Consider the following 288,358-nt stretch of genomic DNA (forward strand, 5'->3'; position numbering starts at 1 on the left):
GGACTGCAGTACGCATCTGGGCTTTGAATTCATCCTACATCAGGCTCTGCTTCTGGACTGCTGCTGAAGTGCTCACTGTAAATTGTTGCTTTACTGACAGAAACAACAGATAAATGAAAAGTCTAAATATTCATTTACTTCTACAGCTGATGATGCAGGATTCTAAATGACCTTTAGAACACTTGCTCAAGGACCACTAATACTTTTTCTTGAAAATCTCCATTTTTGAAAGTAATCTACAGTGACAGAAGGAAAAGATAAAAGCTAATGTTAAAGCACACAGTCAGAATAGCTTGACAACAAGTATTATGTTATAATATTATATAATAATAATATATTATATTATATATAATATTAATTATATCATTTTATAATATATAATTATAAAAATATATTATTATTATTATACATATCATAATATTATACATAATATAATATTATATTATTATATATATTATGTTATAATATATTATATTATATATATTATATTTTATATAATAATATATAATATTATATATATTATATTATATGTATATTATGTTATAATATTATATTATATATATAATATATATAATATTATATATATTATAATATATATATATTATAATATATTATATTATTATATATATTATGTTATAATATATTATATTATATATTTGTTGTAATATATTATATTATATATATTTTATATAATAATATATAATATTATATATTATATTATATATATATTATGTTATAATATTATATTATAACAATATATTATATTATATATAATATTAATTATATTATTTTATAATATATAATTATAAAAATATATTATTATTATTATTATTGTTATTATACATATTATAATATTATACATATGGAACATATTATTAAGTATTATTAGAACATGTTGTGTTCTAATGCAAAGCATGTTCTTTACATGAAACACGGCTTTGTTGGATAAGTCTACTTTTAACTGAATGTGTGCATTTTAGGATTAGAAAGAGGTCAGAAGCAGTCTGAAAACAGCAATGGAAAATTATTTTTAATCACTTTTATTTGATAAACTCCGGTGCAAATAAAAACCTCAGTTTACAGAGTACTAGCTAATACTGCTCTGTAGCCGACCTATACAAAAATGTTCTAAAATTCAAATTCTGTCAGCTGTATGAAGTTTATAAATCCTTATATGGGGCTGATACTGTGTTCCACTTCTTGTTCATGTGACAAAGTAAAAGCAGATCTTTCCGACATCCAGCAGCCGCTTAGCCTTCTTGAAAGTAAGAGGACCACCAGCACAGAATCTGTAGTACAACCTAGTTTGAAATGGCACAATAAATAGTTGCTGTGCATACAGACCAATGTAGTGTCAATGCATTAAAGATTTTCCTGGGGACCACTGCACACTTGGAAATGTTGATGCATATGGATTTACAACTCTTCGACACTGCTAGATAGCGTCACACTGTACCTGACAAGGTATTACATAATTATAAGAGAAGGAAAAATCAGATAAATAGTGACAAGAAACTAGACCATAATACTTCTTAGGAAGTCCAGGGACTTACACAGATATTACATAAGAAATGATGATCATCTTAACCACCACAGGAAACACAGGGACAGGATAGTCAAGGTTCTTATGCATTTTCTCTCAAAGAAGGTGTGGAAGGCTTCCGATGTGGAGTTATTCAGCACAAGAAGATGAGAATATGCCCTGATTTATTCATGAAGCATAAAAAATTATAGATATCATCAACACATAATTTTCACTTCTCATGAACTACCAAGTTTTCTTGAGTGTCTTAGCTGTTTTATCTCAAATAACTAGGTATATATACACATATCTGAAAAAAATGTGGTTTTCTATCTTAGAATATTGCTAATCACCCTTGAAAGACTGCTATTTTATACCTTCCACCATGAGAAATGAGGCTGTACAACTTCTATTAGTGAATATCAAGAATTTATTTACTACAGTAAAACCATATACTTCCTTTGGATCAAACTTAACTTCTTAATTATTTTTACAACTAAGAAGTTATTAGCAATAACTATAACCATTGGTGTATAATCAACATTGTTTTTTAACTTGAACAAAAACACACTATTACCCCAGTCACTCTGGTGAAAAGAACTCTATCCCAGCTGAAACTAACACTATGTCCACCCCTAATTCCATAATATTTATGTCACACTCAGCTCTCAGCATTTCTACACATCCTAACTAATGATCATCACTTTTTTTTGATCTTTGATGTGTACAGACATGCATATTATCCCCTTTGTCTTTCAGCCACTCATGTAAATTGTCCATGGTGTTTGTTTAGTTCATAACTCTGGGCTCCATCTGTCATAACAGTCCTTCAGTGCAGGGAGGATGATTCAGTTGGGTTACTGCATGCAGAAGCTAGTTCTGGTTTCATTTAAATTCGTTCTTATTTATCCTGGGTAATTCTTATTGTACTGTATTGTACTGTTCTTAAGAACACATGCAATAACCGTAATGATAATGTCATGTAGCACTATGTACTAATTTAACATCATAGGATTTAAATTATTGTCTTCATCCAGCAATTAAAATTATTTAATAATTATTTAATAAATTATTGTTCTCATCCAGCATCGAATCACCTTGAAGTACTTAATGGATCTCTCCGCCCTTCTGCATTACCCACCATGTGCACTCAAGTCCTTGAGCAAAAGCAACCTTACAAATAGGCCCTCTGGATATTTATAAGCACTGATAAAATCCCCATTCAGTATTCTCAAGGCTAACAAGCCCCAGGTTCTCTATGACTGTTGGGTGAAACAGGAATGGTACCTAGGTTTTTTCACCTCTGGCTCTCCTACCAAGTGCGGGCCTCAGCTCTCAGTGCTGTCTTTGATTACAACCAGGAAAAGAAAGTGCAAAGGGCAGATAACAGAGGGGAATCCTCTGTGCTTCATGTTATCCAAAGGTTTTGCATGAGAGAGAGCCACTACATGCACAGAGGAACAGAATGCCATGCTTTTGGCTGATGCTGTAGTTGAGGACGGTGTACATTTATGCTAAGAAGTGAGAGACTTGAGACACCATGGTGACTACATTCAAGGCGAAATTAAACCTCACTCCACTAGAAACATTACATCAGCTTTTTTTTACTGACAGAAGATTAATGAATGGCTTGCACAGTGATGAACACTGAAGACCACAGTGTCTGCCAATTGATTTCCTGTACTTTTCAATTCTAAGTAACATAAATGACATCCTCTCTGTGACTTTTACTGGTTGCGTGGACAAAAATGTACAAAAAATTGCTTGAAGCAAAAAATGTACATCTTTTCTTCCTTTCCTAGCAAATAGCATCTATTACTTATTCCCCTTGCTCTTATTTCCATTTATTTGCTAGAAGGAAATTTTAACCCTTCCATCGCCTGATATGCATTCATCTCATAGCAGCTTATATGCTTACCAACCAGTCACAAACAAACTGGTGAAACTGTGCTCTACTACAGCTGCTTTGGTTTCCACTGATGTACAAAAAAGCTGTGGCACTTGTCACTGGATTCATCTCACTGAGTTCAGTGGCACTTGTTTCACTGGCGTGCCTGAATTCAGCACTGGGGCTTTTACTGTTGCACCACAGAATGTCTGGTGCTCTCTCTGGCACTACAGGTATGCTCCCCCTTCTCTCTTCACATAGAATCATAGAATCACCAAGACTGGAAAAGATTGCCAATCCAGCTGCAAGTGCATGAAAGAGTAGCTCCTGCATGGGGCCTGGAAGATGCAGGGAGAACTCATCTGGAAAATGAGTTGAGATGGAAATAACTGCACCTTTAATGTATTTTTCTTTATGAAAACTCTTTTGTCAAATGCAAGGAGGCTTTTCTCATTAAGGAAAATAAAGAAATCATCTAAGTAGGTGCTTAAATGAATTAGCCATGCATTGAAATTCTCCCCTGATGCTTTCCTGATCTGCAAGTTTCTCACTGTGTCTCCAAAAACAGCAGGGCAGGAGAAGCTGGCACACTGGTTTTCCCCACTCAATTGTTTTGTAATTTCTATCTAGCCAGGTACCATTTACATCACTAGCCACTTACATCACAAGGGGAGTAATTTGAAAGTCATTGTCAAGACCATAATTTGTAATATACTTGTAATCACCTTCTGAATCACTGAATTACAGAATAACAGCGGTGGAAAGGAGCTCTGACAGTCATCCAGCCCAACCACCTGCTGAAGCAGATTCCCTACAGCAGGTCTCACAGGAAAGTGTCCAGGTGAGCTCTGAGTATCTCCAGAGACGGAGACACCACAGCCTCTATGTGCAGCCTGTTCCACTGCTCTGTCACACTCACAGTGAATAAGTTTCTCCTCATGTTCAGATGGAACTTCCTATGCTCCAGTTTGAGTCCATTGCCCCTTGCACTGTCACTGCATCCCACTGAAAATAACCTGGCCCCATACACTTGACAGCTGCTCTTTAGATTTTGACAAGCGTTGATAAAATCCCCATTCAGCATGCTCCGGGCTGAACAGTCCCAGATCTCTCAGCCTTTCTTCTCACAGGAGCTGCTCCAGGCCCCTAGCCATCCTTGTGGCCCTCTGCTGGACTCTCTTCAGCAGTTCCCTCTGTTGTGAACTGAGGTGTCCAGAAACGGGCATAGTACTACAGATATGGTTCCCAATTGCTAATCAAAGGCCTTACATCTTGAAGCATTTGTACTGTTACTCCCAAATGTTTATGCTATCTTGCATTTGTTAATATTTACCAGATAAATGTTTTCATACTTAAAAAAATCTATGATTACTTTGTTTTATATTCACTAGTCAAAATATCTTTTTGAAGATATTTAAAGCACAGATGAGAATTTACTGCTTAACGATGCTTTATGCAACAACTTCCATGCACTAATCATGAGTTATGATCAGATGTTTTCCCTCTCTTTAACAACCAAAGTGCAGCAATTTTTTTTTTTTTTGGTGCAAATGACAAACATTTTATATATCGGTATTTACCATTTCTTTATGTAAAACTGACATAACTACAAACACATTTCTGTTAGAAGTGAGTTTATTGAAGAGTGAATCGTTTTTCACTCTTTTTAGCAATCAGTCTTTGTAATACAGAATAGCAGAAAGATATACAACACTGTCATACCAGGGAGTTCCAACAAGTTGTTGATATCAGGCACTTCAACAGTTTCATCACTGCTTTTTCCTCACCGTTGTTTTGTTGCCCATGGCTGTAACGCAGATATTACTATAACTAAAAGATTCATCTCTTTACAGTGGATAAAGGGGAGAAAACAGAGAAATTGGAACCCTTCAGAGCATTTTTCACCAGAGAACCATCTTTTCTATTCTTTTCTCTCTTTTTCTTCCCCTCCCCCTCATAAGAAATATTTCAGTGCAGTGTTTGGGTTGATAGTCTTATTTAAATAGCTCACTTCAAAATTTACTTCTGCCATTCTGCACCAAATTTCTACTGATTTTCAGCTATTTAGTAAAAGAACAACTGCACAGGAAAAAAATCATTCCAAGGAATTAATGTAAAATACATTTTTTAATCATCTATTCCTTTGCACTGAAGTGTAGACCAGGAATGCTACTTAAATGCAAATTAAATGCTCAAAGTTGGATTAAAGGGTTTATTAATATTTTATGCTGACCATTCTAAGTACAATTTTCATTGTATCTTCCATAAAGAAGTTTATTCTCCTCAGTATGTTCCTAATTTTGCCATTAAAATTCATAGGTGAGGCTTTAAATAAAAGAAAACATTAAAATTTTAATACTTTGACTTGATTATCTTAGTACTGCCTGCTATTAAATTTTAGCTTTGAGCCAGGAGAAACAGTGTTTCTTAAATATCATGTCCTTTATCTTCCTTGTTTGCCAGGAGGTACACCCTCCTATATTGCACTAGGACTTAAGTTTATTGCTATTAAAGTGTATTTTTATAATCCCTGCTATACTGTAGATGCAAAATGAAGCTTTTCTCTCTAAGGGAGGGCTGTAATGTGAGTAAATGCAATTAGTTCAAAAAATGAAGTTGATACCAACTTCACAAAAGTACTGATGCATGTTTTGATGGATTCAGAATAGAAAAGTAAGGCACTTGAATCGTGAAAATTGGCACCTAAGTGGTAACACTGTGATCTGCAGGTCATGTTATTCAAAAGAATACAGGAAATATTCATGTCTTTCTAAATTCATGGGTTATTGTCTGTATATTCAGGACCACTTGGATAAAACAACCCAAATTAGTTTCCCATGTGCTTGTTTTATACAGTAAATCTGAAGTGCTTTCAAATTAGATAAACAAGGCATAGGAAGATAAACAAGAAGCATTTCATTTGTGTCCTACTGACAAGAAACAAAGATTTAAAGACAGCAAATGATTTACACCAGCCTACCCTGGGTATCTGTCGCATGATCAGAAACTGCGCAAAATCACAACAGTTCTACCCCCAAACCCTTAAGCATAAACTACAATTTTTTTCCCCTCTTATTTATTAATCCTTTAGCTTCTACTGTAAGTGTTAGAGTCCCTTCTCCAGAGGGTTTGTAAACATACCATATTATCAGCTGTTATAAATGTCCCATCTAATCAGATTTTAGAAGATTACTAGAGCTGCTGAAAAAGATGTAACTAAGTTGTTATTGAGAACTTCGTTTGAACAACTTCTTAGTATTGCTTTAGAATCTTTCTTTGTGAAACCAGTGGCCCACGAAAATGGATTTATTTTTGCAAAACCATGGACAATACATATGTTAGTATATAACACGTAATCAATGAATAATAAGAGGTAATTCATTAAAGTATTTGATAGAAAATGGGTTAAGATAGCATCCAAGAATGGTCTGTTTCATAGCTATGTAGAAGAAAACAAATCTAATGAGCAGTGCAGCCACTCCTTGTTATTTCTGCTTAACAAACTGTGATTGTTAAATATAATTTGCCCTTTAAGCTACAAAGTATAATTCATTTAACATAATTAGCTTAGAAATGTTTTTAAGAAAAACCTACAAACCTGGTGCTATGGTTTTATGATTTTTTTATTTTAATACAACAAAAATCATAAAACCATAACACCTGGAAAACTAAATAGGCATTTTCATGCATTCTGAAGGTTTCTGAACCATCAGTCATTGGAGTGTTTTCAATATATTCTTAAAACACTGGAAAATGTCAACCCAATGAAAACAAAACAACAAAACAAAACAAAACAAACAAACAAACAAAAAAACCCCATACACTTGCTATAAATATATATATATATACATATGAAATACATATCAGAATGTTTCCTTCTGACTTATCAGTAAATATCAATATTGTTGATAACCATATCAATATTGTTGATAACCAACACAAAAGAAGGGTTGTCATTAAAGTATCCGAAGATATACATAATTCAACAAAAGAAAATGTCTGCAGGAAGATGCTTGCAGCTGTATATAGATCGCTGAGTTTTTCATGGGCAGCAGTACATTCATATCAGCTTTTGGTATTTTCACATTCCTAAAAGCAGCATTTAAAAAGTATTTTATTGTTTTAACTTTCATATACATTGTATTTATATGCATTGTCATTTGTGGAAAAACAAAACAACAGAATATTTCCTCTCTCCTTTTTTACACACTGGAACAGAGATACTGATCTTGTTGCTTTAGGAAACAATGTAAAAACAGTTGGCTGCAAGATGCAGCTTGTGATGCTATGCCTCACTGCTAAGCCTGGCAAGAATCAGTTTGTTGTCTTTGTCATTTGTCCCCACGTAGTGGGAAACTGCAGGTGAGCTACCACATCATCTGAGTATTCATAAGGCTGTGGTGACAGATGGGATTAACCTGTGGTGCTGCTGGAAGTGTTCACCATGCCACTCTCAGTACTTTGCCAGTAGGTTTGACTAACTGGGGAAGTTTCAGTTGGCTAGAGGTACGCAAATGTGACTCCAGTCTCCAAGAAGGGCAGGAAGGACAACGTGGGGAATTACAGGCCTAGGAGTCTGACCTCAGTAGAGGGCGGATATGGAGCAATCATACCAAGTGCCTTGTGTATTTGAAAAGCAGGTCCTACCTGATAAAACTGATCTCCTCCTGTGACAAGATGATCAGCTGAGTAGCTGAGGGTAAGGCTTCAGATGTTTACTTCTTGGATTTTAGTAAAGCATTTTACTCCCATTTCCCACAGAATTCTTCTGAGGAAACTGGCTGCTCATGGCTTAAGCAGGTGCACAGTTCGCTGGATAAAACAACTGGATATCTGGACTGAGCTGTAGTGGTGAATGGAGCTCAATTCAGTTGGTGAACACCACTAGTGGCACGCCAGAGGGCTCAAAGAATAGGGTAACTTTTCTGTAACATTTTTATCAGTTGTCTGCATGAAGGCATTAAGCACACTCTTAGTAAAACTGCAGTCGATACACAGCCCAGTGTCAGAGCAGCACCCCTCCAGCAGGGCCCTGCACGTGGGCTGCTTGGGGAGAAAAGGTACAAAGAAGTAGGAAAGGGAAACGTGGTCTTTGTTTGCTTTCAGTTTTTGCTGCTCCAGTCTGTTATTAATTGGCCATAAATTACATTTATATCCCTACAAGTTAGTCTTTTTATTTATTTATTTATTTATTTATTTATTTATTTATGGCCTCTGGCGGTTACTGGTGAGTGATTTCTTTATCTCAACCCATGAGCCTTTTTCCATTGTATTTGCTCTCCCTGCTCTGTTGAGGAGGGGAAGTGAGAGAGTGGTGTGATGAACCTAAACAACCCACTGATAGGAAACCACCACAGATATCAAGTTGGGTGGGATTGCTGATTTTCTTAGGGTAAGAAGGCTTTGCAGAAGAATCTAGATAGGCTAGATCAATGAGCCAGCTTCAATCTCAAGATATTCAACAAGGCCGAGTGCTGAGTTGCACTTGGGTCACAAAAACCCTATGCAGAAGTATAGGCTTGAGAAAATGACTGGAAAGTTGCCTGGCAACAAAAACCTGGTTGTGCTGCTTGACAGCTGTCTGAACATGAACTAACAATGTACTCAGGTAGCCAAGAAGCTTTACTCTGTAAAACTGCCAGTGAGGAATTATACCTTCCACATACCCTTCAGAGCTAGTTAGAATAGTTATTTTCACAATCAGCCTGAATGAAGCAGTTTGTCCACTCACATTCATCATGCCATCATTCTGGAATACTTGGTCTTGAGTATGGAGCACAACGCATCTACTAAATATTCTGCAGACAGAACACCTACCATTAAGGAATTAGAAATCCTAGGATCTGTTTCAAGTTGTACCACTAAAAATGAAATCCCACAATGCAAATGAACCAAATTAATCATCTGCTGCCACTGAAAGAAAGAAGGCTTATTTATTCATCTTCTACTCTCTGACATGAAGAAAGGATTAAGTAAAATAATTAGGTCTGTTTAGCTGTTTGCAGACAATGCTTTATGAAGTAATCCTCAAATAATCTACAAGCAAGATGTACTAGGAGATCACCAAATAATACAGAGTTTGAGTCAAGTGCCTCTTTGCAACTCTGCCAACTGATCAGAAAGCTTTACATGCAGGGGTAAAAGGACAACATCAATACTGCTCACCATAGAAAACAACAGTTTGCCACACAAAGATGTATGACTTGTTGTATTTTGTTTGTATTTTGTTGTACTGCTTAAATTCATAGAAGCTCAACTCTATAACGAAAGTTTGTAGTGTTTCTGCACATCACACAAAGTAAAAATGAAAATGCATGAATTCATGAAAGAGAAATATAATACCAGACTTCGAATGCATACTTCTATTCTCACCCAACTGAAACATCTTCATCCTTCTATTGGCATATACTTAGATAACTCTGTATCTAGTTTGTAGTCACTGGTCAGTATGTCAGCCCAAAAAAATCACTTCAAGACTGTACAAAGAATACCAGTAACTTGCTCTCCACGGGTAATTTCAGCTACAGCATTGACAGATTTCTACTGAATGTCATGATGCACTAATAAGTAGTATGTCACAGTTCCAAGTCTCCTGTGATTCAAGAATATAGAAGCCATTGATTTTTTGGTTTGTTTGTTTGTTTGTATGGAAGTGGTGGTGCTTCTGTAGCATAATTAGTTGCTGAAATTAAAAAAAGAACATAACGCAATAATGCTAGAAAATATCTCAAGGTGTAAAAATAATGACACTATTGAAGTTTCAAGGTTATACATAAGTTCTGGCTTACTGATTTCACTGTAGTCATCGCTGCAGATGTAGATGTGTACTCAATATCCTTTCTCTGCATAATTATTCATCTGAACAGACCACTAATTTCATCCATATATACACAAAAGTATTCAGTTTGCTATGTAAACATATAACTGTATAAGCAAGACAAGCAATTGTCCTCAAACTCTGGTCTTCAGCACGATCACTAAAACTGTTGAACTAATTTTGTCTTGATTTCTGACATTGATAAAAAAGAATTTGAAATTATATGCATAAAAGCACTTTCTTAATAGGGGATAAACTGGAAGCAGACACGACAAGATTTTAAAACTAGTATTATATCTCTCTAAATACAAAAAAATCCATCAAAGAAGTAAAAAAGCGTTTTTGTTTATATTGACAAATTAGATGAGGTGTTCTCTAGAGAGAAAGAAAAAATAAGACAAGTATTATTCTGCACTCTCACTTTGCTTCAAAGTGCAAATACATAAGACATAAAGAAAAAGGAACAGCTAATGAAGAAACAATTGTAAGAAGTTTAAAGGGATGTTACATCCCCTACATTTGAAGAAATTAACAAACCTTCATTTTGTATGAAGTTGAATAAAAAACAAGGTTATATGTGGCTTGCAGTGAATGAATATGCAGACACTTTTTAGAGTTTGCCTCCAGAGCCTTCTTAAGAGTTCATTCTGTAGGTTTGCTTATGGGTTTTCTTTACCAGAGAAGCACTGCTTTTTCTAATATTAGTAGCTTTTACTTTTTTGAAGGTCTGGCATTTACTATAAAAGCAGATAAATAAATTTATGTATTCATGGAGGGAGAACCTATTTGAAATGCCTGTGTAATGTTTAAGAACAAATGTTCTCTTTTTTTCTTCAGGGAATTTTAGGTGGCAGGAGTACAAAACCCCAGAGGGACTGATCAGCGTGACTGATCGTCACATTTCAAAGGAAACAGAATAAAAGGAAGAGGAAACAAACAAACTAGATAGATTTTAATATTTGAACTAAGGCAGCAATTCATTCTGCACAAAAAATACAGTAAGAAGAATAAAATATTTTTCATATACTCTAGCATAGCAGTGAAGACTGTCAAAGGAATTGTAATGTTGCTGTCAAAATAAAATTAATCACCTGTGAGCAAGATTTTACTTGCATGATGGCAAATGAATAAGTCTTATTGGGCTACATTTTGCAAAATAAGAAGGATTTCACTTAGAAGGAATGCACATTTTCATTCTAGCAAGTATATAGGAGTTTTAATCTTCAGCTTGACAAAATAGCCCTAAACAATGTTATTTTCTCAATTTGTACTGCGCAACAATTTATCAGTATATAGAACAGATAAGATAAAGACAAGATTGAGCAGAAATAGAACCTTAAGAACTATATTTGATCATTTATCTTTTAAAATAATTGCTTTATGAGAAAAGCAATTTCAATAAAATGGAGTATTACGGAAAAGTTACGGGGTTTCTAATAAATATAAGACTTTTAAAAGGTATAAAGTACAACAAAGTGGATTTGGTGACTATGACTTTTTATTTTGATATAAACCTGGGAGACATGTTTGAATTGGAATATCCACCTCATCAGGTAAATGCGTGTTGCTCTACATCACTGCAGCTGGTTTTGTGTCCTGCAGTAAATTCCTTAATACAGAATCCCAATTGCCTTTTAATATCACAAATTTCCAGATTTGTCTCGTGTGTTTAATGCTGACATGCAAATCTATTAGTTAAAGTTAATCAAGATAGTGAAAGGCTTTCTTCTCATAATTAAAAATTAAGAAGTAAAAATGGTAATTAATTACAAATGTAATGCATCTAAAATCTATAGAAATTGAGGGGGCTAACCATAACTCTGTTACTTCTGTTTCATGCTGTAATGGCTATAAGACCAGTGTAGATAAATTCAGAACTGTATGTACTACTAAAAATATCTCCTAACTAGAAATAACATCATTGCAGAGCTCATTTAGAGCTCTATTTGCTATTTTATATGTTAACAAACAGTTGTGATTTGAAAAACTTTACTTCAGCTACAAACCTTTATCACGAATGTGTCAAAAAGTACAGTTGCTAACAAGGTTATCTGCAATTAACTTTATAGGTTCATAGGTTCATTAGGTTGGAAAGGACCTACAAAATCATCTAGTCCAACCATCCTCCTATCACTATCCTTACCCAACTACTAAATCAAATCCCTTAGCACCTCATCTAAACGCTTCTTGAACAGCGCTAGGGATGGTGCCTCAACCACCTCCCTAGGCAGGCCATTCCAGTGCCTGACCACTCTTTCAGAGAAAAAATGTTTCCTCAGGTTTAATCTAAATCTTCCCCGGCGCAACTCGTGGCCATTCCCTCTTGTCCTGTCATTATTTATCAGGGAGAAGAGGCCCACCCCCTCCTCACCACAACCCCCCTTCAGGAAGTGGTAGAGTGCCATAAAGTCTCCTTTGAGCCTCCTCTTCTCCAGACTAAACAATCCCAGCTCCCTCAGCCGCTCCTCATAAGACTTGTGCTCCAGACCCCTCACCAGTTTTGTTGCCCTTCTCTGAACACGCTCCAGGGCCTCAATGTCCTTCTTGTAGTGAGGGGCCCAAAACTGAACATAGTCCACGAGGTGCGGCCGCACCAGAGCTGAGTACAGGGGGATGATCACCTCCCTGCTCCTGCTGGCTACACTATTTCTAATACAGGCCAGGATGCTGTTGGCCTTCTTGGCCACCTGGGCACACTGCCGGCTCATGTTAAGCCGAGCATCAACCAACACCCCCAGGTCCTTTTCCTCTCTACATTCTTCAAGCCATTCTGCCCCAAGCCTATAGCATTGCATGGGGTTATTGTGGCCAAAGTGCAGGACCCGGCACTTGGTCTTATTGAGAGTTCTCTGAGGGAAAAACCTCTTTGGAAGAATCCCCCCTGCATGGTGCCTGCTTTCTTCGAAGCTTCCCAGCTTTCTCCCATCCCCCGTGGTGACCAGACAAGTTCCTGAGATCAAAGGACCTACTACAGACCTCCCTGGGTCCACGGTGGTGATGCTCTCTCTCTCTCTCTCTCTTGCTTTCTGCCAAGTCTCCTTGCTTTTCATCTCTTTTCTATCGCCCACCTTCCCTTCCCCATATCCCTAAGCGACTAGTATTTGTAATAAACTGGTTAGGCTAACATTTGACCCGCTGTGTCTCAATCTCGCCATCGGGTATACACGTAATCAAAGAACCTCGTCTCACTCCTTTATATTGGAGTGTGACAGCTTTACAAAAATAAATTGTCATTGTGATTATGAATTATCTACTAAACATATGTCCTAAATATGCAAGACTGGTAGAACATCTCCTTATTAAAATTCTATCTTTCTACGTGCTTCAGAGACACACCTGGATAGCAGCATGGAAAAAAAAAAGAAAAGACAAAATGATTTTTCTCTATGTTTTGTCAGGGATATTTTCTTAAAAAATGTAGCTACCAGTTCTGTGAATTTTCATTTGATGTTTTCAAAAGGTCCTTTTGAATGCCCATTGGTATGTGTTTAAAGTTCTGGGTTGTTTTTGTTTTTGTTTCTGTTTTTACTGCAGTGATATGAAATTAACAGATGGGCTCTAGTGGCATGGAAACTATAATTTCTACATGAAGGAGGTTCATCTGCAATAGGTATCAGCATTTAGTCAGATGAACAGGCTGATTATGTAATGTAGACAGATGAGAACTTTGCCAGATTTAAATATGAAAAAGGAAACAGGAAAAAAGGGTAAAAAAAAATGTAAACTTGAGAATGGTCTAACTGTGGAACAATGTACCTGAAATCTGAGTACACCCCACTGAAACTTAACTGGTTTTTAATATTTTATAGTATTGAATTTTTCCAGTCCTGATTCGGCAGATGTTTCTGCTGCTTGGCAGAAAGAATGGACAACCAGGAGAATCCAGAATCTGGTTTATTATGATAGGATTTATAGAAAGGACCAAATGCAAAAAATGTGAAAAAAAAATAAAAAGAATATATATTTTTATATATTTAATTTAATAACTGCTTGCTTAATGTCGATGCCCACACTCAACTTGGTGGTAAAACCATTATTCCTTGAGTATCAGCAAAAGTTCCCCGTTCATCCAGGTTTGTCTTCTTCCCCACCACCATCATACAGCACATGGGGACAGCCCATTCCTTTGCCATTAAAATCTCTGCCTTGAGGAATGTCTAGCTTTCCTGGACCCCTTTGCCTTTCAGGACTGTCCCAAGCCTAGGGACTCTCCAGACCAATGTCCTTAAACAGTCCAAAGTCTGCCTTCCAGAAGTCCATGGTAGCGGTTCTGTTGCCCGCTCTCCTGACTTCACCAAGAACTGATCTAGAACTGTCATTCTGGGGTTTCTATGCCCAAAGCAGCTTACAACCACCATGTCTCCTGCCAGTCCTTCTCTGTTTGTAAGCAATAGATTAGTGGGGAATTTCCTTTGGTAGGCTCTCTTACCAGCAGTTCTGGTAAGTTCTTCTTCACATCTGTCTTTAATAGACAGAACAGTTGTCCACACGGTACTTGCCCTGACCTGGAAGTCCGGGACGAGCCGCATAATGCACCCCCTGTGATCCAAGCAGAGATGGTCAGAGATCTTCTCCTTCATCTGAACTGCCACAAGTCCATGGGGCCAGATGGGATCCACCCAAGGGTGCTGAGGGAGCTAGCAGAGGTGATTGCCGAGCCACTTTCTGCCATCTATCAGCATTCCTGGTTATCTGGAGAGGTCCCACAAGATTGGAGGCTTGCCGATGTGACTCCCATCTACGAGGAAGGCCTTAAGGAAGACCCGGGGAACTACAGGCCTGTCAGCCTGACCTCGGTATCAGGGAAAGATATGGAGCAGATGATCTTGAGGGAAATCACACGACACGTCCATGGCAATAAAGGGATCAGACCCAGCCAGCATGGGTTCACCAAGGGCAGGTCATGCTTGTCCAACCTCATCTCCTTCTATGACTGGGTGACCAGACAGGTAGATGAGGGAAAGGCTGTTGATGTAGTCTACCTGGACTTCAGCAAGGCCTTTGACACGGTCTCCCACAGTATTCTCCTAAGGAAACTGGCAGCCCGTGGTGTGGACAGGTTCACTCTTCTCTGGGTGGAGAACTGGCTGGAGGGCCGTGCCCAGAGGGTAGTGGTTAATGGAGTTAAGTCCAGCTGGTGTCCTGTTACGAGTGGTGTCCCCCAAGGATCAGTTTTGGGGCCCATCTTGTTTAATATCTTTATTGATGACCTAGACGAGGGAACTGAGTGTACCCTCAGTAAGTTTGCAGATGACACCAAGTTGGGAGGATGTGTCAAACTGCCTGAGGGTAGGGAGGCCCTTCAGAGGGATTTGGATAGGCTGAACAGCTGGGCTGAGCTCAATGGGATGAGGTTCAATAAGACCAAGTGCAAGGTCCTGCACTTTGACCACAACAACCCCATGCAATGCTATAGGCTTGGGGCAGAATGGCTTGAAGAATGTAGAGAGGAAAAGGACCTGAGGGTGTTGGTTGATGTTTGGCTCAACATGAGCCGGCAGTGTGGCCAGGTGTCCAAGAAGGCCAATAGCATCCTGGCCTGTATTAGAAATAGTGTAGCCAGCAGGAGCAGGGAGGTGATCATCCCCCTGTACTCAGCTCTGGTACGACCGCACCTCGAGTACTGTGTTCAGTTTTGGGCCCCTTGCTAGAGAAGAATGTAAAGAAGGTTTCAAGAAGTATATGATGTTTAGTGGCAAACATAAGTGTTGTAAACACCGCTATTACTAGAATTAACTGCTAATCTGAAGACAGCATTTTAATATATCTATAAACACGCTCTCAAATTGCACTCCGTAAGTTGTTGCTTAAACTAAAGATCCCACAGATATAAAAACTTCCCACCAACGTCTTTTACTTTCTCTTCACAAGTGACAGTGTATTAGATGCCAGACACATGTGACCAGGTATTGAAGGAGGCAAGAAAATAAGAAAATTAACTTGTATGGGGAAAGCTGTAGTCATTTGCTATTTTTTGTTTATTTGTTTAGGTGGGGATGACTCACTATCACAACACAGAGAAACACCATGAAATATAGAGAAAAATAAGAGCAGAATAATCAGGTCCTTTCTACAGACTTCATGGGCAACCTTGGAAAAAGTTGATTTAATAAAATACTGTTTGTTTCTCAGTTGTTTAAATTAAATTGCCTCACTGACCTGATTTTAAAAGGTGATAAACATTAACCAGGATGGTGATAGATGGTATAAGGAACTTGTAGAATTTCTGTCACTGAAGTTAGCTATTAGCAGCTTAAGCAAATGCCTGCAGGGAGAAAGATAGGTATCATCAGCCCTTCTTTGGAGCAGAAAAGTTGCTTTCAATGTCTAAGAATATTTTATCTAATTTATTTAAGTAGCATGACCTTAAAAAGTACATTTACATATATATATATATCCTTTGGAAATTACAGATTTTTTTTTTCTCTGCCATGTAAAGTAACACTTAATACAGAATCTGTGATTGGAATGAAGAAAGATTTTTTTGAAACTTTTTCACAACATGTTTAAAAATAGAATGTAAGGTCTCATGAGGTAAGAAGCAATAAAACACAATGTACACAACAAATAAATAAAATTTCAGGGCAATTTCCAAATATATAAATGCCATTTTTGAGAAATACTTTTAACATATTTTCCACAAGTGCTGAATTTTAAGTGCAAAGTTAATAAGATACTATTTTAGGGCATTTTAGGTATGGGTAATGCGAAATGATATTTCCTCAGCAGAGTCATTAAATTTACCTGCTTAAAATACTTTAAAGAAAACTGGCACATGGGATCTATCTCTGACAGACTTACAACTACAAACTATGACAGGTCCTTGAGTAGAAACAGGCCAATCATTCACATAAACAGTTCATTTTCCTTGCATGTGCTTCTGTTTCTTGTAGGCCTACTGGTGCAACCTATGTCAACGGTTTGCAGGGCAGTTTGACCCCGTACAGTGACAATTGAGGCAGGGGACCCACGGGCTCACACTCCGGGGAAGGGGAAGGGGGAAAGGGAAAAAGGAGAAGGGAGATGGGCCTAGGAACAAAACAGCAGCAACAATCTGAGGAGGAAAGCTAATTTACTAAATAGATATCAGAAAGAAAAATAACACAATATAATATAATATAATTGGAATTGAGGCAAATGAATCAAATAAAATGAGCAAGAGAGAGAGTGTCCGATAAACCGAAGGCCTTACGCTAATGCTGAAGGCGGACGGCTGCAACAAACACCCACTGCCGAGCTCGGTCCCAAAGGGAAGAGAGAGAGTCCCGTGACTGCAGACTGTTTTTATCTTTCCCTCTGAGCGTAAACACGTAAAATAGAAAGCATCGCACAGTCCTCTGGGGAACGCAGTTCTTCTCTTCTGAGACAGATACACCCAGAACTATCGATGATCCATGGAGCTGGAGCATTAACTCTTTAACTCCCAATACAACACATGATGTTATGATATGGAATATCAATAATACAACAAAAATCATAAAACCATAACATTCCACCCCTTATTCAGCATCATTACATCATGCTTAATATATATATATACATACAGAAAACAATGATTAACAAGCTTTAAATATAAACACATACAACATACATATCTATACATATATACATACATAGAATTACTGAGGGTGCTCTCCCCACATCAAATTCCCTTGTGGTACACATTGAACATCCCCATTCTTCACCATCATGCATCACCCACCAGGTAGACCCAGGTCCCTGAGCAAAAACAGTTCGATGGAGAGGTTTTCCCTCTCCAAAAGCTGGATGGACCCAAACCGTTTTTCCCAACATGTTCTTCACATGTACTACAGGGACCTTATCTCCCTCTACAGTGGGTAGAGAGGTGGACTGAGCAAGACCATCGCGATTGATTGATCCTTGAGTGTTGACCAACCAGGTGGCTTCTGACAAATTCTTCTCCCAGTGCTTAAATGTTCTGCCACCCATTGCTTTCAACATGGTTTTTAGCAACCCATTGTACCTTTCAATTTTACCAGAAGCTTTTGCGTGATAGGGGATATGATAAATCCACTCAATGCCATGATCTTTGGTCCAAGTATTTACAAGAGAATTTTTGAAATGAGTTCCATTATTGGACTCAATTCTTTCTGGAGTGCCATGTCGCCATAGGACATGATTCTTGAGCCCTAAGATGGTGATTCAGGTGGTAGCATGGGGTACTGCATTTGTTTCAAGCCACCCAGTGGTTGCTTCCACCATGATGAGCACATAATGCTTACCACTGCGAGATCGTGGCAAGGTGATAAAATCAACCTGCCATGCCTACCCGTATTTATTACCATCGCCCTTCCCCACAGAGAGGTTTCATCCTCTTGGCTTGTTTAATAACCTGTGCAATGGCATCCATAGTTAAGTCCACCCCTCAGTCTCTAGCCCATTTATATGTTGCATCTCTTCCTTCGATGGCCTGAGGTCTCATAAGTTTATAAGTTCATAAGGTTGGAAAGGACCTACAAGATCATCTAGTCCAACCATCCTCCTATCACTATCTCTACCCAACTACTAAATTAAATCCCTTAGCACCTCATCTAAACGCTTCTTGAACAGCGCTAGGGATGGTGCCTCAACCACCTCCCTAGGCAGGCCATTCCAGTGCCTGACCACTCTTTCAGAAAAGAAATGCTTCCTCAGGTCTAATCTAAATCTTCCCCGGCGCAACTTGTGGCCATTCCCTCTCGTCCTGTCGTTATTTATCAGGGAGAAGAGGCCCACCCACTCCTTACCACAACCCCCCTTCAGGAAGTGGTAGAGTGCAATAAGGTCTCCTCTGAGCCTCCTCTTCTCCAGACTAAACAATCCCAGCTCCCTCAGCCGCTCCTCATAAGACTTGTGCTCCAGACCCCTTACCAGTTTTGTTGCCCTTCTCTGAACACGCTCCAGGGCCTCAATGTCCTTCTTGTAGTGAGGGGCCCAAAACTGAACACAGTACTCGAGGTGCGGCCGATCAAGCCCATCGAGCTAAAAATAATTCACTCTTGTGTTGCCAGTCAAGTCTGTCTGAGCCACCTTAACTTTGGCAGCTCTATCTACCTGATGGTTATTTTGTTGTTCCTCAGTTGCCCGGCTCTTAGGAACATGAGTATCTACATGGCACACCTTTACAACCATGTTCTTTATTCGGGCAGCAATGTCTCTCCACAGTTCAGCAGCCCAAATAGGTTTACCCCTCCGTTGCCAACCATTTTGTTCCCATTGCTGTAACCACCCCCATAAAGCATATGCCACCATCCAAGAGTCAGTATAAAGATATAGCATGGGCCACCTCTCGCGTTCAGCCACATCTAAGGCTAGCTGTACAGCCTTTACCTCCGCAAATTGGCTTGATTCTCCTTCTCCTTCAGTAGCCTCTGAAACTTCTCGGGTGGGGCTCCACACAGCAGATTTCCATCTGCGGTGCTTACCCACAACGCTACACAATCCATCTGTGAACAGGGCATATCTCTTTTCATTGTCTGGTAGTTCATTATATGGTGGGGCTTCTTTAGCAGGTGACACCACCTCTGCAGGTGTTGTTCCAAACTTTTTACCTTTTACCTTTTTTACCGATGCAAAACTTTTTCATCTAAAACAGGATGATCCTCGTGTACAGAATGAGATCTAGTAGGTGAAATTCAGGAAAGAAGGAAATGTAATCCAGTGAGGTGCAGGAGTGTTCATGTGCTCGGGGTGACAACCAGCAAACATGCTGGTGGCTATCAGCAGTGACATGGCAACGATCAACGGTAATCCTGGCCCTCCAGCTCAGACAGAAATAATTTGGATCAAGAGGAAACAAGATCATGCTCAAAGTTTACATTTTTTTAAACTGCTCAAAGTTACATTTTTTTAAACTCCACCATTAATGATTCTACACATCGATTCATCCAAGAAAGAAGAGGCAGGTAGTTGATCATTTCTGAGGGAGTCAGTAGGAAATTACTCCATGAAAGGGCTGGAGGGCAAGGACCCATGCTTCTCCAGTTCGCCCCAGGCAAAGTGGGAGAAAGCTGCAGGTGTGACCTCATCCAGCACAGTTTCCATACCGCAGGAGGAACCTGCCACAAGCAATTTTGCTTCTTTGTGAGCAGAACACCTGTGCCCAAACAACCAACGTGTGGAGGGAGGCACCTCTGCAGATGACCAGAGAAGATCCTGAAACCTCTGCGCAGGTGTAGAAGACTCCATTCTGCTTGAGTAACCTGTACATATATCAGCCAGATGAATATGCAATAGGTGGGTGTGACTTATATGCTAGGCAGGTGTAGTGGAAATGCCAAGTCAAGGCTTAAAGCAGCGATGGAGCACCTGGTGGGCAGGCAGGGCCAACCCTGGGGAGCTCAGGTGCATGCAGTGTACCTGAGTGTGTGGAAGTACGAGAGCCAGGATCCACCCCTGGCCAGACTTCATTTAAGGGCTGGCACTGGAGGCAAGGGTACCTCACTGGAGATGTCTGCCTACCTGAGGCCTTTCAAGGGTAGGCAGCTGTGTTTTCCTTTGTTTTTCTGCCCACAGCTGCTTGTTTGAGCATATCCTCACTTCCTGCAGCCTAGGACTGTGCTCCTCTGACATTACTGCTGTGTTTTCCATCACCGTGTTGCAGCACTACAGTGTGTGCGTAGTGGAAGCTTTTGGATTGCCAGTAGAAGGCAGGGTAAAGACACGGCTGCGTGTGATTTGTGGAGATTACCCTCCTTGTGCCCCGCGCAGAAGTAAAGCAGTGCCTGTGCTCTCAGCATTTGCCTTTGCAATGTGTTATGGCAGATTCTGAAGAAGTGATAACAGCAGCACCGGGGAGGCCTCCAGGTCCAGCTCAGCTCAAACCTTTCCCCGGGCGCAGTGCTGACAAAGGCAATGTTAGCAACACGGAGAATCTTGTGTAACTGTGTTGCTTGGCTCCATCCGACATGGTGAGGGCCTGTCAGAGCCCCTGGGGGCTGAATGTGCCCCAGCTGCAGGCCCGGCCACGTTCTTGCCAGTTGCTGAGGCAGCGTCCTAGCGTTGCTGGCGAGGTGGTCTCTTGTCAGGTGGTGCAGAGGCCCCTGAGGTGCTGTTTCTCCTCCTGTTCTGGGCTCAATGAGGCGCTGTGCATGAGCACACCCTGCCCGTGCCGGCACTCGAGGCACTTGGCGCAGCCTCCCCGGCTCCTCCTGGGCTGCTTCTGGGACCAGCTGCGGCACTGGATCTGGGATGGTCGGAGCCAGGCCGGGGTTCTCACAGAGGGCATCAGCTATGGGGACAGGAAGCTCCTCCATGTTGGATTCTGCAGTGCTGCTGCAGGGCTGTGGGCTGGAGTCAGGACTCTGTTGTGGGGGGGCAGCTGCGGGGCTGCCTTCCTGCCCTGTGGCAGCATGGGGGGCCTCCATGCCCAGCAGATGTCGTACCTCCCCACTGCACCACTGCACAGCTCGGACAATGAGCTGTCACAAAACGCTGGTGGCCCGGCTTTGCAGGGAGCTGAACAGCTGCAGGGTCTGCCCTCTCTCATCCAGGCCAAAGAGGCGCAGGCCGGAGACCGCAAGGTGCCGCGCTGCAGAGGCTGCCCTCCCAGCAGCCCCAGAGAGCCGCCTCAGCTCCTGGCGCAGCCTGGGCAGCAGGGGCTGCAGCAAGGCTGGGTGCCGGCGGAAGATGGATGCCCACCTGGATGCTATGGGCACCTGCCTCGCAGCCCCTTGTTGATGCTGGCTATGTTTCATGATGACGACTGCTTCTTCAAAGTCGTCGTCTGCACGCACCGAGTGTAAGATGGACCTTATTCTTCGTCTGCAGAGGGGGCACCTGGGGTCCACACTGGCCCACTGACAGATGCAGACAAAGCAAAACTGGTGCAGGCACGGCATGACGTGGCTGACATCATCCATGGTGCCCATGCAAATGATGCAGCTAAATTCTGGCTCAGTGGCCATGCTCTCCATCTGCTGTGGTGGGCAGGAGAGCACAGGGATGAGGGGATTAGGGGCTGCTCCTCACATTGCCGCCACCACCGCAGCGGCAGCAGCAATGGGCAGCAGCAGGGGTCACAGTAGGAAAGGAAGAGAGGCCACGGTCACTCGCTGACCGTGTCAGGGGAGGAACAAGTAGGGCCGTGAGCCAGGGCCCTGAGGAAGCAAACCCTGCCGGCTGCCCTGGGTGAGGTGTCCGCTTACCGCTTGGTTCCCTTTGCTGCTGCGGCCTCCTGGGTGCCCCGGCTGCCTGAGCCAGGCAGGGCGGGGAAAAAATCAGATGGCTCTGGGGATGAGCACTGAGAGCGGCTGTCAGCAGCTCCCAGAGCACGAGACCAGCACCGAGGCTATCCTTGCTGCTCGCTCCAGACCTTGCAGACACGCTCGGCTGGAGGGCAGGCACAAGCCAGAGTGAGACTGATTGCCCGGCTATGAGCACTGAGGGCCGACAGGTCACAGCGCACTGCTGCCTATGCGATGATGAGGGCCCATTGTGATGTCACTCACGGAGGAGAATCGCTGCCATTGGCATCACAATGGGCCATCAGGAGACCTACAGCACTCCAACCCCAGCAATGGCATCTGTCTTTTCCACAATGCCTCTGTCCTTGCCGTTCTCTGTTGCTCTTTGAAAACAACTGCTTATTTACTTCTATTAACCACAAAATGGTGGTCAGTTGTTTTATTTATTTATGTACTCATTTATTTACATTTCTCCCGAGGAAACGTATATGTACCTTCAGAGAAAAAACGATGGATTAACAGAAGAATGATGAACTGTCCAGAAGAAAGAGTTTCTGTGTTTGGAGATACTCGTGTGGTTAGCTGTTCCGCGTACACGTCAGTCCTCAAGTGCAAAACGATTGCCTTTCTGTCTTCCCCCAGTGTATCTTTCACACTTTGAAAAATTACAAAAAATCCGCGAGCCTGTAAAAAAAACCCAAAAATTAAACAAAAAAATAAACACAACACAAAATACGTTAAACAAAAAATAACCTTCAACATCTTTTGGCCTTCTGTTTGGTTTCACTTGGCATTTTTAAATACTCAGGCATGGCATAACTGGCACTTGTGAAGGATATTGAAACAGCACCCCAACCCCAGCTGTGGCCTCTGTTGGTATTCACTGGCATCCAAATGGGTTTACCACAGTGCCTACCTCCATTCCTTTTCCTATATCATCTGTGGTCATTGCTGACATTTTGCAGCAGTGTCCAAGGCTTTTACCGTCTTCTCAGGACCCTTTTTCCTCATTAGTGGGTCACCCACTTTGTAACAACAGTGTTGAAGTATATGCATCACTTCCTGTCATCTCTACATTCCATGCTTTCAGCAATGAATTGTAGAATCACAGGGGTTGGAAGGGACCTCAAGAGATCATCGAGTCCACCCCCCCTGCCAAAGCAGATTCCCTACACCAGGTCGCACAGGTGGGCGTCTAGGCAGGTCTTGAACGTCTCCTGAGATGAAGATTCCACAACTCCCCAGGGCAGCCTGTGCCAGTGCTCCGTCACACTCACAGTAAAGAAGTTCTTGCACACATTCGTGCGGAACCTCCTGTGCTGCAGTTTCTGTCTGTTCCCCCTTGTCCTGTCTCCACACACTGCTGAAAAGAGTCTGGCCTCACCACTTTGTCCCCCACACCTCAGATATTTATAAACCTGGATCAGGTCCCCTCTCAGTCTTCTTTTCTCAAGGCTAAGGAGACCCAGTTCACTTAGCCTTTCTTCATAGGGGAGATCCTCCAGGCCCTTCACCATCTTTGTGGCCCTGCGCTGGACTCTTTCCAAGAGATCCCTGTCTTTTTTGTTCTGGGGAGCCCAGAACTGGACACAGTACTCCAGACAAGGCCTCACCAGGGCAGAGCAGAGGGGGAGGATCACCGCCCTTGACCCGCTGGCCACGCACGCTCTTTTTAGTGCAGCCCAGAATGCCATTGGCCCTCTTGGCCACGGGAGCACACTGCTGGCTCATGGTCAACCTGTCGTCCACAGGACACCCAGGTCCTTCTCTACAGAGCTCCTCTCCAGCAGCTCATCCCCCAGCCTGTACTGGTGCATGCAATTAATCTTCCCTAGCTGCAAGACTCTATGCTTGCTTTTGTTAAATTTCATCCGGTTTCTGACTGCCCAGCTCTCCAGCCTGTCCAGGTCTCGCTGAATGGCAGCACAGCCTTCAGGTGTGTCAGCCAATCCTCCCATCTTCGTATCATCCGCAAACTTGCGGAGGGTGGCCACTATCCCTTCATCAAGGTCATTGATGAAGATGTTGAACAAGACTGGACCCAGCACGGACCCCTGGGGGACACCTCTGGTTACAGGCCTCCAAACGGACTCTACACCGCCAATGACAACCCTCTGCACTCTGCCAGTCAGAGTATTAATGAGCTTGCTATTCTAGCCCTTTTGATATTTCTTATTCTTCATCAAGCCATCCGTCCACTCTTCATTATTATTCTGCTGGACCCTCTCTGGCAGGACTTAATTTATCAGCATCTTACTGACTTTCTGGACTGCATCCATCAACGTATATTTATCTTAGAGAAAGAAATCCAACATGGCTCTGACTAGCCTTCCTAGAATTTGTGGGTTTAATGAGGGTAGAACGTCTGTCATTCACCTTAGCTGCTCCAGCGGAGCATTGCTAACACCGATGCAAAACTTTTTCATCTAAAACAGACCAATTTTGAGTTCATCCAGTTCCTTTCACCTTCTTTCCCAAGGCTTCTGGTTATTTATTACTTAATCTATGGAAAATTCCTGCATCTGAATAGAGAACTTGCTGCTAGCAGCATTTAGGTGTTGGGATAAAGCAAGCAAGCAAATGCATGGCACACAGTTGATTGTAATGTCTGTGTGATCCCTTGGATACCATCTGAACATACGGCAAGACTATCGGGTTTTCATACAAAAAATTTTGTTATTGTTTGCGTGGGTTTCAAATGTTTAAGCATCCCTAAAGATGCCAGAATCTGCAGTATTTGTCAGCTAACACTAGATGTTGCTCACGTACCCATGCAATAGATGGTGCAATCTTATGCCAGAACTATTCCACTCAGCAGTGAACATACTCTGCCTCATTTTTTTCAGTCTTGCTCGAGCACCCATCTTTTATCTGTTTTGGTTAAGTTGTTTTGCACAGTTTGTGCCTTGCTTTCCCTTTTCTTAAGAGGATGCTTCCTTCCCGTCTAGGGATGTTATATTTGGAACGTTGTCTAGGTGCCTGAATGAAAAGAGTAAGATCATGTGGGAGAAATGTATACTTAAGGACTAAAACTGCTACAGGCATTATCTGTATTAAAGACAGGAAGTCTCTTTCAGAATATTCAGCTTTCTAAAGTATCGCAAATTTGGGCAAAGGTTAATGGCTGGTGTGCAGTCCTGGCAGCTGATAACCTGGAATCCTGGCTGGACCACTTCTCTTCCTTTCCACAGAATGCAGAGGTCATCTGCTGCAGTCTGCTTGCTTAAGCGGGGACACCTAAAGCTGGTTGCCCAGGAAGATTTTCAGATGACGCTTGAAGATTGCTGAGGAGGAGGGCTCCACAGCCTTTCAGAGTGGCTGGTTCCAGTGCTCAGTAACTCTCACAGTGCAAAGAGTTATGCGATACCTTGAAAGACAGTCATCTCCACCTGCAAGTCTTTCAAGGTGCTTTTTGCATTACTGTTTGAAAGAAAAGAAAACCACGCCTGCTCTAAATTCTATCTTGACTCTAAGGAAGCATCAGTCTGGCTGCAAAATCATCACCATACTTCAGGAAACCCCAGGCACTTCCATCCTCACTCCTCTATTCTGATGAGCCTACACTAGTTATGCTGAAGTCACTCAAATGAAAGGAAGAGGGAAACACTTCTTTTGGTTTTCCAAAACCTGACAGCATGCTGTCACGCTCCAATAGAAAGAAGGGAGACGAGGTTCTTTGTATGTATATGTATACCCACCCAATGGCGAGATGAAGACACAGCGGGTCAAATGTTAGCCCAGACGGTTTATTACAATTACTAGTTGCTTAGGGATATGGGGAAGGGAAGGTGGGCGATAGAAAAGAGATGAAAAGCAAGGAGACTTGGCAGAAAGCAAGAGAGAGAGAGAGAGAGAGAGAGATCACCACCGTGGATCCAGTGAGGTCTGTAGTAGGTCCTTTGATCTCAGGAACTTGTCTGGTCACCGCAGGGGATGGGAGAAAGCCGGGAAGCTTCGAAGTAAGCAGGCACCGTGCGGGGGGGTTCTTCCAAAGAGGTTTTTTCCCTCAGGGAACTCTCTTCTTCAAAGTCTTTGGTTTAGTGGTGCCAAGAAAACCAACTGAGCAACTCGACATTCATATTCATCACATTCCAAACTCTGGTTATTGAAGGGATTAAACCTAAGGGTCAAATTTGCTGTAAATTTTGAAACCTTAAAGGAGGAGAGCTCCTCATCATTCCTGAAGAGACATATCTGTTTGGTTATCTTGCTGGGACAACAGGCTGTCCATCCTGCTTGCTTATCGACAAGTTTATTAGTTTGATTTACACCCACCCTCATTTCTAAGTATTTTGTTCTCTGTTTGTGGAACATATCTGGACCAACAGATAGATCAGCAGAGAGTAGCACCTTCAGTGCCACGTACAGGTATTACTGTCCTCTGTCATGATCAGCTTCTCCAAGCCGTACCCCAAAAAAGACTACTTGTCCCTATTTCTGCTTATCTTTACAACCACAAACAGAGAGACTGAGGCGCCGCAACAACCATCTAGATGATTTTCAGTTGTCAATTAGAGTCTTATAACCAGAAAGGCCTCGTGAAGCAAGCTTTGCGACAACAAAAGTAACAACAGTTTCTGTCCTTAACACCTGCCTGCTACTGAACTTACAGTGTGTCACCTTCCAAGGGAAGAGAGACACCGTGAGGCAGGCAAGCTCCAGGACCACCCTGCTGGTCACAGCCTATGTGCTCATCTGATACACAGACTTTGCTCACTTCTGTAGTAGCCATCACTTGCTTCTTTACTATCCCTCCCCAGTGACCTCTGTGCCTCGCGCTGGCTGTGGAAGGTTTTGCCTCAGTCCAAAAGGTGACTACCATTCCAGGAGACAGCAGAAACCACACATCCTTTCCTGCCTCTTGCCATTGGATAGTGAGTGAGTGGATCCTCAGCAAGGGCTGACAATAAGCAACAGATGCTGTCATGTGGCAATGAGCAGACTTGCATAGGCCATGGCACCTGTAACTGACGTGCAATGGAGGCCAGGTAAACCTTGACTATTGTGGTGCTCCTGACTTAAGAGACTCCACCAGTGCTCTCAGGGACCTGTCCCCACCTTATCCTGCACAGGTCAGCAGGGAGCCTTTCCCTTCCAGATCAGCAGTAGCTGGGACACCCTCAGTGCCGCTATGGGCATGATCACCATGACTGCCCAAGGGGCTTTCACCTCCTGTCCCTTGTGTACGCTTCTGTAGGTTCTCCACTGCTACAAGCAGGCAATGCATGCAATGGTTTCTGGATGATACAGTTTACTAAATAAGATATCAGAATGCAAAATAACACAGTATGGCACAATATAGTTGGACTTGAAACTAATAGATCAAATAAAGTGCGAGAGTGCCCAAAACCAAAGCCCTAGGGAACCTCTACTGATGAGATGACCAGCAAACAAGGAGGTCTTGAGACTTGCATGCAGTTTTTTTCTTTCCCTGTGGGTGGAAAACGAGATTGCAAAGTCCTATGGGGTTTGTAGTTCTCTTCTGAGAGCCAGGTACCCAGAAATCTGTCAGTCCACAGGCTTGGAGCATTATCTCTTTAACTTCCAGTGCCTCATGTGGTATTAGGATACGAAATACTGGTAACAAAAAATCATAAAACCATGACAGAAACATAAAAGAAAGGTTATCACCACAAATTAAAAAATAATTATCAGTTTCTCGACAAATTTTCCCAAGGAAAGCTTGAAAGCAATTGCTTCACCTTGCACCAAGGACAGCAAAAGCAGGAAGGGAAGAAAACAGCCAGTTTTCTCATTAGTAAGTTAGCATTATAAACGGTGGGTTCAATAGGAACTGGGATTATGAAAGCCTGTGTCAAACACTGTTCAACGCTTCCATCCTAAATTTTTGTTTTCAGTTAGTTTCTGACTTTACCATGACCCATGTTTAATAAAAAAATTTCCCTTGCAATTATCCACGCTGTGATAGCACTTGATTAATAATCCTATTAAACTGAGTCAAAGTCAGATATTTGCAGCACCTCAGATCCAAGTTGCAAGTGAAAAATAAGAGCCAAGGCAAGCATTTTGACAATCGACCATTGCTAACCTATGGTTAAATTTCAAATTCCACTCTGTTAAACTTTACAACAAGCGCCGTGATATCTCCAGAGTTATAATAGCACGCTGCTGTCAGAACATGTCATATATTTCCTTTTTGCTCTAGGTGAAATTATTTGTGAAAATTTTCTTTTGAAAATAGCTCAGCCATTTCTGAGGACATATGAGGATGGCAGGAGACTGGTTAAAAAAACCTGAGAGAATGTTTTTCACACAGTAAGAAGTACATCTGTGGAAATATTTACCAAAACATACAGCAGGTAGTAAGTTAACGTAAGTTCAAATAAGTTCAAATGGAGGTTGAAATCTGTCAGAGGTTTCTAAGCACACAGAAACGACATCAGGTTAGTAAAGAAAGTGCTGAAGCCGAGAACTTTTGGGCAGTGGTCAGGGTTTTAAAAAGCAGGTCTACTCTTTGTATCTGAGTATTCAACATCCTTAATGTCTCTTTGTGGTTACTGCGCTGTGGGAATACTTTCTTAAGTATATTCAGAGCCAAAGCTGTGGAGCAAGATAAATAGCATGAGAAAGGAAGACTGTGGACCAAGGACACTCCAGAAGTAGAGGAAGACAAATTCAAGTAAGCTGCTTGATGGCCACCCACTTGAAAATGGCACCCTCTACGTGGGGCAAACCAAGCCTAGGCTGAGCAAGCCTGGTCCAGCAGCGCTGCCCAAGTGAACTATATAGAGATTGTTCTACGTGTGGCAGCATTGTTCTGCAGGATAAAATGTGAACAGTTGGGAGCCATGGGGGTTTCACTAGCGAAGGTGGAACAGGTACATCTTGAAGTATTATGGATCATGGTGAAGCTTCAGAATCTACCTGTGTCTACCTCAGCATTAGCTTATTTTCTTAAATGGATAAGCAAAAAATGTCCCCGAGTTTCTGAAACCTGGGTTCTCTTTTGCTGGGGAGCTTTGGGACAAAATTGGCACAAAACACTGAGAGGCTTCTACTAAAGACAAAAGGGCTGCCAAATTTGTACCTGTTTGGCACCAAATTTCAGAAGCACTTGCACACATTCAAAAATGAAGGATGAATTATTCCAACTGTTCCCTGTCACCTCTCCTATATTCCCACCACTGCTCCTCTGCATGGGAAGCAGCTCCTGCCTGGCCTCGATCCCAACTCCAACCCCACCCCCACACAGGGAGAAGGAAATTCACAACCCCCTGCCATGCTGCCATTCGCCGCATCGCTGCCGCCCTCCATCTCTGTGGCCCATGTGTAATGTGGTTAAAGACAAGGATGGATAGGCACTGGAGGATCTTTTTGATCTAGGTCCGGTAGATCCAGAGGATGAACCCATCTTTTTTCCCCTTGGAGGTAATTTGAAGGGGATGGAAAGGAGAAATGCTGTTGCTTCCACAGTGTACTATGGTGCTTTTGAGCAGTGCTGAAAAGAAGCATTATCATGGGGTGACGCTGACATGTTGCAAGCCTTTCTTGTGATGTATTATGCAAATCAGTCCCCCCGTGGGAATCTCTGCCTTGAGGTGGTGAAGGAGGTAAGGAAGTTGATGAAAAATTATGGAATTCAGTCTGTCTTTATGTGTAATATTTGGTTGCAATTGCTGACAGCTATGTTATGAGCCATCATGATTGGAAGATTTTGTTACGAATGATTCTGTCTCCCATGCAATACACTGTGTTCATAACTGATTACTGAGAACAGGCTACTGTCCAGGCTACGAATAATTTGACTAATTGAAATCATATTGGCATGGAAGAGCTCATGGGGAAGGGGGCCCAGAGAATACCTCAAGTCCAGGCACAGATGGATAGGCAATTCCTTGAACAAGTTAAGACTTTGGTGTTGTGCACTATCCATCGGATACCTGATACAAATTTGTATGACTCATTTATATTGATTAAGCAGGGAGCTGCCGAGCCCTACATCTTACTGCACAAGATCTTCTTTACAGTGAGGGTGACGGAGCACTGCAACAGGCTGCCCAGGGGAGTTGTGGAATCTCCTTCTCTGGAGATATTCAAGACCTGCCTGGTGACTGCCTGTGCGACCTGGTGTAGGAAACCTGCTTTGGCAGGGATTTTGGACTCGATGATCTCCTGAGGTCCCATCCAACCTATGATTCTATGGTTCTATTTTTCTATGAATTTCTTGTTTTGAATTTCATTTACAAAATATGCTAGACAGACAAGTGGAAAATCAAGCTGCCTGGGATGTTTTGCTTAAGCAATTAGCAGTAAAAAATGCAAATTTGGATTGTTGAAAGGCTTAAAGAATGTGGATCTATCCATTTACTGACATGATTAAAGCCTGTCAAGATGTCGCACAGAAAGCCATAAAATGGCCTTGCTAGATGCGCTGGTGTCCTGATTTGATGTAGGGACATCCAAAAAATGAAGTGTTACAATTGTGGTGAACCCAGTCATGTACAGAAGGACTCTAAAAAGCCCAGATGAGCAAATAAAAATTCTTGTGCTGTTCTGGCTCAGTCCTGTCCCCATTGTGGGAGCGGGCTGCACTGGGCAAGAGAATGCTGATCTAAGTTCCCTGTTGCTTCATGTCCCTCTGATCTGTCGGAAAATGGGAAGAAGGGTGCAAGACTGTGCTATGACAACAAATACGGTCCTGAATCAGCAGGCCACTGCCTGGCCAGCTCACTGAGGCCAGCTACCACCGGCAGTGCAGGTGTGGATTTGGCCACTGCCCAGCCAGTGATGGAAGCAACCTATAGCCCTAACTTTGAAAACAGAGCAACCTGTTTGGGTGTTGCAGGCACAGAACAAGATCTCGCGAGAAGAGACAATTCCCCGCTTTTGCAAAGTTGCTTCTAGAAAGTTTTAGAAGGTAGAATGCTGCGTCACTTAGGAGTAGTAATGCGTACGCGCGATCCTAACATATATAGGGATGCTGCTGCTAACAATAAACACCATTTACTGCTCACCACATTGGTGTGAAGTGCAGTCATTTGGCCCCAGCCAGGCAGGTCGGTTGCGCAGACGCTAGCGGGGCTGGATCCGTAGGCCACTAACTCCTGGAAAGGGCAACAAATGGTGACCCTGACGTGATAAGTGATGTTGTCAGGAGTTTGACATTGCCTGTGAGCCTGCAGAACCAGGACCACGGAAGGCTGGTGTGGCGACATTCTGCTGAAAGGGTGGTGCCTGTGGCGTCTTGAGCGCTGAGTCTGTCAGTGGCCACAGAAGTCAGGAGTGGTGAAGATACTGTGGCCGGCAGTTAGGCGTTCCTGAGAGCATGATATCGGAGCCGTTCCGGTATGGAGCAATTAATTAAGGTACTCCTTTATTTGTCTAAGGATTACTGTAGGAAGAATGCACCTTCAAAGAAGGAGATTGCTAAGCTCATGTCTTGCTTGATGGGGGAGCAGATTATCTTCACCCCCCGGGATGTTATACACCCCGAAAAGTGGGATGACATCACGGCCGCCCTAGCACAGTATTCTATGCAGGATACTGCAACTAAGAAAGCCACGGAGTTAAAAACTTGGGGGTTGGTGCTGGTCGCGCTTAAAGTGGCCAGAGAAGAAGGGAAGCTCACGCGCACTGTGTGCAACCTTGACAGCCTTGAGAAGGTTACGAGGGGTAAGGGGGGGTCGGGAGGCTCTTCTCTTTTCACAGTTGATCGCGTGGAGAAAAATGCTCAACAAGGACCGTCAGACTCGAATAAGATAGTGCCTGATGGAGATCAGAACAAAACGGTTCCCCTGGAGCCGCCTCAATTGGCAGAATCACCACCCCCCACATCGGCTCCACCTCCTTACCTGCTGTTGTATCCTTCTCTATCGGCGCTACCTCCCGCAGCAGGGCGGGACGATCCTGTTATCACTCCCGACCATAGCAAGGCAGATCCCTGCCACCCCCCTCGGAACCACTCCTCTGAGGGTGGAGCGCGGTCACAGTCCCAGATCACTGATGGGGCAGGGATCAGAGAGGCCTTGGCTGGAGCATCCTCATCTGATGCAGTTGTACTTCCAGTGGTGGTTGAGGAAGGAGGCCCCCTCTGGGTCCTACTGGACCCAAAGGGTGTTGCCCGCTTAGTAGAGGCAATTGAGAAAAAAGGCTTGGGATCACCACTAACGTTAAATGCGCTAGAGCTTTTGGCAGGAGCTGGCCCTCTCATAAGTTCATAAGTTCATAAGTTCATAAGTTCATAAGGTTGGAAAGGACCTATAAGATCATCTAGTCCAACCATCCTCCTATCACTATCTCTACCCAACTACTAAATTAAGTCCTTTAGCACCTCATCTAAACGCTTCTTGAACAGCGCTAGGGATGGTGCCTCAACCACCTCCCTAGGCAGGCCATTCCAGTGCCTGACCACTCTTTCAGAAAAGAAATGCTTCCTCAGGTCTAATCTAAATCTTCCCCGGCGCAACTTGTGGCCATTCCCTCTCGTCCTGTCATTACTTATCAGGGAGAAGAGGCCTACCCCCTCCTCACCACAACCCCCCTTCAGGAAGTGGTAGAGTGCAATAAGGTCTCCTCTGAGCCTCCTCTTCTCCAGACTGAACAATCCCAGCTCCCTCAGCCGCTCCTCATAAGACTTGTGCTCCAGACCCCTCACCAGTTTTGTTGCCCTTCTCTGAACACGCTCCAGGGCCTCAATGTCCTTCTTGTAGTGAGGGGCCCAAAACTGAACACAGTACTCGAGGTGCGGCCGTACCAGAGCTGAGTACAGGGGGATGATCACCTCCCTGCTCCTGCTGGCTACACTATTTCTATGAACACTATTTCTATTTCTCTGTTGCCGTATGACATAGAGGCACTTATGCGGATTGTTTTAAAGCCAGTTCAGTTTACAGTATGGAAGGAAGAATGGATTGGCCAGCTTAAGCGCATATAAGCTACAGCTCAGGGGGATCCCGGCCACCCAGTCCACGGGTCTGATATCACCCAATTAACTGGGGCTGCGGCGGTATTGTTAACACCACAAGACCAGGTCTCTCGCTTGCGGCTGGGCGAAATGTTGGCCACCTCAGAATCGGCTTTAACAGCGTTTAGGTGATTTGCACGAAGCACGGAACCTTATACGCCGTGGACGGCAATCAGTCAGGGGCTGACAGAGTCCTTTCAGGATTTTGCTAATAGACTTATAAGAGCTGTGGAGGCCTCAGATCTACCGAGAGCAGTCCATAATCCGGTTATTTTAGACTGCCTTCAACAAAAGTCGTCTGAGAAGGTAAAAGCCCTGTTGCGTTCAGCTCCCACTAAGTTTCAAACACCAGGGGAGGCCATCAAATGCGTGCTAGATAAGGAAAAGATTAACCCGATAGAGCCAATCCAGGTGGCAGCGGCTGTTATAGCGATGTGCCAAGGTGGAGGTGGGGAAACCCTTAGGGGCCCCTGCTACCGCTGCGGCCGTAAGGGCCACCTGAAGTCGCAATGCAAACAGACCATTGTTTCTTGTCAGCTGTGTGGTAAATACGGCCATACTGCCCCACAGTGTAGACACCGCGCTGCGGGTATGCAGGGAAACACCAGAGGGAGGGACCCACTGGCCCGGGACCCCTCCCCTGTACGTCGCTGGGGGCCGGCACCAGTGGCAGCAATCCCGCGAACAGGGACAGAGAGGGCGGTTCCCCCTCCGAAACACATTACCCGCCCGCCGTGGAATTAATGCTTGACTGTCAAGAGCGACCTCTAGTGTGGGCTTTTGTTTCGCTCGCCGGCTCACTACCTCCTTCCTTTCAGGGACTGAGGTCCGTTGAAGTTACCGCCCTGCTTGACTCTGGGGCAGATATCACTGTTATTTCACTTGTAGATTGGCCGGCTGATTGGCCACTGGGTGACAACCAGGTTGTATCAGAAGTCGGGGGGTTGGCAAATATGCAGAAGGCCGGCAGTGAAGTCGAGATTGTGCTTATCAATAGGGATGGGACCCTAGAGAAACCCGTACTGCTCAGGCCACTGTTAGCGCCGGTTAGGGGCTCACTACTGGGGAGAAACTTCCTAAGATCTGTAGGTGCACACATTACAAATTTATGCTAAGAGCCACTGTCTACCAATTGTTCCTCTGTCATGCTATTCCTTTGCGCTGGAAATGGGATGCTCATCCCGTTTGGGTAGATCAGTGGACGCCTCCTGAAGAGAAACTTTCAGTGCTTATTTCCCTTGTAGATGTGGAGCTTAGGCTGGGGCATATAGAGCCTTCACTCAGCCAGTGGAATACCCCTGTCTTCGTTATCAAAAAACGGTCTGGGGCCTTTCGCTTACTTCATGACTTGCGTGCCGTTAACAAATAGCTCGTTTCCTTTGGATCAGTCCAACAAGGAGGACCTGTTCTGTCAGCAATACCTAAGCAATGGCCATTGGTGGTAATTTATTTCAAGGATTGTTTCTTCTCTATCCCACTGGCTGAGCAAGACAGGGAAGCTTTTGCTTTCACAGTACTGACTGTTAACAACATGGAACCTGCCGCATGGTACCAGTGGTGCGTTCTTCCACAAGGAATGGCTTATTCCCCCACAATTTGTCAGCTAGTAGTAGGAAAGGTGTTGGAAGGGGTCCGTCACCATTTCCCATACTGTATATTAGCGCACTATATGGATGATCTCTTGCTTGCTGCTTCATGTTATCTAGATCTGTATGCGCTTGAAAGTCAGGTTGTTGGGACATTAACATCAGCAGGTTTCATTATTTCAGAACAGAAAATGCAGAGAGGAACAGGGCTAGAATACCTGGGTTATCGATTTGGGCCTGATACTGTGCACCCAAGCGACTTCGGCATCAAGCCTCACATCTCTAACCTCTGGGATGTACAACGCCTAGTAGGGGCTTTACAGTGGGTCCGAGGGGCACTGGGAATTGCGCCTTGTTTGATGAAGTCATTTTATGATCAGCTTAAAGGAACTGACCCAAATGAACCCCGAGAGTTCAATGCGAGCATGAATGCCACTTGGCAGGAGATCTTTACACAGTGCATGGATAAATCTTTGGCGTGCTGGGACCCTAAGCAGCCACTGGAGGTAGCGGTCTCGCAGTGTAAAGAAGGGGCCACGGCAGTTATAGGGCACACCCTGAGCGCAACCCCTAAGCTGCTGTGGTGGTTGTTCTCGGTGCAGCCATCGTGCGCCTTTACCCCTTGGATCGAGATCCTGGCAGCTTTAATTCAGAAATCGCGTATGTTTACAATCAGAGTATTTGCCAAAGAGCCTGACACAATTTATCTGCAGAGTGCTTTTTGTGATATCCAGCCCTTACCAGACCTCTTTCTGTTAGCGCTACAGGGTTTTGGAGGGGAGGTGCTCTACTCAGATGCACTGTCAATCTTTGAATTGGCCAGACCTCTCAACGTCTCCTTAAGATCTTGCATTCTGCTAACGCCTCTGGAAGGGCCAATGCTTTTTACTGATGCTTCCTCGGTGACTAAACAGGGGGCAGTTGTTTGGCATGGCTCTGATGGAAAATGGGAGACCGTCTTTTTCACAGATCCCTCTGTTAGTGTCCAAATTCTTGAGGTCAGAGCTGTTGCTCTGGCCCTTTGTCTATGGCGGCACATTCCATGTAATATTGTGACTGACTCAGCATTCGCTGCTAGACTATTGGTAAAGATGGGAAAGGAGGAGCTACCTAGCTCAGAAGTGGCTTGCATATTGGAGGAAGCCCTAAGGGCCTGCTCAGCCCCTGTTGCGATTTTGCACGTTTGAAGCCACTCAGAGGATCCTGGTTTCTTTACAGAGGGCAACGCGATAGCGGACAAAGCTGCAGGTGTTGAAGTTTACTCCATCCGGACAGCACACGATTTACACGCGTCCCTCCATATCGGGGCCAAGGCGCTGGCTCGAGCCTGTTCAATTTCTCTTTCGGCAGCCCGCGGTATTGTCCAAGCATGCCCACATTGTAATTCTGCTCCTGTCATTGGTGCTGGTGTAAATCCTCGCAGCCTAAGGCCATTACAAATTTGGCAGACTGATTTTACATTCGAATCCCGCATGGCCCCACGGGCCTGGCTTGCAGTTACTATAGATACAGCCTCTACCATTATTTCAGTTACACAGCATGCAAGACCAAATTCAGCGGTGGCCACCACTATCACAGTATTAGGCGTCCCTGATCAGATTAAAACAGATAACGGCCCCTGCTTCATCTCGAAATCCACCCAAGCATGGCTAGAGGCCTGGGGAATTTCCCACGTAACTGGTATCCCCTACAACTCCCAGGGACAGGCGACTGTTGAACGTGCAAATCGCCTCCTTAAGGAGAAGATACGCGTGCTAGGGGGGGGGGAGGGACACAGGGACCGTATTCCGATTAAGCGGCAAACAGAAATCCTGTCCAAAGCTATTTATTCACTCAATCACTTTGAACGGGGCAATAACAACCAGTGTCCAATACAGAAACACTGGCAGCTGAGAATCATAATGGAGGGACCACCAGTGAAGATTAAGACAGATGGAGGACTTTGGGAAAAGAGTTGGTCAATATTGGTATGGGGTAGAGGATTTGCCGCAGTAAAACATCAGGAAACAGGGAACATCGTATAGGTCCCCTTGAGAAAGATTAAACCAGACACAGCAAGTAGAACATTAGACACCTCAGTTTCCCATTTAGGTTCTTCTTGTGGGCTGAAGGCGACCTACAGAGGAGAAGCAGCTGTTGCTGATGAGGCCTCCAGCTCTCAACCTGGATAACCTGCAGGGCAGACAGAGCCTGAAAAGAACGGTACCTCGGAAGCACACTGTGTTTGATATAATCAGTCTCTTAGCTCTGTTGCAAGAGGCCCAAGGGGTAATTATGAAACCGCAGCTAGGCAATGTATGGGTCACCTGGGCAAAGCAAACTGGGCAACAAGATTTTTGTCTGGCTCTACAATCAGCTACCTCTCTATTCTGAACCTGCTTGATCGGTGTCCCGTTAAATCTTCCATTAGACCTTCCTCTGTTCCGGGGTTACGTGTCCAATCTCACTCGTTGTGAGTCGCTATTTAGAGACACCCCGGCTAATACCACGAGATGTCTCATACAGCTCCTGAATATGACTTCCCCACGGTTTCCACAGGAATTACAATTGCTTGGTTCAGAAGGGGTACCTGATGCCCGAGAGACATGCATCAGTTTTGCAGGGTTTGGGACAGATGGACAATTAGGGAAGTTTGATGTATGGTGGCAGTTGAACGGGAAGGCGAACCCGTACTGGGACAAACATAAAGGGTGCCCCACCGCTTATGAATTAATTAATCCGAGGGACATATATACGTTGACATGGAAAGGTTCTTATTGTGGATACACGGCAGAGGTAACACGGTACGGTTTCCCAAATAGTGTGAACAGGAGCGATAAGGAATGCCGTGCATGTGCACCAAAGCAACAGAGTTGCACACCGACCACCTGGAGCTGTTGCTGCAATTATACCAGACGGTGGGAGCAATATGGGTGGGGATATCCATACCGTCCATACAGTCTTAGGAATGGTCCAAGATACAAAGAAAGATTATGGGTAAATGTAAGCAGGGTATTACCTCTGGGAATGTTCTTGATTTGTGGAGATCGAGCATGTGTCATGGTTTTATGATTTTTGGTACTGGTATTCCACATCATAACATCATGTAGTCCATTTAGAGTTAAAGAGTTAATGCTCCAGCTCCGTGGATCATCGATAGTTCCAGGTATACCTGTCTCAGAAGAGAAGAAGAACTCCATTCCCCAGAGGACTTTGCGATGCTTTGCGTTCTTACGTGTTTCCGCCCAGAGGGAAAGATAAAAACTGTCTGCGGTCACGGGACATTCTCTTTCCTTTGAAATCGACTCAGCAGTGGGTGCTCGCTGCTGTCCGCCTTCAGCGTTAGCGTAAGGCCTTCGGTTTATCGGACACTCTCTCTTGCTCATTTTATTTGATTTATTAGCTTTAATTCCAATTATATTGTATTATATTGTGTTATTTTGCTTTCCAATATCTTATTTAGTAAATTAGCTTTCCTCCTCAGATCGTTGCCGCTGTTTTGTTCCTAGGTCCATCTCCCTTTTCCCTTCTCCCTTTCCCCCTTCCCCTTTCCTGGGGCGTGGGTCTGTGGGTCCCCTGCACCAATCGTCACGGAACCAGGCCGAACCTGCCCGTAAACCGTTGACAGCGTGGCAAGGAATTAAAAAAAAGGCAATTGGGGGGCCGTGCTACCTGGGAAAATTAACTATTCTATCACCACAGATGAGGGACTGGATGAACATAGCCCAGAGTTTCACACAGCGACGGAGCAGAAGGTCAATACACACACTGAAGGAGGACTGTGGCGACGAGGTTCGACTGTGGGGACCTACTGCTCGGATTTTTGCCTCCATTGTCATCCCAATTGGCACAGCCCAAGCCCTGAAAGAAATTGAGAGACTGGCGTGTTGGTCGGCGAAGCAAGCAAACGTCACCTTGCAGCTTCTGACGGATCTTCTAAGACGTTGACAGTATCAGACATGCCGTACTGCAAAACAGAGCTGCAATCGACTTCCTGCTTTTGGCTCAAGATCATGGTTGTACAGACTTAGAAGGAACGCGCTGCTTCAATCTTAGTGACTACTCAGAATCGTTGCATAAACGGTTGGACTGGTTGAAGCAACACATGCAAAAGATAACAGTTCAAAACGACCCAATTGGGGACTGGCTGAGGAATATCTTTGGGAACTGGGCTAGTTGGTTATCCCCTGTATTCAAGTGGCTAGGAGGTGCCCTCTTGACACTTGTCATATTGTTGCTGATCATCCCATACATATTCCGATGCACACAGAATTGCTTGCAGAATGCACTAGATCGCGCTTTTGATCAAAGAATAGAATATCATAGGGTTAAGGAAAGCTTGTAGATTAAGGCATAAAAGTAGCCATTAGATAGAAGGGTGTAGGATTGGGAAAATTGCGTTTGCGGTGTAACGGGGCAAGGCTTACATGGCTTACTCGAGAGGACAATAGTATGTATAGGCGCAATGCGTAGATTTCGGAATGTACAGAATAGGGTCCTCTTGAGTTGTATTAGACTTGCTTTGGCAAAAAGGCGGGGGAGATGTTGCAGGCACAGAACAAGATCTCGCGAGAAGATACAATTCCCCGCTTTTGCAAAGTTGCTTCTAGAAAGTTTTAGAAGGTAGAATGCTGCGTCACTTAGGAGTAGTAATGCGCACGCGTGATCCTACCTTATATGGGGATGCTGCTGCTAACAATAAACGCCATTTGCTGTTCACCACATTGGTGTAAAGTGCAGTCATTTGGCCCCAGCCAGGCAGGTCATTGCGCAGACACTAGCGGGGCTGGATCCGTAGGCCACTAACTCCTGGAAAGGGCAACATTGGGTAGATCAATGGCCCTTAACAAAGGAAAAGTTGCTGCCTTTATGTGAGCTAGTTCAAGAACAACTGGCTGCCAGTCACATAATGACTACTGCCAGCCCTTGGAACACTCCAATCTTTGTTGTTCTCAAGAAGACTGGCAAATGGAGGCTTTTACAGGATCTGTATACTGTCATTTACAGTAATTGAGCCCATGGGGGCACTGCAACCTGCTCTTCCCTCACCTTCAATGTTACCTTCAAGTTGGCCTATTGCAGTTGTTGATTTAAAAGACTTTTTTTTTTTTTTCATTCAATTTCATCCAAAAGATGCACCCCAATTTGCTTTCTCAGTGCCATCCATCAACCAACAAAGCCCTGCTCAGAGGTATCATTGGGCTGTTTTACCACAATAAATGCTCAATAGCCCAACGACGTGCCAATTGACTGTGGCGAATGCATTACAACCAGTACGAAAAGCTGGACCTCAAATCCTTATTTATCACTGCATGGACGATATATTAATAGCAGCAGAACAAGAAGAGAGTCTAAAAGATGCTTTACTGCTTGTCTGGCAGGCAGTCCTATCTGTTGGTTGACAAATAGGTGAAGAAAAGATGCAACTCGGCTCTCCATTGAAATATTTAGGATGGGAAATTACATCTCACACCATTCAAGCCACAAATTCTCAAAATAGTACCTCATGTGCAGACATTAAATGATCTTCAAAAATTATTAGGAACCATCAACTGGTTGTGACTGCTTTTGAATATTACTGCTCAAGAACTACACTCTCTACTCCAGCTATTCAAAGGAGACCCTCTGAAAAACAATTAACACCAAAATCACTACAGTGCTTAGACTCTCTAATAACAGAATTGCTACACTGATACAGCCATCGTGTTTCTTTGTCCCTTCCAGTATCTCTTACAATAATATCAAATTCCTATCAACCATATAGGTTCATAGGTTCATAAGGTTGGAAAGGACCTACAAGATCATCTAGTCCAACCATCCTCCCATCAATATCCCTACCCAACTACTAAATCAAATGCTTTAGCACCTCATCTAAACGCTTCTTGAACAGCGCTAGGGATGGTGCCTCAACCACCTCCCTAGGCAGGCCATTCCAGTGCCTGACCACTCTTTCAGAGAAAAAATGTTTCCTCAGGTCTAATCTAAATCTTCCCCGGCGCAACTTGTGGCCATTCCTTCTCGTACTGTCATTATTTATCAGGGAGAAGAGGCCCACCCCCTCCGCACCATAACCTCCCTTCAGGAAGTGGTAGAGTGCAATAAGGTCTCCTCTGAGCCTCCTCTTCTCCAGACTAAACAATCCCAGCTCCCTCAGCCGCTCCTCATAAGTCTTGTGCTCCAGACCCCTCACCAGTTTAGTTGCCCTTCTCTGAACATGCTCCAGGGCCTCAATGTCCTTCTTGTAGTGAGGGGCCCAAAACTGAACACAGTACTCAAGGTGCGGCCGTACCAGAGCTGAGTACAGGGAGATGATCACCTCCCTGCTCCTGCTGGCTACACTACTTCTAATACAGGCCAGGATGCTGTTGGCCTTCTTGGCCACCTGGGCACACTGCTGGCTCATGTTAAGCCGAGCATCAACCAACACCCTCAGGTCCTTTTAGTCTCTACAGTCTTCAAGCCATTCTGCCCCAAGCCTATAGCATTGCATGGGGTTATTATGGCCAAAGTGCAGGACCTGGCACTTGGTCTTATTGAACCTCATCCCATTGAGCTCAGCCCAGCTGTTCAGCCTATCCAAATCCCTCTGAAGGGCCTCCCTACCCTCAGGCAGTTTGACACATCCTCCCAACTTTGTGTCATCTGCAAACTTACTGAGGGTACACTCAATCCCCTCATCTAGGTCATCAATAAAGATATTAAACAAGATGGGCCCCAAAACTGACCCTTGGGGGACACCACTTGTAACAGGACGCCAGCTGGACTTAACTCCATTAACCACTACCCTCTGGGCACAGCCCTCCAGCCAGTTCTTCACCCAGAGAAGAGTGAACCTGTCCACACCACGGGCTGCCAGTTTCCTCAGGAGAATACTGTGGGAGACCGTGTCGAAGGCCTTGCTGAAGTCCAGGTAGACTACATCAACAGCCTTTCCCTCATCTACCTGTCTGGTCACTCAGTCATAGAAGGAGATGAGGTTGGACAAGCACAACCTGCCCTTGGTGAACCCGTGCTGGCTGGGTCTGATCCCCTTGTTGCCATGCACATGTCGTGTGATTTCCCTCCAGATCATCTGCTCCATAACTTTCCCTGATACTGAGGTCAGGCTGACAGGCCTGTAGTTCCCCAGGTCTTCCTTACGGCCTTTCTTGTAAATGGGAGTCACATCGGCAAGCCTCCAATTTTGTGGGACCTCTCCAGATAACCAGGAATTCTGATAGATGGCAGAAAGTGGCTCGGCAATCACCTCTGCTAGCTCCCTCAGCACCCTTGGGTGGATCCCATCTGGTCCCATGGACTTGTGGCAGTTCAGATGGAGGAGAAGATCTCTGACCGTCTCTGCTTGGATCACAGGGGGTGCATTATGCACCCCGTCCCGGACTTCCAGGTCAGGGCATGTACCCTGTGGACAACTGTTCTGTCTATTAAAGACAGATGTGAAGAAGGCATTGAGAACCTCAGCCTTTTCCTTATCATCTGTGGTTACATTCCCTGCCTCGTCGAGTAAAGGAGAGAAATTTTCCTTAGTTTTTCTCTTGCTGTTAATATATTTGTAAAAGGGTTTCCTGTTCTCCTTTACAGCAGTAGCCAGTCTAAGTTCAAGCTGGGCTTTAGCATTTCTAATTTTCTTCCTGCAAATATATATAGTTTATTTATTTATAATATATAATATTTATTTATCATATATAATATTTATAGTTTATTTATTTATAATATAGTTTGTTATTTCAGTGGGATACCTCAAGAAAAGATCCTCTCATCATCCTTGAATGAATATTTTCACCACATACATTTTCAAAAACCATTATATCATGAGTGCAGATGTTTGCAGTGCTAATGCAGTGAGGTCAGTATCGTTTACAAATTTTACAAGCTTCTGATCCTGATTTCATCTTCATAGCTGCTACTACAAAGGACTTAGATTAGATGTTTGTGCATTCGCTCACTTTGCAAACTGCTGTAGTTGATTATGCTGGACAAATCTCCACTCACCTCCCAAACATCAGTTTCTGCATAATTTGAGTGATCTGCCCCTTACTAGAAATATTTTACTTTCACATGTTGCAATGCTTAATGCTCTTTCTGTATTTACAGATGGCTCAGGCAAGACACACCGAGCAGTGGTTCTGTGGCATGTGACTGCTGCAAAATGGCAGTCAGACGTGCATATCATTGATGGGTTATCGCAAGTTGTAGAATTCGTTGCGGTGGCTCCAGTATTTCAAATTTTTGCTGAACAAAAACTTAATATAATAACTGTTTCTCTGTATGTTACTGGTATTGTTCAGAGGACTGAAGGATCTTTTCTTAAGGAAGTTCACAACCCTGCCTGGTTTGCATAGCTCAAACGAGTTTTGCATTATGTCTCTCACTATACTCTCCCTTAGTTTATTATGCGTATTCGATCATACACTACATTGCCTGGTCTGTTAAATGAGGGTTAACATAAGGTTGAGCAAGCCACAGCCACCTTTGATACCATCAATTATTTCAACAGGCTCGACTTTCCCATCCATTTTTCCATCATAATAGGAGAGCCTTACAGAAACATTTCCAATTGACAGTGGATCAAGCCTGTAACATTATTCTAACCTGCCTGGACTGCTAGGCAATTGCCCCTTTGCCTCAAATAAGGACAAATCCCCATCGCACAGCACCTCTTCAACTCTGGCAAAAGGATGTCCCTCATGTTAATGAATTTGGTCGGCTAAAATATGTGCATGTAACAGTAAGATACTTCTTGTATGTTTGCACATACAGTGCATACAAGCAAATGCAGCCTTTGCTTATGCTGCTGTGGGGATCCTACATACTATAAGAACAGACAATGGACTTGCGTATACTTCTAAGGTCACTAAAATTTTCCTCCAAGAATGAGAAGTTAAACATGTTACAGGCATTCCTCATTCTCCCACTGAGCAAGCTATCATCAAATGTGCTCATCAAACACCAAAATGTAATCTTAAACAGAAAAGGGGGAATACGGGAGACACACCACAAGAAAGGTTATGTAAGACTTTGCTTGTGCTGAATTTTTTGAATCATGATCATACAGCTACAACTTGAGTAGACTGCCCTTTTGGGTCCTCCCCAGCGCTCAAGGAACTGCCAGTGGTTAACATTTGGAATGCGGCCACAGGGCATTGGGAAGGTCCTTTACTACTGATAATTTCGATACGTTTGTGTTTCCACAGGGACTGTCCCCACATGCATTCCAGTGCAATATATTTGGCCTCATCTCAAGGCAGAAAATAGCATCCAGCCCTCATAATAACTGGGATTGTGTGTTTCTTACTTCTGATTTTGTAATTTGTTGTATTGTAAATAACTAATGAGTGGTGAAAAACAGCTGTATGGTATCACAATAACAACACTGGTAATGGTATAACAGAAGTGGGTGATCTTACTGCGATACCAACGTAGCATTAAGAATTAGAATTATTAGGTGTTATTCAGGTTGTTGTGTGCTTCTTCTTCTATTTTTAGTAGTAGAATTAATATCTATAATAATCTATGATAATGATCTATAGGAATAGCTCTTTTAGCATAATTTTATTTTTATTTATTATCAGTTATGATGGTATTAGCCTATCAATTGGCCTGTTCTTAATTTGCTGAGACAAAACCTGGAAAGGAATCCCAGGCAAAGGGATGATTGTGTACTATAGAACGATTCACTCTCATCCACAAATCAGGATTTTAAAAATGTGACCATGCATCACTTGAGACAAAGGCATTTGCAGTCTTACATGGATTCAACATATGATTCAAATATAAAATTCTGGAATAAGCTAGGATGTTAGCTGGCTAATGAGAACAGTACCACTAGTGATGCTCTAGCAGGCTTGCCCACTGATACTGATGCTATCTGACATGCAGCTTTACAAGATCGTGCCGCCATTGATTTTTTATTATTAACCCAAAGGTAAGATTGTGAGGATTTTAAAGGCATGTCTTGTGTGAACCTTAGGGAACATTCAAAAATCACTATATCAGAGTATTCAAAAATTGAAGATTCTTTCTAATTAGTTACTGGTACATGCCGAATGGGAGCCTCAGGGATTCTTTCCCAGGTTGCAGTAACTTGGGCCATGGGTGAAACATGTTTGTTCTTTTCTTAATGGGATTAATAGTATCTCTCATCATTATGGTATGATTGCCTTGTCTCTTTTCTTACGTTCTTATCATGTTAACAATTGAAGCCTTGATTAAGTTATGATAACCTAGGTGCATCTGGCAATATTGTTATAAAGTGTGTATGGAAGAAAGCTCTAAATCAGGTTGTTGGGTTGCTGTGTATAAGGCATAAATATGTTATTAATAAGATTAGTGTTATAATTTTGTAATAATAATAATAATTTTGTAATAATAATAATCTTGTTAATAGTTTGCTAACAAACTAAAAAGGGGAAATTGTGGGAATGCAAGAATGTATATTCAGAGCAGAAGCTGTGGAACAAGATAAATAGAATGAGAAATTAAGGCTGAGAACCAAGGACACTCCAGAAGTAGAGGAAAACAAATTCAAGTAAGGTGCGTGATAGCTGTGTGATGATGACTGTGACTGGAGGAAGAGTGTGTGGCTTGGAACAAATGACCCTGACTGGAAGAGCACTGGCATGCACAGTTAAGGAGCGTTTGTGGAGTATTTTGTTGACATGTAAAGGTGGGTGGGAAAGTTAAAAGAGAAAACTTGTGAATGTATGTTAGAACCTGTAATAAATGATTTGGATTGTCTGTATCTGAGTTTGTGCCTCAGACACTGCATATTAGTAGCATTTTATTTTCCTCTTTTGAGCTATTACCTCAGGAGGGCATCTGCATAGCATGCAGCATCAGCTCCATGTATATCACAATATGGAAGGCTTCACTGCTTAAACTGCAAAAATAAGAAATCTTGAGTTTGCCCTAGCACCACTGATAGCAAAATAAAGATATAATGCATGCAAATGCATGTACAAATGTGCTAAAATTTACTCTCCAGTAGGAAAATCCCACTCAATGAGGAGCTGAAAAATACAGCATGAAATTGATGAAAAACACCATTTGCAGCATCTGAGTTTATTTGTTACTCAAACTGGGCCTACATTCTTTCCTATATTTATTATTTTTGCAATACATACTCTAAAACATGTTGTGGGACATAGCTGCTATTTTTCATATCATCCGTTTCATTTTCCTGAAGAAAGTTTCAGGTGGATTTTGTACAGTAACATTTTCACACAGGTGCTGGTCTAGAATTCAGCAGAGCGGAAAAATATTAGCAAGCAGTGATTAATTATTTCATTATATTTTTATTGGATTATTTTCAAATATAGACAAGTGCATTCAGTTCAAAAAATAAAATAAAAACCATCTTTTCTGAATACTACTGGATAATAATGGAAGTGCTCAATTCTGTCCCTTAATTAAGCAACTCAGTCTGAAAAACAAAGTACCACCACCGTTCTTTAACAAATACAAAGGTACTGCCTATCAACTGTACTGGTGGAAATTGACTGCTAGATTTCTTTAAAAAAAGGACTCCAACCATGATATGATCCTTAGTTTTGTTAAATGAGACAGGCTAGTATTTTCTCAATTATTTCATTTGGTGATTTCAGGACAATCCATAAAAGTGATCTATGGGTAGTCACAAGAAAACTCAAGTCTTTCTCAAAGAGATGTAATAAAACGAGCATCTCTTTCAGTAAGAGGACTCGGAGCACCTACATCAGGATAGCTAGCATTCATCAGAAGGTAGGGATGTGCATGCACACACACAAACATGCACACCCATACACTACCTGGAATACCAGAGCAGAGCAATAAAAAATATCTGTTCATTATAAGGTTAACCCATGGGTGAAAGAATGGCTTGGATATTCCATTGTTCTTTGTTCCTAAAATGACAGTTTTCTCTTAGGGAGCATTTAATAGGTTCCAGAGAGCAATGGAAACAAAGAAAAAAAAAATCAGCTTTACGAATCAGATATTGGATTTAAGATGACTGTTTTAAGTGAACTGGGGACAATGCGCTTTACTGTACTCTAAAAATCACACACAAGCTAGTAGACTAAGAAAAAAGGAAAATATATACTTTTATTCAAAACAGCTCTAGCACTGAAACATTCAATAACTTCATAACAAAACACTACAGTACACAGAAACAATGACTGTTAACTGTAAACTGCAGACTGTTCGAAAGAACAACCTTGTATACTGCAACATCTTAAACTGATTGTAATTATGTGGTGTGGGCTTGCCAACATGCTAAAACAAATAAAGAAACAAACAAAATAAAACCTAACAAAATCAAAAGACATGACAAGTTGAAAAAAATTCTGGATAAGGTCAGACACTTGTTAAAAGCTCTCTCTGTAATTTGGGAGATCACTCTTACTAGATTACATTTCTTTCATTTTTAAACATCCAACTCTGCACTTGATGAAATTTACTGATAATAAAAAATCTATCCCATTATATATCTATATTTCTTCACATGGATATTAAAATAAACTATGTTCTGAAATTAAGAGTTACAATACCTCCTTTTGTTTTCCATATGTATTTGCCTGTATAAATATACTCCATCATTTTACAAATTACAATATTTATATTAAAGCTTTCGTTCAGCAAACCATCACAGCTTCACGTGAACAGACAATTTCTGTGTTTTGGTTCTGCCTTTAATCATTTTTGGAGATAATGAAAACCAGCCTGAATGAGTGACTGCTAACAATATAAACAACATATTTCCTTAGAAAAATAAACTGAAAATACAGCTTGTCTGTTAGATTTCTCCACAAAGTACAGGCAAATGGCTAGAAAATTTGTGTGCTAAATACATATTACAAATGACTGTGTCATTAACAGTAACTGGAACAACAACGTCAGTGTTCAATAGGAACAAATTGTATGCATAATTGAGTAGATTAAATTCCTTGCAATAATATGATAAAAAATGTATGCTATTAAAAAAGATAATATCCCCGTTTTAAACACACCTTATCATTTGATGCTTTTTCATATATATACATATATATATATATATGTATGTATATGTATGTATTTATTTAAACCTAAGAAAGGACCTTACTCCTTTCAGTGTAGAGATCCCCATAGTGAAAGAGCAAACAAATGTTTTTCTTCAGTTCTAACTTTTATATTTCTCCTTTTGGAGCCCCGGCAAAAAATAGAGCTCGCTGTAGTCTGAAATCTCCAAGGGCCATCTGTGCAAACGGTGGCACATACCATTACCCTGAATGGAAGCGACAGTGCAAAAACTTGAAGAAGTGCATTGAGATGCAGTCTTTAACACCTGAACTTTTTCAAAGTTGGGTGGAGGACAGGAGACAGCATCCTTTTAAGCAGTTTAACGTCACCAATGCCCTGTTCTTGTATGGCTTTCAGTATGTACAAGGAACAACAGAAATCTTCTTTCACCACTGACAACAAATTCCTCTGTTACAGTAAATATCCTATTATCTACTTGCTTCATTTCACCTTTTGGCTACATATGGAAATATTTTTGGATGCTGGCTTGACCCACAAAAAGCTCATCGATTGTTGCTCTGGTTGCTCAGCAGAGAACTCAAGTCCCAGGCTTAGAGAGCAGTTTCTGAAATGGGGTGAGATCTTTAGTCCTCTTTATTATTTGTTCCCACTAAGTGAAATTTAAGGCTGTGGCTTTTGCCAGGACTCAGCTTGCAGCTGTCTGATCGGAGACTGAGGACTGAACACAAATTGCACCCATGACTCACTGCGCTCTGACTTGAACGGCTTTTCCGTGCTCCACCAAGGGTCGGGTTCCTGGTTACTTTTCAGATCTGGTCTTCAAGAAGTCAGAATGATGAATCCAATATGCAAGAAATTAGCTGATGTGCCTCCACATATAGATATTCCTTCAAGCCTGAAGGTGCTATGAAAAAGGAGACAAGGATAAAGTTATAAAAACATTACCTTAAAATGATAAAGTTAGTAGAAAAGAAAATAGTTTTGAATGATTGTTCCACTTTCAAAGAGTTTGAAGGATTGTGATATTCTGAAACTTGACCTCTTGTAGTTTATTACTCATACAGGTCTTAGTTCTCTGCAGTGGTCAATGGGTTTAATTTCACCACTGTCTTTAGAATTACATTAATTTATAGAACGTGAAAAACTGATATATATTGCCTTAAGACCTGGACTATATATGAGTGTTGAAGGGGTGGACTTTTGATTATTACCTTTGCTAATCCACCTTACCCAATAATTCAATTTAACAGTACACCTAGGAGCTTAAAACCAGACCAGAACTACAGAGATTTTAATAAACGAAGAACAAAAGGCCATGCATTTGAGGAACTTCTAAGACTTCAAATCTAATTTAGCATATGAATCTGGATTCTATTTCCCATTCTCAAATTAAATAGGAAGTGAAATTCAGCAGGAGACCATAACCTGACAGTTAAGTTTCCTAATCACTAAAATACTATTCAGCGTTTTGATTTAGGACTTCTGCATTCTGTTTTTGGGAAATGGTTTTAATTTATATAATGCACTAAAATGATCACAACAGTCAGTGAAAGAGAATAATACTTCAATCTACTGCTGAGGTTCATTGTATTTACTTACTAGACAAGATAAAGCAGCACAAAAAAGTGAGGCCATGGGATACTTACCTGCTGGTAGGGAAGGCAGTAACTTGCATTTTTTATAAACTCACACTGCCTGAGGGAAAGAATGAGAAATTCCTCTTCTACCTGTCATGATTTACACCTAGAGCTCTCCTAGCTCTCCTACTGTGAGAGAAAGGAAAATTATTTCTTTGTCACTATGAATGGATTTTGTAAATCAGCCTTTCATTCGCATATCTTCTTTCATATTGGCCAGCTGCTTCATTTTGATAAGGATAGGAAAAAGAGTCGAGGCAAGACAAGGTGAGGCAAGGCAAGAAGGAAGGGAAAGGAAAAAGAATATGAAGTTGGCATAAATTGATGTATTTTTTCCCCACAGTCAAAGCAAAATATGTTATTCAGAGATACTGCCTGGATTGCAACACCAGCCCAGTGTAGCCCAACAATCTAATGGACACGGGATAACAAGTTCATGAGAAAACTGGCAGAATTTTTTTCCTAATCAACCACACTTTGGCTCACATCATTAATCAAAAGATGAGTATTGTATGTACTGCTAGTGGTGTATTTTTAAACTAAGGACTCTTCATATCACTGGAAACACAACCTATCTTCAGTTGTCACAATTTCTTTTTATAGTTATATCTTGGTCTAATTATTTGTGTATGTTAATACCTCATAAAACTCATGAAGATAATGGTATTGCCCTATAATTCAGTTTAATGCTCAAGAAACAGGATGGATCTTGTACAAAAAGCATGCATGCAAAAGCAATATAAATAATCAAAAGAAATAAATACTGCATGTATTTCTTGTTCTGTCAGGAAACAGCTCTTCCTCAGTCTTATTCAGAACACAGTACAATGGTGAGTAGTTGTAGGTATGTAAAGCAGAATATTTTTTCATTTCTCTGGGTTGCAGTTCATTAACTTATTTAGTAACATGCCCACAAAAACTGAATATTATAGCAGATATTCCTTGATTCCTGTAGCAGTCACCAACTCACACAAGATGATTAATTCCCAGTTGTATGACCATACGACATTTCACCTAAATATCATCCAATACTCTACCAAAGAAGGAAAGCTTGCCCTTTGTTTTTTAATAATATTTTTGTAAAAAGTACAAACAGCATTGCTATGAAAAATGTAATGCATGTCTTTACACTAAATAAATAATGTATCCAAATTAGAAGATTAAGTGAAGAATTCAGAAGCTGGGCAATGCTGGCATTAAAAAGAAAAGGCAGTTCCTCTTTCCACCTGGAATGAAATGGATGAAAAAATAATTAATTAATTGCTACACGTCAGCAAGCAGATGAAGAAGTGAGACACAGAGAAAATAGGTCAGTTACTGAAGAAATATGTTCTGGTTTTTATTGCTACGCTTTTTAGTATTTTGACAGGAAGGCTCTACATTTGAACAACCACATTTAACTCATCATTACAAAATGCCTTCAGCAGAGTACACCTTGTCAATGCCCTCATGATGTGAACCACCTGACTTCAAAAAAGAGTGAGGGCTAAGGCAACCTATACGAGGCTGCTTTCTCACTTAAACCCATTCTTCTACCCTTTTTTTGATTTGTCATTCTTAGTCTTGCATCTGCAGCTTCAATGTTCAGTACCAAAAACAGAAACCAAAAGAAATAATTGTAAAAGTTTTCCCCTCTTAGAACCAGATACTCTTTCTTCTCAAGTATATTTTACTTCTATGCCAGTGTAACTCAAATAGTCTTTCAGTTTTCCATTGTTTTTCAGTTCCCACTGTATTTCAGTTTTCTTGAAAACTGAAAAATCAGATGAAAATTTATTCAAGAATTTATTCAATTTAAATTGAAGTTCATATGAAATCCAAGGAACTTATTCAAGTTTAACTGAATAAACAAGTTTTAAGTAGAAAGATAATCACTCTCAATTTATAATATTAATGAATAATAAATGCACTTTGATTCTGTAGTGGTATGATAGAATTATACCAAACAAGTGATATGGAAGATATTTATCAAATTTTAACAGACAAGTGCAGTGGTGACTGCCAATGATGGCAGAAAGTGAGACTATAAATGTGAATTTCTATGCTATGTCTAGCCCCTTTTACTAAGAAGAAGAGAAAAAATAAGGAAACAGCTTCACATTCAATTGAGAGAAAGAGAGAGAGAGACTTGATTAATACTGTTATATCAACCTCAAATCATTCTCATCTAGACTAATTAAAATCTCAGTTATTTGAGCTATTTTTGCACAAACAGCGTGAATTGAACATATGCTGTTACCTTGCATAAGCATGCTGGCAGTCCGAGCACCAGCCAATCTTCACTCATGTTTGGACAAGTATGAGAAAAAGCGATCCAAAATTGCATTTGTATTTGTATTTTCTTGATACTGGGAAATAGTAGCAGTATCTGTTTCAGCTTCTCAGTTACACATAAAATACATAGAAATACTTACATTCAGATTATAGGATATCTATTTAAATTCAGTTTTTATTTCAGGTCAGATGGATTACTATGCCAATTCCTTCAAAAGAAGAAATAATTGTTGATAAAGTATAGAATGCTTTTGAAGGCCCTTTTTCGGCTGCCCTTTGTGTCCAAAGAATATATTCCATGACCTTTAAATTATTATTTTAGGCATAAATTTAAGCAATGGAGAAGACACACATTTTCACTCACAAGCCAGATAAAAGTGTCTGTCTTTTGTGATTACAGAAAATCTGCCAAATGCAAGAACAATGTTTTTACCACGTGTTTTACTCCTCCATCAACATTTTAACTATATAAGCCCACGTTAGTGCTCTTTTTACATGTGGTATAGCAGCCTGGAGACATCCATGACAGAAAAATCTGTAAAACATAAGGAATGCAGAATTTTAACAAATCTACCACAATGCTTCTTTCTAATTCTTCCTATTTCTTTGCTTTCCAGGAAGCTTCAGAATACTGATTTCTGTGTGACAGACTTATCCTCCTACTGTTTCAATCTGTAAATAATTTTATTTGCCATCAAGAAAACAAGAATTCTTAATTGCTGATTGGATTTTTTTTTCTCTCAAAGATTTTAAAAACATTGTAAATTGAATGCAAATTTAATACATCTACAATTATTCATTTTCATGTTTTTTTCTTTGCATGGCATATTTTTTGTCACATTTTGACAGCATATATTTGTTTCTACAGTAGTACCATTCTAACTACCTAGCTCAGTTTTCCTTACGTGATTAAGTCATCAAATCCCGTTGCTCAATCTCTAGAGCTTTCTAGAAAAGTAGTTCTATATATAGTTCTACAAATACATTCCTAAAAAGAAATTACAGATTATGTCATAAAATATACGATGACACCATTTATTAAACGCACTTTTTGAAGCAAGTACTCCTTAAGTAAAGTGTTAATGAAATTAACTGTGAGTTTGCACAACAAAATGACCATCAGAATATTTGTTTTGAGAACTGCTGCTACTCAGCTTTCTATATATTATACATGAGGGCTGCTCCAAAAGTAATGGCTCCTATTTTATGATGTAGGCCCATGGTGTCAGAGGTGGCTGTTGGAAGCGTGGCAGTAGAGGCTGAATGTTTCTACAAATATTCCATTACATTTTGTTGCCAGGAGACGGCAGCAGAGTTGTAGTTTCCATTGAAATAAACAGCAGACATTACTTACAGAGGAACATATGTGTGTGTGTGCATGAGTGTTTCTACGTGTGTATGCATATGCATGAATGTGTGTACAAGAATGAAAAATTAATGGAAAAAGCTCCACACAACGAATGCAAGGAATGTTTTCTTTGCCAATACATGAAACATAAAATCTTATGTGCTTCTTTTGAACAAAATGCTGCAGTGTTTTTCTCAGTAATGTCACAGACATTTAAAATTTGAGGAGCAGAAATTTGTTGGACTGACAATGGGAAACTGAACTTCTTTGTTTTTGATCCTCAGGAGAGCTAAAATCTGGACAAGCAAAATTACCATGTGAAATCTTGACAATATAGAAGTCAGTAGCCTCCATTTTATATATTATCCTCTTGACAATATAGAAGTCAGTATCCTCCACAAATTCTAGCAGCTTTGTGCCATGGTAAGAGGCTCTTTCTCTAGTAAGATGAGTATATAGAAATTTTGCTAGAGAAGTAAGATATTGCTTTCTTGGCAAATAAAAGAAAGTACATAAATAAATTTCAAAATTCCTTAGACATACTGACATGGCTGAGATATTTTCAGTCTATGTCTTTATTCTTTTGAAACAATTTATTATGCCATTTTTTCTTGATATGACTATTTATTATTATTTTTTTTTTTTTCATTTAACTTTTCGGTCACTTATCTACTTATATGTTGGTTGGTGAAATTTGGCAATGTTTCAAAAATACGTCTAAAGATAGAAACAGTTATGCCAGGGGTGAATACGTGGCTAGCAAGCCTGTTTCTTCTTCCATTAGTTTTGGGTTTGTTATGATACATCCTTCCTGAGATGAGTGCTCACTAAAGAGTTGCAGGAGTGTATATTTCTTCATTTCCTCTCAGTTTACTAGTACCCAGAACAGCTATTTTCTCAAATTACTACCTTTGGACTACATTTTATCCATTTTATCTTCTATTTGACTCTTACACACTGAAAAATCAAGAATTCATCCAAGACAAAATCAGCTTCTCATGCTAGTGCATGATAAGGTCTGAACTATCCTTTTCAAGACATGGGTATTTACAGATTTAATTTAACAGTTAGGATTATAACGTAGACTTGCTTAAACAGCCAACACAAGGTGTACTTAAAAGCCTGCTTATCAATCCCTCTAATAGAATTCATTCCTATATTTAAATAGACACAAAATTATTTATGGATTTTTAATATTTTGTATATGTATATATATTTCATATGTATTTATAATATATGCATACATGTACTAATTCTCTCTTTCTTCTACTGACTGCAGGGCACTTATTAGAAAATGTTCACAAAACTGCTAACAGACTGCTGCTCGCAAGGGGACATTTAACCCCACAGTTCAAGTGGCCAATGAATTTGTGACAACAGTAGTTGATGAGCTACTAAGGCGAAAACTAGGTTTGTCTATGTAACAGTAATCATGTTTCAGCTTACGTACATTTTTAGAAGGAGACAGTAATGATGCTATCTAAACAACATGTAATGTATGGACCGCCACTGTAATGGTCAATGACGGCACTTGAACACCACGTGATAGGTGTTTATCTACTAGATTTCGTAACGAAGAAAAACTTATTATTTGAATATTATGATGGACTACTAAACAATTTATATCAAGAATTCAGTGGATAATAATTAAAACATAAAGCTAGTGTTGTATTTAAGCATTTAGCTATTTAAAAGGAATTTAGACTCTACCCCGCCTGCAGATATCCTTTGTGACCCATGCAATTCATTTAATCTAGATATGTTACAAGTTAACAGTGCTGTATTTCAGGCTGTCCGTGTCACTCTCTACAGATTTTGGTTTTGCCTGTTCAGAAGGTAAACAGTCCAAAACACGGAACCTACAAGAACACACTATAAAACGAGACTTGATACTTCCTATGGACTCTCTTTACTCCTGAAAAAAAAACCAAACAAATAAGCCCTATAGTGCTAGAGGTAAACACAAACTTGCTTCTAGTTTCATACATCCCTATACTGAATATCAGAGGGAATACTGCGCTGTGTTCAAGATGTAGAAAGGCAGTCTTTCATAAGATGCTGGAAAAAAGTATTGTCCAGGAAAACCATCTATTCATTTTTTCTGCAGTTCTTTTGGTTTAAAAATAGGCTTTAAAACCTAACAGCCAGGTAACTTGAGTCAGTATTTTAATCATCTTCCCCTTATTTTTTCCCTCCTCTTCATGCTGAGTCAAAGTAAATTTCATAAATGAGCTTGAATGTGTACTTGTGCCCATGGAGGTAAAACAGAAATCAGGAAAAGAAAGAGATGCAGAAGATCACTGAACTCCCAACAGAATTAACTTTCTGTTCCTTATTATTAGGGAGAAATTAGCTAGTAACACATAACTGCCTAACTATGTTTATACAGCTAGCTTTACACAGGTGATAGCATTGCAAACAAATAATGAATTAAAAATACTCAGCATGAAATACCTTATGCAAAGAGTTGCCAAAGAATCTACTATATACTGCTGGAAAGCTTCTATCAGTGCTGTACCTACTTCTTAAAGGGTTAATCTAAGTGTATTGCTACCATTGTCCTTCATTTATCAAAGATGCCTTCATATTTTCCAGTTGTTGGCAAACACTCAAAGATAGGGAAGGTTTGATAGGTTAATGAGCACCTCCCTCCTTTAATGTGATAGTTTTTTGTTCCATAAAAATTAATATGTGATGCGTTACACTTTCAAGCCAGTCAAGAGAAAACAAGACAAATATATTTATCAAAAATCCATGTTGAATGTGTACATACAGAAAAAAAACTATTTCTTGTGTATAAAATAATAGATTCCACATCAATGGAGGAAATCTTTTGTTATTCAGTGAAAAGGATATGAGACAGAATAAGTGAAGTTCACAAAGAGTTGTTAAATGCTTTAAAGCTTTTGTCCCTCATATTACTTAATATCTTTGAGGTATTATGCTAAATTTTTGGAGTTTATTTTATTTATGTATTTATTTATTTATTGCATAACTACATGTCTTAAAGAAACACAAATAGTTTGAAAACCATTCTTCCCAGAATATATCTTCCAGTTGACATGAATAATGTTTCTTATTTAGCCTAGAGCTAGAAAGGATGGATGATAAGGGATCTGGCAGCTCTACACATTTTTATTACAAAAAAAAAGTATATAGCTGAAAGGAATCGTAGTACATAATGTAACTATCAATATTTCTGCCTTTTTTTTTTCCTGACATTTTTTATCTTTCTTCTATTTCAAACTAATCAAGCAATCCACCAGCCAGCTTTGCAGCATTATGTCTACTCCACCAACCAGAAAGATGTTAAACACATCAGAAGCTATCTGTAAATACCTTGGCACAGCCTTTCTCCAGATTTGCCCATTGAGGGATGAAATAACTCATGTCTCTAGCTGACAATGTGATGCTTTGTAACAGACATTTTACAGGAAGTATTCTTTCCTTTGTCATTTGGCACAAACATTTTCCTACAGAAAATTAAAAATAAATTTTACTGCCAGAAAGATGTGGAGATCTCCAACATAGCGTTACATTTTTCTCCCCAAACATGTCGATGTGATTAAAATGTCATTCTACAGAATACTGCTTGGTCAATATACTCATATTCACATTCTTCACTATAAAATGAAATTAGTTTGTGTTATGATTCTTGAGAGTGGAAAATTTTGCTCTTAGCTGCTAAAAAATGAGTAGCTCACAGCTGAATCCTAGGCAGAAATCCATCAGGGGAAGAAAGACCCCGAGGCCCTGCAGCAATGCGGGGTTTGTGTACTGCAAGTTTGCACACTGTTACGGCCATATGCAACTAATGTATAAAAGGCAGACATATAAAAGATAAGCACAATGAATTTTTCCAATAGGTATTTAAAATGATGACTTTTTACTTCTGTAAAGTTGCCTGATGCCCATAAGTTGAGACTAGAAGGAAAAAATATTTTTTGACAAACTTAATGATAACTTTTTTTTCTAATTCATATCTAATGATGTACAATGCCATTCACAACTAGGTGGGACAGTCAAACATAAGATTAGCAACAAGGCTTATCTCTGCTTAGCATGTGAGGAACTTTATTTCTCTCGGTCATCACCTAAGATATCCCTGATAAGCTTCAGCAGGAAGAGGGGATTATTTTACAGGCAATAGAATACTTGAGTTTCTGATCTCTTATCACAGGAAAAATTCAAAATCATAAAGCATCTCAGTATTAAAACCTTCATCATGTCCATCAAATATGCTTAAAGTCTTACCTTACAACATCAAATAATGTGATTTTTAAAGGATTCTTATTTATTTATTTGTTTGTTTGTTTATTTGTTTATTTATTTATTTTGCATTTGCATTTGCATTTGCAAATCTCACAAGTCTTGCCAGTGCAGATTGGCTTGTGAAGCCAACCTGGCTGACTAGTCCTGATTCAATACCAGAATCTGTGCTCATATGGCTTTAGAGTGATTTGATTAACAAAATAGATACCCTAGTCAATAATAGCAGCTCAAAATTCAAGTGCATACCAGTAAGCTCTACCAATAATCCTGCTGTGGAAAAGGTTGTCAGCAAAATATGTGATGCACTGCTTTGCACATTAAGCATGGGCCTCAAATGCACTGTTTGTATGGCCAGTAAAACACCACCATCTATTTGGCCAGTGATTATTTGAGCAGTTCACAAAAGGGGGTTGTCAATTTGACGGATTGCCATGAAGTTAAGACAAGAATAAAACTAGATCTACTTATCTCAGTCATATATACAAGAAAGTCAGTTGAAAAAGTGTGATTTCTATCAAAAGTGGGAATGGGCTGTACAGATTGGAATTGTGTTTGAAATACTATGTGCCCACTGAGTTGGTTAAGTTCCCCTGCAATGCTATTTTCCAAGCCACAGTCCAAACCAAGGGAGCTTGCATAATTGGAAAATGAGTTACAAATTGTCATTTGAAGCATCTCTTTAAGCACTTCCTTCTCTCCACAGAACAGAAAGCCAGAATCAGTGTTAATTCAAATAACACGTGCCTTCTATCAGCTTTGGTACAGAGCAAAGACACTTGACATTGGTTTCTACAATTAATGCATCCAGAAGTGGCTTCCTCTTACTGAACGAGACAAAATTATTAGAAGTATTTAATGTTAATAAGGATTCCCTATATTAAATATGACCATATTTATGAAATAGACTATTTTCTACATTTTTTTCCTTTAAATCTATCCTAAGGTTTTGTAACATTCAGTTTCTGTATTTGAAACCATGTAACTTCTCACTTGCATAATTTCAAAACCTAATGTCATCCTGTTTGCTGCCATAATCTTGTACGGAGATGATCTCTTTTCTTAAGAGTCACAGGAAATCACAGCAGATGCTCTGAGAGGTGTTCATGTGTTCCCACTGACTTCCCTATCCTTCTTTTAAAGTATCAGAGGGTAAGAATGCTAACAGTGAGCAGCAATACAACAAATAAAACCGAAAAAAGCACAAGACACCCAGAATTTCTCTTGGCCACCTGTGTCAGAGCTAGGAAGAGTCTGGAGGACAGTAAGCCAATACCTATACACCAGAAAGAAAAATAAAAAAGACCAAAAAAGTAGATTATTTTTGTCTATTCAGATTTATATTCTTTCCCTGTATTCCTTCTTTGTTCTTAACACAAAAACTCCCCACCACCAAAAAAAAAAAAAAAAAAAAAAGAGAGAGAGAGAAAAGAAAAAGCAAAAATAATAGCTTATACAAAGCAATACTGGCTATTGACAGGCCATGATCACGTATCAGCAATTCAAAGGACAATCTCAGTTGTGTTGAGTTAGCCTCTGGGAATAAAGAAATTATCCAACACATATGACACTACCGCATTAAATAAAAAATGTCTCCCCTGTTAAGCACTCTGAAGGGACCTCTAGAGATCATCAAGTCCAAACCCCTGCCAAAGCAGCTAGAATGAAATGATGTAATGAAATCTTCATGTCTTATGTTGAAACTGCAAGGAATGTACTGGACAAATGACAAGCTGGCAGCTCACTTCTGACAAGGTTTCTACTACAATGCCAGCCTCCCTTTGGAGTCAAGATTTACCATCCTCTCAGCAACACAGTATACCTGCTGAATGGCATGCTGCTGGATGCATAAATGTTGTAATAGAACTGTGAACTTAATTTCTTTGAAAACCAAATCTTAGATTATTTCAGGGGGTCTCTATATGTATTCCAGCAGAGAGCAGGAGAAAAGACTGTACTGAGCAGCAGGTAAACAAGTCATCGTGTACACTTAAGGAAGTACAGCTGTCCTATGATGGACAAGGAAGCAAGACAGCGGGAAGATGGACAGAGTCAAGGACTGCAGCCCTTCATGGGTAGAGAAAAACTAACTTCCACTGTGGGACCCAGGAAATTAGGACAGAATTTGGCCAATATTCTTCTTTCTATTAGGTGTTCAAACAGGTAACAAAGTGTTTAAGAGCTGGCACAAAGCAAGACCAAAGTGCATAGTCATGCTTCCAGAAGCAGTGGCTCACTACTTTGGTCCCTGACAAAGAAGTCTTGGGAGGAGGTTTCAGATGTGAGTGATATCCTCAAAAAGGGAGTGCCTGCAGCAGTCTTTGTAAATGTCAAGCAAGCTGAAGAGGGCATGTGTTCTGTGGATGTTTCAGAGGAGTTCAGACCATGCTTCAGGCATAGGATGGGGTGGATGAAATAAGTGTACTGTCTTCTCATTTTGATACCTTTTGCTTTTCCCAAGCAGAAAAGAAGTCCCCAGCACTAACTTCTCTCTGGCAGCACCTTCCTCTACCACAGTTTTGAGGAAGCCAGAGGTACAGCCAAGAGCAGAAACAGGACATGCTTCATTCTCAAGAAAATGACAGAATCATGGAATCATTAAGATTGGAAAAGACCATATCAAGCCCAACCATCAGCCCACCCCCACCACGTCCACTAACTGTCACTCAGTGCCACATCCACACATCCCTTGAGCAGGGGTGTGACTCTACCACTTCCCTGGGCAGCTCGTTCCAATGCCTAACTGCTCTTTTTGAGCAGAATTTTTTTTCTAATATCTAACCTGACTGTGTGGGTTCAAAACGCCTCAGGCAGAGGAAGCAACTTAAATTTGGATTTGTCTTACATTTAGTAAAAGAGGGCAAAGGCAAGGCAGTCTACAGACGCTATCTCCTCCAGCAATTTGTAAATCTAGCACATCTGTCCCATGCTTTATTTATGAGTGAATTAAACAGAACATTTGGACTTGTGTCAGCTAGAGGAGCTGACTACTGAACTGGATGGGAGATTTCAGTTTTTCATTTCAGCCACACAGATAAGCAATCACGTTTTAATTTCAGTGTGAGTCAGAATGCACTGTTCTTCCTCACAGAGTTAGAATTAAACACTTTGGGCCCTGATGGCTTCAGCTGTTGAAAAGAATGTAGCCTAGCCACCTCCTCGGATGGTGACAGCAGCAGGAATGTGTAAATACTACCTCTTGCCTTTTCTTTTTCATGATTTAGACTCTAAGGTTAGTGTTCCTAGCTAGAATTGTCATGTTTCTAATTTTATTAGAAATTTAGCAGCAGAGCTCCAGATAGCAACCAAAAGACGTGAAGCTTCTATCTTGCATGTGGGCTGAACTCTTAACTATACACTTTTTAATGAAGGGGATTTTCTTGTATGCAAAGATTTTCTACTACAGAGATTAGTGATGTATAATACTTTCTGTGTATCATTTTTCCTCCTTTATCACATGAATTGCTCCCCTAAACAAAAAAGTTCAATAAGGGCAAACTGATTAAGAGTTAGCTGAAAGTTACAGTAACTTATAAGAAGTTGCATCAGCAGTAACCAAAATGCCATTTCTCCTCTGAGATTTTATTTGAAATAGAAGTATTTTGCTAGGCAGATAGTAATTCCTTAATAAATCTGTATGTAGAAGTAATTAGTAATGGATTCATTTTATTGCAGCTGTTAAATCATAGTAGTACAAAGACTAAGAAAGATGATAATGTCTCAGATTTTTTCCTTTAAAAAGCCAAATGGTTGAGTGTTATGGTTTTATGATTTTTGTCATATTATTGATATTCCACATCATAACATCATGTGGTGTATTGGGAGTTAAAGAGTTAATGCTCCAGTTCTGTGGATCGTCGATAGTTCTGGGTGTACCTGTCTCAGAAGAGAAGAAGAACTGCATTCCCCAGAGGACTGTGTGATGCTTTGCATTTTTACATATTTCCGCCCAGAGGGAAAGATAAAAACTGCAGTCATGGGACTCTCTCTTCCCTTCGGGACCGAGCTCGGCAGTGGGTGTTTATTACAGCCGTCGGCCTTCAGCATTAGCGTAAGGCCTTTGGCTTATCGGACACTCTCTCTTGCTCATTTTATTTGATCCATTTGCCTCAATTCCAATTATATTGTATTATATTGTGTTATTTTCCTTTCTGATATCTTATTTAGTAAATTAGCTTTTCCTCCTCAGATCGTTGCCGCTGTTTTGTTCCTAGGCCCATCTCCCTTCTCCTTTTTCCCTTTCCCCCTTCCCCTTCCCCGGGGTGTGGGCCTGTGTGTCCCCTGCCTCAGTTGTCACGGTACCGGGCCAAACTGTCCCGCAAACCGGTGACATGGAGCTAAACGCAAATAACTTTCGTATACAGTCTGGTACTTAACCCAGCATTCAGTGAATAAATTCTTAAGCAATTTAATTATTTTACAGTTATTTTCTGTACTCCTAAATAGCCTACTGAAATTGATTATAAGATTTGTAGTACTTTCAAGAGCTATATTTTATTTATCCTCCAATATATTTATCACTTTATTATCATTCCAATAAAACTAGCTGAATGCACAATTTAAAATTATACTGATGTATTCTGAAGCCTTCTTTGCCTTCTGTGATGGAGTGACGACATCAGTGGACATCAGGCAACTGATGTCATCTACCTGGACTTGTGCAAGGCTTTTAACTTGTTCCCACAATGCATCCTTATCTCTAGATTAAAGAGAGTTGGATTTGAAGGCTGAATCATTAGGTGGATAAATGGTTTGATGGTCATAGCCACAGGGCTGCTGTCAATGGCTCTGAGTCTAAATGGAGGTCAGTCATGAGTGGTGTCCCCTAGTGGTCTGTCTTGTGACCAGTGCTCTTCAACATCTTTATCAAAAACATGAACAGTGGATTCAAGCATACCCTCAGCGAGCTTGTTGATGACACCAAGCTGAGTGGTGCAGCTGATGGAATAGAAGGTAGAGATGTGATCCAGAGGGACCTGGACACACTTGAAAAGTGCACGCATGAGAATCGAATGAGGCTTAACATGGCCAATTGCAGCGTATTGCACCTGGGTGGAGGCAATCCCAAACATCTGTACAGACTGCGAGAAAATACTGAGAGCAGTCCTGCCAGAAGGACATGGGGGTCCTGGTAGACAAAAAGCAGGACATGAGCCAGCAGTGTGCTCTCACAAACCAGAAGGCCAATTGTATCCTGGGCTGTATCAGAAGAGGAGAGGTCAGCAGGGAGAGGGAGGTGATTGTCCTCCTGTACTTTGCCCTTCTCGACTGAGGCCCAATCTGGAGTACCATGTCCAGGTCTGGGGCCCCCAGTACAGAAGGGAGGGATGTGGAGCAGTTGGAGCAAGTTCAGAGTGACACCAAGATGATCAAAGGGGTGGAGCACCTCTCCTATGAAGAAAGGCTGTAGGAGTTGGGCTTGTTCAGCTAGCAGAAGAGAAGGCTCAGGACAGAGTTCATTACAGTCTTTCAGTACTTGAGGGGAGCTTACAAGCCAGACATGGACTTAATTCTTTTACAGACTGATAGTGATAGAAGGGAGAATGACTTAAAACTAAAAGAAGAGAGAATAAGTTAGAGGTTTGGAAGAATTTTTTTTACTCAGAAGGTGGTAAGGTGCTGAAAAATCCTAGAGAGGCTGTGGATTCCTCATTTCTAAAAACATTTAAGAAAAGGTTGGATAGGATCCTGGGCAGCTTCACATAGTGGTTGACAACTCAGACCATGGCAGGGGAGTTGGAACTAAATGATCTTTAAAGTCCCTTCTAAACAGAGCCATTCTATGATTTTATGATGATAAGGTAATATGAAGACAACATAATACTTTCCAAATCAAACAGTAAAATGACTCTGTAAGGGCTGCTCCAAAACTGATGCCTCCTATTTTATTATGTTGCCTCATGATATCAGAAGCGGATGTTGAGATATGCAGGCAGTAGAGGTTGAACCTTCACAACAATATGTACTGCATCGAGGCCTTGAGCCCCCTTGAGAAAGATGCAGAGCTCTTGGAACGGGTCCAGAGGAGGGCCACTAAGATGATCAGAGGGCTGGAGCACCTCTCCTATAAGGAAAGGTTGAGGGAACTGGAGAAGAGAAAGCTCCAGGGAGACCACATTGCATCCTTCCAGTACTTGGAGGGAGCGTATAAACAGGAGGGCAAACTACTGTTTACATGGGTTGATATAGATAGGACAAGGGGGAATGGTTTTAAACTAAGACAGGAATTTAATTTAGATGTTAGGAGGAAGTTTTTCACTCAGAGGGTGGTGAGGCAATGGAACAGGTTGCCCAGAGATGTTGTGGATGGCCCATCCCTGGAGACATTCAAGGCAAGGCTGGATGTGGCCCTGGGAAGCCTGGTTCTAGTGGTTGGTGACCCTGCCCATGGCAGGGGGGCTGAAACTGAGGTTCTCTTGAACTCATGCCTTTCTATGATTCTATGATTCTGTTGTGTTACATTTTGTTGCCATGTGACAGATGGCAGTCTGAGAAATGGTGTCCAACATAAAAGTGCATGTGAAGCAACGTTTTGTCACTGAATTCCTCTGTGCAGAAAAACGTTCACCCATGGACTTTCACTGATGCTTGCTGAACGTTTATAGAGACCGAACAGTGGATGTCAGGACAGGTGGGGTGGTGCGTTTCAGCAGTGGCAACTGTGAAATGAAAAACAACCCACATGCTGGACAGCCATGCAGATATTTATGAGAGTGGAATGCATGTTCTTTTCCATTGGTAATGAAAATGGATGACTAATAGTGGTGACTGCTGATAAATAGCTGAGATTTTGTTCTATCGATTGGGCACAAGAGTGGGTTAAGTGTCTTAAGGATGGTTCAGGGTAAGAAAAGAAAGATTAATGAAGACAAGATTAAGAAGGTACTACCTGGGATAAGGAGGATAAGACTAATGGAGGTTAAGTAAAAACAATATAATGGCCAGATGGTGGGTGAGCAAAGACAACACTGTGAAACCATGGTTAGTTAACAACCAGATGGAACCGGATTACTTCCTCAAACTGCAGTAGGGTGAAAAGGACAAAGCAAAGGGGACATTCGGCCTTCATCTTCAAGACCCCTGCCTGCAACCACCAGAGGGTTTTGTGCATACCCAACCTAAAGAAATTTGAGGCAGTACCTATGGAAATGATTTCCTAGAGCTAATTGTAATAGTCCATCCCACTCGCAGGAATGAAATGAATATGCATGCTTTGTGTTTTTAAGTATGTAACCATTTCTCTCTTTGGTGCACAAGTTAGGTAGGGCTACCCACCCTGCACCCAGCATGTCTGTGCAGTGCTGAATAAACATTCCTGTTTAGAACCTAATCCTGGGTTATAGAGTTTGCTTCTGCAAGTCACTATCAAACAGTGTGATTGTGTTCTTTAATCTGTTGCAGTTTCCATGGAAAGAAAAAGAAGGTGCTAGTTTTGAGGAACGTACTTAAGCTCTCTCCCTTGACTGTATCAAAATAGCTGCTAATCACCTTGACAATTTTTATTAATTGCCCTTATATTTAGATACTATGCCTTTTGATTAGACAGCAATTATAAGTAGTTCAGGTAGCTAAAGTGACAGCAACATCTACAAAGATTTCCAGATTTGTTACTATAGAGATTAAATGTACATATTAACATGCCTGTATTCCACTGTAAATGCAGTAATTTGTGAGACCAGCAGCACAACTACAAAAATTCCTAAATCAGATGTTCAATCACTTGTTTTAATAACAATTTCTTTATACAGTTTTTCTTAAGTAAAATTCATAGAATTTATAGAATTTATACGATTCATAGAATTTATAAAATTCTGATCATGTCCAGAGGGCTGAAACTGGTTTGTGTTTATACCAATTCCCTACATTTTATACACATGTTGACTTTACACCAGTTTCTCTTTTAAAGATGCTATGCAATACAAGTAACAAACATCCTCCATCTGCATTAGATGCTTATGCCAGATACACACAACTTCTCTCATGCAGCTAGCTTCAAGATGAAAAGAAATAAGTAACCACTATGTTACTACTCTGTAATTAAAAACCTGAAATTGTTTTGTCTTACAGCCTCATTTGAAAGAACTTAGAATCACGAACTTGTAAGAGACTTATATTTTATATCTATTTATATTTTATATTTAAATTTTATATTTATAATTTTATATTTTTTAAATTTTATTTTAAATTTTATAATTTTATATTTTATAATTTATATATATAATTTATATAATTCAAATATATAATAATATATAATATAATTTAATATAATTTAATAATATAGAATATAATTTATATATATAATTTATATAATTTATATTTTATATTTAAATATTTATATTATTTATATATTTATATTTATAGCGTCTCTGATCGTATTAGTGTTCTGCAAAAGAATGCTCGTACCCGAGTTGGAAAAGGGAAGGCATTTATTTGTGCGGTATTGGGCTCTGCTCTGGTTGCAGCTGTAGAATTCCGCAACCAGCAGCTTAAAACAGAGAGCCAAGCTTTACAAGCATTGCATGAATCAGTTAAAGTAAGTCAGGAATTGATAAAAGCTCTGAAAAATCAAATTGTAAACCTAGAAGAGCAAGTAGAAAGAGAAAAACATAATTCTGATCTGTTGCAAATAGCTTTAAGGGAAGTGTTAACGGGAAAGGATGCCAGTGGTACTAGTGCACCTCAAGAGAAAACGTATCCAAGGGAGGAATTGCAAAGTATAAAGGCAAGTGTAGACAAGTTAGAAGCCTCCCCAGCTCAGTTGCGTCCTTTAATAAAAACTGAGTATTCCTACGATAATAGCGAGGATTTAGATCCTCAAATGAGCATTAAAGAAATCCCTTTCTCTACTACTGAGCTAGCAAAATTGAAAAGAGATTTTGGCCGCTCTCCTAAAGAATCAGAAACAGAGTACGTATGGAGGGTCAGCCTCACAGGTGGAGATCAGATACTTTTAACTGAAAAAGAGGCTGAAGGTTATTGGGGACCAGGAGTATTTTTAACCACTGGTAACAGTCATGCTCCGTGGTCCCTTACACAGAGAGCTGCCTATTGGGCAGGTGGTCTTAATCCCCTAGAAAAGGGAGACCCCCTTGCCATTACTGGAACTGTTGATCAACTAGTAGAGAATGTTCAGAAGGCTGCCTGTCTCCAAATGATGTATGACAGGAAGCTACAGTTACACCATGAATCTCCCATGATGTTGCCCGTTGATCCTGAGAGAATGACCCCTCTAATCAGGGGGCTTCCAGAATCACTGAAACCCATAGGCATACAGTTGCAAGGAAAGATACAGGCTATGCCTCAGGGAGAAAGAACCCGGGCAATGTTAGAAGGAACTGCAACCTCTAATAATTTGCAGTCAGGATGCAAAGTATGGACATGGGGGGAGCTTGCCCAAGAGTTAATTAATTATGGAAGAAAATATGGGACGGTGGTTTCTTCCTCCAGTAAATCTGAGCCAAGAGGAGTAAGGCTTGCAGCAGCCAGACTTGTCCTCAGGCCACCTAGCCCAAAGCTTAATGAGACTGAAAAGCTTTCATGCCCACTAAGAACGGGTAGGCGAAGCATTGATCATAAACGTAATGGTCTTTGGACTCTGGGCTGGAAAAAGGGCATTCCACGAAATTTGATGGATGGATTGACAACAGATAGGCCCGAAATTCTGGTGACTGGATGGCCAACTAGATCTGAGGAAAGCAAACCCCTAGGTCCTAGTTGCCTCTCCAGCACCAGAAGAACTACTAGAGTCATCAGGAAACTAATTCCTTCACCTCTCAAGTGAGCGGGGGGGTGAAGGGTGAATGTTAGGAAGCTCATGACTAGCACTGAAGGGACATAATTTGTTTTCATTATGCATATAAACGACTACCTGTAAACTGGACTGGGGTATGTTATGTTGGAGTAATCCACCCAATGTTATGCCCTTAATCTCATTGCAGATCAGGCCTCACAGATGCGGGCGGAAGTGCTCCAGCATTGCATTGTTCTGGACTACCTGCTAGCTGAAGAAGGGGGTGTCTGTGGCAAATTAAATGATTCTACTTTTGTCTGAAGACTGATGGTAATGGGATTGATGCAAACAAATTGCTCAAGGTATATGAAAATTAGCACATGTTCCTGTCCAAACTTGGAAAAGCCCAGACCTTGACCTCTTCTCCTGGCTCCCAGGTGGCCCATGGCTAAACATATTTTATTTATTGTGTGTTATTGCAACTCTTATGTTTGTTCCTTTTATGATACCCTGTTTTATTCAATTGTAAACTTGAACATCATGTGGTATCTTCTATGTACTTTACAACCTCCTCTGCTGATGAAGTGAAACATATCAGGGCAACAATTCTAACCAAGACTAAAGAATCTTTTGTAACATATGAAACTTTTGATTCCCTGCCCCCTCCCTCCTTTACCCTTCTGCTTCCTATCTTTTTCTCACCATCATGGATCACCACTGTTCAATTTTTAAGCAATCTTTGAGTCACGGGGTGGTGTAAGAGACTAATATATCATTGCCTCAAAGTTTGCCGATGAACATGTCCAAACATGTCCAAGCTAGTCCTGGGAAAGGGTTGTGAAATCCTTTGTCTAAGGGACAAGCAGATGGGCATGTCCTGGGGCAACGAAAGAGAGATAAGCTGCAGCTCAATGGCCGCTGAACACTCTTTTGTGTGGTACTCATCTCCGTGGGGAGATAGCCATCTCAGGAGAAGCTTGCCTGGCAGGCTAGCACGGGATTTGCCACGTAGGCAAGAGAAATGAAGGATAAAAGAGGGATCGACCACCATGAGATGGTGTTGTGCTTTTGTTGGTGTGGCTGTGTTGGTGTCTTTCCATCAGAAACCTCATGTGCTGATCCCTGCTGCTGAGCTCCCTCCTGGGCCTGCTGCCTGAGACATGCTGCTTTCTCCTGGACCTCACCGCTCTTTCGAGGTGTTCTACCATCTGAACCCTCACGAGCTGATCACTGTTGGCTGCTTCTCCGGTGCTGACTGACGCTGTTCCTGGACTTTTTCCTCGCTGCTTCTCCTGTGCTGACCCGGTGCCGCTTCTCCAGGACAGCTGCTTGCTGCTCAGGGCTGCCCGTCGCTGCTGCTGTTCTCCCCGCTTCTGCCGCCCCTGCTCTTCTGCCTCGGACCGTCGGAGCCACTTGCAACCGGACTGCCCCTGGGATCCTGGCTGGTGACTTTCCCCGCATTGTACAAACCCTTGCTTCCTTCCTATCTTTCCTATCGCTTGCCTTCCCTTCCCCATCACCCTAACAGTGTCCGCCTTCCCCATCTCCCTGGTTTATAGTGGTAATAAACTGGTCGGACCAACATTTGAACCGTTGTTTCTTAATCTCACGCTGGGTATATACATAATCAAAAGAACCTCGTCTCCCTCCTTTATATTGGAGCGTGACAGAACTATCTGAAGTTCTTACGTCCTGCAGAATTAATTCACTCTCAGGTCAGCTTTACTCTTAAATTGACTCTCATTAACACCTCAAACCACTGCATATACTACTTTCCACCTGACCCTGCTTGTTTCCATGGGAACAAAAGCCTACGTGCTATACCCACTCCGGCTGGCCACCCTGCAATGAGAAAACTGCTGAATTACTTACAGTAGACAGGATGTGTAAGCAGGTTGGAGCCATAGTTTGGCTGTGACACTAGTTAAATGTAGTGATCCTCATCTAAGCACCACTCTTGCCTAAGCTCAGCATTTGTTTCCAGTGTGAGCCAGGTCAGCAAATGTGTAATGAGATGACCACAAAAAAGTTGTCTACAACAGAGTGAAATTGAATGCACTTTCAAAAGCATACAGCAAAATTGTATTAAGCTGGAGGGGGAAAATATCTAACAGTGGGGAAATGAAAATATAACAGAATATAGGATGAGAAAAGCCCTAATGAGAGAAATCTTATTTTGTTTTGCCTTATAACACATTAAGACTGAACATACACTGATCATACAGATATACTGAACGTGCAAATTTTGCCCAATCAAAATGATTATTATAGAATTCTTAATGTTGAGTAATTTCTAAAAAGACAAATTCTTTACATACTCTCACCTGAAATTCTCATGATGCAGGAAAGTATATAAAAATAAAATGATGCATCATTACATTGTTCTAACTTTTATAGCCACTGAATGACATTCAGCTGAAGGTATGTCTGCAATTCATGAGCTGTGAAAATTCATTTAAACCAGACTGACAAATACTCAAGAAAAAATACCAATTTTTTCATTAAAACAAAGCATCTTTGTCAAGATGAAGAATGGCAAGAAGCAAAAAAAGAAATATTTTATTTATTTAATTTTTAGTTATTTTTAATTACTAGACATATCCTAGGTTTTCCAAACCTGTGTAAAATGTCTATATGTAGTAAGGTACAGAATTTTCAGTTTATCTTAGAAAGGTCCTTCGGAATTCATCTAGTTGTATCTTCTGGACTGCAAGTTAAGTTTAGCTGCATGGTTTAGCTGCACAGATGACAAGAACACAACACAAAATTCAAAGTTCAAAATCACCATCCTGAAAACTTGTGCTTAGTACTGAATATTAGATATTCCTTTTTAAAAGGTCCACCTTGCAACCTACTTTTTTAAAAAAATTATTATTATTATTATTTATGATATTTATGATTATTTATGATTTGGCCTGACATTCAGAACTGACTGGGATTCAGCAACAAAAATTATTCCATTGAATTTCCTTGTGAGCACATCCACTTTTAGTCATAATTGATCAGATTGGATTCACCCCCAAAAAATTGTCCTTTCCTTTCAAGATGCATCCAGAGGAGAAGACAGGTAGAAGAAAGGGAAGGAGGAGTGAAGAGAAGGAAAAGATGGAAAAACATTTAAAAATACCAATCTACTAGTGAGAAATGCAATGTGCATTTCCCATATGTGACTGGCCTTGAACTCCAGTCTTCTATTTAGAAGAGCATTATGATCACCAATCACAAATTACTCTTTAGAATGGAATTTTGTCTACTTGCTTTGCTGAATCTGTAACTTTTGGAGAAAAGTAACACATGAGTCATTGGGGAAGAAGGAGCATGACTGCAGCTAATGACTCACTGCAGGTGATGGAAGGATTCTGATGTAAGAGAATTATAAAAAAGGAAAGAAATACTGTACTAAAAGCAGACTTGCTCCTCATTTCTATCATGATACTGTGCTACTCCTGATTCTGACAGCCACCCTAGGGCACTAAGCAGAAAAATTATAAGCAAAAGTGCTCCATCAGGATCTGAAACAGGATGAATTTTCCAGGTGGATGTGAAAGCCTCTTCCTTAAACTGAGTATGCTTGAAATACCACAAGGCCCTTGAATTTTTAAACAGGAAGTTCCATTATGACACCTCATATAAGGTAACATATGGAAAAAGCCAAATTGTGTGAATGGATAAAAATTAAAATTAATTTGAAAAAATATCTCCCTCTCTGCCCCTCCAGGAGTGCTCTGTATTTAATTTTTCTGATAGCTTCCTGGAATTAAACAACCCCCCCAAAGTAACTTTTTTTTTTTTTTTATTTTTTTAAATGAACACTTTCTCCTTGGAGATCACCAGAGCAACAGACCTCTAGTGTTTCCTGTTTATTCCAAATTTTCTACCTACATAGCACAAATGTCTTGCTCTGCAATGCCCTTCACTCTTGTCCTTGGAGGCACAATCTTTACTCATTCTCTTATATTTGCAGTTCCTATGCAGTACCCAAAAGGCAAATAAAAATGGGCAGACAGAGTAACTATACCAGCCTTCACATAGACACACACAATACCCTAAATCGCTGTAATTTATCCCATGAAAATGCAAAGAAAAACTCTGCAGGCTTGTTATGGCCTTAAGCCCAAATCATTCATGGCATTGCCCCCTTATTTTGTATTCTTCTTGACTGCTTTGATTGATAATTTCTTCAGCATTTTTAAGATATACGGAAATAAGCAGTTCTTGCAACTCTCAAGAGGTCTTTGATTGCAGCGATGCAAGACAGCAAATAATCCTACTCCTCTGGATTCTCCTCCTGGATTAACTGAACCACGAATAATTAAACAGATAGATAAAATAACTCACTGTCGTAGGTGCAAGCAATAGAAAATGCCAGACATCCTTTGTCTAAGGTGGTTCTTCAGGTAAGTCTTCGAAGTAACAGAACCATTGAAAAAAGATTCTGGCTTAGGGAAGCAATCAGAAACCAGATTTCATGTCAATCAAGGCATACCAATATGACATTTGGGAAGACAATAGGAGACTCGAGACCACATAATTTCCACCTATGTGTGTTCATCTGTACATGTAAAAAGCCTGAGCTGCTGACTCTACTCATGTAATGACCATAATTCACCACTTTTCATCTAACCAGAATGTTTTGTGATCTGGCTTTGGAATTACCTTATCCACTTGTGCTTTTCACTCTCTGTGAAGGTAATGAGAATGAAAAAAAAATGAATAATGTCATGAAAAATTATCCTGAAGTATCTGCTGTTACTTCAGGAGTAAAATTACAATAATTCTGATCTGTAAAAAGAACACATAGCATCTCCATTAATTAAAATTATTTAACAAATTATTTAACAAATTATTTTAAACTATTTTTATTTATTTAATTTTATTTATTTATTTATTTATTTATTTATTTATTTTATTCTTTTTATTTTTTTGTGCCATGGTCTCTACTAGACAGAGGGCTTGCCTTAAAAAGGCTGTGGCGACCCAGACAGAAGGTCTGCCTAGAAGCGTGGCTACACAGGTCTCTGGTTGCAAGGAGTGCCAGAGCCTGCTACTGCTGGATGAGGGTGCTAAGCAGTTCTCCTGTGCAAGGTGTGAGCAGGTGGAAGATCTGCTTAGCATGGTGGTTGAACTGAAAGAGGAGGTTGAGACACTGAGGGCCATCAGGGACTGTGAGCAGGAGATTGACTCGTGGAGTAGCTCCCTAGAGCACCAGAGAGAATGGCGCCGGGGAGATCCCCCAAAATTGGTGGTGGACTCCCTGACCTGTCCCTGTTGGGCAGAGGGGGTGTATCTGAGGGATAGGGAGGGCTGGCAGAGAGTCCCTGCTCTGTACCGTGGGTAATCTACCCCTCTGCCTACCTTGTGTCCCCAGGTCCCCCTAAGCAATAGGCTTGCAGCATTGGACGTTGAAGAGGTGACAGGGGGGAGGTGCAGGAAGATTCCCCCAGGAGGTCACCAATGGCAAGGCAGTCAACTCCGCACATTGAGACTGACGCTGCCAAGAAAGAAAGAAGGGTGATCGTAGTGGGCGGCTCCTTTCTCAAGGAAACTGAGGGCCCCATTTGCAGACTGGACCCAAGCCAAAGGGAAGTGTGCTATCTCCCTGGGGCCCGGGTCAGGGACATAGCTAGAAGACTCCCGGATTTGATATATCTCACTGACTACTACCCATTACTCGTAGTTCAGGTAGACTGCAATGAAATATCTCAGAGAAGTCTGCGAACTATGAAAAGAGATTTCAGGGGTTTAGGGTGATTAGTTCAAGGGGTGGGAGCACAAGTGGTGTTTGCTTCCATACCTTCTGGGGTGGTGAAGGACACAGAATGGGCTAGGAAAACACAGGTGATGAATAATTGGCTGAGAGGTTGGTGTAGAGATAGACACTTTGGGTTTTTTGACCATGGGGCAGTTTACTCGGCTCCTGGCCTGTTATCTGTTGATGGGACGCACCTATCCCAAAGGGGGAAACGAATCCTAGCACAGGAGCTAGCTGGACTCATTGAGAGAGCTTTAAACTAGCTGTGACGGGGGAAGGGGATAAAACAGGGCTCACCAGTAAAGAGCCTAAGGAGGCTGTGCTGGAGAAAGGGGTGAGGCAGATATCTCAGCTGAAGTGCATCTATACCAATGCACGCAGCATGGGCAACAAACAAGAAGAGCTTGAAGCCATTGTGAGGCAGGCTAACTATGACCTTGTGGCTATTACAGAAACATGGTGGGACCTCTCCCATGACTGGAATACTGGGATTGACGGCTACAAGCTCTTCAGAAGGGATAGACAGGGAAGAAAGGGTGGTGGCATAGCTCTCTATATCAAAGAGTGTTTTGATGTTGAAGAGCTTGAGGATAGAAATGATAAAGTAGAGTGTCTATGGATTCTCCAGTTAACAGGTTTAACCAGTTTCTCCAGTACCCAAACATAAAAAAATATGAAAACATAAAAAAATATAAAAAAAAAACATAACAGGTTTCTCCAGTTACCCAAATCTGAAACAGCTTGTGACTTACATATGCATCAATAACTACTTCTCACAGTATGCTAATCTCTGAGCATTAAGAAATTTATTGCAGAGACAATATGTTTCTATGAAAAAAAATGCTAAAGGTTGTTTTGATATGCATTGCTACTACTTTTTTTTTTCTCAAAAAAAGTAAACAAACGGAAAGGAAGCTAAAAGGAAGCTAAAAGATTCAGTTTTTGTACAACACTATTAAACTAACTGATCTCATGTGTGTAACAGTCCTCCAATTTGGTACTTCTTCTGCTTTCTGCAGATTACAAGACTGTTCTCCTGATTGGAAAATGTCTCTATTGAAAAAGAAGCTTAATGGAAACACTGCTTTTCCTTTTGTCCATGATAAGAGGCGCCTGTTTATTTGGTGCCTTCTTTGTCAATGTTAAAATGCTTGTATGTGTTATGATTTAACTTACATTTTACCTGCCAGCACACTACCTCTAGACATGTTAGTCCTTCTTTTTACTCATGCTCATTTTCCACCCACCGTTCAAGATTTGTCAAATCATGGCTCACTATGCTATCTACCTCCTTATTTAAAACTTCTCCTGCCTTAGGTAGTGAATTTAAATATCATTAGATACTCTAAGCCTAGGGGAATAAAAAGCAAACCAACCAACCAAAACCAAAGATCCACAAGCAGAAGAAATTTTTGCAAACATAAACATAATTCAGCACAAACACGTATTCTTCACAATATTGCAATATTACCCCCTAGCGGTTTATGTACAACTTTGAGTAGAGACAAAGATTTCTGCAAAATTCACTCAAGAATACAAAGAAAAAAATATTTGATTACAGCAATGTACCAGTGAAGAAGTTCTGTAAAATAAATAATAAAATAACTCAGTGAAATGCAAAATTATTCCTTTGACTTTTCAATATCAGTGTTTGGCACAGAAAGGATTCTAGATCCCGTTAACATGTTCAGCTTCAGGGTTTCTTTGCAAAACAAAGTCACCAAAGTGGAATTTCATTCCTGAAATTTATGCAACCTATTTTTCATTTTTGATATGTGGACTTATATCTAGGTTTATGCTTTTATAATAGACACTTTAATATATTTTCTAAAATGCCTGCCTGATGGAGAATTTTCAGAAGATATATGAATTTCATATGTGAAATGGAATTAACTAAAAAATATCTACTGGTGTGCATAGCAAGGAAGTAGCAGCCTGCTGTGGTGTAAGGCAGCTCAGAGCACACAGCTAGTCATCCACCTGCACCCGCAGCGGGATGAGGGAGAGACCTGGGGACAAAGCAGAAGCAAATCACTTATTTGTGTAACAGCTGTCATAAGCCAGACCCAAGCAGTAGCTCACTTTTGCATCCCAGTGACTTTCTGGTTAAATACAGATGTTCCACACACTGAATGTAGTTTCATGAGATGCTTGCAAATTTCTGTTTCAAATACAGAAACTATGCTGCAGGCAATAAGTTTTCTTTAAACAGGAAAAGATTACTCCCTCTGACAGCTCTGTTTAGAGAATCTTTGTGTTAAAACAGACAACACAGTAAAAGCTTTAAAATTCAGATTACAAATGTTCTGTTTGAAATATGTTACTTGAATGTAGCCACTTTCAATTAATATTTATAATTAAAACTACAAATATATAGCTACTTACAATATATTTAAAATATTTTATTCCTTACCATCTTCCTCCTCAGCTGCACACTTTGGGCCCCTTTTCCTAATTATTACATGAGCTCTTCCAGACAGATGCATGCATTTTCAAAAGATAATTGGGTAATTGTTCTTAGCTACTGTGAGTTAAACTTCTTTAAATTTGTGATTTCTTAAAATTTTATAGAAATACATATATTTTTGTAAGGATTTAATTGATGTAATTAATTTTCACTACAACTGTAAAACGACAAATGTTGCAGTGTTTTGCACTATCGAATGTGAAACCTTGCCTAACAATCTTATTTTCAAAAGGATTCACTCTTGTACTTAGAGTTGTTAGAGGAAAGTGTTCTACATTAAGCTTCTAATATTTTTAAAAGCAGGCTTAAATAATGAAAAAATAATGAACTAGATCTTTTGAAAATAGTTTGCGTGAACAACAAGAATGAACATTCTTCGCAGTGAGGGAGGTCAGGCTCTGGAACAAGTTGCCCAGTAAGGCTGCAGATGCCCCCTACCTGGAAGCACTCCAGGCCAGGCTGGATGGGGCCACGAGCAAACTGGTCTAGAGGGAGGTATTGCTGCCTATAGCAGGGGGCTGGAACTGGATGATCTTAACGGTTCCTTCCAACCCAAACCATTCTGCGAGTCTACAATTCTTTGACTTAACCTGAACTTGAAGAAAAATGCAGTAATTAATCTTTGAGAGCTTTTCTATCATATAACAAAAGAGATAAGATATACTAAGCTTGTTGGGAAGCAGAAGGGTCTTGTGGTTGTTGGACAAAATCCAGCATTCATACGAACAGTCCTGCTTACTCTTGCCTTCTTCTGACAGTGATAAATTTGGTTATAGGTTTAGAGTAAAGAGGTTTCCTTGATCTACAGCTGTAACTATCTAACACAAAAGACAACAGCTTGAAACTTACTGTAGACTCTACAGTGGAAAGCATCTTCATGATGAAAGACAGACCTTAACCTCTCTGTTCAAACTGTGACTTAAAACAGGAGGGCATCATTGTTTAAGACTTTAAACTCTGAGCAGCACTTACAGCAGAGCAGAGTGCATATTACATGTTCAGGCACATAGAGAGGTATGTGGATTTGAAGTTGTGATTGTTATAAAATCTAACTGTCTTTTTAGAATGATCATGACGGATCAATTGCAGTTTCATCACTTAAATTCATTTAAGTGATTATTCATTTAAATGAAGTGTGTAATATTTCAATGGGAGAAACATACAAACAAACAAAAAATCCTATAAAATTCTGGATTTTCGTTTTCAGCCTAGCCCATTGCTTTTATGCATTCCTGCACTTCAATTTCCAGGAAAAACAAAACAAAACAAAACAAAACTAAACTAAACTAAAATTCCCCTTCAATTAATTAAACTTAAAGCAGGTGATAATACCAATTTTCATCTGATTTATTTTACATTATTTTCACCTATTTTTAAAATATATAATTTGTCACTTCCTGTGAATGTCTATGCTTTACAAGCATGAATCCATCACACAAGAGGAAACATTAACACTCTTCATATTCCTTTCCCAAGCCGTTTCTTTTCTTCAGATTCCTTCCCCAAGTATTTTTGATGAAAACAAATAAGGACAGTCTCAGAATACACTTCCAGGATAAAGGTTTATCTTTTGGGGAAGGAAAACCAACAGTGGTAACACTCCATGCCTAACACTCATAGGTAAGGAGCACCAGCTTTCTTCCATCTTCCTCAAAGACAGGGTAGCACTAGAAAAGTAACACAAATGATGCACGCCCAGAACATCTGGCATTTTTCGCTTTATTTCCTCTGAAAGTGAAAAACCAGCAGGCTTTCACTCCCAGCATACTCATAGCTTTGAGAAATTCAAACCATGCATACTACTGCACTGCATGTTGTCAGCTGTGATATTTTAATGATCGAAATGTAATTTTCCTTATCTAATGAAAAGTAGAAATATCAGCTCAGCCAAATTACATTCCTGGTTATCTGATATGCTGTTAATGGCAGTAGTTACAAGTGCCTGTTAAGAATGTGTGGCTTGAAACATGGCCGAATTGTCTAGGTTTCAACATGTCAGGGATCTGTGGTCCTAATTTATATACAGACCTGTCACAGAGTTTATACCCATGATACATGTGACACATTTATGCATCTGGTCACTGACACTACAAAAGAATCCCCATTCCCTATAGAAAATATCTGACATATTTCTGTGACTGCTTGTCCTTCTACTAGATTATTACAACATGAATTAAATAGTAGGAAATTTGGACAGTAAGCACAATTTTAAGTCTAGAGGCAGCTGCAAATTTAAAGCATCATTTACCTAAATAAATAAATAAAAATTAACACATTCTCACCTGTCTTATTTGCAGTTGGGACGAAACTGTTTTCTTCAGAATGTCTGGAGTGACATTATATTTTGGCTCTAGGAGATAAACAATGTTGATGACACACCAATGTTTATATTTATTGCTAAGCAGTGTTGTACAGAGCCAAGATCATTCCTGTTTCTTAGGTCTGTAAGAGACTATTATTTTATACCATTGTGTCAAAGTTTGCTGATGAACATGTCTGAACATGTCCAAGCTAGTCCTGGGCAAGGGTTGCAAAATCCTTTGTCTAAGGGTCAAGCAGATGGGCATGTTCTGGGGCAATGAAAGAGAGATAAGCTGCAGCTCAATGGCTGCTGAACACTTTTTTGTGTGGTACTCATCTCTGTGGGGAGATAACCATCTGAGGAGATGCTTGTCTGGCATGGTAGGTAGCACCGGATTTGCCACATAGGCAAGAGAAATGGAAGATAAAAGAGGGATCGACCACCATGAGATTGGGGGTTGGTGCTCTTCCATCAGAAACCTCATGAACTGATCCCTGCTGCTGAACTCCCTCCTGGGCCTGCTGCCTGAGACATGCTGCTTTCTCCTGGACCTCTCCGCTCCTTCGAGGTGTTCTACTATCTGAACTCTCACAAGCTGATCACTGTTCACTGCTTCTATGGTGCTGAACCCTCACTGCTTCTCCGGTGCTGGCTGATGCTGTTCCTGGACTTTCCCCACGCTGCTTCTCCTGTGCTCTCCCGGTGCCACTTCTCCAGGACAACTGCTTGCTGCTCAAGGCTGCCCGTTGCTGCTGCTGTTCTCCCCGCTTCTGTCACTCCTGCTCTTCTGCCTCGGACCGCCCCTAGGATCCTGGCTGGTGACTTTCCCTGTGTTGTACAAATCCTTGCTTCTTTCCTATCTTTCCTATCGCTCGCCTTCCCTTCCCCATCACCCTTATTGGTAACAGTGTCCGCCTTCCCCATCTCCCTGGTCAATATTGGTAATAAACTGGTCGGACCAACATTTGAAGCATTGTTTCTTAATCTCACGCCGGGTATTCACATAATCTAAGAACCTCGTCTCCCTCCTTTATATTGGAGCATGACAAGGTCTTACTAGCGAAGGGCTAAGGTGACACAAGCAGCTGGGAAACAGAATTAGGGCAGCTGACTTAAACTGGCCACAGAGATGTTCCATACCATAAAGCCTCAAGCAGAAGGAGTTTTGAAAGAGATTGGAGTGTACTCTCTTTTGCTGTTCATGATGTAAGCTGGGCACCAGTCAGAGGGTGGTGAGCAATTTCTTGCGAATACTTGTTATAGGGGAACTGAGGGCCCCATTTGCAGACCAGACCCAAACTGCAGGGAAGTGTGCTGTCTCCCTGGGGCTCGGATCAGGGACATTGCTAGAAAACTCCCGGATTTGATATGCCCCACTGACTACTACCCGTTACTCGTAGTTCAGGCAGACTGCAATGAAATATCTCAGAGAAGTCTGCGAACTATGAAAAGAGATTTCAGAGAATTAGGGCGATTAGTTCAAGGGGTGGGAGCACAAGTGGTGTTTGCTTCCATACCTTCTGGGGCGGTGAAGGACACAGAATGGGCTAGGAAAACACAGGTGATGAATAATTGGCTGAGAGGTTGGTATAGAGACAGACACTTTGGGTTTTTTGACCATGGAGCAGTTTACTTGGCTCCTGGCCTGTTATCTGTTGATAGAATGCATCTGTTGCAAAGGAGGAAATGAATCCTAGCACAGGAGCTAGCTGGACTCATTGAGAGAGCTTTAAACTAGCTGTGACGGGGGAAGGGGATAAAACAGGGCTCACCAGTAAAGAGCCTAAGGAGGCTGTGCTGGAGGCTGTGCTGCCTCTGGGTGAGGCAGATATCTCAGCTGAAGTGCATCTATACCAATGCACGCAGCATGGGCAATAAACAAGAAGAGCTTGAAGCCATTGTGAGGCAGGCTAACTATGACCTTGTGGCTATTACAGAAACATGGTGGGACCTCTCCCATGACTGGAATACTGGGATTGACGGCTACAAGCTCTTCAGAAGGGATAGACAGGGAAGAAAGGGTGGTGGCATAGCTCTCTATATCAAAGAGTGTTTTGATGTTGAAGAGCTTGAGGTTGGAAATGATAAAGTAGAGTCCCTATGGATAAGGATCAGGGGGATAGTCTTTAGGAGCGACATCGTGGTGGGGGTCTGCTATAGACCACCTAGTCAGGATGAAGAAATAGACGAGGTGTTCTATAAACAACTCGTAGATGTTGCATGATGGCTAGCACTCGTTCTCGTGGGGGACTTCAACTTCCGTGACATATGCTGGAAATATAATACTGTGCAGAGGAAGCAGTCCTTGAGATTTCTAGAATGTGTGGATGATTGCTTCCTGACACAGCTGGTGCAAGAGCCTACCAGGGGAGATGCCTTGCTAGACCTACTTTTCACTAACATGGAAGGACTAGTAGGAGATGTGAAGGTTGGAGATTGTCTTGGCCAGAGTGACCATGAAATAGTGGAGTTTGCTATTCTGGGTGACGTCAAGAGGGTGAATAGCAAAACTACTACCTTGGACTTTTGGAGGGCAGACTTTGACCTGTTCAGGATGCTTGTTGCAAGGGTCCCTTGGGACTTGCTCCTGAGGGGTAAAGGGGTCCAGGAAGCCTGGATGCTCCTCAAGATGGAAATCTTAAAGGCACAGGAGCACGCTGTCCCGGAGTCCCGTAAGTTGAGCCAGAGGAGAAAAACACCAGTGTGGATGAACCGGGATCTTTTGTTGAGACTCCAAGAGAAAAGAAGAGTCTATGTCCTCTGGAAGATGGGACAGGCTACTTGGGGTGACTACAGAGGACTGGCCAAGATCTGCAGGCAGAAAATTAGAAATGCTAAAGCCCAGCTTGAACTTAGACTGGCTACTGCTGTAAAGGAGAACAGGAAACCCTTTTATAAATATATTAACAGCAAGAGAAAAACTAAGGAAAATTTCTCTCCTTTACTCGACGAGGCAGGGAATGTAACCACAGATGATAAGGAAAAGGCTGAGGTTCACAATGCCTTCTTCACATCTGTCTTTAATAGACAGAATAGTTGTTCACAGGGTACTTGCCCTGACCTGGAAGTCTGGGACGGGGCGCATAATGCACCGCCTGTGATCCAAGCAGAGACGGTCAGAGATCTTCTCCTCCATCTGAACTGCCACAAGTCCATGGGACCAGATGGGATCCACCCAAGGGTGCTGAGGGAGCTAGCAGAGGTGATTGCCGAGCCACTTTCTGCCATCTACCAGAATTCCTGGTTATCTGGAGAGGTCCCACAAGATTGGAGGCTTGCTGATGTGACTCCCATCTACAAGAAAGGCCGTAAGGAAGACCCGGGGAACTACAGGCCTGTCAGCCTGACCTCGGTATCAGGGAAAGTTATGGAGCAGATGATCTTGAGGGAAATCGCATGACACGTCCATGGCAATAAAGGGATCAGACCCAGCCAGCACGGGTTCACAAAGGGCAGGTCGTGCTTGTCCAACCTCATCTCCTTCTATGACTGGGTGACCAGACAGGTAGATGAGGGAAAGGCTGTTGATGTAGTCTACCTGGACTTCAGCAAGGCCTTCAACACAGTCTCCCACAGTATTCTCCTGAGGAAACTGGCAGCCCGTGCTGTGCACAGGTTCACTCTTCTCTGGGTGGAGAACTGGCTGGAGGGCCGTGCCCAGAGGGTAGTAGTTAATGGAGTTAAGTCCAGCTGGCGTCCTGTTACGAGTGGTGTCCCCGAAGGGTCAGTTTTGGGACCCATCTTGTTTAATATCTTTATTGATGACCTAGATGAGGGAATTGAGTGTACCCTCAGTAAGTTTGCAGATGACACCAAGTTGGGAGGATGTGTCAAACTGCCTGAGGGTAGGGAGGCCCTTCAGAGGGATCTGGATAGGCTGAATAGCTGGGCTGAGGTCAATGGGATGAGGTTCAATAAGACCAAGTGCTGGGTCCTGCACTTTGGCCACAATAACCCCATGCCATGCTATAGGCTTGGGGCAGAATGGCTTGAAGAATATAGAGAGGAAAAGGACCTGGGGGTGTTGGTTGATGCTCGGCTCAACATGAGCCGGCAGTGTGCCCAGGTGGCCAAGAAGGCCAACAGCATCCTGGCCTGTATTAGAAATAGTGTAGCCAGCAGGAGCAAGGAGGTGATCATCCCCCTGTACTCAGCTCTGGTATGGCCGCACCTCGAGTACTGTGTTCAGTTTTGGGCCCCTCACTACAAGAAGGACATTGAGGCCCTGGAGCGTGTTCAGAGAAGGGCAACAAAACGTGAGAGATGTCATGGTTTTATGATTTTTGGTACTGGTATTCCACATCATAACACCATCTAGTGCATTTAGAGTTAAAGAGTTAAAGCTCCAGCTCCGTGGATCATCGACAGTTCCAGGTATACCTGTCTCAGAAAAGAAGAACTACATTCCCCAGAGGACTTTGCGATGCTTTGCATTTTTACATATTTCCGCCCAGAGGGAAAGATAAAAACTGTCTGCAGTCACGGGGCACTTTTCTTTCCTTTGGGATCGACTCAGCAGTGGGTGCTTGCTGCCGTCCGCCTTCAGCATTAGCGTAAAGCCTTCGTTTTATCAGACACTCTTTCTTGCTCATTTTATTTGATTTATTAGCTTTAATTTCAATTATATTCTATTATATTGTGTTATTTTGCTTTCCGATATCTTATTTAGTAAATTAGCTTTCCTCCTCAGATCATTGCCGCTGTTTTGTTCCCAGGCCTATCTCCCTTTTCCCTCTTCCCTTTCCCCCTTCCCCTTTCCTGGGGCGTGGGTCCGTGGGTCCCCCACACCAATCGTCATGGAACCGGGCCAAACATGCCCGTAAACCGTTGACAAGGGGTCTGGAGCAAAAGTCTTATGAGGAGCGGCTGAGGGAGCTGGGATTGTTTAGTCTGGAGAAGAGGAGGCTCAGAGGAGACCTTATGGCACTCTACCACTTCCTGAAGGGGGGTTGTGGTGAGGAGGGGGTGGGCCTCTTCTCCCTGATAAATAATGACAGGACGAGAGAGAATGGCCACAAGTTGCGCCGGGGAAGATTTAGATTAGACCTGAGGAAACATTTTTTTCCTGAAAGAGTGGTCAGGCACTGGAATGGCCTGCCTAGGGAGGTGGTTGAGGCACCATCCCTAGCGCTGTTCAAGAAGCGTTTAGATGAGGTGCTAAAGCATTTGATTTAGTAGTTGGGTAGGGATAGTTATAGGAGGATGGTTGGACTAGATGATCTTGTAGGTCCTTTCCAACCTTATGAACCTATGAACCTATATGCATGCATATACACACATTTGTCGTAACTGTTATCTATTTCTTTTTCCCTGTCTAAGAAATAGTTTTATCTCAACTCATGAATTCTGTTTTGCTTTTTTTGATTCTCTCCCATATCCCACTGGAGAAGAGGGAGTGAGTGAACAGCTGGGTGGTGCAGAGCCATCTGCTGGGTCATACCACAGCATTGCCATAAGCACTATATAGTCTCAAATGTATTTCTAAATCTCAGTCCCATTTTGGACAATGTTATTACCAATCCAAAATGTGCCAACATCAATAATTAGGGTAAGAAAGTCATTTTATTTAAGAAATTATTTATTTAAAAAAGTCATTTATTTAAGAAATAAAAAAGAATGAAAAGGAGTTTGCAGTGGTATAACAGGTAATCAGTAGCAGGTGACATAAACTTGGTGACAAGCAATGAAGAGCTATTGGCAGCAGTGACATCTGTCTATACCAGCCTTGCTACCAAAGGAGAAACTATTGCAAGAATTGAGTGTAATGGTTATGAACAGTATCACCTATATGCAGGTTAGCATGAACAAAAGGCCTGAAACCAACATGAAAATAAGAAATAACTAAACAAGTCCCTACATCTTACTATCAAACCTCAAAATAAAACAGTAGTTGAATGGATAATAAGGTCAGTTAATCCTGCTTGTAGAAATACCGGCATCACAGAATCACAGAAACATGGAATCCCTGAGGTTTCAAGGGACCACTGGAGATCACCTAGTCCAACACACTGCTAAAGCAGGTTACCTATAGTAAGTTACACAGGAAAGCATCCAGGCAGGTTTTGGATATGTCTAGAGAAGGCAACTTCACAACCTCCCTGGGCAGCCCATTCCAATGCTCTATCACCTTTAAAGTGAAGGAGTTTTTTCTCATGTCTTCCTGTATTACAGTTTGAGATCCTTGCCCCTTGTCATATCAGCGGGCAACACTAACAAGAGCCTGAATCTCATCCATTTGATATGAATTTGTAAGTGTTGATAAGATATGCTCTCAGTCTTCCAGCTGGCCCACATTTTCCATAGTCTTCCTTTTGCTGTTGACATACTTAAAGATGCCTTTCTTGTTGTCTTTGATCTCCCTTGGCAGATTTAATTCCAAGTGGGCTGTGGCCTTCCTTGTTGCATCAACACAGGCCCTGACATAGTCCTACATTCCTCCTCAGTGGACAGATCCTTTTTTCATTTCCATATAAAATTAATGTATTGATTCTTTAGAATCTGCTATGTATATCTATAGCATCTGAACACATAGCACAGATTCTATCTCAAGAAGCTCCTCCTTTGTCTTTTATGGTACATGTGTGCTTTATATGTGCAGACATATCAACATGCATGCATGCACCTGGGTGTAAGATATCTTCTAGTAAGGCTCCTCCCAACACATTTTTTCAGATTGCATGTGTGAAATTCCACATTACTAAGTGTTTGACTCATACCTATGACTCAAAAGCACGACACTTATCTGTACCATTCATCTTATTACCACACCTGTTGTAGCAACTATCAATATGAGATGCATTACTTACTGTTACTGTAGTCATTGGTAAGTACAGTTTAGAAGTAATCCTATAACCTGCCTCATAGCACTGGAAACTTAGTTTGGCTTAGTATGCTATGTAAGCAGGTGTATTCCCTCAAGTCCTGAAAGCACAGTCCTCTTCAAGCTGAAATTACAATATGTAGTTATGAAATGACTTCTGTAAACTTAATTACCTGGCACACGCTCAATGTTGTAATTGCTGTAATTTGACTGATATACAAAAAAGACTTTAAGAAAAATTAATAAATGGGTTTAAATTCTGACTGTTTACACCACAGCAAAGCAGCGAATAGAAGGAACTATAAGGGACATCTGACTTCATCTGCATACATCGTTTTAATATCAGAAGATATTAAGACATATCAGGTCTCTTTCTCCACTTCCCCCTTGCATTGCTTCTTGTCCCCTTGTGTTTTCTATCAACTGCTTCACCCAGTAGCTCCTTCATAAAGGCATGCTTCTAAAAATGCTTCATAGAATGAATTATAGAATCATACAATGGCCTGAGTTCAAGAGAACCTCAAAGATCATCGAGTTTCAACCCCCTGCCGTGGGCAGGGTCATCAACCACTAGAACCAAGCTGCCCAGAGCCACATCCAGCCTTGCCTTGAATGCCTCCAGGGATGGGCCATCCACATCTCTGGGCAACCTGTTCCAGTGCCTCACCGCCCTCTGAGTGAAAAACTTCCTCCTAACATCTAAATTAAATTCCCGTCTTAGTTTAAAACCATTCCCCCTTGTCCTATCTATATCAACCCATGTAAACAGTCATTAGCCCTCCTGTTTATACACTTCCTTCAAGTACTGGAAGGCTGCAATGTGGTCTCCCTGGAGCCTTCTCTTCTCCAATTTAAGCAAGCCCAGTTCCCTCAACCTTTCCTCACAGGAGAGGTGCTCCAGCCCTCTGACCATTTTACTGGTCCTCCTCTGGATCCATTCCAAGAGCTCTGCATTTTCCCGTGCTGTGTGCCCCAGGCCTGGATGCAGCACTCCAGATGAGGCTACACAAGAGCTGAGAAGAAGGGTACAATCACCTCCCTCTCCCGGCTGGACACACCTTTTTTAATGCAGCCCAGAATATCGTTGGCCCTCCAGGCTGCAAGCACTCATTGATGACTCATGTCCAGCTCCTTTGCCACCAGGATCCCCAAGTCCTCCTCTGCAGGGCTGCTCTCCAGTTCTTCCACAGTCTGTATGAATACCTGGGATTGCCCCAGCCCTAGTGCAACACCCTGCACTTGGCCTTGTTGAACCTCATTAGTTTCACAAAGGCCCACTTCTCCAGCCTGTCCAGGTCCCTCTGGATGGCTTCCTTTCCCTGCAGTGTATCAACTGCACCGCTCAGTTTGGTGCTGTCCACAAACCTGCTGATGGCGCAGTTGATTCCACTGTCTATGTCACTGATGAAGATGTTGAAGAGCATCAGTCCCAAGACTGACCCTTGGAGGATACCACTTGTGACTGGTGTCCACCCAGACATTGAACTGTTGATCACAGCCTTTGGCTGCAATCAGTCAACCAATTCTTAATCCATCGAACAGTCCATCCTTCAAATCCATACCTCTCCAATTTAGAGAGGGATGTGGTGAGGAATCATGTCAAAAGCTTCACAGAAGTCCAGGTAGATGACATCTGTCACCCTTCCCCTGTCCACTGATGCTGTCACTCCATCACAGAAGTCCTCCAGATTGGTCAGTCAAGATCTGCCCTTGGTGAAGCCATGCTGGCTGTCTCACATCATCTCTTTGCCCCATATGTGCCTCAACATGGTAACCAGGAGGATCTGCTCTGTTATCTTCCCGGGCACAGAGGTGAGGCTCACTGGCCTGTAATTCTCTGGATCACCCTTTCTACCTTTCTTAAAAATGGAAGTAATGTTTCTCTTTTTTTCAGTCACTAGGGATTCAGTCACTAGGGATCCAACAGCCATGATTCTTATTGACATCTGTTTCTAATGCATTTTTTTCAAGCCCTTCTCAAGCTCTCTGTATCATCAGAATAGTGGGCTAGATTCATCCCTGATAAAACTAATACAGCCACTAGCTCTATGAATAGTTTTGGCCTTGTCTATTCAGAGGGTTATTTTCTGTCATTCTGAAAATGACATTTCAATACAATTTTCTCTTAACTGTCATGTTCTACATGATGCATCTGTAGTTCTTCTAAAATTCCTACTTACTCCCAGGACCACCTCTGTGGATTTTAACAAAGGTTGCCTATTCCAAGCTGCGCCTCCTTTATTTGAAGCAATGCTCTTAGGTTATATTAGTCAGAAAAGTTCAGAAGAAAAACTTCCTGGTCATCCACCTCGACTTACAGGAATTATAGACATCCAAACATTAAAAAACAAAATAATCCACAAGACCACTACCAAACCAAAGGAAAAAACACCAAGTAATGAACAAACAAACAAACCAACCTAGGAGCACACACTTCTAGGTGCGGATCTAGAGCAAATGGTGCTCCCAGCCCACTCCTTATGTGTTCAAAATAAAAACAACATATGATAAATACTTGATCATCTCATACACAAAGTAGTGTTCCAGTAGTAAGTGTTGTGAAAAAAACACTTATGAATCACCTATAAAACGAGTCCAAACTGGGATGTCAGGCAGTGATGATCCCATTAGACTACCTTCTAGCTGAACCTGATACTTCTTCAGCCTTTACATGCAATCTGTTCTTCACTTCTACTGCAGACTCCATCTTTCCCTTGCACTGGGATTCCTTCCTTTCATGGCTTCTTGATCTTACTTATTTGCCTCCTCCAGAGTTACGCACTTATCAGCCCTGCAAAGTTATGGCTTGAATTTAACAATGGTCATTTGGCCATCATGACATCTGCTTCTTCCATTTTGTTTCTGTGCTCTAAATTGTCACCAATTTGTGAGACAGTTTGACCCGGTACTGTGACAATTGAGGCAGGGGACCCACGGGCCCACACCCCGGGGAAGGGGGAAAGGGAAAAAGAAGAAGGAAGATGGGCCTAAGAACAAAACAGTGGCAACGATCTGAGTAGGAAGGCTAATTTACTAAATAAGATATCAGAAAGGAAAAGAACACAATATAGTATAATATAATTGGAATTGAGGCAAATGAATCAAATAAAATGAGCAAGAGAGAGTGTCCGATAAACCAAAGACCATATGCTAATGCTGAAGGCAGACGGCTGTAACAAATACCCACTGCTGAGCTCGATCCCGAAGGGAAGAGAGAGTCCCGTGACCGCAGACAGTTTTTATCTTTCCCTCTGGGCGGAAATATGTAAAAATGCAAAGCATCGCACAGTCCTCTGGGGAATGTAGTTCTTCTTCTCTTCTGAGACAGGTACACCCAGAACTGTCGACGGAACTGGAGCATTAACTCTTTAACTCCCAATACACCACATGATGTTATGATGTGGAATATCAATAATACGACAAAAATCATAAAACCATAACATAAATAAAGTTCTGAAGCTTTTGAAAGGGATAGGAAAAATCTTTCTGTTGTCTGATGTGGCACTTTGTTGCAGTGAGGAACCCCTCAACAGCTCTAATGCTTGGGCTCAGACAACTGACGCTTAATAACATCCAATGGGTATTAAAAAGAGTCAACTCATAATAATACAGTAAAGTCTTATGTCTTAGTAAAAGCAAAAAATAACAGCAAAAACTTGAACTTTCTTGCTCTGCACTTTTGTGTATGGATATTCACAGAAAGAAGAGCCTATAAATGTTATTATTTTAAATTCTTAATGCCTGAATCAGTAACAAGCTCTTCTATTCAAGTTGAAATTTTGGCTTTTATAAATGATTTATTGAAGTGGCATTCAAAAATGCTGAGGAAAACAGAGGCATGCTGTAACAGCTAGGGATAAGAAAACACATTTATAATTTCAATTCTGTGCCAAAATACTTGCTTCTGTACATGTTGACTACATCTAATGTAAAATGAATGTGGCACCTGTACTGTTGAGGCTGTCAAAACACTCTCTGACAGTAAGTAAAGATAATGAATACTGAGTAGGCAAAAATTCTTATTTTTTGATAACTCGGGTCACTTTAAACTCTTAGGTTTAGAAAGGTATGAATAAATAATGAGAAGTGACCAAAAAGTTCACCAAAGAGGACGAATAAATTCTTCAGTATTGTATACCACATGAAACAGATTGTTAGAGATAAACAAGTTTCTGCAATAAGTGGCTCAAAACCAAGAAACAAACCTATAAAGTGCTCAGTTCCAGCCTGTGGCACATGAGCTGCTGTGTACTCCCAATAGTTGAGATCCTGTCTTTGTCAGGATCCTGTTGGAAACAGGACAGGAAATATGTTCTTGTCCTCACCCCCTCACACTGTCATTTACCACCAGACTTTGAAATAGCAGTGAGGAAGACAACATTCATTATTAATTCATGCACCTGAATAGTAAGTCTACACTAATTTGGTACAGCAACAATATAATGCTGTATATAAGCTTCATTTCTACTATAGCATCCTTTGCAGTGCTTAACAACAGCATTTGACTGCATCTCAGAATCTCATTTTACTTTGCGTCCACTTGGGATTTCCTCTGTAGATATTAAAATAAAAAAAAAAAAGTAAAAAAATAAAAATAAAAACCAAAAACAAACAAAAAAAATTAAAAAGCTATAAAATAACATTTAAAAAAACAAGTTTGTCCTCAGTTTCTTCCTTCTGAAAGGAAAGAAGCAGCTCTAATTAAAAAAAAAAAAAAACAAAACCCTTTGTTACTGTGCCATAAGTAAGAGTGCATATTTAATTTCATGTCAGAAATAGGTTGAAAGTTTCTGAAGAAAAATATTTCCTTTATACCTTCTGCTTAGTCCTTTAGATGTTAAATAGTATTAATTGAAAAGCATAACTACATGAAATTGTAACATTACTAAACAACCTACTTCATAGGTTCATAAGGTTGGAAAGGACCTACAACATCATCTAGTCCAACCATCCTCCAATAACTATCCCTACCCAACTACTACTAAATCAAATCCCTTAGCACCTCATCTAAACGCTTCTTGAACAGCGCTAGGGATGGTGCCTCAACCACGCCCCTTGGCAGGCCATTCCAGCGCCTGACCACTCTTTCAGAAAAAAAATGTTTCCTCGGGTCTAATCTAAATCTTCCCCAGCACAACTTGTGACCATTCCCTCTCGTCCTGTCATTATTTATCAGGGAGAAGAGGCCCACCCCCTCCTCACCACAACCTCCCTTCAGGAAGTGGTAGAGTTCAATAAGATCTCCTCTAAGCCTCCTCTTCTCCAGACTAAACAATCCCAGCTCCCTCAGCCGCTCCTCATAAGACTTGTGCTCCAGACCCCTCACCAGTTTTGTTGCCCTTCTCTGAACACGCTCCAGGGCCTCAATGTCCTTCTTGTAGTGAGGGGCCCAAAACTGAACACAGTACTCGAGGTGCGGCCGTACCAGAGCTGAGTACAGGAGGATGATCACCTCCTTGCTCCTGCTGGCTACACCATTTCTAATACAGGCCAGGATGCTGTTGGCCTTCTTGGCCACCTGGGCACACTGCCGGCTCATGTTAAGCCGAGCATCAACCAACACCCTCAGGTCCTTTTCCTCTCTACATTCTTCAAGCCATTCTGCCCCAAGCCTATAGCATTGCATGGGGTTATTGTGGCCAAAGTGCAGGACCCAGCACTTGGTCTTATTGAACCTCATCCCATTGAGCTCAGCCCAGCTGTTCAGCCTATCCAAATCCCTCTGAAGGGCCTCCCTACCCTCAGGCAGTTTGACACATCCTCCCAACTTGGTGTCATCTGCAAACTTACTGAGGGTACACTCTATTCCCTCATCTAGGTCATCAATAAAGATATTAAACAAGATGGACTCCAAAACTGACTCTTGGGGGACACCACTCGTAACAGGACGCCAGCTGGACTTAACTCCATTCACCACTACCCTCTGGGCACAGCCCTCCAGCCAGTTCTCCACCCAGAGAAGAGTGAACCTGTGCACACCACGGGCTGCCAGTTTCCTCAGGAGAATACTGTGGGAGACCGTGTTGAAGGCCTTGCTGAGGTCCAGGTAGACTACATCAACAGCCTTTCCCTCATCTACCTGTCTGGTCACCCAGTCATAGAAGGAGATGAGGTTGGACAAGCACGACCTGCCCTTTGTGAACCCGTGCTGGCTGGGTCTGATCCCTTTATTGCCATGGACATGTCGTGTGATTTCCCTCAAGATCATCTGCTCCATATCTTTCCCTGATACCGAGGTCAGGCTGACAGGCCTGTAGTTCCCCGGGTCTTCCTTACGGCCTTTCTTGTAGATGGGAGTCACATCAGCAAGCCTCCAATCTTGTGGGACCTCTCCAGATAACCAGGAATTCTGGTAGATGGCAGAAAGTGGCTCGGCAATCACCTCTGCTAGCTCCCTCAGCACCCTTGGGTGGATCCCATCTGGTCCCATGGACTTGTGGCAGTTCAGATGGAGGAGCAGGTCTCTGACTGTCTCTGCTAGGATTAAAGGGGGTGCATTATGCGCCCCGTCCCAGACTTCCAGGTCAGGGCAAGTACCCTATGGACAACTGCTCTGTCTATTAAAGACAGATGTGAAGAAGGCATTGAGAACTTCAGCCTTTTCCTTATCATCTGTGGTTACATTCCCTGCCTCGTTGAGTAAAGGAGGGAAATTTTCCTTAGTTTTTCTGCTGCTGTTAATATATTTGTAAAAGGGTTTCCTGTTCTCCTTTACAGGAGTAGCCAGTCTAAGTTCAAGCTGGGCTTTAGCATTTCTAATTTTCTGCCTGCAGATCTTGGCCAGTCCTCTGTAGTCACCCCAAGTAACCTCTCCCATCTTCCAGATGACATAGACTCTCTTTTTCTCTCGGAGTCTCAACAAAAGATCCTGGTTCATCCACACTGGTCTTTTTCTCCTCTGGCTCAACTTACGGGACTCCGGGACTGCGTGCTCCTGTGCCTTTAAGATTTCCATCTTGAGGAGCATCCAGGCTTCCTGGACCCCTTTACCCCTCAGGAGCAAGTCCCAAGGGACCCTTGCAACAAGCATCCTGAACAGGTCAAAGTCTGCCCTCCAAAAGTCCAAGGTAGTAGTTTTGCTATTCACCCTCTTGACTTCACCTAGAATAGCAAACTCCACCATTTCATGGTCACTCTGGCCAAGACAATCTCCAACCTTCACATTTCCTACTAGTCCTTCCCTGTTAGTGAAAAGTAGGTCAAGCAAGGCATCTCCCCTGGTAGGCTCTTGCACCAGCTGTGTCAGGAAGCAATCATCCACACATTCTAGAAATCTCAAGGACTGCTTCCTCTGCGCAGTATTATATTTCCAGCATATGTCAGGGAAGTTGAAGTCCCCCATGAGAACGAGTGCTGGCCATCATGCAACATCTACGAGTTGCTTATAGAACACCTCGTCTATTTCTTCATCCTGACTAGGTGGTCTATAACAGACCCCCACCACGATGTCGCTCCTAAAGACCATCCCCTTGATCCTTATCCATAGGGACTCTACTTTATCATTTCCAACCTCAAGCTCTTCAACATCAAAACACTCTTTGATATAGAGAGCTATGCCACCACCCTTTTTTCCCTGTCTATCCCTTCTGAAGAGCTTGTAGCCATCAATCCCAGTATTCCAGTCATGGGAGAGGTCCCACCATGTTTCTGTAATAGCCACAAGGTCATAGTTAGCCTGCCTCACAATGGCTTCAAGCTCTTGTTTATTGCCCATGCTGCGTGCATTGGTGTAGATGCACTTCAGCTGAGATATCTGCCTCACCCAGAGGCAGCACAGCCTCCAGCACAGCCTCCTTAGGCTCTTTACTGGTGAGCCCTGTTTTATCCCCTTCCCCCGTCACAGCTAGTTTAAAGCTCTCTCACTGAGTCCAGCTAGCTCCTGTGCTAGGATTCGTTTCCCCCTTTGGGATAGGTGCATTCTATCAACAGATAACGGGCCAGGAGCCGAGTAAACTGCTCCATGGTCAAAAAACCCAAAGTGTCTATCTCTACACCAACCTCTCAGCCAGTTATTCATCACCTGTGCAATTATCAATTATTTATTATTAATATTAATTATTAATTATTACACCTGTGTAATGTATTAATCACCTGCTGTAAAGGCCTGCTTGATTTCACTCGTAATACATTTGAAAACAGACCCAGTAAGGGTAAGGGCTTGAGGTTAATTTCTCCTTCAGTTCTGATGGAAGTGTGTAAGATTTACCCAAAGAAATCAAAATCAAAATCAAATATCTGGAACCAGAAGTGGTCTGAAAACAGTATTAATCATGGAATCAAGAAGATTTCATTCATGGTTTTTCACTTTGTCTTTTCTAATTACCATTCAGCTTTCATTCCTTGGAACAGACCCAGAAACCTCTATTTTCCTTAGACATGGTGGTATTTAAAGAAGGAAATGTTATGTAATGCAAGAACAGTGAAAACCAGTCCAGCACAGGTTCCACTGTGGTTACTGAGTATGTAACTGTGGAGGTCTAGGAGCACTCAGGGTTCCCTATACATTTCATCAATGCCAAAACTGGGCAAAGGCCAAGTGCAGAGCAGTTCATCTCCTCTGCCTTCCATTCCTGTGCAGCAGTTACACAGTGCCAAATGTTAGGTGCATTCAGAAGAGGACACACTGACATAGCCATGAGACCATCTTTCACAGGAAAGCACAAACCCATAACTCAAATCTCATGGATCAGATTACTTACAATCTTAGTCAGTGGGAACAGATCTACAGTTCATACTCCCTCCAGCCAGTACTGATAATGTATCAGAGTATAAGGCTTCTTTATCTAGTGGGCAATTCCCCACTGAACACAAAACCAGTACAATACCTTCCTACCCATAATACTTTTATTTTGTGTTCCAACAAACTATTAAAAAAAATCTCCACTTTGAATTTCTGGTATTTTAAGGCTTCCACACTGAGATCAAATTCTCTTTGAAAATATGTCATACTAAATGCAGTTGCTGAAAGCTCATGAAGTATTCAATTGAACAAGATTTAAGACTCACGCTGTGTCTGAGAGAGAAATAATTAATCTCCTGCATGTAAGGTTAATGAATGATAGCGATACAAACCTGTTTAAAGAGGTACTACAATATGCAAATTATTTTCTAATACTTCCCCTGCCTCAGCCTGTGCATTCAAACTGTTAAACTGTCACTGAAGCTTGTTATATTGTCATTATTCTTTCCAGAAATCAATGAGTCATTTGTAATTTCTTTACAACTTTAATTATTGTTTCCCCAGTCTTAAAAGAAGAGACTGAAAAATATCTTTGTACAGCTGGAGCCAAGTGTCAGTATAAAGAAGAGGGATAAAATGAACAATGTTGGTAAAATGCATTAACGCTACAAAATTCAGAAGTTGAACCTTCCAAATTTATAAGTTGAGCCTTCAGTTAGTATGAAGTTTTGCTTTTAAGATCTATAACTCAGCTTTACCTTCTTTCTTGTTTAATATGATCTCTGACTCAACAGCGCTGTTCCCTACCAGAAGAAATGGCAAAAAGCTTTAATAGACCTACTCTCAAGTGTGAATGTGATCAGAACTGACCTTGGATTGGGCTAGACTGTAACTACTCAGAACAGCTGCTTTCTGTATTTTGCACTCAGTATTGGTATAACTGGCTTGTAGACCTCTCTGAGAAATTTAAAACTAAATGACAATAAAACCAAGTGTAAACGTATGTGTTTTAAGTTAAAAACAATATTAACTACTGGCATTCAGATGAAGACACTGCATTTGTATTTTTCTAGCAACATCTCATCTCAACCTGCCACTAAGACACAATATCCTCTTCCTCTGACATTTTCATGAAAATGCATGTTATTCAAAATAATCTAATAAAATATTTTTCTAATGAGAATAGTGCTTTGTAGTATTGAAAGAAAATGGTCCTGTAAGATTGTTTCTGCAAAATCCAGTTTCAAATGCCTTTCAAATAGTACAGATCTGATCTCCAAATGGTGTGTTATTACAAGTCTGCAAGCTAGACATACTGTTGAAATATTACTATTGTGTTTAAAAAATCAGCTCACCTCGGGAATAAAAACAATCAGTCTCTAAGATATTCAGGATCGTGATTCAGTTGTTTACACAGATTATAAATGTATATATTAAAAACTATGAATCAGCAGAACTGAAATTCACATATTTATCAGTGGGAGGTATAAGTACTGAAGAGTTTTAGAGAAGTCGTTCATAGAGGGATATATTTTAATTTGTTGGTAACATATTATGACTGAAGCTACAAACATTTCAAGTATGGAAATGAATGCAACATCGGTGATCTGTGATAGCCTTTGATATCAACATTTAATTAAAGGAATCACTAGGTCTGTGTTTAATTTAATATAGATATAATCTCAATGCCCAAAAGGAAAGGAAAAAACAGTATCTTTCTCCAGTTTCCCATTCCTGTCCATGCATCATACCCTACTCTGCACTGCCAGTCTTGTGAAAAAACACTTCTCACACATCTTTTGCCTCCTATATGCTTCACTGCCTCATCACAAAAATGGCTGTGGTTGATTCATTGTAGGGACTGGCACAAAAATGAGCAGAGAAGACAGGTTCGGACTGTTCTTAAGAAACAGCGCTGGGTCAAACACATAAACCAGATCAGCACAGGGAATTGAGGAGCATCTGTCTATGTTCACATCCACAGGCTGATTTCAAGCCTGATTCCTATGCAGCTAAAAAGCACTCTGGCTGCCAAAAGGATTTGTTACTGCAGTTGATGCAGATCTTACACAGGTATCTGAATGATGATTGGTTCTGAAATTACCATTTTAAAGGTAGAGGGCATGTCAATAAAAGGCATCCAACTCCTTCACTTCAAATCACTGCACAAGTAGAAGCAATTCATTAATACTCTGCACTGAGTTCTGCATGTAATATTCAAAATTTCCCATTGCCACTTGCATGCTAAACTGCATTCTTTTCACCTCTGTTGTCAACTAAAAGATTGCATTGCAGTAAACATCAAAAAATTATATTTTTATCTCTTAAAATGAAATATGTATCTGATTTTTAAAGGCTAACAGGGAGTGTTAGAGTAAATTATGTTACTCTCTTTCTCACCAATGTAGACCTTCAAAGCACTTTCACCTGACATGGCGTGACCGCAAATAGCAGAAGTCAAATTTTAACATACAAACTTTGTTGTGTGAATTAACTATGTTTCTAGGTGAGTTGCTCCACAGCTACATGCTTCACTCTAAAGAATGCATTATCTGATCTGTTAATTTGGACAGCTTGATTTTTTGTATTGTATTAATAGGTTCTTTGCTGTTGGAAACCTTATTTTCATTAAGTTAATGAGTGAGACACTTTCTAATACCTTAATCTAATATCAAAAGCATTTTAACAGCTAGGAACACTATAAGAACACAAAATCACTAATTTGGCATTTTCTCATGATTATTTTTTTTTTTCAGAACATCATCTACAAGGACATTTTCCAGTAACAGCCTCATTATATCTTGGCCCTCTCAGACACTGCGTTTACTGCTCAGCTTGCTCATAGGTTCATAGGTACATTAGGTTAGAAAGGACCTACAAGATCATCTAGTCCAACCATCCTCCCATCACTATCCCTACCCAACTACTAAATCAAATCCTTTAGCACCTCATCTAAACGCTTCTTGAACAGCGCTAGGGATGGTGCCTCAACCACCTCCCTAGGCAGGCCATTCCAGTGCCTGACCACTCTTTCAGAGAAAAAATGTTGCCTCAGGTCTAATCTAAATCTTCCTCGGTGCAACTTGTGGCCATTCCTTCTCGTCCTGTCATTATTTATCAGGGAGAAGAGGCTCACCCCCTCCTCACCACAACCCCCCTTCAGGAGGTGGTAGAGTGCAATAAGGTCTCCTCTGAGCCTCCTCTTTTCCAGACTAAACAATCCCAGCTCCCTCAGCCGCTCCTCATAAGACTTGTGCTCCAGACCCCTCACCAGTTTTGTTGCCCTTCTCTGAACACGCTCCAGGGCCTCAATGTCCTTCTTGTAGTGAGGGGCCCAAAACTGAACACAGTACTCGAGGTGCGGCCGTACCAGGGCTGAGTACAGGGGGATGATCACCTCCCTGCTCCTGCTGGCTACACTACTTCTAATAATGCTGTTGGCCTTCTTGGCCACCTGGGCACACTGCCGGCTCATGTTAAGCCAAGCATCAACCAACACCCCCGGGTCCTTTCCTCTCTACATTCTTCAAGCCATTCTGCCCCAAGCCTATAGCATTGCATGGGGTTATTGTGGCCAAAGTGCAGGACCCAGCACTTGGTCTTATTGAACCTCATCCCATTTTGCTCAGCCCAGCTGTTCAGACTATCCAAATCCCTCTGAAGGGCCTCCCTACCCTCAGGCAGTTTGACACATCCTCCCAACTTGGTGTCATCTGCAAACTTACTGAGGGTACACTCAATTCCCTCATCTAGGTCATCAATAAAGATATTAAACAAAACCCCAAAACTGACCCTTGGAGGACACCACTCGTAACAGGACGCCAGCTGGACTTAACTCCATTCACCACTACCCTCTGGGCACGGCCCTCCAGCCAGTTCTCCACCCAGAGAAGAGTGAACCTGTGCACACCACGGGCTGCCAGTTTCCTCAGGAGAATACTGTGGGAGACCGTGTCGAAGGCCTTGCTGAAGTCCAGGTAGACTACTAGATCAGCAGCCTTTCCCTCATCTACCTGTCTGGTCACCCAGTCATAGAAGGAGATGAGGTTGGACAAGCACGACCTGCCCTTTGTGAACCCGTGCTGGCTGGGTCTGATCCCTTTATTGCCGTGCATGTATCATGTGATCTCCCTCAAGATCATCTGCTCCATATCTTTCCCTGATACCGAGGTCAGGCTGACAGGCCTGTAGTTCCCCGGGTCTTCCTTACGGCCTTTCTTGTAGATGGGAGTCACATCGGCAAGCCTCCAGTCTTGTGGGACCTCTCCAGATAACCAGGAATTCTGATAGATGGCAGAAAGTGGCTCAGCAATCACCTCTGCCAGCTCCCTCAGCACCCTTGGGTGGATGCCACCTGGCCCCATTGACTTGTGGCAGTTCAGATGGAGGAGTAGATCTCTGACTGTCTCTGCTAGGATTAAAGGGGGTGCATTATGCGCCCCGTCCCGGACTTCCAGGTCAGGGCAAGTACCCTATGGACAACTGCTCTGTCTATTAAAGACAGATGTGAAGAAGGCATTGAGAACTTCAGCCTTTTCCTTATCATCTGTGGTTACATTCCCTGCCTCATCATGTAAAGGAGAGAAATTTTCCTTAGTTTTTCTCTTGCTGTTAATATATTTGTAAAAGGGTTTCCTGTTCTCCTTTACTGCAGTAGCCAGTCTAAGTTCAAGCTGGGCTTTAGCATTTCTAAGCATACCTTCTAAATACTTCTAAATACTAAGATTTATAATCTTAAATTCTAAATTCTAAATACTAAGATGTATAATAATACTTCTAATACTTCTAAATACTAAAACATACCTTCTAAATTTAGTAATATTGATCAGCAGTAGATTAAGATAAAATAGGTCAACATTATCCTCTTGCTAGTATGCTTTTTTTGAGAAAAAAAGATGAAAGAAGATAATGAAAGGTATAGAAGCCAAACTTTCAGATTACCTAAACGCTTTATTGTGCTCTTAGAATTAAACTCAAGGCTGAGCAAACTGAAGGGTTGGTGTCTTCTGTAGTAAACTCAGACACTGCTCTCTTATTATGAAGATATGCAGACCCATCAGAATATGCAAAGGATACTGAGATATAATGTCCCTTAAAAATCTGATTTAGCATTAAGTGTAGCACTGTTGCAACTCTCAGATTCATAGATTCATTGATGCATTAGGTTAGAAAGGACCTACAACATCATTTAGTCTAACCATCTTCTTATCACCATCCCTACCCACTAAGCTACTAAATCAAATCCCTTAGCACCTCATCTAAACGCTTCTTGAACAGCGCTAGGGATGGTGCCTCAACCACCTCCCTAGGCAGGCCATTCCAGTGCCTGACCACTCTTTCAGAGAAAAAAAATTTTCCTCAAATCTAATCTGAATCTTCCCTGGTGCAACTTGTGGCCATTCCCTCTTGTCCTGTCATTATTTATCAGGGAGAAGAGACTAACCCCCTCCTCACCACAACCCCCCTTCAGAAAGTGGTAGAGTACAATAAGGTCTCCTCTGAGCCTCCTTTTCTCCAGACTAAACAATCCCAAAGATCTCAGAAAAAGATCTCAAAATCTCAGAACATAGTCAGATGAGTAAGAAGTTTGCCACTGCTTACCAGTGCTCCTACTAGGTACTGTGTCATACTTACATTAATGCTGTACCTTAAGGGCAGGTCCTAAAGATATGAAAAATTAAATATTTTTTTACAGTCCTCTTTTCCATTCTTTCAAAAGACAGGATTTAAACCACCCAACCACATCTGTCATTTATTTGCTATGTATTATTAAATTTCATGTTTTCCATGAATTTGTTACTGAGTTCTAAATTCATTCTGCAGCTAATTCTAACTACAGCTAATTGTTAAAAGTTCCATTACAGGCCACTTCAATGTTTGTCTTGCTTCTCTACATTCAACCCTAGCACAGGAACAGAATTTTAATAAGGAAACCTCCCTCACTGCTCAGCTCTATCCTGAAAAGTGAAGTGACTTCTAATCCTTTATTTAGACCATAATATAGATAGAGATAACCATTTCAAACACTTCCTTTTCTGGGTAATATAGTATAAGTATCATCAGATTTACTTACGAACATTTAAGAAAAATGCTGTACTTTTAAACTTCTGGAAAAAAAAAGAACAAACTTTCACATAGAGGTCAGCAGTGCCATTTACAGCTTCCAAAGAACAGCCTGGCCCTGTTATTTCATAGTCTACTTGCACTTTACTCAATGTTCCCACTGCACTAAACTCAAGGACATGCATGTTTCTCTCTTAGATAAATATACATAGATAGACAGGTAGGTAGGTAGGTAGATCCTGTTTCTTATAGATACTGAAAGGCCCACAAGGATTTAGATATCTTTAAAATAAATAAATAAATAAACATTACAAGTAAAGAATGTAAAGCAAAATCATTTTTTTCTGATTATTTCCTGATATTGATTCAGCTGGACTGGTTTAACAGCACAGTATGAGGAACCTGGTTCACACTGACATAAATAAACTTGGAAGCTGTGACCAGTTCATCTCCTTCATACATCTCATCACTACAAACTGATGTACTGCAAATGAGAAACAAGGATATTTACTGCAATAGCAATTACTAATAAGTAGTATATATGTGCCTCTTCATATGACTTTTTATACAATATTTTGGAAGTCCTCTTCTGTATTTTTCTTGTAAGAGTAAAGAGCTGCTACTGTGGGAATCGGTGAGGTATTTCCTAACAGATATTCGCAAATTTCGCATTTACAAAGGTGGATGCCACTATGGACTGTTTTTTTGTTTGTTTGTTTGTTTTTTCATTAAGCAGAAGGAAACTGGAACATACTTACAGTGTATGTACAGTGTTTTTATACAGTACCAGAAGATCCTGTGACTTTTTTTTTTTTCTTCAGAGGTAATGAGCAAAGAAAACAATAATAGAAGTAAACATCCATTAGTTCTTAGTGACTGCTGAATCGAATGTTTTGACTCACGTGGATTGGAGGCCCAAAAACAACTGTACAAATCAGAACCATGTAGTCACATTGAAACTCTGATTCCAAGTGATAACAATCATACATTACAATTTTTGTACACAACAGTAACTCTTTGGTGACAGAAGACAATGTACTTTGGTGCTTCAATATATTGTATTTGAAAAAAATCGCACAAAAATAAAAAACTTGAAAGTGACAGATTCATAAAGAAGATATTATCATTTTTCTCATGTGAATTGATTCAGGAAGGAGACTGACATGCGTTAATATCTTTCACTTAACAACACTGAACTGGAAGGGGAATAAACACTTCTATGAAAAGTTCTGCCACTGTCTGAATTTTTCTTTCTTATAATTAAAATGATTATTACTTGAAATTCAATCTTGAATAACTCCACTTAAAAACAAACACTGGGATTGGTGCAATCATTCGCATGCAAACACAGCTGAAAAATGCACTTAAACATCTTTTCTTTTTTTCATAATTTGCATTTTATTTTTCCTTCATATGTTAATTGCTTTTCTCTTTTTATCACATGCAAGATTGCAAAAGAGGTCAGCCACAAACTCAGGCAAACAGCATCAAGGGATAGATCTGAGATCAGAAAACTCTTATAAAAATATAATTCCATATTATGAACATAATTTACAGCCAACTGTGAAACAGACTGTGCTTTGTTCCTTTGAGACTCTTAGCACATAAATATTTCAGGATAACAGAAAAAAGAAAAAAATCTATCCCTCAGCAAAGGAGAACAGCCAGCAATTTCTGGAACCCCTGCACCATCAGATCTGCTTTTTATCCTTCCCCAGTGAGGCAGCAGAAGTGTTTCTTTGAAGCACTGTTGTTGAGTGTGTACTGGGTGCAGTTCATAACACTGAATTTCTTAGTGAATCAGACCTAATGTCTCTGCACACCTTTCCCATTATAAAAAATACATATAATTTTCACACCACAAAAGATGCATAGTTATGGAATAACAAAAAGTGGCCCTGACAAAAATGGAAGGTTCTCTCTGATCTTGGCCATACCTGCATCTGAGACTCTCACATTGTTTTTAAAACCTGTCAGCAAACTGCTTATCTCAGCAATAAGAAAACTGCCTCAAAATTCCCAAAGATTTAGCATTTAAGAGTCCAGCAGGAGCAGGGAAGTGATTGCCCCTCTGTATTTGGCACTGGTGAGGCTGCATCCAAGTACTATGTTCTGGTTTGTGCCCTTCTCTTCAAGAGCTGGAGGGTCTGGAGCATGTCCAAAGAAGGGCAATGAAGCTGTGAGGGGACTGGAAAAGAGGAAAAGTCTGGAAAAGGGGAAGCTCAGGGGAAATGGTACTGCTCCTCATAACCCCTGAAAGACGGCTGCGACAGGGTAGAGGTCAGCCTCTTCTCTTGGATAACAGCAACAGGATGAAAAGGAACAGCCTCAAGCTGGACCAGGTGTGGCTCAAGTTGGATATTAGGAAAAATTTCTTCTCAGAATGAGTATCAAACTTGGGCACTGGAACAGAAAGTTCCCTTAGAAGTGGTGGGGTCACTGCCCTTGGAGGTTTTGCAAGAAATATTGAGATGTAGCACTGAGGGACATAGCTTAGTGGGCATGATAGTGATAGGCTGGAGGTTGCACTTGATCTTAGAGATCTCTTCCAACCATAATGATTCTATGATTAAAGCACAAAGCATGCTAGCAAAGCCACTGCTCCAGCTGATAACAACACTGGGATAACACAGCCCAAATGACATCTGTGTGCGTGCCACAACTTCTTCATGACAGGCCCCACTGCACTGGGACTGCCACTCATGAACAACTGTGGAAGCACAAAGGGACCTCCAAACCGGCAGGGGCTGATGCATTCAGCAGGATATTTGGCTGTTTACCCCAGCAGCTTCTGCATCAGATAACAAGTGTGCTAGCCACATGTTGAATCCCTTAAGATCGGGAATGTCAGCAACTTGCGCAACCTCCCCAGAGCCCCCTCAAATGGACTGGCACAGGTACTTTGTAAAACTGAAACTGGGGGACAACCTTGCTTTCCCCATCTGGGCTTCTCTCCACCACAAAACAGGCAGCAAAATAAAATTTCTGCTATCTGTTCCTGTTAAAACAAACTAAACAGAAATACATTACTGTGCAACCACTACTCAGATACAAGGCTGAATTGAAGCCTATGTGCAGTGCAATGCTCTGCAACACCCTGTGCCAGCAATGGCAGCACTTCCACAGTGACTGTCAGGCTGTGTTGTGACGTGCCACACACTGCCCTAAAAAAATACTGAGTGGTTACATGGGAGATGCCCAGCATTTTTATGAGCTGGTGTTCCAAAACTGAGCTTACCACAGCTGACCATGAGTGTGTGCTCAACTGCATGCCTTTGTGCTTGTCTCACATACCCAATCTTACCTCATTCTAAGCCTGATGCTTTAATTATTACTGATAGTATGAAATGTAGAAACACAGCTCCAAACTATTTCATTGTTTTACCAGTGGTTAAGTATTTTCCATACACTCCCTGACAAAGTGTGGAACACAAAACTGACAAAAGCTGAGAATGAGAAATGAAACCTCTGAAAAAATACGTACCCGATATTCATGCCAACTTTGAGAGTACATCAGCAAAGAGAGGCAGCAATCACAGCATGACTGTATCTCCTCATGTAAAATTACTGTTTGTGATTTCACTGAAATAAAAGCCATCATTAGAACATGGTAACAAGGAGATCTAAGGAGGTCCACAGGCCATACACAACTCCCTCTGGTAACTAAAGAATTCATACTCTTCTCTGCTTGCTTCAAAGCCAATAATCAAGTCATGGGAAGGAAGTAAGAGGAGCTGTACTCTCTTCTACCTACTGCACACAACATTTCAAATAAAGCACAGATTTTATCATCAGAAAAGGTGAAGTCTTGGAGTCTTTTCTTATTTCTGAGGACGATGGACAACAATCCACAACTCTGTGATGAAGGAGGTGACAACTCCAGAAGACAGAGAAGACCGAAGAATTTATAAAGCAATTAAAAGATCAGCAATCTTTTGAAGTCTTACCTGAGAGCCTTAAAGTGGATGTGACTTAACTCTATGGTCATGGTGCTCCCTTCTTACTAAGCATCCCTATTTTATCTGCTTGTTAATAAATGCTATTATTACAAAACAAGTCATTTACACTACTTTTTTTTTCCATCTCCCTAAGTTTATCACCTAATTACATTGATAGAAAACACTTACTATTTGCCTCAGAGATGTCTAGATTTTAGACAATTCCAAGTTCACAGGGGAATCAAAGCTGAGCAACACTTTGAAATGCTGGTAAATACTGCATTAAAGTTCTGAATAGTGTTACTTGACTTTCAGTTCTTCAGTATATGAAACATAAATTTCAGTACAGAAATATAAGCTACTAATATCAGTGTAAAACATTAAATATCATCCCAAAGATATTGCCTTTAAGTTTCTAGGGCACATCACTACTGTCTGGCTCTGGTAAGCTTATCGTGTTTTCCTCATGAGTGAAACATGATATGTTACAGGAGTTTAAAAATTGTTCACAGAGATTATGTTCCTAATTTAAGTGCAAAAACCACTTCCAGTTGAAGTATTGCATCATTTCTTAACCTATTTTAATCAGAGTTTTCCAGACAGTGCTGCAAAAGTTTAATGTTGATGCCCATCCTTTATAAGTTTACCCTCTTTAACCTGAATTTCACACTGCCACGTTAATGTGATTAAATTATTCTACTGATAAAAATACCTCACAGTAGGACACAGGCCAGAGAGGTTCTCATTAGAACAGAAGAACAATGGTAGCACAATGAACAGAAAACAGGCAACATGTTGGTTCATTAAAGAAAGATTGGATTAGCATTAGCAAAAATTACATTAAAAAACCCTCACATATTGAAAAGCTTTTTTTTTTTCCTTTTTTTTTTTTTCCTGGCCAAAAGCAGCATTGCATTTGAAAAGCTGTATACTTTGTTTAGCGTTGTATTTTTTTATCCATTAAAATGCACAAATAATGGCAGTATTTGTAAAAGGGTACTAAGGTGACTTGGAGAAATAGAGAAAAAAAAAGGGACAAGATGAGAGATGTAATATGCAGGAGCCCAAAACTGAATTTGGAATAACTCAGTTTAACTGGCAGAATACAAAACCCAGTGCTGAAAGCACAGCCGTGTCCTCGTGATCAACTGCTTTGAAATCGGCACAGCCGGAGCTGCAGTGGCTAATTGAGGTACAGGGCGGTTTTTCGGGAGGTTCTAGTCTCTCAGGAACCGAGTGAGACCAGCCAGTCCCTGAGGCTGTTCTCACAAGAGGCTAACGAGGCGTTAACGAGGCATAGGCGTTGCCAGGGTTTCAGCGACCTCGCCCTCACCCGTCAGAATAGGGCTCAGGGAGGGCACTACCCACAGTTTGTTTGTTTGTGGTTTTTATATATATATATATATATATATATATATATATATATATCTTTAAATTATTATTATTATTATTTATTTATTACAATTCATACCTATATATATATATTATAAGCTATTATTTATTTATTTACTTTCAATTTTCATTTATTTGTTTTTATTCTTTTTGTGCCATGGTCTCTACTAGACAGAGGGCTTGCCTTAAAAAGGCTGTGGCGACCCAGACAGAAGGTCTGCCTAGAAGCGTGGCTACACAGGTCTCTGGTTGCAAGGAGTGCCAGAGCCTGCTACTACTAGATGAGGGTGCTAAGCAGTTCTCCTGTGCAAGGTGTGAGCAGGTGGAAGATCTGCTTAGCATGGTGGTTGAACTGAAAGAGGAGGTTGAGAGACTGAGGGCCATCAGGGACTGTGAGCGGGAGATTGACTGGTGGAGTAGCTCCCTAGAGCGCCAGAGAGAAAGGCGCCGGGGAGAACCCCCGCAATTGGTGGTGGACTCCCTGACCTGTTTCCGTGGGGCAGAGGGGGAATATCTGAGGGATAGGGAGGGCTGGCCGAGAGTCCCTGCTCGGTACCGTGGGCAATCTCCGCCTCTGCCTCCCCAGTGTCCCCAGATAGCCCTAAGCAATAGATTTGCAGCATTGGATGTTAAAGAAGTGATAAGGGGTGAAGTGCAGGAAGATTCCCGCAGGAGGTCACCAATGGCAAGGCAGTCACCTCCGTGCATTGAGACTGCTGCTACTAAGAAAGAAAGGAAGGTGATCGTAGTGGGCGGCTCCCTTCTAAAGGGAACTGAGGGCCCCATTTGCAGACCAGATCCAAACCGCAGGGAAGTGTGCTGTCTCCCTGGGGCTCGGATCAGGGACATAGCTAGAAGACTCCCGGATTTGATACGCCCCACCGACTACTACCCGTTACTCGTAGTTCAGGCTGACTGCAATGAAATATCTCAGAGAAGTCTGCAAACTATGAAAAGAGATTTCAGGGGTTTAGGGTGATTAGTTCAAGGGGTGGGAGCACAAGTGGTGTTTGCTTCCATACCTTCTGGGGGCGGTGAAGGACACAGAATGGGCTAGGAAAACACAGGTGATGAATAATTGGCTGAGAGGTTGGTGTAGAGATAGACACTTTGGGTTTTTTGACCATGGGGCAATTTACTCGGCTCCTGGCCTGTTATCTGTTGATGGGACGCACCTATCCCAAAGGGGGAAACGAATCCTAGCACAGGAGCTAGCTGGACTCATTGAGAGAGCTTTAAACTAGCTGTGACGGGGGAAGGGGATAAAACAGGGCTCTCCAGTAAAGAGCCTAAGGAGGCTGTGCTGGAGAAAGGGGTGAGGCAGATATCTCAGCTGAAGTGCATCTACACCAATGCATGCAGCATGGGCAATAAACAAGAAGAGCTTGAAGCCATTGTGAGGCAGGCTAACTATGACCTTGTGGCTATTACAGAAACATGGTGGGACCTCTCCCATGACTGGAATACTGGGATTGATGGCTACAAGCTCTTCAGAAGGGATAGACAGGGAAAAAAGGGTGGTGGCATAGCTCTCTATATCAAAGAGTGTTTTGATGTTGAAGAGCTTGAGGTTGGAAATGATAAAGTAGAGTCCCTATGGATAAGGATCAGGGGGATAGTCTTTAGGAGTGACATCGTGGTGGGGGTCTGTTATAGACCGCCTAGTCAGGATGAAGAAATAGATGAGGTGTTCTATAAGCAACTCGTAGATGTTGCATGATGGCCAGCACTCGTTCTCATCGGGGACTTCAACTTCCCTGACATATGCTGGAAATATAATACTGTGCAGAGGAAGCAGTCCTTGAGATTTCTAGAATGTGTGGATGATTGCTTCCTGACACAGCTGGTGCAAGAGCCTACCAGGGGAGATGCCTTGCTTGACCTACTTTTCACTAACAGGGAAGGACTAGTAGGAAATGTGAAGGTTGGAGATTGTCTTGGCCAGAGTGACCATGAAATGGCGGAGTTTGCTATTCTGGGTGACGTCAAGAGGGTGAATAGCAAAACTGCTACCTTGGACTTCTGGAGGGCAGACTTTGAGCTGTTCAGGATGCTTGTTGCAAGGGTCCCTTGGGACTTGCTCCTGAGGGGTAAAGGGGTCCAGGAAGCCTGGATGCTCCTCAAGATGGAAATCTTAAAGGCACAGGAGCAGGCTGTCCCAGGGTCCCGTAAGTTGAGCCGGAGGAGAAAAAGACCAGTGTGGATGAACCGGGAACTTTTGTTGAGACTCTGAGAGGAAAAGAGAGTCTATGTCCTCTGGTAGATGGGAGAGGTTACTTGGGGTGACTACAGAGGACTGGCCAAGATCTGCAGGCAGAAAATTAGAAATGCTAAAGCCCAGCTTGAACTTAGACTGGCTACTGCTGTAAAGAAGAACAGGAAACCCTTTTACAAATATATTAACAGCAGGAGAAAAACTAAGGAAAATTTCTCTCCTTTACTCAACGAGGCAGGGAATGTAACCACAGATGATAAGGAAAAGGCTGAAGTTCTCAATGCCTTCTTCACATCTGTCTTTAATAAACAGAACAGTTGTCCATAGGGTACTTGCCCTGACCTGGAAGTACGGGACGGGGCGCATAATGCGCCCCCTGTGATCCAAGCAGAGACGTCAGAGATCTACTCCTCCATCTGAACTGCCACAAGTCCATGGGACCAGATGGGATCCACCCAAGGGTGCTGAGGGAGCTAGCAGAGGTGATTGCTGAGCCACTTTCTGCCATCTATCAGCATTCCTGGTTATCTGGAGAGGTCCCACAAGACTGGAGGCTTGCCGATGTGACTCCCATCTTCAAGAAAGGCCGTAAGGAAGACCCGGGGAACTACAGGCCTGTCAGCCTGACCTCGGTATCAGGGAAAGTTATGGAGCAGATGATCTTGAGGGAAATCACACGACACGTGCATGGCAATAAAGGGATCAGACCCAGCCAGCACGGGTTCACCAGGGGCAGGTCGTGCTTGTCCAATCTCATCTCCTTCTATGACTGGGTGACCAGACAGGTAGATGAGGGAAAGGCTGCTGATCTAGTAGTCTACCTGGACTTCAACAAGGCCTTCGATACGGTCTCCCACAGTATTCTCCTGAGGAAACTGGCAGCCCGTGGTGTGCACAGGTTCACTCTTCTCTGGGTGGAGAACTGGCTGGAGGGCCGTGCCCAGAGGGTAGTGGTGAATGGAGTTAAGTCCAGCTGGCGTCCTGTTACGAGTGGTGTCCCCCAAGGGTCAGTTTTGGGGCCCATCTTGTTTAATATCTTTATTGATGACCTAGATGAGGGAATGGAGTGTACCCTCAGTAAGTTTGCAGATGACACCAAGTTGGGAGGATGTGTCAAACTGCCTGACGGTAGGGAGGCCCTTCAGGGGGATTTGGATAGGCTGAACAGCTGGGCTGTTCAGAGATTAGAGACTCAGAGATTAGTCTACGCTGTGAAACACTGAGACAAGTGAGGTAGGACATGCAGCATATTGTTTCTCCTATAACTGTTTTGTTATTTTACTATATTTAATTTGAGAAAATATTTTATATTTAGATGAGGTGCTAAAGGACTTAATTTAGTAGTTGGGTAGAGATAGTGATAGGAGGATGGTTGGACTAGATGATCTTATAGGTCCTTTCCAACCTTATGAACTTATGAACTTATATTAAATATGGTATGCTTTACTGGAATTATCCAATAAGATCTTCCAGGAGGTAGTTATTTTAAGAAAGAAAAAGGTGTTAAAGGATGATCCTCATGGAACTGATGAATTCATCACAACAGCCAAAGTTATCCTTTTAGAATAGCAACCATAGCTATGCAATAGATCAGTTCCCACACTGTTTTGAAGACTTTAAATATAATATTCCATTGTGACAGGGAAGGGATAAGCTGAATCCATGCTGCAGAAACTTCATCCAGGCAGCACAAGTCTCATGCATACACAGAACTGGCTGCTGCTTTCTCCTGCCTGGGCTCCACTTGGCAACAGCTGCCAAGACAGAATGTTGTCAAACAATGCAATATGTGAAGTGCATCATGAAAGGCATGTGGAGAGCGCTTGGGGAATTCATGACTAAGCACCTGAGATGACATCCATGTCCTGCCACTTCTATACAATATAACTTGCAGCATCAGACCCTAGATGAGTATCTGCATGACATATAGTCCTTGCTCACTGTAGAAGTTTTCAAGAGGCTTCAATCTGTTATCATTTTTATTATGCTTATTCCTACTTTTTTTTGCCTCAAATACTGTAAAAGTACTACCATGTGTATACAGGGAAACTGTATGCATGGCTTGATGAAGGGCTTTTAGTTTAAATTCTTACTACTGCATTCAAACAGAAATTTAAATTAAGAAAACTGTTTTCTTTTGTAAGATCCTAGAGAAGTCAACCTGGATCAAGCCATAGAGTATGTTTTATAATTCAACAGAAAAAAAAAGCATGGTGCTTTTATATAGCATCTGCTGTTGGGCCATTTGTGGGCTTAATTAGGCACAATTTTGTACATAACAGATTTATAATCACATTTTCTTCACTGGTCAGGTGGGTTTTAACTTTAGGTACCAACAACTCTCTTTGTGAGAATAAAAGAATGTCCTTTAATAAGATAATTTAAAACACTTTTTTTTTTTCATCTAGTAAGAATATTAATTGGGTTCACCATCAAAATGTGATAGCATTTAAAATATCTTGTTTTGCATGTTAATGCTTTGTAATTGGTATAGAGCTTTTCAACTTCAAAGCTCTTTAAATGAATTAAGTGTATGTCTCTGAAGGCCTTAGGCAAAATTTTCGTTGCCTTCAAAAAAGAGATCTGCACCAGACAAAAGCTTTGTAGAAAAGGACTGTGCTGTGTTGCTTTAATCTACAGCAGACACAAGTGAGATAAAATATTACCACTGCTCTGCAGATGGAAGCAGAGGAAACAGAAGGGAACTGATGGGGACAGTCCCTGCTCACCTGAAAGCTCTGTCCTTCTCCCTGTCTGTGTCACACTGAGCAAGTGAGATCATTCTGCTTTGCAAAGGCATGTCGGCAAACCTTTCAATTACTTCTTTACTCCCTCACCAAAGGTCAAGCTGCCTGTAAGTCTGGTGATTGCTTCCTATTGAACGGCTCAACACACAATGCCTTCAACTCAAGCAATTGGGCAGAGGAAAATGTCTTTGCTAGAATTCAGTCAAAAGCATTATCTGGCACTCCACTTTGTTTTGCCAAATGGCATTTTAAAGCACAGTGGCTGGAAACAGAAAGCTTCCCAGAATTCAGCAGCAATGCTGAATTAAGTAGGACAGACGAAAATCTAACAGGAATCACCACTCTGCATTTTTGAACTGATCTTTCTTTCCACTTTCTTTTATACAATGCTGCAGACAGAAAACTGCAACAGAAGTTTACAACCTGTGAACTAAATCATGTATTTTTCAGCATCCTTTTCAGCCGTAAAGGCATTTTGCGGTGACCAAAAGGAAATTCTTCTCTTTACTTACCATGTGATCTTTATGCCACTTCACTGGATATACTGGATCTTTTTATTGCTCAAGTAGAAAGTGCTCATAACCTATTTATGTTTATATATATGAAAAAACAAAGTTTTTCCAAGTGGCATACATCACACTGTTGTAGTGGTTGACTTCCTCAGGATGGTCTTCTGGGGTTTTGGTGCAGTTTGTGGAGGCACAGTAACAGGTCTTGGAGGAGGAAAGCTGTTACTGGAACTTATCCCCAGCCCTCCATTTTCTACAGGAAATGGAGGCAGCGGAGGCGGTGGGGGCAGCAGAGGGCACTGATGCGGCAGAGCTCCCAGAAGATGGGCAGGTTCGCTGTGCAAGTGCACCTCCCTGTTTTTAACATTATACCGAACATCACAGTCTGGGCAATAGCCATGATACTGTACTTTTTCACTAAATCGTACCCGTTCCCTTGCTCCAGCCTGAGTACACCGCTCTTTCTCAGGTCTATGCATTAGAGGCTGAATCGGAACACTGTCCAAATTACTGTTCGGTATACAGCACAAATCCCCATTTGGGATGCGGCTGGGCCCATTTCGCAAGAGGGTACCATTAGTCTTGACAGGGTTGGCCGAAGGAGCTGGCCTCAGAAGTTTGTCACACTTGACAGGTGTCAGTCGCGGTGGGGGTGGAGGGGGATTTGGCTTCCGCAGCACAGTGAGAATAGCAGAGGGATGTATGGGGGGCTTGATGAGTGGAGTACTGCCCCGCACCTTCACTTTCTCCAGGCTGGAAGCTGTTGTGCTGCTGGAGCTGCTGTTGAGAGTGTCTGTTTTGGAGCTGTCTGTCATTTCATCCTCCAGCTGCAGGTCGGATGTCAACGTGTCAATCTGGTCAACCACCTGCACAACAGCCAGAGCAAAAACAGTGAGAAAAGCATGCCCCAGCAAAGGCACAGAAATATAGAAGCATCCTCAGCAAGCAATTTTGTTCTTCCCAGATCCCAAGTAGCCATTTTTTAAAGCTATTTTTATTTTTATTTTTTTCTAAACATCATAACAACAATAATAATAAGGATGTGTAATTTGCTAGCTCAACAACTGCTTACGGAAGGAACAAATCCTGAAACACTATGGAATGAAATCCATTTCTTCCCCTCTAGGGTTTTCTTGGCAATATCTCTGTTCTTGAAAAGTAAACCTTCTAGTGCAAAGAGGAGATTGAACTATTTAACTTCAGCTTAGACATGGCACCTCCTGAAATGAATGCGCTGCAAAGTATTTTTTTTAGGTCTGACCTTTCTCAAAGTCAAGATTTATAGATGTATCCTTGTATCAGTGGTATTATCCATCTACAATCTTAAGCATGGTAAACTGTTTCCTGAATATTTTTTTAACATAAATAAGGTAATGAGGGGCAACTATCCTCCTGTAAAAGACTGCATTATCAGCTCTTAACGGATTTTACTTATAATCTGTTATCCTCTGAAGTAATCCTGAAACAGCAATTGCTGCAGAAGAGAGGAGAAGCAGCTTTGTTGTCTAAGTTTCAAGTATTTATTAGCTCATACATTTTACTCTACAACCTCCTCTACCACTTATATTTCCATTTTGTTCATTTCTACAATGTGTATCTCTTGTACTCTTCCAGATTCCTTCTTCTACTCACCTTTATACAGGACATGCAATGTAGCTAATCAAAATTTGTCAAGTGACAGTCAAAAGCCCTTCCTGTAGACTGCTTTTAACTCAACACCTAGTTGAATTACCAGTTTTAATCTAAAGATAACTAAGTAACAGCACAAGAGCTAAGTATTTCCTCGAATGATACAAATAAAATAATCACAGGAGATGAAGTGCAATTAGTTAACTTATTTTCAGTAACGCCATTGATTGGGGTCCCCATGGTGCATCTGTGATGCTCTGGAGCAACGGCCTAAGGCCACACACCTCTCACTGTCCCATGATTCTCCTCATCCCTTTCAGTTTTTCATTTTTACTTCCTGCTATCATTAATTTTGTTGTGATACTCTTAATATCAAAGGAAGTGTATGTGGGGGGAGTACAGCCATTCTGTAGATATAAAAAATGGTAAAAGTTATTACTAGAGGCCACAACTCCATTAGCTCAAGTCTGTGCTATATTCTGTGCTCACATAAAAACTATAAATGATTAATATAAAAACTCAATAGAATGAAAGACCTCTCCAGAATCCTGGCTTTATGCTGTAACTACAAGTTGTTTATTTTTAAATCTGAAAAAATTTATATGCAGCAACTCACGCACTTTATAGAAAGTAGTGCACTCTTTCTTCCCATAAAGATCAAAAAAACTTTGAAAAATTTCTCATTTCTCCCCAAAGGGACAGATTTATTTGTTCAAGATTCAAAGGTTCATTTCATTTTCTATTCTAGACAGATATTTATTTCACCAAATAATCAGAATTTAAAATGTTTGTCTAAAAGATGCAAGATACGGTGGAATTCTGGCTACTCTCAGATCTCAAATACCTCCTCCAGGGTATACCACGGGACTACTTTCAGAAATTTCAAAACAAGGGCAGATAAACTAAGTCTGTCCTTAGACAGTGTAAGAATCATAGCAAGAAACAGAGCTTACAGGAGAAAGAACTCATCACCTTGCTTGACACGTGTAAACAAGGCATAGAGAACTTCTCAAAATGAGAGGGAAGACATCAGAAAACTCATGTTCTGGGCAAAAAAATCAAGCAAGTTTCTTCAAGTTTAGAATGGATCTGCATCAGTATTGCAGTCTGCCTGCGCGTGACTAGGTATTCCATTGATTTTCTCCTGGAATAGGTGTGGCTTTTTGTTTTGTTTTGCTTGAGAATTAATTGATGCAATATAATCCGAAGAAAATTGCTGGAAAGCAGGGAAATAAAAAGGAATCATCAAACAGCAGTAGGAAAGACAGAAGAAAAGACCTATCTGAAAGGGTGCTCAGCATAGGAGCATCTTAAAGCTTTTACATGTGATGATAGATTGGCCTATATTACAGTATCCAATTATACTATGCATCAATATATTGGTTTCTTTTGCAATTAGCTTATTCCGACAGAAAGTTTTTTCGCTCTATTTCCTACAGGGATACTGCTCTCAAAGTATAGCATTATAATCATACAGAATCACAGAAAACAAAATTACTTGTGTGAGGAAAAAAGCTATGGGCTACTGATGAGGTAATTGAACTATTAGCTATAGATATATCTCACAGAGATTATCTGGATAACATAATGATTCTACATTAGCTTAATAAAATTTATTCACAATTTCCAAAATGAAATTCACAATCAAAAAAAAGAAAAAGACAATATCAGAATGTATTTTAACAATATTTTAACAACTGTGCAAAATTCAAGTCAGTTTATTTCCTATATGTCTGTAGAACGGGTCACAAACAATGGCTTCTTTGCTTTAGAACTCATGTGTGCAACACTGCACAAAATAAATGTACTCCATGCAATGTAGTTCTAGAGAAGTAGAAGCTAGTATTTATTATTTTGAAAATGAGACATTAAAGTTGCATTTCACTGTTGTTATGAGGATTGAGCTGTAATTATGCATCGTATCTATTTCATAAAATGGCAGACCCCAGTGATAAGAATATTTGCATCCAAACTACCCTCCTGACATTGCTGAACATGACAGTCTACCCTTACAAACCATTCCTGGACTTAAATGACTGCAGTTTATCCCCTGCCTGAGGGCAAGTGTGTAGTAGACAACGTAAATTTTCTGTCATCTACTCTTTGCAAAAAAACAAAATAACACAAAATGGCACTGACAAGTGACACAGTTTACCTGCCCAAATTATTTACTACCACAGGTTTACTGTTATTTTCTTTCTTTCTTTCTTTCTTTCTTTTTTTTTATCCCAGAAGAAAAATTCAAATAAGATGAAAAAGTAACAGATGTAGTACAAAACTGCAAGCTAGAAGAAAAATAATCTCAATTTCTCAATACACTTCCTATCAGAAAGAAAATATTTGGAAGCAAAAAAAAAAAAAAAAGCTACACTAGTTGTGCAGAATCTGTTCTTCATCCTGTGATAAAACAGAATTTGATTCAGCTGTGGAAGTATGGGGAGCCATCCTTCTCTATCCTAAGGAGCTCCTCAGCCCTTAAGTGGATTTATGTTTCCCCTGCTGGTGATATCCTGAGATCTCAAGCTTTGTAGGGTCCCATACTCCAGAATAAACAAAAACAACAGCTCAGAAAACTGGAAAAATCAGAGCTGTATGACTATAAGAAGATCACAAACTTCTGCCAAAGCAATTGAATACAACTGCTGTTGAATCCCTGTTTGTTAATGTATCAACTTAAATATTTTGAAATATGTTTTTAAACTAAGCTAACAATTTGAATTTGCAAGAGTGTAGAATGAAAATTTAAAATACAGTAGGAAGTAATGTGAGGTATCTTTGTGGTACCAACAAAAATCAAATCTTTAGATGATACTAAAGATGCTTGAGATATTTCACATAGCAAAATGCAACATTTCTGTTTTCTGGTTTGGATTAGATATGAAAAGTGAATGAGTAAGAATTAAATGAAGCCAAAAGGAAAATGACAGATCTGTGGTTAGATCTGAAATTTATACTTATTTTTTTGGAAGACCAAACATCTATTAAGTAAATGCTATTAACAGTATCAATCAATGATGAAAACTGAAAGAATTTTGTTGAAGCTGATCAAAGAGGCTATACAGAAGTTAACATGACACTCCAGCAAGGACATGAATAAAATAAAGTACCTGTGTAGGAGCTGACAAGGAGCTATTGGGAAGAAGAAAAGCAAACACTGCTTTATACTTACTCACCAGCTAACAGTTACTAAGATCAGGAAATGAAACAGGATCATTGGATTTCAAGATAGGAGTGAGAAATAAAATAATGATTGTACTGTGGAAGCATTTCAGAAATAGAGCACACAACTTGAAGAAGGTGCAATTAACCAGAGGATGCCTGCTGTAGATAGGAATCCTGAGAGTGAATCAACAGTATAAAGAAGGCTAAAGAAAGAAGAGACAGCCACTGGAAGGTGTATGTCACAAGGAGCTGCCATAGAACAGTTTAGTTAATGGCCAAAGTTCTAGGGGTGTTTGTTTGAAATACTGAACAAAACATTTATACTCATAACTTTTATAATTTATAGTAGATAAAATCTATAGTAAAGTAACTTGATTTTATATTCCCATTTCAGTAAAATGAAACACAAATATGATTCATGTAATATTTACAACAGAATGGGACTGTAGATTACCATTTAGAGAAACTTTCTTTCCTATAGTCTCCCTCTAGGAGGGTCTAGAATTTTGAAATATTTATTGAAATTATGTACAGCAACCATCACTGTATGGAGGAGATATCAGCTCTATGCAGGTAACTTTTACTGAAATGTTACAAAGACATAAATAACTCCTCACCACCAAAAAAATAACAGGAAAAAAAACAAACAACACAGAACTTGCAAGCAATTTGTGGTGAAAAAACATCCGACAGCAATCTACCATCTGTTAAAGTTATTGAAATTTTATACTGAATTGCTTAAAAATATAGACACAGCATAAAACAGTGTTTTCCCACTAAGGCTAAAAGTGCATCCCCCACTTAAAGTAACTGAGAATCACATTCAAGAAAATAACTTGAGATTATCAAAGCAGCCAAAACAGGTCATTTTGGCCTAACGTTTCCATTGACTCAAATTTACAAGTTTTGTTTAGCTGTTAACACCTCTAAGTACTGAGGCAGTGTTTTGGGAGGATATCCCAGCTTGACTGGACTGACTCAAAGCTCCAAACTTCTTACACAGTGACAGGATCTCATTATAAGAATCTAACTTGTTAATAAGACTAACTCATGACAGAGGATGTATATGGTTTCTTTTAATTCCTATATTTGAAAAGAGATTCTTCAGTTAGTTACTAACACTTTTCACAGTGCTTCTCTCTGTGTGATTACGCAACACACATACACAAATGTATATCTATCTACTTAGAACGTTATTATCACTTCACAAGAAATGTTCCACTGAGTTTGTTTCTCCTCTGGTTTAAAGGCAGTTTGATATACAATGAATATATAAACAACCATCTGAATTCACCACTGAAGATTATTTTACTATTTTTCAACTCTTGGAAAGAGCAAATTGATTTTCAGAAAGAAGAGTAATATCAACTTAAAGATGCATAAGATCTTAGAGGTTAAAAATTACATTTTTTAATAAGGTATCCAAACTCTATTTCCACTTTCTTTGGACATTCTTTGATGCTTCATGTGAATTTATGAGTAAAATTTCTTTTTCAATAATTACTTACATCTTTACAAGCTAGAACCTCTCAAAAAAAAGCTGCAGAAGTGAAATGGGAGCAGTACTTACCTGTGATATTACTTCAGAGATGGAATAATTGTAATCTGTATATTAGTATTTAGTACTACACTACAGCAACGTACAGCTGTGATATTTAAAAGTTTCACCATTTTCAATGTTTTCATGTCTTTAACATTTTCAAGTATTGTACAAAATGAATAATTACAGATGGATACTGATCTGGATTATAAACCACTATAAGACATGTCAGATTGTTAGCCTAGAACTATTTTTAATTCACTTTCTTTGAACTAATGAAGCATACTGGAAAATGGATCAAATTTTGGTGATATTCTTAAATTACAAACAAGTATAATCGAGATGTTTTAATTCCATTAGTTCTGAAACCATTCCAAAAACTTGTGAAGTTTGACATGGATAATTGTTTATGTACAAAAATTCTGTATGTGGCAGAACAGAAGAAACTTCTAATTAACGATAAACCAACAGCCAGCTCTGCCAGAAAGAAGCCATTCTTGATTTTTAAGTAAAGAACTTGCAAACATTAAATATCAGTAGCACTAATATCTTCTGATTGCATCTTAGTTCCTACAAGAAATTGCTCACTTGCTGTCATTACTAAGGGAATCTCTAAGACAAGCTGTCATACTATTTACCTTAAAATCACCTTAGCTCATGATATACTGTAGAGTTACTGGTCCCTTTTTTTGACAAAAATTGAATCTTCAGTATAACTAAGGACATATGTGATGCTTTTTTTTCTCCAGTTAATCTTTGCCTGGATGACTTAAGCAAACACAAAACTAAGTGCAAATGAAAGAGATGACCCTAATAATACTGACAGCACCAATACTTCCCTCTACTGTTTTAGCTGAGTATCATCAAAAGAAGACTGTTCTCAGGTGCTTGTAATTCCAGTTTCAGTCATCCATGTTCATAACTTTTGCATTTGCCAAAACTAACTTCTCTCATCATCCCCGCTGAATGAAACTACAAGGCCGAAGGAAAAACTGAACCAAAATTTGAACAAAAATATGTTTACAAAGTTGCATAGCAAAATAATTACAAATGGAAACCAGAAGAAGAGCTGTACAAGCAGAGATAAATGGCCTCCTTAGCACAACACAACAAAAAAAGCAGATGTCTAGGCAAGACTACAGGAATAAAAAAGTAACGTAGATATATTTTTCGCAGAGCCTTATCCCAGCCTTAAATCAACTTCAGTCTTAAGGAAGTCTTAACAGATTTTACATTTGATAGATCCTGACATAACACCTATTTCCCTTTCTGCTCAAGGAAGACACAAGGGCATTATAGACAATGTGCTTAATTGTCTTGCAAATACTTAAACTGCATCTGTTCTGCATGAAAACAACAACAACAACAACAACAAACAGTTATGCATGACCTCTCTCTTGGAATTTTTTTTCTCACATAGTAAATACTTGACAAAAATGTATCGAATGCCAAACCCCATAGCAGATCTCTGCAGAACAGAGTGAATAATCCTATACAAGGTAAAAATAGATACAATCAGCTGCATACATCCAGCAGTACTTCTTCAACCACTAGTACGTTATACATGAAAAATTTTCCAGTGTATCCAGAAGCATCTTACTATCTGAAGCAGTACTGATAAATAACTGTGTTGGTTTATGCTAAAATATTCTAGCATACTGCTTAGAATTAGCCTAATACTTGAGCTGATCCACATCTTGGGAAAACTGTAGCTCCAGCTTTCAGGGAACAAGCCTTAACAGTAGCATCACAGGCACCAATTCACTTCCACTGCAGCACTAGCAAAGGGCACAGTTAACATCACACTCATATTTATATAAAAGACCGATACTATTCAAAGCAAACGTACATGCATCCCACTTCTACAAATAACAAAAGCATTATTTCTTTTTCCTAAGAAAAAGAAAAGAAAAATAGTAGTGATGATAATTTTCATACATGTATTTACAAAACAAGTGATGCACAACACAACTACTCACTTCCCAGTAACCATCACCCAACCAGTCCCCAGCTGGTTTGGGTCAGCTGCCCTGGTTCTGCTGCCTCCCAGTCCCCACAGCGGCAGAACAGTGCGAGAAGCTGGCTCTGTGTGGTGCTGCTCAGTAACAACTGAAACATAATGTGCTATCAACATTGTTTTTCTCCTTGAGCCAAAGCAAAACATCATACCAAACACTGGACGATCAACTCTGTCCAAGCAGAAACCAGTATATCAAGAGTGAAATACCCATATTTTCTCCCACTTGGTAATGCAGGATGGTAAATAAGAAAGTAAAATGTATTAAAGTTGCTTGTATGTCACAACTAGAGACACAGAGACAATGCTTGTCTTAAAAGTGATAAGAGAATGCAGTGATTTCCCACCCGGGCCAAAATACAAACTGCACCTCCAACAACACAAGAAAGGAAGTCTGACACCGTGCTACCTGCTATGGCTTACATTTGTTCCCCATCTTGACAATAGTAAGCCATCACCCAGAATGTGTAAGCACAAACCTAAGTTCATGTATTTAAATAATACTTAGAATAAGCATTTCAGTGGGTAGCAGTGTTAAACACAGTTTTTCAAGAACAAGTTCCAAAAGCAGCAAGTTAATCTGGCACAGCTTGCTCTGAACATCCTCTAGAGAATAGAGGGTTTTTAAGTATTAGAGAAAGGAATGACAGCTACATAACAAAATACAAAAAAAGATTAAATTCGTGTGACTCACAATGAAAACTGCAGATTAATGGGAAATCAGTAATTTTCTCTATATTGTCGTACTGAAGATTTTTTCACTCTTCAAGCTTAGGGTTGAAAGCAAAGACAGCCTGCATGACTATTTAAGCTTATGAAACTATGTTCTTTTACATTCTGGGAACACAAAAATCTACCATATATTTTATCACTAAAATTGATTAACATAAAACCATGATGAAGAGAGTGTGAAACTATCTTCATATTTGGTTTAAGTGCATTTTTTTTCTGAATCGGTGGAATTAAAAATTGCATTCTTAGAAAATAAAGATTGCATACCTTTATTTTTAGTCTCTTAAATTAAAAAAAAAAAAAAAAAAAAGGATCATGATGTATTAGGTGTGGCCAGGGCATTGGATCCTGTCCATCGAAGCTGGACAGGAGTACATACTTCACAATGAACCTCTTCTGTTTAATGTGAAAGATGCATAGAACATCAGAGCTATGAGACTCTGAATCAAACCTATCTTTCTAAGTCAACAAATTAGAAGGTGCTGCTTACTACTTAGTAATTCTCTCCAAAAACAGGTAGCAATTGAAAATGGCTACACATTGACTAAAGCTAAGTAATGGTTGGTCTGTACATCTTTATTTCTTCTAATGTTTTCTGAATAAAAGTTTCTAAAACAACTGGAAATGTAGCACTAAAAAAATGTCACCGGTATTAGTCCCTGCATACCCATGTTTTTGCTGCAAACGCTTGTACTCTGTAATTCCAAATGCAGTTATTTGCCTACATATCCATCACATGAATTTAAGTGAATGCTAAATATTTCTCTAAGCTCATAATGCTTCACTGAGCTCATGCTGCTTCTCCAAGCAGCACACAGAAGTTCCTTAAATTGCAAGTATTCCCAGTATCTTAATGCTCACCATGGAGACTAAAAGGCCTCCTGTAGGATTAGAAAAAATATGCCCAATAGAACACATACAACAGTTTCCCAGGTACACTATTCAAAGATGCTAATAACAGCAACTCAAACCGAACTAAACCAAAACAAAAATTTGTCATATTATATCTACAGTAAAAGAATTCCAAACTTTGCTAGCAATAAAAACCTAACAACTTACTGCCACCACCTCACCAGAAATAAATATTTTTGCTCTAAAAAAGATAAAGATGTTCCCCAAGAACAACTTATATATCTTCTTGGAGAACATCTGTTAGACTGGTAGATTTTTTTGATTACTGAATTTTATGAGTGAAAAACTGCCCTGAGCCTAGATGTCTTCCCTACTATAATATTTCACCAGAATTTCTGTGACAATTCCAAAGCCACATATAAGAACAAATGCAATATGTGATGAATTTGTATTAATCTGGAAGCACTAATTCTAATCCTGTTGTATACTTATTAAAATACAGTTTCAACAGAGCTGAACAGAATTGGCAGGTTCAGCCCAGTAGACATATTTCTCATCAGTTTTTTTGGCTTAAACACTACCAACATTGCACAATCCATTAAGTTTCATTCTAATTCGAAGTTTAGACACATTCAAAATTCAAAGATTAAATTACACGATCCTCTGCTTTTTACAGAGGGAGAAAAACAAAACAAGCAGTAAACCTACAGCTGAAGATTGAAACACTCTGCTGTATGGTCACAGCAACAGAAACAGCTTCTGTTCAAGCAACGGGTTGAAGCACCTGACATGATAAAAATAATGTTACTGATGGTGATGGTAATTACTAAGAAGCTGCATAACTCTTTTAGCTGAAAGGTCTGGAAATGTGAGGTGGATAAATCAGTTTTCTTTGCCTTGCTTTCCTGGTGAGCTGCTGGCACATCTGGAAGTAAATGCGCTGCAGACATTGTTCCAAGAATGAGAGAACAGGAGATGTTTTAATATTGGTCCTAGAGGAGGCTTCTTGGGTCTCCAACTGACTTTTTTCATTTTGATGTACTGGACAGTGTAAGTCACAGGAGGCTGCCCATGATTAGCTTACAGTGCTAATAAGTAATAGCACACCTAATAATTAACAGCAACAAATTGGCTGAACAAATACTACTAGCACTTGCTAGGAACCACACTGATGTGAAATGAATACATGGTAGCCTTTGAATTACTATTTGTTTTAAGTTATATGATTTCTGCTGATGCTACATGTTGTGGATTAATTTGGCAGGCTCTGAGCACCACACTGTCATTTGCTCCCTCCCTCCCCCCCTGCCTCCCTTCTTAACAGGATGGGAGAGAGAACTGAAAAAAAAAACCAACAAACAAAACAAAACAAAAAAAAAAAAAAAAACCCACAAAATGGAACTCATGGGTTGAGGTAAACTATTTACTAAAATAGAGAAAAGGAAAAGGAAGTATTTATGAGCATGTATAAATGTACGTAACAAGTGATATAAAAGAACTGCACACCACCCCAAGACCAATACTCAGCCTGCCCCCAAGCAGTGGTGAAGAGAGCGAGATGCACTCACACCCCCTTCAAAACTCCTGCTTGTTGTCATATGGTATGGAACATCCCGCTGGCAAAAGAAGGAAAGGGGAGGGGAAACCCTCGGGAAATCTGCAGCTTAGGCTGAAGGAGATAACTGTTCCAGTGTGCCTGCCAAATCACAATACTATGTGTGCTTTTTTTAGGAAATGACTAATAGATTTTTGTCCATATAAGACCAATAGCTCATTTTTCTTGGCACTATTAACTGGTTTTGCAGTTCTATTTCTGGTTAAATGTTAGGTAGGTTATCACGCAGGAAAACAGAAACATTCTGCTTTTGCACAATCTATGAGGAAGAAAGCTCTGACAAAAGCAAGGAATCAAATCCATCATTATTTGACCTGTTTAAATATAAAGGGACTCCAGGCAGCTTCATTTTCACAAGGATTTTATTCTGTAAATTATTATACAATAAAAATTATTAGTAAATTTAAGTTCTGAATAGCTCCTTCAATAGGGATGAAAGTGCAAACTAAGGCACACCTAAGTACTCAGAAAACAAATATGCCAACAAACTGCTTGAAATACCTAATATTAAGAAAACATGAGGGCCCATGTAATAGCAAACTTATGCTCTCAGCAGTGCTGAGGGAGCAAACAAGACTTGGGCTTTTGAACATTCTTACAGTCGAGGCATCACTCATTTGTTTGGCTGTTGTACCCAGAACCATGATGCTCTGTTTTCACTGCTTGCAGTCATGCCCTTCTGCACTTTTAATTCAGATGCCTCTGCAATTGAGGCACAAATTTCCCTCGAGGGTAGATACTTTTGCTGTTTTTAATGAAAGAGGAGTACTACTTATTGGAAGTATTAATTAAAGGTGAAATTAAAGTGGTCTGTATACCTCTGCAAGTGAGTACTTTCATTGCAGAGAACTGCAGTAGTGAACTGTACTGATACATAAAGCAGAAAACCATTTCCAAGAAGATTTAGAAGACACAGAGAGTGTGCTCTGGGCTGTGGAAGAACCTCTTTCCCACACATTCAGGACAGCAAACTGCCATCAAGATTCAGTCCAACTGATGAAGATTTCCAACAAGGATAAGGTCAGTGATGCATACCTTGGCATAGCCTTATACTTAGCTTTCAAAGGCTTGTTCTGTTTCTTGGCTTCTGCTAAGCATTTTCAGTCGAATTAGCATGTTAGTGAGAAAACTACAGAAGATGTATCTTATGTATGGATCGTAATTACTTTTACAGAGACTATGGCAATATGAGGAAAACCTGATTCAAACCTCGTGGAGAAAAAAGTCAAAAAGCAACTTCACTTTTCCTGGGTGTTCTTTTCACATTATTTTCTGGAACTTAACAAGACAAATAGTTTTTCCTTTTTCTCTCATTGCTTTTAATATATAATACGCAAGTAGAACAACGTCTGTTCAAGTTAATTAAGCAAGCCCTCAAGTATTAAATAATTTCTTTGACTGCCACCCTCATTACTCATCTGCTTTGAAGAGTCCTTACGTCCAGCCCCTACAATTTGCCGTTCCTTTCTGATAATTGTAGCACTTGTGGAAGAGGAATGAAATGTTTTGTACCTATTAGGCTGAAGTGGTCCTTATGTGTAAAGAGTGAGATTTTTCCAGGGCTGTTGGCAGAATACAAAGAGAAGCACTAGGAAGACAGATGAAATGCCTGTTTTTGCTGCTACTTACAAAGGTCATACTGGTTTGGCTTGATTTCAAATAACAGTGTAGTTCTACTATTGAAAAGAACATGACTGAAAAGGCTGGGAAGATGTTACATACAACAGACATTTGGTACCTGTATTAACATTTTACCTTAAAACTCATTTGCTGTTGCTGTATACAACATAACTGGACAGCACTGAGCAAATCAGCAATTTGTTTCCTGAGTTATTAGTGAAAAATTATACAAATATGAGTAAGCTTTATGGCTATTATTATTATTTTACTGAGTCACAGAATCTAAAAGCCCAGGTTTACCCCTTTAGCTAAGCAAACAAGCTGCAAAAGTACACATTTGGGATTCAGACTCAGGACTGTATACTACGGAGAAGCGTATGTATATATAGATGTATACATGTCCTTAATATACGTAATACAAGAAAGTGTTACAATCTCTGAAAAAAACCCCACCATCTGCTTTTTAAAAGTAAAGCAACACAAAAATGGTGGAAGAAAAACTAAGTTTTGCAAATATTTGAATATATTTAATTAAATGAGAGTTGCCAGAGTTCCTGGAATGCCAAAGCCTTGCCATATTCTTTCAAATATTCATCAGCATACCCATGGCACTCCTTAGGGTCTTACACTTTGCCAACATTCAAGCACTGCCCATATCTGCTTAAATATTCAGGAATTTATTTAAATCATGTCTAAGATATCAGATTTCATTACAAAAGTGATGAGATGCATAGCGTATGCCTAAATTGCTGTGACTGTCCAAAGACATCAGGACTACATTTCCACTTGTCCATTTGCAAGGTTACTTACACTATACACTATGAATTCTCCAGTCCTGTATGCCTTTGCTTGATTTGTCTGCTGGTTCCTAGATCTCAGAAGATTCTGAGCCTTCTCTTATGGTACTTATAAATGTTTATATACAAAAAGTAAGAAAAACAAAGATTTCTTCACAAAAAAATTCTTCACAAATTTTCCATAACGTAAACTTCTTACATTTTTCTTTCCAAACCAACATAATCCCACTTACCTGAGCTTAACAAAGCTCTTTCCAGAACTGACATCATTTAACTTCTGGCACAGAATGGAGACCCACATACTCATGCTGGTTGCACAGCACCCTAGAAGCTGTCTCTCTAACTCAAGTAGCTGGTTTTAAGCAATTATCACACAATGGACTGCCAGCTTTTTCTGGTGTGTGAAAATAAGGACCAGCATGATATCTTGATGACTATGAGAAACAATAATAAACTACACAAGCATGCCTTCATTTAGATATAGATATTACACTGAAGCAAATAAAAAATATACACTCGTTACACCCATATACACAACAACAGAAGAGAAGTAGTACAGCAAATGCAGCATAAAAATGGCTCAGCTTATTCAAAAGCTTACATTGGTGTGAATTGTCTTATGTAACTCAAAATTCTAGACTTCTAGAATGTCTGTCATAGAAAAATATAAACTCTACACTTGGGATAGTTTAAGAAAACATTGGAATGCTACTTACAAATGGAGAAATATATTTTCTGTTGTACTAAATATTAAAAAGCAACTGATAACTGGGCACTAAAAAGCATTGAAAATGACTGAAACAAACACTGATAGTACCACCTGGAAACATAACAATTACATTGATAAAAGGATATACTGAGGATCTAGACACGGTAGTATTAAAGAAGCAGTAAGACAGTTTTTGGTGAGTTTTTTTTTTTTTCCCTGCCCTCTCTTTTTAAATAAAAAAAATAAAATAAAAGTTATTGAAGTGAATGGTAAATATATTCCATCTCTAGTGAGCCAGTCAATATTTTGGCTTTCTGAGGGTCACCAAAGACAAAGCGCAGAACAGACTATCCAGTTGCAGTTTATAAGCTTCCTAGAATATTAGCATAAATTGACTGGTACCATAGAGATCTGACAGCTCAAATATTAAACCTGTTAGAATTTGTCACGCTCCAATATAAAGGAGGGAGACGAGGTTCTTTATATGTATATGTATATGTATATGTATACCCGAGGGCAAGATTAAGACACAACGGGTCAAATGTTAGCCCAACCAGTTTATGACAAATACTAGTTGCTTAGGGATATGGGGAAGGGAAGGTGGGCGATAGAAAAGAGATGAAAAGCAAGGAGACTTGGCAGAAAGCAAGAGAGATATAATCACCACCGTGGATCCAGCGAGGTTCGTAGTAGGTCCGTTGATCTCAGGAACTTGTCAGGTCACCGCAGGGGATGGGAGATGGCAGCAAGCAGGCCTCAGGGTCCGTCCTAAGTCTCTTCGGGAGTTCTCCTCAAAGATTTTTTTCTTTGGGAGTTCTTCTCCCAAGTTCTTTTCTGAAAGTTCTTCTCCCAAAAAATCCGTAGTTCAGTGAAGGCCTTTTATCCCCCATTTCTCAGGAGGTTTTTTTTTTTTGTGTAACATGTCTGGCCCAACAGATAAGCCAGCAGCGGATGTTGCCTTCATTGCCATGCAGGCGCATTGATTTGTGGTGGTCAGCTTCTCCAAGCCGTACCCCCACGGAGAAAACTATTTGCACCCATTCCTGCTTATCTTTACAACCGTAAGCAGAGACAATGAGACACCATGACACCCCTCCAGATAACCAGCAGTTAATCAGTCAGAGTCTTATCACCAGAAGAGGCCTAACAAAGCAAGCTTTGAGACAAACGAAAGGAAAAACAGTTTCTGTCTTTTACAGAATTGCAAATCTAATATGATTTATTAAAAAAAAAAAAAAAAGAATATGCGCAGCACAGATGGTGAAATACCGACTTTGTTCTCAACAATACCAATGTTTTTTTTTCCACTTATAACAGATCCTGATTTCACATAAAAAACTAGGTTCCTCGCAGCCAACAAATACAATCTGATATGCTAGTACAGTTACCTCAAAAAGATAAAGAGAACATGGAAAACATGATGGTGGTATAAGAAATGCAGTAAGAACAGGAAACTAGAAGCCAAGATGTTGTAGCAATACACAACACGCTCATTCATGCTAGCAGTTTTTATTGATGAAGTATGAGGGAGAACTGCAGAGCACAAGGATTTACTTTTTTTTTTTCTTTTTTTCCAGAGGGTTATAGTATAGGATTAAATGTAATTGAAAACAAACAAACAAACAAACAAACAAACAGTAATATAGTTCTTCCATTCTCTCTAACTGTGGTGGTAGAGTTGCCTTTAATCCTTATTCTAAAGGATTAAATTTATCCTAAATTCTGCCCTCTGAAATTGAGAGTGCATGAACACAAAATCTCAAAAATCCAGGCTGTGGAAATGAACCTCTTGAAAAGAATTTAAGACAAGCTTGCTTTATACCTGAACCAGGATAGTTTCCAGATTGTTGAACGTACAGGTTTTAATGAGCATAGAATGAAGATGAAAATGCACAGCTTACCGTCGAAAAATAGAGTTCACAGAATCATAGGGTCCAATGGCTGAGAATATAGAGAGTATATAGAATATATAGAGTATATATAGAACTATAGAGTTATATGGCTGAGAAATTGCTTTATCAAATAGTGTTATTGTGCTCTTTGTATCTGCTGTAGTTTCCATGGAAATAAATAGGAGGCACTGCTTTCAAAGTGACCTTCATACATTTAAGAAGGAATGAGCAAATATTTTAGTTTTATTTCTCTCCAGATTTCTGCCTGATTCAGCTCTTGTATTTGTTCAATTGCTTCTCTCACAAAAATAAAAGCTTTGAAAATTAAAATAAATAAATATAGAAAAGAGGAAAAAAAAACCCAGCGTACTGGATTTCTAAACTCTTTACTAAATCCAGACATTACACTCCACCTTTCAATTTTACACATTCTAACAAAAGAGGAGGTAAAAATAATATTTGTAATATAAAGAGTCAGAGGAAAAATAATTTTCATTTTTTGATCAAAGAAGCAACATTCAATGAAAATCAAATTTAATTCTATTTTCTGTTGATCTGTACTGCCTTGTCAGATCCTTTGAAATGTATTACTTGCAGATATTGCAAGGCTCCATTATACTTATATCACACAATTTTTAAAACCTTACTTTGTTTTGATTGATGTGTGAACAAAATTAAGCACATATACCATTGATAACTGTATCTGGTATTTCATATAACTATTAGTTTTTCAGTTCCTTCACTGTTATCTTAGTCAATTTCACTGCATTTATGAGTCTAGTACAAAATAGTTAATATCTGGGACAAAAGAAAAGTAAAACTTTATCAGTTCACAGCATGTCTGACATTTTCATTAGACAACCCTTAAAACATCTACACTGGATAAAAATCACTTCATGAATATACCATAATAAAGACTTTGTATTTTTTTTTCCTTGAGCCATCATACCATTAGCTGGCAGTAACCACTATGTTTGTGGTTACTTGCTGTTACTTACTGTATGGACACTTGCTGTTAGCTACCACTGCCCATATGGTAGCAGTATACTAATATCATATACTTATCAATATTTCAGAATGTGAGGTATCGAAGAAACTGCAACAATAATATTAAACTAGCCATCAAAAGTTTCATATTCAGTAGCACAATGCATGTGCATCATTCACAAAGCAACCAAAAGTGCAAGAACAATTCACATTTCCCAAAGCTTAGTACCCACTAGTTGTACCAAACTCAAAGAAATAGGCTGACTGCCCATGTTTCACAGCTACCCAATAGTCATGACCTTCAAAGTAGTCAGCATATCATTGAATGGTAGACATTTATCTTGCTTTTTAATTGACAGTAAGAAGCATATGCAAGAAGGCACCTTTTTCTAAAGAGTGTTCTGTATCTCCTCATCTTGGATGTCTTGTTACCTAGGAGCACTGAGATACACAGAATGGCTGGAGAAAAATGCCATATAGTGATTATAATCATCTGAAATTAATGATACTATGCAAATGACTTAGTTAACCCATATAATTTCTTTCACACTTTTACAAGTATATTACCAGAAGGATGATAGAAAGGAGACTGACCAGCAAAACATCTATGCAACATGCTCATCTACAAAACAAAAAAGCCCAGATCCTCCTCAGAATTTTAGTAATGACAGAATCATAGAATGGTTTGAGTTGGACGAAAACTTTAAGATCATCTAGGTCCAGCCCGCTGCTGCTATAGACAAGGAGTGACCTCCCTCTAGAACAGGTTGCTCACAACCCCATCCTGCCTGGCCTTGAACGCTTCCGGGGAGGAGGCATCCATAGCCTTGAATCCATTACTGTTAGAAATATAAAAAGAGTTCACTGCCTTAATGCAAAATGACCACAAAATATACTATGCAACCCTAACAGAACAGAACCTCCACCTCGTCACACTCACTGCACCTCTACCAGCACTACATACATCAGCCAAATAGCAGCCTGGGGAAGTGTACGGCAGCCATGTCTGAGTGCCATCCCCACACGCTCTATGGACAATGCAGCAACATCAGACACCAAGTTTCAGACTAGTTGCATGGATCAGTAGCCTGATGTAGAATTATTTCAAGCCTGACTACATTACCCAGACCACAACTTCTTCTGCCACCCAGCCCATGAAGTAAGAAGCACTATGCTAGTGAAAGGGAAGTCTTGTGGTTCTCACTATGCTCCACAGCTAGCTCCTCTTCTGGGCTGTCATCACTGCATGAGAAAAGCCCTTACAGCCATTAAAACAATAGTCATAAGGAAAGCAGGAAACTTTATTAAAGCTCTGGACATGTAAGGCAAAATTTCCAGTCTCCAGGGTTCACAATGCATCAGCAGGATGTGCAAGCTGTTGCTAACAGCCCTGGAAGCTCCAACTCTGGCCACCATCCTTCACGTTCCTTTTTTTTTTTTTTTTTTTTTTGACCCAGGAGGTACCTAACTAGTACCCCACTGTAGTTTCTCTTGCACTGTAAATCTTTCAGTTTTGGGGATGTAGCAGTGCTTTTTAAATCTCCATAGCTCAAGCTCAGGATTGTTACAAGAGAATTCTGTAATGGCATTTTTTACTAACTTTTGAAGCCTTTAGAAAATAATTCAGCTGCCTCAAGTGACAGAAGTGCTCACTTTTAGTAAAGAAAAATTCTAAAAACATATTCAGTATTAAAGAGTAATAAGCAATTTCTTTTTTTTATTTTTATTTTTTGAAATGACATAAAAATTATTTTATTTCTAGATATACATAAATACATAATCTATACACAATTTTGATAAGTCATCCAAGAAATTGTGCAAATTACAGACATGTTTTAATCTGTTTATCATATGAAATAACTTTCCCCATTAGAAGAGCAGATGTATTTCCACTACTGTGGTTTACTGGGTTTAATTCAAGATTGCTTTTGATTTTTCTGCTTCAGATATATTTGCACTAAATACTACATCTGATATAATTTTGTTTTTATTGACCACATGAACTTCACAGAAGGAGAAACAAAATGATCTTCATGCTTGTCATTGCTTATAATTCTTCCTCCTACTGCATAACTTTATTTTCAAACTTATGTCAACTTCAATGAAAATGTGTTATGTCACTGAAAGAGAAGGGTAAATGCATTTTGGGAAGATTTCCTGTAGACAGGAAAGACAGTTCCAGAAAGTTGCAGCTGGGCTTAGATTTTTATTCACATTCAAGAAGTGATTACAACGCCCATAAATAGGAGTCAGAGATTTATGCAAGAGAAAATATTTCTTTACTCAATGTAAGTATTTGCCCAGGTACTTTTCTTAGCAAATGACAGAAAAATGATCACTAGAATATAATACATCTGCCTATAGAAGTGATACAATACCACATTTGAGAATATTAAAACCAGGTTTATGTCTCTGCAAAGCCTCTTACCCTTCAGAGAAGTTTTACATGAAGACTAAGAAGCACTCAGAACTATGTGAGTTTTTGATAAGGAGAGACATTCAAACACTAATTAATATTATATCAGTGGTCAGATGGGATCTGGGATGTGGCTGAAAATGAGATGGATTATCCCATTCACATAAAATATTACAAAACCACATTCACTATTCAAGTTTGAATTATCCAAACTGATAAAAAGAACAAGCAGTTTAGACAAAAAAGCAGACTAGTTATTTAGAAAAAAATAATTCAGTTTTACACTGAATCTTGAAATTCACAATTTCTAAAGGACCAAAGAGGCATACATATACATATACATATACATATACATATACATATACATAGACATAGACATAGACATAGACATACACATACACATACACATATACATATGTATATGCATATACATATACACACACACACATACATATATATATATATACAGACATACATATATTCCAAGTCTGATTCCAACATCCTATACTCTATAAGGACGAGGCAGCTGAATGAATGCAAGGAAGGAATCAGCAGATTTAGAGGAAACAAGCTGGTGAGGAGGGACCCAGTAAAGGATGCTGCAATGGCAGGTCTGCAAAGGAACCTGCCTCTTCACAGGCTTTGCCTGCACCACCAGCAGAATGCCTCTGAACACGCACCATAGTAGACATTTCAACAAACCTAAAGAATCACCAGAAATCACCAAATCTGATATTAAATTAAAATACTAACAGAAGGAAAGGAAGTATGGTGATCACTGTGACAAGTAAGAGGACCACAGATGTCTCCAGCACTAGAAACAGGGAAAGAGGGATGGAAAAGCACAGGTGCTAGAACTTCTGTGTTTGTCTGTGAGTGTCTCATCATAAAGAAAACATGTAAATTTATGCAGAGAGGTTAGACAAGGAGAATGTTTGTAAAAAAAATTGGACATTGGAGTGTTTAAATAGTAAGCTTGATAAAGCACTAACAAAATCTTATGTGGAGAAGTATTATGCAGGAACAAGACAAATGACTGAAAAAATCTGATTTTCATAGGCTGAGGTCATAGTCAGTGTTGATTACTGTATGAGTACTTTTATGATAACAGTATAAATTACCACAATTCCATGTTTTGATTAGTAGACTGAATTCACAAACAGGCATTTATTCATTTATAAATACTTGTGAGTATAAATTACCTATCTTCTCATGACAGTTAGTGGAAAGAAAATCCAGTGAGTTAATCTTTAAAAATACAAAGAGTATTAGTACATAATCTCTCTTGAACACTAAAGTTACAAATGTCAGATAAAATTTTTGTCACTCATAAGCAAGGCTTGATTATTGTTCACCATGGGAAAAACAACTGAGTCTAATGTACTATTAATTCTTGGTATTATTACCCCTTTCAAGCTAGAATAGCAGGCTGCAACATCACTAAGTGAGAAAACAGACAATTTTTCTACTCAGTCATATTCCTATATTCAACTGCAAAGCATGCTGTGTAAGATTGCCCTAGCAGAAACTTGTTGCAGGGTTAATCCTTAAAAATTCTCTTTATAATTTCCCTTCTTTTTTTCCCCAACATGCTTTTTTCCTAACCTTACATATTACATATTCCTGAATCTTCAGTACAACTACATCAAGCTGAAATGTACCCAATTATCCATTTAAACCTTTCTTCTTCCTTCTTCCTCTGACAATGAAGAGGAGATGTTAGAAGTCCAGCAGGAAGGCTTCCACTAAAGGACAAGCAAATCCCCAAACTGAGGAAGCTACTAAAGTAACAAAATTACTTCTTTTTCCTCAAAGAGCTAAACAAAATGAAGAAGCTAAGCAGTAAGATTCATTTAATTATTGGCAAAAGGAGACCACTGAATGAACACCAAGTGTGCTGGCTTAATGTGCATTTTTCCGTTCCTCTACTCAAATATCACATGATAGAACTAGGAGAGATAAACAGATAGGGAACAAAGGCAAAATAAACCCTTTGTGCAAAAAACAAACAAAAATCCTTAAACAAACTATAATTTTTTTCAGCTTGAAAAAGCTGAAGGAAGATACAACCAAATGAAACTGCTGTTGTCCAGCACATTATTATGAGTGACTAATCTTTTTCCTATTTGTGATCACCAATGACATGGATAACACAAAATGTGAGGAACATGAAATAAAACTATTAAGATGCAATTTCAAGACATGGAATAGCCAGAATTCTTGTCTTGATTATGTCATTCACTCTTGTATATGTGTTCAACATGTTCTCCTCCTTCACTAAACAATTCTCAGGAAGAATTAAAAAGTGACACATAGAATACTGTAAGGAAACTGTTAGTTTACCCTGTTCATTTCTGACTATCATCCTCTCATCTCCCTCCCCAAAAAGGAAGAATCCTCACTGAACAAAGTTGGTTTTCAGGGTAATTAAGAACATAATCACTGATTATGTTCTCAAAAACTGTGTCCCTGACCTGGGAGTCCTTCCAATGTAAATAAATGTAAAAACATGCAACAGTAGGAATCAATAACCAAAGCATGAGAAGAGATGCAACTGGGACAAATGAAAAACGAGTATCTTCTCCAGATGATCCCCCTTTGATCTCTTCCACATAAATTGAAAAAAAAATACATTGTCAAGAGATAAGACAAACAGAACACTTACTGATTGGTGTGTCCAGCTGTCTCTAACAACAGCTCTCCTTTAGCACATGCAGCCTAGAGACAGATGGCCATTACCTCACAGGGAAAGGCATTTCTGATTATAAATTAAAAACGTCAAAACTGAAGAATAAAATGTACTTGCATGAAATTAAAAATTACCGATTGGTACGCTACTTCTGCTGGACATAAGACATAAGCAGCTCTTCAAGAAGTATGGGTCATTTCAGTTCATCTGCAGTATCAGTGCATTCAAAAAATAATCAAACTCTAGGACTACTCCAAAATTACCATTCAGAAGAGTAAGGAGAAGCAAGAAGAACACTACTTATAGTACACTGTTTTATTTATTATGCCCTTCATTCATGCAAATTAAGTCCTGTCTTAAGGGAATGCAATTACCCTGGGTTAACACAAAAAAGTGAACATATGTTTACTTTTTTCACACACTTTTGATTGGCTGCCATCAAAGCAAGTGATTTCCTTGAACAAAACGCCTTTCCCTACTATTTTTTTCTTCTTTCCTTAATTAAAAAGAGGAAGTTGAATGAATAAAATAGTGGAGGAGGGATTGTATTCAAATAAACTAGTAAGCTGATTAAGACTGAATGCTAAACTTCAGAAGATGCACTTCTGTACATGCTCCTCTCAAAATAAATGTGACTAGTAACCTAAATCCTTATCAGGTTTCTTTTTTCTTTTTTATTTTTCTCTCCAAGAGGAAAATTTTTATGCAGAAAATTGCATGAGAATAACTGAACACTGGAAATCTAAACCAGAGGCAGTGTGCTCATCTCACTTACAGAGTACTTATTTAACGAAAAAAAAATTTCAAAATTAAAATGTTCTTGTTGAATGAAGATAAATGAATCTAATTAGAGAACCTTTAACTCTGCATAGCATACCTTAGCCTTAAATTCCCAAAGAAAATGCTATCCAGAGACTATTCTGTGCAATGCTGTCCTCTATCCCAAGGCAACACATACAGATTCTTCTACCTCTGAAGATTCTTATCTCTGTTGAACTGTTAACTCACCATTAATTTCAAAAAGCGAAGCATCAGTATTTGTGAAGAAAGAGGTCCCTGTTTCTTATTAAAAAATATGAAATTATTTCTTTTCCTATAAAGAACCAAAATAACACCAGCAAGTGCAAGACAAGCTATTGCTGTTACAAGCATAGGCAACAGCAGTGTGCAGTTTCCCTTGCAGACTCAATTCCAAGAAACAATTCACTAGTTCTATTCCCTTAGTAACATTAGTTTTTATGAACCTCATGCACACAAAGCAATAAGGCAGAGGCCTCAGAAATTCCAGCTTTTGTTTGAAACAAATGTCAGGCTATAACAGTTGAAACAAGGAAAAAGATTACTTAGAAATATAAAAAAAGTAATATCATACTAGAGATGATTTTAAGAACACATAGGAAGAATTTTATACAAAACTACTTCTATGGATCTTTGCTCTTTGTCATTTTGTACTTCCAGTACCTAAGAATACACGCAGAAATGCAGTAGGTATAATTGCAAGAAAATATTTTGGGATTTTTAATTCACATTCAAAAGCCATAGATATCAAACTCCACAAATTGTACTCAATATACATTCTTGCATATATATTGCATAAAATATTTTCCCAAAATCGGTGTTTCCTATTTAAACAATAGTAACTACAACACAAAGCTAGTTTCAGCAATGTGAGGGAAGGCTGAAAGGTCAGATGTGCCTTTTTAAGCAAGTTTGCTGATGGCACCAAGCTGAGTGGTGCAAGAAGGGATGCCATCCAGTGGGACCTGTCACACTCAAATGGGGCCCTGGGTAGCCAGATCCAGTGCTTAGCAACCCTGCTCATGGCAGAGGGCTGGAATTCGGTGGGCATTATGGTCCCTTCCAATCTAAGCCATTCTATGTCTCTGTGAATGGAAGAACAATTTGCATAGCTAAATATAACCTGGGATAATGTGTCGAGACTTCTGAGATTTGACTCAAAAACTGGTGTTCCATGAAGAATGGTGAAACACAAGTTGATGACAAGAAGAAATAAATAAACTCTGAGTTTGAATTTAGTTTAATTAGGAGTTTTCTCTCCTAGGTGTCTCTTACACATTGTCCAGAAGAGAAGTAATAGCAGCCCTTCGTTTTACAATTGCTAAGCTTCAAGCTACTCCCTCAATTAAACAGCAGCAGCTCTATAAACACAATTTCTGTTTTTTTCAACCCCCCCCGCCCCCCATTGTGTAGGAGTGTGTAAGGAAAGTGTTCCTCCTGAAACTTTTCTTAAGTATCCTTAGCAAGAGATAAAAAAGAGAATTAGTGATCTCAGCTGGTATTTGATGAGGCCTCGGAAGAATTTCCCTCAGATAAGTGTAACGATTGTGTTTACAATTATGTCATTCTTTTTATTGATGTTTCCATTCCTTAGTTGAGCAAATCAACTTTTGAGAGAAAATTATTCACATGCATTTTAAATAACCCAATTAAGTTGTGCTACTGTATAGACAACTTTTGTGGAAAAGGAAGAACTGGGTGCCTTGTACAGAAATTATCCCTGGAGATAATTCAGATTACAAATCAAATAAAAGAAACATTTTAGCTATGTAGTCCTTTGTTGTCTCATGTTGAAGAAAAAACTTTTAAATACAGTATTTTGATGCTTCTTTAGCATGCAGTTCCCATCAATATCCTAACTATAACTGAAAGCAAGTACCATAATATTTTGAATAAAAGAAACACATTTAACTCACCTGAAGACAGACATTTTGACCACTTTGATCTGTGGTAGGCAAAGCACAACATTTGCAAACATATGAAGTGCACTGAAATACTTAAACATATAACAGAAGTGCTATCTGCCTCTCTGAGATGTCCTTAGAAATACCTGTTCTTTCTCTATTATCCCAATTTGCCTGTAGTGTTGCTTTCTTCATCTTGTGTGAGAAAGCAACATCAATTTTTCTCTAATCTTTTAAAAAGAATGCACTTGAATTTGAGGTTTCTAAAGTAACAGATAGAATCTAGATCTTCTCAGCCTGGTAAAAGGAAGACTGAGAGGGTATCCCATAAATGTTTATGAATATATAAAGGGAGGTGGAGGCAAATGGATGAGGCCAGGCTTTTCTTGGTGGAGTGTACCAATAGGACAAGGAGTAATGGCCTAAAACTTAACACAGGAAGTTCCACACAAACATGTGGGAGAACTTCTTTATGGTAGGAGTGATGGACCACTGGAACAGGTTGCCCAGATAGGCTGTGGAGCCTCCTTCTACGGAGATATTCAAAATCTGTCTGGACATCTACCTCTGCAACCTTTTGTAGGGAACCTGCTTTAGCACAGGGATTGGAGTTGACAGTCTCTTGAGGTTCCTTCCAATCCCTGCAATCCTGTGATTATGTGAAGCAAGGCTGAAGAGCTTCTCAGGAGTTTTACCTCCTTTCAGAGGTTGGCTATGCATTCAGAAACATGGGTATCCACATGATGGACCATTAGACTAAACAGGAATGCAAAAATTGATAGTAAGAATTTCAACTGTATTAAACACTGTAACTACAAAGGCCAGGAGTTCTTAGCTTGCACTAGAATCAACAATCTTTATAGGTCACGGTAAAATTATCCAATTAATTCTTCATGCATGGAAATAAAATGCCCCATGACTCTTTACTGAAAATACATTTCTAATTTAAAAATTTCAAGTGATGTAAGTGAGCACGTATATTTATAAATGGGAGCTGAAGGCAATTATCATCCTTGATATGATTTATCATTTAGTATTATGTATTATTTGACCTCTACAGAGAAGTCAGCTATTCCAGTTTCTGGAATTAAAGGCATGAACTTCTAATCAAATAACATTAAAAAACTTCAGTTTCTCCTCGTAGCTGCAGGCTATCCTAACAAATGGATTTAGAAGACTAGAAACTAATTTCATCCAGATGCCAGAGGAAAACAGACGGTAATATAAATTCAGATTATTTACTATTTGCTTATGTCTAAGTTTACACGAATAGGGAAGTATATTTTCATACTATAGTAGATCTCCCTGCAGCACATAGCCACTGGACTTCTACACTGGGGCTGAATATCGGATGTTGTTTTCTGTTTCAGCTGATGAGATGACACAAACTGTGCTTCTACCACTGCCAGTTCTTGGCTTGTTGTGCAGCACCATCCACTTGACAGAGGATTTTACTGTTGATTCCTTCTCTTCTTTCAAACTTCCAATACTCTCTCAATGCCTAAGTACATGCCTTAAGACTTATGCAGCACTGTAAATATATGGACTAGAAAAACACAGGACCTAAATGTAATTTCTTATCTCTGGTCCTATCTATCTTGAAGTATATTTATATATTAGCTGATTCTTCCAAGCAGCCCATGTCTTCCTATTCTTCTGGGTCTTCTGCATGACTTATCTTTCAAATGAAGTCTCTTTCTATTCTCTCTCTCCAATTTTTTCCATAGTCCATGTATACTTACATTTCCCCTCACAAAGACGATCGAGCTCCTGTGCCCTTACTTTTGTGAGGTAAGAGAAATCCCTCTTATCCAATTATCTCCTAGCTTATTCCTCTTAGATAGGAGACTTTACATTTAAAAATCTGTTTGGCCAGCACCAGTAGTCAATATTGTGATGACACAGCACTTCTAGTTGCACAGAAAACAAATAAAAATTAGCAGCTTTTTGTGAAAACTATGACATCTAAATTGAAGACAGAAAACCAACAACCAGTGTATCTAACCAAAGTTCACAGTCTGACAGTTGGAGACCTGAAATCATAATGTAACCAAATTTTACAAATATGCATTCACAATTATTACAAATGAAAATACAGGGTAAAAAATGGAAGTTAAATAGCAAAGGTAAGAAAGTGGGAGAGACTTCAGGTGCAAGACCTCAAACATACTCTTTACTATTCTTCAAACTAGTACGAAATACCAGCTCCAATCCCAGCCACTTAGGAGGCAGAGACAAACAGGGATGTTTTTACCTTCAATGTGTCCACACTGGTGGGCCATCTGTGCTGCAAGGTCAAGAAGTTGGGGGGAAAGCAGCTTTGCAGAGGATGAATTGGGGGTTACAGTAAGCACCAGGGTGGCCATGAACCAGCAGCATGCCCTGACATCAAAGAAATCCAGCAGCCTCCTAGTCTGCGTGAGCCAAAGCTGCCAACAAGTCAGGGGAAGGGATCCCTCCCCTCAGCTCCGCGTTGATACATGTAGATCCAGTGCTAGGCACTCAGTACAAAACAGTGGGTCTTGATGTGACTTTGGCTTGATATGTTGGTTAGTTGTACTGTTTCTTTTTTTGTACTGTTCCTGCAAAGTATTCCCATCAACACAGCAGGAGATGCTGCCTGGTTGAACAGTAACTTGACGAAAGATGAAATTCTAAACACTTCTTCTGCAAGAGCAGAATTTCTAACTAATTCTGCTAAATGTTTTATTCTTCTAAATATAGTTTTAATTCTGTTACTAAATGTTCAAGAAGCAACATTGTCAAACCTAAGAATTTCCATGTAACTTCTGATTGAAAGTACTGTGCTGTTGCGCTGCTAGGAGCAAGATGCCCCATGTCATTAAAGTCACAGGCTTCCTTTACATACATTGAAGTAGGGTGAAATTGACATTCATCCACTGTCCTGTTTCATACGTGACCCTAATCAACTATGATAATCACAAGAGGAGACCCCATCAGCAGGACTGGTAACAAAGTAGGGTTTATTTTACAGTGCAGTAAGAGACAGTTACAATAAAATATCCTTGTTAGGTTAAGGCATGGGCTAGAGAAAAAAATCATACAAAATTCTAATGGTGCCACCCCACAGCAGTACTATAGCAGTGGCTTCCTCTCTGAACCACCGAGGTAAAATCACTGATGGTATTTTAAACAAATAGATGATATCTAAAGAAACTTCAATCACTTAACAAAAACAGATGAATTTCATGCAATTTTTTTCACATGTCCATTAATTAGATATTCACTACTAACTGCCATTGGAAGCAGGCTCTTGAGCTGGATATAGTTTTACTCTTCACAACTATCCCATACACCAATTTAGAATATATCAAATCTGAATAAAATTTGGCTTCAATTTTGGAGAACAATTCACTCAGTGCCAGCCATCACAACAAGAACCCATGCTCCTCATATCACACACTCTAGATCCAACAAATCTTTAATTTTAATATGAAAGTCACCTCTGATGTGCATCTATTATTCATCTATTATTTTAAGTGAATCATAAATTTCATTTTCTCTAACCAACTTGAACTGATAAAACTCATTCAGACTGACTGGAAGAAGTGTTTTCCATGCATTTGCAATGCCTAGAATCTTTTTGATATTAGCCTGTGTGTTTTTCAGACCTAACCTAACTCCTGACTTGTTTTCTTAATTTTTTTTTAAATAATGCTATGTGCAACCACCTACATCACAAGAGAAAATTATTTTCATTTAATACTAATTTGCAGAATTCAAAAGACAATCGACCCACAGAGGGACACAGAAATACCAGAAGGAGCCTAAATTCTTCCACAAATCTGACTTTTATGTTACTCCTTAGTGACAGAATTAAGGAAAACCAAAACAACAGAAACTTTATATTTCTCTAACATCAGTGCTATTTCATTTAGTTTAAACATAAGCCACTGTATACAAAAACTAGGAATCAGACTTTGTCATCATTTATTTTTATTTAGTCCAGTACAGAATTTAAGGTACCCTATAATTAAGCATTAATATGAAGATGATAATTTATTTCTCAGTTTTGTGTATAGAAATTCCATATATGTGTTCAGATTTACATGAAAAAAACCTATAGTAGTATGGGAGTATTATTGAGGATTCACATTTTAAGATTAAATTGTTGTCTTCAGCACTATGTCTGTATTGGTATCCCTCAAAATGATCACAATCTTTCAATATTGAAATTTAACTCTTTCATTTCAACAACATAGGAACTCTCATAGGCGTGGATATATCTATGAGTTCTTAAAAACTGACCAATACCTCTATTAGCAGATAACTGTTCGGCATACTCTCCTCCTTTGCATAAAGTCTATTTTTTTCCTTATCAGAGATCACTGAACTGACTTCCAGTGTGCTTGTTTTGAAAGATCACCTTGATAATCTTATCTGAAAATCTACAGCCTCTGGAAAAAAAATACATCCTGATTTGAAATTACTAGTGCAGTCCTCTTAGAGACAAAGAAAATGTGCTCCATGAGCTGAATAGCTTCACCAAGGCTATTTCCTTATGAAAATGTGAAAAAGACATAAGAGCACAGAACCAAAAAGCAGTGTCGGCCCCTCAGTCTAACATCACAGGTATCAGAAATTTTATTGAAAGTATCTTTGTTAAAGATCTTCATCGAGAATCAATTACAAATAAATTCTGAGTAAATTTTATTTTAATGTTACTACTTGTTTGAGATTGATTACAATGGTCCTCAGATGTTTATCACTCTAACAATGGAAGGCTTTTTAAATACATAAATATCCTCTGGTCTCTGGGTCCCTGATTCAGTCCCACTGTCTTGACTGTAAGACTTTCTTTCCTCTTGTGATTTACTGCCTCTTGTCTCAGACTCTTTTGCTATGCATATCTGAGAAAGGTCTGGAAGCTCCCAATAGGTTATCCTTGGCCACCTTTACCCTTCTCCTCCACAGGACAAAGCAGTGCAGTTGCCCCAGTCCTTCCTCGCACCACATCACCTGGAAGCCTTCTGGCATCTTTCTTATACTAGGTTACCCAGAACTGAATACAGGAATTCCAGATGTGCTCTTGTACATTCTGTAGCACTATGAGCCACTTCTAGCTTCAAAGTATTTCTCAATACTACTGAAAAATCCTCTTCAGATTTCTTGCTGTGACTGGAACCCAAATTCAAGTTACAACTAACATGTATTACTTGGAGTAATTTGACAGAACGAGAGAGGAGACTGGGAATTATGCCAGCTGTTGATTCTGAGAAAAATAAATCATATGTATAGAGGAGTGATAAATACGAAAACTCTTACTTGAGCATGCCTGCCAAACTGTATTTATCAAAGTAGGTTTGACAAGGAAAAAAAGAAAAAATAGAATAACAACAGTAAACACCAAGTGTTGGAGAACCGTTATGATTTACAGAGGCAGACAGCATTACCTCTCCTAGGGAATAAGAATGGCAATTGCAAGAGCAGTACTCTGACGGCTGCCAATTGCATTCAAGAGCAGAGGCCTCCAACAGCACTGATGACCAAACAGAAGACCTTCAGAGGCACTATGAAGCCAACAAGTTTTCCAAACATTCTGATAATGTTTTTTGTCAGTATTCTGCGTCATAACATCACACAGTGCATCAGGCATTAAGGAGTAAATGCTGCAGTTTCATGGACTGTCAATACTTCTGCTCTCTAGGTTTCAGAAGACTTTTATTTTTCCACTTCCATTTCCCAAATGGAGTGAAAGATAGAACTGACAGGGAGTCACAAGACTGGCTCTTTGCTCTCTCCGTGCTCCCCGGCCACCTCTCCTACTTTGGTTTCACAAACTCTCATTTTATTTATTAGCTTCAATTCCAAACATATTTTATTCCATTGTTTTATCTCACATTTTACTACTATATTTTGTAAACTAAATTCTCCCTTAGCTTGTTGCTGCTGTTCTCCCACCTCCCTTCCCAGGGCATGGGTAGTTGGGTCCCTTTCCAACCCTAGTCATGGAACTAGGTCAAACCACGACACACTCAGCAGCTTCCATAGTTTTACTGGACATCATCTGCAAAGAGTTTTGCCAGGATTTGGTATGTATAACTGGAAAGCTGCACAACTAAGAATTCTTGTAACTATTGAGTACTGTTATGTACTATCAAAGGTACATGCTGAGTACCCTTGAACATGTGACAGCCCTGTTACAAGGGGCAGAGTTCAGATACTGTTTTAAGAAATGCTGCAAGATTTATGGTGAAAGCTGCTATCCACCAAGAAGTCTCAAGGAAAACAAATCATCTCTCCACAGGCACAACCCAAAGGAGTAATTTCTCAGAGAGCTCTATGGACAAACACAAAATGTTTTCGAAAAGAGGAATTCCTGGGTAGCAATGACACAGCCTTAACGATTTTTTAGGAATACTATTTTACACTTTAAGATATTGTTCTGTTATAATATTATGCTTTTCTGGGTTCTACATGTTCTGGAAGTGTTCAGAATTGGAACTGTTCACAATTCACAACAGTAGTACATCAATTATTTAAAAATATATCACTAATAGACTATGTCATGTTCTGAAATTTACTGTACATTTTGTAAGAGCAGTTGACTCATTATTGGAATTTCAAGTACAGTTCTATATAGTGATGGACAAAGTACTACTAAGAGCATAACAATATCCATCTGTTCTTCTTTCAGCATCTAAAAATATTTTTGAGAATAGAAATAAATCTTTTTCAAGAAACTAAAACTTGCTAAGTGCAGTCGCTCTTGGAAATTTTAAAACATTCAGTGCAGATCAACTTTACAGCAGTAACCATGTTAAACTGTTGGCATAAAAAAAGAGTGAAAAGCTTGTGGAATAATCTTTTTTTCCCACATTTCAAATAGGAGTGCATGCAAGTCAGTGGCACCTCTTTCATTTCATATTCAAAAATAAATAAGCAACAGAAAACCTCACACCGTATTCCAGCATCTTCTTTCATTATCTGCAGATCTTTTGCTTTAACAAAATTAATTTTCACTTTAATCCATTTCATATTTACACTATGCTAGTTTTAATGTTTCAAGTAATACATTAGCTTTAGTATGTTCCACGAGAGCTAGTCTGACAATCATGAAAATGTATTTCAGATACATTTTATAAGGTCTCTAGCCATTTATATTCCCAGAAAGACCATATGAAACTCAAAATACATTTTTTTCAGATGAGTTCTATTAATGTAGCTTCACAGGATGCTAGTAGCCAGCACAAAATTGGCTAGTTTCAGTAAGAAGCATAATGCAGCATGTCAACAACAATTTCTGTGTTAAATATGAAAGCTCAAGCTAATACTGGTATATAAAATTGATGTGAATGAGATGGGAGGTAAAAATCTGAGGTTTTAATTTGATTTACTTCTATATTCCACCAGAAACACTCATGGCCCCTTTTATATTTAGTCAAAATCTCTCACAGTGCTCTGATTCTCCCATGCCAGTGTGACTCCCTAATTTGGTATCTCATCTTCTGAAAAGCACATCTCTCGTTTTCAACTTATGTAAGCCACAATGTGAAATGCACAGCTTTTCATGTACTTATTCCAAACTTCAGACTGTTATGGCAACTGAAATGTTATTCCATTTCAGCCTCTGAAAGTCTCCCCTGGAAGATGCTAATACAGGGGGAGAAAGTTTTTAACTGCTTTGGCACATTTATGTCTCAGCACCTCTGATTTAATCTTCTTCTCACATTCTCAGTTTACTGACATGGAAGCACTGAAGGAAAAGGCTTATGTCACAAACACATAAAAGCTGTAGGCCAGACTCACAGAAATTAATTCCAGAGAACAATCTGGCATCCTCATTTCTACCTTTAACCCTGCAGTTCTCACCATTAAATCTATCAACCAGAGCCATCATGCACAACTATACTAAAATTTGAAATTACATTTCAGGATTTTTAAGAAAGCTGTTACACATACTGCAAGATTTTAAACAAAGTTTTGTCAGATTTACTGTAAACTTCAGTTAACTAGCAATGACAGAAAGGAAAATAACAGAGAGAACATACAGAAATCCCTGAAGAAGGCCTAGAACTACTGGTCATTAACTTCAAAGATAGTATTTAACTCAAGAGCAAAGCTTTTTATTACCTGAACTTCAATAAGGAAACATAACCACTACTTCTGCCTCCTGTCCCTGAAGTAAATTGCATTTTCATAGTCAGCATCTCAAAAACTTAAAAACTATTTATCTAATCATTTGGAAGGTGATTCAGTGTTACTGTCACATTCTGTTTATTTTCTTTAAAATTTTTTTCAACATTATCCTTATATTAATATTTAAAACAAGTAAAATAAATCCTTTTAAAATAAGTATATTTTGCTCCCATTCTGTTTCCTGCTTTTATTTAAGGAAACTGTGAGTCACAACAGCAAAATACCCTTAATATTGGTACCTCAAAAGCTTCAGTAAGTCAGAACAAGAGAGCTCACTCTGTAAAAACCCATGACAAACCACCTACAAGACCTTCACAATTCATCCCATTGGTACAGAAAAGGGTCAAGAGACTTCAGGCTTCCCCCCACCACTAGGAAACCTACAGAAAACAATGTTTGTGGATTTCATTAATGCCTTTTTTTTGTCTTACGTTCTTCAGACTCAAGGCTCTTTTGCCACATAAGAGAATCCATACATGTGAAAGCCAATTTAGTTATTGTGTGTTTCTGATTGTATAATTTGTCTAATAACATCAGCTAACCTGAATATCATATCAAAACTCTGAGCTAGACTGTAAGAGGTTTTTAAAGTGTTGCCACCTGCCTTGTGTAAGATAGCCTGACCCATTTACACCTGGGTTAAAATGTGACTTTCAGAGCAGCCTGGTTAGCAGATTCTCATCAGTAGGTAAAGATGAAACACATGAAGAAATGTCTGCCTGTTTCCCCTACCCCAAGCATTTAAGATCTTTCCTGTTATATCAGTAGATCCACTGCTACAATGCAAATACAGTTTTATTGTACTGTTGGATGCAAAGCCATTTTTTAATAACAGCCCCTCCCAGGTCAGACATGGTCTACTTTACTGAAAGCATCGTTTCATTAGAAGGTTTTCTGAGAATGGTAATTTAAACAATATGCCTTATCTACTCTAAGACACTATCCTTAATGGCTATACTCATTTAGGAAAGAAAATTCTGGTAAAACGTGAAAAAGGAAGAGAAGCAATCAAAGAGAAGGCAGAGATACTACGGGACAAAAAATAATTCAGAAATTCCATATAGGGGAAAAAGATCCAAGTCTCATCACACGTAGAAATCCTGGTTGTGGGTAGGGTAGATGGGGAGAGGCTGAACACACAATCTGTGAGTTTGTAATCAGCACAAAGAAAATTAAATATATATTATAAATGTAATTAATAAAAATATCTTAAAATTTAAAAATACATATACGTACATAAATAGGAAAATAGATCTCTTGTAGGAATTACACTCAAATGCATTCCAATCCAAGCCATTCTTTGATTCTATGATATTGGTATACAAAATGATTAAACCGAAGTTATACCACATTAACTTAGTGTAAGAAGCTTACAAAATTTCTTAACTACCCAGTAGGAATTTTCTGCACAATCCTCTTCCACCCCTAATCTCTTCTTTCCAAGGTTTCTCATTCTCCTTCAGCACAGAGGCATAACAGCATCTGTACACTTCAGTATATAATGAGAAGTTAAGCCTACAATTACATAAGGCATGCTTAAGATTATTTACACTAGAGACCTACTAATTTAATTTTTGTTTAATATACTTATGAAAATACAATAGCCAAAAATATGTAAGAAATATAATAGAAGGAAGAGTCACATGCTGAAAGTCAGCATAAATGAAGATAAACAAATTCATCATTAGTACTTTTAATCCTGGGAGGATTTAACTCATTTGCAGTTTCAGACAAACTAAAGCATAAAAAAAAAAAAAAAAGAAATTTCACCAAGTCATAAAGTTATGTATTGGCTTGGGTTGAGAATAGGCTTAAAGGACATCCACTTCCAACCCCCTTGCCATGGGCTGGTTGCCCCGTACCAGATCAATCTGCCCAGACTCCATCAAGCCTGGCTTTAAATGCCTTCAGGGACGGGGCACCACAGCTCTGGGCAGCTGTGGTAGGGCCTCACCTATACTCTCTGAGTAAAGAATTGCCTCTTAATATCTAATCTAAGTCTTAAAGATCATTTTAGTTTAAAACCATTTCCATTTGACCTATTCAGCTTCAATTAAAATAATAGAAACAGGCTAGCAAACATATTAATATATAAATGCAATTTTCATCTGTGGTTTGTAGCAATAAGACTTGCAAATTCATCATTAGGTAGTGATCCAAGCAGAGACGGTCAGAGATCTACTCCTCCATCTGAACTGCCACAAGTCCATGGGGCCAGATGGGATCCACCCAAAGGCGCTGAGGGAGCTGGCAGAGGTGATTGCCGAGCCACTTTCTGCCATCTACCAGAATTCCTGGTTATCTGGAGAGGTCCCACAAGATTGGAGGCTTGCCGATGTGACTCCCATCTACAAGAAAGGCCGTAAGGAAGACCCAGGGAACTACAGGCCTGTCAGCCTGACCTCGGTATCAGGGAAAGTTATGGAGCAGATGATCTTGAGGGAGATCACATGATACATGCATGGCAACAAGGGGATCAGACCCAGCCAGCACGGGTTCACAAAGGGCAGGTCGTGCTTGTCCAACCTCATCTCCTTCTATGACTGGGTGACCAGACAGGTAGATGAGGGAAAGGCTGTTGATGTAGTCTACCTGGACTTCAGCAAGGCCTTCGACACGGTCTCCCACAGTATTCTCCTGAGGAAACTGGCAGCCCGTGGTGTGGACAGGTTCACTCTTCTCTGGGTGGAGAACTGGCTGGAGGGCCGTGCCCAGAGGGTAGTGGTTACTGGAGTTAAATCCAGCTGGCGTCCTGTTACGCGTGGTGTCCTCCAAGGGTCAGTTTTGGGGTTTTGTTTAATATCTTTATTGATGACCTAGATGAGGGAATGGAGTGTACCCTCAGTAAGTTTGCAGATGACACCAAGTTGGGAGGATGTGTCAAACTGCCTGACGGTAGGGAGGCCCTTCAGAGGGATTTGGATAGGCTGAACAGCTGGGCTGAGCTCAATGGGATGAGGTTCAATAAGACCAAGTGCTGGGTCCTGCACTTTGGCCACAATAACCCCATGCAATGCTATAAGCTTGGGGCAGAATGGCTTGAAGAATGTAGAGAGGAAAAGGACCCGGGGGTGTTGGTTGATGCTCGGCTTAACATGAGCCGGCAGTGTGCCCAGGTGGCCAAGAAGGCCAACGGCATCCTGGCCTGTATTAGAAATAGTGTAGCCAGCAGGAGCAGGGAGGTGATCATCCCCCTGTACTCAGCTCTGGTACGGCCGCACCTCGAGTACTGTGTTCAGTTTTGGGCCCCTCACTACAAGAAGGACATTGAGGCCCTGGAGCGTGTTCAGAGAAGGGCAACAAAACTGGTGAGGGGTCTGGAGCACAAGTCTTATGAGGAGCGGCTGAGGGAGCTGGGATTGTTTAGTCTGGAGAAGAGGAGGCTCAGAGGAGACCTTATTGCACTCTACCACTTCCTGAAGGGGGGTTGTGGTGAGGAGGGGGTGGGCTTCTTCTCCCTGATAAATAATGACAGGACGAGAGGGAATGGCCACAAGTTGCGCCGGGGAAGATTTAGATTAGACCTGAGGCAACATTTTTTCTCTGAAAGAGTGGTCAGGCACTGGAATGGCCTGCCTAGGGAGGTGGTTGAGGCACCATCCCTAGCGCTGTTCAAGAAGCGTTTAGATGGAGTGCTGAGGGATTTGATTTAGTAGTTGGGTAGGAATAGTGATAGGAGGATGGTTGGACTAGATGATCTTGTAGGTCCTTTCCAACCTAATGAACCTATGAACCTATGAATCATGTCTAAGGTCCAGCGGACATGAACTGCTACAAGGTCTATGATTTGGTTTGCATAACTATTAGCCTTTTCTGAATCTTCTCCTAAAGCTTGCTTGGAAGCTAGGGACCTAATCCTCATTTCCTGCTGTCCTGATTTTAAGCATTTCTAGTCTCTCTTTCTCTTTAATTTTTTAAAATTCTTTATTGTCTTTTTGTCTTTTTGACATGCCTTTGAGCCAATATTAATAACAAGTTTTTTATATGTACTTCTTTTTACATCAAATATGCTTTTATATTTCCTGTTTAATAATAATAAAAAAAATACAACTTTAATGAAGCACATCTGTTGTGTCTACTGAAATTGGGTTTGCAAAATGGAAATGGCAGAGCCTTCCAGTTTTTTCATTTTTCAGCCATCCTTCTTATTACCCTATCTCTACCTTTGTCAGTTTCTACACATTTGGTGTTATGGTTTTATGATTTTTGTTGTATTATTGATATTCCACATCATAACATCATGTGGTTTATTGGGAGTTAAAGAGTTAATGCTGTGGTGTAGTGGTTAGGAGCCGGTGCTTGCATGGCCACAGGCCGGATTCGATTCGTGGTCAGGTATATCCAGAACGGAGCTAGAGCATTAACTCCCAATACACCACATGATGTTATGATGTGGAATATCAATAATACAACAAAAATCACAAAACCATAACATTTGGCTTTTACACTAATTGAGAACTTCTCCAGCAGCTAAGAATTCTTTAGGACTATCACACAACAAATTACTCATCTAATGAAATATGCATTGCACATGCTTTGTATTGTTGCTCTGTAGCCTTCCTGACTTCAGTATTGCTACTGTTACTCATTGACTTTGACTCTGAAAGGCCTCAGGACTTTTACTAAATTTATGTTGGCTTGTGTAGAGATTTGTCTCAGATGATTTGACTCTGAGAGTAATTTTTTTTTCTGCACTGCCTTAATGCCTACTATCTATTTTGTTTTATTTTTCATAATGTTTGCATAATAACGTAGTAGAACCATACTTTTTATGCAGCTAGTAGTAACAGGTTATACGAAAGTAAATGCAACCTGCCATAACAATGTCATGTATAGAAAAAAAAAAAAAAAAAGAAGAAGAAGAAGAAAGGAAAGCACCTCGAAAATGAAGACACAGGATGAAATACTGAGGAGTATGGGTACTAAATGGTTTAGAGAGGGAGCACAGAATGACAGTGACAGTGGAGACTGCATGGCCTAGAGATAGTGATTGCTGGCAATGCAAACCTGGGAACCAGGTAAAACATTTTTTGAGAAATAACAACAGGAACAAAGAACAGGAACAGCTACCTAGAATACGTAAAATCCACCACAGACGGCAAATTCGAATGTAAAATGAAGTTACAGACCATTGAGAGTAAGTCAGGCATAGAGGGTACTGGAAGCATTCCTCAGACCTCATGGTGAAGAATATACCACCATACTATACTTCTCTTAGTAGTCTGGAAGAAGAAACCTAAATATTCAACATCATACTTCTCCTAGCACAGAATGAGGGTGCTGTCAGATTGCTGCACCCTCATCACCCAGACAAAATTGACTTTAGGAATCACACTCCCCTCATTAAAGGGTGTACATCGAAGAGACACGCAGAAGGAAGGATGTCTGTAAAAATTTCAACAGCATTGTTGACTGTGCTGTCCTGCTACAGAGCTCAATATTATGTCTTCAACTGTATATTCTGTTTTCCTTATTTTAAATGGGCTAACTGCAAAAATAACTGCTTTTAAGACTATGTATGAAGTCATTCTCTTGGTCTCAGGTTCCCAAATCTTTAAACTTGGGAATAGATTGGTACTGTTTCTGAAGGGTGGAAATTGTTTAGGCTTTGAACAAAAATAGCAATCATAACGGTAAGCTACTAGATAAATGTTAACCACAATTCATATTGTCAGTTGCAAAAGTTAGAGAGAAAATAGTGTAAGATCTTATTGCTAAAATTATCCCCAAATTGTGGCACTTTGTAGCAAAAGAAAGGGCCTGAATGAAAATAAATGTTGAGGATGTTCATTGCAGTACTAAATGCCAGATTGTCAATGCTAAGTTTAAGTATCTTCTGTAAAAATGTTTTCACAAGCCATCTGACAGCTGAATGACTGAGGAGGAGGCCCTTTGACAGCTAAGAACAACTCTGCAGTTACAGTCTAAACACAGGTGTGACCCCTGGGAAAGGAAAAAGCTTACATAAAAATGCATGGTCTGGCAAACTGGCACTGATACACTTTCCTGTTCTAAGCTGCAGCATAACAAATATTTGTGGAAAAAGGTAGGAAAACTTTTTACTACTGTATATCATAGAATCTTAGAATTGCTTGGGTTTGAATGGACCTTGAAGATCACCTAGATCCAACCCCTTACCATGGGCAAGGCTGCCACCCACCAGATCAGGCTTCTCAGGGATCCATCCAACCTGACCTTAAATACCTCCTGGGATGGGCCATCAGAAGTTTCTATGGGTAGCCTGTGTCAGATCTTCACCAGCCTGATTAGAATCCAACATCAAACTGAAATCTCTCCTCTTTTACTTTAAACCAGTTCTTCCTTGTCCTGACACAGACATTCAGCCCCTCCCCTCCCTCCATCACCTCCCTCCCAGCTTATAAACTCCCCTCAGCTACTGGAAGGCCACTCCTGAGTATTCTCTTCCCAAGGCTGAAGAAGCTCAGCTGCCTTTGTAGGAGATGTGCTCAAAACCTCTGAGCATCTCATGGCCCTCTTTGGGTCCACCTCAACAATTCCAAGTCCATCTCAAGCTGGGTCCCCAAGGCAAGCCCCATGTGGCTCTGGGCAGCCTGCTCTAGTGGTTGGAGACTGCCCACGGCAGGGGGGCGGGGTGAAACTAAATGATCTTTGAGGTCCTTTTCAACCCAGGGCATTCCGTGATTCTATGATTAATTCTATGAATCATTTACCCCTTTCCAAGGATCAGGGCTTACCAAACCCTGAAAAGAAGGCAGTCTACAAGTAGAGATGCTTCCCTTGTGGCTGTCAGCCCTTACATGAAGTTAGTGACAGGTGGACCCTGGGTCTACCCCTTCTGGTCACACAGGTGAATTGCTTCCACGTGTGCTCCCAGAGCTGCCTATGTTCCTTCTCCAGGTGCTCCACCACCTGGACCTAATCATTCCCATACAATGACAAACTATATACAAAACATGCAAACTTACCCTCAGTATACTACTACAGGCTAAGACAGCTTTACCTTTAAGAAACAAAGAATAGTCCTACTCGAAAGGATGGAAGTATACCCAAGAGAGTTAAAATAGGTCACTTTCATCCCTGTGTACATCTTGGCTGTCATTCAGAGCAGTTCTTGGGCAGGATCCTGCAACTAGGAGTATACTGCCTGTAAACATGAGCCAGTAGGACCACTGTCAGCTGTCAAATCAGGCCCATGTTCTCCTAAGGGAGGGAGGGAGAGGAGGAGGGAGAGCGTGGGAGTTAAAACACAGTGCAGTAAGAATTCTTTTTCGTCAGCACAGCTGAAGGAGACCAGGTATCTGCAGGAAGCTGTGTTGTGTTAAAGAGACACAGAGGAAAGGCAGAAGCAGCAGCTTGTCACCAAGAGTGGAACAATGTGTTCACATGAAATTTCATAATTTATGGAAATATTGCTACAAGACATTTTCCACCAACATGAGTGAGAAAAATACTTTTACCACTGTCCATTAAGTTGCTGGACAAAACTGTACTTAAGAACAATGAAAATGATTAATTCCCTTAGTTCCCTTAGATGGATCTTCCCTGCAGTTACGGCTGCAGCTCACATGAATATAGCCAATTCAGCTTCAAAGTTCAGTTGCTCACAAGGTCTCCATGGTAACACACAGCATAGCTTTTGCTAACCATCTCCCTTGTTAATAAGTCAGTTATATAAAACTTGGGTGGGTTTTGCACCTGCACTGTTCTCTATGCTGGTATGGCTTGCGGAGACCAAACTAAAATAAGTGCAAGCCAAAAATGTTATTATAGGTTCATAGGTTCATTAGGTTGGAAAGGACCTACAAGATCATCTAGTCCAACCATCCTCCTATCACCATCCCTACCCACTGAACTACTAAATCAAATCCCTTAACACCTCATCTAAACGCTTCTTGAATTAGACATTTCCTACAAAAAAACAAAGAAAAAATTGATAATTTCACTGTTTAACCCACAATGAAACAATTCATAAATGTCTTGCACAGTGTTTTTTGATGACACCTTGTAGCTCTGCTGTTCTGTGAAACAGGATCTGGACATGCTGGATCCCTGTGCTGAAGCCATTGAGATGAATTTCACCAAGACCAAGTGCTGGGTCCTGCACTTTGGCCACAACAACCCCAGGCAACACTACAAGCCTGGGACAGAGTGACTGGAAGACTGTGTGGAGGAAATGGTCCTGGAGATGCTGTGTTCAGTTTTGGGCCCCTCACTACAAGACAGACATTGCAGCCCTGGAGTGTTTTCAGAGAAGGACAATGAAGCTGGTGAGGGGTCTGGAACACAAGTCTTATGAGGAGTGGCTAAGGGAGCTGGGATTGTTCAGTTTGGAGAAGAGGAGGCTTGGGAGACGTTGCTGCCTTTTACAGCTCCCTGAAGGAGGTTGTGGAGAGGTGGTTCAGCCTCTTCTCCTGCATAGCTACTGACAGGATGAGTGAATACCTTCAAGTTGCACCAGGGTAGGTCCCGGTTGGATATTAGGAAAAACTTCTCCAAAAGAATGGTGAAGTGCTTGAACAGGCTGCCCAGGGAGGTGGTGGAGTCACTGACCCTTGGAGTCACAAGAAACATGCAGAGGTGGTACTGAGGAACATGGGGAAAATACCAGTGGTAGGTGTGTGGTTGTACTAATTCATCTTGGCGGTCTTTTCCAACCTTGGTGATTCTATGATTCTATGGAACTGGTGGGGCCGCAGATTCAATGGAAGAGAATTACCACACTGTGTGCTTTCCCCCTGCTTGCAGATTACATCAGAAATCAATTTGAAATTGGTCTATGCCTTTAAGATATTCAACTTGTTATTTCCAATAGAAAAAGGTCTTTATTCTGTAGCAAAAATGCAGTAACCAGATGCCAATGATGACTCAAACCTCACATGCTATCAAACCACACTGTTATCTGCTCGCAGATCCTGCAGCTTTAGCATTTACAGGATCTTCCAATCCCCCTTGTACACTTCAGGAATCACTGTCTAGCCCCAGTACAGCATTTCAACTTCATCTGGAGAATAAGGCCACATAAAAAGAAACTACGACATTTCACTGTCTACAGCTGTGCTACACTTGAAGGATAAAGGATATATTTGCTCTGCTGAAGGCATGCCATTGCCGTGGTTCATCTCTGACTGCGTCATCTGCTTAACACACCTGCTTCTCACATGAACCAACACATCAGATTAAGGTTGGGAAAGTGTAAATGGTAAACATTCAAGACTTACTAATAAATAGCACTTCCTGATATTTTACATAGACAAAACTCCTCTAGTAGTACAGAACTTCTTAATCTGGATGCAGCAAGCTGCTTAATGTTAATTTCAAAATTACTTCATAACATAGCATTCCCCAGAACTGCAGAAGTTACACTGAAAATATTACTTGAAAAATACTGGTTTGGTCCCTCTGCAAGACTGTATGTAAGGCAGATGCACAGAAACATCACCCACTTGAAGGACGGTACCTACTTGAATGACTAGGTCACATAAAGTAGATCTAACTTTCTGAAGAGAAGCTACTTTTTTATCCTTCTATGCTAAAGGGTTACATCCCCTGCCTTCTTGTCTAGCAAAAGCTACGTCATTTTTTCAAGCCATCATGAAATTAATTCAGAATTTCACACTGTCCTAAAATAAATTTTAATTGAACATTACTATCTCTCATACATTTTTTAAAGTGCAGGGTAATTTTTTGCTCTTTTCTAAGATAACACAATGGAACCTCCAGTGAAAGAACTGTTAGATTTGAAGACAGTGAATATGACCTTAATTTATCAGTTAGATGATATTCAGAAAAATCATATGTCTTGAATTGTACTTCAAGTTTCACATTTCTCCCTTACATAGAAAGCTATGATACAAATATTAGCTTTTTAGTACATGACAAGCTGACTGCATCAGAAGTATGTACAACTTAGAAATTCTGAAGAATCTCCTTAAGGGAAATTTGAAGACTGAAAATGAGATTGAAAACAATGACCAAATTTAACAGTCTGCCTAGCTACATCTGCTCTTTGTTATCACAGTAATTGTTTTGTACAATAAACAGTACTCAATATTTTATCTTCAAGATTTGTTGTCAGAGATAGTGCTTAGTTTCAGACCTGGATGAAATCTGGAATTTTCTCTTTATAAAAGATTAAATAAAATTTTGAGAAAGTCATCACAGGAAAAAACTTACAGTTCCTTCTAATATTTTTATAATTTATTTATGGATTATTTGTTAATACTACCAAGTAATTTTATTTCTACTGTTCAGATGCAAGACAATAAAGACACAAAGCTGAAAAACTCTAGCCAGACCTCTTAAATACCTGGCGGAGAGCCTAGAAACTCTTCAGCTTAATTGTAGGCTTTCTGATCTGACCTTAAGAGTCTGTAGATTATGAATACAAACTGTCACAGCAGAGGCTATCATACAGATCTTATCAGGTACTGCCATTAACATCAAGTTTGTAAATGTGCTGGCTTCCATTTTGTGTTAAAATAACTTCTGAAACACTATGCATCTATTTGGATATGAATATACTAGTTCTACATAAAACTATTTTCCATCTGAAATACCCTCAGTCTATTTCTCTGGTTATATTTTCATGTCAGGAGTGAAACAGTCACACGTAAACAAAGGAAAGCATGAAACAAGAAGGAAACAATATGACATCATCTTACAATACCACATCTCTGGACAGAACAGAAGCAGTGTTGTCCTAGCATCAACTTGCAGTAAGACCATCATGTGGGAAATTGTCATAATAAATCTTTTTCTTGAACCTCAGATAGAACAGTGTTCACTGTGGGACCCAGATTTAATCATTTATTATTCTTCTATCCTTGGGTAGCATCTTCCTACCTTTCTAGTACATTCTGAAAGAAAAGACCACAAAAAGAATACAAAAGGAAAATAAAAACTAAAAAAAAAAGAGCTAGACTTCCTTTGCAAAATTTAATTGTGAATAAAAAGAAAGAGATGGTCAAAATGCAAAAGGCTAATTATGCCATACAGAACAGCTTATTCTTAGGAACAGAAACATGATCTGAGAAACCTTACTGAACTTTGAAATCAGTCCTGATTGAAGCAGGTCAGACTCAATAACCTCCTCTTTTTGTTTTCCCAGGGAGATTAAAACATAAAGACAATTGTCTTCAGCAAACAAACTTTTATAATCTCAAATAACTGATAAGCAGGATCTGATGGGGTGAATGAATTAAGGAAAAAAAATCTTTATTACATAAATAATATAAAAGGTGCAAGCATAACCTATAACAATGCAAGAGAATAAGTTATGAAGGCACATCGAATTAACTAGAACTCTTCCCTTACTCAGATGAAACTCAAAAAGGAATTGAAAGAATGAACAATAGTTTAAGTGATTATATAATTATGTAAAAAACAGTGATAGAGTTGTATGTACCAAATCACAAGGGCCAAAGATTAAAAATATATATATAATTGACAGACAGGATACAGTAAATAGAACAAAGAAAAATCTTAGTAACACTAGCACATGGAAGACCAAGGGAATGGTACATCCATTGGCCAACAGCAAAACATGTAGCCTGAGAAGATCAACAAGCTTCATTTAATAAATGATATTAAACAAACAATTAACAATGAAGAAATAAGAATCCACTTAATATTAGCTAGAGTCTGGAATCTTCTTGGCTTAACTGCAGCTTTTCAAGTTACCCAGGCCTCATGAAAAATCGTACTAGGACATTCAAGGAATTCCCTGCACTAATGACATAGACTTTTAATAACTGTTTTGAAACTTCATAGAGCATGGGAAAGAAGGGGATGAGTAGAATGCCTACTTTATAACTGTACAGAACTGCCAAGAAGGGGATTAACTGGAAACAATTCCTTAAAACTGCTAGAAGAAACAGTCAAATCAATGACTTGCCAATACAGGAAGAAAACATTAGGGATATGAAGAATATCCGAGGTTGACCTGTCAGGAACAATTCAAGTCAAAACAAATCTAATTTGCTTTTGTGTCAGGGCACAAGGTATAAAGGATGGGTAAGACACAAGGATGTAATAACTCCTGGCTTATACCTCACATGTCATCCTCGTAAGCTAGTTAGGAAAACACCATCTGCAGCAGGTACAGCTGAACTATATAACTCTTTTCCCCACATTTGCTTATTTGGGACTAGATTAGTAAACAAATTTCTGCATGGCATTGCCACATGTTGCAACAGACCCATTGGTAAGTCGACCAGGATTTGCTAGATTCTGACCCTGTAAGTCCTTGATTAAGTCCCTTATGCTGCTCTTCCTATCCTCCCAGGATGTTTTCACTGCAGGGTTCCCAAGGCAGAGGCAGGAGACCAAAGAATGCAGTGCAAGATATGACAGAGCTTTATATGCCAGAAATACATCCACAATTCTACTGTCTTCCCAAATTCCAATCTCTCACCCCTGCTGACCTTCAGGGTGAGGGTTAGGACAAAGCCTAAATATTAGACAGATCAAGGAAAATACACCTTACAATCTGCCACTCCTTCCAAAAAGAGGATTGCCTGGAGATACAGAGATCCCAGTATGCTAGCTAGCAAAACTCACTGGAAAACAGAGTCAAAGGAGCATGTGAAAATGATTCTCTGCTAATCTGAGAAAACTGATCAAGTGAAACTGGGAAGGTTAATTATCATGGGTCTTCTGCCACTCAGCATTTCCATTAATTACCTGCAATAAGAAAAGGTTGTGCATCCTTTTAAAATCTGCAGACACTGACAACTTGGGAAAACCATAGTCACTTCATAGGAGAGGATCAGAATTCAAAATAACCACACTAAGCTTGACAAGAGATCTGACATAGGGAGGATGTGAATCAACTGTGTGCTGCCTTTAGATAAGAATGTGTTGGACAAATACAAGATGGGGAAGGACTAGACAAATCTTAGAAAAGGATCTTGCATCTGAAGTAAATATAAGTCATCAGTATTCAATGATGCTAGCCAAATGTATATGGAGATGAAACAGTGGGTGCCAGCACAGTGGGGAGGTGGGTGGTGTTCTTCAGAGCAATGATGACATCAGCAGTGGTCACCTCCGTTGCTGCAGACTTTTACAAGCAGGCTCTTGTTCACACTGGCAAAACGCACAGCTAACGCTGGTGACTGTTGAAAAACAGCATTCTGTAGCTAGTAATTTGCTCTTTCAAACAGTGTTATGCTCTTCATATCCGTTGTACTTTCAGTGGAAATAAATAGGAGGCACTGCTTTCAGAGCAACAAATGTGGGAGTGTGCACATGTGTGTATACTCATGCACATGCACACATACACATACTTTTTAAAATGTCTATTTACAAATTATGATACAGAAAAACAACTGGTAAACTCCAGATATTTTTAGAACTTGAGTTACCTCACAGCCTAACCAATTTTTAGATTAAAAAAAACAACTTTTCATCACTGCTCGAAGTATTAAGTAATATATTTTCACCTATGACCATAATGTACTGAATAAAGATTTTTCCATGCATATTCACTGTTTGTGACACATGATAAGTCATGCTAACTAGAATAGTTCCCTTGGGAACTGTGATATTCTCATTCTTTTGCCAAGATTACCCTACCCTGGTGAACAGATTAAAGGCAATTTATGTATTAATTGCATGAAAACTTTGCTTCCTCACAGAACCACCTTACTTGTTTCAAATTTCAAGCAACATTTTATTTTATCTGACTTGATGTCATACAAATTTTCATAACCATTTTTGTTTTTTTTTTCCTCCAACAGAAGACTTTGGAAGATTTATCGGAAAAAAATGAATGAATGAATTAATTCAAAACAGTCCATGAGTGGCTGGCTGAATTTGGACACTGTAAGAGATGGAGCAGCAGATGTGAAGTTGTACAGATGGATAAAAAAGAGCTTACTTAGGCGGTGACAGGATGTGCAAGATCAGAGCAAGGACAGATAAATAAAAAGTTCACAAAGAAAAGATGGGAGAGCTTGAGACAGTAAAACAAAACATGGCTTGAAACAGTAAAACAAAGCTATTTTTTCTTCATTCGTTGGCTGCTCTTTCAATTTAAAACTGAAGACAGGAGCCTCCCTTCAAGCATGGGAGTGTCACGAGCTGCCGTTTAGCTAGTGTACTCCCACCAGACAGATGGACCCCCTTAGTTGTGTTCTGTGAGACACCCCTGGGCAGAGACGCCCCTCCCCATTCCCCTCCACCTGGTTCTGTTCTGTTCTGTGGGATCCCCCACCCTGAACAGACAGAACTCCCTTGTTTTATTCTGCGGGATGTTAGAATAAGAATTATTTGCAGAGTGGTGGCATAGCTTACACTCACTTAAACAATTTAAAACAATTCTATACAATTTCCTTTTCTCCAACAGTCAATGTATTTGATAGCCATATGGTGTCTTAAGATTACACTGTTTACTGTGAATCGTTATTTCTTGTGACTATTTTTTTAATTAGTAAGATGCCAAAAGCAGCAAAAACTGAAGAGGTTTGATCCTTCCCTGCACTCTAATCAGTTCTAAACATTTTGGTATGCAAACCTGCTAGCAATTTTTTTGTTTCTTTGTTTTAAATCGTTGAAAAATGAAACTAGCAAGGAATGAGAATGGTCAAAATGAAGGATCTATTAGGAACAATAATGGCGATACTCTAACTGCAACAAGAAAGGAAAACATTGTTATTCTGCCTTAGAAAATGTAATAAGGCACTCCTGACACTCCAGTAAAATTTCAAAACCAAGATGTGATTGATTCAGAAAAGTCTTTCTTGAATTTCATTAACTCTGAAAGACCGAGAGCCAGTATCATCTTTCTGCCCAATACAAGATCAACACTACCTGAAGATACGTCCTAGAAATTTCACTGCCAATGTACTTCAACTCTTAACTGCAGAGAGGCTGATTCAGTTAGCACACTGATTTTTTTTGTCCTCTTTATTAAAATACCTGAAAATGAGCAAAAAACAATTTTTTTTTTCAAGAAAAGAATGAATTCTTAGATATAGCCACTATCTATCAAGCAATCAAACAAAAATAAAGTTCATCTTGAGGTCATCCAAACTGAACTCCATGGCAAGATGCGAATAAGCCAGCAATGTGCCTCTCAACCCAGAAAGCCTTGTTTTCCAGGATCCTGGAATGTGTCAAAAGAACCGAGGCCAAGAGGGTGAGGACCTTCTGCTCTGTGCTGGTGAGACCTCACCTGGAATACTGCAGACTCCAGATGTGGAGTCCTCAGTACAGGAAAGACATGGACCTACTGGAGTGTTTCAGCCACAAAAATGTTACCAGGGATGGAACACGTCTGCTAAGAGCACAAGCTGAGGGAGCTGGGGCCGTTCAGCCTGGAGAAGAGAAGGCTCCATGGTAACCTGAGAGCAGCCTGTCAGTACCTAAAGGGGAGCTATGGGAAAACAGGAGACAGACTCTTTAGCAGGGCATGTAGTGATAGAACAAAATGAAAGGGTTTTAAACTAGAGGAGGGGGTTACATTGGATATAAGGAAGAAGGTTTTTCCAGTAAGTGTGGTAAGGCACTGGCAAAGGTTGACCAGAGATGTGGTTGGATTCCCCAACCCTGGAGACACCCAAGGTCAGGCTGGATGGGGCTCTGACAACCTGATGGAGCTGCAGGTGTCCCTGCTCACTGCAGGGGAATTGGACTGGATGACCTTTAAGGGTCTCTTCCAACTCAAACGATTCTATGACTCAAACTATCAATAATTTATGCAGAATTATTAGTCACTAGATTTGACAAAACTATAATCTCCAGCTCACCATCTTCTTTTTCTGCTGCATACTTTTCTACAATTCTCTTTCTTATCAGACTAGCACACTGCCTAGCGCAGTAACACTGAAAAAGTCAAAAAGATATCAGAATATTTGAAAACAATTTTCCAAAATTTCTGCAAGGTGTCCCTGCAAAGATAACTGCCTGGACTGATCAAGTGCTCTACCCATTGAAGAAGTGGAGAAAGTAATCAGTTTAAACTGCAGCAATGAAAACCCTATTAAGAAAATATTTTTTAACAGTAAAGACAAAAAAACATTACACCAGACAACTGGGAATTTTGCATAATCAGGATCATTTGCAATCTTCATAGAGAACAATTTTTATCCAGTTGCAAAACAAAATTGGCATAAGGGCACCTATTAAATTTCCTTTCTAATTTTAGAATACAAAAGCAAAACTATTTAGTTACCTGGGCAGATTGAATCTCCTACAAGTCATTTTAGAGTAGCTGTTTGTTGCTGGTGCTTTTTTTTTGTTGTGTTCCCCTTCTTTGTTTTTGCTGGTTTTTAAAGTGCTGTCTCAGTTTGGGCTGGGATAATTTTCTTCCTAGAAGCTGGTATGGTTCTGTCTTTTGGATTTAGCATGATTCTGATAACATACTGCTGTTTTAGTTACTGCTGAGCAGTGCTTTACAGCTCCATAGAGAGGGAGATCAGGGGGGCACAAGGAGCTGAGAGGGGACGGAGCCAGGACAGCTGACCTAAGCTGGCCAGAAGGCTGTCCCATACCACGCAGCACAGCCAGTTTGTCTCAGGGACTGTCTAGATATCACTTTGGTGGGTATATGAGTAATTGCATAGTGCATAACTTGATTTATTCTTTTTCTTGCTGTTGCTATTATTTTTTTCCTTTATTTTTACCTTCTTATTCTTTAAAAATATAAAACATGTTTTAGTATTTCAACATTCCTTACCTTCAAAAGACCTGCAACTCACTCATGTTATATACACTATCACCAGATACTACCAGGTAAATCTAAATCTAATCTAAAGCATTCTCCAGTTTGATTCTTTCAGACATTAATCCATAAAAGATACAAGAGACTGGACAGGCAGCTAAATGGATAGCAGTCACCTTGTCTATTCACAGCACTAAGTAATGTAGATTATTTTCAACTATGTCCTATAATCCTCCAGGCAGGAGGGTGTATTTTCACATCTACCACAGTTTTCCACCTATTCTCTTCTCCAGCATTTCCAATAATCCTCTATCCTTAATCCCCACTGCCATTGGGGTTTTTGCACAGCATGCAACAGTCAGATGCCTCCCTGCATTGGCTGGTGAACCCCCCTGCTCAGTGGCCAGAGACAGTGGCAATTTCCACACTGAAAGGTACAAGTATCTCTGCTAAGGCATCCTACGTCAAGAAGAAGAGCATGCAGTCAGCATTAAAAATCACCTCCAATAAATGAGTGGGAAGACCAAATGGAGGCTGCTAAAGCTTGCTAAGCTTTCCCTTGGCTGCAGCCTATCCATTCTTTCATCCTTTAACTGTGTTCCAAAATACTTGTAAAGCCTCCCACCAGCAGAAAGCAATTATCACTGTTATTTTCAGATACCACCTCCCATGCGCTTCCTGACATTTTCTGGAAAAAAGAAAAAAGAGATATCTCTTCTGTTTATGAAAGGAAGCACTCACACTCGGAAGGAGTTGGACAGCCAACCTGTCATTGGAGGCAGGATTAAAATGCATACAGAATCATAAGCATTTTCACTTCACTCATTTTTCTCCCTTTGTCCTGCGTGCTGGTTGCTGCAATCCTTACTTAGATATGCCTAATTCTCCCACTAGAAGCATGCGTACTCACAGCTACAGCTTCCTATCTGCTTTGTGTAGGAGCGCAGATCATGGAGATCCTGAGGTTCCATGTGCACATACACATACAAGCCCTGCTCTGTCGCACAGCATGACAAAAGCTAAAATAGAATTGCACTCCAGCTAGATGAACACAAGTAAATTACTTCCAGAACTCAGGCATGCTGAATGTGGGTCTCAACATCTGTGACATCTCTGTTGTCTCTATACTGAAATTCACACCTGCAAAGGCAACGGCCCCCAGGGACAGAACATCTTAAGGGACAACAAAATGAAAAAAAACTGTAAGGGTTCTTTAAAAATTAAAGATGGGAGTTTTTTTTTAGATGAACTTATCACCCAATTGGTATGAGCTCACTCAATTTTCTCCAAAGATTACAAATTCAATGGTCAATAACAAATTCATTGTGAAAATTAACTGTGCCACCTTTTTACTCCATGTTCTGTGAAACCTTTTTTCTCCACCTTCATTAATCAAATGACTGATACTACCAACGTTCTTTAAACAGATTCAGATTAGTCCAAAGCACTAAATAAAAAGAAAAATGGATCATGACTTAGGGAATGCAGAGTACTAAACAGAGAAATATAGATCAGTGCACATAAATCCCTTCCCTTCCTTCTGCCAAACTGAAAATCTCGAAAGATTTAATTTGAAGGGTAGCCATCAAATATTAAGCAACATCTTCCCTCTAAAACAAAACAAAACTATATGTAATGTTTTCCCTGTAACATTTAAAGTAATAAAATCTGACTCACCTTGATCACTGGTGTGAACTTTCACAAGAAAGCAAACATTTTTAATTCCTCATCTTTAAATCTTATTCAGTAAAGGCAAGTAGGATGCCACCAACTGTTTAAGAGACCACTCAGGGACAATTTACTCAATCAGGCAGAAGTGAGGCAGTGACAGACAGCAATTTTCCCTCTTGGGATAAAATAAAGAGCAGAACTCCTCCACTCTCAGCTTGAGCAAACAGCTTTTCTCCTTAGCACATTTCCCTTCTCAGCCAAACTTCCCTGCAGCTGTTTCAACATCCTGCAGCCATCTAGCAGGAAGAGTAAAAATGTCTGCTGTTATAGATAACTAATTTTACAATCCAGACAGGTTCACTTAAAGCCACTCCCTCAGATGCATGCATTCACTATACGCACTTATTTTTGTAATTGCTCTAGGAAATGCTTCAACAAGCACTATTAAATGTCTTGACGCTTAAATTCTCCTTTCCCTCTTCATTTGCTCTTCATAATTTATACTCTTACCTACTCTGTACCCAAACATGCTGACTAGAAAAAGCTGGCAAGAAATGTTTAAAAAAAACCCATCAGTTTCTGAAAATGCCTGCAAAACACAATGAGATCACTTGTTCCAAAAGCTGTGCTTGCTGTCACATTCCAGCAATTGGTGAAGATTGGACATTATCGAGTCATTGTCTGTGAAATTTTCTAGTTTATTTTCAGCGACTAGGGGAAAAAGGAAAGGATTCATTATTTTTTTTAAGCATAAAACGTAGACTTTCCAGAAAATGCAATAATAATAAGATTCTATTTCAACCATCATGACTCCCAAGAGGAAAGGCATGTCTCTCTGTTACACAAATGGCAAAAAGACTTGTTTCAATCATAATGAAGTTCAAATTTTGTATATGAAACAGATGTTTCGAGTTTCCAGCACAGACGTGATTTAGCTATATATGTTGGCCATTCACTGGCAAAAGTGACACCTCAGAAATCAAAACTAAGTAAGATAACCCAGTTTAAGAAAAAAAATGCCCAAGAAAACAGATTTCCAACTTGCTGATCCAATTTATGATTTACGTTATTTTCACCTCCTCCACACCATCATTATGTCTGTTTGTCCCATTTTCAAGTCTCTGTTCGTGAACTTTATTTTCTGCCCTTGTTTCCCAAAGTCCAGGCTTATTGCTGTAACCACACAGTAGGGCTGTAGTTCCCCTGATTCTTTTCTAGGGACATAGGATTGGAATAACACTGGTTTTGCCAGCAACTCATATACTGGATTTGCACACATTTTGCTCCTCTACAGGGAAGAGATCCCATGTAAGTGAGGGTTCATGGAATTTCTTAAGATCCTTCCAATTTTATTACATAAAATAACCAATTCTTCTGTATAGAAAGAGCAATACCCAGTTTCATTGGTAAGCTGTATTTTATATCTACAGGAAAAACAATAACTTAATCACATTTCCATATTTCTCTCATATGCTTTTCCAATTCCATATTACATTTTTCCACATCACACCAAATTCTTGCTCAATTTCCAGATAGATTGCTTAAAAAGTCTGAACACTGTTCTACAAACATCACTTAGTTTACTGATTCCAATAGAAATTTTTTGTAGGAATGATGTGAAATGTATAATTAAATAAGATTAAAAGACATATCTATCTTTGAAACTCTAACTAGCTGAAGAATCAGATCAGACATTGTTAATCTCAGTTCAACACTCATAATTCATTATTAAAATACCATGTGTTCATCTATTATTGAAAGACACTTAAATGCTGTACACAGATATATCTACACAAGTAGAAACATAACATGAAGAAATGACTGGAAATACTAACAGTGAAGGTGACCTCCTATCAATTGTCTCCCAAATATTTTAGAGTACATAAAATATAACAAGCACGTGGCTTGGTTGTGGTATCAGTCGGTATACCATTTTTCAAATTCCAAATTATTCTCATCCAGACACTGTGACAACATACCATTTTGTTCCAACCTATTAAATAAATATATAAATAAATAAGTCCATTGATTCACAGTCTCCTAAGGATATAAATAATAGACTGGAAGAATTAACTAAATTGATTAGATGCAGTCTGTAGCTGTACTAAAAAATATTGAGAATCACCTTGAGAAAGCAACAAACAAAAAAAATCTATATTAAACTTCTAGTTCTTTTCTTAAAACAGCAGTTCAGGCTTTCACCACTTTAAATAACAATTTTACATGTTTTAAATAGTTTCAAGTCTGCAAAAACAAGTTAAGGGTTTTTATTTGTTTTAGAATTTATGTATCATCTATCTCAAACATCATCAACAAAGTTAGCTTTCTCTCAAAGCAAACTGCCCTTTCTCGTATAAATCAAAGCGACAGTTTTATTCAACCAGTGAGTGATTAGGTGTCCCTCAATAACATTTTTTTATTTCGAACATTATGAGCTTAAATATGCAATATACCAACTTTCATCTAGCCCTCCCTGAAGCTGGAAAGATTTGAGTCTTTTATTCACAGGATGCAAGAGCAGATAAAGCAATCATCACTGTCAGCAAGTTCATGGAATGAAACAACATGAAACCTTTGCCCCCCTAAAAAAAAACCCTTAAGCCTCACTATTAAACAATAAGCAACAATGATGTTAGCTCTCACTTGCTGACACTCTATACTTATCAGCTTCTTGCCTGTCAGCTGAGAGAATGAAAAATAATGGCCGTCTCCTTAATCACAGACTTGCTTCATCTCATGTGAGTTGTATCTGATTTCTGAACAAGTCTCCAGACATTCTGTTATCACATAACACGGACTCTATCAGTCTTTTATCTACCTAATTTAAGATGAATAAATAACTAGTTTCTCATTTTAGAAGAAAATACTTTGAACTGATGGGGGCTGAGATTAGGTGTCAATTTGGTCATGCCCTAACTCTAGCAGCAGCCTGATTGTGTGAAGTTCACCCTTTCCTGAAATTTTATTAAAATGTAGAGTTGGCTATGGGTCTCTAGACAGTTCAGCATAACTCAGCTGGAGCAAAATCCATTATTTGAAAGCTTCCACCCACAACCTGTTTTGCCTGTACCAGCTGGTGCTTTGTGTTTGTAAGGCCATGACCTGTTGTGGTTTAACATGGCAACCTAAGAACCAGCTAAGATTAAGACCTAGAACTGGTTGTTTTTGTGTTGCCTCTGCATCACAAAATAGAGCAAAAGGGGAAAGGTATTCACTGGTAATTAGATGCATATTTCTGAGCTAAGATTAAGTTCTAGAACCAGCTAGGTTGCACGCTGAACATCTGGAAGAAGTACAGTACCACTAGAACTGCCTGTGGAGCTAAGAATTTCAGAGCCTGAGCCTGATTTTGTTTTATATTTTAGACATGTTTCATATCCTACATAGATCAAGTCTCCTGAAATCAGGAAAAGAGTGAGTCTGTGGTGTTCATGAATTTTATTTCTGCTAACTTCCTTCCAATTACGCTCATCACCTATTTGCTAGCAATGACCAATCTGAAAGTGCCACCTAAATGGGTATAAACAGGAGTTGGCTAACACAGTATTGCATTACACGCTCTAAATCTTCTGCCAGTGATATCTGCCAGTTGGGAAACCCCTAAATCATCAAGTTCCTTGTTTCTGAGAAGTATGACATCTGCTATAGCATCTGTTCATACCAGGGCTCTAGTAGCTACGCCTGTGTAAGCTGAGAAGGTTCTCAAAGCAATGTTTGAATGTTGCTTAACAGTTTCTCCTGGACACTGAATCAGTTTGCTTATTGAAAATGATTTTTTAAAGGTGAAATAATTATGTTCTTGATTAAGGAAGAAGAGGTGGAATTGAATTACTGTAGTTTTAGACATGCTCTTCCAGTTCTTTGTATTTAACATGGACATGCTAGCTTTGTTAAGACTTCAGTAAGCTCTGAGTTGAACAGGGGAGTGGAGTAATCAGACACTGATAGGACAAAGAGGAACAGTTAGATTGGACATCAGGGACAAGTTCTTTACAGAGGGAGTTGTGAGGTGCTGGAACAGGCTGCCCAGAGAGGCTGTAGATGCCCTGTCCCTGGAGGTGATCAAGACCAGGTTGTACGGTCCCTGGGCAACCCGGTCTAGTACCAGATTTGGAGGCTAGTGGCCCTGCCCGTGACAGGGGTTTGGAACTTGATGATCCCTGGGGTCCCTGCCAACCCAAACCATTCTATGATTCTATGATCTTGTTTAGGTCTCCAGAAAAAAGAATTGTCTAATGACTTCACTCATGCCCTGATCAGTCAACTTATTTTTATTTCCCCAACACCAAAATACTGGTAAGAATTTTATGTAATAAAAGTTGCCATTGAAATATGTACATTCTTACAGACAAAAGTATTTGCAAATCATATTGTTTAGGCACGTAAGTAAATGCTGATCCTAATGCTGACCCCCAGCAAAACTCATGAAATACCAGAGAGGTAACAATGCATCTCTACACTGCATCAGAAAACTCACAGATGTTTTTACAGACACCTGAAGAAACTGAGATCCCATGGTACTACTGTAGTCATAAAATCAGCAGAAATCCATAATGCATGCAAATCTACAGTTTTAACTTGTATTTCTTCATATGGTGGTAAATGAACCATTGAAATGCCTATCTCCAGTTCATAATATATATTAAACAACTTCCTACTTACCCATAACTAGTGAATATATTACAGCGCTTTAGTCAAAACCTCCCACTATATACTCTCTAAATCTTTTTGTCTATTATATCAAACCATTTGTTAGGCTTTGCTGGCTGTGACAGATACTCCTTAGATTTCAGTCACATTTCTTGTTTTTATGAGGATCACAAAACACAGAACTATGCTAAATGTACATGATGAAGATAAGCCCAGAAATAGATATTTAATAAATCCATCTGATTTTAAGAATTTGTTTGTTTTTATTAACTGCCCAGGGAACTCAACTCTTAAGACTGAAAACATCCAAAAATTGCCTTAAAAGGCCGTGTATACTAATGTAAGTTAAACATTTTCAAATAACTCAGCAACTATCTCACAGTAGCACTCAGTGCAATCAATATTTAAAATATCTTTTGAATTTTGCATATGTAAGAATTTAGATTTTTTCCCAAACAGCACCTATAATCATATTCACAGAGTTGATATATAATCTAACTTAGCAGTGTGCTCTGGTAATTAAAGGAACACATGCTATATTTACATAGTTTACATTTAAACTCATTTAACTATGTGATTTAGCATCTTGCTTCTATAAGGTTACAGGGATTACAAATACTACCATAAATTAAGTTAAACTCCCACACAGCCCTTCCCTGATTTTATTGTGCTTAGCTACTGCAACAGTCTGAGATGGTCTTAATAAGGTGTTTGCTAATGATCTGTTGTTCCTTTAATCAATTTCAAAGCTCTATGTATTGCAAAGGAAACTATAATTAAATTTCTTAATAGATCATATGCAACTGCTTGATGGTTATGAAATACCAAACAGATAATTAATCTACAGGGCTTTTTTTTTCAGTTACTTTGGTTACAGAGAGTTATCTTTTCAGTCATTCTGTAACTTTTCTCTATGGATGCAGAACAAAATCTTACTAGAAGCTGCCTAAGTAAAATCTATCTGTTGACTACAAACATGCTGGTTCAGCTATCAAATTCCATCTGAAGTACTAAGCCCTGAACCGTAGGCTTCAAATCAAAACTGACCTCCAGATGAATCTCACAACCCAGGGTTATGGATCATCAGTATCTGATCATTAGGAAAATATGTATGATCATTAGAGAAATATGTATCTTGGACAAAGCAGTAGCAAGAGATGTAGCTTAGATAAAGCATTATGAGAATGTATTCACCTTCCCTTGTTTAGAAGCATGGTGTCAAGGCCCACTAGTACACAAACATCCTTGGTTTCTCCTGGAGCCATGCCTATGCTGGAGGTGGAATGATAAGGGAGAACAGAAACAGATGTTTCTGCCTGATTGTCATGTAAACTTGTTTATTGAACTGGACGCTCTTGCAGTGACATTGCAGACCTCACCTACAAGCAGATGCACAACGCAGGACTTCCCAGGCTCTCCAAATTCTCACTGCAACCAGGGCTCTCCAGCAACTGCAGGTCTGGATGATGGTGAAGTGTAAGGGCAGTTGGTGATGTATCTTAATCACTATCGCTATCCTCATGTAGTAATGGTTAGGTGGATTTTCTTGTTCTGTATTACTCTTGCTGTATCACTTCATTTATTTTCTCACTGCTTTAAAGTTAAGATAAATGCACTGCTTTAACTTGGTGTCTTGTGACCTCTGTGCCTACCCCATCCACTGGCAATACCAACAAGCATTCTCAGGGACTTGAAAATCCAAAGATTTATGAGGCAGCTTGTGTCAGTTCATACTTACAGTATCATCTTGTACAAATAGCTATAATCATGATCAACAGAAAAAAGAGCATGAGAGCTACAAAATACCATTATATTCCACTTTCTAAATGAAACATTTTCATAAACAGTAATAAAGCAATGTGATATGAAAACATGTTATACAACACTGTCCCCTGAAACAGAGTATAGATGGTCCACATGAAACACTACTGCTTTAATACATAAAATAAATAATTTTAGGATACAATAAGCTTCTTTTAATTTTAAGTGATTATAGACATGGAAATTACATAAAAACAACTCAATTGAAGCCTTTTCCAATTTGCAGGAAATAATTTTATCTTTTACTACAGTAAAAGAATGAAAGACAACAACACAATAAACACCAAAAAAAACCATTTCTTCATTTAAATACATTATTTTTTAAAATATGGAAATAATTACATAGGCTTTGAAAGCAATGCTTTCTATTTATTTCCATGGAAACTATAGAAGATTCAAAAAGAACAATAATTATATATGGTCAAGCAAATTTTCAGCTACAAAACACTAGTTTTCAACACAGTCATAACCATTAGCTATGCATATTCACTAGTAATGAACAAAAGCCTACATGCCACACCCCTAAAAATCTGCTCCAGTGAACGTGACTGTTTCAAAGCTGCTATGACAGCAGCATTGATAGGAATATGTCACCCACACAGTCCATCTTGCATCAGCCTAAACAGATGAAGTCATAAGGTGCCAAATCACAAATAAACAGTGGGTGTAGTAGGACAGTGCAGCCAACACTGGCAACGTGCACCCCTGGCCTTCAAAGTGCTATGGGGCCCAGCATTACTGTGTTGCAAAAGTAAACTTGTCCTCTTATCTGTTCTTACTCTGGAAGTTTGAGTCTTCAGCTCAGTCAGTATTGTGCTGTAGCAGTCAAAGCTGATGGCTTTTGTGGGTTCCAGGAAATCCAGAAGGATCACCACTACCCTGCTGAGGCACTAGCACAGCTGCCCAGAGAAGCTGTGGATGTCCCATCCCTGGAGGTGTTCAAGACCAGACTAGATGGGGCTCTGGGCAGCCTCATCTAGTGGATGTCAACTTTGCCCGCAGCACAGCAGTTGGAAGTAGTCAATCATTGACAACCTAGGCCATTCTGATTCTACGATTCCCACCCCAAAAGTCGGTGCACATAATTTTAACCTGCTGAGGTCTTGAACTCATATGAAAATGAAACTGGCTCTTTAACTTTTTATTTGATGGGGAATTCACAAGTCAACACTCCACGGACTGCAGTTTTGATTCCAGTTTGTAGTAGTGACATTATATCTCATTACCAGTGATGATGCTATCCAGGGAATTGTCACTTTCAGCCTCATAGTGGTTCAATAGGTCCTGACAATTTGCATTAAATGTTCTTGTGAGCAGTCATGTGATACACCTAGTACAAACTGTGCAATATTCCAATGTCACCACCATTATTTCTAACATATTGAAGATTATATTCAGCCCTACAGACATTTCTCTGATTATAATCCAGCAATTCATACAGATGAGCTGATTGAGATGCTCTTCATTTCATGGTGTGAAAGTTGTGCATGGCCATCCAGAAAATGGTTTTATCCAAAATAGAGGCTTTCTCCCTCTCCTGTACATGGAACACTTCCTTTTCTATGTATTATTCAAAACACATTGACCACAGAGTTGACTACTTATCTCTGGACTGACTCCTAGCTCTGTGACCCCATGATGCTTACCCATTTCTAAGTGATCCTCAAGTCTGTTACCTTGGTACTCTTCATGGGCCCACTGCTAGGGGGTGGTCATTCTTTTCTGAGATTGGTTTACTACATTAGGCCCTCTGAGACCAAGAGAACCCTTCTGGGATCAGTGTGATGCTTTTGTGACAGGTGATTTCATGAATATGTATAGGTGTACATACATAGTCTGTCCTAGTTATAGTATTGAAAAATTATTAAATGTAATACGAAACCTATCATAAATGTACATTTCATAGTATTGCTATGTTTGTAATTCATAGCGAGTTTATTTACTGTCACAGTATTATTGCTGTACTATTGCTAAGGTTTCTGAACCTATAAATATTTTCAACTATTTAAGAACTGAGTATTACACCCTCCTGATCACCAAAAGACTTCAGAGACTCTTATGGGAATGATGACCTCCAGTATTTAAGTTATATTTAGGATACAATATTTTCAGTATAACATTTTTCTTAACAGCTAGTAAAGCAGTACTGGTAAATGACATACAGCATTTATTCCTTGAAGCCAGTGCTCCTAGCAATTGATAAGTAAATGTTCAGCACACTACTGGGAAAGACTACATTTAAGCTACAGCTTAGATATGAAACTTGAACCATTGGCTGGTGAAAGTGAGCAGAACCTTGAGGTGCATGCACACGGGGTTGGCCGGTAGGTACATCAACTCCTACAAAACAGCACTTCTATTCACCACCTTCTAGAATACTCTGCCAATTGTTGGGATTCTTAATATGAAAGAGACATGCAAGAGCAGGATCAGCAGAGGGCCTTGAGGTGATTGGGACTGGAGTAATTGTCCTGGGCCGACAGACCTGGCCGGGCCTAGTGAAGAGGCATCAATGGGAGAACTCATGAGCATGCTCTAGTGCCCCTGCAGGGCTTCGGGGGAACTGAAGCCACGTCCTTCTCTACTGGGCACAGCCGAAGGATGAGAGCTGGTACAGAGAAGCCTTTCCCCTGAAGCAGAGGTGAGTAGGGGATGTGCTGGCTCCCTCCTGCCTGTGCAGCCTGGTCCAACCCCAGGGCTGGCCCTGTCAGCAGCAGCTCCAGGCTCCAAGCCTCTCCAACTGCCTCCCACAGGAATTATTCTACAAGAGGCAGTCAGGCCGGTGTCCAGTCCAGGGTCTAGGACACAGACAGAGGCTGCAGCAGTGAGAGGCAGCACACGGAGTTACTTTAAACTTGACAGGTCAGAGAAACTTGGAAGTGGTTTCCCTAAAAAGCCTAGCAAACCACCACTATGAGATGCTTGAATTAATGAAGGCCCAACAGGAAAAACCTACATTTCCGCTTACACTTTCACAGTAAGTTACAATGTTTATAGCACTACCTCTCTAAATTGCATTGTGCTGGCCACACATGATTGCACTACTTTATATGATCCTCTGCTCTCGGATGCAGACTTTGAAGAACTTCAGACAAACAGAAGAGGAAAATCCTGTCTTTAAAACACCTCAAACACTTTAAGATTCCCCCAGAGTCCTCAGTTTATGATGCAAATCATAGAAATTGAAAAACCAAGTTGTTCAACAGCTAGTCACACAGATTAATTACAGTAATAACAAGAGTCATAATAAAAACCACATCCCAGTGACCAGCTGCAGCAGAAGCTGCTACATAACAGAGTGCACATAAATGACTCTATCCCATAATAATTTTACTTATTTTGACAACGAAATAAAAAGGAGACATTCATTTTCATAGGCATATAAAATTTGAATGTTTTATCCAAATCCTGATTATTTTTTTTCATTTGCTTGTAATCTTCAGTCACATGCAGTAAATCACACCATGCAACTACCATCCTAATCTGTTTTACCTGATCCTATTAAGTCTGTTTTTTTTTCTTTCGAAAGCAGCCTAAAATCAGAGAGAGTGTTCCAGAGTCAACTCCTGTAGCTCAGATCAAGCTGTTAGTTAATGCTCAGATCAAGCAGTAATTTTTTTTTTGCACAAAACAGTGTCCTGCAACGTACTGCAATTAAAACATTGGTATCATCACAGAGAACAATCCATGCCCAGATGTGGAGGTGAATAAATAAAGGAACACCTCTGCTGAATACCTCCTGCTGTGAAGGCAGGCTGTTTGCATTTTATCCATTTTATAAAACCTTGTCACTGTGGCATTGAAATAACACTCCAATTTACCAGATAGTGCATCACCTCTGTAAACACAATTTCACAGATTTTAAATTATAACAAAAACAAAACAAGCAAACAAACAAACAAAAACACTGATTGGAGGGCATAAAACACTTTCAGATTTTGTACTTCTATGACTACACAAGTATTTGTCTGTGCTGAACATTTCTCTTCCACTCTTCAGCTGAGGTTTATAGCTATTCGATATAGAAGTCTATAGAAGTCTTCTATATAGAAATCTTTCTCTTCTACCTCAAAAATCTCTGCACTGCACTCCACTTTACAACACAATCTGTTAGCACCATGACAGACCCAGCTATATCCCATTTCTCTCTCCAAATCAGCACTGCTTACTTGCACTTCAGATTACACCCAGTATATCACAACGTGCTCCACTTAGAAAAAAAAAAAAAGAAAAAAGAAAAAAAAAAGCTCTTAAAATTCTACTGACTGCAATGCTTAAGATATATTAAATTAGCGTTGAGACAATTTATAGAAAGCCTTTGTAGATGAGGGGATTATATATATATATAATACATACATACATATATATATATATATATATAAATCTGAACTATTTTTGTTAAGTAATCCACTAAAAATATCTTCAGAAAGGCTGTTAACTTCAAAGTCATCAAGTCATGAAAGTCATCAAGTATACAAAAGAACATAACACAGCAGTTGGAAAGGAAATACAAAGTCATTTGAATTACCTCTGGCATGATGTTAATTAATTATCAAATAAACAACAGCATAACATTTTCCCTTTTTTATTTGTTTTAAAATATCAGCTTTCAAAGCTTATGCATTTTTGCAAAGTATCTTCCCTAACTTTCCACTTTTTAACACCAGCTTTCATTCTTCTGGAACTCAGGTTTTTTAAAGGTCACAACTTCCCATTATCAAATATAAATAGAACGTTATACTTCACACAGCAAAAAGGGAGCTAGCACTGGTGTGCTGGTAATCCTCACAATATTTCACTTTCAAATATCTTCCTTTGTTTCTATCTTAGCACAGACAGGTTGACAGTGACCTCCTGCTTTTCACCTATACTGAAATCAGTACTTTACAAATTCTGTCACTCTTAACTGTTGGTTTTTCTTCCTTAAAAAAAAAAAAAAAGGAAAGAAAGAAAAGTGAAAAACAAGCAACAGAGCACTTCAGTCACTCTTCTGAGACACTTGCACGAACCTGCATGACACAACTTCCCTCACTGATTCAACTTTGAGACCCTCCAGGTTTTCAGTCATTCAGTACAATCTAAAACAACCTCTTAAGAGTATCTTCTTTTCATAATTTTCGGTGTCACATGCTTTCTTTTCCACAGTGAATTTTTGATGCTTACACTCCACACAGTAAACTCAGTTATATCCTTCAATATAATTATTAACGAAGAATTTTTACAAGTTTCATTCTGAAAAAAACCCTGAGAACAGACAAGCTTTGGAAATACAATGAGTTCAGGCAGAACTTAGTGCCTGTATAATACGACTGTATGATATGAACAGATTTTAACAGAATGAGTTTTATATAGATTATTTTATACAATTGTAAAATTTTTCAATTAATTTGATAAAATATTAAGACAGGCCAAGAGTTAATATAAATATTTTATGTAATATCTTTGAGATTCTTACAAATCTTTACCAATTAATTTATAGACCAAGTCTACCTATGTGGAGTAATAATACAATGCAGATATTCCATACACTTTACATGGACAATTCTTTTCATTGGGGCTTACTTTCTGATTATTTTGTGGTAATAAATGCAATTCATACTTTGCAGTGTTCAGAATAAACATGAAAAAATAGTCAACATAACCTAAGAACTCTGCTATTGGTAAATGAGGAAAGTTTGCCATGTAGTCTATACTTGTAAGTACAACTGTGATTGGTTGTGTAACTGCAGAATTACAGTGAATATTAGCGCTGCTGTCCTAGATACGAACAGATGGATTTGCAGGAACTTTGTCACCCTTCAACTGAACACAGTGAACACAAGCCATTAATGTAAGAAAGTGCATTATGTTAAGATATGAAATAATATTCTGTTTCACATCCTTAAGAAACCAAGAGAAGCCATGGAATATATATTAATATTCCTCTAAATTGATACTTGTTTGATAAAGGTATCACTTAGAGAAAAGACTAAACTGCGTGGTATCTATTTTAAGAATTATTTTAGTAAATCAAAATCAAAACAAAATACTGTGCAAAGCAGGTCATATAAATCCTTACTATGTTTTCTGAGGCTTGCCTGACATGACCCACTTTCTGTTCCTAAATCAGTTCCATGCTCAAGCTGTGACATAGGTAATCCATTCAGATATCATCAACATAGCCAAAAGGTATAAAGGAAGCCACTTGGGAAAAGAGAAGTTGCCAAATACAATTTTAAACTAAGATTAGTGATTAAAGACCCCATGGGAAGTCAGACGACAAACAAGAAGGTCATTAACAAAAAGAGTATCTGCTGAAGACAAGGAATAAGTAAGGAATTTGCAAAATGCAATGCACATTTGTTTTCAGTTTCTTTGTATCCCACCACAGAGGAAGAATGCTCACAGCACAAGATTTCATAAAAAGGTAAACTAACTCTTAGGAAGATTACTCAACAGGAAGGAACTGCACCACAGAGAAGGTAGGTGTGAAATCATCCACACACAAAAATTTCCATTCATTTTCTTTTGTGAGGAAGCATGGGTCTGGAGCAAGCACCGTATGGCCATGCATTCTGTGGCACACTCACCAGATGCATCACTTTGACTGCTTTTACTCTCAGTAAGATGTGCTTCAGTACAGTACAGAGAATGCGAGGTATAGTTCTTCTGCACCAAACTTTGCAGCATCACGCTTAAAACAGTACTGTCAAAGAGATTCATCCCACACAGCTGCTACATCTTGTCTGGATGTCACAGAAGGCTCCCAGAAGACTCAAAAGTAAGCCAACTTATGACCAGACTTGGTTTGACCTTATTGTTGTGGCACCTATATCAAAGTTAACATCTTCTATGTATAGCTTTTCTGGGTCTCCAGTCCCACATGGTCCAACATAAAGTAATACGTGAAAACAAAATACTATTACCAGGAAAACTGTTGCATGCGGTTTGCCACTGAGCAGACTCAGCAGAAAAGCCTAGCTTAAGCACAAAAGCACTTTCTCTTTTTACTTTTTTTGTTTTTTCCATTGTTGGGCTTGAACATACTTATGGGTTATAATGTAATGTAAAATTTGTTCAATTCCTAGCACAATTTGCACACACTGAAACATGCACGTTGTCCATTACCTCCTCACTTCCTTTCTATCTTATTTAAGATGAAAAGGTATCTAAATGCACTAGAGAACAGAACTGCAAGGTCTGATGAAATTCAATCCCAGCTTAGAAGAAAACAACAACAAAAAAAAAACAGTATAAAAAGACTTTAAAAATAAGTTTCACATCAACAGAATGACATACATCATGGACCAACTTTAGTTTGTCAGCTTTGAATGCATTACATGTAATCTAATTTTAACTTTGCAACAGTCACTCTTTTCACTTCAAGAGGCATTCACATCTTGGAAAACAAATTACGTTATGCTTGTTTGCCAAGCTTCCCACTGTTTTGCCTTATAAAAAACAAATGGGACTGAATATTTAAAGGCTTGATACCTCATCTTTTCAGGGAGACACTCCAAAAATGCTTTTGGTTACAAGATTTTTTTACAGAATATAATGTGGCAAGCAAGACATAAGAAATAAGAAAGAGCAGCAAAATTAATTTACAAATGTTAACTGTTCTCTAAGTGGGATAATAAGTACTGAAATCTACATCTGCAAAGTTTGTTCTGGAACAAACCCTGAAAAAGAAGTATTTAAATATTTTGTCAGTGGAATTTTGTTTTTCCCATTTACACTACCAGACCAGTAAACCAAAACCAGATTATTTTTCCCAGTGAAAGAAATAGTACTTTCCTTATTAAGAGGAGAAAAGGGATGGGAGGGAAACTTAAGAATCCTATGCTCCTTAGGGACAGGATAGAAAAACTTTTGCTGAACAAGTGAACTAGAAAATGAAGTAAGCAAGCTGCAACACTGAATGATACTTTTGGTAACCTCTTAAAGAGAATATGCAAGGTCTTATCATCTATCAAAATACTTTTAAATAATTTCCAGCTTGGGAAAAAAAAACACAGCAAGAACAAGAACAACAACAACAACAACAAAAACGTAAAAAAAAAAAACCCAAAAGATAAAAAACAAACCCTCCTCTCTTCCCTTCTTCCTTTCTTCTGAATAAAGGTGTCACCAAAACACAGGAATGGAACTTGCCAACAGGAACAACAGGTTAGAAAATTGGTATTACTTTACTGCAGTGCAGAATGCATGGTGGATTGCTTCTGGCATGCACACAAAGGAACAAGAGCACACAGACTATATACCATCAACTTATAATATTCATACAATTTCAACGAAGTGCCCACCTAAAATCTAATACTATGCATGAGCTGTGTTAATGTAGGGTTCTTGCAAGGGGGTCCTGGGTGGTTGTGAGTTTCCACCAGGAGGTATTGTCCATGCGAAAGATCATGTACTAAATAGGCCAGGTCCCATATTCAGTCAAGAAGTTATTTAAAAAAAATTGATTTCTGAGTAAGTTTCTAATTTGCATGTGACCTTGTTATGGTGCCTGCATTATCAGCCCCAGCATGGTACAGTGTACCTCCTCAAGGCTTCTGGGATGCTGAGACTCTGCCTTTAGGCTCCAGATGTCCCACTGATCTAGGAAAAACAAATCTTCCCTAGACAAAATGTCACTTTGCTGAAGAGACTGAATTAATTGCTGAAAGCCCTGGGTTTTTTTTCAGGTATCAACGGAAGAGGCAATAATGCATTTCTTGGTGGTGCTGAATGAATGGCCCTGTTGCCATGGACATGCCCCAGGGCTTCCTACAAAACATGACCTGCAAAAATGTGGGATCTTGCACTCTCTGCAGTTCTTACAAATTGCAAACCAGTTTCCTTTTTGCCCCAGAACATCCTGCTCTTTCCCCAGCTTAAAAATTTACTCTAATATTTCACAGCTATACTAGCACTAACCTTTCATAGTCCAATGCAGTTGTAGGTTTGGTGTATCTTAGTAGACCTTGTGCTAGATCAAACTGAAATCCAAAAGTGGCTTGATACTACCTGTATTTACATTTTTGATGACAAGAGAAACAAGGGTCATCAAACAAGGGTATGAGGGTGCACAGACCACCCTTGCAAACATGCCGCAATGAAACAGTGAACAGCAGGGCCACCTCAAGAAAGAACTCTCACACAGCCTCTTGGTCTTAACTTGAAATAACCATCTATGCTGAGTTTATTAGTCTGCAGAAGAGTTTTCCTACTCTTTCTTTTATATAAAAAGTATTTAAAAATTAAAGCATAATTTAAATTAGTCTTTTTATTTTTCTCACTCAGAAGGAAAAATAAATGGAAGGGAATAAAATAATAGTGAAGAGGAGGACTAACAATTAAGCTAGGTTTCCTAGTTTTATACCTTTTGATGATTCTCTTAAGTGAGATGAGAAAATTTGCTTTACCAAAGTTACAGGATTTTTTTGTGTGTTTTTTGTTTGTTTTGTTTTTTGTTTTTTAAATCAGGTTCACCTTACAAAACTTTGACAACGAAGATGATTCAAGACAACTTACTGAAAGAAATCTCAAATTTATCCATTAATTCCTCACCATAATCTGACCCACACAGCAATCAGGCATTAGTCCTAAATATTTGTTACTCTAACTAAAAATAATTTATTCTCAAAAATGATTGTTAATAGTTCTACTTCAGAAGAAGTCATCATATATGATGACCATCATCATATATGCATCAAAAAAGGAAGCAAAATCATGCATGGCTTTCTTTGAGAAATACTAAATGCCTCTCTAAATAGGTAGCTGAAGGTATTCAGCGTCCCTGACAAAAAGTCAAGAAGCGAAGAAAATGAAGAAATATAAGAAATGTTCAAAAATAAATATACTTTAATTATTGTAACTGTCCTCCTCTTTTTTAAAGTAGCACTGAGTGTCTGAAATACTCAGTAAGGAGATTAAAGAGTAAGACACGCTAAGGAACACATGGCTACAGACAGATGTCCTTCAATTTGTATCTGCTATCCTGCCTTTAGTAATATTTCTTCTAGATAAATAAATGTGTAAACATTTTTTTTCACTATCACCTCAACCATATGTATCTTATATCAGTGAAAGTCAGTATCATCTGGGATCTTTGTCATCTTTGTTCTACTTCATATCACAGAATTACAGAATTGTAGGAGATGGAAGGGATGGACCTCTAGAGATCATCAAGTCCAACATCCCTGCCAAAGCAGCTCCCTAGCCCAGGTTGCACAGGTAGGCATCCAGGTGGGTCTTCAATGTCTCCAGAGAAGAAGACTCCACCAACCTTTCTGGGCAGCCTGTGCCAGTGCTCTGTCAACCTCACTTTGAAGAAGTTCTTAAACACATCTGTGTGGAACTTTCTATGCATCCGTTTGTGGCCATTTCCCCTCTTCCTAATACCACAAACTACTGAGAAGAGTCCAGCCTCATCTCTTTGCCTCCTGCACCTTAGACAATTGTAGACATAGATCAGATCCCCTCTGAGTCTTCTTTTATCAAGGCTGAACAGACCCAGGTCTCTCAGCCTTTCCTCATAAGGGATGTGTTCCACATCCTAAATCATCTTTGCAGCCCTCTGCAGGACTCTTTCAAGGAGATCCCTGTCTTTCTTTTATCAGGGAGCCCAGAACAATACTCCAAGATTTGGTAAAACAATATCTATTTCAGTGTGCACTTGAAATTTGTGAATATTCAGCAGAACACAGCACATAATCCAGAAGAATTAGTGAAAAAAAAATGCATTAATAAGGACTATTACTATTTGTATAATTAGAGATTAGACAGGCTGTTCTGATCCCCATTATCACATGCCCATACTTTAGTCTTCCCAAGTCTTGATGCTGATCTAAGAGACAGTGTATTACCATGCTGTCTTTGCATATAAGCTAGGTAAGCTTCAGCAGTGCAATAAACTGTCTCCATGAAACAGATGAGATTTCCCTTGCTGATCTGAAGGATGTTGGTCCTTTCTCTCGATGTAATGTGCTGTCTTTTCCAGACTTGGTGTTTTTAGAAAGGCGTGACATGGTACTAACATTCCAGGTTTATGGCTAGCAGGGTAATATAGTAACAGGAATACATTTTTCTTCGCCTCTAATTATGACAGTTTGACACAGGGCATGCTTAAGGCTCTGGATAGATTTCTAGCCACCTAAAACACAAAAAAATATTTTGAAATTATTAAGCAATAATATATTTACTCTGGACTCAGACATCCAGTTCTTTTATTATTACATGCTATAAAATTGTTGAAGTTTAAATTGAAATATAGTAGGAAATACATCTTATTCCTGAACAATGATTATTTAGAGTGGAAGAGATTAGTGGGGGTCTTTTATTGAAAGGGTACGAGAGGTCTTTTTTTGGCAAAACATTATTTAAATGTAGAAATCAGAACGATAGGCCACAGAATATTTATATCTATCTTTCAAAATGGGCTCTAGGTACTGTAGTTTATCACTGGCTTTTAGCCAGGAAAATCAGGGTCTCTGAAAGTGCGCTTTAAGCAACTTCGGCAGAAATGGATTATGAACTGCAAGTCACTTCTGAGTGAGCATGGTAAAAGAAAAAACTCAATTCATTATGAGTATAGGCGATGCCTTAGCAAATACTCTTGGCATCTCAGTCAGATAATTGACAAGAGAACAAATTAGGGTCAAATATTCTACTGATGACTGAAGACTTGGTAGTAAAGATGTGGTGGTAGATTAATTAATGATTATGTGTAGTTTTTGTTAACTATTTTATTTTCAGAGAGGAGAAGAGAAAGAAAAAAGAAGAGGATGTATCTAACTAAAGCTATTTTGGAGATACTAAAGCTTTCCAGAACAAAATAATTTTGGGATCTTGAAAAGATGTAAATAATTTTGGAGAAGAGTTAAATTCAGAACAGTTTTTTTCTAGGCTGTTAGACATTATTGAATTTTGTCCACATATTAACAGAAAGCAAACAAAAGCTGTAAAAGTAAATCAGTTTGGCATTGGGCAGGGCCCCAAGCTGCCAGAGGAATGTTTGGGCGGTGCTCTAAGACATAGTGTTTGGATTTTGGGAGGTCCTGTGTGGAGCCAGAAGTTGGATTCTGTGATCCTTATGGCTCCCTTCAGGATATTCTGTGGTTCTATGGTTCTAAAGAGAAAGAAAAAAGAGAGAGAAGAAAAAACACAGTGAAAGAACCCAGCACTCCATGCTGCTAAGACAACATGCTACTTCAGGATCTGACCAGACACCTACCTGTGCCACCTATTGCAGGGAACCTTCTTTAGTATGGGGGTTAGACCCAGTGATCTCTTGAGGTCCCTAAATTGTCCCAGATTGATATGCAGGTGAGAAAGAAAACAAGAATGGAAATGAGGAAGTACCAAACTTAAGACAGTGGTTTAAATTAATATGATCAATAGCATCGGAGACTAGTCACATTGTCTGACAATAAATGACAAACTTTCAGATGCTTCCATAAACTGAAGCTTCAAACACCACTTAGTAAACTATTGTAATTGCTAAAACACTCCAGGAACCTGAGAAACGTTTCCCAGATGAACATTTCTTCTCCAATTGCAAGCTGGACAGAAAACAGGAGGAAAAAAAATGCCAGCCACACCCTAACACATATGAACTCTTAACAAATAATGAGAGGCTTATGTCTCCAAAATCATTTGGGTAAGCAAAACAACCAAAATTTTTTGCAAAGGCACATTTGCATTTTCGTCATGTTCTTCCTTTTCCTATTTTTGTTTATATCCCCACCTTAGCACCTAGGTTCATAGGTTCATTGGAAAGGACCTACAAGATCATCTAGTCCAACCATCCTCCTATCACTATCCCTACCCAACTACTAAATCAAATCCCTTAGCACCCATCTAAACGCTTCTTGAACAGCGCTAGGGATGGTGCCTCAACCACCTCCCTAGGCAGGCCATTCCAGTGCCTGACCACTCTTTCAGAAAAAAAATGTTTCCACAGGTCTAATCTAAATCTTCCCCAGCACAACTTGTGACCATTCCCTCTCGTCCTGTCACTATTTATCAGGGAGAAAGGGCCCACCCCCTCCTCACCACAACCCCCCTTCAGGAAGTGGTAGAGTGCAATAAGGTCTCCTCTGAGCCTCCTCTTCTCCAGACTAAACAATCCCAGCTCCCTCAGCCGCTCCTCATAAGACCCCAAGCTTAACAAAACCTTTTTTGGGGAAGAAAAGCCATTTTCCACATACATATTCTGCACAGAGCCAAAACACAACCTGAAAAAGAACAACTGCACTTCAAAATTGTTGAAAAACAAGTATTTCCAGATGACATATTTTTATCAGTTTACGCCTTTAGTAGAGTTCTTAAAGGTATTTTTCTTCAGGAGTCACTTGACTGACACATTGCTGATGCTTGTTTCACAGAAACAAATTTAGCTGGCTGCAACCACACTGAGCTGTCAGTGAGTGCTCAGAAAGGAAAAGGTTCATAACAGTGAAGAGTACCTGCCTGAACTTTCTGGACTGCCAACTACCAAAGCAAGCAGCAACACAGGCAAAATAAAACTTATCTTCCAGCTTCAAAAACTATATACCTTGTCTATAATCCTGGAAATCAAACAAAGCAGTGAATTTTTCTATATATATTTTTTAAAGTATGACCCTTCTCCAGGCTTCTAATAAACAATGAGACAGTCTACCCACAGAACATCAGCATGCAATTTGTTTTTCCTTCTCAAGTCCAAAATTGTTGTCAATAACATTTTCATACATAAATTTGAGTTAGGATAATTTTCCATTTCATTTATACATAGTTATTTGAACTTCAGCCAAAACAATCCTATTCTATTTACATGGTCCAGTAAGCTGACATGCAGCACCTGCAGTGTGTAAGCTGAAGGACCAGTTTGTAATAGCAGCCTAAAATTTATTCTTAGTATCTCTAACTATATTTAAAGCTTCAAGTCAACCCTTGGCCATTTATAGCTATAGCTCCTTAAAAATGACAAGTAGCTAGAAGCTGTCACTAACAGAAAATATGCTTACAAAACAAGGAGCAATTTTTCACTATGAATCATAGACCTTTAACCAATGTTCACTTCAAATTATACTAGAAAAGGATATAAAATAGTATTAAGTCAAATTGTTTTAATTCCATGAACTAGTAAATGTCACATTTAAATTACAGCATAGAAAAGAAACTGAATTGAAACATATTTGTCATACAGTCTCTGTTTTAAGTTTCCTTCTCTTCTGCCTCTAAATGAATGACAGATAATGAATTTTATAAGACTTATATGCTTTATCAGAAAGCATATAATTAGATAACATTGAAGAATGATATAGCGAAGACATTCTTCTTTCAATTCATACTAGTAGAGTTTAAGCGTGAGATTTTATTAAAATACACACACTCAAACAAAAATTCCTTTTAAATATTCACTACTTTCAAGATACAATGATAGTAATTTGTCAGGGGATCATAGAATAGTTGAGGTTGGCTGAGACCTCTGTATCAACTTCATCTAGTCCAGAACCATTGTGTGTTGTCCAAACTGAACAGCTTAGTGTAATCCCCAACCTTGTTGAGGGTGCAATCAACCCCACTGTCAGTGTCACTGATGAAGATATTAAAGAGCATCAATGCCAGCACTGGCCCTGGAAGACACCACTCATCACTGATCTGCATCCAGACACTGAGCCACATTTACACTATGTCTCATTTGAAGCAGTCCAAATTTTCACTGGTAGATAAGGAGACTCGTGATTTTCCTTATTCCTCTTCTCTATCTTTAACTGACAGTAGTGCTAAAATAACATAGTACTCACTTTAAAGAGCTGCCATTAAGTATCAGCCTACTGTTAGTGGTCCCTAAGAATACAAGAACATCACATTAGTTCTCTAATTTGACCGTGAAGTTAAAATTGAAACTCTGCAAAAGAGAACTAAAGCACACACTCAGTTCAGAAACATGAAAATAGGTTTCATAGGTTATTACTGCATTACAATTCACTTCCATAAACACTCAGAGGCATTAAAATAACTTCAAAAATATCTCCAATTTGTTTCCACTATACTAAGCATTAAGATATACACATTCTTATCAAGTTAAAAAAGATATTAGACAGTAGTCATCAGTCCTTTTATCTCCGTGTTCTCACCTTCCCATATAAATGCTTAAGTAGCACAACATCAGTAAGTCATCTGTCCTCCTCAGTGTGTTTACACGTTTAAATGTGTTTAAAATGATAAATCACTTTGATTCAAATATGGAGAACATTCAGATTTGTGCACTGTTTTTGTCTTTCATAAGTGTTTATTAATTGAAAAATAAGAGGCATAAGAGCTGAAACACAGAAAAGGAATACTAAAAATTAGCATAAGTGACCACTGACACTATGCCAGAATTCAAAATCTGTAACGTTCACTTGTTTTACTAATTATTGCCTTCCTCCCCTACTAGGAGACTAGTGACAAAAGAAAAGAGAGAAGGAAAGTGAAGAGAGAGAGGAAGAAACAGAGAATGCAACGTACTCTTTATTTTCCCTGATCATTAGAAAGCAGCCTTCAAATCCATGTCCTTACAGTAACAGTAACTCCTTGCCAAGTTTCTATTAGCCAGTTTCTTTAAGTGGAAAGGGAATAATCACGAAGAAAGAAGCCATTTGCTCTGCCCTTTAACACAGGTCTTCTTGACATTAGCTGCCAGGAACTTGCTTTCGTTTTCTCAGCTATTTACTGATAACGAGTCATATTGTGATAAGTCATCGGCCTACCTCAGTCATTCAGCAAATGCACTGAAAATCTGAAAAACACATTTGCCCGCAAACCCATAATTAGACAGGTAAAGAATTTAAAACACACTTCACAATAAGGGGAAAAAAAAATCATGGCTGCTTAGTCCTGGAAAAAAATACATACTGCATTATTGACCAAACTAATTCCTGGGATAACTCTGGTTATTTATTGGTGCAGTGCGTAATTCATTCCTGATGTTTGTCCAAAAAGGAAATTTCAATGTTTTTCTTCTTTTTAGTCTTCTGATAAGGAGGACATGCCTCAAAACTCATCTACAAAAGCAATAGATTTCACCAACCAATCAGTGCATAAACATAAAGAAAACATATTGCTCTTTGTACTGCATGCTAACATACGGGATGTCACTGGGGAGGTTTGATAAGCATGTAACAAATAAGGGGCTCAATTAAATCCTTCAAACCAAGAAACCAGGCCTCCAAAAGTCACAATACCTAAAATATTGTTTGTTAGTCTTTTGCTTTTTATACAATTTTAAGTATTACTTAATAGGAGAGAGACTGTTTAACTAAGCAGGCAGGGCTGGGTTAACACCACAAAGCTGCCGTAACTTATGCAATGATATAAGGGTAGTTTAATAAGAAAGGGGAAAAAAAAGGAAGGGAAAGGGAGAGGGAAAGGGAGGGGGAAAGGGAAAAGGGAAAAGGGAAAAGGGAAAAGGGAAAAGGGAAAAGGGAAAAGGGAAAAGGGAAAAGAAAGCTCTGACAAACCATAACAACAACAAGAATAAACAAATCAAGTGATGCACAATGCCTACCCATTGACTGATGCCCAGTCTCAAAGCAATGGATAGAAGACCTCCCCTCTGGCCCCTAGTTTTATTGCTCAGCAAAAAGATGTATCATATGGGCTATCCCTTTGGCCAGTGTGGGTCAGCTAGCCTGGTTCTGTGCCCTTCCAGCTCTTTGTGCACCCTCAGCCCCCTTGCTAACAGGACGGTACAAGAAGCAGAAAAGTCTCTGGCTCTGTGCAGCCCTGCTCAGCAACAGTTAAAACATCAGTGTGTTATCAACATTATTCTTTATTAAAATCACAGAACAGTAAAAGCTACTAAAAAGAAAGTTATCTCAGCCAAAATCAGGAGGGATGTTCATAAGAAGTTTCTGTAGCTTTAAGTATTTTGGTAGGTATACAGTGGGAAAAAAAAGACAGATACATGGGTGTCACCTGTCCGCTAAGACTTCTGGCTTTGATAGAGAAGGCTGTAATTAAATGGGAGGAAGTGAACCTTCAGTAGCATTTCTAACATTGAGTTCTTGTCATGTTGCAATCACGTGTTCACAAGAGACACATTCTGCTGCCACTGACAAATATTGGCTTCCATTTCTCAAGACAAAATGATCACTGATGGAGAAAGGGCAGTGGTACAAGTAGGTAACTACTGCATATTCTATACAGTTCACTCTGAAAGTAATGCCTCTTATTTCTTTCCATGGAAACTATAACAAAGAGCAAAATAACACTACTTGATAAAGCCAATTCTGAGCTACAGAAAAAAAACCACTGTTTTTCAATGTAGTTACCACCCTTAGCCAAAGATGAACAAGAACCTGCATGCCATGCTCATAAAAAAACTGCATGGCTATCTGGGATATGGCTTGTCTTTCACATCACTGTCCCTGCAGCTGAAACGCACCACTCATTGTGTCCCTGTACCCACAACCACTGTTTGGTCCCCATAAACATTCAGCGTCAATGAACATCAGTGGGTAACATTTTTTCTGCATGGAGAATTCAATTCCACACCTTCACTCCATATACACTTCCATGCCTGACTCCATTCTGTCTTCCTCTGCTGCCATCTGTCACAAGGCAGCAACATGGAATGGAAAACTGACAGGAAGACTGAACCTTTACTATCATATCACAAACATCTGCCTCTGATGTCACAGGCCAACATAGTAAAACTGGAGGCACCATTTTTGCAGCAGCCTTTCGGTAGCATTTGTTCACAATGCAGTGTACTCCAAGTCACACATCCTACCGATCAGTTTTCACATTCAATATAGGCCAAAAAATGCTGTTATGTTCTGAATGTAGAAAACTTACAAAAAACATTATTCACTGTGAGGGGTGAAGACAGTTACCAGCAGCTGTACAGATTATTACGACACCCTTTTCCCAGTCACTGAAGAACTTTCTTCATCTAGAATTTTCCAAAGTACTGATGCAAAGAATACTCATATGCCATGTCTTTTCAAAATACGTTTCTCTTTCTATGCCTCTACTGGAACTGTTTTTTTCAAGTACCACTTCTTTTATATTCCCATCTCAGTCATCCACTGAGTTATTTCAGTCAAACTGGCAGCAGGAGTGGCAACAGCAAGGTATCTGTACTCACAGCACTGTATTTACAAGTAAGAATTTATATGCTTTCTAAAATTATATCTCACAAACCAGAGCTCTATATAAAACCATTATCTTCCATCTCCTACAAGATATGTGAAAGGCTGTAGCTGAGCTCATCACGTTGAGTAAAACTGTTTTTTTATGCCTCCAATTAATACTCACCCATTGATTTTTGTCTTAACCTGACACTCACAGGCCACTGGGGAATGTTCTTCTGCCATATCTGGTGCATTATGGTCCGGAGAAGTGACTGAATAATACAAATGATTCTGGATCACGAAGTACTTCTGGAAGTAGCCTGTAAATTTCTTTATCTGGTTACTGATTGAATCTATTCCACTTTCCAGCCTGAGGGTTTTTTGTTTTTTTTTTTAATGGCAATGCAAATACTTGTACTAAACCTAGAAAGACTATGGTAGACCCTGATGCTAAACTAGGTAGCTGTGTACAGACTCTCTCAGCTGTTGTTTTCAGTTTTGTTTTTCTTCCTGAACTAAAATATTTCTCATAAAGAGCTTAATGAGGTTGATTCAGGCTCAGTTCTTTCCCTCATGCCATTGAGTCCCTGCAGTACTTCATGTCAGCACTTTCCCTGAGAACACACTGTAACATTCACCGCAACACAAGGTAAGGAATTCAGTGAATCCAAACCAAAATGGCATATGGCATATCTGTTCAAAGTAAAATATTTTGTGTGTGTTTCTCAAGTGAATAGGGCTCAAGGAGTTTCATATTAAGGTTTGTAATTGTAATTTCTTAACTATTTCTAAACATTAAATATCATGCTCTGACTTTGCCTTAGATGTAGCTTCTCCCCTTTTTCACTGCCCAAGGAGTCTGTGCCTTACAATAATTTTAGGTTAAATGATAATTTAATTAATGTTTTAATTACAAAACTATTTGATCGCTATGTGAAATTTCAAGAAAAATTATTGATGGAACAATGGTCCTACTTGCAAATTGCCATCTTAAAGATAGGAGACAGCAGAATAAAAAAAAAAGAAAGATGAACCTCACAAAAAAAGAAAAATGTCAGCCTAATTAAATATAGAACCTGTGCAGTGCAGCTACTCACTTAGCACACTTTTCATAAGAAATGAAAGGCAAAGGAGATACCCTGTGGGCTCTATATTGCTTTGGTTTGGATTTAAAATATACTTCATTCATGCTAACAAAGAAGCATGTTTTTCATGAAAAATTATTTGATATTTTTCACGTATAAAGAGGAAATTCTTCCCCTTCCTCCTCCCCACACCCTCATAAATAAATAAATAGATAGATAGATAGATAGATAGATAGATAGATAGATAGATAGATAGATATTACAGCTTTTTCTGTTTTGAAGTCATCTACTTCAGATGAACTCTGAAGTCATCTACTACAACTACCTTATTGTTTCCACAGAATTCAATTGGAGGCATTAATTTCAGAGTGACCTACATACTTGAAAATAAAATAAAATAAATGCAAGCCTACCTTTAAGCTAATTAAAAATAATAATTAAAAAAAAAAGAAGAAGAAAAGGGAATGTAGTTTCTTTATTAGCAGAAAATAAGTAAATTCCAGCAGTACATATAGATTCCTCCTTTAGCCATTCCTATGCTGGTTGGATCTGGTCAGCTTCTGTAGACTTAGATTTAAGAAACAGTGCCAATTACTATAGTATACCCTGTGTCCTTACTCTAATTTTGTCTATAAAATTCCATGTTACAAACTGCAGCATTTTACACTTGAATAGTTTCTCCAAACAGCCATTAGCCATTTCATAACTTCATCTGAACTACGAATGAACCGTTCAAAACCAGCTCTAAAACAAATAATACAGTGTGGGCTATGGTGTAGAATTAAGTCCTTTCTGCACATTTACCTGAGCAGGATCATGCTTTCCACATATCCATCATAAAATCTCTTATGTTCTAATGGCAAATAATATTGGGTATCTCAAGTAACTGCGTAGAGAATTTCCTGATGTACTCCTACACTGCAGGATTAGATCTCATCACACGCAAGAGGTATCTCTGACATTTAACGAAGTCTATGAGCCAACAGCTTAAAAGTGAAAGAAGTGACTTGGACTGCATCAAACTTCTGACGCCCATCACAAACTCATTTCTGTTCTGATGAATGAACTGCATGTATCAGCTTTCATCAATACTCTCTTAATGAATGAGTAGTTGTGGGTAGATGACTGGCAGAGGTGTCTGAGGACAATCACATTACTGCCACCTGCTTTAGCCACTAGCCAGGAATTAAAGGGAGTGCTGGATTAAATTGTTAGATGTGTATAGACATACGAGGAGAGTCATGCATTGTCCTCACTGTTAGTCAAATTTATTGCATCTAACTGTATTGATAGCCATTGGTTTCCTCCTCCTCCATGTTTTATATTTACTCACTCTCAGAAAATGATACTTTAACTTCTACCCTGCAGTTTTGTATAGGCTTTCTGTTTGAATCATCTCTAGCAGTTTCTAGAACTACAAGATCAGACAATAAGGTTATATTTAATACTGAAGTTAACTTTACATGGATGATGTTTTTGCTATCCTTCAACTCCTCAAACTATTAAGAAAGTCCTTTCTTGAGAAGCCTCCTTTCTCCCAGCACTGCCTGCTTCCTCTCATCTGTTTGTGCTTGTATCAGTTACCAAACATAAACAGGTACACATTTTAGTACAAGCTGATTAAAGCTTTTCGGAAAAGAGCTCAGAAGGTGCAGCAGACCTTGCAGCTTCTCATCATGATTAAAATGGTCATGGAGCTGTCATTTAATCTATTTGAAATATGTGAGAGAAGGCTCTAAGAAGTATTGCTGTGTAGGCTTGTAAGACTGACTCCTCATTGCCAAGTGGGAAAGAGAGTGGGAAAGAATTTGCTTGAGAAGGAAAGGAAATTTTGGCGAATTTAGAAGTCATATGTTTGCTTGTTTGTTTTCCTTGTTTGTTTTCTTCTCCACTGACAAGCATAAAGAAGGGGAGAAAGAAGTAGTAGGGAGCAATAAAAGCAAGTGAACTGAATGGCTCTAGAGAACTGAATAAGCATGCACTATATTATAAATAAATTATTCTTATGTACCTAAACACTAAAAAGATCTTTTTAATGGGTTCTCTAAGTTGACTGTCACTTCAACCAAATTTAGCATGTGCATATGTTTAAAATAAGTTTTAAATTAAAACTCAGGTTTCCAACTGTGTAATCATCATTTCATACCATGATCTAATTCATAACTTCAGTTAGACAGGTGTTGTGGTTTTGTGGTTTTGATGCCGGTACTCCACATCAGAGCATCACGCAGCAGTGAAGGAGTTAATGCTGTGGGAGCAGCAGAGGGGCGGAGCTCCGCACCGGATGCAGGCGGCGCTCGGTCTGGGCGCGTTGCTCTGGGCTGCCGTGGAGGTTCAGCACGTGTGCTTCCCCTGCAGTTCCTCCTTATCGTAAGCTCACAGCTTTTGGTTTGGAAATTTTATCTCTCTCAATTGTTCAATTTTTTTATATTTAGTAAAGTTACCGTTCCTTCTCAGATCGTGCCGTTGTTTTCTTGTAGACCCATCTCTTCCCGCTGTTTCCCCCTCCCCCTCCCGGAGCGCGGCTCTGCTCGGGCGGCCGCGCGGCCACTGACGCAGTTTCTTTTTCTCTCTTCTCTCCCTTCTTGGTTTCCCTTGGGTTACTGTCACGGATAACACCGTGACAACAGGTTAATATTATTACATATAATACAACATAAAGAATAAAATCATTATGTATAATACTTTAAATGAGAACATTCTCCCCCTGATCCTCTTCTTTCCTTATTAAATACTTACTCCAGGAAGCACTTTAAGAATAAATCTATGAAAAAATTTGTTCAAATTCTGTCAGTCTTTCATCCAGGACCAGATTTGTCAGACGATTTTCGAGCAAAATGCAGGACAAAAAGGAATGTAGGGAATGCAAAACCTCGTGCACCTCCAGAGTTCAGCCTCCAAAAAGGGACTGCCTGGAAGATATTGCCCCTGACTGCCCACAAGAACAACCTTGCTTTTCCACATATCTGCTGTTGAAAGGACAATTTCATACAGTACCAGCATGTAACCACTGTGATCCCTTGCCCTCTTTTAAATCTGTACTAGTGTTCAGCCTAACTCTACTGGCACAGAAGACACGAGATGTTAGTTTACAAAATGCTATTAAAAATGAGTGTTACACTGAAATCAGTGAACTGCTGTTCCCTCTTGAAAGAAGCAAGATACAAGCTGACATCAATACTGTTTTAGCCCAAACACAATGATGTCACATTCACCTTTTAAAATGATTTAAATTTTGTCATCTTACACGGACCTCATCCTTACTGCTCCTCTTGATGCAACAGTATCTTCTCTTTGAGCACAACATGACTACAAAATTTGAGAATGAGAAACAGAAGAGGTAAATTTTGGCAGCCTTTTGAATAAACACTAGCAATTGTAGTGCATTAAATCCTAGAATTCCTGTATATTCATTCAGCACAGTCACCAGGCTTCACTTCTCTGAGAACAGTAGAGTCCCCACAGATATGTCAGATGAACACTGTAACACACTGTGGAGAAGCAAGATATATTTGAACAAGACAAAGCAACTTTGTTAATGTTTTTTTTTTGTAGAAACTACCTGCTCAGTGATGGAGCAGATTCTAAATTTAAAAAGCAGACTACGATTGTATTTGGAAGCTTCACACCATCTTGCATGTGTTGTAATGCTACCATGTATTTGGAAGACAGATCTCATGTTCAGAGTGCAAACTTTCAAGCTCCTGAAAAGAAAAAAAATTGCAATAATTATCCATAAAAGCGTAGTGGAAATTTTTTTTCCATTAGTTCTATTAAAATGTAATTAGTGCCTGTGTAACTGCCAAAAAACAGCAATTAACATTGCTGAGTAAGAGAACACTGGCATTTAATCTGGTTAGTGAAAACCTCTAATGCACTAATGCTAGCTGCCTATCTACCTATGTGAGGAAATCACGTGGCCCCCATTAACACAATATATAGACATTTTACCATCTTCAAGGCAATTAATTTTAAAACACTCTGATGAGGACACAGAACATTTAATCAAACCAAGTGCACAGATGAGGTGCTGAGTTTAGGCTATAATGTTATAGAGCATTTAATTTTCCAAATCCTTTTCAGGAGGTATTTCCAGGTGCACTACATTTTTTAATAAAACCTACAACTATATCAACTAAGAAAAACATAATTATCTTCTGGATTTCATTTCAAATATTAAACCCATTTTACACATTAAAATGGTGCTCAAAATGTATCTACTACTGTCTAAAGGCTGAACCAGGACTTGTCTTGGAATGCTTGCTGCATTAATTCTCACAGCTATATATAAAACCAATTCTCCCTCAGCTACTACAACTGCATAGATTGTCTTTAGCATCTGAACAGATGTATATTCAATAGAAAGACAACAATGGTGGAACAAGAAAATTGACCATGAGTACACTAGACTTCCAGCACTGCTACAGAGATTATCTAGAGGTAACTGGAAGTTCATTAAAGAAGAAAATCCATTAAGACAGAGTAACTGCATTTGCACATAGAGGGAGACAGCAGTTCACTCAACTCACTATGATGCCAAATGCTATTTTGCTTGAAAAGTCTGAACTTGAACCACTTATCCAGTGCAAAAGCAAAAGAAGACTTGTATCAACTTTTTCAACTGCTGACTAAGGCCTAATCACAACCTGGCGATCAGCAGTACAGAGTCTAGACAGAAGCCAAGACAGCCATTAGCAGTCTGTCCCAAGGGTCAGCATGGGGTGTGATCCTGTTGAACATCTCCATTAACAATAAAGGAGATGGGGCAGAGTGTATCCTCTCCAAGATTGCAAACAACACAAAAACAGAAGGAGCAGCTTATGCTACCACCCAGAGGAACTTGGAAAGCAGCTTGGCACAGAAGGACCTGAGGACCCTAGTGGACACCAAGCAGAACACAGCTGTTTACTGTTTCTGTAAGAGACAATTTTCTCCATAGAAAGTGTCCTCCTGACCTTTCAGGACTTGACCAGGACAGTTCCGTATCAGAGCTAAGGCCAACAGGGGCCTGTGGGGCCTCACGACCCACAGTAGCACTACCTGCTTATCATGGCTTGGCCCAGCCTGCGATGAGCTGAAGCTGGAGGTGAGTAGAGTTTGCCTGGGCACACTGTCATGCTCTGGGGCTGCAGGCAGCAGTTATTGGTGCCTGGCCTTGAAGCAACTGTTTGTATTTCCTGATGCCTACCTGACTCAGTTGGCTGGGGACGTGCAGCATGCTCACAACAAAAGTCAGCAGTGGTGGAACATGTCCACCTGGGATGACTGTAGGGCTGGAGCTGAAGCTTGAAGAGCTGTCAGGGCCATGGCCACAGCCTGACCCTGTGCTGGCTTGGAACACGTCAGCCCAGCCACAGGGCTGAGAGGGCTTAGAGTGTTCCTCACTGAGGGACTGGGGTCCTTCTTCAGCCCCTCGCTGGACCAGCAAAAGACCATGGCTGATCTCTTCCAGAGCACAACACCTTTATCCAGTTGAAGCTTCAAAACAGGAGAACAGCTCCTCAATTGTCAGCTTCCCAGTCTGCTGTGCTGCATACTGGTCATGGCCAAGCCATCAGATGGCAGTTGTATTATTTACAATGACACCTGGGGTGGCCCACCCACTGCTTGATGCCTGATGCTGTGGACATCAGGCTCCATCTCTTTCCCAGGGATGGTGATGAGCCTGAATGGCCTGTAGTCGCACAGGTCCTGCTTCCTGTCCTTTATGAAGACTGAGCACTCAATTCATTCAGCAGCAGGCTCATATTCTCCCTAGTTTTCCTTTTGCTATTGATACACTTAAAGAAGCCCTTCTTATTGTTAACCTCCTTTGTCAGCTTTAATTCCAAGAGGGCTTTAACTTACCTTGTGGTACCCCAGCATGCTCTGATAATGTTCCTATATTCCTCCCAAGCAGCCAGATGCAATTTTCACATTCCATAGACTTACTTCTTCCATTTGATTTTTTCATGAATTCCTTGCTCATCCACGCAGGTCTCCTGACGTTTTTGGTTGATTTCTTATCCTCAGGAACACACCAATTTTGAGTTTAGAGGAAATGGTGCTTGAAAGTTGATCAATGCTGTTGGGTCCCCTTACTTCCTACTGCTTTAATGGGATACCTCCAAATAGGTCCTTGGAGAGGATGAAGTTGGCTCTCTCAAAGTCCAGGGTTGCAATCGTATTTTACTGCCCTGTTTCTTCCACTTAGGATACTGAACCCCACTATCTCATGGTCACTGGCTGCCCACTTTTCCATTAAATATCAGAGGGGTCGAAGTGCTCCATGGGAACTAGTGCCTGTGAAGCTACTTATAGCTGTGTGTTAGAAGGTCTCATCAACTTCCCCCTCTTGATCAGGCAGCCTTTAGTAAACACACACAGAGGTGTCACTCTTATTGGCTCTCTGCTCATTCACCACTCATCCCTAGGCAGAGCTCAATATATTGCAGTTGTTCTCTCTCAAAAAGCCTTGCCTTGCTGGCCTGCCTTTCCTAAACTGTACAAAGCCATCCATGACAGCATTCCGGTCATGTCAGCATATCACATCTCTGACAAGAAGATCATGGTCCTGCGACTGCACACAGATAGCTAGATTGTTTTTGTTTTTTTTCTTAGTTTTCCATGTTGTGTGTTGGTATATAGGCACTTCAGAGAATAAAAACAGCAGAACGTGCAAGTTTCCCTAGAGGGATGCAAGGGGAACCTCCCCAACAATATACACCCTTGAGGTAGGTATCTGGCCTTCTGGCTCTTGTCATGGGGGCAGCTAAGGAACATTAATCATTGTTCTGATTGGCCTGGATAATTTCCTGGTCATTTGCAATGGCATGAGTATGGCCACTGTGGACCCTGCCCTCAAGCCCTTCAGCTTAAAGCCTGACTGGGATCCCCTGACAGCTTTCCCTGTGTTCTCAGATTTCAGGATCTCTCTCTTCACAATCCTCAACACTACCCCCCTACTCCCCAAGTGCTGCAAAACACACCTGCTTTGGAGCTGATCACCTCAGAGAATGAAAAAGAAAATATCCTAGATGACTTTACATAATTAAAATTGTAGTGAAAAAAATCTAACTAGTCTGATTTCAGTGTGTTTTCAAAACCCTTTCTTATGAAATGTATATGTTGTGCCCAGGATCAACCAGGATGAGGGAATAAAAGATTCCCTTTGAGTGTCAGAACACCTTAAAAGTTAACACTGATCAACGTTAACATGGGAAAAAGAGTGCACATTTCTTCAAGTACATGACTAATTTTTTTAGTGAAAAGAATTTAGATTATCTTTGAGCAATAAGACAAAATAGGATTCAGATTTAAGCAACAACTCAACAGTACAAATCAGTTGATTTAGACCATTTAAATTGATGTTCACAGTTACTTTAATCAATCATAATTGAAAATATTTCCATAAACTGATGAGACTCCACGTACTCTGAAATATCTATATTATATATATATAGATATTATATTATATATATATATATAATATAGATATAATATAGATTATTATCTATATTATAGACAATATATAGATTATAGACTATATATAGACAGAGCAGTTGTCCACAGGGTACTTGCCCTGACCTGGAAGTCCGGGACGGGGTGCATAATGTACCCCCTGTGATCAAGCAGAGATGGTCAGAGATCTACTCCTCCATCTGAACTGCCACAAGTCCATGGGACCAGATGGGATCCACCCAAGGGTGCTGAGGGAGCTAGCAGAGGTGATTGCCGAGCCACTTTCTGCCATCTATCAGAATTCCTGGTTATCTGGAGAGGTCCCACAAGACTGGAGGCTTGCCGATGTGACTCCCATCTACAAGAAAGGCCATAAGGAAGACCCGGGGAACTACAGGCCTGTCAGCCTGACCTCGGTGTCAGGGAAAGTTATGGAGCAGATGATCTCGAGGGAAACCACACGACACGTGCATGGCAATAAAGAGATCAGACCCAGCCAGCACGGGTTCACCAAGGGTAAGTCGTGCTTGTCCAACCTCATCTCCTTCTATGACTGGGTGACCAGACAGGTAGATGAGGGAAAGGCTGTTGATGTAGTCTACCTGGACTTCAGCAAGGCCTTCAACACGGTCTCCCACAGTATTCTTCTGAGGAAACTGGCAGCCTGTGGTGTGGACAGGTTCACTCTTCTCTGGGTGGAGAACTGGCTGGAGGGCTGTGCCCAGAGGGTAGTGGTTAATGGAGTTAAGTCCAGCTGGCGTCCTGTTACGAGTGGTGTCCCCCAAGGGTCAGTTTTGGGGCCCATCTTGTTTAATATCTTTACTGATGACCTAGGCAAGGGGATTAAGTGTACCCTCAGTAAGTTTGCAGATGACACAAAGTTGGGAGGATGTGTCAAACTGCCTGACGGTAGGGAGGCCTTTCAGAGGGATTTGGATAGGCTGAACAGCTGGGCTGAGCTCAATGGGATGAGGTTCAATAAGGCCAAGTGCCGGGTCCTGCACTTTGGCCACAATAACCCCATGCAATGCTATAGGCTTGGGGCAGAATGGCTTGAAGAATGTAGAGAGGAAAAGGACCTGGGGGTGTTGGTTGATGCTCGGCTTAACATGAGCCGGCAGTGTGCCCAGGTGGCCAAGAAGGCCAACAGCATCCTGGCCTGTATTAGAAATAGTGTAGCCAGCAGGAGCAGGGAGGTGATCATCCCCCTGTACTCAGCCCTGGTGCGGCCGCACCTCGAGTACTGTGTTCAGTTTTGGGCCCCTCACTACAAGAAGGACATTGAGGCCCTGGAGCATGTTCAGAGAAGGGCAACAAAACTGGTGAGGGGTCTGGAGCACAAGTCTTATGAGGAGCGGCTGAGGGAGCTGGGATTGTTTAGTCTGGAGAAGAGGAGGCTCAGAGGAGACCTTATTGCACTCTACCACTTCCTGAAGGGAGGTTGTGGTGAGGAGGGGGTGGGCCTCTTCTCCCTGATAAATAATGACAGGACGAGAGGGAATGGCCACAAGTTGCGCCAGGGAAGATTTAGATTAGACCTGTGGAAACATTTTTTTTCTGAAAGAGTGGTCAGGCACTGGAATGGCCTGCCTAGGGAGGTGGTTGAGGCACTGTCCCTAGCGCTGTTCAAGAAGCATTTAGATGGGTGCTGAGGGATTTGATTTAGTAGTTGGGTAGGGATGGTGATAGGAGGATGGTTGGACTAGATGATCTTGTAGGTCCTTTCCAACCTTATGAACCTATCTCTAAATAACTAGCTGTGTATATCTGATGCCTTTGTGATCAGAGAGCATTATGTGAGCACTGGAAGATCCCTCTACAAAAGATAATGCAGAATTATATGAATACTGAATAATGAAAATACAAGGCTGAAATTTCTTCCTGGATATACAGTCGGCTTTTTGATGGTATTTTCTCCTTCAATGCACGCAGATTATGACTGTAGTTCAGTCAAAAACAGTTTATAGGCAGACACACTATTCCACTTCCCCACAACTCAGTTAATTTTAGCTATCTGTTGGTGATATCACTTTAGAATCATAGAATCCTTAAAGTTGGAAGGGATCTTTAAAGGTTTTCTAGACCAACCTACTGCAATAAGTAGGGACACCCACAGCTAGATTAGGGTGCTCAGAGCCCAGTCCAGCCTCACCTTGAGTGTCTCCAGGGATGGTGCATCCACCACCACTCTGGGCAACCAGTGCCAGTGCCTCACTGCCCTTAATGTAAAAAACTTTTACTTTACATCCAACTTAAATCTATCCTCTTTAGATCTGAAACCTTTTCCTCATGTTTTATCACAACAGACCATGATAAAAAGTCTATACCCTCCTTTCCTGTAGACTCCCTCTAGATACTCAGCAGCTGCTCTCAAGTGTCCCAGAGCTTTCTCGTCTACAAGCTGCACAGCCCCGACTCTCTCAGCTTGTCCTCATAGGGGAACTGCTCCAACAAGTTATGTCCTTCCTGTATTGAGGACTCCGTATCTGGATGCAGTACTCCAGGTGAGGCCTCACCTGCCTTGCCTTGCTGGCCATGCTGCTCTGGGTATAAACCAGGGTACCACTGGCTGTCTGGGCTGCAAGGGCACATTGCTGAGGGTGCACTTGGACCCACTGTGGATGTAATTGATGAAGGTATCAGTCCTAGGACTGACCCCTGGGGTGACACCACTTGTCACTGATCTCCATCCAGACACTGAAAAATTTTACATAAACCATCTCAGAACTTATCATTTTACTACCCCATTTTAGTCAGGGATCCCTTTTTAGACATTAGTTTCAAGACAAATTAGGCCATTTTCTTAGACAAATTAATGCAGAGGTTGCAGCTCTTTAGTGTTCTTTCTACCAAAGTCTAACACTTAAAACTGAAAGCTTAAAATCCCATCCCAGTTTTAGTTGGAACTCCTAGAACATATGCCTCATAGTCCAGGACTGGATGGCACAGCATTTTCAACATAATCCTCACTTTAAGAGAGAAGGAAGGAATGTAAGAAGATCCAACAGCTAATTCAAAGAAGGAGTCTCAAAAATACTCTGACATTCTACTTCCTCTAACACATAGTCTCATGATGCTATATGAAATCAGTAGTAACAAAACAGTACCTATCTTCTAGCTGTGTATGTCTTATTTCCTGGTATTTGACTTGAAACACTCTTGAATATCTTACAAGTCAAAGACAAAGCAATTGCAGCTTGAGTCAGTGGAGCTATGACGTGTTCAGTACTCTGAAAAATGACGTCAGTAGTGTTTCACATCTGCTGCCCTTCAGTCTTATATCTGTAAACTGGAGGTACTGCCTCCTCACTCTGATGATGTGTTGTGAAAATAAATTTGTTAAACACATATGATAATGGTGCTTATCATCAGCTAACCCAACAGGAATTTAAATCTCCAGTCAAAAAAGCCCTGAACTTCATGCAGTGTAAAGGGCATGGTGTACTAAACCAAGTAATTATAATGACACTGTGCCACACAGCCACATACAGAAAACATGAACCATCATCAAACATTCTCAATCAAGCAGGGTCTCACAGAAAAAAAGTAATGAAATGCAATCGAAAACTACATCAAATCCAATAAAGAAACAATTTTGAAGATAAACTCCTTTTTCGTTCTGTTTTGTTTTCTTCTTTAAATGTTTCATCTCCTAGTTTAAAAGCAAACCAAAGGGAAAAGATAAATCTCATCTGGGACCATGCTGATAGCTGAGTCAAACAGATCAAAATAACACTGCTGTTACAGCAGGGAGCAAGAAAATTGACAGCCATAAAATGTAGGACCTGACACAGCAGTTGGACCCTTTACTAGAGGGTTTTGCATGTTTACATACAGGCAGGGAGATGCTAAGATCCCAGGAGACCTTTCACTCTATGCTCTAAGAAAAGAGACTTTAGTATAGGAGTCTTCACAAACCTCTCCAACTTGACACCATCCTTCCAGACACCTCAAATGTGCATTTGGCTGGTCAGAGCTTTATCAGGCTCTCAGTTTTTCATTTATGGACATTTTCCCATTCCCACATGTCTGAACCCTTCTTTTCTTTCTTGGCTCAAAGCTCACTTTCTGAGGCATATCTTGAGAGAAGACTCTGACTTACCTAGGAGGCGAGCAGTGGGTGTCACCATGTGCCAATCACCATCACTCTGTGGCCAATTTTACATTTGAAAGACCAGGAGGCTTTACTGATGGAAGATCAGGCATGAGAGTAAATAACTTCAGCTTGGCACAAGAGACTGGGGGATGATACCAATGTATCCTGAGAGGGTAAGATACAAGTGAGCACCTCCCTGCTCCCTCTTATCTGCTGGCAAGGTTCAGAAGATGGGAATAAAGGAGTTCCTGCTTAGGCTCACAAACCAGAAGCTGCCACTCCAAAGAGATATGACTCAACCATTTTGGACTTACAAGTTTGTACTGTCACTGAGAAAAGAAGTCATCCTCAACCAAACAACACAATCTCTGACAACCAATCACTACTGAAGATCAACATCTGAACTAGGAGCTCCACTGGAATCCCAACAGTGACTATTTCTCTCTTGCCTCCTACAAAGACTCCTTGTTTTTATTTCCTATCTCTTTTCTATCGCCTGTCTTCCTTTCCCCATCTCCCTAAGCAACTAGGATTTGTAATAAACTGGCTGGGCTAACATCTGTCCCGTTGTGTCTTAATCTCGCTGCTGGGTACACATTTATCAAAAGAACCTTCTCTCCCTCCTATAAACTGGAGCAAGACACCCCATGCCAAGCTTTCCTTTACACACTAGAAGAAACTCTGCTTAGTTATGTGCACTGTAGCATCCTCACTTCAGATTCCTCAACCTGCTGGCTAACCTCCTTTCAATTCATGTACATGTATCTCCATCAACTTACCTTAGCAGAATATCATTGCTTATCCAGTGGTGGGGAAAAGGGAAATCCTCTTCGACTTACGAGTCCTGAACTCAGATTTGTTTTGCAAATCAGAGGGGGCACTTATATCCCCTGGTCATGTCATCCGGCCTTTCATGATGAAAAATACAGGATAGACTTCTTAACAAGAACAGAGAAATGAAAGGCCAAAATATCTTTCAGACATGATTAAAACAATGATTTTTTTTCCTATCTTTATTGCTCTGAACAATATAAACCACTTAGTCTAACATAAAGTTAGAAAAAAATATCATTGTGATGCAGAACTCAGCAAGGAACATTTCTCTCTGAACTTCTTGGCAGTTCCAAACAACCAAAGATAGTATTTTCTAACAGGAAGCACCTGGCAATCTAGAAATATACTATACAATCTCAAATGAAGACAAATTAAAAATAAGTCAGTAAAGACAAGTACATTATTTCAAAAATTATCTTATACCCTTGAGAATGTACCCAGACATTTTGAACAGTGCTCCTTTCACATAAATATATATTATAGCAAATCAGTCCTTCAGACACTATGTAACAGCATGCACAGACAAACATTTAATGTTACTCCCTCACACTTAAATCACTATCACAAACTACTAGCCCTCTTGCTTTAATCTTAGTATAACATTCCTCAGAGCTTGAAAAACATTATCATAAGTCTACTGGCAGAAGAGCAGAGAGACAAGAATCTGCAGGAGACGACATCCCATGTCTGCCAGAGTTTATTTTAGCCAGTTTCTCAAGAGATGAAACGTAAGCTTTTTGACAAGAAGCAGTGAGAAAGCTCACTCACTCTGTTGGGGGAAATACATAGTTGCCACAAGTAAATCTAGGCCAGGGCACTTAATATTAGTTAAAAAGGAGCATCACTGTTTTAAAACAATAAGAGTATACAAGTGATGTAAACAGCTTTTGTTACCTTTATAATATGATAATACAGGAAAAAAAGAAAAGATCTTTTGAAATATGGCATTAGAAAACAAGTTTGCAGAAAACAGACAGAGAAAGTAAAGCTAAAATATATGAAAGATAAGAAAGACTAACTTTAATCAAAACAGAGATAGGAAGGTTTTATTTCCTCAAGAGAAGATAGTCTAAATTGATAAAGAAATCTAACCTGTGTTATTCATGTACAAAAGAATAAGTTCAAGCAGAAGAAGAGATATTCAAGAACTATCTGATGAGTGTCAATGATAGAAAAAAAAAGAGTATGAAAGAAAAAGACAAAACAGGAAAAGATAATTATGTGTAACATAAATTTTTATAAAATTATCTTCCAGTGAGAAAAGTAATAAGAAAACAAAAACAAAAACAAACAAAAAAATCCTATGAGGGTTGCTCCAAAAGTAATACCTCCAATATTATTATGTTGGCCTACATAATTGGAGGCAGATGTTGGTGGTTTGGCAGTAGAGAGTGAATCTTCTTCTTCTATTCCATTCCATTCCATGCTGCTGCTGTGCAACAGATGGCAGCAGAGGGGCAGTCTGATCAAATTACATCTGACATGGAAGCGCATGCAAAGCAAAGGTGTGGAACTGAATTTCCAAAAAAAAAAAAAAAAATGGCACCCATTTACATTCATTGATGCTCGGTGGCTGAACTGTTGAGGTGAATGCAGTGAGGTGGTAGGTGGTGTGTTTCAGCAGAGGTGACGACAATCTGAAAGACAAGCCATGTTCCAGATGGCTATGCACAGCTGTCACATTATGAAATGAAGAGAGTCTCAATCAGCTCATCCATGTCAATTGGCAGTTTACAACCAGGAAAATGTGTATGGAGCTGAATATCAGTTTCAATGTTGGCAGTATTGAAATATCTCAAAATTTGTGGGTCCAAAGAATATTCATGGGGGAACAGAAAGAATAATGTAGGCAATAAGTCTGCCAAGACCTATTGTACCAGTACAAGGCTGAAATTCACAGTATTCTGGGTTACATTATTACCAGAGATGAAATGTGGTGACACCACCATAAGCAGGAGTCAAAACAGCAGTCCGTGTAGCGGCAACACGTGAATTCCCCATTAAAGAAAAAGTTCAAGATGTAGTCCTCAGCTTGTAAAGTGATGTGCAATGTCTTTTATGATAGGAAAGGAGTGATCCTTCTGGAATTCCTGGAGCCCACACAAACCATCAACTCTGACCACTGCACTGAAACACTGTTTAAGCCAAAGGCCCAAACTTCCAGAGTAAGGACAGAGAAGAAGACAAGCTTACTCTTGCAACACAGGAACGCCAGGCCCCACAACACTTTCAAGGCCAGGAGGCACTTTGCCAGTGTTGGCTGCACTGTCCTACTACATCCTCTGTTTAGTTGCGATTTTGTGCCTTATCACTTCCATCTGTTTGGGATGATGAAAAATGGACTGTGTGGGCAATCTTTTCCTAGGAACAACAGCAGATGTCAAACAGTGGTCACCTCCATTGATGCAAATTTTTAGGAGTGTAGCATTCAGGCTTTTGTTCATTGCTAGTGAAAATTGCTGGTGACTACACTGAAAAACAGTGCTTTGTAGCTGGCAATTTGCTTTATCAAATAGTATTACTGAGCTCTTTGTATCTGTTGTAGTTTCCATGGAAGAAAAAAAGGGGACATTAATTTCAGAGCAACCTACACAGATGTACTTGCAATGGTCTTAGATAAACTGTAAGAAATAGTCTTTGATCTGCCTGCAACAGAATGACCCTGTATTAAGAGACTGTTCTTAAATAAAATATATACCACCACAGAAAGTCATGACATTTTAGATAATATGATAAACTGAGTTTCTGGTTCCAACTTCTTCTCAGTGCTCTAACTGGAAAAAACAGTCAAGCAATGCCTTTTTCCCCCCATCTGCCTTCTTTGCTGTCAGCATCCCTCTTTTCTGCCTTTCTTTCTTCCTACACTTTATGAGTCTTTCATTCTGTCTCATCAGTAAAAGCACCACAGACATTTGGACCAAGAAGGAGCAACTTCACAAATAATTCTTATTCCTACTCTTTATAGGTATGGTAATTTTCACTACATATGTGCAAGAATAAATCTTGGTAAGCAAAGCAAGCACAAGCTGCAGAGCCCCAGAAGCAGCCTGCAAATCAAGCTGATAATACTGTGACAATGCATTCAGACATATTTGCAGAACAACACTGCAGAACCTTAATAGAAAAGAACTGTTAAAATCTTACTGAACTTAATGCAATGTTAGTCTTTTCATTTAGGAAAGCAAACCATTCACTTCCAAAATTTCTTTCATAAAAATGTATATACTGCAATCTCTTTTCCAACAACATGCATAACACAATGATTCAGCAGACTGTACAACTCATCTTGCAAATACTTCCACTTATCCTGTATCTACAAAGCTTTTACGGTGTCATTATCTCTCAGATATGGTACAGAAGTAACTAAGAATTTGTTCACTTTAATGTCCTTAAAAACGATCATTCTTCCAGAGAAATCTCTTTCTATAGAGCCAGAAGCAGGATGTGCTTCCTTAAAAAGAAAGAATGTCTTGTGTATTACCGGCAACCACTTCACCAGAGGATATATATGCACAAACACAGACAGACACTTAGGGTTGAGACAGACACTTTGGGTTGAGACAGACACTTTGGTTTTTTTGACCACGGGGCAGTTTACTCGGCTCCTGGCCTGTTATCTGTTGATGGGATGCACCTATCTCAAAGGGGGAAACGAATCCTAGCACAGGAGCTAGCTGGACTCAGTGAGAGAGCTTTAAAGAAGCTGTGACGGGGGAAGGGGATAAAACAGGGCTCTCCAGTAAAGAGCCTAAGGAGGCTGTGCTGGAGAAAGGGGTGAGGCACATATCTCAGCTGAAGTGCATCTATACCAATGCATGCAGCATGGGCAATAAACAAGAAGAGCTTGAAGCCATTGTGAGGCAGGCTAACTATGACCTTGTGGCTATTACAGAAACATGGTGGGACCTCTCCCATGACTGGAATACTGGGATTGATGGCTACAAGCTCTTCAGAAGGGATAGACAGGGAAAAAAGGGTGGTGGCATAGCTCTCTATATCAAAGGGTGTTTTGATGTTGAAGAGCTTGAGGTTGGAAATGATAAAGTAGAGTCTCTATGGATAAGGATCAGGGGGATAGTCTTTAGGAGTGACATCGTGGTGGGGGTCTGTTATAGACCACCTAGTCAGGATGAAGAAATAGACGAGGTGTTCTATAAACAACTCGTAGATGTTGCACGATGGCCAGCACTCGTTCTCATGGGGGACTTCAACTTCCCTGACATATGCTGGAAATATAATACTGCGCAGAGGAAGCAGTCCTTGAGATTTCTAGAATGTGTGGATGATTGCTTCCTGACACAGCTGGTGCAAGAGCCTACCAGGGGAGATGCCTTGCTAGACCTGCTTTTCACTAACAGGGAAGGACTAGTAGGAGATGTGAAGGATGGAAATTGTCTTGGCCAGAGTGACCATGAAATGGTGGAGTTTGCTATTCTGGGTGACGTCAAGAGGGTGACTAGCAAAACTGCTACCTTGGACTTTCGGAGGGCAGACATTGACCTGTTCAGGATGCTTGTTACAAGGGACCCTTGGAACTTGCTCCTGAGGGGTAAAGGGGTCCAGGAAGCCTGGATGCTCCTCAAGATGGAAATCTTAAAGGCACAGGAGCAGGCTGTCCCGAAGTCCCGTAAGTCAAGCCAGAGGGGGAAAAGACCAGTGTGGATGAACTGGGATCTTTTGTTGAGACTCCGAGAGAAAAAGAGAGTCTATGTCCTCTGGAAGATGGGACAGGCTACTTGGAGTGACTACAGAGGACTGGCCAAGATTTGCAGGCAGAAAGTTAGAAATGCTAAAGCCCAGCTTGAACTTAGACTGGCTACTGCTGTAAAGGAGAACAGGAAACCCTTTTACAAATATATTAACAGCAAGAGAAAAACTAAGGAAAATTTCTCTCCTTTACTCGATGAGGCAAGGAATGTAACCACAGATGATAAGGAAAAGGCTGAGGTTCTCAATGCCTTCTTCACATCTGTCTTTAATAGACAGAGCAGTTGTCCACAGGGTACTTGCCCTGACCTGGAAGTCCGGGATGGGGCGCATAATGCACCCCCTGTGATCCAAGCAGAGACAGTCAGAGATCTACTCCTCCATCTGAACTGCCACAAGTCCATGGGGCCAGATGAGATCCACCCAAGGGTGCTGAGGGAGCTGGCAGAGGTGATTGCCGAGCCGCTTTCTGCCATCTATCAGAATTCCTGGTTATCTGGAGAGGTCCCACAAGATTGGAGGCTTGCCGATGTGACTCCCATCTACAAGAAAGGCCGTAAGGAAGACCCGGGGAACTACAGGCCTGTCAGCCTGACCTCAGTATCAGGGAAAGTTATGGAGCAGATGATCTTGAGGGAGATCACATGACATGTGCATGGCAACAAGGGGATCAGACCCAGCCAGCACAGGTTCACAAAGGGCAGGTCGTGCTTGTCCAACCTCATCTCCTTCTATGACTGGGTGACCAGACAGGTAGATGAGGGAAAGGCTGTTGATGTAGTCTACCTGGACTTCAGCAAGGCCTTCAACACGGTCTCCCACAGTATTCTCCTGAGGAAACTGGCAGCCCGTGGTGTGGACAGGTTCACTCTTCTCTGGGTGGAGAACTGGCTGGAGGGCCGTGCCCAGAGGGTAGTGGTTAATGGAGTTAAGTCCAGCTGGCGTCCTGTTATGAGTGGTGTCCCCCAAGGGTCAGTTTTGGGGCCCATCTTGTTTAATATCTTTATTGATGACCTAGGCGAGGGAATTAAGTGTACCCTCAGTAAGTTTGCAGATGACACAAAGTTGGGAGGATGTGTCAAACTGCCTGACGGTAGGGAGGCTCTTCAGAGGGATTTGGATAGGCTGAACAGCTGGGCTGAGCTCAATGGGATGAGGTTCAATAAGACCAAGTGCCGGGTCCTGCACTTTGGCCACAATAACCCCATGCAGTGCTATAGGCTTGGGGCAGAATGGCTTGAAGAATGTAGAGAGGAAAAGGACCTGGGGGTGTTGGTTGATGCTCGGCTTAACATGAGCCGGCAGTGTGCCCAGGTGGCCAAGAAGGCCAACAGCATCCTGGCCTGTATTAGAAATAGTGTAGCCAGCAGGAGCAGGGAGGTGATCATCCCCCTGTACTCAGCCCTGGTACGGCCGTACCTCGAGTACTGTGTTCAGTTTTGAGCCCCTCACTACAAGAAGGACATTGAGGCCCTGTAGCGTGTTCAGAGAAGGGCAACAAAACTGGTGAGGGGTCTGGAGCACAAATATTTTTAAAAACCAAAGTCTCTAAGTTTGTTATTAACTACATCTTATTAACTACTCAAAACACAAAGTATCAGGAGGGTTGTTTATATTTTTTCTAAAGAAAGAATTTTTCCAAGGAGTTATTTATTAGCTTTTGCTGATAATACTCTTCATTGACTGTTAATCTCTGAAATAACTCTAACGCAGTTGTAGGCTTGCAGCAAAATACCAAATTATGGAAGAAATAACTTTCCATGTATGCTACATAATCTTTGAAGTATTAAATGGTAGTAGCATCTAATTTCTTTTATCTATTATTTTTAAGAAACTTGAAGTAAACATTCAAGATATTAGGTAAGTATGCATGTCCTAAAAATAGTACACTACAGCCATTCATAAGATGCAGGTTTACCACTTGGATTCTGTACACAAGACTTACAATCTTTCAGTTGGTATTAGTCAACAGAAGACTTCAAAAGGACTTTTAAGGACTTTGAAGACTTCAAAGGACTGTTTTTCTTGACATCTTTGAAAGACACTTCCATCTGCTATCGAGCCTGTAAATGTAAAATTACTACCTATGTCCAGTTTTAATCTTACACGATGACTCCTTGTTGAACAAAGAACTTAAACATTAGATATGCATTATTATCCTTACAAGTACTATGTGTTTACCTTCTCCTGACATAAAGAACATTCTGATCCCTTGAATCAAACACCAACTTCTCACACATACATTTGTAAACCATTAGAATGACTGGCACTGCTCATAGACAAAAGGCCAGTGTCTGAGCTAATATAAGGTGGCACAGCCCTATTATGGTCAAATTAAGTTCACTCAGTGTAGACCACCCTAGAGACAGTGAAAAAAATGCTACTCAAGAAAATCTGAAAAGAAGAAACAGCATATGTAAAGTCAGTCTTAAGTAAAAAGCTCTTACAGTGCACTGTGCATAGGTCTTTTTTCTAGCTTAACATCCTCAGCACCTAAAATACTCTGACTTTTTGCTGCACAAAGTATCCATCCATCCAATTCTACTTTAAAGATTGCTCTGTGTAGCAAGACAGTAGCTTTCGGGTTTTTTTGCATGTGTATTTTTGCTGTCGATTTTATTGTTTTTTTTTATTGTTTTGCTTTGTGTAGCTGTATTGTCTCAGACAACTATGAGACATACAAACCTTCCTGTACACTATATTTTCTATTATACTAATCAAGCTAAGTTGTCATCATGGCTCAGTCAAATAGCTTGATGGTTATATGGTATCACACCACTAAAGACTCTGCTTTTATACAGCTAATGAAACTAATTATGTACTTAAAGTGCTTTCAACCCAAACATCAAAACTGTATGAAATTTGTTAATAGATGGAATCATGTAAGTACTATCTGAAAAATAAGCACATCCAAATCACTTGTCAGCAGGTAACAACAGAAACCAGCAATCCCAAATTCCTTTCTCTTGCCTCCACAGTTTGTTCCACCAGACTCCCAGTCTGGTCAAAGTACCAATTTTCTGTAAGCCCTGTAGGTCTGCTGCACCATCTGCACTTGGATTTCAAGAAACAGAAATTACTTCACTGGCCAAGGTAAATACATCTGTATAGTTTCCAACACTATATTAAGGATACAAGCTACCAGACACTGTGATCATACACAGGACATTCCTTTATCCAAACACCATAGCTTCAATGAACCTTTAACTTCCCATAGAACGATCTAATCCTTCAAGCAATCAAAGTCCAATAGGGCTCAACTGTACCAGTGGTACAAACAGCACTACAGATAAAACTCAGCAGCACTACAGAAGATGATGAGCTCTTGTAAACATAGCCTTGTCAAACTGCCTCTGAAACCGTCAGTAAAAACACCAAGACTGCACCCTTGATGGAAAATGAAAATCATTTATTTTACAGAGTAGCACCATAGTATTTTGAGTAAGGACATGGTGAATTTTAAATATTCTGGATGCTGAACTAGAACGCTGGAAAACAGTTTTAGCTGAGTCTGCCATTCACTTCAAATTAGAAGTTTTTGCTTAAAGTAACAACCCAACAACAGAGCTTTATTTTGCTATACTTGATTGGAAATTGAAACAGAACCAGGACTAAAAATACTTTTGAGGTCCTGCACAGGATGATCTATTAGCATGCAAAGTGTGTACAAGGAGAACCACTGTGTTGCTATTACAAATGCTAAAGAGCCACCTGAAATTTTAAGACCAATGTTAAGATTTTGATATTCCTGACTCAGTTTAACAACAGACAGACAAGTATGCTCATTTTTGACAGCCCACATGTGTCACATCCTGCCTGTAAAGGACTAACATATCATTTTGATAGCTGATGACAGTGATATGGATAAAGGACAGAAGCTGCAGGAATGCCAGAAACTGCAGTGATGGAAAAGAGAAAAGGGGCTATTTAAAGAAAAAGTTCTATAGAAATGGAAGGACTAGTATGATGCACAGAATTTGAGAAATCAAAGCAAAAATTCAGATAGAAGCTGGAGAAGAGGGGCAAAATTAACCTGAATGTTTCTCATTATCTGAGTAATTACACTGAATTTTCCAGGACAATTTAATCTGGAGACGGGAAAAAGGACATATCATGGACTCGTGTTTTCATGGTTTCATGATTTTTGTTATTAGTATTCCACATCATAACATCATGTAGTGCATTAAGAGTTAACAAGTTAATGTTCCAGCTCTGTGGAACATTGACAGTTATGAGTATACCTGTCTCAGAAGAGAAGAACTACGTACCCCAGAGGACTTTGCGTTGCCTTGCATTTTTTCTGTTTTCTTCTCAGAGGGAAAGATAAAAAACTGTCTGCATGTCACGAGACACAGTCTCTTCCTTTTTGGATCAACCCAGGAGGTGGTGCTTGCTAGCCATCTTGCCTTCAGCATTTAGGGTAAGGCCTTTGCTTTTATCAGACATTCTCACTTTCTCATTTTATTTGATTTATTAGCTTCAATTCCGATTACATTGTGTTACTTTGCATTCCAATATCTTGTTTAGTAAATCAGCTTTCCTCCTCAGATCACTGCCTCTGTTTTCTTTTAGGTTTCCTTCCTAACTAACCAGTAAAGGACATACCCATCCAAACCATGGGCTGCTGGCTTTTCCAGGACGATATTGTGGGAGGCAGAGTTAAAGGCTTTGATAAAATCTAAATAAATTTCCCTCATCCACCAGGCAGGCAAGTCGGTCTTAAAAGGGGATGATCACATTGGTCTCTTGGTGTCTGCATCCACTGTATTCATAAATGGAGTCACACTGCAAATTTGTTATTGTTGATTTTGAGAGAAAGTAAAATGCAGTTCCAAATCACAGACAATGGCAAGTGAATAATCATTTACTACTGCAATTTAAATGAAGAAATGGAGAGTATGCAACTTATTTTAAATTTTCACATTAAGAAGTGTTTATTAAGGAAAGATAATGTTCATAACACAGCACTTCTGTTCAATATATATCTAAGTATTTGACACCAGATTTTGAGTACTGTACACAGGTTTAGGCTCCCCAGAACAATACAGATATTAACTCACTAAAATCCAGCAAAACGTTTGGGAAGATGATCACTTACCATCTGAGGCTTATCTCAGTATATATATACACTGAAATAGTGTTTAAACAGCTGATTGGAAGGAGCAAGATGAAGTCAAGACTCCACTACACTGGAGAACAGTCACACCGGGAAACACATTGTTACTGTGAGGGTGACTGAACACAGGCACAGGCAACCCAGAGAGTTTGTAGAATCTCCATTCTTGGCAATATTCAACATTTAAACAAAAAAGATCCTAAGCAATCTGCTTTAGTTGTCTCTAGATAGGCTTGGATGATTTCCAGAGGTCCTCTTCCAACACCAACACTCTCCAATAAATATTAAACTATGTTATTTTAGATGGACAATTACTATTTCATTAGAACATAAACTTACAAGAATTCAGAGAACTAACGCTGTGAACACATTATTTTCACCCATTTCTACAAAATGTAAGAATCTCAGTGACAAAGCATGCAAAAAAAGAATTATTCTTTGTTTTTGTTATTCCACAGTAATTAAAAAAAAACTTTCTGACTTTGATTTTTCACAATAATTGTATACAAGGAGGACACTGAATGACATGGGTGCACAACAAATAACTGTTACTGAGATGGAAGCTCAATGTGCTTCTATTAATGTTTACAATTGGGGTTGTGTCATGGTTTCATGATTTTTGGTACTGATATTCCACATCATAACATCATGTAGTGCATTAAGAGTTAAAGAGTTAATGCTCCAGCTCCGTGGATCATCGATAGCTTCAGGTGTACCTGTCTCGAAGAGAAGAACTACGTTTCCCAGAGGACTTTGCACTGCTTCATATTTTTTATGTATTTCCACTCAGAAGGAAAGATAAAAACTGTCCTTGGTCACGGGACACTCTCTTTCCTTTGGGATGGACTCAGCAGTGGGTGCTCGCTGCCGTCCGCCTTCAGCGTTAGCGTAAGGCCTTCGGTTTATCGGACACTCTCTCTTGCTCATTTTATTTGATTTATTAGCTTTAATTCCAACTATATTGTATTATATTGTGTTATTTTCCTTTCTGATATCTTATTTAGTAAATTAGCTTTCCTCCTCAGATCATTGCCGCTGTTTTGTTTTTAAGCCCATCTCCCTTTTCACTTTCCCAGGGCGTGGGTCTATGGGTCACCCACACCAATTGTCGCGGAACCAGGCCAAACCTGCCTGTAAACTGTTGACAGGTTGATTTCCTTAAGTCGCCTGTTTTAATACACTTTCCAATAAAGTCATTTACGTTAAAGTATAATGTGTTATTAGATACCAAAACATGACTGATTTCAATACTTCAAGCACATAGCTCACTTTCTACAGTTCACTGGGAACAAACCTTCCTCCTCATTGGGATGGTTTTGTCTCCTCATTTAGGTTCTAGAAGCCTGTGCGGACAATCTCACTTAAGCCAAATGATCTACTTCTGTCATTATTTTAAAAGTATAAAAATTGCCTTCTCTTGCTTACAACAAATACAACTACAGTAGAAGTAAGGATGCCCTACTCTGCTTCTACCTTGGAACAATTCAGTGACAGATCTGTGAACACATCATGCTAAGAACATAAGACCATCATGGATGAAAGACAAGAATAATTACTGCAGAGATATCCAAAAAGACTTGAGGAGAAAAATAAATGAAAGGTGTTTCAACATTGGATATTTTTTCAGATTACTGCTGAAAAAAAAAAAAATAAAGCTACAATGAAATCTGGAAGTGATTCAACACCAGTGCCTTCAGTCTTCATGATGTGATGTGGCACATGCTGCATGAAACAATGGATGGATGAGTTTGTTAACCTTTAAAAACATAAGAACATACCATTATTTTTGTGAAAGCAGCAACTGACAGTACTGCTTCCATAATTTCTTGTCACTATTGCAAGCAGTTGCAGTAATTTCAGACTCAAGAGGAATGCCAGCGGCTCAGCCACCTACCCCACCCCAAGCATCCAACTTGTGCACGGCAGCCAGAGGGATGCTGCAGCCGGAGGACTGCAGTAGGACTTTCTCAGCCCTTCCACAAGTAGCAGAATAAAACAAAGACCCATGTAGGTACCATGTCATGGATTTATGTTTTTTGTTATTGGTATTCCACATCATAACATCATGTAGAGCACTGGGAATTAAAGACTTAATGCTCCAGTTCCATGGACTGTCTACATTTCTGGGTACCTGGTTCTCAGAAGAGAAGAACTACATACACCAAAGTACTTTTCATTTTTGTTTTCTGTTCAGAGGGAAGGTTAAAACTGTTCACAAGTCATGAGATGATCCTCTTTTCTTTTGCTGCTTGTCTCTGCTGTGTGTGGTACCTTCAGCAATAGAGTTAAGGCCTTTACTTCTGGACACTCTCACTTTATTTATTAGCTTCAATTCCAATTATATTGTATTATGTTATCTTGCATTTCAATATCATATCTCCTCAGATCGTTGCTACTGTTTTGTTTTTAGGCCCATCTCCCTGCCTCTTTTTTCCCTGTTTTCCCTTCCCCCTCTCTCAGAGCATGGGTCCATGGGTCCCCCAGCCCCATTAGTCATGGAACTGGGCCAAAACAGCTCTCAAGCCATTACCATACATGTAAGACAGCTGATAATATCTTCTTGTTACCTGCTACTGACACAGTTTATTTGACAAGGACAGCAGCACATACGCAAAATAGACACCTTTGCTCTGTCTTACTACAACAATCCTCACAAATATTTCAGTTATGGGAATAACCAAACAGGATATTATGAGTTTACTTGTGAGTCCTCTCACCATTCACCTTGCTTTCCTTCCAAAGAACACAGCTAGCACAGAGCCACCAACATTTTTCAGTTCTAATTGAAATGAAAACTAGAAAAGGACAGAGATGCAGCTCAGAAAGATATTGTGAATTAGGCACTAAGGGAAAGTACTCTTTAAACTCAAGGACATGCGCATTTTTCCTCCCATTTCCCCTAAAAGGAGTATAAATTTGTTGAGTATAAACTGATTGAGAGCAGTAACTTGGCTGCAAGCTCTTAAGTCGGAAGTGGTAAGAGTGTTCCAGAACTTATTCCAGCATGTGATTACTGGGAACAGAAGTACTGTTTCATTTTCAGAGGCAAATGGCAAAAGTCTGCAAAATGTCAATGACAGTACTCAACCAAAACACTATTTTTGCACAGCACATTTATATATATATATATGACAGCAAGTGATTCCTCTGAATTCTGAGCTTTTAACAAAAATGAAGAAGCCTGAGAATAAATTCAGATTCCCCAAAACTTGTTTTTGCTCCTGCCAAAGTCAGTGTCAAAAGCCTGACTGCAACAGATTGAAGTTCTTGCCTCTCTACTTTTGTTTTCTGCATCATGGTTGGTAGTGCAACATATTTCAGCACAAACATACATGTTTCACTGTGGCACTGTTTTTATTTGAAAAACTGAATTTATATATGCTCTATTTAGCTCATGGTTGCACAATACCCATTACTATCAGGAGCTTAGTATTGCATAAAGGGAACGAAGTAGCTGACAAGAGTGTTTAGGAAAACAAAATAGCTAGCACAAATTGACAGCATGCCCTCTGTCAAGCCTCTTGATATTAATAAGCAGTGCTCTACATTTATGCTGGTTCTTCCTTTCATTGTGTTACACAGTAGCTTATTGGTAGTTTTGATTATACACTCAAAGCAACTTCACCTACTGCCAAATCATCTTGTCAGGTCCCAACAGGCTTAAAACACTTTTTAAGTTACCTTTCAGCACTATTAACTTTATTAATACTATTTGCATGAGAATTTTATGTAAAAAAGCCTGTGCTCCTCTGTTCTGTGTAACTGCAGAAATGCTTCATAGACCACAGAAAATAAAAGAAGAGGAAAATTATGAATCATTTACCTGCGCTGAGTATTTATGGCCCTGTTTGGACCCCTGGGCAGATCACAGCAAAGCTGTGTGCAGCGCTTTCTTTACATAGTGAATTTTACTCTGCACTTACAATAAACATCTAGGTAGGGTTCATGGCTGCACCAAAGACTGAAATGAGAAATCAGAGTCTGCTGCTGAAAAGAGAAGCAAGGTTTGGAATAGGCAATGCCAAATGATGGTGCCTTGGTCCTGGCCTATGAACTGGACCGTAACTCCAGCTATAGCCACAGAAATACTAAGAGAGCTTCAGTGTCTCCCATGGATACCGAACCATGCCTTACTGACCAGATCCACACATTCAGAGTATGTATCTACTGGAAGAGGACCCAGTCCTAAAGGACCATTTAGAGTGCTGGCATCCAGAAACTCTATTTAAGAAGGGCATTTTCTGAATTTCTAATGGTAGGAAGAAACACACTTAACAACCCCTGCCTTCAGCTGCCACTACCTAGAAAAGAAGCTGCAGCACCATGACATGTAGAGAGTGCCCAAAGAAGAGACGAAGAAGGGATGAGTCTGAGAAGAAGGAAGGGATTGAAGTGTTTTGCCACTGCTCTGCCTACACCAGGTATCTATGCAGTATATTCCCTGCCTGTGGGTAACACCTCCCACTTCATGCTGCAATATGAATCCAACACCTTTTTCATATCACTGCTTGTATTTCTGCCTGCACATCATAGATACTGAGATAGCATTGACTGCCACTGCTATAGCCATCCTGTTGGATGTAGCATTCTAGGTTCCTGAAAATCATGCAACAACCTGAACTGCCTCATTGCCATTTGGATCATCAGCTGAAACTAGAATGGAAAACACTGGAGTAATACAGTCAGATGCAGAATCACATATGTTCAGGAAGTCGATACTACCTATACACTCAAACATCTATAAACATCATGACTGGTCGGATTATGGAAACAGGTCATCTACCCCTGTAGCAAACTTCATGTGTCTTTCTAGTTCTGTTTTTAATCTGCTAGTTCCATAATCATTTAGAAAACACTGCCTGTGAAGTCATGCTCACATTTTATATATCACATATTTATGGCAAATAAAGGCAGCAGTTAAGTGAGGAAGGATTATTCATTCATTCCTTCACCAAGACATTTTGGAAGGATTTAGAGCTGAGGAGGTTGCTCAGGAGAGACTGGAAATTTACTGATGTGTCTGGAATGCCTATTTGGGCTTCTGTTACTCCTGAACCTCCATTTTGGATTATCCTAAACACTGTCAATGGCTACACAGCTGCTTCTCTTTGATAAAAGACTGGAGCACATTTAGATATTTAAAAGCAGAGTGAATGTTTCATACATAACTCAGAAATTTGCTTCGCGTGGTGAGTTCTTACTAGAATTAGATATATTTATCTAATTATTTAGGAAATATGTCCTTAATGTAAACAAACAAGTACATGGCTTCAGAAATGTCTAACATTATAAATCATGAAAGCAGCCAAGACTTAAAAATGAGGATCTCCATGCCCTGCCATCCAAGTATACAAGCACGCCCCTATACCCCATGCTTCTCAAGTCAGTCAAGAGAACCAGGGCTACACTGCGCATTCTGATTTCAAAATATTTTAACTAACACAGTCCTTCAGTTTCCCATAGAGCTCACCACCTCATTACATACATAGTTGACACATAAATTTTACTTGCAAAGCAATGCTTAATAACAATCATCTTTCTAAACCTACTGCAGAGAAAAAAGGTCTATTATCCAATACTCTGGGGAAGGTTTCACCAACTTAATTTTGCAATAGTTTGGACTAAAGGGATATTCAGTTACTTAATCCTCTGGCACTCCTTCGATTTTTCTTTGTAATATTAATCAATTAATGGCTATTAAAATCTGCTTAGAATAGTAATTCCTTCCAGCACAAAGCCACATCTCACTTTTGGTATATAAACACAAGTGGCTGAGCCACTTGCTAGACAGCAGCACCTTAGGGAGGAGAACAGGCCATAGGTGAACTTGAGCTCTGCACTTGGACCATCCCACCCAACATGCCTCTCAGTCACCCCTTCTTCAATCCCAGGATCTGTTCTCCCCCCGGAACTAAGCAGATCAACAAGTAAGGGAGAAAGGGGGAGATGTTCTAATCTGAAGAGAAAGGAGCTCCTGATACGTGCTTGTTTTAATACACAGGGTTTTCTCATAGTTTTACAGCAAATGTACAAACTTCAGGTGTCTTTGTTTAACAGCCCATCTTCTCCTTCATTTCTCACCCTGCCGCTTCTCTTTAAATACAAAAGCTGTTACAGCAGACATTAGAGGAGGTTTTGGAACAAAGGCTGGACACAAAAACATTAATGTATCTAAACTATAGCAAGCTAAATGCAAAAACATCTAGCATTTAATATGTGTAGTAAGCCAAACCTTTAAAAACTCTCTACTAAGAAGCAAGGAAAGCACAATATTTGACAGTATTTTTAATACAAAACTTTACAGAGGAATGCTGAAAGAGACCATCAGGGAACATCCAGTCTGTCTCAATACCTAAACTGCTACAATAAGCACTACGTAGCAAACAAGTAAATTATTGGTAATTAAGAATAACAAGGAGGTAGACACAAACAGGAAAAAAAAAAGGAAAAAAAGGAAAAAAATGAAAGAAAAAGCAATGTTGTGTAAGTGACAAATTTTTAGTATCACGAGTAAACATTACAACTGAACCAAAAAGAAAAAAAAGACAATGAAGAAAAATCACTCTCATAACCTACCACTAATGCAGAATGGAAGACTGCTTTCAGAATACTACAGTCCCAATGGAGGAAACAAACAAACAAAAACATAGGAACAACAGAAAAAAAGGAGCACAGAAGTCTGACTGCAGCAGACAACAAAGACACAGAGTAGTCAAAATATTTTCAGAAAAACACAATCTGGAGTAAACTGGAAAGTGCAAACATACACCCCAGAGTTTGCCACCTGGCACGGTCCTACAGGAAGGGACCACCAACCAAGGACAGACACACTTCTGAACATAATACACCAAAAATGACCTGCTGGGCCAGTGTCCTATGTGCTTTGATGAAACATCTGTCCGAGCATCCCACCACCCACGAGAAAGCGCAATTATTAGTTTATAAGATCAGTTATCTCACTTTCACTTTAAAAGACGTTGCATATGCATTGAGAAGCCTTGTACATATTTCAGTCCCTGCTACAAAAGGTAAACATAAAGTGCTCATAAGGCAAACTTCTGCCAACTTTTCAAAATGAATGCCATGCAAAGCATATTTAATACAATTATAATGCTGTAAAAAAACCAAACAGATAATTGCATATCAACCCTCACTTGTAAGAGTATCATAGATATCACCTTCATATGATATTTAAAGAAAAACATTACTCAGGAACTCGTGATTATGAACAGGAGTTCACTACCCATATATATATATGCTCTCAAAACAGATGTTTTTGGCAATCCTACCACCCTTCAACATGTACACCACACTTCATAAATGGAGTTACAGCACCATTCTCCTACAACTTCCTTTCTACATTGCACTTCTGTTTGGGAAAAGAAGTTCTAGACAAGCCATTTCCCCACCAAGCATTGCTAAATCCCATTCTCTCCGACAAATGCAGTCAACCAGAATAGATCCATTTGTTTAGATAAAACATGCCACAGTAAATGACGACACATGCCCTCCACCAACAGAGATCTTATTTGCTCACTAGAGGAAAGCTGGGAGTATACTGTGCAGGGAATGATTTACATTCACAGGACATCCTTTCCAGGTCATGAAAAATGTGCTTCTGCACCAACAGGAGCCAGTTTGCTCCATCAGTCTGTGAATATTTGCAGAGCAGTCCTACAATGTTTGCTTCCACTTTACAATATCTAAACAAAAAACAAAAAAAAAAAAAAAAAGAAAGAAAAAGAAAAACTAACCAAACCAAAGCAAACAAAACAAAAAGCACAGACTGTTGCATTTTATGAGAGAAACTGTGTTTCCTTAAAATGTGGAGTCATGGGTGCAACGTCCAGCAGCTGTGAGCTCTGTGTTGATGCAGACATCAACCCCATACAAAGCACTGGGTGAATTTCAGACTGTCTAGGATGGCAAAAGCCTGTTGTATAAAACTTGTTGACAATGCTGTTGAAATAGAAAACTAATATTTGATAGCAAAAGACACAGCCTCTTACAAATGTCAAATCCAGGATTATAAAGCAATGCACTGAGATCCTGGATTTGAACTCTGTGCATAATCCAACCATCTGTCGACCGGTTGTGTTGCAAAATCAAGATAACAAACAGGAGTTTTTCTTCAGCTACAGCATTTCCCAGCTCCCGCAGTCACCGCGCTTCGCCTGCAGATTAACGGAACAGAGGTGACACCCGCCACCGGCAACAGGACAGCGAAGGCAGTCCCGCCCGGCCTCGGAGCAGCCTGGGGAGGCAGGTAGGCAGCCTCCGGCCGTCGCACGGCTGCGCCAAGCCGGGAAGGGACGTGCGTCCGGACTCCGCAACCCCCCGCCCTCACCACTACCGGAGTGGGCCAAGAAGCGGGGAGCCCCGAGAGAACTGTCCGGCCGTCGAACCGCAGGGCGAACCCCTCGGTGCCGCCTGGCTCCAGCCCGTCCTGGAGCGCTGCGCGCCGCAGGCAGACGCAGCCCAGCGCCTCGGGGCACGGCCCCGCGCGCAGCCCGGCCACCAGTTGCTGAGACCACCGCGCCCAAGTGGTGGAAGAACGGAGGCGGCAGCGGAACCCCGATGGGAGCGGGACACTCGGCCCCCGGGCGGGGATGCTCGACCCCAGGGGGCAGACCGGGGGCCGGCCACGAACCTCTCCGCGCTCGGCGCTTCTCACCTCCTTAAGTTCCTTGGCCACATCTTTCAGGTCCCCCAGAACTAATTCCAAATCCTCCACGATTATCTTGATCTGCTCCTTCACCTTCGCTTTGGAGGCTGCCGGCGGCCCCTCGGACGGCGACGAGGAGGAGGATGCGGTTCCCTTGGACTGGGCGGACATCCTTCGGGGCAGCCCGGCGCGGCCACGGGGCACGCAGGTCAGGCGAGCCGCCCGGCCGCGTCCCTCCGCTTCCCAGAGCTGCCGCAGCCACCTCCGCCGCCGCCGCCGCCGCCGCCGCCCGCCCGCCCGCGCATCGCGCTCCGCCGGGGGCGCCGCGCTGCGCCGCGCTCCGCCGGGCGGCCGCGCTGTGCAGCTGCCATCGGCTCTCGGGAGCGGCGCGGGGCTCAGCTGCAACACGCCGCGCCTGCGCCTCGCCCCTCCCGCGCTGCCGCCCGGCCCCGGTCGCTCCGCTCCGGCCCGGAGAAGGGAGCGGGGGAGGAGCACCCGCCGCGTCACCCCCGCCGCGTCGCCCCCGCTGTGCTCCCGGCGCGGGAGAGGCTGCCGGCTCCTCCGGAAGAGGCGCTCCTTCCCCCGTCGCTGCCCGGAGTGCGCTTCGCTGCATCAGCCGACGGACGCGGGGCGCTGGGGGGAATGTCCGTCCGGAGCAGTGCTCATCGGGGAAGCTCTTCTCGCGGCATCGTTCTCGTCCGAAAGGACGGCGGTAGTGCCGAATTCTGTGCGGAAAGTCAGTGCTTGGCGGTGCTTGGAGGAGGCCGCGCCGGCTGCTGCTGTGAGGAGGCTGTAAGGAGGAGAGTGTTTGTACATGCCACCGATTGGTAAAAGTTTCTCACAAGTCTGTTCCCGCCTCTGCTTACTGCCCAGCAAACACTCGAGAGTGTATCTTAATCGAGAAGTAAAGGTTTTTCATTTCGTCTAACAGAAATAAAAATGCACGTGCGGCAGGAGAGTATGGTGGGATGCTGCCCAACTGTCTGGCTCTGAAGTGGCACATTCAGGTGGCAGGAGTTGCGCTGGGTACCTCTACTTCTCGCTAGCTGTGAGCTCATCGGGAGGGCACGCAGCTGATCACCCACCTGGCTGCAACCGACTGGTGCTGTAAATGCTCTTGAAGATTTGACGTCCTAAGGTGTTTCAAGCTAGCTGAAGTAGGACAGGGGAAGCATAAACCTCGCTCAGAGCAGTGTGTCTGCACATGATATAAAGTCTCACATGGTGGCAAACAGTTTGTCTCTGGGAAGCGTGTGGGACTGGGATATGAATAGACGGGCTGACAGCACGCTTCTTACTGTTGTGATTTAGGTGTAGTTACCTTTCCACTTTTTACCACTACAGAACCTGCAGTGTTTGCTGAAATCGTTTGTTAGTGAGGATATACGTTTGTGGTTTTTTTTCTCCTTTGATGTCTCTTAGAACTTTCAGGGAGGCCATTTTCCAGAAGAGCCCATGTCCTTCCTCTTGTCTTTCCTCATGTCTCTTAACAGATTATTTTCATCTCACCAAAGCAGAAGTTCTTCCAACACTGATGTTTAAAAGCATCCCTGCTGGTTATTTTTGCTTAGCAGATTTTGTGTGAGCAACAGCATCATATGATTTTTGAATCTGGCTAAGTAACACAGTCTGAATCCCTAGGCAAGTTACCACCAAACCAGGAAGAAAGCAATACAGAAATTGCTGAATAAGTTAAAAGTTATTAATGTGTTTGACTGATGTTCATCAATGACATTGAATGAGCAGGTATAAATAAGTGAATAGATAGTTACAATAAGCTGTTAGTGAAACTGTGTAGAAGCCAGCACATACTCAATTTATAATTACTCAAAGCACTCTGTTTTCTGACAGAGATTAAGGATACTGAATAACAGAATGCTGTGTACACCTCTACATAGCATAGCTGAAATACTTCAGGGACAAATTATACTATATTTTTGTAGAAATCACAAACATTGTCACAAAACTACTGCTGGATTTCCTACAAGCCCTCTAATTATTTTCTAATCTCCAATAGTCATGGTAAGCCCTACTTTTCTAACAGTGATCTACTGTTTATCTTCTTGGTCCTTGCACCTCCTACTGCCTTTATGAGAGACAGTTGATTCCTATTCCATCTCTTTAGTTGAAGTTACAACAAAACCTTACCATATGTCTTAGTTCTAGCTGGGATGTACTCTGAAGCCATCAAGTTATAAAACAGCAAAACTCATCTGTATTTCTGGAGTAAGAGGAGGACCCAGAGAGTTAAGTGCATTGGAGGCTGAAGTGAATCTAACCAGAAATGAGTAGCAAAAGCACCCCAAAGGCCCAGAGGCTCTGTGCATGCTCGTGTAGTTATCTCAGCAGACCCAAAAGGGTATCAGATTTCACATCTCACAGTAAAGAATTTCTTCCTAATATGTAGAGGGTAGATTTAGGCTAGGTATTATGAAGAAATTTTTTACTGTGAGGGTGGTGAGACACTGGAACAGGTTTGTCCAGAGCGGCTGTGGATGCCACCTCCCTGGAAGCTGTCAAGGCCACTGGGGCTGTGAGCAACCTGGTCAAGAGAGAGGTGTCCCTGCCTATAGCAGAGTGTTGGAACTAGATGATCTTAAAAGTCCCTTCCAACCCAAATCATTTTATGATTCTAAAGATTCTATGTGGCCCTAAGCAACTACAACTTTTGAACAAACTAAACAGGATTTAGTTCATTCTGTAGCCCTTGGTTCAGTCTGGGCACAGGGCAAGATATAGAAAACATGCTGTACATTGCTGCCAGGTAGAATTGCCCCACTTGGAGCCTCTGGCAGAAAGCTTCAGGGGAGACCTGAGGTCAACTCCTAGAGTTTTGGAGTTGAGGATATAGACCTATGGCTTGTATACTCCAGCTGAAAAAGAGATACTGGTGGCATATGAAGGGGTATGAGCTGCTTTGGAAGTGGTTGATACTGAGGGACTTCTGGGCACCTGACTTCCTGTGCTGGGCTGGATTTTGTACACTGTGGAAAAATACCACTGCTCAAGTAGAGAACGTGGTTGTAAAGTTCATGTAAACTGTCACGTACCCAAGAGTCTTGCTGCTGAAGAACATCAAAACCCACAGTATTCTCCTGGGGAAACTGGCAGCCCGTGGTGTGGACAGGTTCACTCTTCTCTGGGTGGAGAACTGGCTGGAGGGCCGTGCCCAGAGGGTAGTGGTTAATGGAGTTAAGTCCAGCTGGTGTCCTGTTATGAGTGGTGTCCCCCAAGGGTCAGTTTTGGGGCCCATCTTGTTTAATATCTTTATTGATGACCTAGACGAGGGGATTGAGTGTACCCTCAGTAAGTTTGCAGATGACACCAAGTTGGGAGGATGTGTCAATCGGTCTGAGGGTAGGGAGGCCCTTCAGAGGGATTTGGATAGGCTGAACAGCTGGGCTGAGCTCAATGGGATGAGGTTCAATAAGACCAATGAGGTCCTGCACTTTGGCCACAATAACCCCATGCAATGCTATAGGCTTGGGGCAGAATGGCTTGAAGAATGTAGAGAGGAAAAGGACCTGGGGGTGTTGGTTGATGCTCGGCTTAACATGAGCCGGCAGTGTGCCCAGGTGGCCAGGAAGGCCAACAGCATCCTGGCCTGTATTAGAAATAGTGTAGCCAGCAGGAGCAGGGAGGTGATCATCCCCCTGTACTCAGCCCTGGTGCGGCCGCACCTCGAGTACTGTGTTCAGTTTTGGGCCCCTCACTACAAGAAGGACATTGAGGCCCTGGAGCATGTTCAGAGAAGGGCAACAAAACTGGTGAGGGGTCTGGAGCACAAGTCTTATGAGGAGCGGCTGAGGGAGCTGGGATTGTTTAGTCTGGAGAAGAGGAGGCTCAGAGGAGACCTTATTGCACTCTACCACTTCCTGAAGGGGGGTTGTGGTGAGGAGGGGGTGGGCCTCTTCTCCCTGATAAATAATGACAGGACGAGAGGGAATGGCCACAAGTTGTGCCGGGGAAGATTTAGATTAGACCTGAGGAAACATTTTTTTTCTGAAAGAGTGGTCAGGCACTGGAATGGCCTGCCTAGGGAGGTGGTTGAGGCACCATCCCTAGCGCTGTTCAAGAAGCGTTTAGATGAGGTGCTGAGGGATTTGATTTAGTGGTCCAGTGGGTAGGAATGGTGATAGGAGGATGGTTGGAATAGATGATCTTGTAGCTCCTTTCCAACCTACGAACCTATGAAAACAACCAGCAGGTGTATTGAGCTGCTAGGAATGGAATGGATCAAGTGGATGTGGACTGGCAACATTAGGGTGAATTGTTTATAGCTAGGTGGGCCTGTGACACCTCAGGCCATCAAGGAAGAGAAGCAACATACAGATGGGTTTGGGACTGAGGGGTGGACTTTACAGTGGATGTTATTGCACATGTTATCCTTGAATGTGAAACATGTAGTTATTAAGCAAGCTAAGTGGATAAAAACCCTGGTATTGAGGACAATGGCTGAAATATAAATACAGAGATACCTGGCAGGTGGATTATATTGCATTTCCTCAGACTTCACCATGGCAACCACTATGTGCTTACAGTGGTGAAAGCAACCAAGATGGCTGTAAATACCCCATGCCACTGCCCGAGATACTGTCCTGGGTCTTGAAAAGCAAGTCTTGTGGCCACATGGCACCCAGAACGAACTGAGTCAGACACGAGACTTATTTCTGAAAGAGTCTCGCAACCAGGGCCAAAGAGCGTGGAATTGAGTGGGTATATCACATCCCCAATCATGCACCGGTCTCTGGAAAAATCAAATGATACATTGTACTGATAAAGTTTACATTGAAAGCAATGGGACATTCAAACATTGGGGCATGCATTTAGCAAAAGTCACCTGGTTAGACAACACTCATGGATCTGCCCTTTGTGCTGGTCCTTCCCAGTCAAACATCCTGCATACCATAGGAGGGGATAAAGTTCATATTATGAACGTGCTGGGCAAGAGAGTCTGGGTTATTCCTGCATTGGGCAAAGGAAAGCCTATTAATGGGATTGCTTTTTTTGGGGGACCTAGGTACATGTGGGTAATGCAGAAGGATGTGTACCTCAAAGTGATTTGAAGCTGAGTGAAAACAGCCAATAGTTTAAAATATATGATGTTAAATTACTACATTATACTGTAAATCATCATTATAATGGTCTTTATATATGTCTTGTTAACACTCTTACAGTAAGAACTAGCCAGGTTAAAGAAGAACATGCAGATGGAACTAGAACTACTTTTTGCATGCAGTAACCCAACACTGTGAATCATCCCTCATGCACTGAAGGACTGTTACAACAGATGTAAGCCCAAAGCTATGAAAAGCCAATTTACATGAATGGCCCATAGACTATGGGAATAATATGGGTTTATATACATACATTACATATATTTTGAGACCTGAACGTGATGGTATGGTGTGGATATTATCTTAGTTTTTGCAGTGGAGTTGTTTTCTTCAGAGTGTCTGGAATACACACACACACACACACACACACACACACACACACACACACACACATATATATATATATATAAGCAAGATAGGGGATAGTAATTAGTCAGGATGTGTAGAAATTTTGAGACCTGAACGTGATGGTATGGTGTGGATATTATCTTAGGTTTTGCAGTGGAGTTGTTTTCTTCAGAGTGTCTGGAATGATGCTGTGTTTTGGCTCTAGGAGAAAAACAATGTTGAAAACACACTGAGGTTTATAGATGCTGAGAAGCAATGTTGAACAGAACCAAGGCCATTTGCAGCAAAGAGCCCAAGGAGCGTGTAGAGAACAGAATTAGGACAACTGACTTAACCTTGCTGAAGGGATATTCCATGTCATATTAATCATAAGGAAGATTATGGGGGTAGGAGTGTATCTCTGTCTTCTGCTGCTTAAGGGACAAATGAGGCATTGGTTGGGGTGGTGAGAAATTGCTTCTGCATCAGTTCTTATATACATTTGTCTCATTCCAATTGTCAGAGCAATAGGGGAGATTCTTTGATATATCTGGAGTGAGACTGAGACACAAGTGAGGTCAAATATTGTCCAGCCAGTTTATTATCAATTAAAGTGATGGGGAAAGGAAAAACTGGTGAGTATTACTAGTTAGGGTGATGGGGAAGGGAAAGTGGGTGATAGGAAAGATGGGAAAGAGCAAGAATTATGTTAACTCTTTTGACCGCATCTGAGACACGAGTGTCCCAATTGGATTTTTACAGTTTCACAAATTTCTTAAGGAGGCCATTGGATTGTTCCACAGTGCCATTAACTTGGGAGTAGTAAGGAGTGTGAAATATCCAATGAACACCTTCCTCTCTGGCCCATTCTTGTACTACTCCTGAGGTGCAATGGAAGCCATTGTCTGATTGGATGTAATTGGATTTTGGAAAAATGCTAAACCATTTCTTTAGAGCCCTTACAGTGTTTTCTCTTGTTGACTCAGAGAAGGATTCAGCCTGTGGTAGGCCAGAGACTACTTCACCCCTATGAACACGTATTATTTTGTCTTCAGATTTCTGGAAAGTGCCAGTATAATCAACCTGCTACATTTCCCACAGGAGCTTTCTCTCCCTTCAATGGAGGGGGGTTCTGTGAAGGGTATCTGTCCAGACAGGTGTGGAAAAGGTCACAAGCAGAAATGCGAGAGCAGCATTATTCCCTGGTAATAGGCCAGCCACCTGCTGGAGTCATATGGTAAAGATCAAGGGCACCAGTATGCCCTGCTTTATAAATAACCATTCAGCAAGTCATTCTTAGTTGTCACCATCTGGTTCCCCCTGCCTCAGTGGAGCTATCCTGGCAAGTTTATCTGCCTGTTGTTCTAGTGAGTCACAGAGGTGCTGTTCTCTTGATGGAATGTGACCCATGCAACAGAAAATTGGCCTTGCTTGGAGTAAGAATCTCCTGTCACTTATCCTTCTGCCAAACTGACATATGGCTAACCTCCCAGCTGTTTTGCTCCCAGAAAGGAAGCCACTCTGTACAGACTTTGAAGAACACATATGAGTGGATGTTCAGTGGACTTGTTCTCTTGTTGCCCCTGGCCTGCAAGTCTTCAGACAAAAGACTTCTTGGACTTGTCCAAGACTTGCCTGGACTTATCCATCTCTTAAAGTTGTCCAACAGTAAGCTTTGAGACAAAGCTGCAGAAATAGTCTCTTACAACATTCACAATATATGTGAGTAAGTATAAGAATATAAGAATACATAAGTAGAATAATCACTGAAGTTGGAAAAGACCTCTAAGACCATCCAGTCCAGCCATCCACTTATCACCAGTATTTCCCACTAAGTCATGTCCCTCAGTACAACATCTAAATGTTTTTTGAACACCTCCACCAGCACCCTGGGCAGCCCATTCCAGTTATTCTCAGGTAGGCAAGCACTTCATGGAGGTTTCTTGATTATCTTCTGCATCTTTTCAAGAGCCAAAAAAGAACATTTTGCAAATGACATGGGCTGCACCCAAAGTAACACCTCCTATTTATTATGTTGGCCTGCATGATCAGAGTTGGATGGATGGAGTCAGAGGTTGAACCAATATTCTTTTCCACAAATGGCAGCAGAGGGGCGGTCTGGCAGAATGGCACTTGGCATAGAAGTGAGTATGGAGTCATAGTATGGAACTAAATTCCCTGAAAAAATGGCATCCATTGACTTTCAGTGATGCTTATTGAATATTTGTGGAAATGTGAGGCAATGGGTGATACATTTCAGCAGTGATGACGATGGCAGTGGGTCACATTCACTGGTGCAGGTTTTTAATGTGTGGCATGTAGGCTCTTGCTCATTGCTGGCATAGTGGTGACTGTGTTGAAAAAACACTGTTTTGTAGCTGAGAATTTTCTGTCAGTGTTATTGTGCTCTTTGTATCTCTTGTAGTTTTCATGGAAATAAATAGGAGGCATTACTTTCAGAGCAACCTGTCTCATCATATTTTCCCTAAGTCATTATTCCTTAGTGAGACAAATTAAAAATTTATTTCCTGTTACCTGTTGAAGGTATTTATTTTGTTATTTGTTCCAGTTATCAATGGTAGAAGTAGAAAAAACAAATATTCTGATTTATTTAAAACATTTTCACATTTTCCAATCAAAATTAAAGGGCTTAACAGACATAACACTACCTTGCAGGAATAAGTGTTAAAAACAATTAAATGAAATTTTGATCCCTCCTTTTGAATTGTTCTGTAAAGGAAAATATTCCATGTAAATTATAGGACAGCACTGAAATATTAAACCTGTATTTTTTTTTTAATTAAATATGCTTTCTGAAGTATTTCACATCTTTAAAAAAAAAAAACAAAACTCAAATTGAAAATCTGGATCACAAAAATTGAAGTGCATGGTTCAGAGTAATTTGGATTATTTAGAAATAGCAAATAACAAACATACTGGAAATCAGGATAAAAATAGTATCTCTGCACAGAATTCTTGCCTTACTTCTCTAACATTTTTCTTTTTAATGTTGATTAAAAATCAGATGTGCCCTGTGTATAGCCTGAAACTTGTCATCATGTGCTTTTAGTCAAGTGCTCAATTCACACATATTTCAGATAGGATTTTCATATTTTTAAAAGCATTATAGGGCTGATTATTTATAGTGCAGAACTGTAAGATGGAGCTGAGTGCTTAAGAAGCAAAATGGACAGCTTAGAGTGTGTGCTTCTCATCTCAAAGTAAATGGCAAGCAAATTTATGTTGCTTGCAGTGTGTATGATCAGGGTGGCAATGCAAGTTATTTTCATATCTGGCAAGTCCTTCATTGCCTGATACTATGGTAAAAAATTGTAGAGGTATTTTGGGCCAGTGTAAGGAATTATATGCAAGAGCTTCTCTGTTAACTCTGAACAAAATGTCCCCCACTCATGACTCATGTTTGGTTCCATCAATTTGCTGACGATGGAGTGTCACATTAGTTAACAAAGTCCAAAGAGAAACCTGTATAAATGTCCCTGGACTTCAATATCAACTCCCAAGATTTGTTACCTCTTTGTGGGGAAGTAAGAAATATTACCCTGCTGGAAGATAAACTTCCTGAAACTAGTGCTCTTTGAAGTGCTGGTGTTCTATCAGGCTTCCTGGAGAGCTGTAAAACAATGACAAGTGAAACATCCTTCGTCTGGAACACTCCCCAACACTACATTGCACTGGGCTTTTTTCAGCCAAATTTCAAACTCTGAAGTTTCTTTGAAAACGTGAAAAACTATGAAAAGTATACAAAAGAAAAAAACTGAATAGCTTGTTTCCTGTAAAATAGTCTTTCTGTACCTAGATAAAGAAGTAGAGTATCTTATTTTAAAAATGTGTATCAATCATATCTGTGAGTTCTTTTAATTCAATAAAGATCCATTTTTTCAGAATAAAAACTATCTGATTACTTTATATGGAGTTAGTAAAACTTGATAATAAACCCAAATTGAGTTGGATTATGGTACCTAGAGGTGATGTGTCATTATGAGCTTTCAAAGTTATATGAACTCTGATTATTTGTATTATACGAATCATATGTGGTTTCTAACATTGCATAAATAATTCTCTCTTCAAAGCTTTGATTTGACAATAAGCCAGAGGATAGGCAGAGAAAAAAACAAACTACTTTTAATTTATACTGGGGGAAAAAGACAACTGAACTGTATGCAGACACATCCTTGAAGGATGCAGAGATGTGTTTTTGCTCTCAAAATAAATGTCCAGTTCAGTGTCCACTCTTTTCGTGTAGAGAATTATCAAAAATGTCTTACATAATATAAATCAATACAGTGTTAGATGTGACAAAATAAGAGTACAGAATGGATCAGGAAAGGAAAACGTGATTATACCATCTTGCACATATACACCCCAGTGTTTTTAAAGTATAAGAAAAATGGAAGATGATTTTTTTCCTTTGTTGAAAACGTTCTGTATTAATCTTTGGAAAGGGTAGAATTTTCTTTTTTTTTTTTTTCAATTAAAAATAGAAACTCAGGTTCTAAGATTAAAAACAGAATCATGGCTGAATATATTTCAGCAGCAATTCAGCAAATCTAGAGCAATATTTTATGTTAGTCATTTATTGTATTTGTTTTTTGAAATCAGTTACTGGAAGTTTTGTATTTAATCTGATTTTACCAAGTTGTTTTTGTTTGTGTTTTTTTCTTCTTACTGGGTAACTGTCAGCTGAAAAATCTGTACTTCTTTTTCCCCTAGAGGCATACTGGTTGGTGTCAGATGCAAAGTATTTCCTGTTCAAGCAGTGTCCCTTTACCGCTGGCATTCAGCTCAGTAGTATGTTATTGCAAACATCTGGAGCATGCAAAAAAACACTGTCTGGCTTCTTTCCTAAAGTGCTTCAATCAGAACAGTCCAAGCAAGAGAAATGGCGGATTAAATGAATAACCCAAATGCAGGAAAGCAAGAAGCAAGAATACAAAAGAAAGAACAGCAATTATTTACTTGTCAAGCCAGCAGTATATACACACTGTCTCAAAGGCCACTCGAGCTACTAAGATTAAAAAACTTCATTATTTCATATGCAGTAAAGTGAAGGTGAACATTCAGGCTTTTGTTTTAGATTGACCTGTTGACTGATGATGATCTATGTCAATTACTTCCCTACTCCCCAGATTCATGCACGTTATATTAAAAACCATACTACAAGCTAGGAGAGAGAAGCCAGCAACATGAATGGTAAGGTTCCATTACTCTGGTGAGCATAAGACTGGATTATGTGGGTTCCAAGTTGTCCCTTGAGGTAGTGACACACTGGTTCTGTCTGCATGACTGAGCTGGCCTATAACATGACAAATTCGTGCACCGAGGGGACCACCCAAAATTTTTCATGCTACTGAAAAATATTTCCATATTCTGTTTCTCAGTTGGGACAGTTGTAAATGAAAAGATGTCATATTTTCATATTCTTTGCTCTCTAATTATAGTATAATGTTATTGTTATCTGTTAGTGATATGTCCATTGATGCTTTTCCACTATGCCCCCTATTTTATTTTATTTTTCCACTTTTAACAGTACTTTCTATAAAACAGTTGCCTTACATAGTCCTACAGCCACTTTTTCTGGTGTCAGTCAGATGATTCCTAGCAGTCTGTTGGGTCCTATGGCCTATCTTTAGAATATAAATTACAGACTGATGCATCCTAGTATGTACAGTTTACCAAATATTTATTTGAAAAGCAAGACCAGTTATTTTAAAGGAAGCAATATTTACAACAGTTATCCATATGTCTCATCCACCAGTCATTCAAATTGGCCATACTTGCCTACCTAAGCTCTGAATTTGTTCCAGAGAGTTTGCAATTCTTTGTGGCTGTGTTAGGAAGACTCAGAACTCCACTTTGCCCTAGGTAAATACTATGTGTAGGAGAAACTTCTAGAGTCATGTTGCATGAGTGTGTTATGTTACTAATGTTGTCATTACCACTGGTATGTTTTTATCTACAGGTTCACAAAAAAAAAAAAAAAAAAAGGATTCTATCACTGATGTGCTCTTATTTCTAATCCCAGCTGAAAGAGAGAGAAACAACACAGAGGTACAGCTTTAACTTTTTCATAACCAAGACAATCTGTGGAATAGATTATGTCCTTTTTAGCAGGAAGCAGGAGAAACGAGAAATGAAACAGAAGAAAGCAGTTCCACATTATATATTTATGAATGTATATATGCGTATATATGGATGTATGTTTATGTATGTTACTTGTGTTTGTGAACACTTCGATAATATTAATAACTATACCTAAATTTCTTTCACTGCAGATGTCAAGTACAATTTTGAGTTGCCATATAAATCACACATATTGCTATTTTTTAGCATTGAAAAAGGCTAAGTTTGATTATTATTGAATTTTCTTGCAAAAAAAGATTTGACACACAATAAATCAGTAGATTTATCTAAAGAAAAAAAATCAAAAATATAAATGAAGTACCTAAGAAGAAATTCCCACATATAATTTACAATATAAAATATAGGGAAAATGCCACTTTTTAAAATAAAAATGTGTATTATTTGTGATAAGAAAAGCATACCTGGGCTGCTTCTGGTATCTAGAGATTAGTTAAAGAAAGTATTCTCACCATTGCCCAAGTATTTAAAATCTAAAGATACTTAGTTTATGTTATTAGTATAATTTCTAAGTTTCTTACACTAATTTGGACTTCAGCTAAATGTAAAAAGATAAAGTTAAGAGGACTTGATAGAAATGTGTTACTCTATGCCTGATGATTTATCTTCTTTATTCTTCACTTTCGAAAACTGCATCAGTAGTGAGCCTGAGAAAATAAACCCCATTTAGCATTACTTACCTTTTTGAGTTTGGAATTTGACAAGCTTTTGAATATTTGAATTAAAAAGGGAACGTAGAAACAAAACCACAGAACAAAGCTACAAAGGACTCCAGGAATAGCTTATTAAAATTCTGCTTAATTTTGTTAGAAAGGTTGATTGAAATTTACATAAATATCTCAGAGTAGTGACCTTCTACGTTGCTTAAAGAATTCTAAACTGGTGTAATCTGGTAAAATAACATCTCAGTGAAACCCTTAAGCCAACTTATAACTAGCTAGCTCTCCTGGCTTAGCTTGCTGCTGAATACATCTCTTCTTTCTCTTTGAGGTTTAAATAAGATTTAACTAGGATCTAAAATCCCATTCCTAAATTTTGTGTTTGTTTTCCTAAATTCACATATACAAGTTTTACAGAAATTTCGGGGCTGATTTCTTGTGTTTGAGACTTTGCGATCCAAACTTCCAGTAGTTTCTTAATAGTTTGCTACTGCATGAAACAAATAATCCAAGTACAGATTAGAGATTCTTTTAAAAAGGTAGAACTTATGTGCTTTGTTTTAGGGTCCAGGATTCATCTGATGAGGTGTCCTTTTATCAGATGTATGGATGGAGCATACTCAAGTACCGCTTTGTTCTCACAAGGCACTTTCACATGAAGATAGAAATTCTTTTACTGTTACACAAGTTGTACAGTGGACTTAATCCAGATAATTTTGGGCCATAGAATGAGAAACAGAAATGTATAAATCTTGCATTGCTTACAATTTCTGACATTTACTTCCTGTTATGGGAAAAGTGTTATTACTGAGTATGATTATTCAAGAACCAGGGGAAAATGCATGCCCATTTCCATGATTCCATTCAATGATCATTTATTCTGAAATGTTGAAATTTTTATCAAAACTCTTCTTTTATGTCATGCCTTTTGAAGTTGGTAGACTTCCTGACTACTTAATGTCTGCTATCACTACACAGCAGTTTATATTTGAAGCGTTTTTATGTGTCAGAGATTCTAAGCTAATGTACTTATTCAGCTAAGAAGTAGAAGATGAGTATAAGCTATACTTAGACTATATACTAACACTAATATATACTATATAGTAATATATATACTGTGTATTATACTTAGCCATATACCCTGTATCAGAAGTATATAAGAAAAAAATAACCTGCTTTGTTTAGCTTTCCCTTGTGCAGTACTTCATACACAAAAAGAAACCAAGTCAAGAGTTTCAGAGAATGGCACAAAACGGGTCTGTGCAAAATTCATTGCCATGTCTTCTTTGTGTATCCTTTTTGGTGACTCAGCTTTGTTTTCCAACAACACTCTGTGGGACTGGCAAATCAGAGCCTGCTTACTTTTTATTTTAGAACAGTTACACGATAAGCCATGTGATTCAGATTTTTAACTTCTTTTTACTATTGCTTTTACTTAGTACTTGCTAAAACATTTTTTATCACAACTGTGTCTTAAACACTGGATTCCTCCTTGTTCTTGTGACACTTAGACACCAGAGCAGAGATTGATACCTATCCATAGCAGGGCTTTCAGCAATTAGTTCAAATGCCTTAGCAGAACTATTCTCTTGGGAATTTTTTTTCTAGGTAAAAAGGTTATCTGGAGCCTAAAATGCAGATACTTGACATTCTGAACTTTGAAGAGGATGTAAACTGTATCCTGCTCAGGCTGACATAACAAGATCAAAGTGACGATTAAAAACTCAGTCAACAGCCATATTTTTTGTAAGTTAGTTTCTGATCCTGTATGGGACCTGGTTTATATAAGCAACTTTTTGCCTGAGTACAGTCACCAAAAGCTCCCTAACCAGAACCCCAAGATCAGAACTCAGATTCTGCACCCCTGTTAAGGAACCCTGAGTTATAGGATCAAACTCACACAAGCTCTTAGTGATTATTTTACTGATGTTTACAAACTGCAGTTTGATACTTCCAGTTTCAAGACTGCTTGAATACCCCTCCGCAAGGTACTGAAAATGACCCTCTGGACTTGTTAATTTGCATATAAGAATTTAAACAAATTTACATCACCTATTAATTTTGACAAAGACCAGACTTTTTTCCCTTCTGATACTTCTGTTTCTTCAGATACAAAATAGTGACTTCAGGGGAACAATCGTTGGCTCAGCTGTGTGACATGATAGAGTACTTGGAGCTTTCTATATCCTGGAAGGTAACTATTTGGAAGATGTTGAAAGTACTTATGTATTTTATTCTAACGAATGTAACTTAACTCCTGCCACAGTCAAGACCTAAGAAGGTTTATTCAGTAAACTCACAAAGTTTTCTTGTATCATAAACAATCATATTTTTTTAGCTCTTACATCAGTGTTTCCCACACTTTTTTTATTCATACATTTTTGTTTGACTCAACGTCCAATGGAATTTTCTTCTCTCTTGGAGTTTAATAACCTTGAAGTTGTCTGTTCATGTAATAATCATTTTTTGACACTTCTGCACATTAACTTTAGTTGAAATGAGTTAATATATGAATAAAAAATAAAGATTGATCACAGGTATAAATTTTAATGTATGGTAAAAGTTGAATTCATACACCCACAATGACTAAACTATAATCTTTAACAGCTTTATTGAATAAAATCATACACATTAAATCAAAATTACTGGCAATTTGCAAAAATACTATTTCAAATATTAAATAATATTCATAGATAGTTTTTTGAAAAAGAGAAGTAGGCCATTCCCTTTCTCTTCAGTCTATAAATTCACACTACTACCACCTCCTTATGAATCTTGTATTCCATGTCACACCTTTTTTCTTTGATTTTCTAGGAGGCGTGGGGAAAAATATCTGTGTCTGAATTTAGTGAGAAAGATTTTAGGGTTTCCAACCTGCTGAGTGAGTTCTCTGATCTCTCATAGCCAAAATGTGCAACTGCCCACCACTTGAAACAATTCATTTCTAATAATCCTGTATTGCTATTTGAAAGTGACACAGTGGAATGACTTCTGGTCAATCTTCCATTATTTCTCCAGAAAATAGAACTCATCTTGTTTATTCTTAGAAAAACCTTATGTTATGAGGAAGAATGGGATTTATGCCCAGTCCTTGCTATCTCCTTTGATTAGTCCTAAGAGGTTCTCCAGGTAGCGTGCTTTGTTTTGTTTCTTGCTTTTTCTCTGTGCAACAAAAGAGAGCCCTCCCCACACTTTGCAGTGGCTTCTGGCATCCCTTGACAGTCAGGTACCTTTGACTCATTGCAATGCTCAAACATTTGTTTGATCATGCTTTTCTAAGAAATTAAACTTATGTTTATCAGTATCACCAGATCTTTGTATTCTGTCATGATAGTGCCTGGAGGAAGATAGTAGCTGAGAATAAGCTGCAGAATAGTTTCTCTGAATTGCACTCTGCTCACTACCCATCTCATGATAATGAGACCAGGAATGTCTTTGGAATATGACTTGATACAGCAAAGTTGCCTTTAAGTCTAGAGGGTCCAGATAAGTTATTGAAATGTATCACAAAAGCTATTGGCTGTCATGCACAGGTCAAGTGTGTCTGCTGTTAGAGCACCAAAAGTCCAAGAGGATAGCTGTGGTGGCCATGTTAAACTTCATGAGGTTGATATGGATCCACCTCTCAAGCCTATCCAGGTCTCTCTGGACTACCTTCCCTTTAGTGTGTCAGCTACACCACTCACTCTGGTGCTGTCTGCAAGCTTCCTGAGAACTCACTGGATCCCGCTGTCCATGTCACCTACAAAAGTGTTAGATAGCACTGGTCCCAGCACTGATCCCTGAGGAATGCTGCTTGTAACTGGTCTCCGCTTGAACCCTGAGTCATTGACTGCAACTCTCTGAGTACGACCATCTAGCCAATTACTTAACCAGCCAGTGCTCCATCTGTCAAATCCATTTTTCTCCAATTTGGCAACCATGACATCATGTGGGATCAAAGGCTTTGCTGAAGTCCAGGTAAAAGAGTAGACTGAGTTTAAATATCTTCAAGCAGAAAGAATATTTTAATGATATGGATGTCTCATGTCTTTGGGTGAATGGAAGTGTGTGCCCTTCTTCCAATAATTCATATTTTGAATTCCTTTTTGAGAGACAGTGGAGTACATCTGGAGTACATCACTGAAAAGAAGAGATGAAGATAATCTGTCTCTCTATTTAGCAGATTAACCCCTGAGGACAAGATTCTTCAATGCTCACCTGTCTCTAAAAGTTGAATTGTGAGTTTGAACACTGAACTCATGCCCTGGATTCAACTGAAATGTTTTGGCTTTGGGAGAAAAACAATGTTGATAACACACCATTGTTTTAGTTGTTGCTGAGCAGTGCTGTACAGAGTGAAGAACATTTTAATTCCTGCTGGTGAGGGGGACTGAGGAGGGCACAAGGAGCTGGAAGGGGACAGATGACCTAAACTGGCCAAAGGGATATCTCTTACTACATGACATCATGCAGAAAAGAAAGCTTGTAAACAGGGGGAGTTAATTAGGTGGCCTTCCACTGTGGGGGTATAGTCGAGCATCTGTAGGCAAGTGGTGAACAATTGTTTGTGCATCACTTGTTTCATACATTATATTTCTCTTCCTTTTCTCTAACTTGACAAATATTTTTTATCCTAAACCATAAATTCTAGTTGTTGTTGTTTTTTTTCTGATAATTCCTCTGTCCCACTGAGAAAGGGAAGTAGTGAGCAAGTGACTCTGTGATGCTGAGCTATCTGCCAGGTTAAAACACAATAACCCAGAACAATGGTTTCTAAAGCACTGAGGAGCTTTCAGTTATTTTTTGCCAAGTGGACGTTAAATCATATTTGCTGACATACAGCTGAGCTTCCACTTCATATGAAAATATGTATTTTTAAATGTATATAATCAATATACAATATTATCATAAAACATTGCATACAGAATTGAAAGACTTACTAAGCAGATTTGAAAAGATCATCTCAGATTTAGCAGTTAAGTATAAAATGTTAAAAAAATTACTAGCATATAGAATATGCATTATTAGGTCTTTAGGATGATACTTAAATAGCTGTGTCATGCCACAAATATCTCTTGAGTTGATCTTGTTAAGTATAGTAGAATTGAACAGAACACAATAGGACAGAATACATCAGTTGCAAGGAACATACAAAGTCATAATGTCCAACTGCCTGACCACTGCAATGAGCTCACCTCTCAGCCTCCTGTTCTCTGGACAGCCGAAGTGTCTTCAAGTCTCTTTTCCCTCAACACACACCCCATCCCTGTCACCAGCTTTGTCACACTCCACTGGACACTTCCAAGTCCTTTATGAATTGTGGAGTACAGAATTGCACTTGATACTCAAGGTGAGGCCACACCAATAAAAAACAACAATAAATATAACGAGAGGATCACCTCCTTTGACCAGTAGCTATGCTGTGTTTAATGCAGCCCTTCATGCTGCCAGGGCTCCTGGCTGCCAAGGCACACAGCTGGCTCACTCCTGGCACTTTTCTTCAGGGCTGCCCCCCAGCTGCTCCTCTGTAGCTGTGACAAGCATTACTCCACCCCAGGTTAATTCCTAAATTACCAAGGCAAAGTCCTTTATATTTGAAAATCACAGGTTATTTGCTTCCTTAAGTTAAATTGTTTGATGTTGTATTATGTAACATTTATTTTATTTGAGCTGATCTTCAATACACTGACTATATTCCTTGTAAACATCTATTACCAGTGCAAATATTTATACAAATAAGAACTTTATCCTCTTCTCACGAAACAGTGGGTTGCAAGAACTCCATCTTCCCTAAATCATACTTACAATGACTGAAACTATCTAATTTGCAAAAAAGAGCAGTGGAAAATTAACTTAAGAACACACTTGGTTTAACATATGTTTGCAATAAAACCTTTTGTTTTAAATGACTTGATTGGAACTGCTTTCCACACTTACTGGAAACTAGCATCATTGCAACCACTTAATTCAGGGAGGGAGTGAAAGGAGGACAGCAAGCTTTAAAATTCTTTTAGATTTTTACAGTACCAGGAAAAATAAAATCCCAATTCTCAGCTCCAGTCACATACCTCTGTGTGTGATCACATATGTTTTCATAAGAGGAGACTTGCATTTATGTTTTCTGTAACTTGTTTCATTCTTACTATGTTCCAAAAGTCTAGCTTACACTATGCTACATATCTCATAGTGGCAGCACTCAGAACAAAGGGAAACGACAGTCTGTCTCTGACTTTTTTTTCCATGGGCTTTTCCACTTAGCAGCTTTAGTTACTGAATGTGCTTCTCAGAAATTCTTCTTATACATCATGGAGGGAGCATCATGGCACAGCAGCCATCAGTAGCCATGCTGAGTAGAAATTTCTAGGATGAAAATTCATTTATTTTGATATCTGCTGATGTCCCCAGGGAAGGTTTCTGCTTCTATCCCCGAGCTCTGAATCCCTGCTCTAACCTGTAAATTCTTTGTTAGCTCAGACAACAACTGTAAAAGCTTGCCAGGCATAATTTTATTTACAGACAAGCTTTATTCTAATGCTTCATGTCATCTATTCCTGCTTCAGATAACTTTCCATTGTATCAGCATTGATCTGGCAATGCCACAGAGCTCAGCTTTTTCAGACAGCTCCATTTACATTTACACTTTGCATTACAACTCTGTCTTCTCTTTTAAAGTAACATTAGAATATGAATATTATTTGACTCAACTTGTGAACAAGAAAAATACATTAGCCTTCTCCTTGCTTTTAGGTAGAGCAAAGGAATACCTTTCATTAGCTAATACTAAGGCAGTAGCAGCTGCCACCCTTCTGGATCATTATTAATGGTTTCTGTCAAGATCGTTCCCTTCAAACACTGTCACATCCGCAACATCCCATACATCTTTTATTTTTATTTTCTTTTATGTTTATTGTCACAGCTCTTTGTGTTTCTCAGAAATCTAATACTGTGATCAGAATTTGGAAATTTAATCATGCTGATGAACAGGGAGCCAAATAAGGCACGGTGCTTCCAAGTCTTCTTCAAGGGAAAATTCATGATAACATCTACTACTGGGACAATTAAAAATATATATCTAGATAGTCAAACAGTAAGTTGATGTCTCAAGAGATACTCACATATATTGGGAAAACTAATTAACATTGCAGTAAACAAAAATTAGCAATGTAAGTATCTCTTAAAATTTCAAGAAGCAGTTAGTGTGACTGAAAAATGGAAATTCTTCCCATTATAAGTTTCATTTAAAAAACCCACAAAACAACACCTTGGAAGAAAAGAGAAATGGAAACCATTAATTTCACTGTTGTTTTACAAAACTGTCCCTTCAATACCAGAAATTAAAAGCAGATTTTATCTCCTTCCTTTCCAATTTTGCTATCTTCCAAGTAAGTTGACCAGCAGCTTGTCTGAAAACCTTTACAGTGTCTCAGCAATTAGCTGGGTAGCAGAGTTACCTGGAAAAAATCAGACTTACTTCTAAGTAAGAACAAATCCTCCATGCTTTCCCTGCTGCTAGGTAAATAGATTAAGAAAAAGGGTGAAAAATTTATTGATAAGGCCTAGACTGAAAATGACCAAAACATTCACATTCAAATGCAAGTTGTTTCCATTATGACTCATGATGGGAAATTTCATGTTTAGGGGCACAAAAAAATCACAGAATGGCTTGGATTGAAAAGGACCTTGAAGATCACCTAGTTTCAATCCCCTGCTGTGGGCAGGGTTGCCAACCACTAGACCATGCTGCCCTGCTCTAAAAGGTTAAGCTTAAAACTAAGATTATAAAGCTTATATAAGCTAATAACTAAGCTTGTAAAGCTTAGTTTTAACTTTTAACTTTAGGTTATGCATGTTTTCTGTATCATCAGAACACAAAAGTCATAGCAATGTTTAGCCACATATATTATTCTTATTAGTGAAGTCCACATTCTCAAAATGAAACGGAAAAAAATTGTATTTGGAAGAGAAAAGTCAATATCAGCCTCAACTTCTGCCCATCTCCATGCTTTGTACAAGAAATAGAGGCTTTTATGATCCTCCCTGCCATAGATGAAACCATATTAAGTGTTTTTTGCACACTCCTTAGAATCAGAAATAAGTTTGAATCATAGATGGAATGAAACAGAGAGCTCTTGTCTCTGTTTTCATTACGTATGTATTTGCTCAAACACAAATTATGGTTACTAAGTGTGTAGTGTGGCTTTTTCTTTGTCATCAGCAGCCTTTAGAATTAAGCGCTTATGTGCTGTTACGTTATGAAGTTACGTTTAACCTTGCAGAAATCTTGCAGCTGTGGGGTTATGTTGCACTTGCACTATGGGTTGCAGTAGCTCACAGTAGTGCACAGGAGCCAGAGTTTGGTTAAAGTTCCCCATTTTACCATTTTAAACACTTGGAGCCAGGCTCTGAGTGAGCCTCAGTTCTGTAAACTCAACATAAAAACATACATCATAAATATAAAAGATCTTCTCATTAGACAAAGCAAGTGCTCATAAACAATCACACTTATCACACAGGATTAGCATGCCTGGCAGGCTGCAAAGCAGAAAGGAGAGCATAGCATAGTGCAAAATTCTGGTCTGGGGTGCAGAGCTGTACTGCTGTTCCATGCCCTGTAAACTGCATCCTTGGGGCCTATTTTCCTGTGACATCTTCTAAACACGAATCTCTCTTTTCGAGATAGGGCACAACACTGTTACAACAGTCTTCAAAGTGTATAAGAGTTGGTTAAGCTCAAGCACCAATACACAGGAGTACCAACAGAAAAAAAAATATCTTACATATTTTGATGGTTGTATCTGCATTCTACTGTTAGCACAAGTTTCCTTTTGCTTTAAATCACTCTGTGGGAAGCAAAACATAATGTGTTAAACATGTTTTTTCTGCTCTGCATATCAGATGATCACCAGTCTAAGTAATGGCATATGGAAGATAAAAATTCCTTGTAGAGGAATAGTGATAAAGAATCCTTATCAATCAGCTGATTTTATCAACTAGATTTTTCTTTTCAAGATCCAGACGGTGAAAACATAAAAACTGCTGAGTTTAATAGTTATTTTAAAAAAGATAATTCTGTAAGTAAAGTTATGATTCAGTCTAAGGAACTAAATGGAATTAGTTATCTATATTTTAAATCAGGAGGTCAGGACAGACTTAATTTGAAAGTCTCTCCTGTGGGTTATATGATGTATCTCATGGTTTAATAGAGTTAGACAAGACGTGGTTATAGGGTTCTTTGGGAAACCTCTAAGTACTTTTGAAGGGATTGCAGCTCTTCCATTCCAAGGTTTTACTTGACATCAAAGAGGTACTTTACAGAGAAAAAGGGAGAAAGGGTTTCAGCTGTAAGACTAAAAGAAGGGAAAATGAAAATATGAAATAACAGTTTAGTAATATTTAAAAAAAAGTTTGACTTGGAAAGCTTTATGTTCTGCATAGAATTGTACATGGCTTTTGATGGCCATCTTCATCCTTTTACAGACCAAGATTCAGTCAGTTGCAATGAAGGTAAATGAAGCAAGTAAATATACTCCTGTTTGTTTTCCACAAAAGTATATAGTATTTAGTGACTTTTTTATGAATGTCATTATCTCAGATGCATGTCATTGGAAAGGTATGTGAGAGAGGTATGTGCACCAATACCTTCAGTCATTGGGGTCATTAAATAAACAAATGACAAAATCAGCTTCCACTTTATAGGATCTACCAGTGAACTACTTAGGAAGAAGTAATCATTTCAATCATTCTGTTTGAGTGTTCACAAATTTCAGGGGTACTCATATTCAAAAACCTTGAAAACCTCAATGGAAGGAAGGTTTAATCTGAAATACACATTCATTGAATGAATTCAAGAGCCTCAATTTTCATAATTTTCAGGATAAGAAAAACATCTTGCTCCATACTGGGAATGGTTCGTGGAATTACAGAATTGTTTGAGTTGGAAGAGACCCTGAAAGGCCATCTAGTCCAAATCCCCTACAATGAGCAGTGACATCTATAGCTCAGTCAGGCGCTCAAAGCCTGGTTCAGCCTGACCCTGGTTTCTCCAGAGACTGGGAATCATCCACTTCTCTGTGCAGCCTGTTCTAAGGCTTCCTCACTCTTATTGGAAAAACCTTCTTCCTTGTATCCGATGTAAATCTCCCCTCCTTTAGTTTGATATCATTTCCTCTTGTTCAGTCACAACAGACCCTGCAAAAGTGTCTGTCCTCTTCCTTCTTATTGTCCCCCTGTAGATTCTGAAAGGTCTTTCTAAGGTCTCCCCATAGCCTTCTCTTCTCCAGGCTCCACATCCCCATCTCTCTCAGCCTGTCCTCATAGGGGTGTTCCATCCCTGGGATCATTTTTGTGGCCCTCCTCTGGACATGTTCCAACAGGTCCATGTCTTTCCTGTAGTGAGGACTCCACATCTGGATGCAGTACTACAGGTGAGGCCTCACCAGCACAGAGCAGATGGGTAGGATCACCTCTTTCATAGAATCATAGAATCACAGGAGTTGGAAGAGACTTCAAGAGATCATCAAGACCAACCCCCCCTGCCAAAGCAGGTTCCCTACACCAGGTAGCACAGGTAGGCATCCAGGTGGGTCTGGAATACCTCCAGAGAAGGGGATTCCACAACCCCCCTGTGCAGCTGTGCCAGTGCTCCGTCACACTCACCGTAAAGAAGTTCTTGCACACATTCATGTAGAACCTCCTGTGCTGCAGTTTCTGTCCGCTCCCCCTTGTCCTGTCTCCACACACTGCTGAAAAGAGTCTGGCCTCGCTACTTTGCCCCCACACCTCAGATATTTATAAACCTGGATCAGGTCCCCTCTCAGTCTTCTTAAGGCTAAAGAGACCCAATTCACTTAGCCTTTCTTTATAGGGGAGATCCTCCAGGCCCTTCACCATCTTTGTGGCCCTGCACTGGACTCTTTCTAAGAGATCTCTGTCTTTTTTGTACTGGGGAGCACAGAACTGGACACAGTACTCCAGATGAGGCCTCAAAGGCAGGCCTTTCACCCTGCTGGCCATGCTTTTTTTGATGCAGCCCAGGGTATGGTTCACTTTCTGGGCTGCAAGGACACAGCCCTTCTGTAAAGGACTTGAAGGATGGGAAGCTGGCTCTTGTCCAGCCTGCCATCCAGCAGTATCCACAAGTCCTTTTTGGCAGGGCTGTGCTCTATCCTTACATCCCCAGCTTCTACTGATAGCAGGGTTGTTACGACCAAGGCTCAAGACCTTGCACTTGGCTTTGCTGAACCCCATGAGGTTCACCAGGGCCTACTGTTCAGGCCTGTGTAGGTCTCTCTGAATGGCATCCTATTACTTAAGTATGTCGACCACACTCCACAACTTAGTGTCATCCACAAACTTTCTGAGGATACACTTGAACCCAATGTCATTGTCATTGATAAAGACACTAAAGAGCACTGATACCCTTGAAGGATACCACTCATCACTCATGCCCATCCATACAATGAGCCGTTGACCACCATTCTGTGGATACTGTCTTGCAACTAGTTCCTCATTCATCAAACAGTCCACCTGTCACATCCATATTTTTCCAGTTTGGAGAGAAGGATGTTATGGGGGACCAAGCTCTATATGGACCAAGAAGTCCATATAGATGAAATCTGTGGCTCTTCCCCTGTTCATTGATGCAGTTACACCACCATATGGTCAAGCAGGTCCTGCCCTTGGTGAATCCATGTTGGTTATCCATATCACCTCTGTCTCTTGCATGTGCCTTAGCATAGCTTCCAGGAAGACCTGCCTCATGGTCTTCCTCATCATAGAGACAAGGCTAACAGGTCTGTAGTTCCTTTGGTCATCCTTCATAAAAATGGGCGCTGCCAGGGACTTTACTTGACCACCATAACTTTTCAAATATTGTCGAGAGTGGCTTGGTGACATCAGCCTTTTCCCTCAGGACTCTGATTCACTTCATCAAGACCTCTAGAATGATGAGTTTCCTCAGGTGAATCTGATCTCTTCTTACAGTGAGAGGGGCATTGCTCCCTGAGCTCCCACCTTCTAAATCACATACTCGAGGGCTGTGTGTAGAGCAGTTGCCAGGGAAGACTGATGAAAAGAAGTTGCTGAGCACCTCTGCCTTCTCCTTTTCTGTTGTTACTAGCCTGCTTACATTGCTCTCGATGGAGAGTATGCACTCCTGGAATTTCTGTTTCCGGTTGATGTAGCTATAGAAACTTTTCTCATCCTTTTTTACACCCCTGCCCATGTCCAGTTCCAGCTGGGCCTTGGTCTTCCTGACCCCATCCCTACACAGCCTAGCAGCATCCCTATGCTTCCTCCAGGTTCCCTTTCCCTGCTTCTACTGCCTGAGCATTTTCTTCTTGCTCTCCTGTTTGACAAGCAGGACCCAGTTCAGCCATGTTTTCCTTTCCTAACTTCCTACACCTGGGAATGAAGTGTTACTGTGTCCAAAGGAAAGTTTATTTTAAAATCTGCCAACACAGCTCCCGTCCCTTGTCCTTAGGATAGTTTCCTAGGGAGTTTTGTTGACCACCTCCCTGAAGAGCTGAAATTTGGCTTTCCTAAAATTAAGCTTCCGGACTGTACACATTTGTCTAGCATCCATCAAGAGTGTGGACTGCATCACTGAATGGTACAGACCAGGCAGCCTCCAACCCAAAGTCACTGACCAGTTCATTTCCATTGGAGAGAAATAGGTCCTCACTTGTAGGGTTATCTATTACCTGGCTCAGGAATTTGTCTTTGATACACTTGAGCAGCCTCTTGATTTGACTACAGCTCACTGTGCTACTTTTCTAGCAGGCATCAGGGTGGTTGAAGTCTCCAAGTAGGACAAGAACCTGTGAGAACAGCAAGTGGAAGGTGGCTTCAAGAGGCTCTGCTTGATCAGGTGGCCTGTAGCAGACTCTAACCACAAGGCTCCCCTTGCAGCCTCAGTCTCTAACTCACACCCATAGGCTTTCAACTTGTTTGTGGTCATTCTTCAGGGACAACTCTTCATACTATATTCCCTCCTTGAGAAGGCAACACCTCCCCCTCTCCTTCTCACTTGTGCCTTATGAAGAGCTTGTATCGATAACCACACTCCAGTTATGGGAATCACCCCACCAGTTTTTGGTGATGGTAACTACAGCATGCTTTTTCAGCAGCATGGTGAATTCCAGTTCCTCCTGTTTGTTTCCCAAGCTGTGTGTGTTTGTGTAGAGGCACTTCAGCTGGGCAGGCAGCCTTGTCACCTTTTTGGAGGACAAAGAAGCCAAAATACCTGTGGTGCTACCAGCCTCTTAGTCACATATTTATCAGATGGCTTTTTCTAGTCCTATCAGTAGCACTCCATGCCACTAAAGTGATAGAGGAAGGCACCATCTGTACTCCTACACTGCCCATGAATCACCCCAGTCCCCTGAAATCCCTTGTGGTAGCCCTCAGGCTTCTCTCAGAGACTTCACTACTGCCAACCTGAACTATTAGCAAGGGATAATAATCAGAGGGGGAAGCCAGACTAGGGACTCTCTTAGTAATGTTCCTTACCCAGGTCACAGGGAGGCAGCATGCTTCCCTATGGGTAGAGTCTGGTTGACATATGGGGCCCTCCATTCCTTTCAGAAGGGAGTCACCCATGATTATCCTCATGCATGAGGGGATTTGCCAGGAACTGTTTATAACTGTCCGGTACAATCCTCAGAGACAGGCAGTTTCAGATACATGTGCCAAGTAGAAGTCTGCTCATATATAATTCAGAGGATGGAAAGATCTTGTAATAGTAAGTATTCCATTCCTTAAGTTTTAATGTACAATGTTTTCTTTAGCATCTCTATTAACCAGTTCATTGTGCCGATCAGCCATTAATTTTAAATCTATTTGCTTCATCCTCTCCTTTGTGAAACAAAACTATCTTAACAAATCTGCCAGTTTCCTTAGCTCTCCTGTTGGACTTTCTGTAGCCATTAGCTATTCTGCTAGTCTTTTTTGTTTGTTTGTTGTTTGTTTTAACTTTACTGCCTGCTTTACTTTCCTTCTGTTCTCAGAAAATGCACTTCAATCAAAGGAAACTTTATTAGTTATATCTCCTGTAATTGTATACTCTTCTATCTTTTAACTATTTTATGACTCACAGTGTTTTCCCTGCTCCAATTGTGTTATTTAAAGGCCTTCTGCATATTGCTTATGCTAACATTTTTATATCCTCCTAAACCACTTTGGCTTCTGTCTTCCCTTTCCCTTTTAGGTTTGAAAACAATCGGTTTCCACTATTGATTCTCCAGGTCATTGTTTTTTTTTTTCCCCCCTGTGTTTTCTCAGTGGTCTGATAAGGGCTGAACAAACAGTAAAAGATCTAGCAGATAGTGTTCTTGGCATGAAAAACATAATATTCAAACAGAAGACATCTTCATGGTGAAGAGTCCTGAATGTTTTGTATATAAAGTGGATTTCACCTCAGCTCAGATACCAAAGACGGGACACTTTGCCTAGATTCCTATGCCTCACTGCTGTGGTTTAATCCATCAGGCAGCTACACACCACACTCCTGCTTGCTCCTGAGTGAAATGGGGGGGAAAATCAAAACAAAAAAAGTGCAAGAACTTATGATCTGAGATAGGGTTCAGTTTAATTAAAAAGCAAAGAATAAACAAAGCAAGAGATACATGGTGCAAATTCTCAGGCAACAGAAGACCACTGCTATGGGTCAATACCCCAGTATTATTGCACAGCATGACAGCACATGGTACTGGTCATCCCTATGGCTAGTTTATGTCAGCTATCCTAGTTCTGTACTCTCCCAGCTGCTTGTGCCCCCTTAGTCCCCTTGATAATGGACAGTGTGGGAAGGTGAAAAGCTGAAATGTTTTGGCTCTGTGAAACACCACTCAGCAACAACTAAAACATCAGTGTGTTGTCAACACAGTTTTTCTCCTAAAGACAAAAGACAGCATCCTAACAGATACTATGAAGTAAAAATTATCTTTCTCCCAGCTGAAACCAGGACACCAAGGAGTCAGTGTTGGAGACTGAAAATTGTCTAATAAAAGTGAAGCCCTATATCTTCAGAGGGAAGATTATCTCGAGATGTCTACACATAATTCTTTAAATTCACTACAAATAATATTAATGTGCTTTGTATTTTGTGAACAGATGCCCCTGAATCACCAATTCAAAGCATTGGAATAATGTCAATATTAGCAAAGCAGGGACTTTAGACATTATTATTTTTTCATATAGAATAACATGGTGCTGTGGAATAAATGGCCAAGTTCCTTTCTTTTTCACCTACTTGTCAACACCTGGTTAGAACATCTTCCAAACATCCTGTCTCTGAATAGTATTGGCATGTAATCAGGGGAAAAAAAGTCATCTGCTGGAAAAAGAGTCCTCTCAGTCACTGACTGAATAGTTGGTAAATTAAAGACTGGTAGAACTGTATTTCCCAGAGGGTGAATCTCACACATCACAAAAAATGTTGAGAGATTTAATAGAAGTTTTTAGTCTAGAGCAACTTCCGTATTGATCAAAAACATCTCCCTGTCTCATTGAACCTACTGGGCTTGAATAGCTCAGCAGTCCTCTGTGTTACAAATAATGTCTGATTTTTTATTAAGAGAGCTGTCAGAAGCAACCACAATCCTTAATTTGAAAAATGTGCTCTAGCTCATCCATGCAGTCAGCCAGATTTCTGTTCTTATACCCTAGTGTAAATTACATGAGTACACTCTTAATATCAGGATGAAAACAAAACACCAAGCAAGAATTCCTAGTTTATGAAAAGCTGTAAATACACTTTCTTTCTTGAAAACAAGATATTACAAGCCATAGACAAATAATCAGAGATCATATTTGTTTCACGGTTTTTATGTAAATCTGTCTGTTAACTGAGATGAATAGGATACAAATATCAGTAAGGCATACACAGCAAAGAGGCATTTCTTTGTATGAGTAATAATTTATTCATTTTTTCTTAAAGAAAACAATAAGATTCTCTTCATATCTCTGCTTCCACTCTGCTCTGCACTCGCGACGCTCTATGCAGAGTACTGTATCCAGGACTGGGGGCCTACAATACAGGAAGGGTGTGGAGCAGTTGGAGCGCACCCAGAGAAAGGCCACAAAGATGATTGGAGGGCTGAACACCTCTCCTGCAAAGAAAGGCTGAGGAACCTGGTGTTGTTCACCTTGGAGAAGGGAAGACTCAATGTGGCCTTCCAGTATTTGAAGGAAGCTTATAGGAAAGACAGTGAGAAACTTTTCCATAAGCTCTGTAGTGGGCAGACATAATAGTTTTAAACTGTATGAGTGTAGATTAGATTAAATATTAGAATGGAATTGTTTACCATAAGGTAGTAAGGCAATGGAACAGCTTACTCAGAGAAGCTGTGGATGCTCTGTCCCTGAAGGTGTTCAAGATCAGGCTGGGTGGTGGCTTTCAGAAACATGATCTTGTGGAAGATGTCCCTTTTCCTTGGAATAGGGCTACATGAGATGATTGCTATTGACCTCTTCCAACCAAAATCATTCTATGATACTACAGAAAACTAAATCAGTGAGCTGGACTTCTTTGAAGGATTTAACGTTTTGTGAAGTTTGATGTTTTGCATTTTCTGCTAAGTGTGTTGGATCACTCTGTGCTTTAAATAGCCATAGTACTCCCTAGGCAGTTAAAAAGGAAAGCCATACACTCTTATTTATTTATTTAATTACTACTTAGAACAGTTACGATGTCAGTTTTATCCAATACTGAGAATTTGTGGGGGGGAGGAAGGTAAAACCTAAACCTAATGCATAACTGTACTATGTATATCAAAGGCTAGGCTTGTGCAGCTGTAAGATTACTGTGAATTATGCATTGAATATCCACCTGTAAATCTATTTGCTATAGTAATTAATATATATTTTCAAAGGTCTTGAGAACTTTTACAATTTGGAGTTTAGAGAACTCTGGAAATGTTTCAGGAGTCAGACGTGATCTCATTTAGATATTTTTCCTCTTTCCTCATCTGTCTTCAAAAAAGAGATATAATAATGCTTCCAGACGGCTAAACTCAATACCAGTATAAAATTTTCTTTTGTCTAATCTCCAGCCTCTAAATCTAATCTCAGTAGACACGTAATATCAGACCTAAATAAATAATTTTTACATCAAGTGTCATAAGTATCAATCAGGTACTGAAGTTAGAATAGGTCAATCTAAAGATTCATTCAGCACAACTTATTCCACAGTGTAAGAAAAAATAAGCGGTTCAGTGTGCAGTGATGGATTTCACTGAGTTGCCGTAGCTAGATATGATGATAGTGATCAGAACAGCCACAGTCAAGATGAGTCTGGATCATGGGCAACCTATTTAGCTGCGCATGTCACTAATCATTGCAGGGGAGCTGTACTACATGACCTTTAAAGTTCCACTCCAAGGATTCTGTGATTCTATGGTATTATGATTGCATGATATGATTCTATGACCAGATACAGAATCTTACAACTATTTCAGAATGGATTTCCATTTTAGACAGGGTAATTGAGTCAGATAAACTATGTAATTTAGTTTCCCATCCACTTGGCAAGATTCTTAAATCAAATATTAATTCAAAGCTATTTTGCCAATTATATAATAATTCAAACTACTGATTTTTAAGCTCTTTGATTTTTAAGCTCTTTGCTGATGAAGTATTCTCCAGAAAAGAAAAGTAACAGCCTGAATACTTTTATAGCCTTAAGGAGTGTTCCCAAATATTTTATCTGTAAACTATTTCATAAGATTTTATTCTTAAAATAATTTGCTAACTTACAACATTATCTCAGGAACATCATGAGGTCCAATAAATCCAAGTGCAAGGTCTTGCACATGGTTTGCGGCAACTCCTGCAATCAGTACAAGCTGGGGGTGTAAGGATAGCACCCAACCCTGACAAAAAAGATTTGCAGGTACTGGTTGATGGCAGCTGGACACAAGGCCAGTATTGTGCTCTGGCAGCCCAGAAAGCCATTTGTACCATGGGTACATCAAAAGCAGAATGGCCAGCAGGGCAACGGAGGTGATCTGCCCCTCTGCTCTGGGCTGGTGAGACCTCACCTGGAACACTGCATCCAGATGCGGAGTCCTCAGTATGAGAGACATGTATCTGTTGGAGTGCACCCAGAGGAGGGACACAAAAATGATCCCAGGGATGGAACACCTCTCCTATGAGGACAGGCTGAGAGAGATGGGGCTGTGCAGCCTAGAGAAGAGAAGGCTGCAAAGTGACCTGACAGCAGCCTTTCAGTGTCTAAAGAGGAGCTAGAAAAAAGGGGAGACTCCTCAGCAGGGTCTGTTGTGTCAGAACAAGGGGAAATGGTATCAAATGAAAGGAGAGATTTTCACTGTATGTAAGAAAGAATGTTTTTCCTGTAACAGTGGTGAAGCATTGACGCAAGTGGCTGGGATGTGGTGGCTGCCCCATCCCTGGAGACACCCAACATCAGGCTGGATGACTCTGAGCACCTCACTGAGCTGCAGGTGTCCCTGCTCATTGTAGAGGAGCTGGACTAGATAACCTTTCAGGGTCTCTTCCAACTCAAATGATTCTATGATTCTAAAATTCTGAAACACATAAAACTTCCAGGGTTTTTATTTATTTATTTATTTATTTATTTTGTATACCGAACAGAAGGCTCATAGCTGAAGAAAACCAGAAACCTAACTTCAAATCCCCATAAAATGGGCCAAATTAACAGTGCAGTAATGAGGAGGATAATGAGTCTTAATAAATAAAAATTAGATAAATCACTTACAACCATGAGACTACAGATACCAACAATCAAAAACGCTATGGTTCACAATGAGAAATAATGGCAGCTGGCAGTAACATATCAGTGGCTTTTATAGGATCCTGAAAGGGAGATCTCAGGGCAAAGGGAAGGTCTCTGACCAGTTCACTCCTACTTTGCAAGGATTCTGGAGACGGTACGAGATTTTTTAGCAGATTAGAAATACATAGCTAGCTAGGAATGTTACTTAATCTAATTTTCCCAGGGTAGACATGCAGCTCCAGTGATAAGCAGATACCAATTCTGGCAGGGTCAATATTGATCCTAAAACCAACATTCTTAATTTCCTATATATAACAAATTTATCTGACTGGCAAAGCATGCTTCTAATAGGAGAACATACTAGAACTATTTCATTTGACAGTTTTACATACATCTGGAAGAAGTAATTAGGCCCTTCTTTAATCATCCTTTTCTAAAACTGAGAAGTGTACCCCACCAACACCACCACTGGATACATATGTGACAGAGAATGGATGTCAGCAGTCAATAATGTTTCAGTGTCTTTGTTTAGAAATGATTCATACATTTCCTGAAACACTGAAAGAGTTTAACTTCCTCAGGTCTTGTTAAAGGCTGAGTTGCAATCACCAAAAAACAGCAAATAGAACAGGGCTGTTTTATTTTGCACCATCACATTTTCAGATGCTTTCTTTGATACTGCAAGGATTTCTTTTTAGAGCCCTCAATTTTGGCTTGCACTTAAACACTTACTTTAAACTGCACTGTTTTACAAATACAGTCAGAAACTTGAAGCTACAGCAGAGCCAGAGTGATCTAATTAAATACAATCTTTCACTTGCAAACACTTCGAAGTCAAGACAGAAGTACCAGTAATGTAATGTTCTTGGAACTGAACAGTGAGTGAAAAGCCAAACAACGTACCAGATTATGAAGGCTGATATTTTGAATTCATAAATATTCAGATGTTCTTGAAGTTATTTTTTTCCTTAGCTATATCACTGTAACCTGTTAATTTGAAGTGGGACTTAATGTGTGTAGTGAAACAGGAGTGGCTCATTTACATAAATATCAACCAACTAAAGACAGAATGCATTTTGTCTCAAAACAGACAATTATCAAAAACAAAAACAAAACACAAGAAAAAATGCTAATTCTCACAAAAGTAGTCTTTATAATGTTCTCATAAAGAATATGTTTAAAATATCATTTGTATTACAGTAGTAATACAAATAGTAGTTTCAAACGTTATTTCATGAGTGCCATAAAATATTTACTTGTTATTTTAGGAATAAAGCACAATTTTTAGGCAGGGCTAATTGAACGATGTAAAATTTGTAAAGGCAAAGGGACCAGCACGAAAAAAACGGTGTTATAAAAAGAAGGAAAATGAATGCTCAACTGTCTCCAAAGGTGTAGGCTCACAGGGAAGGAACTCCAAAAAGGAGGGATCTCCAACAAGAGATCCTATAGCACACTCTTTGGACTGATATCTGTGACTCTATAACTATATCAAGCACCAAGGCGCAGGCTCTGATCTGCTATAAGGACATGATGAGGGTCCCCTTAGCAATGAAGGCCAGAGTGTTGACCACAATGTCAGTAGGCCAAGTACTAGTTACTGGAGAGATTACCCAGCCTCCCACCTCCAATAATGTCTCCCAAGGTGCAAGTAGACCACACCACTTTGGTCCTACTTGCACCTTCCAGGGCCATTCTACTCTATGGGTAGTGGGTTCCAAATTCTCAGGGGCAGGGAGCAGAAGGTTACTGCCAATTTGGGGTCTTACCTGATTGTCACTGCCTGCAATTTGGATCCTAAATGGAAGGACCATGCTGTGTGCAGCATCTTGAGGGCACTGGATCTGTCATGTCTAGGCCTTTCATTCAGGTCACACAGGGTTTCATAGAGACTCTTTGTCCACCCCTACAGGGACTGAGAGTCTGTCTTCAGGGCAGCCTTAAGAATACCATTATATGTTGTAGTAGGTGTCTGTGTGTGGCTATGGCCCTAGCAGGGGAGATCGCTAGCCCTGGCAGTCTGACTTTCAGAATGGAGTTAACAATTATAGTACTCAATAAGGCCCGCAGACGGAAACACTCAGTGTTGCTTTCTTCTGCCCAGAATTGTTATCATTGCACCAGTAAAATGAGTCTCTTGGCCACTCTTGATGACTTGAGGTGTCCCATAGGCAGCCATCAACTTGGTGAGTCCCTTGATATGCCTCGTTTGCTCTTGGCACTGGATAGGCCTGCAGTAACCCACTTGCTGCGTTGATGCAGGTCAGGGCATATTTTGCCCCCTCAGACCAAGGGAGGGGTCCAAATTTAATCAACCTGCCATCACTGGAGAGGATTGTGTCCTCTGGCAAGGTGGGCTGTTGTCTCAGGCAACCATCTTGATCTCATCCTGGAGCAAGCATCACAGTCTCAGAATGCCTGGACAAGGTCAGATAGCTGTATGGGCAGCTCCAATGCATTAGCAGTTGCCCACATTGTCTTTTGTCTGGCACACCGCAGCTTCTGATGTAACCAGCAGGCAATCTTTTTAGATGGTGTATTCTCAATCCATTGAATCCAGGCAGAGTGTCAGCTTCATGATTTTCCAGTGACTGTAGAAGTTGGTGGTCAGATACGTGGTAGACACGTACAGGCCTATGTCTAACCAAGTTCTATATGCCCAACCACATACCTCTTCCCCAGATTGGTGGGGTGTTAATTATAGGTTCATAGGTTCAAAAGGTTGGAAAGGACCTACAAGATCATCTAGTCCAACCATCCTCCTATCACTATCCCTACTCAACTACTAAATCAAATCCCTTAGCACCTCATCTAAACGCTTCTTGAACAGCACTAGGGATGGTGCCTCAACCACCTCCCTAGGCAGGCCATTCCAGTGCCTGACCACTCTTTCAGAGAAAGAATGTTTCCTCAAATCTGATCTAAATCTTCCCCGGCGCAACTTCTGGCCATTCCCTCATGTCCTGTCATTATTTATCAGGGAGAAGAGGCCCACCCCCTCCTCACCACAACCCCCCTTCAGGAAGTGGTAGAGTGCAATAAGGTCTCCTCTGAGCCTCCTCTTCTCCAGACTAAACAATCCCAGCTCCCTCAGCCGCTCCTCATAAGACTTGTGCTCCAGACCCCTCACCAGTTTTGTTGCCCTTCTCTGAAGACGCTCCAGGGCCTCAAAGTCCTTGTAGTGAGGGGCCCAAAACTGAACACAGTACTCGAGGTGCGGCCATACCAGAGCTGAGTACAGGGGGAGGATTACCTCCCTGCTCCTGCTGGCTGCACTATTTCTAATACAGGCCAGGATGCTGTTGGCCTTCCTGGCCACCTGGGCACACTGCTGGCTCATGTTAAGCCGAGCATCAACCAACACCCCCGGGTTCTTTTCCTCTCTACATTCTTCAAGCCATTCTGCCCCAAGCCTATAGCATTGCATGTTGTTATTGTGGCCAAAGTGCAGGACCCGGCACTTGGTCTTATTGAACCTCATCCCATTGAGCTCAGCCCAGCTGTTCAGCCTATCCAAATCCCTCTGAAGGGCCTCCCTACCCTCAGGCAGTTTGACACATCCTCCCAACTTGGTGTCATCTGCAAACTTACTGAGGGTACACTCAATCCCCTTGTCTAGGTCATCAATAAAGATATTAAACAAGATGGGCCCCAAAACTGACCCTTGGGGGACACCACTCGTAACAGGACGCCAGCTGGACTTAACTCCATTAACCACTACCCTCTGGGCACGGCCCTCCAGCCAGTTCTTCACCCAGAGAAGAGTGAACCTGTCCATACCACGGGCTGCCAGTTTCCTCAGGAGAATACTGTGGGAGACCGTGTCGAAGGCCTTGCTGAAGTCCAGGTAGACTACATCAACAGCCTTTCCCTCATCTACCTGTCTGGTCACCCAGTCATAGAAGGAGATGAGGTTGGACAAGCACGACCTGCCCCTGGTGAACCCGTGCTGGCTGGGTCTGATCCCTTTATTGCCATGCACGTGTCGTGTGATTTCCCTCAAGATCATCTGCTCCATAACTTTCCCTGATACCGAGGTCAGGCTGACAGGCCTGTAGTTCCCCGGGTCTTCCTTACGGCCTTTCTTGTAGATGGGAGTCACATCGGCAAGCCTCCAATCTTGTGGGACCTCTCCAGATAACCAGGAATTCTGATAGATGGCAGAAAGTGGCTCGGCAATCACCTCTGCCAGCTCCCTCAGCACCCTTGGGTGGATCCCATCTGGTCCCATGGACTTGTGGCAGTTCAGATGGAGGAGTAGATCTCTGACCGTCTCTGCTTGGATCACAGGGGGTGCATTATGCACCCCGTCCCAGACTTCCAGGTCAGGGCAAGTACCCTGTGGACAACTGTTCTGTCTATTAAAGACAGATGTGAAGAAGGCATTGAGAACCTCAGCCTTTTCCTTATCATCTGTGGTTACATTCCCTGCCTCGTCGAGTAAAGGAGAGAAATTTTCCTTAGTTTTTCTCTTGCTGTTAATATATTTGTAAAAGGGTTTCCTGTTCTCCTTTACAGCAGTAGCCAGTCTAAGTTCAAGCTGGGCTTTAGCATTTCCAATTTTCTGCCTGCAAATCTTGGCCAGTTTCTGTAGTCACCCCAAGTAGCCTGTCCCATCTTCCAGAGGACATAGAATCTCTTTTTCTCTCGGAGTCTCAACAAAAGATCCTGGTTCATCCACACTGGTCTTTTTCTCCTCCAGCTCGACTTACAGGACTCCGGGACAGCCTGCTCCTGTGCCTTTAAGATTTCCATCTTGAGGAGCATCCAGGCTTCCTGGACCCCTTTACCCCTCAGGAGCAGGTCCCAAGGGACCCTTGCAACAAGCATCCTGAACAGCTCAAAGTCTGCCCTCCGGAAGTCCAAGGTAGCAGTTTTGCTAGTCACCCTCTTGACGTCACCCAGAATAGCAAACTCCACCATTTCATGGTCACTCTGGCCAAGACAATCTCTAACCTTCACATCTCCTACTAGTCCTTCCCTGTTAGTGAAGAGCAGGTCTAGCAAGGCATCTCCCCTGGTAGGCTCTTGCACCAGCTGTGTCAGGAAGCAATCATCCACACATTCTAGAAATCTCATGGACTGCTTCCTCTGCGCAGTATTATATTTCCAGCATATGTCAGGGAAGTCGAAGTCCCCCATGAGAACGAGTGCTAGCCATCGTGCAACATCTACGAGTTGTTTATAGAACACCTCGTCCATTTCTTCATCCTGACTAGGTAGTCTATAACATACCCCCACCACGATGTCACTCCTAAAGACTATCCCCCTGATCCTTATCCATAGGGACTCTACTTTATCATTTCCAACCTCAAGCTCTTCAACATCAAAACACTCTTTGATATAGAGAGCTATGCCACCACCCTTTTTTCCCTGTCTATCCCTTCTGAAGAGCTTGTAGCCATCAATCCCAGTATTCCAGTCATGGGAGAGGTCCCACCATGTTTCTGTAATAGCCACAAGGTCATAGTTAGCCTGCCTCACAATGGCTTCAAGCTCTTCTTGTTTATTGCCCATACTGCGTGCATTGGTATAGATGCACTTCAGCTGAGATATCTGCCTCACCCCTTTCTCCAGCACAGCCTCCTTAGGCTCTTTACTGGAGAGCCCTGTTTTATCCCCTTCCCCCGTCACAGCTTCTTTAAAGCTCTCTCAATGAGTCCAGCTAGCTCCTGTGCTAGTATTCGTTTCCCCCTTTGAGATAGGTGCATCCCATCAACAGATAACAGGCCAGGAGCCGAGTAAACTGCCCCGTGGTCAAAAAACCCAAAGTGTCTATCTCTACACCAACCTCTCAGCCAATTATTCATCACCTGTGTTTTCCTAGCCCATTCTGTGTCCTTCACCGCCCCAGAAGGTATGGAAGCAGAGGGGTGAAGCCAGGTGAGCAGCCTTCACCTGTGCTCCCAGGGCTAACCAGGTCTTTTCTTCAGGTGCTTATTCAGTGGTTCATGCTGTGACTCAGCAGTTCCTATACAAATAGCTTTTTTGTTTGTTTCCATTTAGCATGTTTCCACAGGATACATTTAAGAATGGAAGAGAACTGAGTATGGCAGAAGAAGGGATGAGAGGATCTGATCTTATAAGCTAAGTGAAATCAAGAGCTGATTAAAGTGATAGTTAATGAAATAGAAAATGGGAATGGAAAATGTGAATTACAGATACTATGGCTCAGAAATGAAGGCAAGGAGATTACATTGGTTGAATAGGGAACATAGATACTACAGTGTGAAAATGAAAAGCTAAGGAACTGCTTCTTGCAGGAGAATTCTGATTCATATGAGCAAAGCTGCCAAAAAGGGTGCTACAGCAACTGAAATACAATATCTTAAAAACCTAGAGGAGAAAGAAATAGCCATACGGCTTCTCAGGAAAGAAATACCCATCACATCCACATCATAAGGTATTATACTCACAAAAGGAACAGGATTTTAGGTACGTTTGGGATCAGGAATTTTAGAAATTGAAGAGGAATATCACAGCCACATTACAGATTTGAGTGATAGGCTGGATAGCAGTACTGTCAATATCAATTGAGAACTACAGAAAGGGAGAAAGACAGAAGATTTAGATTAGATAAGAAGGGAGAGAAAAAGCAAGGCTGATCTGTAAGTTGTTGTCATAGAGATCAGGCTTACAGATGAGATCAAATTTAGAGAGGAAAAATTAAAGAGAGTTGCCTGAAGAGCCATTAAAATTACCTTCTGCTACTGCACATGTAGAAAGGAAAACTACAGAGACTGCAGAAAGATCAGCAGGTGACAGAGTACTGTTAAGATAATAAAATATAAATCATATGAAAAAGAGTGGAAATGATTGTCAACAAAGATCAATAAAGGTTTTGAAACTTTCTGAAAAAAAGAGGCGTTTTAATGAGAATCAAGCCAGGAGATCTCAACCCCCCCCCCTCCCAGTATAAATAGATAAAATAAAATAAACACCAGGAGTTATGCTGAAGAGTTTCGACAGGGGAGATGAGAATCTTGAAGAATATATCAGAGACAGCACGCTCCTTCTCAGCAGTGTGTGGTGATAGGATGAGGGGAAGTGGCCACAAACTGAAGCATAGGAAGTCCTAGACAAATGTGAGTGAGAGCCTGGACTTGATGGTCTCTTGAGGTCCCTTCCAACCCCTATGATTCTATGATTCTGTGATTCTTCACAGTAAGGATGATGGAGGGCTGGAACAGGTTGCCCAGAGAGTGGAGTCTCCTTCTCTAGAGATGTTCAAGACCCACCTGGACACTTACCTGTGCAACCTGGTCTAGGGAGCTGTTTTGTCAGGGGCATTTGACTAGATGATTTCTGGAGGTCTCTTCCAACCCCTACAATTCTGTGATTCTACAATAGTTTAAAATCATCTGTCAGTTTATATCAAATGTATGCATGAAGTGAAAGAAAGTAAAGATGCAGTATGTCTTCACAATGGTTTCTTAATTAATAACACACCTGAACAATATGTGGAAAAGATGCTATGTTTTAAGGTCCTGTATGTTGATACATCTCTGAAGTGTTTAGCAGCAGACAATTGTACACAAAATATTGTACATTGTTATGTACATAAGATATGGAGAAAAAGATGGAGAACAATATTGTACACCTAAATAAGGCCTTGGTGCACCAGCATTTTAACTACTGTTCTGATTTCCAAATCTCAAGAAGGATGTTAGGCACTGAGACACTGAGAAAGAAACAAAATGAACACATAATGGAGCAGTGACCAGCTGAGACTGAAAATTCTCATCCTTCATCATTTAAAGAGGAGAGTGATGTAGAATATGTTCTACATTTATGACATCATAAAAGTAGCAGAAATGATGAATGGCGTTCACTGAATTGTAAGAAACCCAAAGTTCAACCACTCAGACTCAAAGAAGATCAGTTTAAAAGACATAAAGAAAATACTTTTCCTAACAGCACCTAACTAACTTCTGGTAATTGTTTCTAAACAAAGTTGTAGAGGAAGTGTCACTGGATTCAAGAAAACGTTAGACAAGTTCATGAAAGATAAGTTTGTAAGATACAGGAAGAATTATGAGGTACAACATCTGTAATGCACTGTGGATACTGGCAGAGGCAAGGACTGTAGCCCATGGAAGTTGGCTTGGGTTGAAAGGTCTTGCTAAAGATGATCTCCCACTGTCACTGAATTTCAGAGGTATCTCTAATACTAATGTTTAAACAGAATTTTCTTAGAAACATCATAAGTTGCTCTTTTCAAATGAAACACACACAGATGGTATTTCTGAGATCTACAAATTGGCAGATATTTCTAGTGCTAGCTGAATGTTCTGTAGAACTCGTCTTTTCTTTCTGATATGGATAAAACCAAAGATATCCAAATCTCTTCATCTAACATTTCTGACTAATACCAACATTAGAACAGTCTGATTTTTATTTTCTTGATCTCTTTCATCTTCTTTTGGCTTGATTTCTTTTGTTATAGTTTATGGTAGGAGTATGCAAAGTATCATTATCAAAATAAGCCTTATTAAGTTCACTTTCTGTTATAAACACACTCTGCAACTCTTACCACACAGAAATGTGACCATCAGCACTGCTTACAAATTCCACACCATTTTATTTGATCTTGTTACAGAGTTATTTTAGTAAAGAAGAAAGGAGGTAAACATACCTGAAATATTTGAGTCCTAAATATTGAATAAATACAAGTAGTGTTCTGTTTTTGGTGAGAGTAGGTCTGTTTTGTTTGTTTGTTTGTTGTTTTGTTTTGTTTTGTTCTCAGAACAATTTTTATTAGTATTATTCTTTCAGAACATACTTCTGTCTGATTAAGTTAGGTTTTTTGATTATCCAGTTGGAAAACAGAACATGATTTGAGTTCTTTTTTTAAATAATTTTCTCCTAACACTAATAAACTCCTGTTTTTTTTCCCTATTTCATTCCTGATCATTTTTATCTAGGATTTCAGTTTACAGTTTACAGTACGTCTCCTTCCAGTAGTTTGGAAATTGCAGTACACAAGTTCTATAAATGAGATAATATATTGTACTGATACTCTACATTTTAACATCTTCTTATATCCATATATAAATAGTAACAGTTTAAAAAAAAATACAAGAAATATAACATTCATACTTGGCATCTGTAACTGCATGCTGAAAGTTTTTGTTCTGTCATTAGTGGCACCACTCACCTTAATCTGATAGAAAAAGGGAATTAATTTAGCTAAGGGGCTCTCATATAACTTGTTACAACTTGAAAAGCTTTAAAACAAACAAATAAAAAAATCTATGTTTAAATCTTTAAATAGCATTATATCACGTTCTGTGCTCTCTACCTGATTCTGTGCATGTGACAGTATGACAGCTCTCTGTTGAGATCAGAAGAAATACATAAACATGCATGGAGGAAAGATTCATAGCCTTCTCAATTTTAGAACAAATGCCATCTAGACTAATTTGTGGATCCAGCAGCCAGTACTTCATTTGAACTCAATAGGCAGGGAAAAAGTCTGAGTGGGACTATGATTATAATGAAAAGAGCAATTTACTTCCCACTAATTTGTATACTTTAAGAACACTCTAGTATTTTTCAGGTGATTCTCTTCAACAGGTTACAGCCAGTAAGGTGATACAAAACATTTTTTACAGCATTTGTATCACTGAAAGTGACATCTTAGCTGTAAATAAATGACGTATAGCCATTTAGCTTTTGATTTTAGGCACAGTGCTGCTGGTGCTGGTGAATTTCATTAGCTGCTTATCATGTGTATGTGACCATATTTTGGCTCTGCTTGGATACTCTTACAGTCCTTTTAAAACATCAGTTTTTACAGGCTGTCATTACTAATTGGTACACCACAGCCTGAATTTTCTAAACAAAGTAAGAAGTCAAAGCTTTCTGTGTCCAGGAAAAAGCTATCCTCTTTTTTATCACCATCTGCTGATTTTGGACACAGTGCAACACTTTATCATAGCTTCAGTTTGAAAGGTCTTAAAAACCACCCAGTTCCAACCCCTTGCCATGGGCAATACTTCCCCCCACCAGCTCAGACTGCCCTGTGCCCCATCCAAGCTGGCGTTGAGGGCCTTCGGGGATGGGACACCCACAGCTTCTCTGTCCCAGGTTCTCACCACTCTCTGTGTAATGAATTTCCTCTTAATGTCTATCCTAAATCTTCCCTCTGTTTAAAACTTTTCCCCCTTGTCCTATCACTATCAGATCATGTAAAATGCCACTCTTCCTCCTTATTATAAGCTTTCTGGAAGGCCAAAAAGAGGTCTCCCTACATCCTTTTCTTCTCCAGGCTGAACAACCCCAGCTCCCTCAGCCTTTTTTTGTAGCATGTGCTTTAACATGTTTTCCAGGAGGATCACTTCCATGATCTTCCCAGTCACAGAGGTGAGGCAATGGGGATGCACTGTCCTGTAGATCCCTGGGTCTCCCTATCTCCCCTCCTTAAAAATGGAGTGATGTTCCCCTTTTTCTAGTCACCAGGGACTTCACCTGACAGCCATGACTTTTGGAGTATGGTGCAGAGTGGCTTGGCAACTACATCAGCCAGGTCCTACAGAACCCTGGGGTGCATGTCATCTGGCCCTACAGACTTGCATACCTCTCATCAGGTGGTCTTGAATTTGCTCTTCTCTTACACTGGGAAGGATTTTGCACCCCCAGCTCACGTTTAGACATTCAGGGATGTGAGAGATGTGGGAAGTGTGACTGCCACTGAAAAGAACTCACTGAGCACCTCAGTCTTCTCCATGTCAATTGACATGGAGCTAGTTATCCCTTCTCGTTTACAAGAGAGGGTATGCTGTGGAATCTGGGTCCAAGTTGATCACCCTCGAGTGGGGAAGCACGACAGGACTCAATATGAGTGATAAGGCTTCAGTTTATTGCTGACAATACGTGACTTATATAGTTCTCTTGAGAACAGCACACAATCATTGGCTGAGAGCCTTGAAGAAAAAACAACTTTAAACAACTCCCAACAATTAACAGCAGTGAGAAACACATTCTGGAGGAGGTGACCCTTGATATCATCCTAATCCTAAAATAAACAGGCAGGAATGCGTTGGCAGCGGATGTGAAAGGCAGTGCTGGCAGGGCGTCCCCTGTTCAAAGTGCACTTTTCCTCTCCCACGCGCCACAGACCATCTCCTGCTTTTACTTTTCTCAAGGTTCACACAGTGTAGTTTCCTTTGAGCACCGTATCAGTGTGGCCAGTGCATAACACAGAGCCCAAAGGGAAGAACACCTGCTAGCTAAACAGAATAGACTACCAAGGACAGCTTACTATAAAAAATAGTTATATTTACAATTATCAGCAGTCCTGTGAGGCCCTCTTCACTGAAGGCAGGCTGAACAACAGAATCACAGAAGTTTCCCGTAGACATCTTGGCAACTTGGGTTGCTCAGCTGAAGCAATTCATGTTTGCATTGAGTTGTTTGTCACTTGGTCCAGGGACATCGTGACCTCCTATCAACATCTAATACTTTTGTATGAGAATATAGTCTGTGCTGCCATGCAAACTGTGCTCATACATAACACTATGACCTCCCTGCTCCTGCAGTCATTCCCCAGCAAGAGTACACTCTCTTTGGCCTTTATATTCTCACTAATATATCTTTAGAGTCCTTTCTTGTTCTTTTTCACACTCTTTGAGAAGTTCCATGTGCACCTTGGCATTCCTGATCCTGCTCCAACATTTCCCAGTCTTAACCTCCTTAATGAGTTCTACATTGATGAGCACCCTATCCAGTAATGGTTCTCTTCTGGTTGCTTTGTCTAATTGCTGGACCAAGAATTCGTCAACCGTGGAATCCAGCAATCTCCTGGATTGCTTGCAGCTCTCCCTGTTGCTTTCCAGCATGTATCCAATTGGTTGAAATCCCCTAACAGGATGAGAGTCTGTAAGTGTGATGTTTCTTGTGGTTGAAGCCAGGTGTTGTCAATAGGCTCCTGTTGATTGTAGACCCCAACCATCAGATGTCCTTTATCAGTTCAGTTCCTAATGTTAAGCCACAAGTGCTTGGCCTAATCATGGCTGACTTTTAGAGGCACCTCTTCACAGTTCAGCCACTTCTTGATGTAGTGAGCATCTCTAATCTGCCCCCATCCCCACCTTGCCTATCCCTTCTAAAAAGCTTTTAGCCCCCAGTCATAATTTTCTAGTTCTGTGGTTTGTCCCACCACATTTCTGTGAGAGTTTTCATTTCTGTGAGGCAGTTTTCTAACTGCCGTGTGGCTTCCAGCTTCTTTCATTTCTCATGCTGTGCGCTTTGTTGTAGAGACACATCGCATATGCTTCCACTGTCAGTCCTGACCATACTAAATTGTTCCTACAGTTCTAGCCATTTCATAATGAAACACTCAAAGATACAGGCATATCTGCTGTCTTTATTTAACATAATTATTTGTTATAATTTTTTTTAAACAATGATTATCTGGGAATATTCAGGTAAACAGTTTATTGTGGTAACAGTTTTGATTTTTCCTAATTTGTAAAACATTCTGTTTGTTGAAAGAAAGAAAAAAGAAAAAAAATCTCTGTTAAAAGGAAAATAGTCTGAATAATTCAGATAAAATTTAGATTCTCACTGATTATTTCTTATGCAAAACATGCATCTCAGCTACTTACAAATATGAATTAAAATGTTATTTTTCTTCATTTGGAAAATAACATACTTAAGAATAGTCATTAAAACTAGATCTTCATTAAAAATGTAAAGTGCAACAATGCCCATAGGAGAGCTAATAAGCTTAAATGTATGGGTCTCACTATGATCCTGTTCTTTAAGCCAGATAACAAATTGTGATCTTAGTTACTGCAAAGAAGTGATTGAAATCAGATTTCACATATTGCAACTGGAGTTTCACTCACACTGCACTTCAAATACAGTAGCTGATACAAAAAGGAAAATTGTTAAGACAAAGACAATACTTTTAAAGGTGTTTGGAGGTTTGCTATGTCCCTGGGCATCTAAGTATCTTTAAAAGTCTGTATTTCATCACATTTTATTGCTGTGGAACTGATATAATTGAATCCTTGATTCCAGTCAGTAGTAAAACTTGACAAGGCTCCTAGAAAGGCTTTGACAAACTACACATTTCATTAGCCATTTCCTGTAGAAATATAAACTTTTTTTAACTGAAAATTAACATGAATTGCTGCAGGAGCAATTTTAGAGATTGCCTGAAGGTGAAGAGATGGACTTTAAATATGTACCCAGAAAACAGTCATCGGGAGGAGTGCTCTGAAAGTAATGCCTCCTATTTTATTCACTGGCTCACAGTGTCAGAGATGGATGTTGAACATTCCCAACAATATTCCATTCCATGTTGTTGCTGTGTGATGGATACCAGCAGAGAGGCATTCTGACAGAATGGCACCTGGCATGGAAGTGTATATAGAGCAAAGGTATATCACTGAAAAAATTGCACCCACCAATATTCATTAATGCTTGTGGAACGTTGATGGAGACCAAACAGTGGATGTGAGCACAGTGAAGCAGGGGCTTATGTGTTCCAGCAGAGGTGATGTCAGTATGAAAGACATGCCATGTTCCAGATGGCCATGCACAGCTGTCACAACACAAAATGTAGGGTGTTTCAATCAGCTCATCCATGTGAATTAGCTGATGTTGATGACTATGTTGAAAAAAAAGGGTTTTGTTGTTGATAAGTTGCACTATCAAGTAGTCACAGAATCACAGAATTTTAGGGGTTGGAAGGGACTTCTAGAGATAATCTAGTCAACTCCTGTGACAAAGCAGGCTCCCTAGACCAGATAGCACAGGTAGGCATCTAGGCAGGTCTTGAACATCTCTAGAGAAGGAGACTCCACCACTTCTCTGTGCAGCCTGTGCCAGTGCTCCATCACTGCACTGTGAAGAAGATCCCATGCACATTTTTGCAGTACTTCCTATGCTTCAGTTTGTGTCCATTTCCCCTTGTCCTATTGCCACACACTGTAGAGAAGAGTCCAGCCTCATCTCTCTGCCTCCTGCACCTTAAATACTTATAGACATGGATCGGATCCTCTCTGAGTCTTCTGTTCTCAAGGCTGAATAGACCCAGGTCTCTCAGCCTTTCCTTGTAAGGGTGCCAAGCCCTTTACCATCTTTGTGGGCCTCCACTGGACTCCACTGGAGATCCCTGTCTGTTTTGTACTGGGGAACCCAGAACTGGATTCAATACTTCAGATGAAATAGTGTTCTTGTGTTCTTTGTATCCCTTGTAGTTTCCATGGAAATAAATAGGAGGCATTGTTTTTGGAGCAATCTACATCAGAAGAGTTTCTTTGACTTGGCAGCTGTCCAGCAGTAGAAGTACCTAAAGTCAGTTAAATCCTCTTTCAAGTGCTTGGAAGTACTTCTCACTGTTCCTCTTTGTTGAAATTCTTCAGACACCTGTCTGAAACCTCTAGTCTGCTGAGTGTTTTTGGAACAGTACAACAGCTACCAGATGTACTGTCCCAGTTTTGAGCTGTTTCTGAACTTGCCTAGGGTGCACTATGACCCATCATACAAATCATCAATTAAGAACTGGGAACTAATATGTAATACAAATTTTACAGATATCCAAAGGAGAGAAAAATGGCCATCATGCCCCACTGTGGCCTCCTCTCTCTCTGCCCACAGCCCAGAGCCCCATTTTAGCCCCATGTCTTTTCAGATGAGTCTTAAATGATAGATCTTATTTACTATTTTTTATTTTTATTTTTTGTATTGCAAAATCCTTGTCTTCCCATCACCTGCTCATAAGAATTGCTGTATGTATATTTCTTTTTAGTGTGATGCAAAGCTCAAATAATAAAAATAAATATCTAAGATACTGTTTAAAATAGAGACTGTTATGCAGATGAATTTAAAATGGTAACCATTACACTGTGTTAACGAAAGGGGCAAAAATTTAATTTTATTCCGACAGATTTCATAAGTCTTTTAACTGATAACATGTTCCCTCCTATATAATTTTTCACACCTGTAACCTTCCAGAAAGTTTACTATTAAGTAGATTAAACAACTAATTAGCAGTGACCTAAAATTAATTTTAAATCTGAGTGATATCAAAAGATATGGAAGAGCCTTCAGTGTTCTTTGCCTCTGTGGTAAGACCAACTTTTTGGAATAATAGGCTCTCAAGACCAGCAGGAAAGACTGGAGTAAGGGAGACTTACTATCATTGGAGAAGGAGTAGGTTAGGTAATGTTTAAGTAAATTTGATATATTTAAGTCCACGAGACCTAGCCAGGTGCACCCACAAGTGCTGGGCAAAATGATCAATATACTTAAGGGGCAATTCATGAAAAGCACAAAGAACAAGAAATAACAGGGATCTATTGAGGAGAAATTTTCCTTAACCAGTCTGATAAGTTATGTTTTGAAATGACTAGCAGAGTGCAGGAAGGACAACACTGCATTTTTACCATCTCTTTAAACATTGTTTTGTTTGTTTAGCACTCATAAACAGAGTGATAAAGTAGAAGCTGTGTAAGTAAGCAGTGAAGTGGACTGAGAATTGACTGAACTGCCAGTCTCAAAGGATTGTGATCTGTGGCAATGTACCTCCAGTTGTAGGCTAGTTCTTAGTGATGTACTCCAGGATTTGATACTGGGGCCAAGACTATTGAACATTCATTATGATGCTGATTATGGGACTACACAAACCCCCAGCAAGTCTGTAGACAACATGAAGCAGGAAAGATGGGCTGATAAACATTTAAGTCCGCCATTTAGAGGAACTCCTACAGGCTGGAGAAATAAGCTGGCAAGTGTCTGATTAAGTGCAAAAAAAAAAAAAGGTATACAAGGTCATACTGGTCTAAGTACAATAAAGGACCAAAAATATAAGAGCTTTGATTGTCTGGCACAGGTCAGACAGAGAGAAGTCAGTTGTAACTGTTCAGCGTGGAGAAAAAAAGGCTTAGGGGACCTTAAAAATGTTTATAACTGTCTAGGAGGTGGAAGTAAAGATGAAGCCAGACTCTTCTTAGTGACACCCAGTGACAGTACAAGAGGCAAAATAAGTGAAATGCATGAAATTTTGTTCAAACATAAGGAAAAAATCTTTATACACACACACACACACACACACACACACACACACATATATATACAGTTAATACTGCGAAGGCTGTGAATACTGAACAGGCTGCCCACAGTGGCTATGGAGCTTCTGTCCGTGGAGAAATTCAAAATCTGGATGCAATCCTGATGTAGCTGCTTGAGCAGAGAGGGGTTGGGGAAGACTACCTCAGCAAGTATCTTCTATCTTACAAAACTCTGTGATTCTGTGAGCTTCTGTGATAATACACACATCTCTTCCTGTGCTCCATCAAAAGTATGTCAGAACTGATATTAATATCAAGAAAATGTGAAGGATGTACAATGTAAAGTGCCACTGAACGAGGTGCCATCATAAAAATTTCAGTTAATCAATTATAACATATGTGGGAAATAACATTCATATGTGTACATCTCTGAAAACTTTTAGAAAAAGTACAAGATTCCACTGATTCAAATTCCAGCTCTGAGAATACCAAATAATTATTAAAATGTTATAAAAATACTCTCCAATTTTGTAAAAAATAAAAATAAAAACATAAGGAAATCATCAAAATGAATAAAATCTATATATTATTTCCTTATATAAAAAAAAATTTGTAGAACTTTAATTCTGCCCTTACACATCAAGGCTGTACTCTGAATGATGTAAAAATCCCCTAGGAAAAAAAAGTAGTGAGAGAAAATCTAAGGTTATACAGCAAATAACTTTAATAACTTTAAATTGTTAGACTCCTTATATTAAATAACAAAGATTGTTATAAGATATTTTACTTACTACACACATATATAACGAACTGCTGTGTAACTGTGACAACTGTTTCCTACATCATCACCATTTGACACCAAACCTTCAGCAGTAAGTCAGATTACCACCATTAATAGTATTCAGTAACTATGTAATTATGAACTTAAGTATACAATGCTATGAAGCTGTCATGGTTTTATGATTTTTGGTACTGGTATTCCACATCATAACATCATGTAGTGCATTTAGAGTTAAAGAGTTAATGTTCCAGCTCCGTGGATCATCGATAGTTCCAGGTATGCCTGTCTCAGAAGAGAAGAACTCCATTCCCCAGAGGACTTTGCGATGCTTTGCGTTCTTACGTGTTTACGCTCAGAGGGAAAGATAAAAACTGTCTGCAGTCACGGGACTCTCTCTTCCCTTCGGGACCGAGCTCGGCAGTGGGTGTTTGTTGCAGCCTTCAGCGTTAGCGTAAGGCCTTCGGTTTATCGGACACTCTCGCTCATTTTATTTGATTCATTTGCCTCAATTCCAATTATATTGTATTATATTGTGTTATTTTCCTTTCTGATATCTTATTTAGTAAATTAGCTTTCCTCCTCAGATCGCTGCCGTTGTTTTGTTCCTGGGCCCACCTCCCTTCTCCTTTTTCCCTTTTCCCCCTTCCCCTTCCCCGGGGTGTGGGCCCGTGGGTCCCCTGCCTCAATTGTCACGGTACCGGGTCGAACTGTCCCGCAAACCGGTGACAGAAGCACATTTAATTTCTTCCTCCCTTATCAATATAATTTTACTGTAAAAACACTTACCAGTTCAACAACTAGTAATTTTACCAAATCTGTCATTAGTATTTAATGTCATGCTCTGTCTTACAACTACAATTCAGAAAATCGTGAAATTGTTTGTTCTCAGTCAGTGTTTACTAAACGTAGTTCTGATTGTTAAGTTTTACACTGATCTATACATATTAGAAAATTCCAACTGTAATTCAGAGTTTATGATGGACAATAATTTCAAATTTACTCTGTAATACTTTATCCTACTTTTGTTTAAAGTTTACTTAATTAGCAATGAGATAGAATTGTCAATTATACTAGGTCATCAATTAATTTCACATAATTGGATATGCTTAGTTGAAGATATCTCAGTGATTATTGGTATCTTGCAGCAGAAAAACGTGCACCGGGAGAAATGCCTCCTGCTTTTTTTAGCAGGGGTTGGAGACACTGCTTAATAGTGAAAGAATTTCATTTTTAATTCAGAATCTCGACCAGGTTCAGACCTTAAAGGCATACAATCTAGATGTAGGTATAATTAAACCTGTTCTGATACAAAAATGAATATATCTGTGATTTATGTTTATGCTTATTCCAATATAAAATGGGCTTTCAGGAACAAAATGAAAGGACATTTGCTAATAGTTTCAGTATCTGTATTATAAGAATTACAGTTCTTTCAAGTATGTAACAGCTTGCTACAAAATAAGTACTCAATTTTTTGATTGGATATCAATAGATAGGTAAAAGCACAATGAGAAACATCTATATTGACCACTTACAAAAGGAAGGAAGTATCAGTGGTCATTAATAACACCTTGACGAAGATGTTTAGTTTTTTTAAATCACTCATTTCCAAACATGTGCCTATCTTTGAGCACTGTGATCTTCAACAAATTTTGGTTAGATCAACAGTGTTCATTTTCCCATACTGGACTACATTAATGTTAAATCTAATTCTTCTCCAAGAGTGCTTATTTGCAGGAAGCATCTGAAGGAAATTCTGCTGCTAAATTATAGAAAGGGCAGCCACGCATCCTGAAATGATGCATTTGACAAGAGATTCTTCTGAGAAGCCTCTTGTTTACCTGCCAGGTTCATCAGCAAGGTCTACACAGAGATTTATTATAATCTCTGAACAACTGCAATACTAATCTATGCAACAAGAGATTGGCAGATGAAGCACAGTAGCACTAATTCTTCCTTCACAGTAAAGCAGCTTTAGTTGTGATATGAAAAATAGAGAGTTCCTCTCAGACTCCTGGTGATAATTAGGGACAAGGCCCTAATTAAAAGATGAAAATTTCATCTGCTTTTGTAATTTGTGGAGTAACAAGTAAAACAGAGGGAAGAAAAGGGAAAAATTTTAGTCATAAAAAACTGCCTGAGGCTCTACATTTCACCTGGACTGTAATCATGCAATTTTTATTGCGTAAGAATTTAAGGATGCTTATATTCTTCATTATTACAAGGTTCTGTTCCAGAGTTTCTGCTTCTGTGTGCCAGAAAGCTTTGTATCCCAGGAAAGATAATTCATATATATCCCAGTTCACATTCTGTTTTTGCTTGCTTTGTTTTGCTGTAGCATTTGAGACCATTTCCAGTGATGAAGACAAAATAATAATAATTGAAAAATATAACTATATATTTGCAGAATGCCTAGTATAAACTGTCATAATGTCCTGACATTCAAAAACCACCAGTATTTTCACTGATGGGATGTTAAGACTCTTGTTATATAGTGGCATAGAGTGTGCTATCCACAGAGCTGAAAAGAGGTTTTGTTCATGAATTTATTAAGCTACTTCACATCATTAAAGAACTGAAAGTTTTGCTACCTTAAAAATCTGTTGTTTCTACACATGTAATCTTCATGTTCAAGATCTGGCCTTCAGAAAGCAATCACTTTCTGTTTTCAGTGGACATTCCACTTTGATGCATTAAATTTCCTGAATAAAGCTCAGAGTAATGAACAGTTTGTGTAGAATGATTAGTATGTTCAACATAAAATAAGCTGGCAGTTCTTGTTTATTTTACTTTTGCTTTTACTTCCATTTTTAAATCTATTTTCAAACTGAATTCTGATAGAATTTTCTTGGCTAAATTATTTATTTACCCTTTCATCAAGGAGAGTTTAGGTTAAAAAGAACTATATTTTATATGTTATATTCATCCTAAAACTTTTCATGCATCTGGTATGGCAAGCAAACTGATAGAATGAGTCAAGAATCAAGAATGTCAGTCATTTCTCAAGACTTAGTGGATTTGATACTGTTCAACATAATTCTGTACTTATTCAAAAACTGCAGTAGGTGTTTGTAATTTTTTCTAAGGCATGTTAAGTACATCACTTTCATCACTATACACTCAATTATTTGAAGCCAGTGATCAGATGATGACAGAATAAGTTTTAGTTCCCAAATCAAACTCCTTCTCTTGACAATATTACCTCATAAATTTTAAATTACTCAGAAGATGAAGACTGAATTTTTAAAGTGTGCAAATAAAAACAACGAATTAAAAAAGAACATAAATGCTACTGGTAGGAGTTGGCACTTAGTGGATAGCTAATGTGTAATGTTTTACAATAAACATCTATCACGGTGTTATCCGTGACAGTGACCCAAGGGAAAACCGAAGAGAGTGAAAGAAAAAAAAAACTGCGCCAGTGGCCACGCGGCCGCCCGAGCAGAGCCGCGCTCCGGGAGGGGGAAACAGCGGGAAGAGATGGGCCTACAAAAAGAAACAACGGCACGATCTGAGAAGGAACGGCAACTTTACTAAATATAATGAAATTGAACAATTGAGAGAGAGAGAAAATTTCCAAACCAAAAGCTGTGAGCTGACGTTAAGGAGAAACTGCCGGGGAAGCACACGTGCTGAACCTCCACGGCAGCCCAGAGCAACTCGCCCAGACCGAGCGCCGCCTACATCCGGTGCGGAGCTCCGCCCCTCTGCTGCTCCCACAGCATTAACTCCTTCACTGCTGCGTGATGCTCTGATGTGGAATACCGGCATCAACACCACAAAAACACAACATCATGGGTCCATGTTCAATGAAATGTATGGAAGGTCTTCAAGACAAAATGAAATCAGAAGCACTTCACAGTTGCTCATTTGTGTGCAATAGTCATTGACCACCTTATCTGGGAATGTTTTGTTTGAAGTGCTGTATTATATTGTTTATGATAGTACTATTTTTATGTGGGTATGTGGGCAGCAGGGGTCTGGGCAAGCTGCTGCCTTTCTGAAGATCCATGCTGCAGCCCTTTTCCATCATATTTTCCTCCACTGTTCTTCTGAGAAGGGGTAGTGAAAGAGCAGTGTGGTGATGCTTAGCTGCCAGTCAGTATGAAACCACAATGTTCCATGATATAAACCAGATGATTTTACAGAGACAAATTAATTAGCAATTAAAACATTAGCATGAATTAATACCATCTAAAAGTCTGTGGTTCAGCACTGGCAGACCCAGCACTCCATTGACTCCACACAGATCATCCCAATTCTTCACTTCATTGATTCACTCTTCTATGGAAACTGATTCCAATTGACTAAGATATGTCATTTTGACCCTGTTGCTTAAAAGGAAAGAGATCTAATAAAATACAAGAGTCCAGCATTTTAAACATAACTTCTGTTAATCTAACACAATCACTTTTGTGCAAATAAAATATTGTAATTTCAGTGAGCTAGAATACTTAGTCATTTATATTCTTTTCATCCACATTCTGAGATATCAATATTGGAGAAAAATTATCTTGAACACTACTGGGAATAAAAAGTTTGAAAAGACTGAAGAAACAGAATTAAAAAATAACAAATAAGGAATAAAGAAAAGAATGAAGTCGATTCTTACAGTTCTTTGTTTTCAAAGAGCATTGTATGGTACATGGAAGTGAGTCTTCATTAGTGTGCTCCATTGTACAAATCACCATTTGATTTTATTGACCCATCAGCCAGTGAACATGGAGAATTCTCTAACAATATCAGCATTTTAAATAACTCTCAAGAGTATCATTTTTATTGTGTGAAGAACAGGACAACCAATGACGAAGCTGCCTTCTTTACCTAGAAAGGTTTTCATTCTCATAAACTATGGGTGCCCATATGCAAAATGGTCTCCATTCCATCTACATAGATTCAGAAGAAGTCAACTTCCCTTTGTTCTTTGGTTACAGATAAGCAGCACTTGTATCCCACTACTCCTTTTATCCTTTTTTTTTTTTTTTTCCTTTTTCCTTTTTTTCTGGAAATCCTGTGGGATTTATTCTTTTCCTTCCACAGACTGATTTGCTCTTTCTAGGAACTAAAATTTTTAAACATTTGGAGGAAGAATCACTGACTTAGTCATTTGTTAATGACAAAGTAATGTAACATTTGAGTGGGGTGGAGAATGACTTTACTTTCCTTCGTTTGAACCTCTCACACTGCAAAATTTCTTTGGGAAAACTATAATTTATTTCCTAACATGGAAGGAAAGTGCAAAAATCTGTCTGAGACTTTCAGAATTGATTGGCAGCTACTAATAATATCTTTCAGCTATTAGTTAAACCTGACTTATAGGCAACACAAACTATGTGTATCCATGTATGAATCTAAACATGCTGTTCCAGTAAGCAAGAGCTATGAAATCATCTTACATCACAGGCCATGATTTATCTTCAATTTGTAAAAGAAACCGAATCTTATCTGTTATCCACAATGTGATCATCCTCTGAGCAATACATCTTTCCACCTGGATGCTAACTATCTGCTCTTAACTCATTAATAAACACAGAAAAGGTTATGTCTCCAAGAGCAGTGTGGCCAATAGCTGCATAATTACAGTCACCAAAGAAACAACCAGAAGGATAAATTCCAGTAAAATTTGAGAGAAATTGACAGTTTGGTTCTTTGAAGCAATGAGAGTAGCAGGAATACATAGATTTACAAGGGGGCAATTTTAAGAGTCTTGAGCATGATGGGAAAAATGTAGTTACTGAATACTGAAAGCATATAATGGAAGAAATACCACATTACGTATTCCCAGGTTTTAATATTATGTTCTAAGGTGTAAGTGTCTGTAAGAGACAGGACACATGGATAGGCTGATTTTTGTAAGAATTTAAAGACTTCCATTTGCTCATAGATAGGGCTATCATATCTTGGTAACATATTAGATATGAGACAATTGTAGTTTACATTGCTAAGTTTGAACGATGTGCTCAGCCAGTGGTCACTGATGTGGAACCAAATTCTAAGCTGAGCAAGGATGTAAGGCTGAGTGCTTTCCTGCATGCACCCTTTACAAACTGTAGTCAGATTTGGCTTTATTCCTAATGTGGCTGCTACGAGCTGTTTGCAAGAGATGGGAGTCCTGGTGAAAAAAAATCCTTCAGGGTCAATTCAACAGAAAAAAAATCCAGCTTTATTTTACATTTACATACGCATATACAGATTGCTCTTGTCTTTAAAATGTGTCCTGTTTCAGATATAAAGCACAGCAAAACAGTAGTAGTTACTTAAAGCCAAAAGTAGATGTTCACACACCCAGACTATTCTCAATGCTTTTGATTTTCAGCTATAATAACAATAGCTTGAATAACAGTTTGCTTTCGTATATTTACTATAGGTATTTACCCATAGAATACTTCATACTCAAAACACAGATTTTGCCTAAATTCACTCAACTCCAGACTAGTTTCTGTGGTATTTCCTTATTTATTGAAATGCAGTAAAATCATTTCTATTTTTGGGAATGAGACCACTAGTTCAGGCTAATGCTTTTTCTTACATGCAAAAATAAGGCATGATCCACAGAGATAAGAAAAATTGTATTTTCATTTTACCATCATCTAAGAAGGGGAAAAATCCTTTTATAGGATTTCATTTAATACTATGAAAATTCAAATCTGAAGTTGCCTTTAGTTACCACAAATCTGGTTAGGAAGGGTAGAAAGGTCAGGTGACATTTTATATCAGAAAAGTCAAGAAGTTTATCCGCCCAGATCCTTCTGAGATTTTTAACAAATTGTTTCTCAAAAATTTCAAAAGGGTAGAGAAAGCAGGATGAGGCAAATTAGAAGTGCACCATATAAATTCTACATACACTAAATTAGGCACATAGTAGAACTGTGATAAAAATGACCTAGTAAATGTGTTGACCAAGGGCATCTACTTAGCTGGAAGCCCAAATACTTTTCTGAAAAGCTCAGCCAAAATTTTCTCGGTAAGACTTTGTTGGGTGCAGAACAAATTATATAACCAGCTATCCTTCCAGGAAAGCAGGAAGAACAGAACTCATGTCCTGTCATTATTTATCAGGGAGAAGAGGCCCACCCCCTCCTCACCACAACCCCCCTTCAGGAAGTGGTAGAGTGCAATAAGGTCTCCTCTGAGCCTCCTCTTCTCCAGACTAAACAATCCCAGCTCCCTCAGCCGCTCCTCATAAGACTTGTGCTCCAGACCCCTCACCAGTTTTGTTGCCCTTCTCTGAAGACGCTCCAGGGCCTCAAAGTCCTTCTTGTAGTGAGGGGCCCAAAACTGAACACAGTACTCGAGGTGCGGCCATACCAGAGCTGAGTACAGGGGGAGGATTACCTCCCTGCTCCTGCTGGCTGCACTATTTCTAATACAGGCCAGGATGCTGTTGGCCTTCCTGGCCACCTGGGCACACTGCTGGCTCATGTTAAGCCGAGCATCAACCAACACCCCCAGGTCCTTTTCCTCTCTACATTCTTCAAGCCATTCTGCCCCAAGCCTATAGCATTGCATGGGGTTATTGTGGCCAAAGTGCAGGACCCGGCACTTGGTCTTATTGAACCTCATCCCATTGAGCTCAGCCCAGCTGTTCAGCCTATCCAAATCCCTCTGAAGGGCCTCCCTACCCTCAGGCAGTTTGACACATCCTCCCAACTTGGTGTCATCTGCAAACTTACTGAGGGTACACTCAATCCCCTTGTCTAGGTCATCAATAAAGATATTAAACAAGATGGGCCACAAAACTAACCCTTGGGGGACACCACTCGTAACAGGACGCCAGCTGGACTTTACTCCATTAACCACTACCCTCTGGGCACGGCCCTCCAGCCAGTTCTTCACCCAGAGAAGAGTGAACCTGTCCATACCACGGGCTGCCAGTTTCCTCAGGAGAATACTGTGGGAGACCGTGTCGAAGGCCTTGCTGAAGTCCAGGTAGACTACATCAACAGCCTTTCCCTCATCTACCTGTCTGGTCACCCAGTCATAGAAGGAGATGAGGTTGGACAAGCACGACCTGCCCCTGGTGAACCCGTGCTGGCTGGGTCTGATCCCTTTATTGCCATGCACGTGTCGTGTGATCTCCCTCAAGATCATCTGCTCCATAACTTTCCCTGATACCGAGGTCAGGCTGACAGGCCTGTAGTTCCCCGGGTCTTCCTTACGGCCTTCCTTGTAGATGGGAGTCACATCGGCAAGCCTCCAATCTTGTGGGACCTCTCCAGATAACCAGGAATTCTGATAGATGGCAGAAAGTGGCTCGGCAATCACCTCTGCCAGCTCCCTCAGCACCCTTGGGTGGATCCCATCTGGTCCCATGGACTTGTGGCAGTTCAGATGGAGGAGTAGATCTCTGACCGTCTCTGCTTGGATCACAGGGGGTGCATTATGCACCCCGTCCCAGACTTCCAGGTCAGGGCAAGTACCCTGTGGACAACTGTTCTGTCTATTAAAGACAGATGTGAAGAAGGCATTGAGAACCTCAGCCTTTTCCTTATCATCTGTGGTTACATTCCCTGCCTCGTCGAGTAAAGGAGAGAAATTTTCCTTAGTTTTTCTCTTGCTGTTAATATATTTGTAAAAGAGTTTCCTGTTCTCCTTTACAGCAGTAGCCAGTCTAAGTTCAAGCTGGGCTTTAGCATTTCTAATTTTCTGCCTGCAAATCTTGGCCAGTTTCTGTAGTCACCCCAAGTAGCCTGTCCCATCTTCCAGAGGACATAGAATCTCTTTTTCTCTCGGAGTCTCAACAAAAGATCCTGGTTCATCCACACTGGTCTTTTTCTCCTCCAGCTCGACTTACAGGACTCCGGGATAGCCTGCTCCTGTGCCTTTAAGATTTCCATCTTGAGGAGCATCCAGGCTTCCTGGACCCCTTTACCCCTCAGGAGCAGGTCCCAAGGGACCCTTGCAACAAGCATCCTGAACAGCTCAAAGTCTGCCCTCCGGAAGTCCAAGGTAGCAGTTTTGCTAGTCACCCTCTTGACGTCACCAAGAATAGCAAACTCCACCATTTCATGGTCACTCTGGCCAAGACAATCTCCAACCTTCACATCTCCTACTAGTCCTTCCCTGTTAGTGAAGAGCAGGTCTAGCAAGGCATCTCCCCTGGTAGGCTCTTGCACCAGCTGTGTCAGGAAGCAATCATCCACACATTCTAGAAATCTCATGGACTGCTTCCTCTGCGCAGTATTATATTTCCAGCATATGTCAGGGAAGTCGAAGTCCCCCATGAGAACGAGTGCTAGCCATCGTGCAACATCTACGAGTTGTTTATAGAACACCTCGTCCATTTCTTCATCCTGACTAGGTAGTCTATAACATACCCCCACCACGATGTCACTCCTAAAGACTATCCCCCTGATCCTTATCCATAGGGACTCTACTTTATCATTTCCAACCTCAAGCTCTTCAACATCAAAACACTCTTTGATATAGAGAGCTATGCCACCACCCTTTTTTCCCTGTCTATCCCTTCTGAAGAGCTTGTAGCCATCAATCCCAGTATTCCAGTCATGGGAGAGGTCCCACCATGTTTCTGTAATAGCCACAAGGTCATAGTTAGCCTGCCTCACAATGGCTTCAAGCTCTTCTTGTTTATTGCCCATGCTGCATGCATTGGTATAGATGCACTTCAGCTGAGATATCTGCCTCACCCCTTTCTCCAGCACAGCCTCCTTAGGCTCTTTACTGGAGAGCCCTGTTTTATCCCCTTCCCCCGTCACAGCTTCTTTAAAGCTCTCTCAATGAGTCCAGCTAGCTCCTGTGCTAGTATTCGTTTCCCCCTTTGAGATAGGTGCATCCCATCAACAGATAACAGGCCAGGAGCCGAGTAAACTGCCCCGTGGTCAAAAAAACCAAAGTGTCTATCTCTACACCAACCTCTCAGACAATTATTCATCACCTGTGTTTTCCTAGCCCATTCTGTGTCCTTCACCGCCCCAGAAGGTATGGAAGCAGAGGGGTGAAGCCAGGTAGCAGCCTTCACCTGTGCTCCCAGGGCTAACCAGGTCTTTTCTTCAGGTGCTTATTCAGTGGTTCATGCTGTGACTCAGCAGTTCCTATACAAATAGCTTTTTTGTTTGTTTCCATTTAGCATGTTTCCACAGGATACATTTAAGAATGGAAGAGAACTGAGTATGGCAGAAGAAGGGATGAGAGGATCTGATCTTATAAGCTAAGTGAAATCAAGAGCTGATTAAAGTGATAGTTAATGAAATAGAAAATGGGAATGGAAAATGTGAATTACAGATACTATGGCTCAGAAATGAAGGCAAGGAGATTACATTGGTTGAATAGGGAACATAGATACTACAGTGTGAAAATGAAAAGCTAAGGAACTGCTTCTTGCAGGAGAATTCTGATTCATATGAGCAAAGCTGCCAAAAAGGGTGCTACAACAACTGAAATACAATATCTTAAAAACCTAGAGGAGAAAGAAATAGCCATACGGCTTCTCAGGAAAGAAATACCCATCACATCCACATCATAAGGTATTATACTCACAAAAGGAACAGGATTTTAGGTACGTTTGGGATCAGGAATTTTAGAAATTGAAGAGGAATATCACAGCCACATTACAGATTTGAGTGATAGGCTGGATAGCAGTACTGTCAATATCAATTGAGAACTACAGAAAGGGAGAAAGACAGAAGATTTAGATTAGATAAGAAGGGAGAGAAAAAGCAAGGCTGATCTGTAAGTTGTTGTCATAGAGATCAGGCTTACAGATGAGATCAAATTTAGAGAGGAAAAATTAAAGAGAGTTGCCTGAAGAGCCATTAAAATTACCTTCTGCTACTGCACATGTAGAAAGGAAAACTACAGAGACTGCAGAAAGATCAGCAGGTGACAGAGTACTGTTAAGATAATAAAATATAAATCATATGAAAAAGAGTGGAAATGATTGTCAACAAAGATCAATAAAGGTTTTGAAACTTTCTGAAAAAAAGAGGCGTTTTAATGAGAATCAAGCCAGGAGATCTCAACCCCCCCCCCCCCAGTATAAATAAATAAAATAAAATAAACACCAGGAGTTATGCTGAAGAGTTTCGACAGGGGAGATGAGAATCTTGAAGAATATATCAGAGACAGCACGCTCCTTCTCAGCAGTGTGTGGTGATAGGATGAGGGGAAGTGGCCACAAACTGAAGCATAGGAAGTCCTAGACAAATGTGAGTGAGAGCCTGGACTTGATGGTCTCTTGAGGTCCCTTCCAACCCCTATGATTCTATGATTCTGTGATTCTTCACAGTAAGGATGATGGAGGGCTGGAACAGGTTGCCCAGAGAGTGGAGTCTCCTTCTCTAGAGATGTTCAAGACCCACCTGGACACTTACCTGTGCAACCTGGTCTAGGGAGCTGTTTTGTCAGGGGCATTTGACTAGATGATTTCTGGAGGTCTCTTCCAACCCCTACAATTCTGTGATTCTACAATAGTTTAAAATCATCTGTCAGTTTATATCAAATGTATGCATGAAGTGAAAGAAAGTAAAGATGCAGTATGTCTTCACAATGGTTTCTTAATTAATAACACACCTGCACAATATGTGGAAAAGATGCTATGTTTTAAGGTCCTGTATGTTGATACATCTCTGAAGTGTTTAGCAGCAGACAATTGTACACAAAATATTGTACATTGTTATGTACATAAGATATGGAGAAAAAGATGGAGAACAATATTGTACACCTAAATAAGGCCTTGGTGCACCAGCATTTTAACTACTGTTCTGATTTCCAAATCTCAAGAAGGATGTTAGGCACTGAGACACTGAGAAAGAAACAAAATGAACACATAATGGAGCAGTGACCAGCTGAGACTGAAAATTCTCATCCTTCATCATTTAAAGAGGAGAGTGATGTAGAATATGTTCTACATTTATGACATCATAAAAGTAGCAGAAATGATGAATGGCGTTCACTGAATTGTAAGAAACCCAAAGTTCAACCACTCAGACTCAAAGAAGATCAGTTTAAAAGACATAAAGAAAATACTTTTCCTAACAGCACCTAACTAACTTCTGGTAATTGTTTCTAAACAAAGTTGTAGAGGAAGTGTCACTGGATTCAAGAAAACGTTAGACAAGTTCATGAAAGATAAGTTTGTAAGATACAGGAAGAATTATGAGGTACAACATCTGTAATGCACTGTGGATACTGGCAGAGGCAAGGACTGTAGCCCATGGAAGTTGGCTTGGGTTGAAAGGTCTTGCTAAAGATGATCTCCCACTGTCACTGAATTTCAGAGGTATCTCTAATACTAATGTTTAAACAGAATTTTCTTAGAAACATCATAAGTTGCTCTTTTCAAATGAAACACACACAGATGGTATTTCTGAGATCTACAAATTGGCAGATATTTCTAGTGCTAGCTGAATGTTCTGTAGAACTCGTCTTTTCTTTCTGATATGGATAAAACCAAAGATATCCAAATCTCTTCATCTAACATTTCTGACTAATACCAACATTAGAACAGTCTGATTTTTATTTTCTTGATCTCTTTCATCTTCTTTTGGCTTGATTTCTTTTGTTATAGTTTATGGTAGGAGTATGCAAAGTATCATTATCAAAATAAGCCTTATTAAGTTCACTTTCTGTTATAAACACACTCTGCAACTCTTACCACACAGAAATGTGACCATCAGCACTGCTTACAAATTCCACACCATTTTATTTGATCTTGTTACAGAGTTATTTTAGTAAAGAAGAAAGGAGGTAAACATACCTGAAATATTTGAGTCCTAAATATTGAATAAATACAAGTAGTGTTCTGTTTTTGGTGAGAGTAGGTCTGTTTTGTTTGTTTGTTTGTTGTTTTGTTTTGTTTTGTTCTCAGAACAATTTTTATTAGTATTATTCTTTCAGAACATACTTCTGTCTGGTTAAGTTAGGTTTTTTGATTATCCAGTTGGAAAACAGAACATGATTTGAGTTCTTTTTTTAAATAATTTTCTCCTAACACTAATAAACTCCTGTTTTTTTTCCCTATTTCATTCCTGATCATTTTTATCTAGGATTTCAGTTTACAGTTTACAGTACGTCTCCTTCCAGTAGTTTGGAAATTGCAGTACACAAGTTCTATAAATGAGATAATATATTGTACTGATACTCTACATTTTAACATCTTCTTATATCCATATATAAATAGTAACAGTTTAAAAAAAAATACAAGAAATATAACATTCATACTTGGCATCTGTAACTGCATGCTGAAAGTTTTTGTTCTGTCATTAGTGGCACCACTCACCTTAATCTGATAGAAAAAGGGAATTAATTTAGCTAAGGGGCTCTCATATAACTTGTTACAACTTGAAAAGCTTTAAAACAAACAAATAAAAAAATCTATGTTTAAATCTTTAAATAGCATTATATCACGTTCTGTGCTCTCTACCTGATTCTGTGCATGTGACAGTATGACAGCTCTCTGTTGAGATCAGAAGAAATACATAAACATGCATGGAGGAAAGATTCATAGCCTTCTCAATTTTAGAACAAATGCCATCTAGACTAATTTGTGGATCCAGCAGCCAGTACTTCATTTGAACTCAATAGGCAGGGAAAAAGTCTGAGTGGGACTATGATTATAATGAAAAGAGCAATTTACTTCCCACTAATTTGTATACTTTAAGAACACTCTAGTATTTTTCAGGTGATTCTCTTCAACAGGTTACAGCCAGTAAGGTGATACAAAACATTTTTTACAGCATTTGTATCACTGAAAGTGACGTCTTAGCTGTAAATAAATGACGTATAGCCATTTAGCTTTTGATTTTAGGCACAGTGCTGCTGGTGCTGGTGAATTTCATTAGCTGCTTATCATGTGTATGTGACCATATTTTGGCTCTGCTTGGATACTCTTACAGTCCTTTTAAAACATCAGTTTTTACAGGCTGTCATTACTAATTGGTACACCACAGCCTGAATTTTCTAAACAAAGTAAGAAGTCAAAGCTTTCTGTGTCCAGGAAAAAGCTATCCTCTTTTTTATCACCATCTGCTGATTTTGGACACAGTGCAACACTTTATCATAGCTTCAGTTTGAAAGGTCTTAAAAACCACCCAGTTCCAACCCCTTGCCATGGGCAATACTTCCCCCCACCAGCTCAGACTGCCCTGTGCCCCATCCAAGCTGGCGTTGAGGGCCTTCGGGGATGGGACACCCACAGCTTCTCTGTCCCAGGTTCTCACCACTCTCTGTGTAATGAATTTCCTCTTAATGTCTATCCTAAATCTTCCCTCTGTTTAAAACTTTTCCCCCTTGTCCTATCACTATCAGATCATGTAAAATGCCACTCTTCCTCCTTATTATAAGCTTTCTGGAAGGCCAAAAAGAGGTCTCCCTACATCCTTTTCTTCTCCAGGCTGAACAACCCCAGCTCCCTCAGCCTTTTTTTGTAGCATGTGCTTTAACACGTTTTCCAGGAGGATCACTTCCATGATCTTCCCAGTCACAGAGGTGAGGCAATGGGGATGCACTGTCCTGTAGATCCCTGGGTCTCCCTATCTCCCCTCCTTAAAAATGGAGTGATGTTCCCCTTTTTCTAGTCACCAGGGACTTCACCTGACAGCCATGACTTTTGGAGTATGGTGCAGAGTGGCTTGGCAACTACATCAGCCAGGTCCTACAGAACCCTGGGGTGCATGTCATCTGGCCCTACAGACTTGCATACCTCTCATCAGGTGGTCTTGAATTTGCTCTTCTCTTACACTGGGAAGGATTTTGCACCCCCAGCTCACGTTTAGACATTCAGGGATGTGAGAGATGTGGGAAGTGTGACTGCCACTGAAAAGAACTCACTGAGCACCTCAGTCTTCTCCATGTCAATTGACATGGAGCTAGTTATCCCTTCTCGTTTACAAGAGAGGGTATGCTGTGGAATCTGGGTCCAAGTTGATCACCCTCGAGTGGGGAAGCACGACAGGACTCAATATGAGTGATAAGGCTTCAGTTTATTGCTGACAATACGTGACTTATATAGTTCTCTTGAGAACAGCACACAATCATTGGCTGAGAGCCTTGAAGAAAAAACAACTTTAAACAACTCCCAACAATTAACAGCAGTGAGAAACACATTCTGGAGGAGGTGACCCTTGATATCATCCTAATCCTAAAATAAACAGGCAGGAATGCGTTGGCAGCGGATGTGAAAGGCAGTGCTGGCAGGGCGTCCCCTGTTCAAAGTGCACTTTTCCTCTCCCACGCGCCACAGACCATCTCCTGCTTTTACTTTTCTCAAGGTTCACACAGTGTAGTTTCCTTTGAGCACCGTATCAGTGTGGCCAGTGCATAACACAGAGCCCAAAGGGAAGAACACCTGCTAGCTAAACAGAATAGACTACCAAGGACAGCTTACTATAAAAAATAGTTATATTTACAATTATCAGCAGTCCTGTGAGGCCCTCTTCACTGAAGGCAGGCTGAACAACAGAATCACAGAAGTTTCCCGTAGACATCTTGGCAACTTGGGTTGCTCAGCTGAAGCAATTCATGTTTGCATTGAGTTGTTTGTCACTTGGTCCAGGGACATCGTGACCTCCTATCAACATCTAATACTTTTGTATGAGAATATAGTCTGTGCTGCCATGCAAACTGTGCTCATACATAACACTATGACCTCCCTGCTCCTGCAGTCATTCCCCAGCAAGAGTACACTCTCTTTGGCCTTTATATTCTCACTAATATATCTTTAGAGTCCTTTCTTGTTCTTTTTCACACTCTTTGAGAAGTTCCATGTGCACCTTGGCATTCCTGATCCTGCTCCAACATTTCCCAGTCTTAACCTCCTTAATGAGTTCTACATTGATGAGCACCCTATCCAGTAATGGTTCTCTTCTGGTTGCTTTGTCTAATTGCTGGACCAAGAATTCGTCAACCGTGGAATCCAGCAATCTCCTGGATTGCTTGCAGCTCTCCCTGTTGCTTTCCAGCATGTATCCAATTGGTTGAAATCCCCTAACAGGATGAGAGTCTGTAAGTGTGATGTTTCTTGTGGTTGAAGCCAGGTGTTGTCAATAGGCTCCTGTTGATTGTAGACCCCAACCATCAGATGTCCTTTATCAGTTCAGTTCCTAATGTTAAGCCACAAGTGCTTGGCCTAATCATGGCTGACTTTTAGAGGCACCTCTTCACAGTTCAGCCACTTCTTGATGTAGTGAGCATCTCTAATCTGCCCCCATCCCCACCTTGCCTATCCCTTCTAAAAAGCTTTTAGCCCCCAGTCATAATTTTCTAGTTCTGTGGTTTGTCCCACCACATTTCTGTGAGAGTTTTCATTTCTGTGAGGCAGTTTTCTAACTGCCGTGTGGCTTCCAGCTTCTTTCATTTCTCATGCTGTGCGCTTTGTTGTAGAGACACATCGCATATGCTTCCACTGTCAGTCCTGACCATACTAAATTGTTCCTACAGTTCTAGCCATTTCATAATGAAACACTCAAAGATACAGGCATATCTGCTGTCTTTATTTAACATAATTATTTGTTATAATTTTTTTAAACAATGATTATCTGGGAATATTCAGGTAAACAGTTTATTGTGGTAACAGTTTTGATTTTTCCTAATTTGTAAAACATTCTGTTTGTTGAAAGAAAGAAAAAAGAAAAAAAATCTCTGTTAAAAGGAAAATAGTCTGAATAATTCAGATAAAATTTAGATTCTCACTGATTATTTCTTATGCAAAACATGCATCTCAGCTACTTACAAATATGAATTAAAATGTTATTTTTCTTCAATTGGAAAATAACATACTTAAGAATAGTCATTAAAACTAGATCTTCATTAAAAATGTAAAGTGCAACAATGCCCATAGGAGAGCTAATAAGCTTAAATGTATGGGTCTCACTATGATCCTGTTCTTTAAGCCAGATAACAAATTGTGATCTTAGTTACTGCAAAGAAGTGATTGAAATCAGATTTCACATATTGCAACTGGAGTTTCACTCACACTGCACTTCAAATACAGTAGCTGATACAAAAAGGAAAATTGTTAAGACAAAGACAATACTTTTAAAGGTGTTTGGAGGTTTGCTATGTCCCTGGGCATCTAAGTATCTTTAAAAGTCTGTATTTCATCACATTTTATTGCTGTGGAACTGATATAATTGAATCCTTGATTCCAGTCAGTAGTAAAACTTGACAAGGCTCCTAGAAAGGCTTTGACAAACTACACATTTCATTAGCCATTTCCTGTAGAAATATAAACTTTTTTTAACTGAAAATTAACATGAATTGCTGCAGGAGCAATTTTAGAGATTGCCTGAAGGTGAAGAGATGGACTTTAAATATGTACCCAGAAAACAGTCATCGGGAGGAGTGCTCTGAAAGTAATGCCTCCTATTTTATTCACTGGCTCACAGTGTCAGAGATGGATGTTGAACATTCCCAACAATATTCCATTCCATGTTGTTGCTGTGTGATGGATACCAGCAGAGAGGCATTCTGACAGAATGGCACCTGGCATGGAAGTGTATATAGAGCAAAGGTATATCACTGAAAAAATTGCACCCACCAATATTCATTAATGCTTGTGGAACGTTGATGGAGACCAAACAGTGGATGTGAGCACAGTGAAGCAGGGGCTTATGTGTTCCAGCAGAGGTGATGTCAGTATGAAAGACATGCCATGTTCCAGATGGCCATGCACAGCTGTCACAACACAAAATGTAGGGTGTTTCAATCAGTTCATCCATGTGAATTAGCTGATGTTGATGACTATGTTGAAAAAAAAGGGTTTTGTTGTTGATAAGTTGCACTATCAAGTAGTCACAGAATCACAGAATTTTAGGGGTTGGAAGGGACTTCTAGAGATAATCTAGTCCAACTCCTGTGACAAAGCAGGCTCCCTAGACCAGATAGCACAGGTAGGCATCTAGGCAGGTCTTGAACATCTCTAGAGAAGGAGACTCCACCACTTCTCTGTGCAGCCTGTGCCAGTGCTCCATCACTGCACTGTGAAGAAGATCCCATGCACATTTTTGCAGTACTTCCTATGCTTCAGTTTGTGTCCATTTCCCCTTGTCCTATTGCCACACACTGTAGAGAAGAGTCCAGCCTCATCTCTCTGCCTCCTGCACCTTAAATACTTACAGACATGGATCAGATCCTCTCTGAGTCTTCTGTTCTCAAGGCTGAATAGACCCAGGTCTCTCAGCCTTTCCTTGTAAGGGTGCCAAGCCCTTTACCATCTTTGTGGGCCTCCACTGGACTCCACTGGAGATCCCTGTCTGTTTTGTACTGGGGAACCCAGAACTGGATTCAATACTTCAGATGAAATAGTGTTCTTGTGTTCTTTGTATCCCTTGTAGTTTCCATGGAAATAAATAGGAGGCATTGTTTTTGGAGCAATCTACATCAGAAGAGTTTCTTTGACTTGGCAGCTGTCCAGCAGTAGAAGTACCTAAAGTCAGTTAAATCCTCTTTCAAGTGCTTGGAAGTACTTCTCACTGTTCCTCTTTGTTGAAATTCTTCAGACACCTGTCTGAAACCTCTAGTCTGCTGAGTGTTTTTGGAACAGTACAACAGCTACCAGATATACTGTCCCAGTTTTGAGCTGTTTCTGAACTTGCCTAGGGTGCACTATGACCCATCATACAAATCATCAATTAAGAACTGGGAACTAATATGTAACACAAATTTTACAGATATCCAAAGGAGAGAAAAATGGCCATCATGCCCCACTGTGGCCTCCTCTCTCTCTGCCCACAGCCCAGAGCCCCATTTTAGCCCCATGTCTTTTCAGATGAGTCTTAAATGATAGATCTTATTTACTATTTTTTATTTTTATTTTTTGTATTGCAAAATCCTTGTCTTCCCATCACCTGCTCATAAGAATTGCTGTATGTATATTTCTTTTTAGTGTGATGCAAAGCTCAAATAATAAAAATAAATATCTAAGATACTGTTTAAAATAGAGACTGTTATGCAGATGAATTTAAAATGGTAACCATTACACTGTGTTAACGAAAGGGGCAAAAATTTAATTTTATTCCGACAGATTTCATAAGTCTTTTAACTGATAACATGTTCCCTCCTATATAATTTTTCACACCTGTAACCTTCCAGAAAGTTTACTATTAAGTAGATTAAACAACTAATTAGCAGTGACCTAAAATTAATTTTAAATCTGAGTGATATCAAAAGATATGGAAGAGCCTTCAGTGTTCTTTGCCTCTGTGGTAAGACCAACTTTTTGGAATAATAGGCTCTCAAGACCAGCAGGAAAGACTGGAGTAAGGGAGACTTACTATCATTGGAGAAGGAGTAGGTTAGGTAATGTTTAAGTAAATTTGATATATTTAAGTCCACGAGACCTAGCCAGGTGCACCCACAAGTGCTGGGCAAAATGATCAATATACTTAAGGGGCAATTCATGAAAAGCACAAAGAACAAGAAATAACAGGGATCTATTGAGGAGAAATTTTCCTTAACCAGTCTGATAAGTTATGTTTTGAAATGACTAGCAGAGTGCAGGAAGGACAACACTGCATTTTTACCATCTCTTTAAACATTGTTTTGTTTGTTTAGCACTCATAAACAGAGTGATAAAGTAGAAGCTGTGTAAGTAAGCAGTGAAGTGGACTGAGAATTGACTGAACTGCCAGTCTCAAAGGATTGTGATCTGTGGCAATGTACCTCCAGTTGTAGGCTAGTTCTTAGTGATGTACTCCAGGATTTGATACTGGGGCCAAGACTATTGAACATTCATTATGATGCTGATTATGGGACTACACAAACCCCCAGCAAGTCTGTAGACAACATGAAGCAGGAAAGATGGGCTGATAAACATTTAAGTCCGCCATTTAGAGGAACTCCTACAGGCTGGAGAAATAAGCTGGCAAGTGTCTGATTAAGTGCAAAAAAAAAAAAAGGTATACAAGGTCATACTGGTCTAAGTACAATAAAGGACCAAAAATATAAGAGCTTTGATTGTCTGGCACAGGTCAGACAGAGAGAAGTCAGTTGTAACTGTTCAGCGTGGAGAAAAAAAGGCTTAGGGGACCTTAAAAATGTTTATAACTGTCTAGGAGGTGGAAGTAAAGATGAAGCCAGACTCTTCTTAGTGACACCCAGTGACAGTACAAGAGGCAAAATAAGTGAAATGCATGAAATTTTGTTCAAACATAAGGAAAAAATCTTTATACACACACACACACACACACACACACACACACACACACACATATATACAGTTAATATTGCGAAGGCTGTGAATACTATACAGGCTGCCCACAGTGGCTATGGAGCTTCTGTCCGTGGAGAAATTCAAAATCTGGATGCAATCCTGATGTAGCTGCTTGAGCAGAGAGGGGTTGGGGAAGACTACCTCAGCAAGTATCTTCTATCTTACAAAACTCTGTGATTCTGTGAGCTTCTGTGATAATACACACATCTCTTCCTGTGCTCCATCAAAAGTATGTCAGAACTGATATTAATATCAAGAAAATGTGAAGGATGTACAATGTAAAGTACCACTGAACGAGGTGCCATCATAAAAATTTCAGTTAATCAATTATAACATATGTGGGAAATAACATTCATATGTGTACATCTCTGAAAACTTTTAGAAAAAGTACAAGATTCCACTGATTCAAATTCCAGCTCTGAGAATACCAAATAATTATTAAAATGTTATAAAAATACTCTCCAATTTTGTAAAAAATAAAAATAAAAACATAAGGAAATCATCAAAATGAATAAAATCTATATATTATTTCCTTATATAAAAAAAAATTTGTAGAACTTTAATTCTGCCCTTACACATCAAGGCTGTACTCTGAATGATGTAAAAATCCCCTAGGAAAAAAAAGTAGTGAGAGAAAATCTAAGGTTATACAGCAAATAACTTTAATAACTTTAAATTGTTAGACTCCTTATATTAAATAACAAAGATTGTTATAAGATATTTTACTTACTACACACATATATAACGAACTGCTGTGTAACTGTGACAACTGTTTCCTACATCATCACCATTTGACACCAAACCTTCAGCAGTAAGTCAGATTACCACCATTAATAGTATTCAGTAACTATGTAATTATGAACTTAAGTATACAATGCTATGAAGCTGTCATGGTTTTATGATTTTTGGTACTGGTATTCCACATCATAACATCATGTAGTGCATTTAGAGTTAAAGAGTTAATGTTCCAGCTCCGTGGATCATCGATAGTTCCAGGTATGCCTGTCTCAGAAGAACTCCATTCCCCAGAGGACTTTGCGATGCTTTGCGTTCTTACGTGTTTACGCTCAGAGGGAAAGATAAAAACTGTCTGCAGTCACGGGACTCTCTCTTCCCTTCGGGACCGAGCTCGGCAGTGGGTGTTTGTTGCAGCCGTCTGCCTTCAGCGTTAGCGTAAGGCCTTCGGTTTATCGGACACTCTCTCTTGCTCATTTTATTTGATTCATTTGCCTCAATTCCAATTATATTATATTATATTGTGTTATTTTCCTTTCTGATATCTTATTTAGTAAATTAGCTTTCCTCCTCAGATCGCTGCCGTTGTTTTGTTCCTGGGCCCACCTCCCTTCTCCTTTTTCCCTTTTCCCCCTTCCCCTTCCCCGGGGTGTGGGCCCGTGGGTCCCCTGCCTCAATTGTCACGGTAGCGGGTCGAACTGTCCCGCAAACCGGTGACAGAAGCACATTTAATTTCTTCCTCCCTTATCAATATAATTTTACTGTAAAAACACTTACCAGTTCAACAACTAGTAATTTTACCAAATCTGTCATTAGTATTTAATGTCATGCTCTGTCTTACAACTACAATTCAGAAAATCGTGAAATTGTTTGTTCTCAGTCAGTGTTTACTAAACGTAGTTCTGATTGTTAAGTTTTACACTGATCTATACATATTAGAAAATTCCAACTATAATTCAGAGTTTATGATGGACAATAATTTCAAATTTACTCTGTAATACTTTATCCTACTTTTGTTTAAAGTTTACTTAATTAGCAATGAGATAGAATTGTCAATTATACTAGGTCATCAATTAATTTCACATAATTGGATATGCTTAGTTGAAGAGATCTCAGTGATTATTGGTATCTTGCAGCAGAAAAACGTGCACCGGGAGAAATGCCTCCTGCTTTTTTTAGCAGGGGTTGGAGACACTGCTTAATAGTGAAAGAATTTCATTTTTGATTCAGAATCTCGACCAGGTTCAGACCTTAAAGGCATACAATCTAGATGTAGGTATAATTAAACCTGTTCT

General features: G+C 40.1%; 2 protein-coding genes and 1 pseudogene across 5 annotated transcripts; 2 read left to right on the forward strand and 1 right to left on the reverse strand.

Annotated features, from left to right (window-relative positions):
- The first annotated feature begins 31,720 nt into the window (after positions 1-31,720).
- LOC136053433 (endogenous retrovirus group K member 8 Gag polyprotein-like) lies at positions 31,721-34,451 on the forward strand (annotated as a pseudogene).
- A 2,985-nt stretch (positions 34,452-37,436) lies between these two features.
- LOC136053435 (uncharacterized) lies at positions 37,437-39,246 on the forward strand. Its single transcript, XM_065744137.1, is given in 3 exon segments — positions 37,437-37,956; positions 38,530-38,839; positions 38,841-39,246. Coding segments are annotated over 3 exon segments (1,236 nt in total).
- A 7,718-nt stretch (positions 39,247-46,964) lies between these two features.
- Positions 46,965-218,617, reverse strand: PRR16 (proline rich 16). Of its 4 annotated transcripts, none has more exons than XM_065744273.1 (4): positions 218,370-218,617; positions 110,044-110,906; positions 77,657-77,724; positions 46,965-48,801 (listed from the first exon to the last, which is right to left on the reverse strand). In XM_065744273.1, exons 1-2 carry the CDS (start codon positions 218,529-218,531, stop codon positions 110,166-110,168), a joined length of 903 nt encoding a protein of 300 aa, XP_065600345.1. In that variant the 5' UTR covers positions 218,532-218,617; the 3' UTR covers positions 46,965-48,801; positions 77,657-77,724; positions 110,044-110,165. The 4 variants fall into 4 exon arrangements, with proteins under 4 accessions (XP_065600345.1, XP_065600344.1, XP_065600347.1 ...); XM_065744274.1 differs by lacking the exon at positions 46,965-48,801 and adding an exon at positions 76,648-77,041; XM_065744272.1 differs by lacking the exon at positions 77,657-77,724.
- Positions 218,618-288,358: the final 69,741 nt, after the last annotated feature.

The sequence above is a fragment of the Cyrtonyx montezumae genome, unplaced genomic scaffold, assembly GCF_038088225.1.
Source record: "Cyrtonyx montezumae isolate F1298 unplaced genomic scaffold, pur_monq_1.0 scaffold_30, whole genome shotgun sequence".
Taxonomy (NCBI): Eukaryota; Metazoa; Chordata; class Aves; order Galliformes; family Odontophoridae; genus Cyrtonyx; species Cyrtonyx montezumae.

What these genes read in the sequence shown, in the direction of transcription:
- PRR16 (XM_065744272.1), bottom strand. Translation starts at nt 218,531, where the DNA reads ATGTCCGCCCAGTCCAAGGGAACCGCATCCTCCTCCTCGTCGCCGTCC. An exon ending in TGGCCAAGGAACTTAAGGAG is followed by an intron (nt 110,907 to 218,369) that starts GTGAGAAGCGCC and finishes GCTGTTGTGCAG; the next exon opens with GTGGTTGACCAGATTGACAC.